We start from the raw sequence: 276,808 nt of genomic DNA on the forward strand, positions 1-276,808 counted from the left end.
TCTGTATCTCTCTCCCTCTCTCCCTCTTTTCTCTCTCTCCTCCTCCTTTCTCTCTAAAAGCAATAAAAACATATATTTGGGTGAAGATTCAAAAAAAAAGCTTTAACTATGCCCAATTTTTATATATTTAAAATATACATAACAGGGATTCGGGCTCGTTCATTCCTGGAGCTAGCTTGTTCACCTTGAACAAACCTGAAAGGCATACAAAATCAACACATTTCCGGATATATCGTGTATTCTGAGCTACATAATAAAACAGCTGCATCTGACCTTAGCGCATGGGGCAACTGGGAAGAAAAACGTTTTAAAAGATAAACACATTTCACCACCACCCCTCCACTGATCAACTGAGTAACGTAATCTTGCCAAACATTTCCAAAATTTAACCCAGAAAATGACACTTGAAGAAATTACCCATCTGAAAGAACGGGGGCAAGTCATCATGAAAAACATGCTCCATCCATGGTAAGTCACAGGGTTGGCAGCTATTAGGAAAACATTTAAACATTGACTTCCCTTTATGGTCTCACGCATTTAGTCAAAGCGGGTATTTTTTTTATTTCCCAGCCCAACATTTGTTAAAGAAATTATAGAAACTATAGAACTGAAGGATAAGCACTTTAAATAAGAATTCATACTCCAAGGAAGTAAGAATCTTTCAACTTTTATTTCCAGGATACATTCATCTGGAACCTCTTTGTTGCTTTACAATTTCCCCCTAAGAGAAATGAATACAATAAAAATATAATCCAACTACCAGCAATGTTTGTAACCAGAAAAGAATCTAAAATCTCTGGTGTGGTAATATAGGATTTTTTTAAAAATATAAACTTCATACCAGAAATAAAGCCTGAATATTCTCTTTTTCTTTAAAAATAGAATTTTTCCTTCTTTGTTCTTCCATGTAAATCTTATAATCACCATTTAGTTCTAAAGTCTACTTTTAAACTAGTAATTATAACGCTATAGCACTGTTTTCTTCCCTACTTTGTATCCTGTACTGTGAATCAACTAAGAATTGCAGCTTAAAAAAAAAAAAAAAGAGATGCCACTAGGTTAATAGCAAGATTCTTCAAGATACACTGATTTTAAAAAATCCCATTAGCAGACTAAAACCTACTTAACAAGTTGCACTGTACAAAGCACTTTTGCCAACTGTAAAGCTCTCATGGAAAACTTTTTACAAAATCTGTGTTGGACTAGAAAAGCTGCTGACTGGGTAGAAGGTCAGGGACAGAGGGCTGTGAAATCTCGTTCTTTGTTCTGTAACTATTCCGATTTGGGGAGGGGGAGATTATAAATTGCAAAGTGGGGGATACGGGTACGCGGACAGCTCACAAAGACTGGTTTGCAGTGATCTATGAGTAACTTTCCTAACAGAATAAAGGGCAAGGGGCAGAGCAGCCCAACACTTTACTCCAGGCTGGACAGTCAGACAATCTGTCCACAACTAGGAAGAGGGGTTAGCGTTCACCCCACTTCTGAGCAACTCTACGCGCAGAACTGCATCAGTTAAAGTCTAATCCATTTTATATCAGCATTACAAAGTCCAACGCAAATGGACCGGGAACACTTCCCTTTCTGTAGGTTCGGAGAGAATCAAAAAGCCCAATTATAAACACAGGTTCAGCATACCCGAACCAGAGTGACGCTCTCCTACCTCTAAAACAACAGCATTATCCAGAACAGCTCTTGGGGCTATTTTGTGGAATACTGGAAGTTAAGCAAAGGATTTAAAAGTTTGATAAAAATAAGCCCAGTGAAGGCTTCATTCTTGTTTGCTACAATGCAAAATGGACGTAAGAAACTCGTCTTTCCACGAGCCATAATGAAACTCGACAGGCCGAGCACAGGCCCGGCAGCGGAGGCCTGCAGAAACGTGGTCACCTGCACCTCGGCACGGTGGCCAGAAGCATCCCCGATTATCTGAACTCTACAGGACAAGTGAACGGACAAGGGGGAGCGGGTCTGGGCTGCTGCATAGAAAGGCTTTGCCGAGTGGAGCGCGGCAGGCATGCCGGAAGAGGCCGTCGCCGGGGCCGTGGAGCCTCCGCCCCTAGGCCTTCTGTGCGAGCTTCCCGGGGCGCTCTGGGAGCGGGCCTCGCTTAGCACGGGATGTGGGCTAATTGCCTTATAACTTCTCTTTTGGCCTTTGGATGCACTTGCTCTTTTCTTTAGCACCATCTTTCCCCAAGAGAATATTCAGGCCAATTTTGTTGGTTTTTTTCTGCATTAGTAAGTTATAAACTAGCAATTTGGAATACCCCTCTCACAGAGTATCTTATGTTAGTATAGGATACTTTGAATAATATGAATGTAGAACTTAAATGTCATTTACACAAGAGTCAAACAAGCCCATGTCATACTTTGATGATTCCACATTAATAAAACTTAGCTTTGATATGTAAAAAACTATTTTTTGCCAAGGTTTTAAATATCGGACTTTAAACCAATTGCAATATTCCACGTAAAGGTCATTTATATTGTAGTAACATGTTATATTGTAGCCTTCATGTTTTCTACGTACAACAAAGTAAGATTCTTTTTAAATATACACATATTTTAAAACCAATTCACTCGCTTTTACAATCACACCTTCAGTCCAACATTTAAAATATAAACCCAAACTGTCAAAGAAAACAACAGTGGACCAAGTGACAGTATCATTTAAATGAAACAATAATGCAAGAAAATGTTGGCATTAAAACTTAAAAAATAAACATAAAGCAAGTCATTGGAAAACTGCTCATATGCCTGACGTGTTCAGAAATGAACCTCACACAGAACAGATCCCAGTGTGATATCAAACAATTCATTCCTTTCTCGTTTTCTCATTCCATGAAGCACATCTCACTATCTTTACTGAGGTTTATACAGTGATTAGTTATCCTAACAGCAGAGATTAATATTAAATACACAGCCTATTCCAGAAAAGGCAGATGCTCCCGACAACTGTTTTGTGTGCTCCCTGAATTATAAAATAGTCCGATCTTTAGGAGTATAAAAATGAAAGGGCTTCAATCTATTCACATACACTGTGCGTTAAACGTTACTAAGTTAAGACAGTAAGGCGAAAAAAAGAACGGTACAGTAAATTTCCTTTAAACAATCCCATTATATTAGACAGTACTGTCAATAATGTATTTTAAACAGTTATAAAAAAATGATAATTACCAGAATTTGTACCAATTTCTTGGAGAAACTAATAAAACATTAAATATACATATTTATTTGTATATTTCTTTGAAGAATCTTTGGTACCAATTGTGTTCCTTCCACATTATAGGACTTTTCAAAATAAATTTCAAAATTAATATACTAATCAGCATATGAAAGATAAACTATGATACTATTCTTTTGGTTTTTCTATAAAATGTACTTGAACCTATTAACCTGCACTAATCATGCACTTAAACACAGTACCTGTTTAACTCACGTACATATAAAATGAGACTAATACCAGAAAGAAATTAGACAGTAATGAGAATCAATGACAAAACATAACAATAACTGTTCTTAAGTAATTTATTTTTAAATTATAAGATTACAATGCTTTGATTATGCAAAAAAGCATAATGGAAATTAAACCAAATCAGTAAACCAAAAGAGAAAACTTGGTTTTCTTTTAATATCAGTACTTAAACCATCACGATAAGTGTCTGATGTCCCAATCACATCTTATGTAGATATAAGCATAATTGTTTCAAAGGTTTCACTTGTGGGTTTAATTTCTCATTTTTTACTTTCATGAACTGTGATATAATTTATTTCAAATCCTATTATATCTAGTGTTTATACTGCAATAGCAGCAAATCTCACATGTGCAATCAAATGTGGAACTGGGGCACAGCTTTTAGTTTTTAGCCGCAGACAGAAATTATGCACTGCATTCAGTACAGTAGAGTACATTATATTAACCAGAGCGTGGAGCTTAGTACACTTATTGCAGGACTGGCATTTCTTTCCCTTTGAACTGAACCAGCTGAGCTTCTGAGCTGACATTTTACTGCTGTGGATAATAAGGCTGCTGTGGGGGCTGAGGAAAAGGGTATGAAGGCTGCTGGGTTCCTGGGAATGGAGCCTGTCCAGGACTCTGATGATACACTGCTGGATATGGCATATTATACTGGCCATATGCATAAGGATTGTAGCCCATGGGCATGGGCATTTGGCAATACCTGATGGGAAGAAGAAAACAAAAGAGTTGGATTGATAAATCAAATATGAAAAAAATGAAACATATTACAATTATTCTAAAACCAGTTTTTTCAAGAAAGCCGTTTATCTTCATTTCTCAGTCTATTAGAGAATAGTGGAGAAGGGAAAAACCACAGCTATGTAAGATACCTGTTAGAGAAAAGTGTTCCTAATCCTGTTATGAACTGAAATGAAAAAACATCAAGTTCACTGGAATGTACATAAATTTATGTTTATAAAGAATGGATTTACTAAGTTTGAAGCACACTTTAAAAATAGTCAAATGTCTTGATAATTTTTAAGATTAACAAATTATCACAAAGAAAGCTGATCTTTAAAGTACATTCCATAATTACATAAATTTCTGCTCAACAGTTTATCAAATGCAAATGTAAAAAAGGCTGTTATCAAGTCCTGGTCATGCTAAGCTCAGAAAAGGCACCTATTACCTAAAGAAACAAGATCAAGGAAATACATTCTGAATTCCATACAGAAGAGATATATTTAATATAAACCCAACATGTAAAACCTAAAGTCATAAATATGCTTGGGAAATGGCTATTCAACTACTCAAATGTGACTATAGCATTATTTTATTTCTGTACAAGCTGACAATGTAGCTTATTCACTTACAGCACGTCCATTCAGAGAAGCGACAACCCTGTTTTTAAAAGGTTAACCAGAGCTAGAACATTAGCCAGTTCACTGGGATAAACACAATTTCAGCCTTACCCGGGATATCCTGGATAGGTGGGATAGGGGGGTCCCTGGGCCTGTGGAAGGGGAGCTGAGCCAGGAGTCTGTGATGGCGCAGGTGCAGTAATCCCAGTCCCTGCTGGAGCTGAAGCAGTAGCAGGAGGAGCTCGATTTGCTGGAAGCACAGGAGGTGGAGGCCGGGCTGGGGGCTGAGGCTTACTAGGCTGTAACAAAAAGTCAGCATTAACTACAAAATGTTTCATGTTTCCCTCAAATTACTATCAATTAAAATAAATGAGGGCATATGAGAAACTCTAGAATCCAACCAGATACACTTCTAATTCCCATTCTTAAATGCTGGCTTATTACTCTAGAAATTATCATAGTTGAGGAATAATTCTCCAATTTGTGGATCCTCTGTAGCTACTGCTCATTTCCTGATGCCTAATATTTAATCATTTATGGCGCATTGCTGCTCCCACCACTGGTTAGACATCTGAGGTGGGAGGAAGGAGCAGGTCATGTACAGTCTATGACTGTAATCTCATCCTGGCCCGTACATTTATGTAAGTTTTCAAATACCAGAACACTTAAACGAATAGCATAAGAAACATGTAAGTTCTAATACTCTCCTACATAATCACAATACCAGTTCACCCTAATTAACTTATTCCCTAGTATCATCACGTATGCACTCCACATTTAAGTTTCCCTATTTATCACCAAAAAAAGCTCTTACAGGTATTTTTATGAACCAAGATCCAATCAAGATTCACGTATTGCACTATTATCTTTCCTCTCTTTTAATCTAAAACATGCCCTGTGTCTATTTTTTTTTCTTTCTATAACATTCACTTTTAGAAACAACCAAGCCAGGTGTCTCGCAAAATGTCCCATTTCTAGATTTTTCCAATTGTTTCCTAAAGGCACAATTTAACTTCTTGTTTCATCACTATATTTGCTATAAACTGAAAGTTGGTTCTAAAGACTTGATTAGATTCAAGTTAAAGATTTTTTTTGCAAGAATTCTTCATATTGCAAAACATCAGGTTGGTCACATGATCAAAGTGGTGCCACCAGATTTCTCCAATGTAAAGTCTGTTTACCCTGTACCACAAGTGAGCTGTCACTACTATAAACTCCACTGTAAAAATGTTTGCTTACTGACCGCAATCGTTCTTGGCGCTGGAGTTGGAGGAGTGGGAGCATGTCCCCCTGCTGGAGAGGACTGATACGCAGGTGTAGGAATTGAAGGAGCGCTAGGTTCTCTGGCAATGCTTTGTTGCAAGTCCCTTATTAAAGACAAAAGTGTTAGAAATTAACACAATAAAAGAAAACCCTACACATATAAAATACCAAGTGTTTTTCTTTTCTTCATTTCTCCCTATTATTTAATAAAATGAAGTTAGTTCTCATTCTACTTCTGAAGCCCAGGAAAAAAGGTAAACTTTTTCAGAGATCACAGGTACAATTAAAGTCAGGAACATGCCAAACTGGGCAAGTGGTCCTAAAAGACCGCCCACTCTTAATACAAGGTCATCCTCTACATGAGAATCTCCTAACATAATAACCAGAAAATTACAACTGCTCATAGTCACCTCAGTAATATTTTAATCACTGTATTATATCAGTGTTTATAGAAACCCAAACAACCGGTAAGAAAGCTAACCTACTCAAACCATTCTATAAATTTCTTAACACTTTCTAAAGATATTCAAAAAAATATGGCACTGAGATATTTCATGTTAAAAGATACCTCAAAATCTATTACTAAGATAAATTCATAAAAGATATAATGGAGCCCAGCCAGGCATGGCTCAGAGGTTGAGCATCAACCTAGGATCCAGGAGATTGCGGTTCGATTCCCCGTCAGGACACATGCCCAGGTTTCGGGCTCCACCCCCAGCAGGGGGCATGCAGGAGGCAGCTGATCAATGACTCTCTCTCATCATTGATGTTTCCCATCTCTCTCTCCCTCTCCCTTCCTCTCTCTGAATCAATAAAGATTTTTTTCTTTTAAAAAAGATACAATTGAAAAGACCATTGAAATACAGTATTAAAAACCAGGAAAAATATTTTAAAATCCCCTTTAACAGTAAATTGAAATCCATCCCAAAATCTCACTAAATAGAACATAAATGCTGCAAGTAGAAATTACACATCAGATCACTAAGATTTAGTGTGGGGAGAGGGAAAATACCTCCTTCATAATTTTTGCATTGATTATATTTTGAAATGATACTACTTTGGATATACTGGGTTAAACAAAATGTATTACTGAAATTTATTTTGCCTGTTTCTTTTAGCTTGTAGCTACTAGGAATTTTAAATTTTAAATTTTACATGTGACCACACAATATTTCAACACACCGATAAAGCTTTATTCATTTTACCAGCCCCAGACATCTGATGTTTCTATTCTTTTATTACTACAGCTGTTTTAGAACATTCATGTCCACACTATTTACAACAGCCCAAAACTAAAAACTACTCAAATACTCATTAGTACAGATAAACTTGTGGTATAGTCATACAATAAAATATGTACAGAAACATCATACAGATGAATCTCACAAATATAATGTTGATTGAAAGCCAACATATGATCCCATTTATATACAGTACAAAAACAGGAGAGACTAGTCTATACTCTCACCATCAAAACAGGGGTGGCCAGAGGGGCGCTGGGTGATGACTAGGTGGTAGCACGAGCTGTGCTTCTGGGGTACAGAAAAGGGCTCACAGCATTGCTGTATTCAGTTTGTGAAAATTCAACAAGATATACATCTAGATACACTTTTCATGTGTTTTTAGTTCATATTCAATAAAAATGTTTTAAAGAATTTAGGTCCTGAGAATAGTGATTTTAACAAAATAAACCCTCAAATTTTTATTAGGAATATCGAGCCTACTTTGCCATCATTACTCCTCTTGCAATCAATGAGCTGAAATCACTTGACAAGTTTATGCCGGTGTCAGAACTGATTTTGTTTATAGTATAAATATAAAAATGCACATGCAAATAGTAAAAAACCTAATTTTCAAACAAGATTTGAAATATGAAATATCTGAAAAAGAGAGTATCTGCAATTTTCTTCCTAAGCCATGAACTTCTATTAAATGCCATAAAATTCTAAAGAAAGTAATGTTAGCCCATTTTACACTAGAGATTTAAATGGAGAAACCAACAGTCTAACTAGAAAGTCAACTATCATGACCAAAAAAGTGATTTAAACCAAAGGTTGGCAAAATTCTTTGTGTAAAGGGCCAGTGTTTTAGGTTTTGCAGGATACAGGGTGTATCTGTACAATTACTCAATGCTGCTGTTTTCAGTACAAAATCAACCACAGACAATATGGAAATGAAGAGAGTGGCTATGTTCCAATAAAACTTTACTTACAAAACTAAGCAGCAGATTAGGCTTGGCCTGAGTTGCCAGTTTGCCAACCTCCAAATTAAACTTAGAAATCTTTTTTTCAGCCTTTTTCATCTCTCACTTGGTCAGCTACAGAATTTGGGGGATCTGCTTGGAAGAAGGAAAGAAGGGCAAAAGGCCCCCCTCCAAGCCCTGCACCTGCTTGGATCTGAGCTAGATCCATTTTTATCTATTTTACAAACGGATTCTCTGTAAGACTGAGTTTGAGCAAAGAGTTCTATAACTCAAAAACAAAAAGGGGAGGGGATAGATGAACACATCCAAAAAATAAAAATCAGAATACCTAGTTTGGACTATAAAAACATGGGGTCCCATTAATTATTTAGATTAATATAATTTTCTGAAAAGACAACATATTCATTCACATGACTCAAACATTTAAAAAGTGAGTGAAAGACCCCTATCTGCCAAATTTCCACTCCATCATTCACTCCCCAGAGACCCACTATTTATTTCTTAGGAGCTCATCCAGAGTTTCCTTATGCATATATAAAACAATTCAAGTGTATACATTTTTTCCCTTTTTACACAAAAAAAACATATTTTACAATCTGTTCTGTACCTAACCTTTTCTGTACATTAACTATCTTAGAGATCCTTCCATATCAGTAAATAGAAAACATTCTTTTTTGTAAATAGCTGCACAGTATTTCATTGTACAGATGTAGCTTCAATCATTTCACCAGTCCTGGATGTTGATTTGTTTCTGTTCTTTTACTGCTACAAGCAATGTAGAAATGAATTAGCTCATAAATATGTCATTTCCAGCATATGCTAATATATCCTCAGGATAAATTCTCAAAAAACAGGGTAAGCGCCTTAAAGGATATATGGGCTTGTAATCCTGACCTTGATAGCTAAATTGCTCCACTGCACCAATGTGCGCTCACACAGCAATGTAGGAGACCTGTTTCCCTACGTGTGCCAATAAAGTATGTTACATAACTTCTAGATTCTTGCCAATCTGAAAAATGTTATTTCTGAGTAATTTTAATTTGTGCATTTTATATTGAATGTGGGTGTCTTTTCATACGCTTCGGAACCACATATATTTCCTCATCTGCAAAATTTCTGTTTGCATCCTGTGCTCTTTTTTCTGTTGGGTATTTTCCTCCTCTTTACTATCTAGGAGTTCTTTATAAATTAGGTAATAAGCCTTTTGACTGATAATAAATTTCAAGTATTTTCCCCAGTTTGTTACATTTTGACTCTGCTTATCATGCTATGATGAACTCAACTTTTTTTTTCAATCCACTATTATTTTATTTTTTTAATGTCTTTATTGATTTCAGAGAGAGGAAGGGAGAAGGAGAGAGAGAGAAACATCAACGATGAGGGAGTCGTCATTTATCGGCTGCCTCCTGCACGCCCCACGACTGGGGATGGAGCCCACAACCTGGGCATGTGCCCTGACCGGGAATCGAATAGCAATCTCCTGGATCCTAGGTCAATGCTCAACCACTGAGCCACGCCAGCCGGGCTCACCCTTTTTTTTTTAATGGCTTCTGGATTTTAAGTCAGAGTTGGAAAGACCTTTCCCATTTCAGCTTTAATAAGCAATGCTCCCATATTCTCTTTTAGACAAATTTCAAGTCTGATTGCTTCCTAACCCTTTTATTTTTCACCTTAATAAATATAGTGTCCTCGCATCAATGCTGTGTCAGCTCTCTACTGATTACTCAGCATGGAACAAGCCCCCTACTGGCCCCGCCTCCTCAGCAGTCTCCTACAGAAAGTGATTCTGTGGGTATTTTTTGAGCTCCTCACCCTGTCTCTCTGACCCCCAGGCGCCCCCCCCCCCCCCCCGTGTTCTGACCTCTACTCTATGTAAGGAACCTATTTACCACTACAAGGTAAATTGCTCCTGTTTCCTGGCACTTCCTGAGACCTGCCACCCTGAGCTGTTCTGCCGTATTTCTGGGACATCACTGTACTTCCTACACCAACAGTCTCTGCTCCATTTTACCCTCTTGTTCCCAGATCATACAGTTTTTTGCTTGTTGCTTTGTAAAATATCCAGGAACAAAGGAAGGAAATTGCCATCTCATACTGCCAAGTTTACCAAAAAAGTCTCAAGGCATTTTTTTAAAAAATAAAAATACTTTAAGTACAATTTCATACAGAAAACAGACTTACTTCAAGAGCTCATCTCTTTCTGTCTTCCTTGCAAACACTATATCACTGCACTTGTTCTGGAACCTGACCAGGATTTCAGTCAGCTCGTTGTAAAACTATAAGCAAAGAAGATCAAATATAAGTACTAGACCAGGACAATTTTTTAATTTAAGGAGGAACACAACTTAAAGCTCATTTGTCACTAATGGTAAAACTGAAGAACTAAAATCTTCTGCACAAGACACAGTCATGCTGCTTAAGTCTAACAACTTAACATTAAATATGAGCTAAGACTCCTAAAGAAAACAAAAATAATAAAATCACTTTTAGAGAACACTGTCACCAAAAATTAAATGGCAACAAAAGTTGCAGCATCACGAATGTTTTCCCATTCCTGACACACCAGACCTATTTCATCAGAAGGACTACATCTGCACATTCACTTCAGAAACAAAAGCATCACTGCAGAAGCCCTTAGAATTCTTTCCAGAGGGTTTCTGGAGAGTTTTCTCCACTTACCTATTTCAACAAAGCATTTTAAACCAAACTAAAATGACATTTTACTACCTTCTTTATTTTGAAAGGCCCTGCAGTATTTCTACCCTCTCTTCAGAGGGTTTTACATTATATCTACTGTATTTACCTCAAGATAACTTTACTCAATGATCATTATGGAGTTAAAGTACCAAAGGAGTAATCTATCTGAAAAACTTAAAGATTTCTTGTTCCCTCATAAGCAAAGTAATTGGTAAAAACAAATATAAGCCTTTCTCTAAACTCTTTAAAGGGTACTTAAAACATGTTTAGTAAGCACTCTGAGACTCAGATCACACGTCTCTCATCCAAACCATTAGCACAGAATATAAAAGCCATACCTGCCCACCTTCCCCACCATGTATCAGCTGTTTCCTCGTAATTCATTCAAACTGGCCAACTTTCCACCCTACCCCACCCCCTGAAGGTGTCACTGGCTTTTGATATCTTTGGGCTAATTCCTGCTACATCAAATACCTAAACCCCTTTCTGCCACGTGAAATACACAATTCATCAAAGTTCCCATGAAATGTTTCCACCTTCATTAAGCTCTTCTAACAAACTTCTCAAAGGCAAAAGTCATTAAAGCTAACAAATTCAAGGCAAAAAATAATTTGGTCCAACTAGAAAAACACAATTAACTTCCCAGACTATATAGTCACATCTGTACTGGACAGTTACTGTTTCTTTCGTATACCATACCTTTGTGCCCTCCTTCAAATTAGCTACAAGTTCAACAAAGCTGTCATATGCAGCAGCTAAATTCTTCAAAACTTCTTCTCTTAAGTTAGCTTCATTGTTAGATTGTTTCATTTTCGAAAACTCCTGATGTGAGACCTTGTTAAAAGAAACATTATGCATTTACATTTATCAAATTAACACAGCTTCTAACATTTATATTGATACTTTTCAAACTATAAAAATTATATATGATTACATGCAGGAATTACTAGAAATTTACCAAATATTTCTTTTGGGGTAGCACTGTGCTTTAAATCTTTCCTTAAGTAAAAATACCACAAATTCAGTGTGTGATAAAACAATCAATAATGATTACAGATTTCTATTAATATGTACACTTGCAAAAAAAGACAATCCTAAATGAACATAGATTTAGACCAGGCTTATCCTCTCTTTTTTAAAACATAAATCTTATTTAAAGTATATGAACTCCACCTGAATATTTTTAAGAAGTCCTTCCTGTTTCTTTAGAGATTCTTGGACTTTAGTCGTAAGACCTCCATAGATTCGATCCAGCTCAGAAACAGAAAGAGCTTCTTCATTTATCACACCATCTTGAGCCAGAGCAGTCAAGAATTTGCTTGTCATGTCAAAATTCACAGATTTCAGGTCATTCTCTAGACCCTCTCTTTCCTTCTTTACTTCATCAAGATTTGTCAATAAGGATTTTAATACATTTACAACCTTGAAAGAAAAAAACACCATAGTTTAATTGCAAAAAAAAAAAAACAGAAGCAGATTTCGAGAAGGGATTTATATACAAAGGTTCATCCAGGGTCAGGAAGAGATGATTTCTCAGAGAGCCAAGTATAAATTGCACGTAAGATTTATCTAGATATAGACTCTGTACCATTGGTGTACTTAGACTGTAACAGCAGCAGTAACACCAGCAAAAGCTACAATTTATTGGCATTCATTATATACCAGGCACTGTCCTAAATACTTGATAAATGTAATTTAATGTATTCCTTATAATACCCCATAGGATATATATTTATTACTTCTGTTCCCTGGATGGAGAAATTGAGTCTCAGAAAAATTATGTAACATGCCCAAGGTTACACAGATACTAAGGGGTAGAGGTGAAATTTGAGACCTCAGTCTGCCTAACTCCAAAACCAATCTCTTATCCACTCTACACTATACAGTCTACCTCTCATGAGGTATGGGAAAGTGAATTTTTGCCAAGTAAGTAGATACCCTATTTGCCAATAGGAAAATTGAGAGGTAGAGATACATATGGAAAGAGCATGTTAGATAAGGAAAGAGAAAGAGAGATACAACAGAAGCTGTAAGTCATGTTTATTTCATATACTGGGAGAGAAAGCACTTCTTGTGCATCTCTTCATATAATTAAGGATTTTATCTCTCTTATTCAATCCAGGGAGTCTCTTACTTAATTCCACATGATTCAAAAACACCCCTTTATAGTCTTAGAGTGTTCAAGTGCCCTCTAATGCCACTTATAAACTACCCTCTGTCACTCACATCTCTTCATACTTTGGCCAGGACCACCAGGGGGAACACCAACCCCAATTCCCCTATCTGCCTGCCCCAATGATGCTCATAAAAAAAAAAAAAAAAAAAATTTTTTTTAAAAGCTGGAGAAAAGTCAAGGGAAGAAGGGGACATCCATGAACCCCAGCTACATCCCTGTTACTTCTTACCAGCAGTCCAACTCCAATGGATTCCCCAACCCCCTTTAGGGATTTAGGTTCTGTACACATTCCACTATGCAGTCTTCTCTTTACTTTGGGGGCTGGTTTCCACTGAACCTCTAGTAGCTTCTTCTGGACACACCTACTCACTCAATCCCTGAATCCTATATGGGTTCACTTTTTCTGCCTTTTTACTCTGTTCTCATAATGTGCCAACTTCTTAAGAAGTCTCTTAAGAGAGGAGCTCCAAAATGCTGGAATTTAAGTACTGTGTCATCTAAATCCCCACAGTATACTTCTACAGCTACCACACTTAAGTTTCTACCCTGTATTAAAGTTATCCTTGTATATGTCTAATCTTTGACAATGGACTGTAAATGGAGGGTAAAGGCTCTGTTTGATTCATTTGTTAATTTTTCAAAATACCTTGCACAGATTAGATATCAAATAAGTCTTGGTTGAGTAAATACATGAAATGCTTCTGTGGAAAGACAAATAAGGAACAACACTGATAACTGTTAAGATGTACTGTCCCAGGAAATTCATCTTTTTCAAGTTTTCAGAAGTATTTCTTGCCCTTTGGCCGATTTTCCTGTGTACTTCAGGGCCTCTACCCTCTCCTACTACATTATACCTCATCAGATACTAAACCGTACTTGCACTTTCTCCACTTTTAGGACTTTCTGAATCAGATGCCCCGTTACTGATTTTCTCCTTCCTGTCAACAACAGAGAGGCCATATTGATGTCACCCATTTATTAATATGCACACCTTGTCAACTTCCCTTTCAGAGGCAGTCCCGGTAGAACGTGGTGGAATGTGGCAGAGTGTGGTGGAGTGTGGAGGAACGTGGTGGAATGTGGTGGAGTGTGGTGGAACGTGGTGGAACGTGATGGACTATGGTGGAGTGTGGTGGAACGTGGTGGAGTGTGGTGGAGTGTGGTGGAACGTGGTGGAACGTGACGGACTATGGTGGAGTGTGGTGGAACGTGGTGGAATGTGGTGGAGTGTGGTGGACTATGGTGGACTATGGTGGAAGGCAGCACAGAGCAATGTAAGCAGCACGGAATCTGTGGTCAGAGAGTATCTAGCCAAACCAGTCCTTCCACTTCAAGAAATTTTCTCCCTTTTATAAAACCTTCATTAAATACTATCCATCAAAGTGAAACATAATTCCATAAAAAAAAAATTTCAACTCCATAGGGAGTATCTAGAATATAATACCCAGCTCACGGGAAGTATTCAATAAATGAGAATTATTATTACAGGACAGTAATGGTACTAGTATAATTACCTACTACTCAGTGTACATATCATGCTACTTTAAATAGTACCACCTCAGTTAACATCTGCATTTTTTAAAAGATGCCAACAAGAAAGAAATCGGCAATTTGTTGTTTATAATAGCTTAAACATAGTTTTCGTAAACAGATGACCAGCCATAACAAAATGCATCTTCTTACCTCGCTGCCCTGCATGGTCTTTGCTGGGTTAGCGGAAGGGATAGCAGCATTCAGCTCAGGCTCTGGCTTACACAAAAGTGCAATGGTGTCACGGTGTGACTGATATCGCTCCTTCACCAGTCCATCTGCTTGCAAAGCTTTATCCAAAACTGCTCTGAAGTTGGTTCCCTCTGTGGGAAAAAGAATGTTATCAGAGGAAAACACTGACTTTAACAGTATTGTTTATCGGTTGGCTGTACTTTGTTTTGTTCTCCTTCTACAGGCCCCAATTTTTGTAATTAAATTTCAGCATTTTGAAGCTCCTCTCGAGAGGCTTCCTTTTCCCCCTTTTATAGGCTCCACTTGATAACAGAAACTTAATACAAACTCAGTTCCTGTCAATCTTTCCATTTTTGTTTTTGAAAAACCAAATATAAAGCAAAAGCACAGTTCTACCTTAAAATACATTTGTGGTGACTGTCCACCAAATAAAAGCTAATTGACTCATCTTTTCCCACAACTCATGAATATAAAAAGAAATCATTCATCCCCCAAACTGTTACAACTTAAAAAGTATTTCTCTTTCAAAAGACCACTGCTTCAAACTGACTTAACAGGAGATATATTTTAAGAAGAATCTCAATAGCATTAATTCCTTTTACAGAGATAAATAAAACAAACCTCTAGCTACTATGAAGACATCATTTATCTTAACAAGAACAAAATCTTAACCAAAGTTTTCAAAATAAGAATTTCGCTTCAAATTAACTGTTAAAAATCATCTTTTACCATGCAGGATTCAAGTAAAATGAAATTATAAAACCATACATATAATATGATCTCATTTACGTTTATAAAATATGCACACAGCTGGAATAGAAAAAGTTATAGGATCAGTTTAATTTTCACTTTATACTCTTCTCAAGAACCTGAACATCCTATAATGAACATGGATTCTCTGTTATATTTTTTTATCTTACACCTGGGTTATTATAATAGCAACAGTTGCAGTAAAAACGTTTACAGTTGAGCCTAATTCAATCAAGCAAACAGGTGGATCCAAACTGAGACTTTATTCACATGGAGGTCATTTATGCACATTTTTACCTGCTCTCAGAGGCTTATAGAGCTCACTGGATGCTGTCCTTTGCCACCGCTCCTTGAATTTTGCTCTTAGGTCATTGTCAGTGGCTTCTTCTTCATCCAACAATCTTAATGACTTATAAAGAAAGCAAAGCAACACTGAGATACCACTTCTGGTGTAAAAATTTTAAGCATTTTTTAAATGATCACACTCAAAGTACATAAGAATCCGTGAGATAGGACTAGTCTTACATTATTGGTTAGAATATAAACTGGTAAAACAATTTTTATTGCAAAAATTCATGTTATAATATATTTAACAAAAAGTCTTATAAAACTGAGGGCCAGGTGAGCCATTATTTTACCCAGTAACATTAAAAAGAATAAGATTATGTACATCCATATGCCAAGGCTACTTTCAACAAAGATTGTTTTTACGATAAAATATAACACACTGAAAATTAACATATAAGAAAATGCATGCCTTTTTAATGCATAGCTGAAGACAGGATAGCAGGGGGCCAGAAACACAAGTAGAACCAATTGATGAGTGGAAGCAAGTGTTAGAGCCAATGCTACCTGCTAATCCCTGGCAGCTCAGAACAGAGGTCTGCACTTTCCTATCAAACACTACAGTAAATATTTTAGGCTTTGGGGGCCGCAGTCTCTGTCACATATTCTTCTTTCTTTTTTTATACTCCTCTTAAAATGGTAAAAATCACCCTTCACTACTGAATCACACAAAACAGGCAACAAGCCAGAATTAGCCCACCATCCTTAGTTCACTACTGGCATAGAGTATGAATTTAACAGAAATGAGCAGACATAAGAAACTTCGGTGGGGCTACTAAGAGTAGGAGGTCAAGTCAAAGGAGCTATCCTCCCTCACACTGGGACACTTCCAAATGAGTGGCGGTCAGTGGATGAACTTTTAACAGGAAAACTCCCCAACAGAAGGAAATTTACCTGTATGAACCTTGGCTCTAAATAGAAATAAAAAGTATCACCTAAGATTCCTAATTAAAAGCCTGAATTTAGGACTGTAAATCACACGACCTATAAGACACAAAGTCCTAAGATGAACTTCTAATTAAAAGATTAATCACAAAATAAAAACCTTCAAGTTTAAAGAGGTGTTAGGTATATAATGCCTTTTCATAGCAGACACAAACAAAAATTCTCTCTAGAAGTCGTCTCTTTTAAACCCAGATCTCAAAGAATTCCTACAAATAAAGGTCCGGGATGTGAATTCACAATAAAATCATTGAACATCAAATACAATGTCGTTTTCTGGACTGGATCTTAAAGCAGAAGGGGGACGTTAATGGAATAATTGGTAAAGCTGGGTAATGATATTGTACCAATGTTTATTTCTTCATTGTCACAAATGGACCATGGCTACATAGGCTTTAACTTTTAGGGAAGCTGCGTGAAGAAGCTCTCTGCACCAAATTTACAACTTTTCTATAAATCTATAATTATTCCATATATAATATTTCCTGGACAGGAAGAAGTAAAACTATCTCTACTTGCAGATGACATGACCTTATATATGGGAAATCCCAAGGAATCTGCAAAATAACTATTAGAGGTAATAAACAAATTCAGTGAAGTTGCAGAACACAAAATCAACATACAAAATCAGGTGTGTTTCTACACTCTAGCAATGAACCACCTCAAAATGAAAATTAAGACAATTCATTTATGACAACGTCAGAAAGAACAGAATACTTGGGAATAAAGTTAATCAAGAAGGGGCACAACTTATATGCTAAAAACTCCAAAACATTGCTGAAAGAAATTAAAGAAGCTTAAATAAACGAAACAACATCCCGTATTCATGGACTGAATATTAAGATCAGCAGTACTCTCCAAATCAATCCAAAGATTCAAGGCAATCCCTATCAAACTTCTAACTTTAGGATTTTCTATATATAAGATCAAATCAAAACCACAATGAAATACCACTTCATATCCACATGAATGGCTACAATTTAAAAAAACAACTATAGGGATTGTCAAGGATGTTGAGAAACTAGAACCTTCATACACTGCTGTAAGAAAACACTGCAGCTGCTCTAGAAAACAGTTCAGCAGCTCCTCAAAAAGGTAAACATAAAACTACTGTATGACCCAGCAACTTCACTCCTTTGTATATCTACCCAGGAGAACTGAAAACAGGTGCTCAAACAAAATATACAGAAATAGCAGCATTATTCAAAAAGTGAAAACATTCCAAAATCTATCACTGACGGTTAAACAAAATGTGGTACAGCCCTACAATGGAATGTCACGTTATGCATAAAAAGAAATGAAGTAATGACACTACGACAAACCTTGAAAACATGCTAAATTAAAGGCAAACTCAATCGGCCCCGTAATGTTTACGATTCCATTTATACGAAATGCCCAGAATAAGCAACTCCATAGAACCAGAAATCAGATTAGTGGCTGTCAAGAGCAGGGGGAAGGGAGAGTAACGAATGACTGCTAATGGTACAGGATTTCTTTGTGGGGTGATAAAAATGTTCCGAATTTAGAAAGTGTTGATGCCCATGCAACATTGTGAATATACTGAAAGCCACTGAATTGGACACTTTAAAGAGATTAAAATGGTAAATTTTATGTTATGTGAATTTTACCTAAGAAAACAACATGTAATTGTGAGATAAATACACATGATTTTTTAAAAGAACCAATTAGATATCTTAGAAATGAAAAATATCAAATAAAATTTTCTTTTTTAAAGTCCATAGAATGGCTGGAGAACGCAAAAGGCACAGCTAAAGAGCTAATTAATAAGCTGGAAGGCTAGCCTGACAGTCTCCCGGAAGAACAAGCGCACAAAGGGAAAAAGAAACATCAAGAGACATGAGGAACTGTTCCCAGAAACCCCACTACCAATTTAAGAGAAATCCATTAGGCCATCATGGAGAGAACAGAGAAAAAGGAGTAACTTAAGAAACAGAATCCAGGGACAGGAATCTAAGACTAAAAAGACCCAACAGATCTCAAAGCAGGATAAGCTCATTATTTAAAAATAAATTAGTGGACTCAAAACTTTTAAAATACAAAAATCTAAATTTCTAAAAGCTACCAGAGAAATGAATACTCACAAGGAGTACCAACTTCACAACCTACTTACTCCACAACTTATTTAAAATGAGACTCTCCAAGTGCAAATGACAGTAATAGTGACTCTAACTCACAAGGCTGTTACAGAACATCAAATAAGATAAATAAAAGTATCTCCTATTAAGAGAGGTAGACAACAGACATATCACACACAATAATGCCAGTTTTTCCTTAATTATAACATAAGCTTTTTTTCACATTAATATTTCTCATATAGATGCTCTTCACAACTGATATATAGTATTTCATTGGGCGATGTTCTTTTTCCTTAAAACTTATTTCAAAATAAAATATGCATCTTCCAATCAATGAGATGTTAAAAATCAAAGAAATATAGTAATACTTAATATTTAAATAACTAACAACTAACGAGCACATGTATGATCCCACTCCACAACTATATTATGTGCTTAAATACTATTATCTCCATTTTTGGATGAATAAACTGAGACATAAAGATGTTAAGTAATTTGCCCAGCATCACAGTTAAGAATTAGAACTGGGAATCCAGTCTAAATATAACTCCACATTCAGAGACCCTAGCAACTCAATTATGTGTAAAATAATAAATATTAAATAATGATTTATTATACCTTCTACTGACTGAATGCTCCAGACTGCGTCCCATTTGACTTGCTATGCCTGCATTTTCCAGTGCCTACCCTCCTCACTATCAACTGCTGCTTGCTGCTTTCACTTAGGTGCAGTCCTGAACAGCACTCTCCACTTTTTCCTCCCTATGTCTATCTACTATTCTAATGTTCTTTCAATTGCAAAAACAGATAGCAAGCTAATTGGACCCACAAATCAATACATTTTAAAGGACTATAAGGTATCCTCACGAATAAAGTCTACTATGACTTTAACAGCAGTGTTTGTCAAATGTTAACCTGAACACAAACCACCCTTGGATCTCACTAAATGCAGATCCTAATTCAGTAGTCTGGGTAGAGTTCGAGATTCTGCATTTCTGACAAGTTCAGCACAGGAAGGCTTCCGTACTGAACTATGTAACACCAACTCTGTTTGCTTAGTTCTTCTGATTATTGACTGTATCTACTCTACACAGGTCAGGCCAATAATGCTGACTATAAAATAAATGCAGAAGCTCTCATCAGATGGTCCAGGCCAATAATGCACCAATTTTCCATTTAAGTTTCCTAATCTTTCTCAATAGCTAACTTGCACTGAAAGGTGTGTAACTACCATCAACTTGATCAACAGTCTGGATGCTTCCCTGTTCAGTATCAGTTACATCATATCACTTCCAGTAACTGCAATATTATCATCACCATAGTAATACAAGAGTATAGTACTAATAGCTGTAATTTATTAAGCATATACTGGGTATCCCATAGGCTAGACATTTCACTGTTTTAGTTTAGTTCAGCCTTTAAATAAACCTGGGAGGTAAATATCCTCATTCCCAAGGTTCACACCATCATAAGTACTGAAGTGCTATAGCCCTGCCCCAAAGTACTTGGAAATGATGTAAATACAACATCCTCTGAAAGTTCACTGAAAAATCAGAACATCAGGGATGAAAGCATTGATAACAAAAGTCACCTAAGAGAGACTTGACTCCTAAACTGGCAAAAGCCAATATAACCAAATTAAATATATTTATAGCTGAAGAAAGAAATTTATCAATTAGAGGAAAGAGGTAAAGACACAGTAAAAGGAGCATAAGCCAAAAAAACGTAGTGTTCCATTCCTGTGGATAAAATGCCCTCTCTACTCAAAGATGGATGCAGTGGGCTTAGAAACATTTGATAGCTAACTTCCTCTGTTTGATTCCATGTCACTAAGAAACCCTCTCTTTAATATAAAAAAAAGCATTAATTATGAAGACTTTGAACAGTTTGTGTGATACTGATTCCTCAGAGTATACTAGTATTACACAATGGTCATATGAGTTTCATTAATGTCCATTTATATACCCTTACAGACATGTATGAACCTATTCTCACTCAATCGAAATTCTTCTTGAAGCTGAAGGTCAAGCTCTAGACCACAGTAAATTCACCAAGATGATGAGCACTTTCCTGTGAAACCTAATGGGAGGGAGCCTCCGGTACTAATCCCTGCTGGGCACCAAGGAGTCAAACTGTTTTTATTTAAAAGGCAAATCTCTTGAAACATACCTCATCTAGGATTTCTCTATTTCTTTGTAGTAGTTCAGGTAGCTCTTTGATCAACTGATCTACAGTCTGGATGCCTCCCTGTTCAATCACAGACGTGGACTTAGTCAATATAGACTGAGGTACGGTATCTCCAGATACATCTTCAATTGCTGCTGGAAGATTAAGGGAAGCTAACACCCTAAAAAAATGAAATACTATGTTATGCAAAAGTCTAAACCACCTTTTTTTTTTTTTAAATGTATCTTTATTGATTTCAGAGAGAGGAAAGGAAAGGGACAGAGAGAGAGAGAAAAACACCAATGATGAGAAAGTCATTGACGGGCTGCCTCCTGCAAACCCCCGACTGGGGATTGAGCCCACAACCCAGGCATGTGCCCTGACCAGGAATCGAGCCCCGATTGCCTAGATGCTAGATCAGCGCTCAACTGCTGAGCCACACCCAGCTGGGCTAAACCACCTTTAAAACATTATCTCTTATATCCAAATCAACAGCAATGGAGCTACCACCCCAAAAGTGGATAAGCCCTCTCAATAGAAAAATAAAGGGGGAAAAAGAAAAATCAGTGATTGATAAAATTAAAACAAAATCTGCCTGGCCAGCATGTCTCAGTGGTTAAGTGTTGACCCATGAACCAGGTCATGGTTCAGTTCCCCTTCAGGGCACATGTCCCCAGTAGGGGGCGTGCAGGAGGCAGCCCATCAATGACTATCATCATTGATGTTTCTCTCTCTCTCTCCCCCTCTCCCTTCCTCTCTCTGAAATAAAAAAATAAAATTAAAACAAAATCATTAAAGAATCAAATTATTTAGTTCACAGTTAAGAATTAAAAGCTAAAAAGTAAGAAATATACATTATACTATAATAAATACCTTTGGCGGACAATTCAAATTTAACTTCTTTCTAAATAATTAAAAGTCAAAATGTCCATCTTAAAAACTATAACCTTTTTATTATATTCCTGATTGTTATACTGTCACTGACAAATCAGAATATATAACACAGTTATAGTTTCATATCTTCTAGGCAAAATGTCAAGAGAACAAAGCTGATCTAAGTATTAATCACAAAATCTTCATCTGTTCTCAGTTTGCAGCACAGTAGCAATTATTCTTTATTTCATTTATATAATAAAGAGAATGTTAAACTTATGTTGTTTTCTTGCTAGAAAAAGAAAAATGAGGTCAAAATCCATGCATTCATCAAAATTAAAAGCATGAAAAAGCAAACGAAACTAGAAGAAAATATTCTGAATTACATATATCTGACAAAGAACTTGCCTCTAAAATATGTAAAGTTCTTCAAAGATTCATAAGAAGAAAAACCTCAGTTTTAAAAATTAGCAAAAGATTTCAACAGACACTTCACAAAAGATAAATGAATAATGGCTAATAAGCACATAAAAGAGTTGATCAACATCTTTATTAATTATGAGAATGCAAGTTAAATCACAATGAGACACTGGTAAACAAACTAAAATGGTTAAAATTAAAAAGACTCAATTAAAAAAAAAAAAAGACAATACTAAGTGCTGATGAGGATGCAGAGCAACCGCATTTCTCAGGTGGGAACATAAATTGGAAAACAATCTGTCCGTTTCATATGAAGTTAAACATAACCAGCCATACAACTCAGCAATTCTAATCCTAGTTATTTACCCACGAGAAATAAAACATATCAACACAAAGATCTGTACATAAATGTTCTCAGAGCATCAACAGTATGAAATGTCAGGTGAAAGAATAAACAAACTGATATTTGACCATAAAATGAAATACTGCTCAGAAATAAAAAGTATCAAACTGATACCCACAGCATATATAAATCTCAAAAGCATTATGCTAAGTGCAAGACACCCAACACATTATGAGTATACACTGTAGGTGCTTTACATACTGTATTACACACTGTAACGACAGTGCACTGTACTATATATGCTATAATATGTATATGCACATTACAATGACTTACATTAAGTTGTATAAAATGAAAAGCTAACCTACAGTGACAGGGAGCAGATCAGTAGTGCTGGGGGCCAGGGGAGGAGAAACTGAAGGGAAAGAGGCATGAGGGTGTATTTTAGGGTGATGGAAATGTTCTCTGAACAAACAGGTTCAGAATACTGAATATATCATGTATCTTAACTTAAAAAGTTCATTTCTACTTCTCATTCCCCTCAAATAAATATCCTCTAAAATACAAATTACCGGTCAAATAGGTTCACTTTCAGTAATTAAATTTCTTCCAACTATATTTGGTACAGCTTAATAAATAAAGTGTTCCCAAGAAAAGAGAGAGAGAGAGAGAGAGAGAGAGAGAGAGAGAGAGAGAGAGTGTGTGTGTGTGTGTGTGTGTGTGTGTCTATATTTGCTATTTCACTTATCTTTGACATTCAGCTCCAAGGTCAGAAAGTAAAATGTTGATAAACTATTTCACTAAAGATCAAACAGAAAAGATTAGAACTTTAGACATAAATTTACAAAAGGTAAACTCTACCTACCCATTTGCCAAATTGGTGGCTTCTCTCATTTGAGCAATTGATCTGTTAACTAGATCAGCTTTCCTCTGAGTATAGGCAGCCAAAGCCTGCTGCACTGACACAGGAACCATCTTCTCAAACAGATCTGCAATCAGGAGTGAAAATTTCAACAAAATTTTGAGACAGAAACTCAAATTATAAAGTGACTGTTCATATTTCCTTTCCAATATTCATATAAAAGTCTACAAATACTTAAAGGTGAAATTAAATCACTACTGAAAGTACAACAATGAAGAGAATTTTTAGATGGCTATGTTCATGGACAATGACAATGAAAGCTTTTTCTGTGAACTTAAGTTTACCTTTTAGATGTGTCTGTCATTGAGCTTAAGGAATCTTTGGTGAAGAGTTAAACATGAAAAACACTTCATTTGCTTTGGGCTACGGTGCCATGATTCAATTTCCAGCTCTTCCTAACTATACAACCTTGGACAAGTAAATTACTTAATCACTGTGCATCAGTATCCACATCAGTCATGAGGGGATAATAATAATATACTAGCCCACAGGGTTGTTGTGAAAAATAAATGAGTTAATATTTGTAAAGTGCTTAAAAGAGTGCCTGGCACATGGTAAACATTTTGTGTTTGGAAAACAGAACTAAGTAAAATAATCACCCTTTCCCAATAACAGAGTATTAATTATCCTTGGGATCTCAGCTACAGGCTACCATACATTGCATATATCTACAATATCCAAGGATATTATAACAGGTATTTATCTGATATAATAATGACTGCAGAATTTGATAGATTTGAAGTCATATTTATAAATGTTTATTTTTAATGGCAGAATCTTAAATAAGATAACAAATGTTGACAAAATAACAACTGCTTATTTAAAGTCTTTATCATTATTCAAATGAAATTTCAAGTTTTCTGACTGTTGTATACTTTACTATATGCTATACTGCCACTTACTTTCCATTTTAAAATTCTACTATAGACATAACAATTTTTATTCTCATATTCATTTTGAACAAAATGAATGCAAAGTATATTCAAAGTATACAACAGCAACTGTGTGATTTTGGGCTACAAAACAGAAACAGGTTAAACTGGAGAAAAGATCCCAAGTAAGATTAAACTCCATCTGAATACTTGACATACCAGTGAATTTTTGGCTAATGGGTACATTGACCGGGGTAGATTTCACAAGTGTAGCTTTGCCAATAGGGTCTAGATCTTTGAGGTCTGGAACTCGATCATGATATATGAAGTCATTATCTTTCTTTGCTGCAGTAAGGGTACGGTTGATTTTGTCAGAAAAATCCTTCACATTGACATATTCATCATAGCGAGATGCCACTGTTTTAATCAATTCTGCTGCATGCTAAAAAGAAAATGTTTAAAAAATGTTACTTTTTCTCAACCAAGCACTGGTTTTATTAAAAACAAAACATAACAAAAAACCATAATTTGAGGATTTGCATTTCCAGCAATGTGGTCAACAGAATAACCTGGAAATTCTCCCATCACAAATTACCCCAAAAATGAATAATACATAGCAGACATCCCTTTAAATACATGTGTGAATTACCAAGAAAATACAAGAAACCCCTGGGGCAATAAGTATAAATAGACATTGAGGAAGGCTGAATGCCTGGTGTTTCTGTAACCCAAAGGACTATCAATTGAAATGAATTTAAAACCCTCATGGAGACCTGATATGGGGTCTTGAAACTACATAAAGACAAAGAACTGAGAAACATCACTTTTACTACGTCACATGAAGGCAGGAACTTCAAAGGACTACACCCACAATGAAAGAATGACTGGCAAAAAATTACCCAGCAATATAGAAATTCAACAAAGAAGCAAGCTGTCTCAGCACCAATAGAAAATTTGTTTTAAAAAAAAGTTTGCATGGTGTGGCTCAGTTGGTTGGGCATTGTCCCGAGCACCAAGAGGTCACTGATTCAATTCCTGGTCAGAGCACATGCCCGGTTTGTGGGCTCGATCCCCAGTAGGGGGGGTGCAGGAGGCAGCTGGTCAATGATTCTCTCATCAATGATGTTTTTATCTCTCTGAAATCAATAATAACTTTTTTTTAAAAAATCATTTTCTCTGATTATGTCAGTGTGGGGTATAATACCAGCATACATTGTATATATTTTTTAAGACTTGGGTTTCTTTTCTCATGAAAAGACTAATTAATATGAACTTCCTAAATGATACTCACATAGTATCTTCAAATATCCAGGCCTCTTCCTACCCTCTGCTCACCAATACCCAAAAATACAAACTAATAAACAGCCCTTATCCCTGCTGCAAAGTTGCCCCAGATGTCACAGCAAGTTCCTGACAACCCTAATGACTACCATATAGATACAATTGTATAGAAAGTCCTCTGCTGTTTACAGATGTATTTATATTACCACTGTCCTTCTCAAGCTAAGCTTATATACTCCAATTTAGACCAAGGCTAGGCCACAAATTAAGTACTGTATATCCTTTCTGGAGTCTAGTAATTAATATAGAATATTTTATATTAAAATAATTATGAGTAATAAAAAAGAACTTACATTTTGCATTAATTTTTTTAATAAAATGTGAGACTTCAAAAAGTAAGCAGCAGGTAAAGCCTATGAAAGCAATCACTTGTTTCCACTGATGGCGCAATGAGTGGGAAAGGTTTTCATGAGCAAACTTGGGAACTCAAGAAAAAAAATGGAGATCCAAGTTATTTAATTTTTACTTCTAAGAGACTCACCTGTAACCTTGCAATCTCTTCTCCAAATTTCTTTTGCTGTTTTGCCAGGATAGCCTGATGGTACTCAGCATTGGCCTGCATGATACAGTGCTTGGCAGCCAAGACAGGGAACACCTCCTGGAAATAAAAATACTGACCAGGGGAGAGTCCAACCACACAAACCACCACAGACAACATGGGATGCAGGAAGAAAAAGGAAAAGGAGACAGAAATTAGAACTACCCCATTAATGGTTTAGAGAGGTTAGTCATTAGGTGTAAACAGAAAAGACCACATGATTTTGCATGGGTTGAATTCAATAATTTCAATTTTTTTTCTTCCAATTAAAATTAAGGGATTTTTTTTAAAACTTTTTAGAGAAGCCAATTAAAATTTTTACAATTCTCTTTAATTGAGACATGAAGTCAACATTTTGTTTACAAAGAAAGGAAAGCATGCATTAGAAAGAGAAGCAGAATGGACAGTCAGAGGAGTAGCAAGCACAAGGCTTTAGAAGCTTTCTTATGAGCCCCTATCCAGCCCTTAGAGTTAACTAAAACCATTACTCACATACACTAATGAAACTGCTCTATAGCTGACTGTTTCATCATGTTTAAAAGACAAAAGACACAGTAAAGTAAGTTCCTACTTATATTCATATCCTGAAGCTTTTTAATAAAGATGATTTTTAGCCACATAAAAATTTAGCATCATATAAAAACTAACATTTCAGTATCATATACTCAAAAACACATAGCAAACAGACAAATGCACTAAGTTAATAACTAATATGATTCAGTGTTATTCTGTCCTTAATCTGTTTTGGAAAAAAATCCATTCAAAATTAATTGTAAAAGAGCCAAAAACATGAACTAGAAAAGCAGTTACATGGGTAGAGGCTCTTCCAAAATGTCAAATCCTAGCCTGCAACCTCATTGTTTTTAGGAAGTACATGTTATATAAAATCCAAGAAATATACTAGACAATCACCATCCAGACAAAAAAAAATAAGAGAATCAAAAATTGAATGACTACCTGTGTGCTTTCCTGTCTCTCAATGAATAATATCATAGCTTCCTGGATCACTACTTGCAGAAATTTCAGTTTTATAACTAAAATATGAAAATATCTTATGAGCTTTATTAGTGAAAAGGGCAAAAATAAAAGACACCTAAATCTCAAACTGCACTCATGCCAGTTCTAAAATTAAGGCTGGAGCAACGTGGTACTTAAACAGGAGAGTTTCAAGGAATACCAGGAATGCTGCAGAGGTAGTTTCCAAGTCTCTGTAGGCAACAGTCTTCTCTTCATGACAAGACTGAATGGCCCAACAGGATGTTACAGAACATTGTGCAGCTGAACAAGAGGTCTTTCCGATGAAAAAGAGGTGAGAGGAGATTCCAAGTCTCTTTTTTAAGAGTAACACTATTAATACCCAAGAGTCCTGGACAACATTCAACTGATCTCTTGAGGTATTTTAAATCTCTAGGAATCTTCACATTGTACATTTTCTGACTAAACTAACATGTTCTGATGAACTTACATGCTTTTTTTACTCCACCACAAAACTGTCTGCAACTTTGTAATTTAAAAAAATTTCTGAATGACTTATCAGTAAACTCCCCTACAAAAGCTCATGTGACAAATACCACATGCTACCATACAAATGAAACGAATTCCTTGAACATTTCTGAAAGAGTAGCTGAACCATACCACATTTCACTCCATCTCCAAGTTCCCCTTCTAACCATTCTAAACTTACTTATCAGTCTAATCACCTGCTTTGTCATTTATAAATGATCATCACTGACTAGTAATTTCAAATGCCACTTCGGAAAAGTTTACATTAAAATAATTAATACTTCCTGCAATAAACATGTGGTTTAAAGATGGTTGTTTTCCTTAGCTGTCCAACAACAGCCCAATTTTCCATCCCAGTTGACAAAACTTAATTCTAATCAAAATACTGGATGAGTTTGTTTAGTTTCCTTTTCCTTTTTCATTATGGCTGCTTTTGCGCTTTAAGATTCATCTTTAAGAAAACAGGACAATAATCAAAAGTGCGAATAATCAACATGCTCAAGTATTCATGCTTGTACCAAATCACCAATGACTCAGAAGTACACAATGCCTTGAATTGATAAAATTATTGGAGATAGATACTCAAATACTTCTGAAAGAGATTTAGCTTGGAAAAACAAGTTTAGTGACGAGCAAAGGCGAAGGCATCCCCTAAATATAAAATAAATTTTCATGCATCTTAAATATTTCTACAAATACATTCTTCAAGTCACTCTCCTAAAATTTCAAAAACCTTTATAAAATGAAATTTTCAACTTGCTTCTTGTACGCAAAAATATCCAATATTTCCACATGCAAAACAACCAAGTACATATAAAAACAATAACTGACCTTAGGGAGAGTGTCTTTATACTGACACTGCTTGAAAGCATCACCAAAATAATCTGCAGCCTGATTCGCCAATTTAGCTATGATGGCATCTTTCATTTTATCTGGAATAAAATGTTAAATTGACCATTATAATTAGAATAAATAAAAATTAATCTTATATATCATGATTATACATGTCTTCAAAAATCCTTATTGATTAAATCAATTTATCTGCATGAAACTTAATTATTCCTCAGGCAACACTAAGAGTTAGAAAATAGTTTGGTGGTTGCCAGGAGCTGGGGGAAAAAGGGAATAGAGAGTGACCGCCAGTTGGGTATGAGGTTTCTTTTTGGGGTGATGATAATGTCCTAAAATAAGGGTGGTAATGGTCACAAAATTCTGAATATATACTATAAAACAATGAAGTATGTACTTTAAAAGGGTAAATTTTACTGTATAGGAATTCTATCTCAATATAAGGTGTTATTTCTGGAAAAAAGATTATTCCAGTTCATATGGCTTCCACATGATGACTGTTCCCTTATTTTTAATTTCTCTGCACTTACATATTCAGCACATATTCCGATCTGTCATACTAACGTACATGCCTTATAAGAATTAATCTTACTCCCTCATTGGCAGAGCCAGGGACTCTGCTAGATGGCTCAATCTTGTCAGTTCTCAATGAAACAAGACCTCCTTCCTCAAAGATGCTCTTCTTGACTAATGATTCTAAAATCAGCATGACTCCCCCTTCATCCTTACCCCACAACAAGACCAAACCACCTTATTGTCTTTATAGAAATTATCTCTCCTTAACATTACCTTAGCTACTTAATTTCTTGCTTATCATCTCCCCCACACTAAAGTATAAGCTTCCTGAAATAAAAAATCTTGTTTGTATCCTAACTCTATTTATCTGGAGCCTAGAACAGTGACTGGAACATAGAAAGTACCCAATAAATATTTGCTAAATGAATGCATTTTTGACATATTACAAACCTACATAAATATTATTCCAGAGTTCACTGTTTTAAGACAATAGCTAACTATTTTATAAAAGACTTCAAATACAGCTTACATTCTTTTTTTTCTTTTTTTTAATATGTCTTTATTGATTTCAGAGAGAGATAGATAAAAACATCAATGATGAGAGAGTTATTGATCAGCTGCCTCCTGCACGCCCCCGACTGGGTACGGAACCCATGACCCGGGCATGTGACCTGACCGAGAATCAAACCACGATAGCCTGGATCCTAGGTTGATGCTCAACCGCTGAGCCACGCCCGGCTGGGCTACAGCTTACATTCTTAAATGTGCATTTGTACCACCTTACATTCAGAAAAGGAAAGCCAAAAATTTTCAGTTGTGCATGTGTCAAGTTCAAAGAGAAAAAAGCTCTACACTGAACATGTTATGTTCTAATCGTCTTCTAATTTTAAAAATCTATCACTTCTTTTCACATGTAACAAAATGGAGGACAAATTGCAATTACCTCTTGTGGCCTTTAAAAAAAATACTTCTTGGGCCTGAGCCAGCATAATAAGACTGAGGGTCCCAACAGTATCTGGAGATATGTCCACAGTAGGCTCCCGATTTAAGGCAGATAAAACCGTCTCCTTAATGTGTAAAAAGGCACCACTAGCAAACTAGAGGGGAAGAAAAGAATTTCTTTAAATTTCATAGGAACTCAGCAAGACTTAATTTTCCACCGTTACACACAACATCATTCCAAATGTTAGCTCAGTTGAACAGTTACTTATTTAAATTTTTATATTGTGCAAAACAGATCTAAAACATCTGACCTACAAACAATAAGGCTATTTTTCTAAAACACTACAGAGTAATAGGAAATTTAACAAAGATTAAGTCAATTGCAACAAAAAAAGTATGCTAACAAGACAAATTGAGTAAGCTTATTTTTAAATGTACTTCCTCAAAACTAACATAAGAATAGAGTCAAGGATAAAATATTAAAATGTTTTTAGTACTGAAACGCACTTGGTTTAGTCCCAACAAATTCATGTCTCAAATAATTAAACATCCCATACTTAGGGAAACCTCAAATAGTACAGATACCTAGTCCTCTGAGGAACAGCATTACCGTCCATTGCTAATGATTTCTATTTGACTCTCAGAGCTCCTTGTGAAACACTACACATCAGATTTGTCTTCCCAATTATATTTTTCTAAGATTAAAATAACTGCTTTCATGAAACAAATGACACTGAGAAAAAGAAAGAAGTCAGTTTGGGATTAAAAGGTGTTGAAGGTTATACAAATAAGCTATGCAGATATAACAAAAGGTTAACTGTTTCAAGTGAAAATGGTGTTTTCTGCAGTCATGAAATATCATAAAACTACAGTACCTACCGGGAATGATAAACTGACCCTGCTTAGTAAACTAACAGAATCATAGACTAAAACAGCAAGAGATCCAGTCTCTCATTCACAGACATGGAACTGGAGGCCTACAGAGATTAAAGAACATAAGACAGGGCACACAGCTTGTTGGTGGCAAAGAGCCTAGACAAGAATCTAGGTCTTGTCACACCACCAGCTCTCTTTTCATCACTAGGTAACCTGCTGTGAATCACAGTGGTGACTCACACAATGGAATGTGCCCTCAATAATTCAGAATGTCCTCTAAGATCTCACATGCCAATTAACAATTACAATTAACAGAAAACTAAATAAAGTTTTACTTCATTATCACATTTTAAAATATTGGCCATTTATGGCCTCGAAAAGGTATATATGCATTCATGTTTGTCATTTGATTGTATGGCAAGCAACAATGTGGAATACACTGTTTGCTTAAAGCATGTTTTCCTCTCGCTTTCCTAAAACAGCATTCCTCACCTCTCCCCTAAACTTCAACAATGGGAAAAATCAGACTCCACCTCTGAGACAATCAAATTCCAGAGACATGGGAGATACAGGAACGACCATTTGGAATTCCATTAAATTTGCAATCAGGACACATGAAACCCCAATGGACCATTTTATTAACATTTCTGCCATAAAATGAGAATGACATCACATAACATGCATCACAAGGTTCATCTGCGAGTCAAATAACATATATGAAAAAACTCTGTAAATTTTAAGGCAACATAAAATATGAAAACATAATTATAGATGTTACCACTTAATAATCACATATTGTTTAAACTGAAACAAAAAAATGAAAGCTGAGTAAATAATAAACAATTACCACACAAATCATATGCCATATTAGTGATAGTATAACACTGCATATTTTGACATTTAAATATGACCTCTCCACAAGTGTCAGAGTTAAACTTTTCTTGCCAACAGGCCTTAATTTCTGTGACTCTGGTGAAACTTTATATGTGTCTCACTGAAAGAAAAAATATATACAAAAATAATGTACAAAGTTTTTAAATGAGATCATTTATTTAAAAAGTATTTACCAAAGATTTCATCTCATACATTTCATAATTTGTTCTCCCAACATTTATTGAGCCTTTATTATGTGCCAGGCACTGTGCTAGGTGCTGGGTATACAATGGTGAGGGAAAACAGAGCTGGTTTATAGGTAAGTAGTTTATCTAAGAGCCTCAAAAATATAAATCAATTCATTAAAAAGTATACTACTTTTCAAGAAAACATCTGTGTGTAAAGAAACACCTATAAACCTAAATGCAAATTATTTTTAATTTAATCCAACTTAGCGTTTATCATTATGTAGTAACTACTGTTCTGCGTACCTGGTAATGCTTAGCAGCGATTTTCAATCCTTCATCATTATCCAGGTTCTGTTCTGCTGCAATCTGGCTAGCTAAGGCTGCACAATTGAACAACACACAGCTCTTTTCATATCCTAAGCTTGCAAGAGCTGTAAAAAATTGAGAAGGAAAAATTTATCAGATTATTTTTCTAAAGAAAATTAATGTTTCAAAGAGAAATACTATAACCTCTATCCCATTGGCTCTCACAAAAACAAGTTTCCAGACCTGTTTTCTCACCCATAATATGCTCCCATATTTCTAGCTGCCCTGCCAAGCATTTGTTTTCTTAACAATATTCCCATCATCTAAAACTCAACAGATCAATATATTGTTCTTTCCTTCTCTTTACGTCCACACTGTTATTAGTCAGGTGCAAAATGAAAAGTCATTCTCACATCATTTCTCACTTAAATTTAAATAAATTCTTTCTATTTTTCCATCACTTAAAGCCAATGCCAGAACCTCCTAGCTGGCCTTTCATGCCTCACTCCCTTATGCCAATATATCTCAGAAGATTAGCAAATTATCTGCTTAAAATACAATTCTGATCATGAATCTAAACACCTCACATCCTTTTAAAGAGCAACTAAAACAAACAAACAAAAAGGGAAAATAACAATTGCTAAGTATGAGGAGAACTAGGAAACATCGTTCAAGGTTGGTGGGTTAGCCGCTGTTGGCAGTTCCTAAAAAAATTAGAAATAAAATTACCATATGATCCAGTAATTCCACTTCTAGGTATCTACCGCAAAGAGCCAAAAGCAGTCTCAAAGAGATATTTGCACACCCTTGATCATACCAGTATTATTCACAGTAGTCAAAAGGTAGAAGAAACCCAAGTGTCCACTAGTGGATGCACAGAAAAAGAAAATGTGATATATACATACACTGAAATATTATTCAGATTTAAAAAGGAAGGAAATCCTGTCACATGCTACCACATGGATGAACCCTGAGGACATTACGCTAAGTGAAATAAGCCAAACACAAAACTATATGGTTCCACTTATACGAGGTACCTAAAGTAGTCAAATTCATAGAATCAGAAACAGAATGGTGATTACCAGGGGCTGGGGAAAAAGGTGAAAAGAAGAGTTCTTGTTAAAGGATACAGAGTTTTAGTTTTGCAAGATCAAAAAGTTCTAGAGATCTGCTCTGGCCAGGTGGCTCAGTTGGTTGGAGCGTTATCCCGTACACCAAAAGGCTGAGGGTTCAGTTCCCAGTCAGGGCACATACCTAGGTTGTGGACTTGACCCCTGCCAATATGACTCTGTCAATAATGTTCAACCTGGATGAACATCAGAGCCACCCGGAGATATTTCCAAAGATACTAATTCTAGTGCCTCACTCTGAAATTTCTTCCTATCACATCTGGCATTCTGTAACTTTACCTTTAAATATATATCTGAATCTTTAACCTTTCCCCAGGTAATTCTAATGTTCCGCCAGGTTCAGAAACCACTGGACTACATGCTCTTTGAAACTCTTCCGGCATTCAATTCCATCTTTCTATTTTCCCATTACCCCTGAGATCTGAAAGCTTTTTCTCAGCCTCATTCCCAGGAATCTCTTCCACTATTTCCCCTGAATGTCGTATTCTCTAGCTCTGGCTTTCACACTTTTCCTAAACTATACTTTACCAGAGGGGATAAGTTTATTATCATTTAACAGTACTTGTTCCCAAATCTACCTCTTTTGAGCTTGAAATCCATTATTTCCAAATGCCAAAGACATAACAAAGAAAACTCAAACTCAACCTGTCTATTGAAAGGAATAAGTGAACAGGTCAAACCAAGTTATAAATCTTAACTGCTACTCTTCCCTCTGACTGATAGCAGACCCAGTCAGTTTCACCTCTGGTATGTCTCTTAATCCCACCCTTTCTCCTCTGACCCACATATACCCCTTGTCTAATTTCATCCATAATAACTCTCACAAGTCTCCTAACTGCCCTGTTTCTCCCTAGTCTCTGGAGTTAGGCTTTCTGGATTCATATCTCGCTTCATTAAATCCCTGCCATCTGACCTTAAAAGTCACTTAATCTTTCTAAATCAGTTTGCTCAACTGTTAATAACAGTGCCTTTCCTCATTAGCTACTGGGGAGTTCAGTAAGATAGTATGTGTAAAGCCCCTGCCACAGTGCCTGGATGGAGTAAGTACTCAATAAATGTTAGCTATTTAATACATAAGAGGGAAGAATACAAAACACATAAGCATACTATTTACAACTCCTCAAAATCTGCTTTCCAATGTCTTCCCCTCCATAATCCCCAATTCAACCTATGGTTTCAAGTCTTAACAATAATTAATATTAACATGTATTGTATATAATTTATACTGAACAATATTGTTATGTAACAGTATATAGTATATAGTCTATCATACATATGTAGTTCATATCACACATTACCTATGGTTATATATATTATTATTCATTGCAGCTAGTATTTACTGAGCACTGTTCTGAGTTTACAAGTATTCACTCATTTAATCCACACCAGAACCCAATGAGATAAATGGTGCGTCACAGAACTATTCCCCACTTCACACAGATGAGTAAATTAAAGCACGGAGAGGTTATGTGCTGAGCTAGCAGATCTAAAAGCCTCTCTCTTCTGACCTCTGGTTATAATGTTCTACTTATAATGTTATTTTCTATCTGGAAAAAACAAATTCCTCCTTCAAGGTCTAACTGAAACATTGCTTACTTTCAACAGGCAGAATTAACTTCCTCATCCACTCTCCTCTAGGTCGGTTCATAGACTGACCAACTTTCTTCCCAACCAGCCTGAATACAACTGTCTCATCACTTTTATAGCTAGGACAGTGCCTGGCAAGGCATAGGCTCTCTACAAAAATTTGGGAATTGCATTAAAAGTAAAAAGAAAAGAAAATGCAAAAAATTTTATTATTTAAAAAGATACATTAGAAGCAATTTTTAAAACCTAAAACAAAGTGTTTAGACCATGTTTCCTAACATTTTTTATTTAAAAATTACATACCCAACTTTACAGATCCTCCAAAAAGTGAACCTTTATCAAAAGCATCCTTCCAGGTAAATGTCAAGCAGATCTTGATAAAGAGAAAATAGAAAATTATGTTACCTTCTTGGATCTTATTAAATATTAAGTCTCTTTCAAAGACAAACTCACAATGAGGAAAAAGACAAAAGCTTCAACCTGTCTAAAACATTATCTTCTCTAACCAGCCAAGTCCTTTCCCTTTACTGGCCATAATTTTTTTTTTAAGTAAAATACTGGCACTAAGTTATTTCAAATGGTTACTCTGCTTCAGTAACTGTACATATATATTGCCTCCTCCAAAACACATGCTCTCATTCATCTTTATAAACACAAAATGGACTGAACAGAATAAGAACTTAATTGTCAAATAAGCCAAGAGAAGCATAGGTAACAAAGTAAGTACTACAGGTTTCCCAGAAGATAAAACACAAACTATCCCATGACAAAAGCAAGAGAATGCTTATCTTTGATCGATGGGATAAGATCATTTATTTCTTGATTTGGATAGTGGTTATACATGTATATTCACTTTAAGAAGATTCAAGCTATACACATATGTTCACTTTTCGGTATGTATGTTATACATGAGTAAAGAGTTTACTTAATAATTAAAAAACTGCATCTCATGCTTCTAAAATATTCTGCATATAAAAATTCAAAAGAAATTAGCCTCTTTTAAATTATGTGTTGCAATCTAATTTTTTATCTCTAGATTAGAGAAATTTTCAATATATACAAAACTAGTGATAATAACATAATGAACCCCCTCATACCTATCACCAGTTTTTAGCCTTTTGTCTTCTTGTTTCATCTACCACCCCCACTTTCCCTGTCCACCCACCTCCCACCCCAAACACACATATTTTTTCCTGGAGTATTTTAAAGCAAATCTCAACATATTATTTCACCTCTAAAATTTTTGAAGTATTTTTCATAAACTATTTTAAAATTTAGAAATGTCAGAGAAATTAAAAACTTCCAAGTCTCCCAAATAAAACTGTAATAAATCATCAGCATTTTCAATATCTAGCCTTTCAGAAAAAGTAAAGTTGACATACTTATAGTATAACATCCAATCATAACAGCATTTGCAACGTTACATGCAAATATAACTTGTGAAAATAATTTTTAAAGTACATAAACTGAAACTAAAACTTCCTGAATTACACAAACACACACACAGAAGTCACTGAGGAATGACATGAGCAGAATTCAAAGACACAAATTCATATCAGATGGGCCTAAAAGCTTCTAATTTGTATGAAAAAGTCTCACAAAAACCTCAAGACAGTGAAGAGGCACCATTTATTTTAATAAAGTGATACCATGAGTGGGAGGAAATGGATGACTTGCCATTATTATCATATAACTTTACAAATTAAATAAATGACTTACCTGATTTTCAGAAAATGGGAACTTAGGTTCAATGGAACAAATCTGATCATAATATCTAAAAAACAGAGCAAAATTAAAAATTAGCAGAGTTAAATATTATACATTTATGTAAACACAACTGGTTAAAGTGTGTATGAACATTATTCATGCTTACTTTGAGTGGCCCACAAATCAATCAGCCATTTTAAAGTTAATGAACATAATCTTTTAATGTGTAAACCAGGAGCTAAATGCATGCAATGAAAAACTCTGAACAAAAACTCATTCTCCCACCAAAGAAAAATACTCATCAAGTATTATGAATTAAAAGCAAATATCTAGCCCGGCCGGGCATGGCTCAGTGGCTGAGCATCAACCTAGGATCCAGGCTATCAGGGTTCGATTCCCGGTCAGGGCACATGCCCAGGTTGTGGGCTTGATCCCCAGTCAGGGGAGTGCAGGAGGCAGCCAATCAATGACTCTCATCATTGATGCTTCTATCTCTCTCTCCTTCCCTCTCTCTGAAATCAATAAAGATATATTTAAAAAAAAAAAAAAAAGCAAATATCTAAATAGGAAAACCAAAATATTTCTTAAAATACTATTTATTAGGATAACTGTTTATATCCATTGAGCAAATTAATATCTCTGGTAAACTGCTCATTATTAACAGGTTTGCCAACTTTCAAAGGGGTTTTGGGTATGTCCACTTCTGTCCATCTCCATCACTGCCACAGTTTGTCAGCTACTGCCCTCCCTTTATGGTAGACTAATCTAAAAGTTTCCTGGTCAACCTGTCTCATTTTCTCCTTTCCCATTCTTTTTTCTTTTCTTTTCTTTATTTTCTTTAATCCTCACCGAATGACATGTCTTAATTGATTTTTAGAGAGAGAGAGGAAGGGAAGGGGGGGAGAGGGAAAGAGAGAAACATCGATTAGTTGCCTCCTGTATGAAACCCTAGGTATGTGCCCTGACTGGGAATCAAACCCGGAACCTTTTGGAGTACGAGGCAACACTCCAAACAACTGAGCCACCCGGCCAGGGCCTTCCTCATTCTTTTCAATACATTATCTACAGAGCAGCCAGAATGATCTTCAAACACGAAGCAGTCTTCCCATCACCAGGATGACCTTTGAGCTAGCAAACCGGATGAGGTGGTATCCAAAGCCAAGCTTTCCAACTGGCCTCTAATATTTCCTCCTTCCCTTATCATCTCCCACCCCTTCATCAGGGCTATCTTTCCAATGATTATTTCTGAGGTCAAGTTTTTGGAAGAAGGGGCAACGTGTCTGAGATCAAGTTTTTGGTTGGGATGGTCATGAGTTTGGTTACAAACGGAAGAACTGAGCAGTTAAGTAAATACATTGAAGATAACGGGAGCCAGGTTTCTAACTATCAGAGAAAGGAGTTACTAATAAGGGAAGAATAAATGCTGTGGCTTTGGGATGGAACTAGAGGCATCAATGCGAACTGATTTTTTTATATAGAAAAATACAAAAAACAGGTGTAGTGGTGTGTAAGTGTGTATACTTCCTAAATGTGTATGTTGAGAGGGTCCAGAAGCAGTAACACCTAGGTAGCAATAAGCATACCTAGTGCCCAGATAAATAATGCTCTGCATTAAAAGGAGTCAATTCTCCTTAGAGAGATGAGTGACTCCATGACTGAGACTGAGAATACTGAAGATTCAAGCCTAAAACATCTTGCTATGCCAGGAAGTTAGGTAGTATTCAAACAATGATGAGAGCATGCCAAAAGGACACCGGAATTAGCTTTCAGGGGCTAACCATGTTTAGACAATTTAAATAAAATAACAAATCATAACACATTCAGGAAAATAAGAACAGTTCTGAAGTAAATATAATAAACAGATGAATAGAGAAAGCTCTACCCTGCTATATAATGCCAACTAATAAATCTAGAAGGAATAGTGGAGTTATTAGAAAAACCACCGTTTGGCACCTTTCAGAATATAATACCCGACTGAGGTAAGATTCATCAATGAATGCTAAAACTTATATAAAGTTTGATGGAAACAAGTTACTACATACACAGTCTCAAAGTATCTTCCCACAAAATACTTACTTAGTACAACGTACTTATTAATTGTAAGGTTAAGAAACCTGGGAAATACCATCTTAATCAAGTGATAAAAGTTAACATTACCAGCAACAGGACAAATCAAACAATGTTCTTCCTAATATGTACATTATCAGTATCACTTTGATGGCATTACTGCCCAAAAATGCGTAAGTCACGAGAAAATATGAGACAAATCCCTACTGAGGAACACTCTACAAAGTAACGACCCTATACTCTTCAAAAATGTCAAGGTCGTAAGGAACTGTTCCAGGTTGAAGTAGACTAAAGAGACAACAATTAAAAGAAACACAGGATCCCGGATTCGATATGGAACCTATAAGCATTATCAGGAGAATCAACAAAACTTTAATGAATTATGTAGATTAAATGGTAATAGTCAATCAATGTTAATTTCATGATTTTGAAAGTTGTACTGTGGTTATAAAGGACAGTACTCTTATACGTACTTAGGAAAGAAACACTGAAGTATTAAGTGCTCAAACCCTATAATATATTCCCATTATTCTTAAAACTACATCCAAAAATTTGACAAGGTCTGGCATTACCTGGCCATCATTCAACTCTCCAAGCCTCATCTTAGAATATTCACTGTGCATTCTAGTCACTGAAGTCTGTGCTCTCTCCTGGCCCTAGGCTTTCACACATTTTTTTTCTCTGTACCTGGGAACTTTTCCCAGCACAATTTCCCAACTTTCTTGTATAGACTGACAGGTCATCAAAGAAGCCTTTCCTCATGCATTCATTCAACAAATATATACTAAGAGCTTACTATGCAACAAACACAGTTTTAGGGCATAGGAATTCAGCAGTAAATAAACATTTTAAAATGTGTGCCCTCTTGAAGCTTACTTTTTGGGGAGGGAAGGAGACGACAAACAACCTAAGTTAAAATATAGTACAGTAGGTAGTGGTAAGTGCTATGGAGAAAAACAAAGAGATGAGAGGGATCTGGTGTGTGTATATCTTTGCATTCTCCACACTATTTGATTAACACATTGTAGCAATATCATTAGCGCTAACATTATCTCAGTATCTTCACCCCCAAGCCAACAATCAGAATGTAAGCAACAGTTGTGAAGCAAAATTGAACAGCAATATTTTCTTTCCTGATCTATAAAGCACTAGTGCTTGAAAAAATTTTCAGAAATTATGAGCCTAGTCCCATCAACTTTATTTTACAGATGAAAAAGATACTTCCACAATGCAACAAACTAAATTTTAACCCACAAAAGGGTGACAAACCTATTTAGAAATTTTACAAAACCTATATAAATGACTCTAAAGTTAAAGAAAACAGAACTAAAATTACAAACTATTAAAAAATATCAATGAGAATACTACATATCAAAACCAGCTGGATGCAGCCAAATGCAGACTCAGAAAAAATACAGTCCTAAAATAAAACTAGATTCAGTTTTTTAAAGAGTTAGCTGCAAACCTTTAGCATATCTGATCAAGGGGCAAAGTCATATAACACAGGCACAATCCTAGGAATAAGGAAAAAACTGTAAACACAGGTTATAAGGAGAATAAAACATATGTGAGAAAAGATATCACAAACACAACGAAGAGACAAGAAACGGACTTAAAGATTATTTGCAATATACTTAAGGGAAAGGGATCAATTGCCAGAAAAGGTAAGTAACTCCTAAAATTCAGTAAGGAAAAAACTAGCAACCTAGAAAATGGGCAAAGAAAAAAAGAACAGGCAATTCACAGAAAAAGAAACTAAGTGACCAGTAAATGTAAGATGACGGACCTCTGAGAAATCAGGGCACTGCGACCTAAAACAAGGTACCATCTCTCATCCATCAGTTTAGCAAAAAGCAATAATTTGAATTATTAATCAGCAAGTACGTGGAGGAAGGATGTGGACCCAGAAGAATAAAACACTCACATGTACCTGCTAATGAAAATGTAAATTGATACGACCACTGTGGAGAGATGAAAACGCAGACACCCTAATTCACTTAAACAAAGAGATATGAATAAACACCCTTTGCTGCTCCCTCCCAAAATGCCACTAAAAAAAGAAATTAAAATTAAAAAGATGTAAATGCACAAGGATAAAAAGAATAGGAAAGGGCACAACAGAATACAAGAGGTTTCAGTAAAATTTTGTAAAAGGTGAAAAGTGAATAAAGCAGAGAAAGCTGAAAATCTAACTGCCTAGAAGAGGAGGAGCTAACAAAGTATAAGCCTAATCATGTCAGAAGCCAGCAAGAATCTGAATTAAAAAGCCTGAGGTAACACTGAAGACAGGTTTCCCATGAGGCTGGGAAGAGAAAGTGCAGTGGACAATCTGAAACCTTCAGGCTCCCAGAGCCTCTCCGCAGAGAGCAGGCTGACCCACAGGAATGTTAGGGACATGAGGCACAGCTGAGCAGGGAGCAGGGGGCTGAGAAACTACGGCTGGGGGTGCTGCTGTCGACACCACTCTCTCCCCTTCCTTACCAACAAAACCCAGACTTTAGCTGGGTATGTGGCTGCCTTGAATAAAAATCCCTTTCCCTGTCCTACCCCTCTGTGAGATGCAGACACACACAATGGCCAACAGCACATGAGCAGGGTACTGTGGGGCAGTTTCCAGGAAGCTTTCTGGAAGCCTAGCCCTCTGCCTCCTCTCTCCCTTCCTCTATGCCGCTGCCTGAAACTTGGATATGACTGCTATCTGGACCCTAAGAAAAAGAATTCTAGGTTTTACAGAGCAGATAGCTGGAAGGAGCCTGTGCTTGATGAACTTCACAGAACTTTACTAGCCCTGACTACCAGAACTATCAACTTTTTACACAGGAAAAAAAATCATAATTTTTAACTCACTGATGACTTGAGATCTACCACATACAGCTGCATCCAAACCTGATACAGGTGCCACACTATATAAATAGATGGCATAAAAGACTGCATACAGGATTGCTGAGATCCCCATTATCCATTCCAAATTTCAGAAAGCTGACAACTAGGCTTTTTCATGGAAAGAGACTGCACGCTTTCTCTCTAAAAATACTAAATGCCACAAAACACATGGACGCTTATATCCGGGGCTTCCAAAAAAAACCCAGGATTCCCATCTGATCACCCTGAAGTTCACCATTTACCAAGGCTCTTCTAATCAATTTTTAGTTAAAGCCACTTTATGAAGGATGACACTAACTCTCAATATCACACACATAAATGTGTATTTTAGGAAATTTTAATAGAACATCTCCATGTTAGTAATAATAAAAAGGCAGGTCCATCACCGGACTTCTTTGCAGAGCTGTGTACCAGTACTGACCAAGCTAGCTTCTATTCTTTAGGAATTAGCTTAACCCCTCCTTTTTGAAAATTTTATTTAAAAGTTCATTAGGTTAAATACACATTCAGTTAAATTAATGTTCAGTTTACACAATTATCCAACGTAATTATTAAAAGATATTTTGCTTGACTAGAATGGATAGCTCACGAATGTTTGACGTTGACAGCATATATACCCAAAAAACTTTTGTACACACCTCCATTATAAAAGGTAATAGACTGTAGTATATCTGTTAGTTTACCCTAACCCCATTAGAAGAGCAAGAAGTGGGGGGAAACAGTAGTTGATAATGAACGATAATATAGCGACTAAAGAAACATGGTGAATTTCAAAGAGGCTATCTGTGCAACAGCCCTGTACCTAGGAACAGTTCTCACACTTATGTCTGGGAAAATAACAAAGGGATAAACAAACACAGCAGAACTCTATCAGTACCACAATCCACTATTCTCTCATGTCTGCAGTCTTAAACCCATGTATCAATTGTCACTGAAGACTCCAAGCTCCCTAAGGGTTGGGACCAAATCAAACCCTCTAGTCAACAAGATTGTTATCACAGTGTTTATTATACCCATGCTTTTTTTTTAAATATCTTTGTTGATTTCAGGGAGAGGGAGAGAGAGAGATAGAAACATAAATGATGAGAGCATCATCACTGATCGGCTGCCTTCTGCACGCCCCATACAGGGGATCGAGCCTGCAACCCGGGCATGTGCCCTGACCGGGAATCGAACAGCGATCTCCTGGATTCTAGGTCAATGCTCAACAGCTCAGCCACGCCTGGCTGGGCATACCCATGCTTTTTTAATATTACTAATGGAAAACCCTCCCTGAACGCTATTCGTGTCTACATAAAAATTGCTTTGGAGATTTTTTTAAAGTTTGTTGATTCTAAAAAAATGCCTAAGTGTTCCCTAGGTTAACTTAAAAAAAAAAAAAAAAAATGCTCGCACTAAACATCAAGCTAATGATCTTTACAACCCAACAGTCTTATCTTTAAAACTGACACCATAAGAGTCCATAATCTCTCTAAGCAATCTACTCAGTATCCTGCTTTTGGGGAACCAGATCTTCCCCAACCCGCACTGCTTTGATCCCTGGGGGATGGAGAAGTTAAACCAGCTGAGTGACTCAGACGAGGGCAATTAAATATGCACATTTCCCACTATCATAAATGGGCACAAGCCAACCCAATCACAGGTCTTCCACCAGAGCTAAGGAGGAAAAAAACTCTTATGTAAGATCCTGTGTTATGACACTGTAATTACAGTAGACCCATCAGTGGCCATCTCTCCCAGTACAGGAACAAAGCTCAGCTAAGAGGGAATCAAGATGGAGGCAAGAGGATGCCCAGTGATCCCTAAAGCTAAGGACGCAAAGCTGCTAAACTTTTCAGTTACCAGAACAAATAAGCTAGTTTAACCTGGGCTTCTCCCACTTACATCCCAATACAACTGCGCTGCTCCTGTTAAACAAGGAGAGTATGTTACTCGTAAGGAAATGAGATCACGAACAAGGCAGGCGAAAGAAACCTTTCAACTTATAAAGTGCTATAAAAAGGTTCTTCTAACTGGAAAGTGCCAGAAGAGAAATTCATTTTAAAAAGCATGATGAGCTCAATAAGCATCTGCAAGAGAACAAACTTAACTCCATTCTGTGTATACCTGTTTGTGAACGAAGTGATTTTCAGCAATTTATCTCGAACCTTCTACATGTCATTCAAGTTTCATTTCAAATAACTGCAGCGCCTAGCCTTTGGAATTTTCCACCTGTCGTTTGATGATGAAGAACTTAGGAAGATGGCTCATTTCAAGGCGACAGTGTAACCAGTCACACACACATTTTGTCCCAGTGTCCCCAAGTTCCCACTTCCCCGAAGCAATTACTATTTTGAAATCAAAATCTGGCCAAGAAACACAGCCACACAACACACACGCACACAAAACGGGGGCCGTGGCAGCCCGTTCCTCCGAGGTCCGGGCTCCACCGCGCCTCGGCGGCGGCCCGCGGGACGGCCGGCGCTCACCAGGAAAGAATGCGCGCCACACCTACGCGCCCGGCCCGGCGGGGAGGGCGGGGCGGAGCGGCCCGCACCCGGCCGTGGGCGTGAGGGGGGAGCGGGGCCGGCGGAGGGAGGAGGGGGCGGCGGCAGACGTCCCCGGCCCGGCCCCAGGCCCACCTCAGCAGCGTCTCCAGCGCGCCCTCGTGCTTGTCGAGCGGGCGGCCGAGCGCGGCGCGGCGCAGCTTGCTGAGCTCCTCCGCCGCGCGGCAGTACTGGGCCTGCTCCTCGCCGCCGCTCGGATACGTCTGCTGGATGAACTTCACCAGCGGCTTGGCCAGGTCCACCTCCGAGGTCTTTTTCAGCTGTACCGAGATGAACGTCGCCATGGCGAGCCCCTCGGTCGCCGTTCCGGCTGAAGAAACTGCGGAACAGCGACGAGGCCGAGGAGCGCCGGCGACCGGGCTGGCGGACTGGCGGACCCCAAGGGCCGACGGACGTGCGCGCTCGGCCTGCGCTCCGAGCCGGCCACTTCCGGGAGCTCCGGCGCAGGCGCCGTCGGCGCGCCGCCCGCGGTCACGTGAGGGAGGCTGGGCGGTGGCCCCGCGCACCTGGGCCCGGGTGGGTCTGCGCCGCGCCGGGAGGTCCGGGCTCCGGCTCGCGTGGCGGTCTCCGCTTCCTCACCGCCGCCACCTGTGGACGGACGCGCTCGTGTAAAAGTAACCAGGCATTCCTTCACGCAGACCGCTCGGCGAGGCCCGCCACTGCCCCCGCGACAGCCTGCGGGGACCCCGTGCCAGGCTTACGGCCTCGGGGCATTGTGACCCGTGGGGGTTCATTCCGGGCTGCTGTGCACGAGCGCTGAGCGCACAGTGAGCCCAAAAGGCAAGGCCCCTGCCGTGCACGCTTCAGGTAAGGACTCAGATACTCAACTGACCAAAAAAAAGGTTCATGGTACAAAAAACAGGGTCCTTGGGATGTGGGATATTAGGGTCCCTCGGAAAAACCTGATTTAAACCAGGTCATTAGGGAAGGCTTTCCTGAGAAGGTAAACTTAAAACGACCAGCTTGAAAAGATGCCTGGCATTACGAGGGGAAAGTGGCGAGGGAGAGGCCCCCAGGGAACGGGGACAGCACGTGCAAAGGCCCGAGGAGGGAGCGCTTTGCAGGTTCAGGGAGGTGAAACCAACGCTGCTGCAAAAAAAAACTTTAAAAAGCAGGTGAAGAATGGAATGGAATAAAGCTGGAAAAGTAAGCGAGCGTCAAAGCCTTCAGAACCTTGTGTACCAAGTTAAAGAGTTTGTGTTGTAGTATAAAGCAAAGGAAGCTGTAAATGACACTTAAGCAATAGTAACATTATACAATTCACAATTTTAAGTGGCCAACCTGTGCACCTATCTGATAGGGTATCTCTTGATGAGATGCAGTATGAAGTATACAGTATCATCTCTGACGCATTCCAGGCAAAAATGTTTAACTTGAATCTATCCAACTTCTGCATCTAACACAACTTATAAGAAATGCAGGGGATAGGAGAGCAAACTAAATAACACCATAGGAAGTGACCAAACAAATCCAGAAGGTGAAACATTCAGCGGGATAACTGGCCCCATCTCTTCAACAATTTGTTATGAATCAGGCCCCTACTCTATGAGAAGAATTTTAAGGGACATAAGAGTCTGGATTAAATTCCAGTTTGAAAAGACCACCTATAAAATGCATTTGCAGGACAGTTGAGGAAATTTGAATATAAATGGACTGAATATAAAATGAAAATATATTGCCATGGAAGGTGGGGATCGTTAACTGAAATGAGCAAGCTACAGAACCATGTATATGTTACAATATCTCATTTTGGTTACAAAAGGCAGTGCTTTTAGGTACTATAAAAAAGATGTAGCATTATACCCTAAGGTATTAGCAGTTGTAATCTTTAGAAGTGGAAATATATATTTTTATTTTCTTTATTTTTGCCTGTGTAACTTTTATAGCATACATTCTACTTTTGTTATAAAAGTTTATCTTACCACAATTTTTTAAAATTTATTTTAATTAAAATAGTCTAGGTTAAATATAAGTAAAATAGCTAATGCGTAGCAAATGCATTAAGAGGAAGGCAAGATGGAAGCTGGGAGGCAGATCATGAGACCTTTTCAGAAATCCAGGCAGGAGATCATGAGAGCTAACATTAGCAGGAGTGAGCCAGGTTGATATATTTTTTAGTTAAACATTGAACAACTTATGGATAAACAGGACAGGAAAGTGAAGAAAAGAGTGCTATTAAGGATGGCTTCCAGTGTCCTGGCTTGAATATCTGAGGGTTGAAGTCATTTATTGATGCTATGAGGAAAATTGATCAATAATCCACTGATGGGGGGTAGGGGCTGGGGGGTGTTTATACCCAAGCATTCAAGTGGTATTAAATTGACAACAAAGGCAAAAATAAACAAGTACTACATCAAACTAAAAAGCTTCAACACAGATAACCATCAACAAAATGAAAAGGCACCTATAGAATGGGAGAAAATATTTGCAAACCACATATCCAATAAGGGGTTGATATCCAAAAAATACGAGAAACTCATGCAGCTCAATAGCCCACCCCAAAGAAAACATTAAAAAATGGGGAAGAGACCTGAATAGACGTTTTTCCAAAGAAGACATACAAATGGTCAACAGGTACATGAAAAAGTGCTCACTAATTATTGGGGAAGTGCAAATCAAGACAATGAGGTATTGTCTCACGCATGTTAGAGTGGCTATTATGAAAAAAACAAGAGATATCAAATGCTAGTGAGGGTGTGGACAAAGAGGAACCCTGGTACACTTGGTGGGAATGTAAACTGGTACAGCCGCTTTGGAAAATGGTATGGAGGTTCCTCAAGAAATTTAAAATAGACCTACCATATGACTCGGCAATCCTACTTCTGGGTATGTATCTAAAGTAAATGAAATCATTATCTCAAAGAGATTTGTACCCCCAAGTTCATTGCAGGATTATTCACAATAGCCAAGATATGGAAACAACCTAAGCGTCTGTTGATGGATGAATGTGACCTATATCTACATAGATACAGATATATAATGGAATATTATTCAGCCGTAAAAAGAAGGTAACCCTGCCATGTCCAACAACATGGATGAACCTGGAAGGCATTATGCTAAGTTATAAAAAACCAGACAGAGAAAGACAACTATTGCATGGCATTACTTATATGTGGAACCTGGAGGGGGGGGGAAGGGTGGCGGGGGGGGGGGGTCTAACTCATTGAAACAGAATAGAATGGTGATTGCCAGGGGGTAGGGAAATTAGGGAGAAGATGGTAAAAGAGTACAAACTTTCAGTTATAAGATGAGTAATATCTGAAGATCTAATGAAAGCATGGTGAGTAGAGTTCAAAATACTGTATTGTTTAACTGAAATTTGCTAAGGGAGTAGAACTTAAGTGTTATCACAAAACAAAACAAAAAAGTGATGGATGTATTAAGTCAGTGGTGGGAATCCTTTCACAATGTATATGTATAACAAATATCACATTGTATACTTAAAATACATTATAATTGTATTTGTCAATTATATCTCAATAAAGCTGGAAAAATGAAAGAACGAAAGATGGAAAACTGCTATATCCCTCACCGACCCCAGTCTGTCCTACCTCTGCCCCACAAGGTGTCACTGTTGAAACACAGAAGATCTGCTATAGCAAAGACTGTTCACAAGATGGAGCTATTAAAACTTAAGTGCTGGGATAGCCTGCAATTCCTACGTTAAAAAATGCCAAGGCCTCTTTTTTCTAGGACACACCTGTGATGCTAGAGTATAATTTATATTTACTGGAGCTAGAAACTTGTCCTCCCAGCCGGCAATGTGAAGCCCATATGAGCAGTCCAGGCGTCTCTGTCTTCCACAGTGACTTTCTCCTGGGTCAGTCCCTGGTACCTTTTGCTGCCCGCTCAGGTCAGGTCCGCTTCGGGGCATCCAAGGTGATGTATTAACGCTGACCCTCCTGAAGAAAGTGATCGGGTCTCAATAACTTCCTTCCCAGAGGGCTTCTTAGTCTTTGGGGAAGTTTGCTGACTTTCTTCCAGCAACCTTCAAACTCCTTGTACCAAAGGGCAGCATTGACAACTCCCAGAGTGTCCCACTACGCCCTTCCCTTGCTTGCCTTCTATCTGCTAATCAAAAAGAACCTCCCCCCTTCGAGAACCAAGGGTTATTGGGGACCTCCACTAACAGACATGCAGCTGTCAATTTGAAACAGTAGTAAATCTCATTTTCATTACCCATGAGTCAGCTTCTTACCAATACTGATCACTTTTTGTACTATACATTTATGACTATATTCTGCTAAAACATCCTATTGCCATAGGAGTGATTTTCACTAGTTTTGTAAGTATGTAGACTGTTTCCATTTTCTCAGTCTTATACACAACATGGATGCTCTGCTAGAAATTACATTTATATATATAATAATATAAATATTGATTTGACCAAATCTTGTAATATAACTATATTAAGAGGATGATAGATAGTAGGAGAGGGAATGGCACTATAAGAAGAAATTCTCACCTACCTTAATATAACGGCGATAGATGATATCTAAAGGTAGCAAATGCATATTATGGACAAAGAGGTAGAGTGTATAAAAAGCCAGAGGAGAGCCCAGCCAGCATGGCTAAGTGGTTGAGCATCGACCTATGAACGAAGCAGTCTCGGCTCAATTCCCCGTCAGGGCACATGCCCAGGCTGCGGGCTCCATCCCCAGACGGGGGCTGTGCAGGAGGCAGCCCATCAGTGACTCTCAGCATTGATGTTTCTCTCTCTCCCTCCCTCCCTGTCCCTTTCTCTGAAATCAATAAAAACATTTAAAATAAAAAACAGAAGAAACAGCTAAAAGAGTAAGAATTACTTACCTCTAGAGAGGAGGAGTGAAGAAAGTAAGGAGGGATGGGAAAGGGAAATACTCTGTTTTGTCATAAGCCTTTTTAGTACTAAAAAAGGAAAAACTCAGTTTTTTCCCTTCCAATGTAGGGAAAGCCCGGTTTTTCTCTTCTGTGTCTTTCTTTCCGTATTATCCTTCACCTTCAGAGAGAACACTTCACTTCTGACACTTGTAGTCACCAAATGTGTGGTTGTTTTGGAGGTTTTTTTTTCCCACAGCAACAAGCAAGTCTCCAACACCACCTGAGTGTCCTACAATTTAACTCAAGTCTAACACCATCTACCTGGACGTAGCGTCAGATCCCACAAGTTAAGGTACCAGTCCCATAAGACTGCCCGCTTCCCACAACTTCAGACCCCAATTGCAAAACCTACCTGTGCTCCTCACCAATGGGCTGTACATTGGAGGGTCCAGTGACCTTTCCTTGGGTTCGATTAATATGCTACAGTGGCTCACAGAACTCAATGAAACACTTACTTACATTTATCAGTATATTAAAAGACATGATAAAGGATACAGAACGGCCAGTTAAAAAGATACATATTGCAAGATCTGGGAGGGCCCCAAGTAAAGGAACTTCTGTCCCCGCGGAGTTCAGATGTGTCACCCTCCTGGTGCAGATGTGTTCGACAGCCTGGAAGCTCTTTGAACCCCATACCATTGGGATTCTTACGGAGGCTTTCTCCCACAGGCATCAATTATGAACTTTGTTTTTAGCTCCTCTTCCCTATCTGGAAGATGGGGCGGGGGGGGAGGGGGTACTAAATATTTCAAGCTTGTAATCATGGCTTGGTCTTTCTGGTTACCAGCCCCCATGCAGGAGCCCACCCAGAGTCGCCTCAAGGAGCAAGAGATGCCCCTAGCGCTCTTAACACTTAGGAAATTACAAGGGTTTTAGGATCTCTGTGCCAAAAACCAGGGGCAGAGGCCAATACGTATTTTTTTTTCTATTATCTCACAAGTACTATTTGTCTTTTCAATATATATATATAATATTCAATAAAATAAAAATTGAAGAACCAGGACTGGAAGAGATCTTGAGGCAGACAGGGAAGAGAAGCACTTGAATGTCTGAGTCCAGGGTCCCTCCCACGTTTAGAGGTCAGAAAAGAGAAAGAGGAACCAGCAGAGACAGAAGGAGCAGCCAGAACCGTAGGGGGAGAACCACAAGGGAGTAGTGTCTGGGAAACCAAGCGGAGAAAACATTTCCAAAAGGGAGAATGATAGAGCACGCCAAGTGCTGTTAGTTAGAATGAAACTTGATCACTAAGTTTGATATCATCAAGAGCAATGCTGGTGGAGTGAAAGCCTGATCTCAGTGGGCTCCAGAGAGTATGTGACGATGGAAAGTAAAAATGGCAGGAACAGCAACTCTCTGGGAAGGAAAAGATGGGCATTGGTATGTCAAGAGGGGGTTTTGTGCATATAAGTGTGAGCCTCTCTGTGTATGATTTTAAATGAAAATATTTGAATGTTGACGGAAATGACCTGTTATGTTCTAAGCCAGATACGCGATTTATATCGATTTTTTCCTAAAATAAACCCTGTTGGGTCAGACAGCATGAATCTTTTAATATCGATTCAATTTGATAAATTTTAAGATTTTTTTACTTCCATGTATAGTATAGGTTTAGGAGATTAAGCTAGTTTTACCAAGAAAATTGGAAAGCTATCTGTTATTTTCTGTGTTCAAAAGACACAGAGGATATTCTCATTCTTTGAAGTTCTCGCTCATTAAATTGGATCAAGTGAGGAAACATGCTTAAGAAGATCAAACAAACTCGGGTCCTACTCCAGCTCTTTCACAGAAAGTGAAATAAATAATGCTGTATAACCCCGGGCAACTTACTTTACTTCTTTAAACCTAATTTCCATCTCTTTAAAATGGCGTTAATAATAATAATACCTATCTCATGTTGTTGAGGATTTCAAAAGATAATTTATAAAGTGTTTAGCATGGCACTTAAATATAGCTAGATGTTTAGCAAGGCCAATAAATACAGTAAGTGTCACTAATAATTATTTTTCAATGTTTTTTTCCAAATTCTTCTATTAGTTACTGACCTATTAATGTCTTCTGTTGCTTCTTGAATTAATTTTTGCAGAAAGATCATTGGTTTTATCAGGTTAGGATAATTTGGTTTTGTTACCAGGTTGGGAATTTTAGCTCAGTTATAAACAACATGCTATATAAGCTAGCAGACAGGGAGAAAAAGAGCCCAAAGGAATGAAAGGGGGAAATTGATGAATCAACGTCCACAGAGAGATGGGAGAGGGGAGGCCAAGCACACAGATTGATGCTTAGTGAGATAAGCCCAACACACAAAAGAACATTGTATATGACTCCCCTTATGTGAGTTACCTAGAATAGGCGAATTCATAAAGAGACAACGTATAATAGGGGACACCAGGGTCTGGGGAGTTATTGTTGAATGAGTAGATTGTTTCTATTTGGGAAGATGTAAAGCTTCTTGAACAAGACAGTGGTGATAGTTCCACAACATTGTGAATGTTCTTAATGGCTCTGAGTTGTACACTTAAAAATGGTTAAAACCCCCCTAGTTGGTTTGGCTCAATGGTTAGAGCATAGGCCAGTGGACTGAAGGGTCCCAGGTTCGATTCCAACCAAGGCCATGTACCTTGGTTGCAGGCTCGATACCCAGCCCAGCTCGGGTGAGTGCTGGAGGCAACCGGTTGATGTGTCTCTCACACATCAATGTTTCTCTCTCTCTCTCTCCCCCTTCCACTCTCTCTGAAAAAAAAAAAAAAAAAAATGGTAAAAACCATACATTTTATGTTACGCATAATTGACCACCATTTAAAAAATATGTTCTCTTTGAATTTTTTAATATATCTGGTCAACTCATTTATCTGGGTGGACTTTCCAGAGTCTCTGGGCAATAAAAACCCACTTGAACACATTAACCTTCAGAGCAGCTCTGTGAATTCTCTTAATTGGCCCCATTCCTGGCTCTAGCTGTTTGCCCTGTTACAGTGCCACTTAGCTCCTGGCTTGAGGCTTCATCTTTCACTCCTTGGAATTAATAACAGGATTCCACTTCCTGGGTTTATCCTTTGGTATTTCCCAGTACAGGACTCAGACTGTGCCTATGATCCTTTGCATTTCTGGCACTATTGGAAACCACCTTGTTTCCCCCACCTGCCTCCTACAACCAGAAATGAACTTTGGGATGCCCCAGGTAGGTTCTTCAGATAAAATACTTGCAATATTTGAGACCTACTTATATAAAAGATTTTTATCTGAAGTTCAAATTTAACTAGATAGTCTGTATTTTGACTTGCTAAATTTAGCAACCTTAGCCCCAAGGCTCTGCCAAGGGGATTTTGTGAGGGAAAGCACCAGGAAAAATATATGACTAATTTTAATTTTTATTCTCTTTACTAGTGAAGACATTTTTCAAAGTAATACCTATGTCGCTATGTCAAGTACTTCAGCAGCCAGGCTAATAGTCACAAGCTCAGATTTAAATACATATAACCTGGCCCTCAAAAGAAAAGGTGATGTACACTGAATCTGGTAGTATTTTATCCCACTGGGATTTACTGTCATCCAAAGTATTATTTTATAGCAAGCTACTCTGTATGTGCATTTAACCACATAAATTTACATTGTTAGTTTACCCTGAAAAAGCATATTTTCCCAAATTGTTTAAAAAGTATGATTCTCTTATAAATAGTGAGTTTGTCAAAGTTTTAACTCATCAATAGAGGAACCAGAAGACAGAGAAAATAGTTTTGTGAGGATATGAGAAACTGGGATGTAAATGTCAGTGAAAAAGAGAAAGCTGAAATCAGGTTTTGGAGTTAGAGATAGAACTGGTTTATACCCTAGAGGGCAATAAAACCATACCTTTGGGTTATCTCTACCTTACCAGTTTTTTGAGTTTTTTTAATCCTCACTTGAGGATATTTTTCCTTTGCTTTTCAATGAGAGTGAGAGTGGAAGGGGGGGGGGGGGGGAGAGAGAGAGAGAGAAAAACAGAAATATGGAGGTGAGAGAGACACACTGACTGGTTGCCTCCCACACGAGCCCTTGGCCCGAGGTAAACCCAGGACCCTTCAGTCTGTGGGCCAGACACTAACTACTGAGCCAAACCAGCTAGGGACCTTACCAGTTTTTATAAGCCAACATCTAACTTTACAGAATTGTGAAGCATCTGGGTCCTAATCAGTTGCTAGCCAAACAAGTTAAATTTCCTGACAGATAATGACCCTCAAATGAGTCTATTAGAAAATGCTCTAATATGATATTAAATGTTCACTTAATTATCTTTTTGCCTTTTGTCTGACTTCTGGATAATTTTTTCTGTATAACATATACTGCATTCATTACTACATTTGGTATGGAAAAATAAAAAATAGAGACAAAATAATATGCTTCATCCCCCTAACATTCCGTCCTGGGGAGAGCCTGGGATGGAAGACAAGAATCTATAGTTCCCTCAGTTCCCTCAGTATCCCAGAGACTCTCATCAATGAATGTGAGCCCAGTGTTTAAAGTTTTGGATTCTTCAAGCAGAAGGTCACCTACATTTCAAGCCAACAAGCCAACTATTTCATGTGGTGCTCGTCCAAAAATACACAATTTGTTCCAATACTGACGGAAAACTTGACTAACATGTGGTCCCACATTGGAGTCTTGCTAAGGATTTCTAAGGCTAACTTTCTGTTTAAATTTTGGCATTCATGCTGAATTTAGACTCAGGCAAACCACAAAAAGAAACCCTTCTCTATTTATTTGTTTGTTTTATTTCTTTTGAGGAGGTAAATACACCCTTTTCAGATTTCAAGAAGTGCAATGAGGTTGTAGTAGACACCTACTGGGCCCAGATCCCTCTTTCGAATCTGATTTCTCAGTGGCTGTGAAGATTGCTTGCTAATTACTCAGAATTGACCCCTTTTCTAGAGATTTGCTTTTGGCCAGTAGGAGCCACCTGGCCTGAGAAGATACTCTCCCCTCCTGAGAGCAGCTCACAGTCAGCTGCCAACTGATTAGGATACAAAAGCTCGGACCCTTTGTCTCAGGAAGGACTGACTCTGGCACAGTTCACGTTCCAGAGCTCCTCAAGGTATCAGACAGAAGCTGGACTCCAGCCAAGATGCTTACTTAGCTTTTGATCCCAACCCTAGCCTTCCTACCTCATTCCCCTTTTCCAAAAAGCACACACTCAAGGGGCTCTGTCTAGCCTGGCTGGCGTGGCTCAGTGGTTGAGCATCGAGCTAGGATCCAGGAGGTCATGGTTCAATTCCCGGTCAGGGCACATGCCTGGGTTTCGGCCTCCATCAATGACTCTCTCATCATTGATGTTTCTGTCTCTCTCTCTCTCCCTCTCCCTCTCTCTGAAATTAATAAAGATATTTTTTTAAATAAATAAATAAATAAATATTTTTTTAAAAATGCCTGCTCTATCTAGCCAAAGGATAAGAAAGGAACAGTCTAGCAAGGCTGAAACATTTTAGACAATAATGGCTCTACTGCAGCCAAATGCCACAGGAAAAACTGAGGCCCCACCCCAACCCTTGTCAACAGAGTCTGTGCTGGTCGCCTAGACTTCCACCCTCAGGCAGCTGGAATAGGCATTCCCCTCCCGGCGTCCCCACACTGGGGTGGGGTCAGAGAAGGCCCAGTGAGGAGCCAGGCCTCCCTCCTAGTTAGGCAGTAGCAAACCCCTCCGCCCTCCGAAGGCTCACGTGAAGACCTTGGCCTTCCACTCCCAACTGGTAGTCACAAGGGAGCATCACCCTTCCCCCGATGGCGTGATGTCATAGGAAACCTGCTAAAGCTGAAGATTTAAATAAGAGCAGGAGTCTCGTAGTATAATAACCAGGATGTCTGGAACTAATTTTAAAAATCTCATTTTCTCAAGAATCAGGAAAGTCTTCACTAAAATGAGAAAAGACAATCAACAGATGGCAAGACCGAGATGACACAGGCATTGGAACTGTCTGACAAGAATTGTAAAAAGGCCATTATAAAAGTGCGTCAAAGAGAAAATTTTAACATGCTTTAAAGAAATTTTTAAAAAAATAGAAAGTTTCGGCAAAAAGAAATAAAAACTATAAACAAGGGCCAAAAGAACATTTTAGAACTGAAAAATGCTATAAAATATATAAATGGACCAGGAGAGCTCAAAAGCAGACTGAACAGGACAGAAAAATAAAACAGTGAGTTTGAAGGTAGATCAATAAAACTTACCCAATTAGAACTTCGAAAAGAAAATAGACTGAAGAGCCCTGGCCCGTGTAGCTCAGTGATTGAAGCACTGGACCATGCACTGAAGTGGCTCAGTTCCATTTGCGGTCAAGAGCACCTACCTGGGTTGCAGCTTTGCTCCCCACCCTGGTCAGGGCACTTGCGGGAGGCAACCAGTCAATGTGTCTCTCTCACATGGATATTTCTCTCTCTCTCTCGCTCTCTCTCTCTGTCTCAGTTTCTGTCTTCCTCCCTCCCAGTCTCTCTGAAAAGCAATGGAAAAAAAATATCCTCAAGTGAGGATTAACAACAACAAAAAAGAAAAAGAGACTGAAAAAAAGAAAACCTGAGGGAACTGTGGGACCAAAGCACATCTTTCCAGACAAGAGAAAGAGAATGAGACTGGAAAAGTGTTAAAAAAATAATGGCTGAAATTTCTCAGAATTTGGCATAAAGCATTAACCCACAGATTCAAGAGGTTATTGAACCCCCCCAAAATATATGCCAAGACGCATCATAATCAAACTTTTGAAAGCGAAAGACAGAAGAAATCTTGAAAGCATATTTTGTTTTCATTTGAGTTGGAAGACAGCTGACCTTCCTATTTATTTTAAAAATCTATTTTAAAGGGTTTCATTAAATCATTATGATTGTATTAGTTGGAATTCTTTTGGTTTTAAGTGGCAGAAACCCAGCCTAACTTAACCTCAAACTGAAAAGGATTGTGACTACTTTCAGGCACAACTGGATTGGGGTGTGGGAGGGGGGGTCAAACACAGTCTTGAGGGCCTCATATTTTCTCCTGCAATCAGAGGCTATGTCTATAGCTCAGGAAAGTCTTTCCAACAAACAAGGTGGAAAAGCCTTGGGGAGAGCTGTAATTGGCTCATCTTAGTTCATAGGCCTATTTCTGAACCAATCAGTGTTCCCAGGGAAACTAAGGCCAGGCCTGGTCTCCTCTGAGTGAACATTGAGGGTCTCACCTGATCCACATGCAGTGATTCCCCCACAGGAAAGAGGTGGCCTAGTATCAAAGTAAGAGGAAAGGAATGCAAATCACACCCCAAATTTTAAATGTCCAACAGACGTCTACCTATTTTGCTTGGCAATATAAATAGATAATAAAACATGGACATTACCCTCAAGGGACTCATTTCCCCCAGTTTTTTTTGTTTTTTTTCCTTTAACAATTTAAATTTTAAAATAAATTGCTTTACCTCCTTTGTAAGGTGCTATTCTAGACTGGAACCTTCTGATTTCTATTTTAAAGGTCTTTTAGATCTGGGAATTTCTGTTTCTGAATAATATTAAAGAAAAATTCCTGGTCATTTTGGGATTCTGCCATTCACTATGAGAACAAAACCACTTTAAATTAGAACCACTCTTTGCCTCCTGGGATTGTGAGCAAAATATAACGGGTAAAACCAGAGGCTCCTTTTATTAAAAAAAAGTAATGCACATCAGTAGATGAGTGGATAAAAAAGCTGTGGGACATTCACACCGTGGAATACTATGCAGCTGTAAAGAAGGGTCTCGTACCCTTTGGGACAGTGTAGATGGACCTGAAGAATATTATGCTAAGCGAAATAAGCCAGGCAGAGAAAGACAAACATCACATGATCTCACTTATATGTGGAATCCAAAGAACATAATAAACTGATGAACAAATAGATTCAGTGACATGGAAGCATGGGTCAGACTGACGGATCTCAGAGGGAAGGTGGGGGTGGGTGGGGAGAGATTAACCAAAGAATTTATATGCTTATATACAGAACCCATGGACACAGACAGTGGTGTGGTGAAGGCCTGGGGAGGGGAGTGGGTACAGGAGGAGAAGGGGTCAATGGGGAAAAAAGGGGACATCTGTAATATTTTGAACAATAAAAAAAATACAGCCTGAGGAACAAATTAAAAAAAAAAAAAAAGAAGTAATGCATGATTAAAGCAGTTCCGAGAAAAGGAATTCCAATCTAGATCCACCAATCATGGTTTAGGTGTGCCTCTGACGTGCCCATGCATGTCCTGGGCATACCTTACATGTATGCGTCATTCAGGCTCACTCCACCCATCCCAGGAACCTGCAGAGTCAAGGTCTTTTTCAGACATTATTAAGACTTGGATAAGCGTTGGACTAAGGGGAGAGGAAGGAGGGGACGTATATGAAACTTCAAATGCCAAGATGCACTATCTAATTTACCTGCTTCCTTCATTTTTAAGATCAACCATTTATAATATGACTACTTAATAAACTTATTGGAAAGAAAAGAATCTGAAAGATTGCTGAGTCTCTTCTCTTGCTTCAGGGACAGATCTGTACCTGATTGAACTAAGGAGTTAATCCTCAGGCGATAGCATTCCAGCCACCTTTGGTAATTCATTGCATTGGGGCCCATCCCTAGTACCCAACCCAGTACTTGGTTGGGTTGGGAACCTGATGAGGCATAAATTAGTGGAAGTATTAATGAGTGATAGAAATAAAGCAAGAAAAAGATTTTGTAAACTTTTTGAAATGAGGGCAGGATTGTTTGAAAAGTTATGTGATTATATTTTCATTTAAACGTGGTGGGTGAACTACATCTATTTCTCTGCTCTATCCTGAAACCAGACCAACTAGAGTTGAATTTTTAACAGCTTTACTGAGGTACACTCGACATACAATAAACTATACATATTTAAAGTCCAGCAGGTCCTCAAGTAACATCGTTTCGTTCAATGTCGTTTCATTATAATGTTGATGAGATGCTGTAGGAACTTAATTCTTATTTATATCAATTAACCTAAAGTAAAATTGGTTTTACTGTATGTTGTTTTGCTTACAGTTGCAGAACCTATCAATGACTACATTGAGAACTCACTGTGTAATATTTTATAAGTGTGTGTGTGTGTGTGTGTGTGTGTGTGTGTAGACACACACCCCTGCCACCACCACAGTCAAGGTAATGAACATATCCATCATCCCCAAAAGTTTTTTTGTGCCCCTTTGTAACCTCTCTTTCCAACTCCACCCAACCCTACACCCATTCCCAGGAAACCACTGATCTGCTTTCTGGTCACACTATACATTAGTTTGCATTTCCTAGAATTTTATAAAAATTAAATCACACAGTATGTAGTATTTTATGTAAAGTTATGTTAGGACCTTTGCAGTTTCAATTTGAGAATCAGCTTGTCAATTTCTACACAAAAAGCCTACTAGGATTTTGATTGGAATTGCATTGAATTTGTAGATCAATTTGAGGAGAACTGACATCTAAATAATATTGAATCTTCCAACCCATGAACTTGGTTTATCACTTTATTTGGGCCTCTTAACATTTCTCTCAGCAATATTTTGTAGCTTTAAGTGTATATATCTTTAACATCTTTTGTCAGATTTATCCTATTTTACTTTTTTATGCTATTGTAATTTATACTGTTTTCCTAAAAATTCAATTTATTATTGTTCTTTGCTAGTACAAAGATAAAATTGATTTTTGTAAATTGATCTTGTATGCTGCAAACTTGGTAAACTCATTAATTCTAGAAGCTTTTTTAGTACATTCCATTGGATTTTTTGTCCAGACAATCACATCACCTACAAATAGATACAGTTTTACTTCTTCCTTCTAATATGGGTGCCTTTTAATTCTTCTTTTTCTTGCCTGATTGCACTGGCTAGAACCTCCAGTACAACGCTGAGTAAAAGTGGTAAGAATGAAAACACCTGTTTTCTTCTCGATCTTAAGGGGAAAGCATTCAGCATTTTGCCGTTAAATATTATATTGGCCTTTGTAAGAACCTTTGGAGAGATAACAGAAGACATTGCATCTATGATACAAGAACAGGTTTCTTAAATGTTCATTAAGAGAATTAGAAAGAGTCTTGGGAGTTAAAATATGACAGCCAAAAAAAAAAAAAAAAATTAATTCAATAGATAGGCTGGAAAATAAAGTAGAGGAATTCCCCTAGAAAGTAAAACAAAAGGTCAAAGATACTGAAAATGGGAGGAAAAAAAAGATATGAGTGCAGCTAGTCCAGAAAGTCTAACATCTAATCAGAGTTCCAGAAAGAGAACACAGAGCGATAGAAACAAATTTTTGTCAAAGAAATAAGACAAAACTTATACAAACCAAAGAACGTCCATTTTGGGCTTGCAAGAGTTTACTGAGTGCCCAGGAAAATAAACTAGAAAGAACTGCATCAAGACATATTAACCTGAACTTTCACTACGACGGAACTAAATAAAACATTATAAAGCTTCTCAATAAAAACACTGAAATCCAGAAGGCATTTGAGCAATGCTTTCCAAAACGGAAAGAAAGAAAATCATTTCAACACAGAATGCTATAACTGAACCACCCAAATATGAAGAGAATAAATACACAATCAGAGGTGCCAGGCATTTAAAATTTTATTTTCCAATGGAGAATGAGCTTCACAAGGTCAAAGGTGTAAACCAAGAAAAAGAAAATATAGGATCCATTACAGCAGGGGCAGAAAAGGGGACTTCCTTAAATTAGGGTGAAACGAAGTCCCGTGTCAGCTGTGTAACCAACCTAGAAGGACATCACCCTAGACAAGAACAGGACGGAGGGCTCCAGGAAGGGGGTGGCCTTAAGGAAAACAGTTGAACTGATAAACTACTGAGTGTTTATAGTCATTGGGAGGAGCTTTATCATTCTGACAAAGATTTTAAGGATGCGTTAATGATAGGTATATAAAACATTAATTAAATAATCCAACCAAAAGCCAAGGTAATTTCATATTCATAAGTTGAGTAAAAAGTAAGTTACACAAGAAAGGAGATACAATCACAGTTTCTATGTGGCTCAGTGGTAAATGATAGTTACATAGTGCATAATAAAAGAAACCGTAACTACTAAGCTAACCACAAATTTTGAGGCTATTATATCAGAAAAATGAGATGAGAGGAAATGGAGGTGAGGGGAGGAAGATGGAAGTGTAAGAAATATCCTCAGCTTCTGTTTTGAAAAGACAATGTTTAGTTTTGAAAAACAAGAAATAGTCCCATAAATTGGTATTTATCAATATGGTAGGAAATATTTAAAAACCAGCTGGAAGTGTTTAAAGAGGTTACTTTTGGGGAACGGAAAGCAAGAATAGGGTAAGGTAGGGGTTGGGGAGGGCTGTCTTTTGCTATCAGGTTTATTGACCTATCTGACTTTTTATATTATTTATATAGACAACTTTTAAAAATCTTTATTGAAGTCTAATATGTATACAGAAATGTGCACACATTTTGCATGTAAATTTTTTATTTTTAAAAGCCAAGTTTAAAAAAGTCAAAGTAGCCATGCAAGCTATTATAGGTGTGGCCTAGGGCATCACTTACTGTTGATGGAAGTAATGAACCACTAAAAGTGTTTCTGACATTGTGAATCCAGAAGCATTGGTCTGTGATTCTCAAGCACTTTGGAGGTTCCTGGGGAAAAGCAATAAACACTTTTATTCATAATTCTGAATAAAGAAGTAACTGTGGCTGTCTCAGAAAGCTGGTTACTTTCTTAAAAAATCATTACAGTCTTAAAGATGGCTTTTAAATTGTTCTTAAAGAACAACTCATTTTAGCTAATGTTCAATTAAATTACATTACGTATATTTAATCCAATTCAATTAAACATAGTTTATCTCAGCCGCAGTGATTTTGAGTTATTTCTGTGTGATCATTTACTTTTGTTAAACTTGATATTTTTTCATAGTGTCTGCAGCGTTGTTCTATATCCCCAAATCATCTAATATTTCTATCACTGAGACATGGTTCTTGGAAGGTTAAAATTAGTAATAAAAATAGTAACCTAAATACTACCACTTAGCTGCTCTAAGCACTTGACAACATCACTTGTCTGGGATTTTAAGCTTATAAAAATGAGCAGTAAGTGGAAATTTCAAAGCACCAAGGGACCAATAAACTAGTCAGTTATTCTGCTACTTTTTTTTCCCCCACAGCAGTGCCTCTCAACCTTGTCTGCACATTAGAATCACAAGAGGAGATTTTAAAATTCCAAACCCCAGGCCGCACCTCAAACCAAGTAAACCAGAATCTCTGGAGGTGGGACCCAGGCACTGGTATTGTTAAAACTTCCTAGGTGATTCCAGCGTGCCGCCAACGTTGAGAACCGCTGCTCTAAGGAAAACATAATGAAGAACATTCAGGTGCTACCACTCTGGTTTCAGCACTTTCTTCAGTGATCTCAAACTTTTGCTTGTGATGTGTCCAGGAAAAATTTGACCTTCCACATTTTGGGGGGAGATGATGTTAGAGGAGGGGAGATTTCCCTCTCAGTCACACGCCTGCTTTGAAGGAGATGGTTGCTCCAACTCCACATAAAACCTCCTTTGAGGCAGTAAAGATCGGCAGGGACGACATCCAATCATAACCCCATTACCCACTTGAGCTATGTTTCATAAGCAGGTCTCTCTTGGTTCTTTAGTTGCAATATTAAACAAAAAATTGGCATATTTTTTAAAAATACCAGTTTCATTGTGATATAATTTACATACAGTAGAAGTCGCCCATTTAAAGTACACAATTTGATGGTTTTGGGTATGTTCGTAGAGATGTGCAATCATCACCATCTAATTTCAGAATATTTTCATCACCACAAAAAAACTGAAAACCCACACCCTTTAGCAGTCACTCCCAATTCTCTTCAAGGGCATTCCAAGCTCCTAGGCAGCCATTGTCTACTTTCTGTCTCTATGGACTTACGTACTCTGGACATTTCATATCAATGGTATCATACAATATGTGGTCTTTTGTGACTGGCTCCTTTCACTTAGCATGTTTTCACAGTTCATTCATGTTGTAGCGTGCATCCGTACTTCATTTATTTTTATGAATGAATAATGTTCCATTGTATAAACATACCATATTTTGTTTATCCCTTCATCAGTTGATATACATTTGGGCTGTTTCCAACTTTGGCTATTATGAATAATGTTGCTATGGAACTTGTGTACAAATTGTTGCATATTTTTATTTCTCTTGGGTATATGCCTAGAAGTGAAATAGCTGGGTCACATAGTAACTCTGTGTTTAACCATGTGAACAACTGCCAGGCTGTTTTGGCACTTGTTTTTGAAACAAAGATTTCTTCTAGTAATGTTGCAAATATTGAATGTTTTATTTGTTACAATAAAATGGAATTAATTTTTCTAAAGATGTTCAGAGATCTTAATCTTAAGAACAGTAAACAGCTGTCCTCAAATTCTAACTTTCACCACTTTCCCCACCCCTCTCTGGATAATGAAAGAACTTAAGACTTATACAAGTGGATTTAAATAAGGGTTTTTGGATCCCTTGTCACAGGTCTCCAGAACAAATGTAAAATGGAGATGTTGTACACAAGTGGATAAAAAACTATAACTGAAATGAAAGTATGACTATCTGAACATTTTGGCAAGAAATCAGCAATCCATTTGTCTCTGGACCACAGTACATAGATTGTTTGAAACTTGGTCAATTATTGGTATGAGTTCATCAAAACATTGCTTTGTTTTCAAAGAAGCAGTGACCTCGCTGGTAAAAATCTATTGAATTTTTTATTGAGTTAGTGAGAAATGATGGCTTTCAATATCACTAATGGATCTTGTTACAAACATAGGAGACGAGACCAAAACTAGAAAAACACCACTCACAGTTGCATTCTGAGAAACAAAAACGGGAGTGAATTACATTATCATCAAAAAGCTTGGAAATCCACCCAACAAAGTTAATGACAAACATTAGGCTTGGAGAACGAATAGACGTATTGACAAATTTCTTTACTAAATGAAACTACTGGAAATAGAAAATAAATTTCCAAAATGTATGCATTCTCACAGATATTCAGCTCTTTAGTTGGACAAAATATTTATGCAAAGCAAGAGTCAGCTCTTGGCACATATGAGGGGAAAGTGCTCAATGATTTGTTCTATCATTGAAAACCCATGTTCCAGGAGAATCTCCTATCTCCTCTGGGGGTGGAGAGACAGCCACGGCAGCAGGCTCCTGTCCGGCTCACATCAAAACCAATACTAAAACGCTGTGAGAAAAGAAAGCGCTGCTATCTCCATGTCCAGGTTTTCTCCATGCATTCGCACTAGGAAGCAATCTAGCTGAGGCCGTGTGGATCCACAGATCCTCGGTTGATTTTCACAGGTCATAGCCATGCCAATAGGAGAAATGATCGTATACATTAGGCATGATCCTCAGGAACTCACAGGCACAGTGCATCCCTTTTATCTAGAATCTATGCCCTCTCCCTTGATGATTTAATTTTTTAATCTTTTCCTGAAGCTCCTTCTAAATGTTACGCCCAATAGACCTCCTAAGTGCCTCATGAGCTCTTTTATACATCTTATTTTATATTCATGTGGTTTTGTTCCTTATCATATAATGAGTGTGGGCAGAGGTCTTTAGTGTGCGCTCATATGGCTATGCAATCTGTTCTCAGCCTAGACCTTCATTTCCCTCGGTCAGATCTTGGCTCTTGTCTCATTTCACTTTTTGACTATAAAAGTGTGGAAGCTAAACTACCTCTTCGTCGTTACCTTGCCTGTGTCCTCAAGTATCATACTGATCAGAACACATTCATCTAAGTCTACTGATTCACTTACTCAATTACTGATTTCACTAAATTATTCACAAAATGTTTTTCACCAAACATTCCTAAACACATATACGATTGTACAGTTTCATTTCCAAATCCTCTATTAAGTAGAAGTTATATACTTATTAGCTATCCCATTTGGGATATATTATATATCCAAAAGGGAGTGGTAAGAAAAACTCCCATATAGTTTTTATCTCATGTGTTCACCACACCTGACAATAAGCAGTCTTCGAGGGCTCCTTTGATTCATTTTGTGCAAGATTCTCCTATTAATCCTTGGATTTTTTATTTGTTTGCTAATTAATGTGCTACCTCTTTGTGTTGGTTTATACAAAACAAAACAAAAATTTTTTTAATTATTCTTCAACAAAAACAAATGCCAGATAGTCCAAAGACTTCTACCTAAAAAAGGAAACCATTCACGTGCAGGATGAAGACTCAGAGCTGCTTTAGGGAGCAGGAGCTGGGGAAGGTTAAACCACTCTACAGAAGGAAATGGAAAGAATCTGGTTTTTATGTGTTTCTTTCTTCGGAAAGGGCAAGCACAGAGGAGAGAGGAATGAGTCCAGCAACAAGGGATTTAGCCAAAAGAATTCTAGGCTCAGAGTGACTTGAGCGATTTGACATTAAGATGCTTATGTGGCCCCACCTCCCTAAACATTCATTGTAAAACTCCTACGTGCTCAAAACCTTGGGTAAATAAAAGTTGTTTTGGTATGAAGACTAAGGAATGGATTGAAGTCAGAGTAAATATCAAGGAGCAGCCGGAAGCTGCACCAAGAATTCAGGGGTGGCAGCCACAGCCAGCAGGGCCCTGAGACGGTGACTCCACAGGGAATTCACAGAGCTCTTGGCTGGGGCATCGGTTTCATTTTGCCCCAAGGCCTGGAATATGAACGTTCAGGCCGATCTTATCCAGATTCTCCTGACAGCTGGACCACGCTAAGGAAGCTTAAAGCACTTCAAAATATTTGCACGAGGTGCTTTTGCAGAGTAAGACACGATCCCATTACGGGACAAGTATGCGAGTTCTGCCAAAACCCAAAGTGAGGAAGGGCAAAGGCGGAGTCAGGGCCCAGGGTCCTGCTGCAGACTGTTGTTCCCAGGGGCAGTTTGCAACGGCAGGAGCAGAGTCACCGACCCCCCTGAGGCTTCTCCGAAAACCTTCGTAATGAAACAGGGAGTCTCAGCACGAGTTCGAGTTCGTTTAAGTCCCTTCTCGGCCTCACCTGTCTGAGGAGCTGTTGCCCACTCTCTTTGGCTCAACCCCAGAAAGGAAGCTGGCCAACGCTTTCCTCTTCTACGATGTGTTAAAGCTCCTCTGTTCCATTCTTCTTTCTAAGGGCCTAGCAGGCTTTGGTGTTAGAAGAAGCGGGCTATTCGTGACCCAGAAACACTTAGAATGGTGCAGAGCAATTCCCGAGGCCAGGGAGTCGTTATATGTATTTCACCGAAGTAAGAAAGGGTTTGGAGTTTTCAAGACACAGCAATTAGTGATTCCCTGTGATTAGGGATATAAGGTGTATGAAGGCTGTGGAGATCCTAGGAGCTAGGCCAACACTGTATAATCTGTCTTTTGGAATTAAAGGGTTACCGAAGATATATATATTTTTTTATTGATTTCAGAGAGAGGAAGGGAGAGAGAGAGAGAGAAACATCAGTGATGAGAGAGTCATTGATCGGCTGCCTCCTGCAGGCCCCTGACTGGGGATCGAGCCCGCAACCCAGGCATGTGCCCTGCCCGGGAATCGAACCCCGATCTCCTGGATCCTAGGTCGATGCTCAACCGCTGAGCCACACCAGCCGGGCCCTGAAGGTTTTTGAGTAAAAGAGTACCATCAAATCTCGAAAGGGAAAGGTCACTGGCTGCAAAGTACAGCAGAACTTTTATTCTCTGTGCTTCGATTTACTCCTCTATGGAAGTGTGATGACAATTATCAAACCTTATAGGGTTTCTATGAGAATTAAAAGACAAAACACATGTATGTAAAGTGCTTAGAAAATTCCTAGGAGCAGATTTAATAATATGATTATCATGCTATTTCTGCAATATTCATTAAACTAATTCATTACCTCAACTCTGGTTACCTCTCCCATACTTTAGAAAGGTGATTATTTATTGGCATTAATTGCTTTTTAAATAAAAAGCAAAATAATGTTTTTTTCTAAATAGATTTTCAGAGTCACTGTGTTTACAATTGTAATGTCATTGTCCATAAATATTTGTTAGATGTGTGGTCTTTCATTAACTGACCTGACTTCAGTTCTCTGGAAACCTCACATTTTTCATTGCCGCCACAAGGAGAAAAACGACTAAAATGACTCTCACTTCACCCCTCCCTCAATGCCAGTGCAAAACATGATAAATATATTCACATTTTCCAACCACAACATCAATTTCTAGAGATAGTCTGCATATACTTAACTAAAGTTTGCCTTGGTAAACACAGGTTCTTACATTTTCATTTTATATATTTTTGCTTAAGCATCGACCAAAGTGGAGCTAATATTACAAGCTCAGAGATGGTTTGCTGTACTTAAGCAATTTTTTGTACATGGATCAAATTCTCTTCCACAAACCCACCTGTGAGTTCTGAATGACTTAGGACTATAAAGTACCTCTCTCCTTACCTGTTTACATTTTCACTCTCAAAATGATGCCTTAAGCTATTTATTTTGAGTATCAACACCCAAATTAGACAGCGCCCCCCCTCCCCCAATGAGCATAGCATTGCAGTTAACACTAAGAGATTTGAGTTAGATTATCTGGGTTCAAATTTTGGCTTTGCCATTTGTTAGCTGGGTGAACATCGTGAATATTGGCAAGTTACTTAATCTCCCTTTGGCTCTGTACCACCATCTGTACAATGGGGATATTAATAGTACCTACTTCATAAATTTGTTATGAGAACCAAATGAGCTAATATTTGTAAAGTGCTTAGAACAGCATCTGGTTCTTAATGTCTGCTATCTAAAAGTTTGCTAAATAAAGAGCTTTATATATGTTGACTGTTTAGTATTTAATATGTCCTTTCCCTTTTATGATTGGTGCTTTGCATGGGGCAAGGGGGAAACCAGAGCAGCAAATCATTTCTTTATGGAGACTGTCATTACTTTTTGTCTGGACAATGGCATTGAATTCCTAAGGGGTCTCATTTCTAAACTCCTCTTTCCAGACCACCTCATCTATCGCTATTAGTAGCTCTGGTCATGTTGCCAGTTTTTTTTAAAATGTTAATGGCCTCCATTTTCATTGTGAGACTTCCCTAAGTTTCTTACAGAAATACTTTTCCTAACTACACAGGAAAATGAACATCTGCCATGAGATATATAAACTAAAGCAACGAGGCACAAGTGAGAAATGTTTTTGAGGGCTTAGCCGGGAGTAGCTGCTGATCAGAATTTTCTAACTTATGAATGAATTGTTATTTTTCTTAAAAAAGAAAGAAATGCCATGATATAGGGTAAAGCTTGGATTAAATGAATAAATTCTTCATATGCCTTTCTTATTAATAAATTGGCTCACCAAGTTAACTACTTTGCATTTTAAAGCTGAAGTCTCAAATGACAATTACAAAGTAATGCTAACGTTCTCACTGCACATGCCAAGACTGCCAGAGTGCAAATAAAGTGCCATTTGGAACAAAACATCCAGCCACAGGCAACTGGGTAGGGATTCATTTAATGGGAGTTAATGGATAATTTTTTTAAAAAATTTTTAAACAGTCTATCATAAGGTGGAAACTATATTTTTGAAAAGATTAGTTTGGTGGATCCTTGTAGACTGGGCAGGAAATTTCACATTAATGCCATGGCCCCCGGTGATATTTTCATGGCCTTTCTCACTCATCTTTGACATGTTTGACAGGAAATTATCACTGGACTCCCTGATAACATCAAAGCACCAAATTTTCCTGTTGTTCATTGCACATAAAATGTTCTATTTTTCCAGGCTTTTATGGGAAATAAGGTATTGGCTGCCACGAAAAAGTGGTAGACTGTTTATTTTCCTTGTGGAATTCATGTGACAGAACCTTTCTAGAGCTTAACAGTTCTGACAAGAACTCTCCCGTGTAGGTCCCGGAAACCCGCTGAACTGGCTGGCCCTAGCTGCTGAGCTCAGCCTGGGGTTTCCTGCCTCTGCATCTCGGTTCCTCTGGTTCCTGGGCCTCCTTCGCTGCTTCTCCTTGCCGAGTCATGCCCATGCTCCCACTCGCCTCATTGGCTGCCACGTCAAGAAGCTTCTCCTAAATCTGCCAGATGAGAGCAATCTTTCCCACACTGAACCATACATACCCTTTAGGAACAGTCCCACGTTTATCACTGTAACATATCCATTTGGGGAGTTGGAAGAAGAATACAAGTTCTATCCGGAATTGGATGATCCTTTATAGAGCTTAACTCAAATGCTTAAAAGTGATAGGAGACCCAAAGGTAGTTCCCGATTGAAGGGTTACATGAATAAGTCCCTCTGCGCTCCAGGGACATAGTGGGCAGTTAGGAGAATTGAAGCCCTTGGTGGTACAGAGCTGGGCAGAGTCCTCCCAATAGGCAAGGGGTAGAAACTCTACAGCCCCATCTCTGGCTTAACTTCTAACCCCTTCCTTCAACGAAGTATTCCACTCATTGGGAACCTGCCTTTGACATACGGACACTAGAAATCAATGAGAAAATATTTACTCACAGAAATAATTTTACACCAAACGTTGCTGGGACAGGTAGGGCTATTTTGTCATTTATTAATTTCCAGACCAACCAATGAAGCTTTGTCTGACCTTTTTACATGGCACTTTAGAGACTCATCCTCATTTTTGAGTGTATTAGTAGTTTGTTTTTTATTGCTTTGCAGAGCTCCACTGTGTGACTGTACCATAACTCTCTACATGTGGGGTGTTTCCCGTTGGAGCGAATATGAATGAAGGGGGCCTGGATGTTCATCCCTCGTAAGCTTTGGGCAGGGATTGTGATCTATCTTTGGCAGGCCATCCAATGCCCCCACTCCCACTCTAGTACCCAGCCCGGTGCCCTTCTTGATGGGTATTTGTAGAAGTAAGGTTTCCAACTAGCAGTGTGGTGATTTGTCGCTTAGCCTTCATGTGGAAAATAAAGTCCCATGTCAGAACAAAGTCCACTCAAAGTTTCCACTATTATCACAAATAATGAACAAATAGGTCAGGAAGTCAGTCTCCTGTATTTAAATGACCTATTTTAGCCTTGTTGCCCTTTAAAAACAGACTCGTGCTCCCAGTTATATTTTAGTGACTGATTGTGGAAGAATGTAGATGTTCCCTACACTATTTTGTCCCCTAATATTCCTACCCACTCCCTTCATCTCATTCTTTTCTTTTTAGGAGGAATTCAGAGAAAGGAAGGTTTGAAGTAAAAATATTATGTAGCTGTTTTAAAGAAAGGCTGCGTGTATACAAGGAGTGTTATTATTTTGGCAGATAATTCTGACCTTTTGTTTTCATTTTAGCTCCTTTAAGATTACTTGGGAGACCACAGAAGCCAGATATCCTGGGTTTAAATCATGGATCGGAAGTCGTGAGCAAGACTGAGCCTCAGCTTTCCCTAAAATGGGGATATAATAGCTTCCATACAGGGTTGCCTGGAGGATTAAAAGACTAGCAGAGGTTAAGCTGAGCTCTATTTAGGAAGCAGCTTTGTGAAGCCCAGTTCTCACCGGACCCATGCCTTCTTCCTGCATGAGTTACAATTTGCCTTTCCCATTCTTTGTCTCTCTGATAATCTGAGCATCATCAGGCATCTGTCTGCCAAGTTTCCTAAACTGTGTAGTCATGCACCCCAGAGTGCTGCGGCAAACTCACCAAGAGCAGGATATTTTAAATCTGAAAGGGAAACAGTGGCATCTGTTAGACATGAGTGAACTACTGGCTCCTAGGAGTTCACAGTTGCAACATTGAATTGTGATACATTCCTTTCGCTGAGATCATATCTTTGCAAGGCTGTGTTTTCTGAGGTTGCTGTGATAAAAAGCAAGTGCTGCATGAAAACCAATGTACAACAGGATGAAGGAGGCAGTATCCAGTCTGATTCCAAGGTTTGAGAAGTCATACAGTGACCAACAGGCGCAGACATCTCATTAACATGTAAGTGTGGTTATTTAAGAGTGAAATAAAAATGCATTTTTTCTAACTTATGTATATTATTTTTTCATATACCTAATAAGATGTTAGAACATGAATACTCATTAAGTGTTTGCATCTTACTATCCAGCAAGTGGTTGGTCTGTTTGTTTGTTTGGTCTATAGGTATGTGAAAAAATGAACTAGATATTTTGAGAACTTTCTGTTCTAATGATGGACAACAACAGTGATATAGAGAAATACATAGATTTTGTAGTAAGCATGTAATGCTAATAACAAATGTTAAAATAGTTAACACAGGATCTAGTAAATAAGCATGCTATTCTCTGGGAAACTACTTTAGTTAGCCAATTCCTACACATCCTTAAAACTCAATTTAAATATAACCTCTTCCAGGAAGCCTTCTCTGATTTATACTCTCTTACCCTTATTCTCAATGACATCTAGATAAGTAGCCTCTCATCTAGACTTCTAAAAACTCTCTGCTTAGCCCATCATTGCACCCTGGAAATGCTGATCTTGTCTCGGTGTGAGTTTGTTCTGGGTGGAGACTAGATCCAAATAAACTTTGTATCTATAGAACCTGGCACAGTGTCTAACCAGCACCTAAGTGCTCAGAAGATATTTGTTGATGAATTAATGAAACACACAAAGGGTATATATAGGTAATAGTAACCAGTGTTTACCAAGCATTCCATAGGTATTTCTAGAGTTATTAAAATGAGATCATATTATCTTACAACTTGAAGACTATTTAGTTATAATTGAAAGACCTTGTAGTGTGATTCTTGAGTTACATAAGTGCAGAAAGGTGAACGGAGACCATACAGGGCTAAGAGCAGCCATTGCTTTTGGTCCTAGGGACAGGTAGGGCTGAACCTAGAACCCAGGGCTCCTACATTTTATTTTTTCTATACTATGTATTGCACCTGGTCACCGGCAATTAAAGTGTAAGCTTCTTGTGGACAGGACCCTCTTTTTATATTCTTCTGCAACTCTTTATGAACGGAACCTTTAGACACCCAAGAAATAGTAAGCACAATTGACTTGCTTGAGGTCCAGTTTCAGGGAAATTACAGTCAGTTAAAGAGGGAAGAAACTTTACAACACAGTACAATGTGAAACACAAAAATACAGAAAAAAACTTCAGAATAAACACAGACAAGAGTCAGGTTCCTTTGAATTTGGAGTGTTGTATTATTGTTTTTATTATTATTTTGTTATTGTGAACATTTCGAATGTCGATTTTCATTCACTTGTTCAACTTAAATTGCTTGAGCACCCATTATTTGCCAAGCCCCATCTGAGGGAGTACAAATGACCTCGGAGCTTTCTGCATAGTAGAGGAGACAGATACTATACAGATTATTAGATTGTAGTTGGAAATAATTGGCAGGAAGGTAAATAAAGCATGCATTTAGGATGCATTAACAGACCACTTTACACCCGTTAAAATAGCGAAAACTAATAACCCCTGTTAGATGGGCCAGGTACAGAAGCTCACCAAGCCAGAAGCCCCAGATGGCTAGCAAGGGGCAAAACTGGGAAAACAAGAACCTTGTCCTCAGGGTAACCTATTCTCACTTAGCATATCACTGGTCATGAGGTTTAGCCCCCCTGAGTGTTTCCTCCCTAAAGATAACATCTAGGTCTCAGTTGTATTTCAGCTCTAGGCCCAGAAAAGCAGCAAAACCGGACAAGTGGAACTTTGGCTACCTCAGGACCAGCTCCATTGACGAATGACCCCCTGCCCTGGCACCAACCAATCAATGGGGACCAGGACCCTGAAAGAGCACCCCTGGAAAACTGTTGAATATTCTATTGAGATGCTCCCCCCAGACCTCCCCTAAGATTTCCACCTGTAAGAAAGAGTTAAATATGCTCAGGACAAAGGACCCAGTGCGTGCTCCTCACTAGGGGAGCATGCCAGCATCATCTCCATCCCTCTTCTTCCCTCCAAGGGGACCCCGTGAGACTTGTAACCAGGGGAGCAATGGGCAGCAGCAGTTCGTCCCAGGCTTACCCCCTGAACATGTCCCCAAGGCCCCCTTCTCTCCCTGACGTCTCAGTGAGCCACAGCAGCCCGGCCTGGGTTCTCCTGCTTCTTCCATGCTCTTCCTTGTTTCACTGTCCCAAGTATATTTTTCCTGCTGTCATGCACCCAATACCCTTTGACTCAGTGCTGCATGGCCCTTCCCTTTGGATTTCCCTATCCCCTTTTAATTAAATAAATTTAATTTTTCTTTATTCACCCATCTGAGATGCCTATTTAGCCTGCTCGCAAACCACTGACCTTAAATAATATTAAATATTGTGGTGGTTGTGGAGCAATTGGAATTCTCAAGCACCCCTGGTGGGAGTGGTGCAGCCACCTTGGAAAAACAGTTTGGCAGCTTCTTCAAAAGTTAAATATACACCTATAAGACCTAGTAATTCCAGTTGAAAGGAACCAAAGTTTTGCCTTCTGGGATATTGACTTTTAAGGTGGTTCCTAAGAAAAGACTCAGGATCTTTGACTCCCCCTCCCCACTCCCCTTTCCTGCCTAAGAGATTCAGATGGAAAAATTTGCTCCAAGAAAAAAATCTTAACCTCCGCTTAATCTGAATTGACTATGGTAGATGGGAAGGGTGTCAGGCAGGGGCCTGCTCATTAGGTCCTCCCTGTGTCTCATTGTTTCTGGGTGGCCAGCAAAACCTGACCGGCCTTGTGTTCGGTTCTTCCTTACCTGCTATTGGTCCATTCTCACTTTTGAAATCTAAGATCTCCCTTCTCCTTTGTCCAAAATAACATATATACCTAATTTATCTCATTACCTGGAATTTTCATGCTTCTGTGAATCCCCCTCGCCCCCCCTCCCGTGCATGTATTAAAATTTGGTTTCTCCTGTTAATCTGACTGTTAATTTGGTTACTAGCCCAGCTAGAATTTAGAAGGTGGGAGGAAAAGTATTATTATTTTTTAGCTCCCCCCCCCCAGTCCTTGGTATTTTACCCAAGAGAAATGAAAACAATTGTCCACACAATGACTTAAAGGGTTACAGCAACTTTATATACAATTATACAAAACTGAAAACAATGCAAATGTCTGTAAACGGGGAATGAGTCAGCAATTGTGGTGTATCCATTATACAATGGATAACACTCAGCAATAAAAAGGGGCTACTCACACATCAGCAGCTCGGGATGAGCCTCAAAACATTAAGCTAAGAAAGAAACCCGACGGGAACAGGAAAAACTCCGCTGAGGTGCCAGAGGTCAGGGTAGAGTCGCCTGGGGAGGCAGCGGTTCCGCCGGGAAGTTCCCGGGGCGATGGAAATGTGCTACATTTTCGCCGGGGTGGTGGTTACATTTGCAAAAACTCACGGCCTGTGCGCTTAAAATCCGCGCCTTCTACTCTATGTAAACTAAACCTGTGGTTTTGTGTGTGTTTTTTTTTTAAAAAGCATTACACGGTCACCCGACCAGTGGTAGGTAGTGGTGGCTGGACACGGGTCATGCTGTTTCTTGAACGAGGGAGTGTATTTATTCTACAAGGTTAAAACAACAGGAGTGAGTGGGGCCGGGGAAGAGGGATCCCAAACGCCAGACCCGTTCCGAGGATTTAAAGGGGAGGAAAGCGGGGGAAGTTCTCCGGGCCGCCGGGCGGGGGCAGGGCGCCGAGAGCGCGCGCGCCCGAGACAGCGGGGCCCGGGGCCTGCGGACCGACCGCGGCTCCCCCGACGCCCTCCGCCGGGGCTCCCGCCCGCCCAGCGCTCCCCGGCCGCCGCCGAGCTCCGAGTCTAGACGGGCGGGCGCTCGCCGACGTCGCGCTGACGTCACGCGCGTGCTGACGTCGCCGGCGGCCGCGGCCTCTGAAGCGGGCTGGGTGTCGGGGGGCGCCGAGTTTGACTAGTTTGGGGGCCGCTGGGCGCCTGGCGCCGCTCCTGCCGCCCGCTGCGCCCCGCGAACCGCGCCTCGGCCCGACCCAGCGCGTCCCGCCCGCTCCCCCCGGGGGGACCCGCCCTGGCGGCTGGGCGGCTCTCGGCGAAAGTTGGCCCCTGGCGGGCGGGCGGCCGGGCGGGCGGGCGGCCGCGGCCATGGAGCCGCGCAGCATGGAGTACTTCAGCGCCCAGGTGCAGCAGAAGGACGTCGGCGGCCGCCAGCAGGTCGGCCAGGAGCTGCTGCTCTACCTCGGCGTCCCCGGCGCCATCCCGGACCTGGAGGAGGACCTGGGGAGCCTGGGCAAGACGATCGACGCGCTCACCGGCTGGGTGGGCTCGAGCAACTACCGGGTAAGCGGCGGCGGCGGCGCGGCCGGGCCGGGCCGGGCACGCCCTCCCCGGCCGGCCCTTTAATTCCGGGCTTGCGGGTCCGGCCCGGCGAGCCCCTCGGGTGCGCCCGGCCCCGCGGAACCAGCCCGGAAAGGGGAAACCCGCGGACCCGCGGGACCCGCGGCGGGCCCGCCTCTGCGGGACGCGAGCTGGGGGCTTGCTTCCCACCGCGGTCGGGTTTTTACATAATTGGGAACAATGACAGACTCGGCGAGTCCCTGATACGGTGCCTCGCGATTGGCATTAGGATTAGGACACGGCGTTTAATCATTAATTAAAAAAAAAAATCAGTGATGGTTTACGTACACCAAGGGCTCGAAGGTTTCTTCCGTTTGTATGTAAACACTGCCTAGACCAAGACGTAGGACGTTGGAGTACAGTTTTTTAAAAAGACGTGTCAAGTTAATCCCTCTTTAATAAGTGATTTTTATCCTTAATTCCTGTTTTGTTTTTTTTTCCTTTCGTAAGTTTTGTGTCTGGAAGGTTGTGCTGTTCATCTCCAAAGGCATCTTTTTAGAGCTTAATCGGGTGCCGTTAAATCTAATAAAAAGATGCTGACCCCGGGGCGTTACCTTACTTGCTTTTTATTTGTTGTCGACCGGAAGGAATTGGAGGCTCTCTTGTCACTTCGTTTTCACGCAGTTGAGGACTGGCTCGGATTTGAAACCGTGTCCTGGCGGGGTAGCCGATGCGGAGGAGCGTGGGGTGCGGGAGGGATTGAGTGCGTCCGATGAGCTGGTAGTAGGCAGGCTGTAATGTAGCCCCTTTGGGAGACCAGGTAAATAGTGCGGGATTAGCCTGTACGGTAGTTTTTTGCAGTTACTTTTCTTTCTAGTCTTCTGGTGGCAGTGTTGCTTTAAAATACTAGTCCAAACCTCCCGTGGAGGACGGGAAGTGATTCTTCTTAGTAATGTATCTTAGAACCCAGTGAATGGGCTGTACTGTGAAAACTCGTCATGGAGAAGAAAGGCATACTCTGTGGAGTAATTATGAAGACTTAATAGCGAAATTTATGTGAGTTTTGGAAGGGATTGACTTTTACAGGATAATAAGTAGTTTGAAAATTACCACCTTGATGCTTCATTACATTCTCTCTCTCTCTTTTAAACTTTGGGGTAAGCTTATATTTAATAATATATCACTACTGTTTGGGGATTATTTTTATTTCTTTGGAAGAAACAAGCTAAGTTGATTTATGTTGTAAGAAGGGCATATAAACACTAAGTTGATTTTATGTTGTGGCATAGGCTAACAGAAAATCAATTCTGGTCATGTTAGGGAACTGGAACTCAGTTCAAAGACCAGACGTGGTTGTTACAAGGCCATTTTATTTATTTGCAGCAAGTAAAGGAGATGGGATTCATGTCCGAAGCTCTGTCTCTCAGAAGGGAGGCTTAGCCATTGTTTATATACAATTGTTTGGTCATTTACACGTTCATTTCTTCTTTGCAATTGGCTGCATTTATCCCTGTTGAGTTCCCGTCAAACTCATTCAGTTTACAGCTGCACCTGCAAAAATACTATGCTACACTTTAACATTTAACAAGAATAACATTTAATAATAACATTTAGAACTTCTCAGACCTTGAGACCCCTGTCCTATCCAGCAGTAATGCTCACTCCCCATCTCAAGTGCTGGCTATGGGTCATTTCACTCTTCATCTGTACCATCAGTGAGCGGCAGTTGAGCCGCTTGAAACCTTCTTGGCTTCCATAATACCGCAGTAGCCCAATTTTTCTTTAAGTCTCTATGCATTACTTCACTCAAGTGCTGTATTTTTCCTTTAACTGGTCCTTAATAGTTAGAATCCATCAGGCATCTGACCCAAGTTCTCACCTCTTTACTATACATTCTCTCCGAGCTTCTCACTAGATACTATAGCTTGAGGCAATTTCAGAAGAGAACTGCCACAATCCTATCTACACACTTCCTTGTAGCCATGTCCATATCCTGTATATTCTCCTTCTCAGTTATAGTGAATGAATTGTCTATCTTTCTTATACCAATCTCTCCACATGAGTATTAAATCCTATGCCCTCTTGCCTACTCAGAGACATTAATTCATCAGTTCTGCTTTCTCTTTCCAGAATCATTAGTTTTCTCTTTTCTTTGGAATGCTGTATAGAAGCTTTTCTGACATTGTTAGAGAGAAGACATTCTAACTCGTTTGTTATTTAGGTTTCATAAACTTAGTTACCAAACTAGGTCATCATTTTTTACTTACGATAAAATAAAATCTTTAACTCTTAGAAAAATCGTATCAGAGTTTTTTGAACATGTACACAAATAGACAGTTGTACTTAAATTTTAAATTACGCTGAACAAAATAAAGTTTTTCTTTGGATTTGCTGGCACCTCACAATTTGAGTGTCTTAATAACTGTCATTACTTCAGTGAGTTTGATTGACTGTATACTATATGCTGGGTATTCCAGATACTGATGATCCAGCTGTGGACAAGACTGACAATATTCACTCACCCTCGTTTGGCTATTTATTGAGGACCTACCATGGGCAGGCACTCAGTCTTCTAGGCCCTTCCGATACAATAGGGGGAAAAATGACAGAAATCCTCGCCTTTATGGATTTAGGGTCTAGTGAGGGAGAAGAATAAACAAGATAAATAACTGAAATCCGAATGTTAGATGGTGATATTTACTTTGGAGAAAAGCAGTGAAGGGGATAGGGAGTGTTGGGCAGGATGCAGGTGTTAGAATTTTGAGTAGCTGGACACTGAAGACCTCATGAGGGTGATTTCAGTGAGATTGGAGAGTGAGATCCCTGCTGTCATGGAGATCCAATCAGAAAGAGGAAGGTAGACAGGTATACAGATTAGGCAATTTCAGGTGACAAGTGCTTCTGAATCAGTGATGTGAAAGAAGGAGGGTGCGGCGAGACTATTTTGTGTAGTTGGGGAAGTGAGGTGAAATTTGACTGTAGACATGAAAGAAATGCAGGAGTGAAGAATGATTTAGGCAGAGGAAACTGCAAATGCAGAGGCCCTAGTTCCATTGAACATAAAGACCAGCATGGCTCCAGTTTACAAGTGAGTGAGATGTTAAGAAAGATGAAGTTGGCAAGGCAGGTGGAAAGAGACATGTAGGGCTCTTTTCTAAATCAATGGAGAGTTATGTAGAGGGGTGGCTTTGTGGAGAGTGGACTCTGTGAAGGAGCAACAGTAGAATCAGGTAGATGATGGTGGCTCAGGCTGGTTTGGTCACGTTGGCAATCTGAGACGTGGCAGATTTGGGATATGATTTGGAGGTAGAGCCAACAGTACCTCCCGTTGGAATGAGTGTGAAGGTTGAGAGAGGAATTAGGGATAATTGCTTTGCTTGGGCACCAATAGAGGGTGCTGTTTACTGAAATGGAGAAGATTAAGAGTAAGTTGGGTAAAGTAAGTATAATATCTGGTTTGACTATGTTAGGTCTGAGAAGGTTGTTTAACACCCAAGTTGAAATTTAAATAGACAATTTGGGTCAAGTTTAGTGGAGAGTTCGAATTGGAGATTTAAAAATATGGAAATAGGTATCTATATAATATACTTCAGCATTTCACTTTTGCTAAGGACAATCCTGTGATTTCAGGAGTCCCCAAATTTTAAAATGCTATTATGACAATGAAATGTCCTTTTAAAGTGCAGTTAAATACAATTACCACCATTTAAAGAGCCCTAAGTATCAGGCACTGTCTCAAAGTGGCTTATTTGCGTTACCTCATTTTAATCTTTAAGATGGCTTTAGAAAGTCAGTACTATTATTTTCCTCATTTTATAGAAAAGACATATTTTGCTTTAGGTCACAGACCCGATAAATTGTTGGAGTGCTTAAACTTAGGGAGAGAGAGAAGCGTTGAGATGAGAGGAATACATTGACTGGTTGCTTCCCACACGCGCCCTGACCTGGGGTGGGGAGTGAATCCGTGACCCTTGGGTGCACAGGCTGATGCTCTAACCACTGAGCAACACTGGCCAGGGCTCAGCTTTTGCTTTTTATAGGACAAGAGTATGGGATTTGTGCCTTTCTTGCAGAGTAGTTGCTCCCTTCCTGCGAGACTTGTACCACTTTCTCCAATCTCCTGCCCGGTCCTCAGTCTTAATTATCAGTGTCTAGTGGAGGCTTGTGGAGAAAGAGCTTGCAAGTAGGTGTAGACTCTCCTTGTGTCTGGCTTCTAGGGTTTCTGTATTTTTATGCTAGCCCACAGTCACCTATTAACTGAGTTAAATGTAGCTGAATTCTTCTTACCCAGTTGTACAGCCACTTTCTTTTTTTTCTGTCCTCTGCTACATACGATCTACTGCTTATGTGCCATCTCTTCTTGGGGACATCTGTCTTTCCTTAGATTTCAGGCTAGTTGATTCTACAACCTAAGCTTTCTGATGGATTCAAGAATGGTTATGGTTTTGTAGGTTATTTGGCTTTTTCTTGTTACAATGGGAGTGATTTTTTTCCAGTTTCTTCATCCCAGAAGCTGAAATTCCTCTCTGATTAGAAGTACTCTTAATTTTTAACTGTTTTATGTTGGAAACATTTCAATATTACAGGAAAGTTCTAGGTATACCCAGTGGACTTCTGTGTACTCTTCACCTAATTTACCAGTTACTAACATTTTGCCAAACATGTTTTATTACTATCTTCCTGCGTATTTACACATTTTTATTATTATTATTGAACCATTTGAGAATTGGGTGCCCTAACCTCATGACTCTTCATCCCTGAATACTTCAATTTCCTTATATTTTTGAAAACTTGGTGATCTATTATATGAAAGTCTTTGTATGTCAACAATTATATACTGAATTAAAGTATGCATAGGTAATTTGTATTCATTGAAATTTTTTTCTGTCTGCAGATATCATTAATGGGATTGGAAATTTTAAGTGCCTTTGTGGACAGATTGTCAACACGATTTAAGTCCTATGTAGCAATGGGTAAGTTAACTGTTTATTTAAAAATCATTGCAGGTTTTGACATACTGATTTTTTTTCATAATTTTTATTTAATGGAATTGGTTATCTGTAAATGTAAAAGTGTGATTTTATACAACTTGGAGATCTGCTACTTTGCATTATAGTTTACCCAGACATAAAAGATTTTAAGCATATTCAAATACATAATTATATTCTCTTTGAGACAAAGAAACAAAAGTAAGAAACTTACTAAATAGAGTGCTAATAGATTTTTACTTTATATTTTCAAATTTTTTACTATATTTTTACTCTTTTTGTAACATATTAAAATTTATAATATAACTTACAGCACTACTTTTCAAACTTTCTGTGGTGAAGGACTAGTTCTTTCATTGCTAGTTTGTTGCAGACCAATATTTTATAAAATGCAATAAAAATAAGTTATAACAAAATGAAATGAAAAAATACAAGACCCAGTTTTTTATTATTAGATTCAACAAATATAAAATTACTTTAGTCAGATTGTTTCAAAAACTTTATTTTATAAACACACTCAATTTTTCTTACCACAAATAGTTTGTAGACTTGTCCTGGGCTACCAGCCATACTTTGAGCAGCACTTACTTACAGTGTGTTTGCAAAGAAGAGCATTATACCAGTACAATGCTCTTCTTTGTGTAGTAGTTAGGATTACAGAGTTGGCTCTGACCTATTTTCTAAACCTGAGTGACCTTCATGTGCCTTTGGAATGCTTTGGGGAGTGGATTTGGTTCCTATTATATAGAAACATTTAAGGGTAACCTCAGATGTTTGTTAATTTCTTTTATGGATTAAGTTAATGCCACATAATGTGTCATCACACTTATTTTTTAATTATCTTTGGTCAGCTTTTTTTTCATATTTGGTATGCCACCAAATTCTGCCAGTTTCCACTTTTATTTTTATTGTCTAGCTATCCTTTCAACAGAAGCATCTTAGTGAGTTTCCCTATCTTTATTATTCCTTTTTTCCCCCCAAATATGTTTTTATTGATTTTTTTTAGAGAGAGAGGAAGGGAGAGGGAGAGGGAGAGGGAGGAGAGAGAAACATCAATGAGAGAGAAACATCTGTTGGCTGCATCCTGCATGCCCCCTACTGGGGATGGAGCCTGCAACCCAGGCATGTGCCCTGACTAGGAATCGAACTGGTGACCTCTTGGTGCATGGGACGACTCAACCAACTGAGCCACACCAGCTGGGCTTTATTATTCCTTTTTAAATCAGTGCCTGGTTCCAGTCCATTCTTTGTGTGAATATCTTCTGAAAAGATGATTTTTTTACTGTGGCAGTCTCCTGCTTAAAATTCTAAGATAGGTGTTTAAAGCTTTGCTCTATGAACGTGTTTACTTATGTATTTTCTTAAAACATTTTGAATCAGTGTTTAACATTAGGAAGTTTTACACAAAAATGCGTATTTATGGCTTGTCTTGAAAAATTGGCAACTCTGACCTTGCACACCCACATGTAATTATTGGCTAATGCTGTGTTGTAGGTTCTCTTTTGTCTGGATCATGAGCTTTTCAGTTCCTAAGTCCTTCCCATCTCTTGTCTCCTCAAAACTGAAAATGTTAGTTTTAATATAGCATGGTTGGAATATTGCAGTTCTTAGACCAGGCCCATTTTCTGCATCCCATACCTCTCTGACTGTAGGTGTTTATGTTTATGACCCCTGCCCTTTAGTAGCTCCCTATTATTAGTTGTTACAGACAGTATTTAGACTTGAGAGTAATTCTAGGTATTACATATGTCACTTATTTTTCAGACGCAAAGAGGACTGGATGGGGTTTAACGCACCGACTGCTCACATTGAGGCAGTGGGAGTACTGGGACCAGAATCCTAGTTTGTTGCCTCCCAGGACTGTCCTGCTTTCAGAATTTACATCTGTTTTGCTCTCCTTGGTGTTCCTGTGCACTCAGCATGTGTGCCTCTTCTCCATCTCAGTAGCTTTATCTTTTTGTGATCTTCAGCAAGTACTTTCCCCGCCTCGCTGAGGAGCTTGCTCACTCTCGGTAGTCTGGCGGATCTTGTTCCTGCCTCTGCTGTGCTGTTCCCTTTTCGAAATCCTGTCCTCTCCGTGGCCCACGCTCTTTCTTTTAAAGACTGACTTTAGGCTGCATCACCCGGGAGCTTTCGGTTTAACCTCCTCCTGTGCCGAATTTTTCTGCATCCTGGGATTCTTATACCCACCCATAAATACTTAATAAATAAAAAGTTGCTTTAAGCTGGTTAGTGTTTTTCATATGTATTTTCCACATATCTACATATTCTTATATGTATATTTTTAGAATCTTTTAATCTCCTATCCTGTTGGGTTAATATCACTGTGCATTTGCTGTTAGTCATCATCGTTTTCACTTTGAACCCTAGTTAGACTCATCATTGTCCTCAGTGAAGGTAGAACTCGTTATTACTTGAAAGTCTATGTCGAAATAGGAAACTTCCATCACAACGTGGCTGTCATTTACTGAACGCCTAATTTTTACCAATTTATCGGCCTTATCTACCTCGCATATACGAAAGATTATGCTCCATTATTTCTAATTTGTATGATACCTCTGCAAGACAGGTGGTGTATCTGTGTACTCTTAAAAAGGTATTAAAACCAAGAGGTCCAGGGTTAGCTTTCTTGTTTTACCCTGTTTTAGATCTTAGCCAAACAACTTTAAGAGCCTTTCAGTAAAAGAAAGGAGTTGAATTAAGTTATGTACTGAGGCTTTTTGATAATATAATCCTAGGTATATGTAACTTGATGTGAGTGACACTGTTTTCTTTTGGTGCACTTAGGTGGTTAACTATTGTTACAGATATTTTTAAATCTTTTTACATTAAAAGTGAAGAGATGCTCTAAAAAATTGAGATTCATGTTCAGCTGTAGACAAAATCCCCAAAAAAGTATGGGCTGCATTAATGTAATTCTTTAATAATCTAGAAAAATAAAATTTTCAAGCAAAAAAATTTACATTTAACACTGATCACCAACCCTGATTTTATGATAACTGAATTCAGTAAAGCATCTCATATTTTACAAATCTTAAAACAGATAGTTTTAATCCAAAATGGTATTGTAGAAAGAGTATGAGAATGGTCAGGATACCTGGTCATCACCTTCACATTGGTAAATGGTTCGCGTCTTGTGCAATGCTAAGAGAATAAAATATGCTAACAACTGTGCTTTAAAATTCTTCTGTGTTTCACTATCCACATTCCAGTCTATGATGAGTTTATTCATTTGTTTAACAAGTTCTTATTGAGAGCCTACAGGGTGAAACGTTCTGTTGACGATTCTGATAATTATCTATTGAAATGTTCCTCGTGTTGAACGATAATTCAGTGGTTATTATAGCATATACAGGTCTTGAAGGAAGGCTGCTGACACTTGTGAATGCTTGCTACGGGCTTGGCACAGGTGCTCTTTACCAGTTTTACTTCATCCCCTCACTAGCCATGTGAGGTGTAGACCTGCGTCCCTTCTTAATTCACAGACAAGGAAACTTTGAAGTTCAGAAGAGTTTACTACCTTGCATAATTAACTGACAGAGCTAGGAATAAATCTTATTCTGATCAACTACAAGAGAGTATGTGTTAAAAAGGGATTTTAATGCAAAAATTATGAATTTTTGTCTTTAATGGTTATCATACTAGGTTTAGGTAGTGTGAAATTTTTTTTGTTTTTGTTGTTTATGCTTTATAAAATTTTAGTTTGTTATATTGAAATGAGCCCCTGTTTGAGCAAACAATATTTTTTTGGGGGGGTTCTACCTCTCAGAAATGAAATGTCTATTTTTCCCCCCATTACTTCCTGTTATGTGATTGTTAACACACACAGACACACACACAAAACACCTCAATCACAAGTAAAATGAAGTAGTTGTGACTAGGACCTAACATTGGGTAGATTATTTAAATCCTGGTGTCATTACTTGCTGTTTGTGTAACCTTGGGCAACGTATTTAATCCCTCTGGGCCCTCTATCAAATGGGCCTATGCTATTTCATAGGATTTTTAGGATTAAATGAGATAATTCAGTGCTTAGTGCATAATTTATCTAACGTGAAGGTTTATTATTGTCCTGGACCACCTCTCAGAAGCTGTCAGAACCAGAATCCCACTATAGCCAATCCTACAGACACTGATGAGTTTCTCTAGTGTTAACAATACACCTAAGCAAGATGAGAAGGATTTCTATTGTTCCGATTGACAGGTACTTGTGTTGCCTCATGATTAGGCTTATGATTTTTATGGGGAGGACTTTTTGTTTTCTTACACAATCATTTCTTAAATTAAGCTTGGAATTTGGGATGACATCATTCCATTTGGTGTAGTTGGCTTCTCATTCTAGTCGTTTTCTTCCCCAAAAGAATGTAATTTCTTTTTTCCTTGTGTTGTTGATCATTATTGCATCAGCTTTGTTGTTATATTGTAGACGTTGTTACATTGTAGCATATATTTGCATCAAGTTATATATACATTTAATTATATGCATCTATAAATAAAATACAGAAAATATCTTTCTTGATCTCTTCTTTTTCCTTCTCTTGTTGAAACAAGGCCTCAGCCTCCAGTGCCTTAGGGAAAGTAAGGCTATAACTGTAATGTCAAAAGAAACAAAAGAAGTTCATTTTTTTGCTTTTTGAGTATGCAGGATGATAGGGATGACTCTCGGAGCTAACTGTATTATTTTAAATTTTCAGTATTCTGAAGTGAATACTGCTACAGATGTTTATGGATTGAGGAAATAAGAAAAAAAGAAATTAAATAATGTGGTCACACACCACACTAAGTGGTAGGGATAATTGAAGGGATTACAGAAAGATAATTTTGACTATAAGATATTTTGCTCTATGAGCTGACTTTAGAACCTGTGCCCTCTGAATTCCAGCTACCCCCTCATCCTGTTTTCTCCACCCCCATCCACAATAGATGTGATTTCTTTGTGCTGCTTTGTTGATTTATAGTTATAAATATCTTTTTCATGAAAACTCTCTAGAAATGGACTCTAACCTGCCTTTCCTCCCTCCTTTCATGGAATAGTGCCAAAGTCTTGGACCTCGTAGAGAAAAACCTCAATTCTAGTGGCCTAGGCTTTTTTGTTTTTATCAGTTAAGGAGTAGGTCATACATGCAGAAGAACATATGTCAAATATGTACAATTTGAAGAGTAATTATAAAACCAACACCTGCCTTGGCCTAGGTCTAGAAACTAGAATTCTGCCAGTTCCTTGGATGTGCCCTCTCCACATTTCCTGAGGTACCCATTGTCATGACTTTATGGATGACAGTGGGATGACCTCTGGGATAACCATTCCCTTGCTGATCTGTAGACTTTGACTTTCTATACATATCTGTAAATGGAATAATAATTAGTTTTGCCTGGTTTTTTTGAACATTATTATTATAAGTGGATGTCATACCGTATGTATTCTTTTAGAACTTGCTTCTCAGTTATTTTTAATTAGACTGATGAATAAAGAAGTGAAAACAATTTGCTTACCTCATAAGTTTATTTATGGAAACAGCTGCTCTTTGTAATCTTGTAAGATATAGCTTATAATGGCGATGAATTTTAAATATTCTTTCTCTTCTCCCTTTCTCTAGTTATTGTAGCTTTAATAGACAGAATGGGAGATGCCAAAGACAAGGTTCGTGATGAAGCTCAGACTCTGCTATTGAAGTTAATGGATGAAGTAGCACCACCTATGGTAGGCCTACATTTTAAATTCTGATTTTGCTAATTAATGATGAAATACCAATAAGGATAGATGGGAGTCACAGCAAGGCAGTCCCCAGGGGACATGAAAGCTGCAATTTTGAACAGTGAATTGTTGCTAATGCTTTAAAGAAGTTGAAATTTAAGATTAACTTTTTGGGATTTTTGCTTTTCTATTTCTTTAATGCTTTTTTAAAAAGCTAACTTGGAGATTTTAGTGATTTGACAATATACTGATAATATTATTTTGGGGGATTTTCTGGTTTTCCTTACCTGCATTACTATAAAATGGCCAGTGCAAAAGCTTATTTTGAGAAATACTGAATATTAATTTCTGCAACTCTTACAAAGACAGGAAGAAAATTTTTTATTTTAACAGGTAGTTACTAATTGTATAAGGTTTATATGACAGCAACCTGTATTTTATGAATACAGTAGAAAAATTTGCCCTTATTGGGGGTGTTTTAAAAGGGGCAGAAATAAGTTGACATGTATACAGACATTTAAAGAGTTGTCCATGTTAAGTGGAAAATGATCAGAATTTGCAATGCACGTAATAATATTATGCGTTACTTAAAATACAGTTTAAAAATTATAATATTACATGATTTATTAAAAATCCAGAGAGTATTACATTGTAAAAGTAAGATATTTTCCCAGATTTAATCAAAGTCCTTGTTAATAGTGTGATGGATATCCTTCAACACTTGTTAAGTGGTTCACATTTTAACTTGTTTTCAAGATGCTGTTATCACAAACTACTGTAAGGGACATCCTTGCATATGTATCTTTTAACATAAATATAAGTATACTTAAAGAATAGAGTTCCAGAGATGGTGTTGCTGAGTCAGCTTTTTTGTAAACTTCCACGTTACCTTCTAGAAAGTTGACAGAACTAGTGAGCAAGCAAGAGAAGAGAGAAATATATTAGTAGAACTGAATACAGAGTCCAGGAAAAGGGGGGGGTGGTGGTGGTGGGGGTGTGTGTGTGTGTCTGTGTGTGTGTCTGTGTGTGTGTGTGTGTGTGTGTGTGTGTGTGTGTGTGTGTCCACACATAAGTTTAGTAAATGGTAAGGGTGGTATTTCCAAATGTGGACAAAGAATTGAGTGGGACAATTGGCCATATAGTTGGAAAAATAAAGATGGATTCCTTCTTTTAGCAAACTCATGTAATTGTTTTGGATTATTTGTATAGGTTTATCTGTGCTTTTCCAAAAGAATATTATAGTGGGTAGCAATAAAATGACTTGCCCAAATATGTTTCTGTATTTGGATCCAATATCAAAAGGAGAACAGCCTGAATTCTAAAATGTTGAAAAAGCCTATTCCATGTGACAGTCTGTAGTAGTTGCTAGGCAACATTGGACCTTTTAAATGCTTACTGGACTATTGGGCTTATAATGGTAGCATTGTTGTTGAAGATTTCTAAAGCTTAGAACAAATTCTGTGTCCTTGGAAATTTTAAGGTTTTTAAATGTTAGACATAGTTTTTCTGAAAATAATTTAATTCTAAAGTGAAAGATGTCAAATAAAAACTAAAAATGTAATTGAGATATTAAAAATTGGGTGAGAGCAACATCAGTGCAAATTTGGCTTAGAAAAACTTAATAGAGTAGTGAACAGTCTAATGGGAAAATTCATTTACCAATAAGATCGGCAGAAAGGTTGAGAATAGATAAAAGATTTTAACATGGGTAACTTAATTTTTCATTATACATGTTTACTTTTCTTTCAAATAGCACATTTGGGAACAGCTGGCTTCTGGGTTTAAGCACAAGAATTTTCGATCTCGAGAAGGCGTGTGTCTGTGTCTTATTGAAACCTTAAACATGTAAGTTTTATGATTACTGAAAACAGCCACTGTGTTTTTCATTTCTTCTCAAAAAAGCAATATCCATTTCACAAAGCTCAAGGAAAGCTATGGAAGTAAATTTTAAGTAGTTTTCAACTAATCTGTGATACAAAAGTTTTAAGTTTATTTGATACCTTTATCTGCTAATTTTTTGTGTACATATTGTTATCGTTCATGTTATTATCAGCTATGAGAAGTGTGTTTTTCTTTAGCAGTTAATAGTTGCTACCCAAAATAGATGGTCATATAGCAAATATGTTGATATAACTTAGGACCTACTTCTGTTTTGGACCCATTTTGGAACTGTTTTTAACTCAGTGGTATTTCACATAGGGTAGCCATTTCCTCACCTAGGCTTTCTAGAACAGTGTGTGTGGTTATGAAAATCATAGTCTGAACAAGACTCCCAGGTAACTAGACAGTGAATCTGGTAGCTGTATGCAGAGCTCTGACAGCATAGATACCACGGGGCTCAGAACTCCAATCTGAAGAAATTGTAAACTGGAGTTTTGTTCTCTTTCTGGATTATGTTTTCAAGTTCTGTGGGACAAGATAGGTAGCATATAGTAGCTTTCAACTTTTCCTGTAATGTTACTTCCTTTTCTCTAACTATACCTTCATTTATTTTCTTTTATTCCTCTATGGTCCTTTCTGCCATCTAGAGCTTGTAAGTGCATTCAGTCTGCACATCTTTTGTGGTTTTTGGCTTTCTTGTCATTTTGCTTTCAACCCATGACCTCATCAGAAATTAATATACATAAATAAAGATTTTATTGGAATGCAAATTTGAGATCCAGAGTCTAAAAAAAACCACTATTTTACAGTAAAATCTCAAATTTTCTTGAGTGATTGCCAGGTTTAAGAGTGCCATTGGTTGAATATTTTGCTCTGTTGGATCTTGTATTGACAGTTTTCATTGTCAGTCATGATTACTCAAGTTTGCATATTTGACATTATTTAGAATTAGTTTCTGCTTGTGTCTCATACCCTTCATGTTTTAATGATGTGTGCCCATGCTCTCTACCATATTTGTCTTATTAATACAGACAAGAAGAAAGTAGAAGGATATTTTGTTTACTGTTTGATTAAAACCAAATTCTCTCTATTTTTTCAAATTATATTTAGTTTTGGAGCTCAACCACTAGTCCTCAGCAAGTTGGTACCACATTTGTGTATCCTACTTGGAGATTCCAACAGTCAGGTAAAATTATATTTACATTCAAACATCGACTAATTTTTTTGGCTGTGCCTTCCTTACTAGTACACTTATTCCATTTTAAAAAGAAAAAGAAGAGAGGGGGTGGAAAGGGTAGTGAAGTTAAGATTTCACCTCATTTTTCCTTTAAAATCCACCAAAGTTAGTTTTGTCTTTTTTGTGTGTTTTTTATAAGAGAACATTTATTTGGTAAATCACAGAGGTAGAAAAAGTAATTCCTGTAAGAAATGGGCTTGGGAAACAAGTCCAAAGTTAGTTTTTAAGAACACATTATATTCACTTAAGTTGCTTAAGTTTGTTAGTTTGGCTAGTATAAAGGATAGATGGGACTTAAAACATAGTTTTTTGTTTTTTTTAAATCCTCACCTGAAGATAAGTTTTTCATTGATTCTAGAGAGAGAAGAAGGGAGAGGATGAGAGAGAGAAACATCCATCAATTGCCTCTCATAGGAGCCCCAACTGGGGATCAAACCCACACTGGGTATGTGCCCTGACTGGGAATTGAACCCTCGACCCTTTTGTGCACAGGATAAGGCTCCAACCAACTGAGCCACACTGTCCAGGGCTAAAGCATAGTTCTTGAGTTTGAAAAATTGAGTAACAAATAACTTGGATTTCCTTCTGTAGTCCTATGTGTTAATTTTGAGAACAGGTTGTCAGCTACCTTTATTTCTGAGTGGTTGCATAACAACAACTTTTTTGTAACAGTCAAAACCCTATTTATAAGAGAATTTGTGCCAGTGGTGTATCACTTGTTAGAAATTTCTTTACCTGAGCTGCATATACTATAGGCACAATACAGGGTATGTTCTGAATCTCATCCCTTCTGGTAGAATTGAATCTTGGTTATTATCTTTTTGGCACAACTTGGGCATTTGGAATAACCCAGGATAAGGTTTTCCCTGCTTTTAGGCCCTAGGTAGCTTCTCTTGGAGGTTTGTAAAGAGTTCTGTCTTTTCATTTGCTTTTGACAGTGAACTCTGCAGGGGAACTAGAGCTATCTTCTAAATTCCTGTCTTTAGGCCACATTTTTTTCATTTCAGTTGTGATAAAATATATATAACATAAAATTCAACTACATTTTATTTTCTCTCCATATGAATTTGACTGCTCTAGGTACTTTATAAAAGTGGAGTCATACAATATTTGTACTTTTGTATCTAGCATATCTCTTAGAATAATGTCCTCAAGGTTCATTCATGTTGTATCATGTGTCAGAATTTCCTTTCCTTTTTAAGACTGAATAATATTTCATTGTATGTATATACCAGTTTTTTAATCCATTCATTCATGCATGGATATTTGGGTCATCTCCACTTTTTGGATATTTTGAATAATGATATTGTGAACATTGGTGTATAAAATATCTGAGTTCAGGCCACATTCTTTTTTTTTTTTTTTTTTTAAATATACCTTATTGATTTCAGAGAGAGGAAAGGAGAGGGAGAGAGAGAGACAGAAACATCAATGATGAGAGAGTCATTGATCGGCTGCAGCCTGCAACCCGGGCATGTGCCCTGACCGGGAATCGAACCCCGATCGCCTGGATCCTAGGTCGATGCTCAGCCACTGAGCCACGCCTGGCTGGGCTCAGGCCACATTCCTGAAAGACAATTTTGTTCCAGGAAAATACATTAACTGTGATAATTATTTGTATTAATACTATTATTGGCAGTTCTTTATACAATCTTATTCTAAAAAGATGACTTTTTAAAAGCCAAATTAGTAACTTCTATTTACATTTTCTTTAGATTTTTGTAAGACCTTTCACAAGGTTTCTCCAGAGGTTTCTTGGCAGGTCCTCTTGCTTTTTTTGGTTAATGACCTGCCATAATCTCTTAAGGGTTCAGACATTAAAACCAACTTGGAGCTTCAAGTTTGTCTGTTAGTATGATGTTTCCTTGATGTGAAGTATTTTGTTGTATCTTACATACTTTTTTCAAAATTCTGAATCCTTTGGCAGGTGAGAGATGCTGCAATATTGGCTATAGTGGAGATTTATAGACATGTAGGAGAGAAAGTAAGAGTGGACCTTCCTAAGAGAGGAATTCCCCCTGCTAGGTAAGTCTTGCTAAATTTGTTTAATTTTTTTGCTACTGGTTTTAAAAACTTTAATTTCATATGTTTTTTTGAAATGGGTTCAATTTTCTGAAACGTTTTAAAATTCAAAATATACAAAAGGATATATAAGTTATCCTTGCTTAAAAAGTTTTTAGATCCTGTAAATTTTTGGATACTGTTTTATTATATACTCACATATTATTTACTTCTTTTGAGAGAAAAATATTGATGTGAGAGAGAAACATTGATTGATTGCCCTCCCGCCCCATGTGCGCCCCGGCCAGATGTCGAACCCTCAACCTAGGTATGTGCTCTGGTCAGGAATCTAATGCGCAACCTTTTAGTGCACAGGATGACGCTCCAACCAACTGAACCACCTGGCCGGGGCGTAGGTAACTATCTTTTGATACCAGGCAGTATGGTCATAATTTGGAAGATGCTTGGGCAAGGATTTAGTAAAAATATTAATCTTTTCATTAATTATTTTTTGCGTACTTGCTGTTGAAAGGTACTATACAACATATAGGCTAACAGAAAGCTGTATAAGAATCAGTCACTACCTTTAAAACTTAGTCAAAAAGAAAATCCTGAATGGGTAGAGTAGCATCAATCAGATGATTTTATGATGAAACATGGGAAACTGCTCTGTGTAAAAGTTATCTTTTCACAAATATACCTACAAGTGTGTAGAGTGCTACCTATATTTGGCGGTTCTCTCAACTGAAGAGAGATGAGTTTTGTCTTTCCGGTGAGTTCATTGTTAAAGAGAGTTGTGTAGAACTAACTGAATCCCTGGAATTTTTTTTCCCCTCCGGGAAATGGTGAAAAGAATTGTTTCTCATTCAAGTGTATATAAAACAAACACAATTTATTCTTTATTCCCAGATTAGAAACAATATTTGCCAAATTTGATGAAATGCAAAATTCAGGTGGTATGATTTTGAGTGTCTGCAAAGGTAAGAATAATTAAGTTTTTCCAGTTCTTAAACATTTCTAAGATTATTAATAAACTTTTAGACACTAAAGTATGTTTTCAAGTCAACTGTTATATCAGATTTGATTTTGTGACTTAAAACTTAGTTAGGATCTAATAAAGTCTTTGCATCCTGCTGGTCATTATATATTTTCTGACTCTTGGAGTAAGTGAAAATTTAATAATGGTTGTACTCAATTGTGTAAAGTGATCCTGTTCTTTTGCCTATTTTTTGTATCTTCTGGGTTGAAAATATGATGACCTTCTTGCCCTCCACGTTTGATGCATGATATGTGTTTTCCATCCCCAGAGTAATTGCTTTACTTAGCTGTTTTTAGTAGAAATTGTGGGGTTGATGGGCTCTCTTACACCTCTGTGTAGACTATCAGTGATGACTGTTGAAGAGACACAGACATAGGAACTTTACCAATGTAATCATCTTTGGCTTCTTACTTATATAGAGGTTGGAATTCACACAGATTGGGGTTAGTATCTGGTGTTTATTTGATTTTGTAGTTGCTCTACTTTTTATAAGGATATTAGATTGTATTTGGTTTTATGGGTAGCATTTACTTAGACTTCAGTCTTTAATTATTGATTAGCCTTATAAGTAAAGAATATATTCTATTTCTAAAGATAGTATGGGTGGCATTTTACCTAGGAAATTAGGTTCATATTAAAGAAAGTATGATTAATTTAGTGCTATGTAAGTGATGCTGGAGAAAAAAATTGGTGTATGAGTTGTTGAGTTGTGTAGTTAAATAATAGGAAAACTAGTTTCTAATATAATTTAGTGGTTTTTCCCCCTCTGGATTAAACCAAGATTGAGCCTTGTTTTTTTCAGGAAGGCAGATGGAGTGAGAATTTAGTGCTAAAAAGCTTGTGTCTACCCTAATCTAAACTTAGTTCCAGAAGCATAAATTGACTTCAACACTGCTGGTCCTCACCCTGACTGCCAGCTATTTCTCACTCCTTGAATAGAAGGTGTTTTAAGTTAAAGTGCTTGCCCTTATTTTTCCAGCAAGTACCTCTGTCCATTTCCATAGAAACCAGAAACAGCAGGAAGGTGAAGAGTTGTTAAAATTCCTTGAATTAAGACTTCTGTGTTTTCATACCATTTACAGTGCATTCTCATTTGTGTATTCTAGACTTTGTAGTTTCAACTCTAAGAAAAAGAGTATAGTGCATATTATAAACTTAAGATATTATTTGGTGTGGCTTACTTTGAAATTACTGTCATTCTTGTATTTTGTGAGGTTATTTCTCTTACCTTCAAAATAGAAGATCATTTTGTTCCCTATTTTAGCTCGTTTCTTCTTTTGTTTATTTCTTCATAAACAAGGAGGCTTGGGGTTAGTATCTACTATTTATTTCTCTTGAGGGAGTCTTCAGAGATTTTTTTGTATTGGAGATTATCTGAATATTGATAAGTATGGTAAAATGTGAATGTTGAAGTCTGTAATATATATATTGTGGTGTAGAAATTGGTCATGATGTTTTTGATAACAATATGTTGTCATTGAAAAATACTTTAATGGCCTGGTTAATAAGGGAGGAGACTGGAAGAGGGAAGCCTGTTTATCATGTTGGCAGCCCCCCACCCTCCTCCTCTCCCTCTATTTTTAAAGAGAGTGGAAGGGAGGGTGGGGGGGGGAGAGAGAGAGAGAGAGAGAGAGAGAGAGAGATGTGCCCTTGACCGAAAATCAAACTTGTGACCCTTCAGTGTGAGGGCTGTTGCTCTGACCACTAAGCAACACTGGCCAGGCTTGCTGATGACTCTTAAATGTGTAGTTCTACCCTCATTCAATTTCCCCCTAGGCTTTAGATATGCTAGTCTCTGTGACATTTCCATTTGGATGCCTAATGAGCATTCTAGGCTTAATATGTCCAAAATTTAAACCCTGTTGTTTCTTCCTTTCCTTCAAATCTTTTCTTCCCCCAGTTTACCAGTTTTAGTCACTGGTACCCCCATCAGCTCAGGCTAGAAATTTGAATTGATTCCTAATTAGTCATTTACTGAGTAGTCTAACTAATTAGTCATTTGTTCCCCTGAAATATTGATACATCCCAAATTGCTATTTCCATCTCCACTGCTAAAACCCCACTCTAAATCTCCTTTAGTTTTTACCTAGATTACTACAGTAGATTTCTGTTCCATGTTTGCCCCCTGGAATCTGTTTTCTATCTAGAAGTGAGAATGATCTTAAAACGTGAATTAGATAATGTCACAAAACAGTGAAGAGGACAGTTAAAGATTCTGCCTTAGCGAGCCTACATTCTAGTAAGGGAGAAGAGATCATAAACAAGTGAACAAATGGGTATCCAGAGATTACAGTTGGTGATGAAAGAAATACAGTTAGTTACCTTTTGTTTAATGAATTTAATGAAATTAAATTATTTCTAAAATCCTTGCTGCCAAATCAAAAACCATTGAATGAAAATGTTATTTCCACTAATATTATAGTATGTTTCATCTCAACCCCAGATACTTGAATAATTTTCACAGGTAGAAAAATGTATCAGTTGAACACTGAAAACACATTTTCATAAGTAACAATTTAAGTGCAAAGAATAGTTTGTACCTCAAGTATGTAAAGAAGGCTTATTCAACTCCTTTTGCATTTTTACACAATATTTCCACACAAAATTTTCAGTCCTTTGTTGGCTCATTGTTATTGTACACTCAAACTAAAACTGTAACATAAAAGTAAGAGAACAGGGCTTGGCCAGTGTGGCTCAGTTGGTTGGACATCATCCCATGCACTAAAAGGTTGCCCATTCAGTTTCCAGTGGGGCCACATGCCCGGGTTGTGGGCCCTATACCCGGTAGGGGGCATGCAGGAGGCAGCCAATCCATGTTTCTCTCTCACATCAATGTTTCTCTCCCTTCCTCTCTTAAAAAAAAAACCAACAATACAAAAACCTTTTTAAAAAAAATAATAGAACAGGAAAGTGTTTTAGGTCAAAATAAAGGCTCAACATGAAAACCTATAAAAATAGTTCATGCACATAACAGAGTGAAGGAAGAGCCATTAAAGATACTACCTTTTCTTTCTATCACTCTGTGTACATATGCAAAGCAAATTGTTGTGAATTCACTCAAACATAGCATTTAATTCAGATTTGTTCCGTATGATATTCTGTGACTAGAAACTGTTACGGTAAGAAAAATATTTTAAACCATAATGATGAAACATCACACTACTTATATTGATTTAGAGTGTTTTGGAATGAAAAGTCGTTTTGCTTAATACAGACAAAAGCAAAAAACAGAGGATTTGTTGTAAAAGTGGTATGACTTTTTAAGAGTCATTATAGCTAAAAGCCGTCATCTTAAGTCATTAAGTGAAGTAAGTAGGATATGGAGTTGGCAAGTAACTCAGTGATGCCATTTCAGAATAGTGGGGCAAATTTCTCTGAGAGTTGACATATATGAATTGAGCCCTGATAAGGGAGAATGAGCTAGTCATGGGATAAATGGTAGGAAAAGCGTTTGGGGCAGAGAAAATGTCACCATAAAGGCTCAGAGGTAGAAAAGGACTTCGTATATTTGAAAAACAGAAGGGAGGCCAAGGGCTGGTTAGAGCCCAGTGAGGCTAGGGCTGGGTTGGAAGAATACACAGTAAATTTGTATCATCTGAGATTTGAACATTTCATTTAGTTTAGAAATAGTGAGAAATGCACAGCATTTTTTGTCTTGCGGGTGTCTCAAGTCTGACTTTAATTCTTGTATTACAAAGTGTAAGTTAGGCAGAACCCCTAAGTGCAATGGCATTAGCTCTGCTAGTAGAAGGAAGCTGGATTTAAAATTAATCAGATTGTGGCTGAAAGGAGGCGACACCAGCCCTGCTGGAAGGAAAAGACTGAAAATTGCAGGCCTGCTATTACAGCAGGGCCTGGTGTCACCATGGAACTTTCCAGACAGTCTCCTACGCTAATCGAGATGTAAACACCAACAGTGTTGGTGGCTCTGACTGCACATCTTTTTCTTTCACTGTGAAAAAAACTGTGAATAATTCTGATTTGTCTAGTGTGTGTGTAGGACCTATTGCAGTCTTGGCGTGTAATCATTGTAAAAAATATTTCCCAGCTTCTCTGTTTGAAACAATTGCTAGGAAAAGAATTGCTCTAGGAGGCTGGCTATAAAATAATGCATAGAAACTAGGCTTTCAAATCACCTTGATATTTGGCTAATTAGAGGTAGTAAGGTAACCTACAGTTTAGCTTTTTTAATATGTTTATAACGTACCCTGTGGTGAAAAGCATAGCACTTCTTCTTAGGTTGATTTTTAAAGGTAGCTGTTTGTGACCGTGAGCCCCAGGGCTTTCTCCGAGCTTGACAATGTGCTGATGGTTGTGTAGCTTGGATGGAGGGTGCTCCGTGTCCCTGCAGCTGCGCACTGGCAAGGTTCTGTCTCCACCAGAAGCAAGCTTTGTTCTGCTTGGCCCTGCTGTCCACACACAGAACAGCCTTTGATGGGCTGCCTTTGACGTGATTTGTTTACGGCAGCCAGAAATGCTTCCTGCATAATGAGAGCAGTTAATCATGGAAACTGGGCTATTCCTGTTTGTGCACTTCTAGCAATCTTCTGTTGTAAATATTAAAAGGATGAAAACCTTTTAAAAAGGTGCAAATCAGTTAACCCATCAGATCATGTGATTGTTACTGATTACATGGATATCTTTAGGGAAGCAGAAAATGATTGCTGAACACATGCCTTGTGTTTTGATGATTGCATTAAAAGTCCCCCAGTGGAATGGCATTTATTGGTTCTCAGAGCTTTTCTTACATTAAATTTGAGTCGGTCAGTACAAGGAGAAACATCATAACCTGTACCTAACTGCCTGTGTGCAGTTAACAAATAATCTTGATCAAGCACTGCTAGGCTCTGCTAAATAGACGAGGGTTTACAGCGAGACCCCAGACTTTTATTTTGAAGTGGAGTAGCAGCTGTTGGCTATTGCGGTGCAGAGCTGCAGCGCGGCCTGGGTCACACAGTGCTCCCGGTGTCTGCAGGCTGCAGGCCGAGCCCAGTGGCGCAGGCACTGAGCTGCATTTATTTGCTGTGCCGTTTGACCTCTTGGTTTGAGAGCGCTCCCTGGACCATCTGAATGGCTATGGGAGATGGTGAGTAAGATTTATTTTTCTTCTTTTGCTTGTGTTATACACTTCCTTTTAAAGTGACGATCATTTGCTCTGTAAGGAATATATTTCTCCCTAAAGAATGAAGGCTGTGTATGTGTGTGCGCCTGTGTGTGTGTGTGTGTGTGTGTGTGTACACACTCATGTATGCATGTATGCACGTGTGTGCTTACTTATCATTTGGTATCTTTTTCTACTTGATATGTCTGTGTGGGATCTGGCAAGTATAAGATGACAATTTACCTTACGACCCAAACAAGCCCCCCTCAGTCTTTGGTGGTGGATATGAAGAAGCGATATTGGAAGAAACATGGAATATATGCAAAAGCTTTAAAGAGAGAGCATAGCCTTTGGAAGAATGATAGATTTTGGCAGGAAGGTTTGGTTAACTAGCTTGACATCTTTCCTGTTGTATTTGACAACAAGTAGAATTCTGTGCTATAAAGTAGTTAAAGAAGCAAAATGGCTTGCCATGTACAATAGTTCAGTTAATATGCTTGTGATTTGTCAGTGTCCCTAGTAAATAATTCTCTAGAAGATATTTGGTCTTTTACAAGTTCTATATAGGATATTAATTTGATTAAAATTGATTTTGCCAGTGCTTTCTTGTGGTAACAGTAATCTAAAAAATTCCGTGGTGCATTTTAGTTTCCCAAAGCACTTCCATGTACTTAGTATACATTAACTTCTCGGGTACAGGAAACTCTGTGAGGTATACAGAGTATTTTGGTATTTTCATTTCACAGATTGGAAAGCTGAGGCTTGCTGAGGTCGTAAGTCCCAGGCACAGGGAGCAAACTAGAGCCAAATCTGGTGTACTTGTATTGTCCTTCATAACGCTTAATACTTGAGATTTTCTTCCTTTCTTCACTATTAAATCTTTTGTTGAGATGCCTAGAGGTATACTTTCTCATCGCTTCAAAACTAGAGATGTATGAAGGGGAATTTGGGGTAACTCAGAAATGTTTGTGCATTTTTTTCACTGGGTTCTTAAGGAAGACTGACAGTGTTTGGGAGTTTCAGCTCTAAGTTTCAGACTTCCTTGTGACTGTGTAGTGATGTCCCTCTGAGGAGGGCGTCCCCTTGGGACTCTGAGGAATAGGATGTATACTTACTGAATGATGCTAGTAAATGGTCACTTAAACCATACGTGCATGTGGATAGAAATAGGATAGCAAGTCTGGTTTTGCGTTTTGTTACGGTTTATTCCAAGAATTTACATATATATATATTTTAAATATATCTTTATTGATTTCAGAGAGAGGAAAGGAGAGGGAGAGAGAGAGATAGAAACATCAATGATGAGAGAGTCATTGATCAAGCCCTCAACCGGGCATGTGTCCTGACCAGGAATCGAACCCTGATCGCCTGGATCCTAGGTCGACGCTCAATCGCTGAGCCACGCCTGGCCGGGCTCCAAGAATTTATATTAAAAAAAGAATTTTTGTAACTGTTCTGTGTGTCCTTATGTAAATAAATAACAATATAATTGTAACTACTAATTTTTAAGGTAAAAGCCATCAAGTTTTTATATATTTAAGGACATTGCCAAGTTCGTTTGTTTAAATCTTAATTTATAGGCAACTCTAAATCATTCATTTGATTTGCGGCATATGCAGATTTTATTTCTTAAATATATAGGTTCACTAACTATCAGCGTATATTTACTTTAGTTTTTCTATTGTCAGGTGGTATGTAAATGCATTCAGACTGTTTAGGAATGTCTTGATTTAAAAAATCAAAGTAGCAACCTCTTATAAAGCTCAGAGGGTAACCTCTCTGTTCATTCTTCAAAATGGAATTTCCTTTATTGTATTTGATTGATAATTAAAGTAATACACCTTTATTAAAAATTTAAAAGTCTACACAATAAACAGTAAAGATATATATACCTCTCTATATCTGTATTTTGAGACTTATAGTTATTAACATGTTCTTATATATTCCTCTATATATTTAGTCTCTCACATATAATGCACATGTACCATACTAGTATCATGTGAACATATATATAACAAATGGATTACTCTAGTCCTATGTTGTTTTTTATTCCTTCATTTTAAATTATGAACTTAACGCAAATACAATCTTTTCAAAATTCAAGCAATGAGTATAGAGCAAAATTCCCCTCAGAACTACCTCTAAGCCTCAATCCCAAGTATAAACAGAGATGAACACTCCATACTTTTATTAGTATGGAGTTTGTCTTTCATACCTTTTACTGTGCCTTACGTGTATACTGAGTATCAAAATAAATGGTTTTGCTTTTCCTGTATTTACATAAATTATATCATTCTGAATGTATATTTGCCATTTGCTATGTACTCAATGTATAGCATAGAGATTTTTTTTTAATGTAATCATGTGTAACGGCTTCATTTATTTGAACTGTTGCATAGAATTCCATAGTATGGATATCTCATAGCCATTTCTTCTTCTATGGAGTTTTAGATTGTTTAATCACAGTTTTTCTAGATGATTGTGAAAAAACACCTTTGTATAAACATATGTGTGTATACACACATACACCCACATGTATATATTTTTAAAAATAGTCTAGAAGTAGAATTACTGGATCAAAGGTTTTTATTTCAAATTGTGTCATCTCTAGCTAATTTCCTCCAAAAGAGGCTTTACCACTTACCACTAACAGTGCCTGTTACCCTGCATTCTTTTCAGGTTTTGTTGTTATTAATCTTTTTAAAATTTGCCTATCAGATGAGTGAAAATATCTTACTCTTTTCAAAGCATCTCTACTTTCTAATAAGGTTGATCATCTTCATACATTTGTTTATTTGTATTTCCTTTTCTGTGGATTGCCTTCTGGCATCCTTAGGCAGCTTTTTGATGATTTGACTTTTTTGTTGCCTGTTTATAGATGCTCTTTATATGCTCTGATTATTAATCTATTATCTGTTAAATGTGTTATATAAGCTTGACTTCAGTAAACTTGGATTTGTGAAGCACTATAAAGACTATCAGTAGAAGAGTTTCAGGTATCTTTCTTTTTAGTTGTATTTATCCATACCCAAGATTATAATACTAAGCAGTCAGGTGATTGTGAAGTAACTGGGCAGTCAAACCTGATAGAGTTAAAAACCTGTAGGATTATTATGTGGTGCTGAGCCCTGCAATCTGTCTCAAAAGCTCATGAGAGGAATTTGGCCTTTTGTTATGCTGCAGTGTGGCTGGAAAGAAATAAGGTTTTGTTGCAAATAGGCTATTTGTAAACTTTTAATATTTCAACACAGTTTATTATTTCAAGCATGAATCTTTTTAAAAATGTATAGTTGATATAACTTTGGCTTTGTAGAGGTAAGCCTTCTGGGACCACTCCAAAATGACATATAACTACTGGTTTGGGGGCTAGGGAACAATAGTAAGAAATTATGCTGAATACTGAATAGATCTCTTTCATACCCTGGAATATTCTATGATTGGGTAATTTAAATCACTGAAAGAAAGCAACTCTATAACTTACCGGTGAAAAGGCCAAACTTTTCTTCTAGGAGCAATGATACGGAGAAAAAAGTCTATAAGGAGAAACAGTAAATTACAAGGGACAAAAGATTGAGCTATTTAGCAATAATATAGGCAGTAAGTAGTAGGCACTAAGATTGAAAATCTTGGACTTCTGGAAGCAGGCCCATTTACCCATTTGGGTGCAAGGCTTTGGGCACCAGTAGCAACATCCTCAGACATGATGTTGCTAATGAACCTGAATCTTCAAGAAAAGGTTTGCATCTTTTCTTTGTAGAATGGTATAGTTGATGTTCTTGACAGCTGTTATGACCAACCTGTAGCTGTCATGAAAATTTACCTGAAATGACTAGATTTTGTAAAGGTTCTAAATAAATCTTATTATGAGCTGCATTTATTACTTAGCTTTATATTATGTTTTCATGAAATATGTTAATTTTATTAATACCAAATAATGGTTTAAATTGTGTTTGCCCCTTTACTTCATTGGAATATTGAAAGTCTTGAATTTTTAAAGGGCCCTTTTAAAGAAAAGGGTAAATGTCTTCAAATAGTTAATACCTTTCTAGAAATTTTAAGATTCTTGATCAAATTTTTTGGCCTCTATTAAACTTTGTATGAAATAAACTTCCTTTTTTTATAAATAAAATAGTTTTATTTAAGACTCACTGCTGCTGAGGACACAGCATCTTCAAGTGAATATTAACATTTGGCCATTGTTTTATTTTGAAGCATTTGGATTTTTAATTTCTAATTGTTTTGCTGAAATTTTTCATTTTAGTTTTAATGAAGACATTTTAAGTTTTTACTGTTTGATTATTTTACTTCTGAGCGCATGTGTTTTCTTTTAGCCCTGGGAAATTTTCTGTTATTTTCCCCCCATAAGTTTCTCCCATTCATTAGCTTTAGTCTCTCCTTATGGAATTGTTATTAGTCAGCTGTTGAAGCTCCCGGGTTGATTCACTGTGTCTATTTTGTTTGTCTTCTGAGTTTTACATCCCTTTCACCCTGTATTCTGGGAGATTTCCTTGACTCTCATCCATTCCTTTTATTAAATTTAATTTTGCCAAGTAAAGTTCAAATGGTTCCAAGAACTTTGATTTTCCTTTTCTGATGGCTCCATTGTTACAGAATTGTGTGTGTGTGTAAGCATGCACATACACACCTGTATGTAACATATTGAGCTCCCTGCGTTGAGGGTGGGAAGAGCTTAATGATGAAATCATTCCGTAGATTTTCAATTGTTCCTTGCTAGTCATTCCTGTTCTTTCTGGCTTAGAAACTATCACTTCTGTCATACTCAAAGGTAGATCAGTTTTAGTAGGCTTCTGAGAATCATAAGTTGCAGCTTTGCTGTGATGGTGGTCTTCAAAAGCCTTCCGTCCTTTGTACTTGCATATTATGAGAATTTGCTGCTTTTAGGTGCTGATTTCACATACTCTTTGCCCTGCCTCATTTTCTTTGCTCTTATGATGTTACTTATCATTTTATTGGGTTTCCATTGCAGGGTTTTAAGGAAGAGAGTAAAGTGATTCAAATTATATTTTTAAGGAAAAATTTCAAACATACCCAGAAATAGAGAATATTGTGATAAACCTCTATTACCACCCATTATCCATTTTCAAGAAATTATCAGTACATAACCTATTTGTAGTCATCAGTATTCCTACCTATCTTCCCCAGCCCTACTATCTTGCTGGACTGAGAGATGTGTGTGTGTGTGTGTGTGTGCGCGCGCGCGCGCGCGCGCGCGCGCATATTTCCTTAATTGTTTCATAAAGATCTTTTTACATTTAAATTGGGATTCAAACAAAGTTTGCCATTGCAGTTGGTTGATATACCTCTTAAGGTTCTATTTATTTAAAGCAGTTGTCTGTCTTGTTCTCCTCTCACCATTTATTTGTTGGGGGGAAAAAACACCTGTCAGGTAAAGTTTTCCCACGTACTGAATTTTGTTGATTGCATTGCCGTGTGGTTTTATGTTTTGTTTTGTTTTTTATGTTTTTAAATCACCTGTGTTTCCTGAAAATTGAAAATTCTGCTAATGGCTCCATCAGAATCAGATCTGATTGTTTTGTTTCTGGGTTTTTTTCTTGGTGTTTTTTTTTCCCTTTTGGCACAAATTTTTGTAGGTCTTATTGTATATTTTTTGTCAGAAGGCATACACTGCCTGATTGTCTTTGTTGTATTAATATTGAGTAGTGGGTTCAGGTGTTATCAGCCTCATATAAAGTTCCCTATCCGTCTTTCACTTAACGGTTTCAGCAGCCATTGGTCCAAATTATTTTTTTTTTAGAGGATTGCATTATCTACTTTGTGGTTTGGAAGGTCAAGAATGGAAGCAAGGAGACCAGTTAAGAAGTTGTAGCAATCTAGGCAGAGATATTGGTCTGGTTTTAGACTAGGAGTGGCAGCAGAAGTAAAGAGAACTAGGTGTGTATAACTTGGAGTTATACAACAAGAACTGTTGACAGACAATCCACGCAGAGCAGAGGAGAGAGCTTGGAATGAGTCTCCCAGGTTGTGAGCTTGAGCTGCCTCGATGATGATATCATTTACTGGCATAGGGGAAGACAGGGAGACGGGTTTGGAGGTGAAGTTGGTGTTAGGTTACCTGTGTCAGATTAGGAGATGCCTTTGAGACATTCACAGGGGAGATTTCTAAAAGGCAGTTGAATATTTAGGTCTGAAATTGAGAGATGGTTCAGGCTGGAGACAAACATTTGAAAATTGTTGGCATATAGAAGATATTTAAAACTACTGAGAATTGATGAAGCCATTTAAAAAGCATGTAGCCGGGCCAGGTGTGGCTCAGCGGTTGAGTGTCAACCTAGGATCCAGGCAATCAGGGTTTGATTCCTGGTCAGGACACATGCCTGGGTTGCGGGCTCGATCCCCAGTAGGAGGCGTGCAGGAGGCAGCCAATCAATGACTCTCTCATCATTGGTGTTTCTCTCTCTCTTTCTCCCCCTCTCCTTTCCTCTCTCTGAAATCAATAAAAATATATATTTAAAAAATAAAAAAAATAAAAAAGCACGTAGTCTGGAGAGGAGGATATTCAGCATTTAATGGTTGGGTAAAAGGAAGAGACTGAGCAAGAGGGACCTGTGAGGTCAGAAGAAAGCCAAGGAAAATATCCTATTGTAAAAGCATTGTGGAGCGTGCAGACAACTCAAATTTCTTTAAATTTTCTGAGATACAGATGATATAATAGTTTATAGGGATTATTGATTCTTAGTATCAGTTGCTAATTTAGTTGTTAGATGTAACCATGATCATTGCTAAATATGCAAAAGTGTGAAAATGTTCAGAAATTCACAGTGCTGTCACTCTTTGTTTTAATTAGAATAAGGAAGGATATAGCTTCAAGTGAAAAGAGGAACTTTGGTATAAGAAACTAGTTAATATGAAACAGAATCTATTTTTGTTTACGAAAGTCTATTGTCTTGTGGGTTCTTCTAACTGAACTGATTGGTTGGTTCACTGAGGAAAATTCACACAAAATAATTTTTTTAAAAGATCAGACCATGGTATAAAATCTTTGGCTTGCTCCATGTTTGCCATGGAGCTGTTTTTCATCTTTTATATGAATTTAGAAGCAGAGATTTCATGTTTTGGAATACACATACCCACAAAAGTGAAGTGGGAAGTTTGAATGGCCATTTTAATACATATATGGCTTTTCTTTTAAGGGATAAAGAAAAAAAAGGGAAGAGACTTGATAATGGTAATATAAATTTATAATTTCTTTTTTTAAAATCCTCACCTGAAGATATGTTTTTATTGATTTTAGAGGAGGGGGGAAGGGGAGAGAAACATTGATCATTTGCTTCCTGTACATGTCCTGACTGGGGATCGAACCCACAACCAAGGTATGTGTCCTGCTGGGAATCAAACCTGGAACCTTTTGGTGTATGGGACGATGCTCCAACCAACTGAACCACCAGCCAGGGCAATTTATATTTCTTATCTGAAATCGTGAGGACCACTTGGATTTTGGAATTCAGAATATGTTAGACATTAGAGCAGTAATATGGTCGCACACCATGTATTAGATAGCAATCCCAGCTGGGTTTGGGGCTGTACCTGTAATCAAGCACATTAATATTTTTTGCAGTATGTGAAATAAAGGCAATAAATAGCCTTATGTTAGTTCACATTATGTTTTGGCTTACACTGAGTTCAGGTCAGTTCAGATTTTGCTGTCAGATGAATTGAATACAAAAGCCTTTGAGAGCTTTTAGCTTTCAGGCGTGCAGATACGGAATCGTGGGCCTACAGCAGGTCAGTGCTTACGGGGAACAGTTTTCAGGTATAGTGGGACGATACCAGAAGGTAAAGCCTCAGCCTGCTCGGGCTATTCCCTCTCCCCCTCTCTCTGCCTGTCCTTCTCTCCCTCCTCTTACCCCCCATGTATTCCCCTATTTCCATTTCCTCCTCCTCCTCACCTCCATTTCCCCTGCCATTTCTTCCCCCACGTGGGCCTCCTCCATCCTCCCTCTGTCACCATTCGTTTTTCCTCCTGCCGCCTCCTCCGTCATCTCCTCTTGTATCTGTCCCTCCTCCTGCATTTCCATCTCCTTTTCCTCTCACCAGGCTCTCCCCTCCATTTTCTCTCCTTTACATCATCACACACACGACCACTACAGCCTGCTCACGTTATCAGTTTGTATTCTCTAGTTCTTTTTAATACGCTCACTTTGTTTGTTTCTGCACCAAACCATAGTATTGTCTTTTTGAAACATTGGAGTGAGAACAGAGGTGTCAGCATAGTTACATGTATAGTTTGCTTTCTGTATTGGGTCCTTTTTTGCTTATTCAGCAAATACTAAAGCGCCTACTGCATGGATCCTAGGTGATTTTTTTCTAATTTATTTTGCAGTTCATTAATGATCCCTTGAGCTGTGTCTAATCAACTGTTGTACCTGCTGCCCACTGAATTTAAATCTCAGTTATTTTTACTTCTAGAAGTTCTGTTTGATTGTTTTAAACTAATCGATGTCACTGTTTTATAATTTTCTCATCCCTGAAGTTATTTTCAAGCTTGCCTAGTAAAAGCTTCCAAGTATAGATATTTTATAGTCTATGCTTGATAATTCTAGGATTTAAAGTGGATCTGTTCCTATTGTCTCTTTCTTTCTATTTATCCTTGCTCCTAGTGAGTTGTTTCCTCTCATGCTAAGTGACCTTTGGAAAATTATTTTGCAAATAATGTGAGGCCAGAGACTTTCTTGTAGGAAAATTTTGCATTTACTTCAGCTCTTGCTTGGGAGTACTACAAGCGTGAGCCTACTGAGTTTAAGGGCTTGAGCTTCTCCACTGCCCAAGCATTTGATCTAAATGAAGTACTCCATTTGATTTACTTCTCTGTTGCCCTCTTTTGGGAAAAGTTTGAAAAGTCTGTAAGCAATTAAGGCCTTACTTATGGTTCATTTTAACCTTGAGAGTACAGTTAACCCTTGAACAATTGTACAACTCCCACCCCATACAATTGAAAATGTGCATATAACCTTTGACTCCCCCCAAATTTAACTACCCTCATTATCCTAGGGGGATTGGTTCTAGGACCTGCATGGATACCAAAATCAGATGCTGAAGTTCCCTATATAAAATGGTGTAGATGAGTGTATACAGTAGCCCTCCACATCTGTGGACTCCCAACTGCAGGTGTATACAGTACAGGTATTTATTGAAAAAAATCTGCATGTAAGTAAAGTAGACCAGCACAGTTCAAACCTGTATGGTTCAAGAGCAACTGTATACTCACTTTTGGTGGAAGACTCTCCTGTCAGAGTTTGTATCTTTTTTAAAAAAATATATCTTTATTGATTTCAGAGGGAGGAAGGGAGAGGGAGAGAGAGAGAGATAGAAACATCAATGATGAGAGAGAGTCGTCATTGATCGGCTGCCTCCTGCATGCTCCCAACTGGGGATTGAGCCCTCAACCCGAGCATGTGCCCTGACCGGGAATCGAACCGATATCTCCTGCATCCTAGGTTGATGCTCAACTGCTGAGCCACGCCTGGCCAGGCGAGTTTGTATCTTATGTTTGAATTTTGTTCCCTTTGCCCCACAGGCCTTCAGAATAGAAGTTCAAATATAGCAGTTTTATTTTTGTATTTCTTAGTGTTTTGTCTCAGGTATTTATTGTCTTTCAGGAGATATTTTAAAACTGGTTATAGTTTGTTTGCCTTTGGAGTTTTGTTTCAAATAACTATTAATGCTTTTACTGGAGACCAAAGTCTCCCTACTATGAAATGTACTATTCTGAGCCTTGTTCCACATGTTGGAAACATGGCAGTTGGCAAAATAGACAAAACTTTTCACTCTGATAGACAGTACATTTCAGTGGGAGGAGAGAAATAACCTATTTTTAAAATTCTGTCTTAGTCTTTTACTTAGAATATTTAGTTCATTTACATTTAAGGTAGTTATTGACATATTTGGTTTTATTTTTGCCCCTTTATCTTTTATCCACTTGTTTAGCTTTCTTTTGTCTCCTTTCCTGCTGCTTCTCAATCAGTTATTTTTTATTATTTTAGTTTTTTTATTAGTTTGTTTATGTATACATTTACTCCTATTTTAGTGGTTGCTCTACAGCACGGGTTGGCAAACTATTGCTTGCAGGCCAAATCCAGATGCCCTCCTGTCTTGCACATGCAATTTTATTGAAACACAGCCACACCCATTTGCTTACATGTCATGTATCACTGCTTTGGCACTATTGGTATAATTGAGTAGTTGCACAGAGACACTGCATATGTATATGCTTTGTAAAACCTAAAATATTTATGACAAAGCCCTTTATAGACTACATTTGCCAAGTCCTGCTGTAGGGCAGTGGTTCTTAAATTTGATCATGCATCAGAATCATTAGGAGGACTTGTTAATACTCAGATTGCTGGGCCCCTAACTCCAGAGTTTCTGATTCAGTAGATTTGGGTTAAGGTCCGAGGATTTACATTTCTAACAAATTGCCAGGTGATGCTCAACTGCTGGTTCTGGACCACATTTTGAGTACTACTGCTCTAGAGGTTTACAATATATGCCTTTCATATACTAGAATATAAAATAAATTACTGTACCTAGGGCAGTTTGCTACTTCCACAATAATGGTAAAAAGCCTTAGAACCTTTTAACTTTGTTTGCTTACCTCTTATGAGTACTATTTTATAATAATCCAAACTGGCAACAACTCAGATGTCCATCAACAGTAGAATGGATATTAATAAGTTGTGGTACATTCATATACTAAAAAGACATAAGAAATGAAAATCAATCTTCCGAACATTTTATTGAGTGAAAAGAAGCCAGGTGCCAGAGCATCTGTTGTGGGATTCCTTTTATGTGAAGTTCACAAATGGGTAAAACAAACCTATGGTGTTAAAAGTCAAGACCAGTTTGATTTGATAGGAACTGGTGACTTTGGGAGGTTCAGTGAGGATGCTCACAGGATGCTGACAGTGATCTTATTTCTGGGGACTGGTTACACTGGCCTGTCCATTTTGTGAAAATTCATTGAGCTGCAGTTATGATTTGTATACTTTTTTCAGCCTTATTTTGATAAGTTAAAAACTAATTTCTCAGTAGTTTGAGAATGTTAAGAGTTAATTTTTTTTTTAAATAGTAGAGACATTTACTCTTTTCAATTCTTGTGTGTTTGTAAGAACAGAACACTGTTTCCATGGGAACTTCTGGCTACTCAGTGTTTCAGTACTCATCTTCCCCTAGATTTGCGTGTCTACTGTCTCTCCTAGCTACATTTTTTATATGGTGGTGGCAAAAAAAAAAAGTGTATTTGGAATTGTATTTGTGTTTTTAACACAGTAGTCTACGTAGAGCACAGGTTTTAAGTGACCCTAACTAACTCCCTTACAGTATTTTGCTAAGAAAGAAAAACATATTGTTTAACTAGAAGATAACTTTTTTTCCTGCAAGTTGTGCTATTTAAGAAAAACATTTGCCGAAATGGAATGTGGCTTTATATTAGTGTGTCTATTTGATTGTCTTGTTTCTAATTAGACAGTTTTTTAGCAGTTGTTTGGTGTATTTCCTTTAAATATGTATTTAAGATTGTAGGGATGATTAGTCCTCCTTGATTTGGGTATTTGCATAGGTAAGAGAAGCAGATTGAAAGGGAAAGATTCTGGTGTATTGATCTGAAGCCTGTGGAAAAGCTGCCTCTCTGCCTCGCCCATCTTGTTTGTCGTGGTTGGATTGTGCAGGGTCCTAGAGAAAACCAACTTCTTGGACGAGTAAAATGCATACATCTTGTTGGGGTGGGGATGTGGATGTGGGGGTGTTTCATTTTATACAAGGAGGTGATACTGGTGTGGTCATTCATAAATATTCTAAAAGGAGCTTTATAGAATATTTTAGAATCATTTATGAGAACAGATTGTTCACTTTGGTTTCTGTGACCTAAATAAACAGCAAATTGTTAGATTACAGAGTTAATTATGCACACTAATGAGCACTGTGATATTCTATGTTTTTATGATGCAATAATAAGCACACCAGCAGAACGAATATTGCATAAAATCTTATTTTCTGTTTGTATAAATTTTCATGTGAGCTAAATAAGCGAATACAAATTTAGGTTTATAAACCTTTAGTATTGAATGCCTTTGAAATTTTGATACAGAATAAGGATTGCAACTGCATAGAGATTTTTTAAATTCATGGAGAATTTTTACCTTTCATCTGGCAGTAGCTGCCATAAGATGATGTCACCTTGTAGCTGATTGGCTGTTACAGTACCTAGGGCAGGGAAGAGAAAGAAAAATGCCGGCACAAACCTCAGTGGTGGTTCTGTGGTTGTTTCTATCTATTTTTGATAGAATCTTTGATTAGTATCAGATCTACTCTATTTGGCCATGTGAACCATTGGGAGCATCCTAGGGTGAGGAAAATTAAGAGCTTTCAGAGGAATGAGGCGTCTGATTTGCAAACGGATCTGTGATTGTAAGTTGCAGAATCTGGGTGTGAGGAATAAGGCAGGGTGTGCTGGAAGATGCACTATGGGAGGAGCTGGCAGAAAATGCTTGTATTAGCAGCAAAAAAAGGGAAAATGCTTTTTCTGTCTTTAGAGTTAATATATTTGGTTTTATGTTTTGACTTTATAGATATAGATAGTAAAATGATAATATTGCAACCAGATTTTAAATTGTACTCAGTTATTTTATATAGTGTTAGCCAATGTATAAATGCTTATTCAAAGGAGCTCTATTTTGTATTATAGATCTCACAAAGTTATGATTTTATATATAGCTTTATTTGATTTTTGAGTCTTACGGAAAATGGATCAAAGCTTAGTTCTCTTAAGACACATTTTGATAATGCTTTGTACAGATAAAAGCTTTGATGATGAAGAATCAGTGGATGGAAATAGGCCATCATCAGCTTCTTCAGCCTTCAAGGTTCCTGCACCTAAAACATCCGGAAATCCTGTCAACAGTGCAAGGAAGCCTGGTTCAGCAGGTGGCCCTAAAGTTGGAGGTAATGTAAATCCATTTAAATCTGATGTGCCCTTGATATGGCCACACATACTTAGAACTTCGAAGGAATATGTTTATTCATGACTGCAGCACGATTGCAGATCTGGAGTCTTTTGCGACACGCAGCAGAATGTGCTGCCTTTTCAGAATGTTTAAAATATCGTATATTGTTATTTCCTGTCAAGACATATGTGAATTGGTGTTTTCTTGAACATATTTATTTTGCAGATGCCATTTTAAAGGGAGATATTTAAGGGAGTTTTTTTGTGGTTTTTATTTTTAAGGAGGAAGCATGTTTTTCAGAAATTGGCTATTAATTTTCAGATGCTGTAGTTCTTAAAGAAATACTCATATATTTGATGTTTTTATGCATTCATCAAGGTAGTGGGTCTTAAATTCTCCAGCATTGAAAAAATGGTTGAAGATACTAGGTATTGAATCATTTGTCACAAAAGGAAATGGGTGGTGGTCAAGTAAAATTGCCTCAAAAATGGTTTCTGGATTAGGTAACAATAAACAGGGGAAAAAAGGTCTTATGCAGTTCTGCTGCACATAGTACATTCTTTGATCATATTAGAACTGTTTCTAGCATATTGTTTATTTTTAATTTTTTTAAGTGTGTGTTTTTTCATATACTAATTAGAAAGCCATGAGTACTTTTCAGGTGCTAGTTTCTGCCATGTTTTTCTGATAGAATGAATCCTATAAAAATAAGGGTAAATATTTAATACTAAAAGGACAGTTCCTGTTTCTCTTTCCTTTTTTTTTTGTTAATAAATTTTTGTTTAAACGTGGGAAAGAGATTTATTTATTTATTTATGATAACTGGTGGGGAAGTCATAGTCTTTAGGATTTTTGTGTTTTCTTTTTGTCTCCTGTTCATTTATTAAAAACAAAAAGGAAAACTGTATATTTTGAACAGGTTCTGTAAGTTGTTTTCTCTTGATCTTTCTGTACAACCAAACATTATTTTCAAAGTCTCATTATATTCTAAATATAAGAAAACTATCATAAACATTTCAATTTAACTGTCTTTAACTAATGTGTCATATAACTAGCAAGAAAGGTGGTATGGTATATGTATACATACACTTACATATGTATGAATAAATATACATATATTTACTTATATATAAATTAATAGATAAATAAAATACTGTGAAATAGAAATACCTTACTGACTGCTCTGAATATTTGAGTAGTTTACGCTTTAGTATTTTAATTATTTTCTCTCTGCAATTATAGCAGTGCATGCTCATCCAAATGTTTGTATTCTGTTACATATTGTTTGTTACACATTCTTATCTCTGGTAAAAAGTGTATGGCATAGATTCTATGGTTCTTTGTAACAAGGCTACCTTTAGTTATCACAAGGGGACTTTTTTTCTTGATTTGAGTTATAGATTTCTAATCTATGATATTATAATTATTTCATGAAACTCTTATTTGACTTAAAATGGATATTTGAAATGCATGGTGATAATATTTAATATTGTTATGAATCTAAGCCAGTGATTTGTAATTAGCTCTGTTTTCCATGTTTTACTTTCTTTTCTTAGATGAAAATTGGATTGTTTTTTACCTACCAAAGGTCGCTTAATTCTGGTGTCAATCAGATTGTTCAAATCAGATATTCTTTTTAAAGAAATAGACTTTCTCAATGCCACATCACCCCCATTTCCACCCTGTCCTTCGATTTATAGTCCTACCAGCTATGAAAATGTTAGGAACTTTCATGATTGTAGTCATTAATCACTATGCTACATTAATCACAGAGTATATCGTCATCTAAGCAGTGGCCCTTTTGGTAAAAATAAAGAAGAGACCTTTATTCCTTCTTTCTCCTCCTGCTGCTGCTTTTGGCAATAGCAGATTCATTCTATACTGTATTTGTTTTGTTTGTTTGTTTTTGTTTGCCCCAGCTAATTTAGGTTCACTGCCCAGTTTCTAAGAAAAGAGCTATTGGCCAGAGGATATTGATGTTCCTTCAGAAATTAATATCGTTCTTGGCTGTCGGTCCTCTGAAAACTTAACTTTAGATTTTCTGTTCTTGGCAGAGGCTCATTGATTTTTAAATTAGTTGTAGAAAGTTTTCTTAGAGTTGTAGAATCTTTGAGTTAGAAGGGACATTGGGAGTCATACAGCTCATTTTACTATTCAAGAATAGCAATTTCTTTCATAATATTCCTGATAGATGATTATTCTGCATCTGATCAAAGTAATATGAGCTCACGAGTTAAAATTTGGAAGAAAAAGCACCTGCAATACCACTACATGTAGAATAGTCAACTGATAAATTATGATGTACTTTCTTCCAATTGCTTTTATAATTACTTTTCCAATTATTTTTACACATGCAAATATTTTCTTAGGAGGACAAAATTGGCATCACTTGTTACGTAGTTTTGTATACGTTTTCTTTTCTATTTTACCCTGAGCATTTTCTCATTGTCTTAAATTATTAACTGAACACTATTCATGGCTATATAGGATCTAGGTTGCTTTCAGTATTTTCTGCTGTTATAAACTGTGCCATCATTATTTTATGTATATCTTTCAGCACATCTCCAATCATTTCCTTGGAATAAATTTCTAAAGTTTACCGAATTAAAAGGTTCAGGGATTTCTCATGTTCTTTCAGTTTGTCATAGTGTCCTCCAGAAAGGTTATAGGCCCATTTCAATTCTGGATAAATTAATTCTTTTTTATATTACATTAAAATCTGCCTCCTTATAACTTAGCAGGGAAGATGAATTATTTGTTAACATGACTTTTAAATACTTGAAGATTACCCTTTCTCTCTTTATAAGTATTCTGTTCTTGACTATACATTTTCTTTCTCGTAAATTTATATGGAATATAATGGTGATTCAGGCCCTGCAGTTCATTTGCCACCCCTAGATATATAATAAACACATGGTGTGATGGGGAGTAGAGGTATGTATTAGTGGTATAAGCCATTCACAGTTCACTAAGTTTAACAAATTTATTTCAGATAAGATTACCAAAATAAAAATAAAGTGAGCATCTTTGGAATCCTGACTAAATGTACTTTTGAAGTTCTAGAATTTAATTTACTTCTTCCAGAGATATATGTTAAGATTCAAGAAATGTATGCTATTTTTAGTGGAGAGCCCTATCCAATTAATTAAAACCAGTAGGGCCTGTGTTTAATCTTTAGTGTGTGCTAGTGTTGCTTTGTTCTTTGGCTCAGTGTTCCAGCTTGTTCTCATATTATAAATGTGTGACCTTTAAGCCAAGGAAAGTTTAAAAAAGGGGTTCCATACCAGTACACAGTCGCTGTAAGAACTCGTGTCACCTTTGTGCTTTACCAATTAGAATAAGGGTAAAGTGAATTCCCCTTCAGTTGTCCACCCTCTGAATAAGATTTACAGCTTCATTATAGGAATTTAGGTAAACACATTCCCCCCCTCCTTTTTTTTGGTTTAATGGCTTGGAATACAATTGTGGAAGGTACCCAATTGTTTAAAATATTTATTTCTCTATAATTTTTTTTAAAAATTGAGTGTTCTTATATTTACGCCCCCAAATCTTTGAGTTAGATGCTTTATTATCCTGATTTTATTGATGAGCAAACTAAAGTTTGGAGAAGTTAAGTAACTTACACATGGTCATGCATCTAGTAAGTGGGCAAAGCACGAAAATAGCTTTGCTATTCTGCCACCCACACTAATCCCACTGGGAAAATAAGGATTCTTCTAGATTCTATAGCTCTGAGATTATAATCTACAGTAATGATCAGTACCTTCAGCATCCATACATCTGTCATTTTGAAACTCAATTAGTATGATTACCAAAGAAATAGAATATTTGGAAATAAGCAAACCTGTAATTTTTCATTGTAAATTGAAATACTTTTTAGTGTTTTCTTGTTGAAATTGCCTTTTTAAAGTTTATTTCCCAAATTATAATACCCCCGCTCCTGTACCACTTATTTTGGCTGCTATTCTTTTTAAAAAATAAAGATTGCATTAGATGATGATGTAATTGTTATTGTTTATAATTAGTACCACGTTTTGAGGTTGGAGACTTGTCATTGAGGCCTGTATATAATTATTGAGACACATCATTGACCAAATCATCAATGTTTAAAGTTGTGGTATTCTCTCACACATTCAAGTGGACAGAATATTCTCTCTCATTTCCATCTAATATCACAGACTATTTTGAAATGGTTTTAACTTTTAATTCTTATAATTAGGTAATTACCACCTATTCAAATTCAGCAGTATTTAATGCATCTTTAGGATATTTTATATTGTTTTACTTCATTTATGTATGACCTGGGTTTTAAGAATGTCCAAATATCTGTGTCTTCCTCAGATGATGCTGATCTGTCCATTTTTTTCTTTTCACACAAAGTTGTGTGTGTTTTTAAACAAAGATTATGAGAATTGGTACATATTTAATAAAACAAGTCTCACAGAATTTGTTGTTTAATCTTGGAATCCAAATTTTTAACTTGTAAACCTCAGTTTTTTGTTTTTGATCTTTATATAAAACCAGGTAACTTTTCTGTGTTTTGTTTCATTCCTTTATCCTTCTACTAATGACAGTGAAAAATACTAACCCCAGAAGATTTTAACCCTGAAGGGATGGGGTCTTAACGATGATCTGATCTTGAGTCAGATGAAGAGACTGAGCCCCATGGAGTTCAATGATGTCTCCAAGATCAGACAGTTAGTTGTTAGCAGAGATGAAATGAGAACCCAGTCCTCAGCCCACTGTCAAAGGCTTCTTGGATCATCTCTGGGCTATCTCCTATCAAATACTGCATGTGATACTTCTTATTTTTATACCATATAGCAAAACCATAGGACTTAAATTTGGAGTTTAAGGATTGACCAGTCACCATTTTTCCTTAAATTACTGTGAATCCCATGTCATTGGCTGTCCATCATAAGATGACCTTAAAACTTTGGTTTTAAGGTAAATATGATTTGAGTTAGCAACAGATGTTGTTATTAATATAAATCAGCGTTACCCACTTGCCTACTATGTATAAAAATGCATGTTTTGCTGTAGTTATTTTTATTGACCTCTGTTCTGTTTTACCTCTTGAGCAAAACTTTAGTGATAAAGAAATTTCATTGTGCAAGGTTTACTTTTTGAAGCATGCAGAATATTTAAGAGAAGTTAGAAAATAATAAACAGCCAAACTACTTTGATTGAAATTAATAGGCAAACTGAAGACCTATTCTCTTAATAGATAAGTTTGTATGGGTTTTTTTCTATAACTGTATAGAGCCTACTGTATGCAAAGCTTTATGTTAGGCATTGAGGAGACCATATGGAAAGTTCAGGGTTTTAAACTTACAAAGATAATTACACTATCTGTCTATGCTTATTATTAACACCAACCAGTGTTAATATTGTTAGCATTTTGGTCCTTCCATACTTCATTTTTCTACACATTTTGACTGAGATTTAGGTGTTGGAAAATTATAGTCTCATACAGGTAGGCAGATTGATTCAAGGTTTGCCGTTGAGAAGAGTGAAATACCATTAATATAGATCTAACACGTGAGGAATTTTCCATTGGTTACACGCATTTACTTGAGCTGTATAAAATAGAAGTTTGTAATAACTGTAATTCCAGCCTTATATTTATCATATACGTTATAGTAGAGTTGAATTGGTAAGAAGCATTATTTCTGTGATGTGCATGTTGTGAATTTAAACTAATTTTTTTCATTCATCATTTTTCTTTTTTTAAAACCAATTTGTGTGTTGCTTACTAATGAAAAGAATTGAAAATGCGTAATTTTTTCTTTTTAAATATAAAAGGCATGCTCACTGTTAATGAGCCAAACAATAGAGAGATGATTGAAAAAAAATCTTGAATATCTTGCCTCTCTAATCCAATTATCTTGAGGTAACCAGTGGTAAATTTTATATGTATCCTTTTACATCTTACTATGTGTTCATTTATGTAAGTATTGAGATTAGATTTTATTTTTGTCCACATTAAACATACTAGTGAACATTTTGCAGCTTCATTTTTTCTTCCTTTTTTACAAAATATCTGTCCATCTTTCAGCATTAAGAATGAGAGTTATCACATCCTTTTAATAGGTATACAGTATTCCACTATATTAGTGTACCATAATTTAATAAACTGTTTCCCTGTCAATATCATTCTGGTGGTTTGCAACTTTATATGACAAAAACAAAGACCCTGCCCTCCTGGAGTTTATATTCTAGTGAGGCACAGAATGTTTAAGTCCATTAGTAAGAATTAGCATATCCTCATGACTTACATGTTATTATTTGCCCAATTTTGTAGTTGGGCTGTTTTGTCTTATCAGTTTGTTTTGTTTTTGTTTTTTTAAAAAATATATCTTTATTGATTTCAGAGAGAGGAAAGGAAAGGGAGAGAGAGATAGAAACATCAGTGATGAGAGAGTCATTGATCCAGCCCACAACCAGGCATGTGCCCTGACCGGGATCGAACCCTGATCACGTGGATCCTAGGTCGACGCTCAACCCCTGAGCCACGCCCGGCCGGGCTCATCAGTTTGTTAAAGTTTTATTTTTACTTTTCTTTTTCTTTTTTTAAATTTTTATTTTTTTTTAGAGAGAGAGATGTGAGAAAGAAACATAGATTGCTGCCTCCTTCACACCCCATACTAGGGATTGAGCCCCAAACCTGGGCATGTGCCCTGATCGGGAACCGAACCGGCAACCTCTCGGTGCATGGGACTACACTCAGCTAACTGAGCCACACCAGCCAGGGCAAGATATTGACTTCTTTGAAGAGTCTAGGCCAGTTGCCTTTCAGGTTATTTCATGTTCTGGATTTTCTGATTTTTGTGTGTGATGTTATTTAATTTGTTCCTTTAGCCCTTTTATTTTCTGTAAATTTATTCTTAAACTATATTACCTCCTTTTAAGCACTTCACTTCTATTTGTAAATGTCCTTCATGTCCTAAGAATATTTTTTTATAACAAGTGATTCTATGGGACCAGGGGGGAAAAATTTACTCAGTTTCTTAGTTCAAAATGCCCTCTTCTGTTGGTATAGTGAAATGCAGCTTCTTTACTGAATGATGCACAGGGAGCTTTCTGCTTCTGAATCTGGGATATTATTGTTTCAATAGAGCTTTTATCTTCTTTCTTTTCTTTATCCACCAAGCTTCAAAAGGATATCTCCCCCTTCTAACTACTACTTAGCTATGTTCCTGGGAAACTTTATATGATGCTTGTGTTCCACTGCTACTGAAATCCTCCTCTTCCATATGATTTTCTTATGATTTTCTCAGATTTTCCTCTCCAGTGAGGACTCTAGTTGACATTGCTGATCCTGGATGTTTATATTTCCCCAACATAATTTGTAAAACAATTTGTAAATTGAAGTTTGCAATATTATTTGTCTTAGTTGTTTTACAAATATGTGCTGTGGATAATTTTATTTGCTCTTTTTGGTCTCTGGTTTTGGGAGTATTTATTTGAACATTTGATTTGATTTTGTATGACTACCACTTTCCTATAGGAAACATAATGTAAGTTTTAATATTTGGTGAAAAAAAAAAAAAAAAAAAACCTTTAAAAAAATAATTGGTAAGTTTAAATTTTTGGTAAAACCCTTTTTTTTGAAACTCAGTAATTCATTATCTCAGCATTTTGTTGAATTTTAGGATATTATTGAATAGTTTCTACTTTCCCTGTTGATGTGAATTACTTTGTATATCAAAGTTTCATATATTTGTGGTTCTATTTTTTAAAAAATATTTTTATTAATTTTGAGAGAGGAAAGGAGAGGGAAAGAGAGAGAAACATCGATATGGATGTGAGACCTTGATTCCTTCATGCCCCCTACCAGGGATGGAGCCCATAACTCGGGCATCAAAGCAGCAACCTTTCGGTACCCGGGACGACAACCAACCAACTGAGCCACACATGCCAGGGCTGTGGGTCTATTTTTGAACTTTGTATTTTGTTCAAAATTGGTCTATCCTTGCACTAAATCTAATTGTCATAATTATCGTAGCTTTGTAAATCTTGATATCTGGTAGGACAAATACTCCCTTCCTTTACTTCTACAGGTATATCTCAACAGTGCCTGGCTCATTGCTCTTCCAGGTTTTAGAATCAGCTTGACAAGTGCCATAAGCCCATTGGAGGCTTGGTTATTATTGCACTACTTTAAGAAGACTGAACTTTTTATGATACTGAGTCTTCCTGTCCATGAACACATAATATTTCTACATTTATTTTAGTATTATTTAATGTCTCATTAATATTTATCAATTTTCCCCAAAAGTTTTTCATTTGTTTTTTGTTTGGCTTGGTTTGTACCTCAAATGTTTGTTATTGTTGAACATGATATTTCTTAAATTATAAAACTTTATTGAAAGAAATTTTAAAAGGCATAAGTAGATGGGCATACTATTTTCCTGGGTAGGCAGACAATATTACAGAGCTCCCAGTTTTCTTCTAATTCATCTATAGATACAATGCATTGTCTTTTTCCTTTTTTGAGGTATAAGTGACATACAATGTTATATTAAGTTCAGTTGTACAACAAAATGCAATTCAGATTTTTGTGTCCATATATCGAGCTTTCCTGGAATACAGCCTTGCTCATTTATTTGCACACTGTCTGTGGTTGCTCTGGCACTACAATGGCCGAGCTGAGTAATTGCAGGAGAAACCATATGACCCACAAGGCCCAAAATGCTTACTGTCTGTCCCTTGACAGAAAAAATTTACCAACCTCTGTTTTAGAGTGGTTGGACAACTGAGCAAAGCTCTTCCGTTCTGTTTTAGTGTGGTTGTTGACCCAGTTATATTAGAAAGAGCTTTAGTCAGATTGGAAGCCAGCATTGCTCACTCCTTCAGCCCTCTGTCTGTGCTCCTGCTCTCAAACTTGTTTATCTAAGTGCACCCCCTCTTGGTAAGTACACTTGCTGTCCTTTTCTTGCTTTAATATTTGACACTAGGGTCCATTACTCTTTTTCTCTCTCCTATGGTATCCATTCTCCTTGCTGGTGCTAAAAGTATTTTATAGTATTTTTCAGGTGAACTTTAAAGCCGTATCAGTGGAATGATGATTGTGAGATGAAACAGTTCATCCAACAGATTATTCTCCTATGCAGGGATCCTTTTTTTTACTTTGTTGGCTAGAGGAAAGCAAGGTGAGGGGAAACTAGGCAAAATAGGATTGTAAAAAGGTTTACCTGTAATGCATACAAGAGCAAAGCAAGGCTAGAATGGGGAGCTCAGCATGTCCTATGTCAGTACACTATTCACATACCCAGTACGCTCCCATTAGCAGCAGCTCTGCTTACACAAAGTGATTCTCAAAAGGTAGATGTGAGGTAGACTGGGATCAGCTCTTCAAACCATGCTAAATTGGTAATGCTCGTGTCCAGGTGTAGAGACCTAGTTGTCACATCTGAGATAGTCATATGGCTGATTTAGTGGTATTTGTAGCCATTCATCTCTGCAGCTTCTGTGGGACTTTTAAAAGCTATTTAATTTCTGTTCCCTTCCTTCTCCCCCCCATTAGCTTATTTGGCCCTACTCATGAGACAGAACCCATGGGATAATAAAGGTCTTATGATCAGAGTGAATTCCAAAGTTAGACTTTGCTATGTATGTAGTCAATGGCACATTTTTTCTGGCCTTATTTGGGATTTATTCAGATGCTCTACATTTCCTTCAAGGTTTTTGACATTGTACTGTGGCTGGTGGGTTAATAGTTGGTGGAGTTAACATTCTGTCCTATGTATGATACCTTTTGTAAACTGCATATCCACTGTTGTAACTCTTGATATTGCTCTCCCCTTTGCTTTTCCATTCCTCTGTAAGATTGTCTTCCACTCTACACTTCAGCACACTGAGGTTGTTAACTGGTTCTGCTCTGGTATATCTGTGCAGGTCTCCTCCATCAGTTAAAGTATATACTTTCCAGAAATCAGTTGTGTGTTCTCAGATAGGCCTAATGCTTGCTCTTGTTACTGTAACTTGCAAGAAGTGGTATATAAATGAACAAAATATATTAATGAATGTGGAAAGTTGTGTGTGTGGTGTTTTTTGTTGATTTTTTTTTTTTTTAATGAAAAGTGTGTTAAATGTTGAGGAGCTGCTTCATAAGGACAAGTCCCTGAAGAAATTTCTGTTTAGTGGCCCATGTAAGACAACTGTGAAAGAGTGGGAAGAAATTTAAAATCTAGGCTTCGCACTATTAGGGGACCCACTGTCAAAAACAATGAACTCCTATTAAGAGATTTGTAAATGAATGTAATATGTTATGTTAATAGAGGTAGGTATCTTATTTTTTTGTTTCTTTGCTTTAATTATTTTCAGTTAATCAGTTACTTGGAATGATCATAGGGATGGGATTGAGAGTTTTATTATTTTATTGGATTTTTTTCAGTATCTAGGAAATAACCGTAACTTATTTACTCTTGTAAGTGAATTTCCTATAGCAACCACACATTCATTTCTCTTTTAGTTTATTATATTGTCATTGCTTTTAATTTTTAGTTTTTATTGCCTTACAACTTTGTTGTGCTGTTTTGTGGTCAACTCACATACAAAGATCTTCAATGATGTGTGTGTGTTTTTTAAGATGAACTTCTTACATACCTTTGGAAATCCTGAGTATTATTTTTATTAGGATCATATTAACTTTTTAAATCCAGTTTTGAAGTATTAATATTTTTTGGCAGATGATAACTTAATTGGGAAGGTATTTTTAATTTTATTGGAGAGATTTTTTTAGTTAATTGTCACTTGGGCATTCGTCTTGTGTAGTTGAAATCCATTTCATGTGTTGAATTCTTAAAAATAAATACATAAAGTAGAGTTAGAAACTAAGTACCACCTGTCAGTCAGAGTTCAGTTTGGAGACAGAAACCACAACAGATATTTTTACAGAGAGAACTTTTAAGAATAGTTGAATGGGTATTGATGAATTAAGAACACAAAAAGAGACCCTAAAGTATCGTGGAGGGAGTTAGAGTGCACAACTCCTGTCCCTGTGCTGGAGGAATAAAACAAGGAGGTTAGAATTATTGAAACTTAGAGTCTCAGAGGAGAGGCCCTACAGAGCCTCATTCAGACTTCTGAGGAAGGGCCCTCGCTGACTGGTGTCTCTGATGGGTGCAGTGAACTGGTTTAGTGAGTGTTAGAAAAAGTGCAAAGTGAAACCAGGTGCTACTCGAAACAAAGGTCCTTCTAGAGTTTCTGGGGTTTGCTGATAACAGGAAGCATTCAGGAAGGAGCAGGTAGGTCCCTCCTTCCTGCAGCTTCCAGTCTCTCTCCAGGACTCCCCATTGACCGAGTTTAACTGGAAAGCACTAGTATCAGCATGAAAATGGTTTGCTAAATCCTCGGCCCAGTATATGACAGAGCTGCTTTGAAGCTGAAAGACTACAGCTTAATTACTGGCTCTTAAACAACAACTACCTATTACGTTTACTTTTCAGTTGTCTGTGTGCAATAAAGGAAGATTTGTTTGCATATTTAAATTTAATTTCAAGACCCTCATTTTTTTCACATTTGCTTTTCTGGTCACTGCAGCACACATGGATCCTCTACATCACATTTGCCATTATTTACTGACACATTGTGCCATTTAAAATTGCTGTTCAGTTTTAAAGATTACCCTTTCACCTATGTTTCTTGTGTCCTTGCTATTGCATTGGGTGAGGGTGGGAGGGCTCTGTTCTTAGTTTGAGTTTTACTGCTGGCCCACTACTAAGTACCTTGACTTTTCTGAAAGTCGGAGATTTTTTCATAAAATGGGATGTCTCTCAAAGTTATGCTCAAAAGTGATATTTTTCATGTTGTTCTTGATGCTAAAATGCTTAAAAATAAACTTTAATAAGTAAATTTTTTGTACCAGCGGGTGCTTCTAAGGAAGGAGGTGCTGGAGCAGTTGATGAGGAAGATTTTATAAAAGCCTTTACAGATGTCCCTTCTGTTCAGGTAAGGATTACCGTGTGTACACTGGCACTCCCCATGAATGTTGCCTGCGTGCCTGTTCCTGGAATTATTTTTGTCCCTTTAAAAATATTTTTTCCTCAAATGACTATATAAAAATAAAATACTTGGCTTACTATTACCAAGCTATTTTTTGCCGGTACAGTTACATTTTCAAGTGCTTTTTCAGTGAGGCTGAAATAAAATTGAATGCATATTACTGAATCTGATGTTACATTGCGTTGTCCAGCGGCATCTACTCCTGCAGGTGCCTGAGATACACTCTCCCTTTCCTGTCCTTCTGCCTTTCTGTGTGCTTCGTGCAGTCTCCTCTGTAGTCCCCCTCCCCACCCCGACGTAGCTATTGGACACTGGGATTTCTAGGAGTTCTGGACCCTCTCTTCTCACTCTTCATTTTATTACTAAGTCACTTTCTTCAAGAGCGTGGCTTCAGTTTTCTTCGTTACGTAGATACTCACAGGTTTTCATCTCGGCCAAACCTCTCTTGAGCATCAGAATAATTTCTCCATTGATTGTTTATTTGACATCTCCTCTTAGATGTCCCAGAGGCATCTCAAACTCAGTCTGTCTGAAAATGGACTCATGATCTCCCCCTCACACACCTACCCTTCCAGCATTTTATACGTGGAAACCATGACTAGATCAGTTACAGAATCAGGAACCTGGGGATCAGTCATGGTACTGCAACAGATTCCTTACTTGCATGCAAACTTCTTTTGTTTGTATGCCCTGTAAAAGAGTGTTTAAAAAATAACATAGTCCCTCACTGAAGTAAATTTTTGAGTTGACCCTTTCTTCCTGGGGATGGGGGCTTTTATTATATTCCATAGTGACAGAATGTTATCTGGTCCTCCTACCTCTTCAACAGTCTGATGCCCTGCTTACCTTTGTACTCGTATTTGGGGGTGAGAGTGGTTTGTTTTGTTTTTTAAGTACACAGGGAGTATAATGGCTGTTGAAAGTGAAAGATGTAAGTAGGGCTGTTTTGATGAAGTTAATCTGTTTTATTCTACCCAGATCATATCACCAGGACCCCACTTCTCTCCATCTTTCATTTCTGGATTGTTCTGCCCTGTCTTCCCTTATGGTCAGCAATGTGGCTGCAACTATTTGAGCCTCACACGCTCATTACCCTCTGCCTCTTTTCTGGTTGATCCTGTAAAAATTGTGAGATTCACGCTGCATGATTTAGGTCACATGCCTACCTCTGAAACTTGATTGTGATGTAGAGAAACACTGTGTGCTGATTGACTTAGGCCTGGGGCATTGACCCTTCCCCAGTCCTCTTTGCACTCTTTGCTCCTATACTCTGGCCTTCTTTCAGTTTCTTTGTCACAGAGCCTTTGCACATGCCGTTTACTGCAGGAAAGGCTAACCTCTCTCCACTTTGCCTAATGATGTTTGATTCACCCGTTATCTCTCAGGTCAAGCTTGACTTTTCTAACACTAGTTCGAACCCCCTGTTATCTACAGACTTTCGTAGCACTGCCTAATTCTCCTTGGTGCTTTCTGTTTGCAATTTCATATCTTATATCATTTGATTAATTTCTTTTTTTTTCCCCTGACCAGATTATAAACTCCGTAATGCAGTTTTTGCTTACCATAGTATCCTTAATGCCTAACATAGTACATTTCTGTTTCTGTTATGTGAATAGCTTTTAAGTGAATGAAAGGATAATGATGTTAGGCAAATGGTTGGCTCTAGAGGAAACAAAACATGTAGCTTTCCTGGTTACAGTCTAGCATGGGGCAGTGGGAGACTGACTTAAAATAGGTTCTTTTGCAGTATTGTATAATATGTGTATGAACACATGGATATATTTTATACCTGAAGTCATTTGGTAAATTAGGCCTATTTTTATTAATTAGACTATGTGCATATTGTTTTTAAATGACAAAGCATTTTAAACGTATATTTGAAGTTACTCATGAGTGGAGAAAATAGCATAAGGGTAACAGGTAAGGAAAACAAATTAAAGCACTTTCTTTTATTATTGTCCATAATATATTCCCATTCTCCATTAAAAATGGTGCTAGAATGGGAAATAACCTTATTCTTGAAAGATTATTTTAAACATCAGCACATAATTTTGATGTTGCTCATGGTAAGAAATATTAATGTTACCATTTTGCATCTTTAAGATCTATTCTGGTCGAGAACTTGAAGAAACATTGAATAAAATCAGGGAAATATTGTCAGATGACAAGCACGACTGGGACCAGCGTGCCAATGCAGTAAGTTTCTTCTTTTCTTATCCCTCTCCTCTTTTTTTAATGTTCTTTTCATAAACTTGGAAATTCAGTAGTACTATCTGGTATTTCAAATATTTATGAAATAGAAAGTCTGATAGGTAACATTTCTCTCTGGAAAATATATTGAGGTAGTCAGCATTTCTGATGTAGGGTTGATTTTTACTATTTTTGCTGGTCAGGTGGAGCCTGGCTCACCCATTTGTCAGTCTCTACCTGTGCTGCTTGTTGACAGACCAGGAAGGTGTGAGCTTTGCTGATGGCCTCTTGTGGGGCTACGTGGATGTTCACCAGTACTGTCCTCGATTCTTAAAGGGTTCACCAAAGAAGCAGTTCACTTTGCCTGCATGCTCAGTATTTTCATAGTGTCAAAATAAATTCACAACAGTATGTCTATTTGTCAGGCTTTTTCTTCCTTTTTCACATATCTCTCTCTGAATGTGATAGTTTCACCCATGATTTTTTTTTTTTAAAGGTCTATTATTTTTGAATTAAGAATATTTTATTTAGCTTAAATTTCTTGCGAAACTTTTTGATAAATTTTTAAATATTTGTAATGACAAAGGACTATATTTCAAAGTTTGTGAATTTGTCAGATTTACATCTGAGGTACCAACTCCGTACCTCATTGTCCTCTAGAAGCCAGATAAGAGGTTCCATTTGAAGACTCTTCTGCTCTGAGAGCCCCCAGTCTCTCTTTTGGTGGCTTAATGGTTGGTTCTTCTGCTTCTGTACCTCTGCTTATGGATGAATATAGTTTCTAAAATTTGGCTCTTTAAAAAATAGTCTCCTTAGTATATAGTGGTAATGGTTTCACAACATGCTGCTTGAACTCAATGACACTGAATTGTATGTATACTTTAAAATGGTAAATTTAATGTAAATATGTATTTTATCACAATTTATAAAAAAGGACTTCCTTAAAAATTTAAAATTTACTTATCTAGTCAGACGTTATGTATGTCTGTTATGCGTATAACCAAATCTATAATGTTCTCTTCCAGAAAGCTTTGTTTTGGTTTGCATGTTTATTTTAAGAGACATTTAATACTGTTAAAATGTCTGAATAGTTATATAAATATAATGAAATGTTATTTTAAAAATTTTGTTCAAATAATGAAGTTTAGGTAGCTTTAACAATGTGGGTTTTTTTTGCATCGCCACTTTTTTTGTCAATAATGGAAATTCTCTTTATTTCAGCTTAAGAAAATTCGATCATTGCTTGTTGCCGGAGCGGCACAATATGATAGCTTTTTCCAACATTTACGCTTGTTGGATGGAGCACTTAAACTTTCAGCTAAGGATCTTAGATCCCAGGTGGTTAGAGAAGCTTGCATTACTGTTGCGTAAGTATATTCTTTATGTGATAAGTGTGGGTTTTTTTTGTTTCTGGGGTTTTTAAAAATATGTTTTTATTGATTTCAGAGAGAGGAAGGGAGAGGGAGAGAGCGATAGAAACATCAATGATGAAAGTCACTGATCGGCTGCCTCCTGCACAGCCCCCTGCTGGGGATTGAGCTCGAAACCCGAGCATGTGCCCTGACCCGGCATCCAACTGAGCCATGCTGGCCGGGCATATCATAAATGTTCTTTATGAATGAATTTGGTACTCATTGAATCAGGTCTCATTAAGTAAAGCAGTATCTTAACCCCCCCAAAAGCATAAATGTGATCCAAAAATCATATAAGGATCCAATTTGTATAATTTTTTTTCTTTTTTTCTTAACGGCACTTTATACCAACTTTCAAATGTGTTTTTATATTTGAGGCCTACTGGTGGATTTTTGGTCACTAACTATGAGTGTAAGAAGAAAATGAATGGGTCTGAGGACTGGCTACGTTCAATTTTCTCTTTACTAATTTGGATATTAAGCTATTTCTGATATTTTAGCAATTGTTCTGGAATTGTAACATGAATCATTAACTTATCAAAATATAAAATTATTCTATATGTTTATATTCCAAAATTCAAGGATAGTAGAACCCTAAAATTCCTTTTGCTACTGCTCCCTATCTGAATACTTTTGTCATATATGTTGTTGAATAAGCATTCCTTTGACGGTAGGGAACACAGAGATGCCTACTATTAATATTTCTAATCAGGATTGAATTTTATGTCCTAGTCAGAACAGAAAATAAATTTTAAAAAAACACACACACAAAAACAGGAAATTAAAACTATGAAAATTCAAGAAAAGGAAAAAAACCCCCATTTTTAATGGATGAGAATCTAGAATAAATTATTATAGTTAAGGCACTTTACCAAGATTGCTAGATACAAGGCAGTATAACAGTGTGCTGAAATAATTGAATATCTCTCAATTGCAAAGCAAAACAAAAACTCACAAAATGTAACCCTGAAAAATATTCCAGCTCTGGCCAGTGTGGCTCAGTTGATCCCATGCACTGAAAGGTTGCCAGTTCGATACCCAGTCACGGCACATGCCCGGGTTGTGGGCTTGATCCCCAGTAGGGAACATGCAGGAGGTAGCTGATCAATGTCTTGCTCTCACATCAATGTTTCTCTTTCTCCCTCTCTTCCTCTCTCTCAAAATAAAATTTTTTTAAAAATCTAAAAAAGAAAAATATTCCATGATGAGAATTCTGCCTCTGACCGTGATAAAATACTGATATAGGACTACCCTCTTGCAGAAAACAACAGAGTATGTAAAACACCTTTTACAAATAATGGGCAGCAGTCAAAGCAGGACTATGATTCTTGAAAGAATCAAATCATTTGAACAGTATGATCAGTTTTGACTTTGAAGCACTTTGGACCATGGGGAGGGGAGGGAGGACCCGAGCAGACCAAGGCAGTTTCGCTGAGTTGAAAAGAAACAGAGATTGGAGTTTCTGAAGGGTGAAGTAGCTAATTTTTTTAAATCCTCACCTGAGGGTATGTTTCTATTGATTTTAGAAGGATAGGAAGGGGGGGAGAGAGAGAGAGAGACACTGATGTGAGAGAGAAACATCGATCGCTTTGCCTTTATGCGCCCCCACTGGGGATCGAACCCACAACCTTTTGCTATACAGAACAACGCTCCAACCAGCTGACCCACCTGGCCAGGACAGTAGCTGAAATTTACAGTGTAGGGTACTGGAGAGAAGAGATACACACAGAAAAAGGGCTGTAGAAATCTGCATAGGGGATCCCATGAGTCTAAGCTGAATACTAATCTGTGCATGTGAAAGATGCAACTCCCTGCATACCAGTAAGAAGCTGTAAAGTAAGCTGGAAGTTATAAAGTAAGCAACAATTCCCAGAGTTCTTTGAATCAAGAACCTGAATTTTTGAAACTAACTGTATTGCAACCATGTATTTTAAGTGAGATATAAATATAGAGAAATTAACCAATACTACAAGCATTGTCAGAACTGTGATTGCAGCATTCTTCCTAAAATTTTTAACTAAAATCATACAACTAAAAGTTGAATTTGTTGTTTAATTACAAATAAGGAAAAAGAAGATAGATGTCCCTAGGATCATCCAGCTAACTAGTATATGATAGACTTAATATTTTCAATCAAGAATTCTGACATCCTACTCCAAGGATATCAGGGAGTATTTGTGACTAATACAGTGGGGGTACCATTAATAGAAATAGAGAGTATCTTGAGGAGTATTGATTTGGGTAAGGTTTTGCCCTTGTTTAAAATATATAAAAGATGTTGCATTTAAGATTCATATTGGCTCATTAGAATGGAAATATCCGACAGGTAAAGGTAGAGAAAGGTCAGCTGACTTTTTTACCTGTAACGTTAATGGTTAAATTTCGACATCAGATAGCCTCTCCAAGCACCAATGGCAAATTTCAACTTTGGACTCAATAGGTAAAAGGTGGGAAAAAGAAGGAAATGTGTAATATTTGCACTTCCTATCTTTTGCTTTTCTGCCATAAAAACTGATTAAAATAATTTTAAGTCAAGTAAAACGATATTTTAAAGTTATGTGGTCCTTCCTATATTTAAACTATTTTTTTAAAAACAAACAAACATTTTTGTCTTGCTTTGTAGCCATCTATCAACAGTTTTGGGAAACAAGTTTGATCATGGCGCTGAAGCCATTGTACCTACACTTTTTAATCTCGTCCCCAATAGTGCAAAAGTCATGGCAACTTCTGGATGTGCAGCAATCAGGTTCATCATTCGGGTAGGTTCTTTTCTTCTCTCCCCCGCCCCCCCTTTTTAAAAAAAAAAAATATTTTTATTGATTTCAGGGAGAGGGAGAGGGAGAGAGATAGAAACATCAATGATGAAGAGAGTCATTGATCGGCTGCAGCCCTCAACCCAGGCATGTGCCCTGACCAGGAATCGAACCCCGATCACCTGGATCCTAGGTTGTTGCTCAACCGCTGAGCCACGCCCACCTGGGCCCGTCCCCCTTTTTTAATGTACTTAAATAAATTATTGATACTGTTTTTAACTCTAAGGGAAAATTACTTTCGAATTATTTTTCTGATAATAAAAGCAGTACATGGCAATTATAGCTATTCTAGGACATTGACATAATGCAGAGGATTACAAAATAAGCATACTTGCACAAATATATACCCGTGTGTACATGTATGTATGTGTGTGCACGTAACCATGTTACAGGTAGTAACAGGTTGCAAATGTAAAACAGTAAAAATGTTATGGGCAGTGGTAAAGAGGACAGGAAAATTCTTAGCATTTCTCACCATCCGTATCTTGAAGATAACCAGAAGAACATAGATAAAGAGAGAAAATCTGCCCCACCTCCACCCCTTTAAATTCTGCTCACTTCACAACACCCATTGTGCTGTTAGGCTTTACACTTCATACGCTGTTTTCAAATTGCTCGTTTTTCATGAGCTTGTCATGCTATTGATGTACTGTTCTACCATCTTGCTGAAAATACAAATCAGGTGGGGTTCTTGTTTGTTTATGTTATGTCCTGTTTTGTATATTTTGTGTGTTTCCTAGGGGACTACTTCCTTAGATTGCTCTCTTTGATTCCTCATTCTGTTTTTAATTCTAGAGAAGCTTTTTTTTTTTAAAGTTGTCAACACATATTAATAAATTAAAGTCTAAATGGTTCTGATTTAGTATTTGGTTGACACTGATGTGCCACACATGTTTTCCTTCAGCGAAGGCTTGTACTGGAAGCACCCTTGGCAGAGAGCCTTCCTATGGGAGCCTCTTCAAGGACCGCCTCAGCTGCAGGGCCTTTCCAGGGTCTTGCCCCTTCCCAGTATGGCCCTCATCCAGTAACCAATTGATGTGGAAGTGTAAAGGTTTGGCTGTCTTGGATCAATTCAAGACTACTCTTCAGGGCCATTTTAACTCCATAGCCTCCCTGATGGCCTTAGGCAAGATATCCTTGGGGTAGATCACAGCCCACTCCTGCTTCCTTTTCATACCTTCCACAGGTGTTGATCCCAGGCACACCTCTTAGTATCCTGCATGCTAAACTCCATCTCAGAGCCTGCTTCATAGGCAACCCAACCTGTACTTTTAGCCCAGAAGAAAAATATAGAGATTTAAAACATCAAAAATGTGTACTTCGGTTACTGTCTTATTAAGTCTGTATTGAACTTTTTTAGCGTTTGCTTCACTAAAGAAGAGCATAAGAGTTACTAATAGAAGTTAGAAGATTTTACCTATTGAACTTTACCTGAATTCTAGAGAGCTATGGTTCAGCCAGAATGAAAGTTCAGTTAAAATCACCATTTCAGAGTGCATTCCCATTAGTTAGGTGTGTAGATTCATACTGGTTACCTGCTTTGATTACATAGCAGCTATCATCTTCTACTGGCAGGAGCCATGGTACTTCAGAAAATATGACAAGTACACACCCAGTTTCTCTTAGTGTTTCTTACCCCCAAAATTGCACTGTCCTAACAGTTCTTTGCAGTTATACAATCAGCTTGCCTTTATTTTGTAATATTACAACCACACCTGTCCTTCTGAAACTGTGTCATCATCACTAGTACTTTAATTTGGGAAAACTTTTTGACTGGTCTTAATTTCTTTCAAAATCAGATTTTATGATCTTTTTGTCCTGTACTAGTATAACTGAATACGTGAATGTAAGACAAATAGAAGAAGGGGTTATGTGAAGTGCTCAGTGTTTTTCAACCTTTTCTAAAATATCTTTTTCAGCATACTCATGTACCCAGACTTATACCTTTAATAACAAGCAATTGCACATCAAAATCAGTTCCTGTGAGAAGGTAAGTTTTGAAAAAAAACTTTTTTAGTATGGTTTTAATATTGCATTTTATTTAATTCTTAGTCTGGTGTAAACTAATTCTTAGTCTAGTTGTTATTTCTTGCCTTCTAGAAACCTTAATACAATTTTTTATCTTATGTCATATAAAGGAAAATGAATGAAACAATTATGACCACCACATTTCTCAGTTTCATCATATTAAGCTTTGGTTTATTTGGGCCACTGGCTGCTGCATTTTCAGAGAGCACAGAGTCTAGAGTCAGGCCTCTACTAGAGTCCTAGAACTGCCACTAATTGACTGTCCTGCCTTGGGCAGTTACTTAGTCACTCTAAACCTAAGTGTGTACCTAGGTTCATAGGGCTAATAATATCAGTCCCATAGGATTCGGAGGGTTAAATGAGATGCACATTAGTAGAATTGAACACAGTGTTTGGAACAGAGTAAACAGACATATCAGGTCAGTCAGTCTTCTTATAATTTCTACAAATTTTAATATCACCATCAATAATAAAGATAGCAGAAACAATATCTGTGCATTTGATGTTTAAGAAAATTGTTAAGAATTCCTTATCTTTTAAATTTGATAAATATATCTATTTAAATACTTTGAATGTTAGGAAGAAGCTGAATAGGACAGCATTATTAACTTTAAGTGCTTTGGAGTTTTGACGACAGTTGTTCCCTTACCTCTCTCCTGTGTTGGGGGTTGGTAGATAAGAGCTTGCTGGCCAAATGGTTTTTTACAACCCACAAGCTAAGACTTGCTAATATTTTTTTAAAAGATTTTTTAATTGATTTTTAGAGAGAGAGGAAGGGAGAGGGAGAGAATAACATCGATGTGAGAGCAAAACATTGATCCGCTAGCTGCCTGCTGTACTCTCCCTACTGGAGATCGAGCCCATAATCCCGGACATGTGTCCTCAGGGGGGATCAGACCAGCAACCTTTCGGTGCACAGGGCAATGCCCAACCAACTGAGCCACATAGGCCAGGGCTATTTCTAACATTTTTGAAGGGTGGTTGAAAGGAGGAACGAAGAAGAACATGAGAGAGATGGTATGTGGTTCCTAAAGCCTAAAATGTTTACTCTTCTGATTCTCTACAGAAGAGGTTTACCAATATCTGTCTTACATTGAGGAAAATGGTAATTGAGAAATAGGGATGTAACAGAGAAGAGGGAGTGAGGGAGTACATCATAGAGTTGCTTTGAAATGGGAAGCAACTCATATACATATATATTTTAAGGAAACATTTCAGAAATAGAAAATTCGTTACCTCTTTCTTGGTCACCATTGTATATCTTCAATTTCTGGTGCATAGTAGGTATTTAATAAGTATTTTAAAATTCAGTGAAATTTGTTAATTTTATATTTGACAAGCTTTTTAAGTTAAACTGATGGAGAACTCTTACAGTCTCTTTGAACTACTTAGCATAGAAATAGTTGGAACTTTAAAATAAGTTAAATATTTGACATTAAAGATATCCAAAAACATGTCTTACATAGTCGTCTTTAGAAATCTCGGGATTGGTTCCAGGACCCCCATGGATGCCAAAATCTGCAGATGCTCAAGTATCTTATATAAAGTGGAGTAGTATTTGCATATAACCTATATTTGCATATACGCTACAGCAGGGTGTGCCTACACATCACTTCATTCATGTGGATTCAGCATAGTGGTTGGTGTATGGCAAATTCAAGTTTTTCTTTTTGGAATTTTCTGGGATTTCTCCCCCAATATTTTCTATCCCCAGTTGGTTGAATCTGCAGGTATGAAATCCACAGTTATGGAGGACTGATTGTACTTTAATTCAGGGGGCAAAGTGCAGTATTATAGAAGAAAGTGTTAGTATTTAGTTATAAATTGATATAATGTTATAACATTTAGTTATAATTAACTTCTATTTTTCAGGCGTTCATTTGAATTTTTAGATTTATTGTTACAAGAGTGGCAGACCCATTCATTGGAAAGGTATGCATGGACTCTCCCTCTCCCCCTCCCCTCCCCATTGTTACCAGTTCTTTAGAAGTTGGTGGTATTAGAGATATTTCTCATTTTGCTTTAAAAGTTATTTGTACTGATTTTCCTTTAAAGCTGTGGTGCGATGCTCCTTTTATTTGTTGCAGCTATGACTAGTTTGATTTTCTTCTTTGTGGAGTGAGTGAGGTTTTCTTAAATAGAATGAACCGTATAAAATACTCCAGTTTAAATTGGGGAAAAATTAAAAATGTATCTCTAGTCATGTGAGATAGGTTTACCGAGGTGCAGTTAATCAAGTAATTAATGATTTAAGATAGAAGGAAGGTACTGCCTTTCCAAGGAAAGAGATAAAAAGTTTCTCCACACCAGCTGTCAGGTGTCATTGATCAGGTGGTGTACTGGGCGGTGTTTATTGTAATTCGGAGATGAACAAGAGGAAATGCAGGCAGCTGGGGGGGGGGGTGTCACTGGCTGCTTGCATGGCTGTATTTGTTGGTTTCAAGTTTGCAATTTGGGGTATACCTACATTTAAGTTGAAAATTATGCTGATTTTCCATTTTAATGGAAAATTTGTCCACAGCCCATTTTTTAAAAAATAGAATTTGTTGTTCAATGTAGGCATGATATGATTTCAAGTTTTCTTTAAGTTCGTGTGTGGCAGCTACTATTCACTTTTGGTCAGATTATAACTGATCATACAATTAGCAAATCATTTTCTACATTAGTGGGTTAGTGACAAACCACATAGAAGATTATTTTTTATTCATTAAAATCTGAGTACATTATTTGGATTTCATGTAAAAATAATTATTTTCAGGTTTATATTGTTTAACTTCTCAGAAGGAAACTATATATGAATGAAATGTATGAGGCGATTATTAGAAAATCTTGCAGTCTTAGATTTATTATTGCGCACTAATTAATCTTTTTACCTCCCTCTTCGTGATTGATGTGTATGTAACACAAGGCATTAAGTAGTATTTGTAGTGAAATACATAGCTTTATACATGAATCTAAAAATGTTTTATTTTATAGACATGCAGCCGTCTTGGTTGAAACTATTAAAAAGGGAATTCATGATGCTGATGCTGAGGCCAGAGTGGAAGCAAGAAAGTAAGTCAAATGTGTTTTCATGACGGTTTAAACATACTTTGTTCTTTCCATTGAAAGGAATTCTGTTGGAAGAATGAAAATATTAGAAGGGTCCCAGTTATTCTACTTTTGATTAGCTCTTTAATAAAATTGAGATTGGTTTTCCTCCATTAAATCTGTACTAGATTCTTACGGTTTACTTGGCATTGCCATGTGTATAATCGTATTTCTAGTCCATCATAACATACTCACTTTCATTGTGAATAAAAATAACTGTCATTTATTGATCACGTGTTATGCACCTGGTACTATGTGGGACAGTTGGTATTCATTCCTTTCTAATATTTAAAATGCAAAGGTAGTATTAGCTTGGCAGCTGAGGTTTGGAGATTTGGGGTTTACCCAAGCCCCACAAACTAAGGATTACGGCCAGATTTTGAACCGAGATTAGTTTTTCTCAAAAGCCTGCCATTTTTCCACCAAAACTTGTTAAGTTTAGAAAGCATTCACTTGAGACAAGTGGATGTATTAAAAACCTACGTGCTCATCTGCATTCTTGAATATACACATTTTACTGTTAATGTCTAATAATGTAAAACTATTACTTTATGCTTTTTTACCCCCCTTACTTGTTCATTTGTTTTACAGGACATATATGGGTCTTAGAAACCACTTTCCTGGTGAAGCTGAAACATTGTATAATTCCCTTGAGCCGTCTTATCAGAAGAGTCTTCAAACTTACTTAAAGAGTTCTGGCAGTGTAGCATCTCTTCCACAGTCTGACAGGTCTTCATCTAGCTCACAAGAAAGCCTCAAGTAAGGTCATATACATGATAATTACTGATTTCTTCCTCTACCCAACTCCCCAGAGTCCCTTAAGTTGGGTGGATACTTAAAGATCTGCTTTGCTTTCCCTTAAAGCCTGAAAGAATGATAATTTGAAGTAGTACTCATTTTCTTTGGACTGTTGTCTCAAGGGTTGGATGACATGCTAGTATAACATCTTCTCTTTGGGTAAAGAGTTTAGTGATTCAGATTTTGTTTCTATATGTTCATGTCTGTGAAAAAGATTGGGAAGCACTGATTTATATACTTTTTTTTTTTTTAATACTCACAAAATAGTTTATACAATTAGTAGCTCGTTTCTAGGGCATTGTCATGGAAATTCAAAAGTCATCTTCAGAACTGTTAGGCAACACTGTGTGACTGGTAAAAACTACACTGCTTTCCTTCCTCATCTCTTCACAGCTTCAGATTTCAGCAGTTCCCTAACAGGCAAAATTAGTATCTGACTCACTTCTCTTTAAGTCCATTCTCATAATTGTGTTAGCTGCTGCAATCCGTACTGCCTTGGCATCTGTAGCCCTATTTTCTGGCTCTCTAGCCCTTTGAGATTGCTCAAGTCTCAGATGCCTTCTGCACTCTCTAGCAGTGGCCAGAGTACCTGCAGATTTCCCCAGGGAAGAACAGCTCACAGAATGTGAGCTTATCTCTCTAATTTCTGTCTCTTTGGACCTTGACCCCACAAAAATTGCTGGTTTCCTTGGCAGCTTTCTGATGCAGGAGTAGGACCAGAGTGAAGTCATTGAGGCACTAGAGTACAAAATTCAAGGAAGCCCTCACAGGGTCTTGTGAGTACTATACTAAAGTTGAGTAAAATACACATTTTCAGAATAAATACAGGATCTGATTTAAAAAAAATAATTATTGTAGGAATATTTACCAGTCTAAAGTCTGTTTAAATTTGTGATAAATCCTTCACCTCTGATAAGCATTGTGCTTTCTTCCCTTTGCTTTTATATACTATGCTCAAACTTTAAAGTGTATCTGCATCACCTGAAGATCTTGTGAAAATGCAGTATCTGATTTAGTAGATCTGGGTGGGGTCTGAGGTTTTGCGTTTTTTACTTGCTTCTAGGTGATGTCAGTCAGTACTTTTTGTCCTTGGATCATACTTTGAGTAGCAACGATCTAAACAAGATACTTTATGTTACTTTAGGGTAACATCTTTAAACATAAACAACTTTAAATCTTGTGAATCTTGAAGTTGCCTGCCTCAGTCTAATAAGGTAACAATTTTAGGGAACAGCTATATAAATAATATAATACTATGTTTAATAACTGGCTACCAAATTTACTATTTGATAACTCAAAGAATATTTTTCAGTAGCCTGGCTTTAACCTGGTGTTTTTGCTTTTCTCTTCCCCCACCTTTAAAATTTATATACATTTCAGGTCTTCCTTACACACTTATATTCTTTATCTATGGGCTGTATAATACCATAGCATAAAGATAATCGAAAGAGTTACTAAGAGAGATGGTAGGTTCTTTGATGGTTGGAGCTGTTTTGCTTTCTAATTGTACATGTTCTCCTCAGTAGTAGTGCTTAGCCGTTGTTCTTGGCCCCACACAGTCACGCAGTGGCACTGCTGTAGTAGTATGATACCTGCATGGTAACTGCAGGATTGGCCAGTGGCCACAACCATTATGACCTAGGTAAGAAAGATTTTAGCTACTCTGAATTCCCTCTGTGCTAGTAATAACACCACCTCTCTCCCTCTAAGTGAAATACCGGGGGATACAAGTGTTGAGGAGTTATTGAGTCCTCTGTGGTGAGCATTGTAGTGTGTGCCAAGGACCAGAGTGAACAACAGCAAACTGGTCCCTTTATCTGTAGAGCTTACAGTCTTTATTCATTTTTACTGATTTTATTTTTGCTTCACAGCTAATTGAGATGCCATTGATATGTAACAACTGTTGTCTCATGATTTGTAAAAGGAAAATTAAAATTAGAAGTATACTTCTCAACTCTTTAGAAAACTCAGTGGTATTTCACTAATTGTTATCAGAGGAGTGATAAATTACATCTTTCTTTTTACCTTGCAGTCGCCCCTTTTCTTCCAAATGGTCTACAGCAAACCCGTCAACTGTGGCTGGAAGAGGTAAATAGCCTTTTTAAGTAAGAGTCATACATATTTTATTTAATAAATAAAGTAAAAGCTATTTTAAGGTAAAAGGTACTGTGTAAAATGACTTTCTCACTGTGGGTCACATTAACAGTTTTAAAACTATTGTGTTAAACGGCTTAGCTTTTAAAAACTATTTTGATGTGCTTTGAAAGTTTTTAAAGTGTACCTTTTAAACTGTTATAAACATTTAAACTTTTGATCTTACCTACAGTGAGAAAATCATTTTATATAGTAACCTAATATCACAAATATGCACTGTACCTCTATTTGTATACAATGTACGTATACTACATATAATATATACAATGTAGTATATACACTTATAGACGTACAATAGTCCATATACTATGTGTGTATTACATACATGTGTACATATATAGAATAATCTGAAGTTTCACGAAGCACTACTTACCCTTTAGTTGTGATGGATATACTCTGTTTTCTATTGTTTCATTTCTTTAAAATGCTTGTCCTGACCCACTCAGTTGATTTCACAGCCTATTAATGTGTCACAGCTCACTGTTTGTAAAACTTTTCATTTTTAAAACTGAAAAACTAAAGACGAGAAATTTAATTACCTATTTGCATTGCCTAAGCGTGGCAGAACCTGCATTATTTTCTGAGTAACCCCACTCCAGGATTAGTCCCCCTCGCATTTTTCTAATAGTGGAAAACCAACACTGCCACCACCTGTTTACCTTGTATAGTGCTTCACCTGCATGGAGCAGCCAGAAGTAAAATCTCTTTATCTATGAAACAGTCCTATGAATTTTACAAAATAAGTTATTTTCCCATCTTCTGGGAGAGGAAAAGGTGTTGTGGTTTCAAGTTTATATAAGTTTTATACTGTTTGCAGTGATTGAAATAATGTAGTTACCTTTGCTCTGTTTCCCACAGTAGCAGCAGGCAGCAGCAAAGCCGGTTCCCTTCCAGGAAGCCTGCAGCGTTCTCGAAGTGACATTGATGTGAATGCTGCTGCTGGTGCCAAGGCACATCATGCTGCTGGGCAGGCCATGCGAAGTGGGCGCTTAGGCGCAGGTGCCCTGAATCCAGGTTCCTATGCATCACTAGGTAAGACAGCTAATCGCGGGACATTATACAGTGTTTTCTCCCTGGTCTCAGTGAAGTCAGAATGGTGGCGATATAATTATTTCTGTTTTATTCTTGCCTTGTGTCTTAATATGGTTCTCTACTTGGGCCATGGTTCTGAGACATGTAAGCTGCCACGTTTCCACTTTTCCCTCTTGTCTTCCTAATCATCTTGATCAAAGAGCAGTTCTTGATTCCATGATTTGCCTATAGATTTTTCATAGCTCTGCACTACTGCCACTGGTTTCTAAGGAAGTTTAGGAGGGGCACTGGCTTTGTATCCAGCTTCTCTTTTCTCTTTCTTCCACTTTTGTTCCCTTACCAAGAAATTAAACCCTTTTGAGGGTATGAGAAAACTGCAAAACTAAATCATAAAGCTTAGGCTTATGTTTCCTAGTGCTACTCAGAGTTTGCTTCTTATGCCCATCAACTTTACAGTTTGAGGTTGGTTATCCACATTGCTTATCTCTGTTTTGTGCTTCGTTTTTCTTTCTCTTGATAGTACTGGTGCAACACTAGGCAGACAGTTCATTGGAGCACAGGAGGAAGTGGAGAGACTAGTATGAATGTAGTATACATGATGAAGTTGACACTACTGCATTCTGTAAGGAAAAGAGAAATTATTCAGTAAATGGTGTTTAGACACATGGCTTACAATTGGCTACAAAATTTAGTTAGGGCCATGTTTTACATCATATAAAAATTTATTCCAGATGATAATAATGTTGAACAAAAACATAAAGCAACTTCATAAAAACTTAGTAGTTGGTTATTTGTCTAATCTCAGGTGGGAGAAGGAATTGCCAGACATAAGGCCAAAAGCCCCTGAGGGAAGAGTCCCTCAGATTTAAATCCTAAGTGTGAAAACAAAGTCAAGTGGCTGAAACTAAAAGGGAAACAGTGTTTGCCACATACTACAAAAAAAGTTAAAATGTCTATGAGAAACATACAAGCTTTTTTTATAGAAAAATATCCTACATATGTCAAGAAAAGCTTATATCGAAATTGCCCCCCAAAACACCATAACAAATGTTGAACCTCAGTTGTAATCAAACAAATGCAAATTGAAAGACCTACAAATACAACAACAAGGTTAAGATTGGTGCCTACCACCCTGGCTGGGTAGCTCAGTTGGTTGGAGCGTCATCCCAGTACTCACAGTTGCAGATTCCACAGAAACAGAAAGTAAATTAGTTGTTGCCAGGGCCTGGGAGTGAAGGGACTAGGGAGTGACTCCTAATGGGCACATGCTTTCTGTTTGGAGTGATGAAAATGTTCTGGAATTCGGTAGTAATGAGGGTTGTACAATCTTGTGAATATATTAAAGACTCTGAATTGTATACTGTAAAATTGTGAGTTTTATGATACATGAATTGTACCTTAATCTTTTAAGTGGGGAGAAACTGGAAAACAAATAAAAATAAAACTTATTCTTCCTGAGTCTTAAAAATAAAATACACTTAATATCTTATTATTTTTAATTCCACAAAGACACCGTACTTGAAGTGGTCTGATGTGAACTGGAAACTAATTTGCAGCCCTGTTTTTCCATAACAAAGCCTATGATAATGTCGTGAGACTGACTTAATTTATTCCTTTGGTTCTTTAAGGTTTGAGCTGCATGTTTGCTCCATTGCAGAAGGGAAAGGTGTCCCTCTGTCGGACTCCTCTTTCTCTGACCCGGTTCTCAGGGACAGTGCGCTAGTTTCCTGTGCTCTGTCCAGGACTTAGATCATGGGGTTCCTAATTCTCTCTCTCTCTCTCTCTCTCTCTGTTCTTCCCTTCCCTCCTTCTTTCACCCCTCTCCCTTCTTCATCCCCCCCTCCAGCTTTCCTATATACCAGGGACTGGTGTGCACTTCTTCTTTTTTTCTACCTTGAGCCATGCTTGTTATGGTGAACATTTATGGATAAGAAGGAATTACCCAGCCCTGGCCGGTATGGCTCAGTGGTGAGAGCGCCAACCCATGGACTGGAGGGTCCTGGGTTTGATTCCAGCCAAGAGCATGTACCTTGGTTGCAGGCTCATTCTCATCCCGGGTCGTGGTGCAAGCAGGAGGCAACAAATTGATGTGTCTCAAGACAGTGTTTCTCCGTTTCTCCCACTCTCTCTGAAAAGCAATGGAAAAAATATCCTCAAGTGAGGATTTAAAAAAAGAAAGAATTATCCATTGCTTTTCAGGAAACACTTCAACGAGCACTTAGTTTTTGCCAGGCCCCCTGCTAGGCACCCAAGAACCAGAGATACGTGCTTCTGTACTCAGAAGAGCCTCTCAGTCTTGTTGAGTTTTATGCATTTGAGTTTTAAGTCCTTGTGAGACATTACACTGGAGGTGTTCAGGAGGCATGGTGGTATAGTGAGATATACGCACATATATACACACACACACCTATGCACATACATATATACATTAGTGGCACTGAGATATAATGGTACAAATTTACAAGAGAGCTCTATGCTAGAGATTAGATTTCGAAGTCATTAGAGAATTATTCTTACTGTAATCTTTCAATATTTAACTCAGTACATTCCTTAAAGCAGTTGCCACTGGGTTTTTTCTTCCACTGAAGTACCAAATCCTTTGGGAAGAGGAATATTATGAGTGTTTTGAAGTTTACCCTTAAAACTTTATCCTGAAGAGGAACTTGGTGCCATGGGAGACAGGAATTTGTGTTAAGGAAACCTTGGTATATGTATGCATATTTATGGATATTCTCAACAACTGGGTTTGTGGAATTGCTTAAGTGGGAAAGAAATGGTTTTGCTGGTGTCATGTGGACAGGAGTGAGATTTCAGTTAATTGTGAAGAAGTTGGAAGAAGAATCTATACATGTTTGCTGTGCTTAATGGTCAAGCAAAGAGCTGAAAGAGCATTGTAGGAATTTTTTGTAGTTAAAGGTTAATGAACTTATTTTTTAAGATCAGAGGAGTTAAATATGTTTGTATACTAAGGTGGTAGAGTCAGTAGAGAGACAAAGTTAAAAATGCAAGGATGAGAGGAGATAATTTATGACCAACATTTCATGGAAGGCATGAGGAAAGGGAGTATAGAGCATAGCTGGGGAGTTCACCTTGGGTATGGAAGGGTCACCAGTTTCACTGAGGTAGAGAGGAAGGATATGAAGGCAGTATATTCAGATATATGAAGGAGGTATATTCAGAGATATTTGGGGGCTGGGCATTAAGAAAAGTGTCATTGGAGAGGTCATTGTGACTTCCTGCCTGAGGAGTCAGAGTCAGGATCGTGTGCTAATAAAAAGCATAGTGTCCGAGAAGTGACTTGAGTTTGTAATATCCATTAAGGGGGCACAAGTGGTGGGGCATTCTTCTGAACTTCCTACAACCACCCACATATTTGGGCACTTGATAGAAGGATTCAGAGGACTCAGAGACAGTTATATTCATGGCTGAGGTTTATTTTAGTGAAAGGACACAGCAGGATCAGCAAGGGGAAAGGACTCATCAGATAGTCTGGAGGAGTCTAGGCACAGTTCTCCCTCCCAGAGGTGAGGATGAGGAGCTGCCCAGAACATGGTCCTTCCTCCAGCAATGAAAGGCAGGAACATAGACACAGTGTTTCTGCCCAGGGAAGCTCACCTAAGACCTCAGTATCCCTCCCTCCACTCTCACCTCCTATACAAAATAACTTTATCATTGATATAGGGAGCACCCAAAACAAAGTTACCAAAGGCCAGATCAGCTCAAACCTGGTACGTTAACACTTTCCTGCACAAGCACTACAGGCAAAGCCTGATAATTATCCCTGGTTTTGGTAGTGCCAGTCTGCATGATTTCATGGTTTTGTAATTTATTGGGCACCTCAGGTAGTGGAGTAGAAAAACTGAGTATATTTATCCAGACTTAAGGTTTTACAGGGACTGAGAGTTCTAAGAAAGGGTGGGATGGGGAAGCAAGGCACTAGACAGGACAGTGATGAGCGAGCTAAAGAGTAGAATTTGGGGGTATCCTGTAGGCTACAGAGGAAAAGCAGCAGCAAGGCAAGGCGTGACTGATTAGGAGAACCTCAGCAGACCAAAGCGGGGGTTTGCCTGGTGATGGTAAGGCTCCAAGGTTAGGACATGGGCTTCGCCAGCTTCTCTCGAGTTTAGTGAAAATCAGACTCACTCTCGGGGTTTGTTGTTGTTATTGTCTTTATCACAGGAACCTCATCTTCATGTTTTAGTTGAAAACAAGCTTCATGTGTATGTCTATGCTATGAATTGTCTTCTTAAAAATGTTTTCTGGGTTTATATAATCATTTTTTTCTAATATACTAAGTTTTCCTCTGTTCTTTACTTGCCTTTTCATCAAAGAGGATACTTCTGACAAGATGGATGGTAAGAAATTCCTAATTCTATTACTAAAGATTTTTTATGGCTCTCGGAGTCTATTTAATATCTTCATTTTCCTAATTTCTGAAAATAGACTGCTTATTTAGCCTTAGTCTTAATGTGAAAATGGCTACATAATGCTCTCATTTTATTTTAGGTTAGGCACATCTATTTTGGGGCTTCTCAACTACTCAAATGCCAAGTTACTGTTTGTTCTAAGTTAAATCAGTTATCTTAAATGTTTTTACCTGAGCTCTTAGTAATAATCTTGATTTCTTAAGTCTTTCTCTGAAATGCCAGATTTAGAAGAATAGAAAAGAATCTCATAAGTTATTTGATTCAGTTCTTTAGTTTACTAACTCTGATACAGAGAGAGACAAATTACGTGTTTTTCAGATTCATTTGGTTATTTATGAATATAAAATGCAAGTTATAGATGCTATCTTTTTAAGAGTGACTTTTAAACTAACATTTAATCAAAACTTAACTTACTTTAAACTTTGCCCTTTTCATTTCATTATTCAAATGATTACAGTTTATCTGTAGCTACTTGGTTCAGTGTGGTATTGTTTATCTGTGTGGTATTTTTTGTCTGTTACTAGACAGAATATTGTCCACACTTTCCCTTCACTTCATTAGGTACCTTCATGTTATCTAGGAATCTGAGCTTTATAAAAGAGCTTTAAAGATACTGAATCTGTAAGTCACAGTATGAGATCTAGGAAAAACGGAAAACTGTATTTTTTCTGTCCGTTTTTGCTTAAACTCTGAAATTGATACACCTCCCATTCTGATGAAATGGAACATTTAATCATGGGTTGGGTACATGAATGTTACTTACGTTAGTCTCTGCCCTTCTCTGATGTTTAATGTATTTCATAAATTTTAAAAAATGTATTGAATGAAGTGAAAGCTCACCAAACCCTTTGATATGATTTCTGTCACTGAGATATGGATCCTTTCAAAACAAATCATTCTGACTTTTCAGATCAAAATATTTTCTTGTTTGGGTCAGAAACATCAGCCTAGTTGAAAAAACACTTTTGTTATGTGATGTGTTACTCTTACTGATGCTCAACCGTATATTTCAAAAAATATCTATATACACACACAGAGACATCTGTTATTGCCCTTTAGTAGAAGTGAGCTGTGATATTTATATTTGGTCACTTTTGTTCATTTTCATTGACATTTTAGGGAGTGCACATGAATGTTGAGTCAATAGCTGGTAGATTGATAGGTCTTTATAATGCTGCGGTGACAATATTGGGTTAATTGAGGCCTATGTGAATTTGATTCTCATGTTTGTCAATTAGCTTTTCCAGTTCTCTTATGGACTAACTTTGAAAAGGCACAGAAAGTATTCTTACTTTGGAAAGATCTATAAAAATCTTCCTTTCAAAGAGAAGTGATAACAGTTGCATCTTTCTTGAGTGATTAGTTTTTCTGATTTTCTTCACCACTTCAAATTTTGGGTATGAAATACAGCAGAAAGAAGTTTACATTATGGAATTTTGCCATTTCCAGTTGTCTGGTTTTAACCTTTTTTGTGCTCTGAGTCATTAGGTTACCTCAAACTTTGTTCTTTCTCAAAATGAACCTTAATTGAAGGCCATTAGACTAGGAGGTTTTGTTTTACCCTTTCATTTTAGTTTTGGGTGGGAGTCACAAAGTAGGTCTTAACAACTAGCATTGGCAGAATTTGTTGAAATGTTATTGTTTTATTTCTCTTATTTAGGAACAGCATCTGAAGATGGTAAGAATTATACATTTTGCTAGTAACACAAATACCTCTACATTAATATTTTCATTAGTGGGAATTCAATATTAAAAACTAAAATAGGCTAATTTCTTTGCAAATCTGTATTATTTGCCACTGTGGTAGCTTCTGCATTTTATGCTTGGTTATGTTAGTTATATATGTGGATTTTTATTTTTTTCATTCTGGAGTTTTGCTTTGTATCTTGGATCATCTCATGCTGGAAAAACAATTGCTTAACATGTTTAATAATATCTAGTGTAAAGTTAGCACACAGTTTCATTTTATTTCCATAGTGACATTAATACTTTTCTTTTGCTTTTGTGTTTATGTTTTTTTAATGTATGCCAACTCATTTATGTTTTGGGAAGCATGTGCCATTGCTTTATTGGAGTTTAAATACCATCAGCTTTTAAATGTATTTAGTCAGCCTTTAAATGTATCTTTGTTTTTGAATTAGTTACTGGGGAATTATATATGTGATTTGAATTTGAGAGTACAAAAAACGTGCTAGATATAATATTTTATTTTACTAAGCCAGTTTACTTAAAAATTTATCGCTTTTAGATTGTAGAGAGGGGAAAAATTTAATTTTTATATTTATCCTACCTGAAGGCTGTCTTGTTAAATCTCTGATTGGATGCACATTTTCTTTCCCCTAAGTCTGACATGGATGTGATACAAAACCAAATAGGGTTAACTTGTTCTTTTTCTCATATTTACTCTGACATATTGGAAAGCTGCTCATATTTTAGGTTTTAAATTGGAATTCTTTATAAAAATGGTTTCTGGCACTGTGTCGTAATTTAGAAGAGTATCATCAAAATACCCTAATTTTTTTGTTATATTGGATAAATGCTGCATTTCTAAAATAATAATTTTATCTTTCTGTTTTATTTCTTAGTCAGGAGAACATTGTATCCTACTCTTAAAAGGGTGAAAGGCCTAGACTGTGGGCTTTTTTATGGAGCCTTGAAGAAGTTGATAGAGTGCAGGACTCTTACCAACTGCATTTCTGGTTTTGCTTTGGTTTTATTTCCAGTTCTTACTTTCATCTTAATTTTGTAGTTTCTTAATTTTTAAAAATTTTCTTAATTTTGCTGTTTCTCCTTACTATGCAGGATATTTTTCCTGACTGATAATAACCACATCAGAATAGGCAATATATTGCAATTGCCCTACAAATTATACCTTTTAATAAAAAGGATTCTGAGCCCTTCTTTATGATTGTTTGGTATTGGTTCTGATGTGATAGTGGTTGAAACTGTATCTTAAGAACACCAAGTACCTGCTAGGGATATATATATATTTTTTACTAATGACAGTTTATTAAGTACTTTAATAAGCATTATCTCTTTTGGTTTAAGAGCTCTAGAAATAGATGTTTGTGACTTGGTTTTGTGGAGGGAATGAGTCTGGTAGAGGAGAAGAGAGTGCACCTGAGAGGTAGAGAAGGAAATGTGTTGAGAAAATTGCTAACTTTTGTGTGATAGTTACCTCTCAAATCATTTTATAAATGAAATTGGTTGGTTGAGGGAAGACAGTGGTAAACACATCCATATATATCTGTAGTAATCTGATGTTTAGCACAGGATAAAATGATTAAATATTTTACCTAGTAAAATATTCTTGCAAATCCCCTTAGAAGTACATTTTCAGTCAAATGGATTGTTTGGGTTGTTGCTCCTAAGATTAGGCTTATACTTAAAACAATACTCTGGATTTGAGAATAAATTTCATGGATACTGAAATTTTAGAGTTGGAACTACCAATTAAGAAATGAATACCAATGATAATTTTCTTAATTATAACTCTACTGGACTAATCAAACAAAGAATGGAAATCTTTTAGTTTGACTTTACTCTTACACTTGATGGAAAGTTAGCTTATGGAGCAACACATAAAAAGTAGTATGTATTTTCAAAATTTTAGAAGTATAACCTGTAAGTGAGGACTATATTATTAACAGAATTTAACAATACTTGAAAAACACACCCAATTAGAAAATTTTAGTGAGATTTTTTTCCCTCTTTACTAAATACTATTGTACAAAAATGCCATTATTTATGTAAAAATTTTTATTCCTTAGGTCGGGTGAGAGCAAAGCTTTCAACGCCACTTGCTGGCATAGGAAATGCCAAGACAGATTCTAGAGGAAGAAGTCGAACAAAAATGGTGTCTCAATCACAGCGTATGTATTACCTATCAGTTCTGTGTTTGTGATATGTTAGGATAAGTGTGTTGCTTATATATTACTATATTAGGAGATTGACCAGTGGATAAAGACAAAGCTAATTTCAAAAAGACAAGCCGCATACTGAGTTCTTGTTCTATACTTTAGGTTCATCATCACCTGACAAAAATGAAGGTATTTTTTTTTTTTCAATGTTTTGGGTCAGTTGTTGTGCATGTTTTGGAATTTTTTTGAGTGGGTGTTGTCTTGTCTTTGGTGTGTCATTAGGGCCGCTTCATTAATATCTGCCACTTAGAAAGAAAAACTTCATCTGCTGTATAAACTTTTGCATGGAGATATTTTAAATAGCACAAATCTCTTAGCATTAAGGTTTTGACAGTTTACTCAGAAACTTGCAAATGTGGAAAATTGTGCTTTTTAGAGGCAAAATAATTGCCACGTATTAACATCTAATGTGGTTGCTTCTAGCTAATGCTATCCAAGGACAGATACATGGCATCTTCATATTCTCCCCAAAATCTATTAGATTACAGTTAGCATTTTTGGCAGCTATATACTGATTCATAGTGAGGAAACAAAATGTCCAGTTCTGTTATATTTCTTCTTAAATTTAAGATTTATATTTTTGCTGTTTTATTGGAAGCTGAGTTTCTCCGTAAGCCCGATTGTTAAAAAGCACAATTTTGAGGCCCCGGTAAAATGAATGAATGATCCATTTCTACATTTCCCAGAATAGTAACACATACACTTAGGACATAGTAATTTAAAGGAATTTGTTCCCATTCCTTCTTTATCAAAAGATTTTCATTAGCACTTATCTCTAAAAATTTTTTCTAGGGAAGTCTTTCTGGGGTTATTATGCATACTGACTATTTTGGAAAGAAGTAGATTTAACTATCTTCCACTGTTGCTTAAGTGATTTATCAGGATATAGAAGCCCTATTTGTCTCTTTCTTAACTTGATTCCTGCATCTTGGAATCAAAGAAGAGACAGCTGGGCTTGGAGGAGACCAGGGTGGTGAATATACGAGTCATACCCAGCAGATCCTTCTCCTCTTTCCAAGGCCAAAAAATCCAGGAAGAGTAACAGTGGTAGCACTCAACAAGAGTCCTAAAAATAAGTAGAAATGCTCAGTAAAATTACAAATTTTACAAATAGAAAAAATGGCAAATGCCTTCTGGGTAAAGGCTCTTCTCAACCATGTTAGGAATAGATAATATCACATTCTTCCCTGATCCTGTATATTTTTAGAATATTTTTTTTTTTTTAGTAACTTAATCTTTAGCAGTGTGGCATAGTAATTTAGAGCCTTGCTACTCCAAGTATCTGCCCTGACCAGCATCAGCATCATCTGGGAACTTGTTAGGAATGCACAATCTCATGTCTATAACAAGATCACCAAAAGATTTGTACTACAAAAATTTGAGAAGTATTGATTTAAATCACAGACTGTAGAGCCATACTGCCCAGATTGAATCATGGCCCTTCCATATTTTTTAAAGTTGTACTTATGTATACTCATCTGTAAAATAAAGAGGACACTCATGGGATTGTTGTGAGGATTAAATGATGTGTAGTATATTTAATACACTTAAGACATTGCCTAGGCCCAGAGTAAGCACTATATATTTTAGCTGATAAAATTGTCCCCTGTGCTATTTATAACCTAATGTCAACTTAATTTTATACTCCTGTTGTCTGCTTCTATACCATGTTACTCTTTGGCCTTCAGGAAACAAAGAAATAAGTAATGGTGAAGTTAGAAAATTTAAAGTATAAAGACTGAACTCATGGCAGAGATCAAAGTGCTTTGTGTATGGTTTTTTTAATACATTATTTAAGGACATCTCTTTTAGGTATATTTTAACTACTGGTCACGTCAGTAAAAGATAGTATAATTTTTTTTACATTGATTTTTTTTTTTTTTTTTTTACTTCGAAATCCAACCCACAGTACTTCAGAACCTTTCCTAAAGAATGAGACTGTAATGGGAGGTTTTTAGACCCAAGTATTTTAAGACTAGAAGATGTTTCACTATACTTAAGTTTTAAATCATGTTGGAGAGGTTTTTGCTTGCTTGCTTATTTATTTGAATGACTATATATTCCATTCCAAATTCTCTTGCAAAAAGATACTGTGGCCCCAATAGAATTTGATGCAAGTTTCTTTATATTTACAGAATTATTGCTGTGATATCTTTCTTTACTTTGTTGTAGAGAAACTCATTAGGGTTTGCATGGTCTTTCCATATTTTTATGTCACCATTTAGAAAAAAATTCTTGGATCAAAGCAGGTGTGTTCTGATGGTTACCCAAAACAAATAAAAGCAGACCAAGTGCAAGACATCCAGACTTATATCTATGTAAGGATTGTGTCTTTTGTTGCTGTTGTTGGTAATGACTGGTTGTGCACAAATGATTGTACAGCCTGTCAGAAACTTTGTCTCCCCACTCCACCCTCTGCCATTCGTTGTGTTCTGTGCGTCTTGAGAAAGATAAAATGTGTAGCTTTTTCATGTAATTTTTCTTCAGCTATAAGATGTAGTTCTTCTTCACCTATAGTTTAAAATTAAATGTTTAAATACTAAAAACTTAAACATTTAATTATTTAGGTGTTAGGCTGTCAGAAGAAAAGCTGAAGAATTCACATTATTCTTGCAAATTCATTCTGTCTGCTTTGACACGAGTGTCTTATTTCAGCTCATCAGCTGTAAAAGCTGCTGAATGCACTGCTTTCGTTACAGACATCTATGGTTTGGGGATTTTTTATTTTATTTTATTTTATTTTTGCTTTAGGGTTTTTTATTTTCTAAGAACTGACTAAAGCTTTCTTGTTTCCATCTGCCATCCATTTAAAATCTGCTCCTCCCCTCTTCGTGGATTATAACCCTTACCCTAATTCTGCCTTTACACTTGTTCAGGATCACAATCTGCTAATACCATTGGTGGTAAGAATTTATAGACTCTGTGTGTGCATCGATTGTTTGATCACCTACTTTCATTATCAAGAATGGGTTCTATTCAGCAGAAATTTGTAACATACAATAGCTCGTCATTTTGTAACTAAATTGCCAATTATGAGTTTTCCTTGGCCTGTCTTTTATAACCAAAAACCTGGATTTTTAAAATTATCCAAGTTGATCCCACAGGTATAAACACTCAGAAGCAAAGGAGTTTTAGTAAAACCTTGAGAATATCTCATAAAATATAAAACGGTAGTTTGAAAACTTTAGGCAGCACAGGAGTACTTGGGCATCCATTTTTAAGTTTTACAGATGAGAGTATTTTCCAGTAACATCCTATTTCCTAGGTACATCATGCCCTTTTTTATCAACTCCCTGATTTTCATAGGAGAAATAATTAGCCTTGGTAGTTCTTGCTGGGGAAAGAGCCTTGATATTTTCTTCTAAGTATAAATCCAAATGGCACTGCAATTACCACACTGTTGGTAGTGAGCGTGTGTTATTTTGATAAATTTAGTAAATCTAGAATACGTGGAGTGGTTACTCCTTCTGTACTGCGTGTTTCCTGTCTGCTGAATAGACCCACACTCAAGGAATTCTCTAGTCTCCCACCAATGTCTCCACCCCCTAAACTTGTATCAGTTTTAACTGAGTACCATGTTGTACATGTTCTGTTCATTTTTTACACTTTTTATATTGTTGTAAGTGTTCCCATAAAAGATTCCATCAGCTTATCTTGCATTGTGAGTTTGTGGCATGTTGGGTGTTTGGATGTTTTGGTGTGTATGTTTAGTTTAGACACTGCATGGAGAAATAGGCGCCTTGTGAGTATCTGTAAAGGTTATAACTTAAACCTGATATAAAGATTCTCCACCTGAAAGATCATGAAACAATTTGTATGAGCCATCATTTTAAAGTAGACTTGAATAATTTCCCTATAATAGTTTAGAATTTCTTCTACTCAAATAGTTGTTAATTTCGTTAGAAACACTGCTTTGTTTTACAGTACTGCTATAACCAGTGGAAGTTTCTTTTTGTGTGCTAGTAAAGTTTAGGAATTAAGTCTGTGTTTAAATTATATTTATAAGACCATACTAAGAAAACTATAGCAGGAGTCACGGATCAGCAGCCTGTGGATCACATTCATTCATGTATTATTTGGTCTACACAACATGATAAAAATTGGGTAATTTTAAAGCTTTAATTTTTTTTAAAAATTCCCAAACCTCGCCAGTATTACCTCAAGACAGAGCTGGCCAGAACTAAAAAGTCACCACTCCCTGCCTTACACTCAGCACTGAGCTCTCATTGACATTCCCTGCACGTCTCAATTGGCATTTGAGTCTTTAATCTTTGCTCTGTGAACATGGAGTGTGATTGGGTGAGATTGCACAGGTGAGCAGTGACAGCCCTGTTGGTTAGGAGACGTAGTGCCAACAAGGGGGAAATGTTGCTTTCATGAAGATTCATTTGTGTGCAGGTTTAACTTTTCTATACTACTACCTACCATTCAGACTCTACAGTTGGCTTATATCTTGCAGTTATTTAGTCCATTTTCCCATTCAATGCAGGCAGAAAATGTTCTGACGAGCACACTCCCTGAAAAGTTAACCCATGCAATTCTAATTTTAAACCATATTTCGTTTTTTACCCTGCCCGATCTCTGAGGGTTTGCCCACCTCCTCTATCTCCCAACCACAATTCCTCTTCCTTTCAAGGCTGAGTGTCAGGAGTTTGGAAAGGGTCTGACTTCTTCAACATTTGCCTTTTAGTTCTATTCTACCCTCAGTGCTTCTACGTCTACATCCCGCACTGTGGCCATGCAAGATCCTTTTGCTATTTGAAGGCAGAGAGCAAAAAGCAAGTTTCTTTCTCAGCTGGCCAGTTTCGTAAACATTTAAAATTTAATTTTGTAAAAATTTTAAAAATAACTTTGTTATACCCATTCAGAGGCATTCTCAGCAGGCAAATTTAACATGAAGCAAATTTTCATTATATTTTCAACAAATATAATAGTAATAGAATTATTCACTTTTTTCCTCTTAAGTATATGGCTTTAGCCATATGAAATGTATTGTCAGAAAGTTATTTCTTTGGAAATCTTTTATACTATTTGTGTTCTGAAAACCGTAATAGTGTTGTCCTTATTAAGCATAGATAGTATCTTTTACCACCACCACCCCCCAAATTGAAAACATATTTCACATGATTTGCCATTCAGTTTTAGTATTTGTAATATATGTCCCTCCTCACCCCTAGGTGATGATTATGTATAAATCTCTTTCATTCCCCTTCCTTTGAACTTAGAACTTGCTATAACTAGCACAGTTTTCTCAGATGTATTTCTTGAATTTTTAGCCTTTCAGCAAGTTCTCTTAGAATTCACATCTTAACATTTGTATGTGTGTTTGGTGTTCAGCTGGCAGCCGGTCTGGGTCTCCAGGAAGAGTTCTGACCACAACAGCCCTTTCTACTGTGAGCTCTGGTGTTCAAAGAGTCCTGGTCAATTCAGCCTCAGCACAGAAGAGAAGCAAGATACCACGGAGCCAGGGCTGTAGCAGAGAGGCTAGTCCATCTAGGCTCTCAGTGGGTAAGATTTTCTACTTGGGACTCGGGACCTTTTATTTCTTTTGTGTTTCAGGCTTTGGTAGCATTGAAGACATTGGTTATGCTCTTAAAAGTTAGAGGAAACAACTTAAAATTCAAGACAAATTGAAATATAGGTTATACATTGAATTAGATAGCTTACCTTAAAAGTATAATTCATATAACTAGTAAACTATTATTTACCCTTCTAATCTGACACAAACTGGAGGACTGTATTCAAGAAATTTAACTATATTCCTGGTAATGCTTCATTTCTGGGTAATTTCTTCCCAACCTTAGAAAAACTTAAGTTATTGATCATTTTTTAAGAAAGAAAAGTAAAATCAGAATATCAAAAATACATGTTCTGTCTTCTGTTTTTCTCCCCTTTCCAATGCTGCAAATGCTTTGTACCAGCCCGAAGCAGTCGTATTCCTCGACCAAGTGTGAGCCAAGGGTGCAGCCGAGAAGCCAGTCGGGAGAGCAGCCGGGATACAAGTCCTGTTCGCTCCTTTCAGCCCCTCGGTAAGTATTTGGGCAGGTGTGAGGTGCATCGTTTTCCACTTGTGTTATCACCGTCTGACAACCGCAGCGTACCCTGGGTTCAGCTTTCTGCATCGAGAGTGTCTTTACCTATCTCTCTTTTCTGCCATTTTGAAGAAAGAGAAGGAAATTTTGTATTTGGGGCATTCCTTTGACATTTATTTACCTTAAATGAGCAAGTTAGACATTGTGTAAACAAATTGTCTTTATAATCTTATAAACGCAGATTTAAACTACAGAATATTGAATTCAGTAGTTTTCTCAACAAATAAACCCATAAGCCTGGCCAGGCGTGGCTCAGCGGTTGAGCTTCGACCTAGGATTCAGGCGATCGGGGTTCGATTCCCGGTCAGGGCACATGCCCGGGTTTCGGGCTGCAGCCAATCAATGACTCTCATCGCTGATGTTTCTATCTCTCTCTCTCCCTCTCCTTCCCTCTCTCTAAAATCAATAAAGATATATTTAAAAACAAAAAAACAAACCCATAAAATTTAAATATAACATTTAGATATTTACTCTTGAGTAAAATATGAACTGTTTGATAAAGTAAATGCTTTCATCCTTTTCAGCAGAAATACTAGCGTTTCAACTTAGACATTTAACTTAGGTTACCAGAAATAATGCTGCAGAATACTATATGAGCTACTTACAAAAATGGAAAGAATTAACATTTTTGTAGTATTTTAGTTTCCCGTATATTATAAAGCTCTTGTTATGTCACTGCTGTAAAACCTGCTCCCTGATTATAGAGATTGTATTGTAACCTTGATTAAACTACTATATTAACCTCAGTTATAATTGGAGAGGCAGAATTTTTTATACTAGAAATGTTTAGAATTTCTGCGTGGTCCTTTAACATTTTAACTAGTACTTTTTTTATATGCACATACATGTAGCCATTTCTGATTTTTCTTTTAATTTTATAAAATTTAGGTAACTGTAATACTTAAGAGTTGCTCCAAGTAGAGCACAGATCTTACTGTCTATTGGAATTATTATTTCTTTCAATAGACATGTTAGTATAGAATTTCTAGAGACTTAATTTCTGTTCTCTGGGTCATTTGACTCAATTATATCACTAGACTGTCCTTTACTGACTTAGAAAACCCCATTGAGCTAGGGACACAGGCAGAGATGTCCTCAATCTTTTTTATTAAGCGATGTGTCCCAGGTACCAGAGAGTTTCCTTTTTTGTACTTTGCCAGAGATATTTTGAACTCATGTACAATAGTCTTAGTCTGTGGAGTGTCTGTGTGTATGCACATGTGTACACACGTACATTAAGAAATAAATAAATTACACATTTGTATAAAATCAGTGTACCACCTTAAAAAACTGAAGAAAGTAGAGTGGGTGTGTGGTTAAGAGACTGTTCTAGGGTCAGATGGCCTAGGTTCTTACCCCAGCTCTGTAACTTTTCTATACCTGGGTTTCTTCATCTGTAAAACTAGGATAGTAATAGCATGTACTTCTTAGGATTGTTTTGAAGATGCTATAAATGAGAGAAGGTATGAAAAAACCCTCAGAGCAGTGCTTCGCACACAGCGGTTATCATCACTGCTGTTGCTCCTGCTCCTCCACCTCTTCCCCTGAAGCTGTTGTTACCTAGGAATAGTTTTGTTATACTGTAGCAGATAGGAGCTGAGATTTTTATAATGTTCTAACACCTGCATTTGTATAATGCTAATACTGCAGAATTATTAGAAAACGTGAGATATCAAGAAGAAACCAAAACGTGTGTCCGTACCTTTTAAATCTGTATAATAGAGATTAGAGAAAATTTATAACCAACAATTAATTAATTAAAAAATAAACATAGTTAATATGTCTATTTAAGAGCTATATTGTGTAGCCATTAATTTTCTAGATTCACCTCAAAGCCTCCATTTGACAATTTAAGTCACTTAAATTTTATGAAAGGAAGCAGTTTTCCTGATTCTAATGAAACATCCTATTTGGGTTAAGAATAATTAAGTCTGTTAATTATATACTGTAGATTTAAAAGAATTTATTTTTATAGCCCTTTTATTTACATATGTCTACTGTGTGGTAAATGTAGCAGATAGGCCCTGTTTGTTACCCAGGTATTAAGAGGAGTATTGCCAGAGGTCAGGCTATCCTCCCTGTTCCCATTTTCTTGCTATATTTTCCTGTATTCTACTGTCCTTGCTTTCTTTCTTTTTTTTTTTTTAATATATCTCCATTGACCTCAGAGAGAGGAAAGGAGAGGGAGAGAGGGAGTTAGAAACATCAATGATGAGAGAGTCATTGATCGGCTGCCTCCTGCACGCCCCTGACTGGGGATCGAGCCCACAACCCGGGCATGTGCCCTGACCAGGAATCGAACCCCAATCGCCTGGATCCTAGGTCGACGCTCAACCTCTGAGTCACGCCTGGCCAGGCTGTCCTTGCTTTCTTTATGTGGTGAATCCTTTTGTTGCTTCCGACTTGAATATTGCCATATAGCAGGTGAATTCCATAGGCTGCCATTTATTCAGTGGTAGCACAAGGCCAATGTGAGGGCCCTAAAACATCAGAAGTAAATCAGAGCTGAGCAAAGCCGAACTTCTCTGGAACTTGCACCCTTAGTTTCCATTTATTTCTGGAAATAGGATGCCAAGAAAGGCTTAAATTATGACAAGCATATGAGTGGTGCCTCTTAACCTGTTATCTTCAGCCACAGGGAACCACTGATTCCTCAAAGTTTCTCAGAGCTTTTCATCCCTTAGGCATTGCCATATTGGTTCAGCTCTTTCTCACCATTTTAGAAATTATTTCTGTTAGGTAAAATTAAAGCTAACTATATATTAGTATGTTTTCTAACAGTATCGATCGTCTTTCAGGGTAGGATAAAACATGTGCGGCATTACTTCTATTTACTCCTTCTCAGTCTTTTTCATCATTTTCTTGTTCATTAAGGTCCTGTGGCAAAGCCAAGAGTGATTCATGCAGTAAAAGTATTTTAACTGCTCTAATTAATTATCTGAAGAAGAGTAACTTTTAGAATAAGGGTAATATATTTTGTTAGGTATGAAAGTGAGCTTTTTCCTAGCTTGTTTCTGTAAGAAAAAGATTAACTTTATGGTGATCTTATGGACTTTAAGATGTAAGATTTTAAATATGGTAAATTTAGATTTAGAGAAACATGTCATAAATGCGGGGAGATGTTGCACACATTTCCAGGTGTGTTTTTTTTTTTTTATTAAATTGACAAATATTCTTTGATGTTTAAGTGTGCTTTGATATTTAAAGAATCTTCTACTGAATATAGAACTTATATTCTATGAACTATATGGAAAACATTTATGTTAACATAATTAAGGTATATTATATTTTGAACAATGTGAAGATGGTAAGTAAGATATTTAAGAGCAGCTAGGCCTCGAAAGAGTAAGGTACTGAGGTATATCACTTACTAGGAGTGTGGCTTTGATCAGGTCAATTGACCTCTCTATACTTTAGTTTACCTATTTACAAAATGGAATAATAACTCTTTCATTGGGTTTAAGATTGGAGGAGATAGGATTATTATTGATTACTAGTTACCATAGTGGTTTTTTTTTTAACCAAAGTATTCATTTTTTTGTTTCATGCTTGTACTTTTGACATTTCCTTCCATTTGAATACTTGCCTTTTTTGTCTCCTGTGGGCTTGTCTGTCCCTTAGGTGTAAGATCTGTTGTGTGTCCAGGATGATGTTGCAGTGCTAGTGTTCAGTTGCCCTATTTGGCAATATTCTGATCCTTAGCTATTAAAAGTAATAGCAGTGATAACTAACTCTCCTTGCCTGCCTGTAGTGCTGCCACTACTCCTTGTTTCTGTGGTAATAGATGAGGTTTGTATGGTCCTGTTATTCCAGCCTCCAGACACCACTCCAGATCCACTGGTGCCCTCTGCGCCCCCGATGTGTACGGGGCCTCAGGTGAAGGATGAGTACATTTTCATTCTCATCGGCATTCTTCTCAGATTTGTCCTTTTCAGTTTCCTTTAAATAATAGTCATGTTTTAAAATCAGTTTGCTTTTTAGTTAAATTTAATTTGTTGGAGAATAAATCGTTTGCGGTATTTTTATTTTCCGCCAAGTAACTTCTTCCCCTTCCGCAACCTTATTTGAACATTTTTTTTCATTGGCAGATGGACATTTTTCTTTTGTATAGCCTGAGTTATGTCATTTTAAAATATCGAATTGTTTTATGTCCTTAGTTACGTACCTCATCTTTGTACATAAAAAAAAAAAAACCAAAATGGTGGATGAAGTGTTTTAATTGTGCATGATGGTATAGAAAGTAGTTGAATGGGAGAACCCATCTATCTGGTTTGTCTTCACATACCTCAGAGTGTCAGGCACTTAGTAGGTGCTTAATAAATATCAAATGATATGTCTTAGTTGCAGAATGAATTCAACCTATCTTGAAGGAGAAGAGATAATAATTAGAGGTTTTTTTTCTCTTATAAATTCCTGGTGTGGCTTCAGTGAACTTTCTAATCATTATTGAAGATTGAAATTTGTTCTAGACTCACCAATATGGATGAGATTTGCCTGACTGATAAGAGCTGGATTACTTACAGCACTACAGACTTGCAAGCTCTTAGTCAGCGAGCAATGCTTTCTTCTTTCTTCTAGTTGAAAATGTATTGTAGCTACTAGTCTTTAAATTTAGTTTCCACACATCATCAGTAATTTTAATTGCCTTTACTCTTTCATTTGACAAAAACTATATGTACCCAGAAAATACTGTATTGCTTTTAAAATGCTTTCCCCATTGGTTTTTTTTTTTTTTTCCTCCCCTTAAGGATCTTAAAGTTTCTAACCTAACACTGTTACATTTATGACTCTCTTAAAGCTGTTCTCTTCCTTCTGATGAATTAGGTCCGGGATATGGGATCAGCCAATCAAGTCGACTGTCATCTTCTGTCAGTGCCATGCGAGTCCTGAACACAGGTTCTGATGTGGAGGAGGCGGTAGCAGATGCCTTGGTACTCTTCCTTATTTTCTTACCTTATAGGTGTTCCAGTTATGAAACTAATGTATGAGTTAGCCAGTCCACCAGACTCAGGGAGGTGGGAAAATTCTTGTGGATTGAATCCAGGAAGAGCAAATGTGAGCAATGTCAAAAGCAGTATAATTAATTTTTGATCTTTATTAATTGGTCAGAAATTTAGGCAATGGCCAATAGTAATTGATGGGATATCAAAAATATAAATATTGGTGTCTTTAATCTGGTGATAAGTTTTATGCCGCACTATATAGTACACTGAGAGTCAGGGCAGATAGATTAGAATATAAATGTATACACTATAAACATATAATTTCAAGGCTAGCCTAACCTTGAGTGCTTGGGGATTGTTTTAGTTTGGAGAAGGATTTTGTTTAGTCTTTTACTTATTTGTATTTTCAGAGCTTGAAAGAAAGTACACCTTCAAGACACATTTTAATTAAGATATCTTCCTGGCTCTTTATGCCTGATACATTTAACAGTGAGCTTTAAAATCATAATCTACAGATCCATGAAACTTTTTCAGAAGAGTGTGTTACATATATCACTGCTGTTTTTCTCATTTAAAAGTATGAAGGAAGTGTCATTTGAAACAATGAATATAATGGACTTTTGCCAGTTTCCCAAGTCAATTTAGTGTGACACTTCCTTTTTCAAATTATATTAATCCTGTGTTTGAGAAGCATTTTCTCAGTTTCTTTCCCAGAACTTACAAAAGGTCTCATCTTTTTCTTGAAATAAAAAAATACATTGTGCCTTTTAAAACTATGGCTCAATCTTAACGAGTGTTGATATAATACAGTTTTGCCACAAAATTTGAAAAACAAGTTTAAAAATATATTAATTGGTCATAACTGTAATATAATAAATGTAGTGATATGTGTACTTCTGCTCTGACAGTCTATATGTGCTTAATTTTTCCTTTTACCTCCTCCATTTGATTTTTTTTTTTTTAATAAATTAATATAAGTAGGAACTTTGTTCTCTTGGACATTGGATATATCAATCACATCTTGTTCTGATGATACTAAATCAGTCAGATGTTTTAAATTTATTGTTTTCATCAATATATTTTTTAATTCATATTTTCTAGTTTCTTTTTAAACGGATGATTTACCATATAAATTCTGCTCACATAAATTTAATGAATTGAATAGGGTATTCTTGAAATATTACTTACTAAGATGTTGAGGTGTTGTGTTTGAATTATACAGGGAATATTTAACCACCAGGGCTGAAAGCTGAATCCCAATAAATTGAATCTTTCTGCTTCCATTATTTGCATAGCATAGGTATTCTGGTTATAACTATCAATTTTCAGGAAAAGACTTTCAAAGCCTAATTTGGACCTTGGGGAAAATTATAGAAATAAAATTAACCTTGGAAACGACAGAAGGATCCAAATAGGAAAAAGAGTTGATTTGGGTAAACTGGTTAAGGGAATATTTTTGTAGCTTAGATATTTTTCTTTGGACTAAAGGATATTGGCAAGATTAAATAAATAGCCTGCTAATAAGCTGTTCTTATGTATATATTTAAAAATAAATGTTTCTGATTATCAGCATTATTTATTCTTTCTTCATTGTGCTGTATAGCAAAATGTTCTTCATTATTTTCAATTTTTCTCTTTAAAAATTTACTGCTCTCAGCTCTTAGGAGACATACGGACTAAGGTATAGACATTGGTATTTTCTGATATCTTATGATACCATAACTTTTTTTCTTTGCTTTATCACTTTAACAGATGATAGTCTTCTATAAAAACTTCAAGTGGAAGTAATAAAATCTTTAGACATACATCCTGTTTTTTATATGCATGATTATGAATATGTAGATATTGGGGTTCTCATCTTTTAAACTTGAGTACTTCATCCAAATGAGATGATGTCATTCACACTGATGTCTTTAACAAAACTGACACAGAAAATGTCACATTAACTGCTTTTCTAAATTAAGTTGGCATCTCTAAATCAATATGAGGCATTTAGTGGTGGAAATGTCATTATACAACTATTTTAATTTTGTTCAAATTGTATTTCTTTTAGATTTTAGAATTTGGAGAATTTGTAGCCACCTGAAACTGTTGTAAATTATTGTGCTTAACCTGTTTTATAGAAATGTCTTTACCTGTCACCATCCTATATTCAAATATTAGATTACATAAAGATTTGTTTTTAATTCTCCCAAAGAAATTTCAAATAAACTATTTACTCTCTTTCATTTCACTTTTGATATACCAGGTATAATTAGCAGTTACCTATGTTAAATAATAAACATATGTAAAGGAATCTAAATATGCTTTCTCATATTCAAATAGATGGTATAGACACATTGGGGAAAACTTGGAGGACCCTCAAGGAGCTTGCCTCCTAAAGATAATAGTAAGCAAAACAGGTTCTCGTCATTCTTTGTATTGTACTTCTCGAGGTGATATGAGGGTTGGGTATCAGGGAAGAAGGAGTAGAAAAGAAAGGATTGTGGAGGTAAAAGGAGAGTAGCAGAGAGAGAATGTAGACAGGAAACATAGAACTTTACACAAGTTGTTTTCATCCATTGTCCATTTCCTGATCCATTCTCATCCTTCAAAAAGGTAATATTTTCTTCTTTCCAACTCAGATTTCTAGAACAGTTTCTGCTATCTGTAATCTGGCAGTCCTTGGTTTTCCATGAAAAGGAGAAAGAAAGGGGGAAGCCCACATTTTTTTATCACTTCCCACTTACATATCTGAACTTCCATATAGTCTTATGTGCTTCTACCACTTCCCATAGTTAAAGAATATTTCACCTTCTGCTAAATTATAAAACATGTTTTTTGAAGAAAAACTAAATACTGACATATTATTACAACATTTAGCAGCATGCTTTGTACTGATTTTAAAACAAAAACCAATCCTTTTGTATCAGTGGAAATTGTGAAATACCAGTATTCTTTTAGCTATCGCTAATAAGAATCTTTATGTATATAACAGAAAAAACCTGCTCGAAGAAGATATGAATCATATGGAATGCATTCAGATGATGATGCCAACAGCGATGCGTCCAGTGCTTGTTCAGAACGCTCCTATAGTTCTCGAAATGGTAGTATTCCTACATATATGAGGCAGACCGAAGATGTGGCAGAAGTCCTCAATAGGTGTGCTAGTTCCAACTGGTCAGAAAGGAAAGAAGGCCTTCTGGGTCTGCAGAACTTATTGAAAAATCAGAGAACGCTGAGGTGAGTTGTGTTGTCTTAAAATAATTGTCCTGTTTATCACTTTTTAACTTGACTTTGTTTCCGTAACACGTAAGAGATACTGGTGTAGGAACAGACTTGTCCTGAATTTAGAAGGTGGCATCAAAATATTTTCCCAATCTTCAGTCCTTTAGGACCATCTATACTATTATTACTGAAAATTTTCAAATTCACTTGCTCTATTTAAAGAAACATTTTTTAAAAGATTTTTTAAATTGATTTTTAGAGAGAGAGGAAGGGAGAGGGTGAGAAAGAAACATTGATCTGAGAGTGAAACATCGATTGGCTGCCTCCCGCATGCCCCCTCAACCCGGGGTTGAGCTCCCAACCTGGGCATGTGCCCTGACCTGGAATCTACCCCGCAACCTTTCAGTGCACAGAACAAAACCAACCAACTGAGCCACACCGGCCAGGGCAAGAAACTTATTAAAAGGAAGCTTTTTATTCGCAAATAGATGTTAAATGAAAAATGTCACCAATTTTTAAAATTAAAATAAATAAGATGCACATAATATTAAAGCTGACTGGTTTATTAAAACTTGTCCCCGATAAGTTTTTCAGTGAGAGGAAAGACTTTATGTTCATTTGAAAATGAAGATATATTCTTACTGTTTATGTAATATGTAAATCTTCCAGTAATATGAAGTGGAATTGGAATGAATTTCTCTAAGGAGAGAAGTTTATATATAGGTGTTTAGTTTGTCTATTTAGGTTTTGTTTGTTTTCCTAATAGCTTTTGCTTGCTTCCCCCCCCCCAAATTCTTTGTTTTTATCTGTATAATGTTTTAAACCTCTATAGTCTACCTCTTTAAGAACCTAGTTTCATAAGTATGAGTGTGGTGGAAAATAAAATGTTACTTCCTGACTTGATACCTAAAATCAGGGTTAGACTTACTAGCTGTGTATTTATTTTAAGATGTATTAGCACTATATAATTTAAAATAAAACTTTGGCTATGTACTAGCTAATATATTTTAATGTTTGCATGTCATACTTCATGAATCACTGCAGTAAATCATAATATTGTCCCCAGTCCCATCAAGATTAGATTACTATTAGGTTCAGTATATCATTTTAAATGACAAGGTAGTAGGCATGGTTGAGAAAGAGTTTAGCCCTCAGGTGACAGAATTTAAGAAAACATATTGGCATGTAAAAGAATAAGACTCGGGAGAGACAACAAGATGGCGGTGTAGGTAAACGTGGTACCTCCCGCCTCCTACAACCACATCAAAATTACAACTACAATACAGAAAAAACATCATTCAGAACCTCCTGAAATCTAGCTGAACAGAAGAAACACAGGAGATCAGTAGGAAGGGCGGGGATGCAGGGCAGAATCTTGGAGACTGGGAACCTGGGACTTGGGTGTAGCAGCTTAAAACCTGTGGGGATATCCTGGCTGTGGATGTTTCCAAGAGGAGCGAAGGGTCCCAACCCCACACCAGGTCCCCCAGCCCAGGGTTCCAGTGCCAAGAAGAGAAGTCCCCACAACTTCAGGCTGTAAAAACCAGTGGGGATTGTGCCTGAGTGGTGCATAGGCTGCTGGAGCCCCAGGCAGTTCCTTTTAAAGGGCCAGTGTGAACTGACTGACTTAGACTCGCTCCAGCACTGGGCAGCATCTTAAAAGGAACCTGGGACACTCAGCGAGGAACTAACTTGCCTGGAATCAGGACGAGAGCTGGAGGTGCAGCTTTCTCCCAAACAGGAGCTGGCAGAGGCCATTGCTCCTTTGACAAGCCCTTCCCCCACAGAGCCGGCAGGCAGGCACCACACCTGAATCTCCATCATCCTGACACACCTTTGACCCTGCCCCTCTCTACTTGCAAGCTCATCCAAGCCATTTCCACTGGCTTTTTATGCAAGTGGTCTCTCTTCCCTCATGCTTAGGACTTTCCTAAAATCTCTCAAACAAGCAGCAGCTGGCCTCAGAGTGCCTCATACCTCTTGATAAGTGGCCCCAGGCCTGGCACTAGTGGCAGCCTGTATTGGTTCATAGCTTGGCCTCTCCTGGGCACCTGCAAGCCCAACACAAGTAGCAGCCATCTACGGATTGCTGTGTAGCTCATGCTGGGTGGCCCTGGGCCCAGCACAGGCAGAGGGTAACTTTGTACTTCCTGGGAGGCCCCAGAGACAGTGCACCTGGTGGTCAGCTTCAACCCCTCTGGATTACAACCCTACCACATCATGAATGACACACTGAAGGGACAGGCTTGGTGAACACCAAAGCCCTCCTGAAGTAAATCCTGCTCCTTAGGGGTATCTCTAGCACACCAGCTCTTTGGCTGTAGTTGTAGCTGGTCCTCACAGTCGATTGGCATGGGGGTCAATTCCTCCCAGTGACACCAATAGCAACCAAGGCTCAACTACAACAGGACAGTGCACACAGTCCACATAGGGGAACACCTAGAAGGCCCAGCTCAGGTGACTGGGGAGGCTGAGCCAGTGGGCCCTATAGGACACCTACTATACAAAGCCACTCCACCAATTCCAGGAGAGAGTTCAAAACAATGGTTATAAGGATGCTCAAGGAACTTAATGAGAATTTCAAGGATCTTAGTAAGAATTTTAAGGAAACTAGTGAGATTATCGACATACAAAAGAACCAGTCAGAAATAAAGGCTACGCTAACTGAAATGAAGAATAATTTACAGGGAATCAACAGAATAGAGGATGCCAAGAATCAAATTAGCAATTTGGAATATGAGGGAACAAAAAACACCCAACCAGAAGAGCAAAAAGAAAAAAGAATCCAGAAATATGAAGATAGTGTAAGGAGTCTCTGGGACAACTTCAAGCGGCTCAACATTTGCATTATGGGGGATGCCAAAAGGAGAAGAAAGAGAGCAAGAAGTTGAAAACCTATTTGAAAAAATAATTACAGAAAACTTCCCCTACCTGGTGAAAGAAATAGACTTACAAGTCCAGGAAGCACGGAGAGTCCCAAACAAGAGGAATCCAAAGAGTCCCACAGCGAGACACATTATAATTAAAATGCCAAAGGTTAAAGACAAAGAGAGAATCTTAAAAGCAGCAAGAGAAAAGCAGTTAGTTACCTACAAGGGAGCACCCATATGACGGTCAGCTGATTTCTCAACAGAAACTTTGCAGGCCAGAAGGGAGTGGCAAGAAATATTCAAAGTGATGAAAAGCAAGGACCTACAGCCAAGATTACTCTACCCAGCAAAGATATCATTTAGAATTGAAGGTCAAATAAAGAGCTTCACACATAAGAAAAAGCTAAAGGAGTTCATCACCACCAAACCAGTACTACATGAAATGTTGAAGGGTCTTTTTTAAGAAGAAGGTAAGGAACAAAAGAAACTGACAAACAAAATAGACCCAGAAACACTGAAGCATGCAACAGACTTTTACTGAGAGAGAGGGGGGCTAGGGCGTGGGAAGAGATTTACCAAAGAAGTTATATGCATATATACATAACCCATGGAGACAGACAATAATGGGGTAAAGGACTGGGGAGTGGGCAGGAGCAGGGTGGAGGGCATCAGTGGTGGGGGGGGAATGGGACACCTGTAATACTTTCAACAATAAAGATAAATTTAATAAATAAGTAAATAAATAAAAGGATAAGATTCGTGTGCTGGGAATGACATTTGTACAGTTTTCCTGTCATGCTGCATTAATGAAATACAGTTCTATTTCTTTTCTTATAATTTTCAGCCTTTAAAACTATGGGTTGCAACAGAATTCCTGTTGTATTTGATAAGTTTATCCTTAGCCCTAACTAATAAATCTCACAAATTTCTCGATTTGGGGGCATATTTTTTTAAGAATCCCAGTTATATGTAAGGTTACTTTTTTTTTTTTTTTAATGTATCTTTATTGATTTCAGAGAGAGGAAAAGAGAGAGAGAGAGAGGGATAGAAACATCAGTGATGAGGAAGTCATTAATCAGCTGCCTCCTGCATGCCCCTGACTGGGGATCGAACCTGCAACCCCGGGCATGTGCCCTGACTGGGAATCGAACCCCGATCGCCTGGATCCTAGGTCAACGCTCTACCACTAAGCCATGCCTGGCCGGGCTATGTAAGGTTACTTTTAAGTGACTTCTTCCTACAACAAGGTATTAATTAGCCACTTTATTATTTTGACAGTCGCGTTGAACTGAAAAGATTATGTGAAATTTTCACAAGAATGTTTGCTGATCCTCATGGCAAGGTATGTTTCAGTATTTAAGAATATTTACTCCTTTCGGTGTCATTTGTATATTGCCTCCAAAAAGAAATAAAATCATAGGAAAAAATCTGTAAGGCATTTTTGTTTTATTATTGCCCTAGAATTATAATAGTCTTTTCAAACATAATTGAAATTAGGTATTTTATAGCATAGATAATTTAGAAGTTGCTCAATGGTAATCATTTAAGCTTCTTGGAAGAGTGATTGTCTAAGACTACAAACTGAAGGATATAGTAACAAGCAGGACTCATATAATTAGGGTGAGTGTATGTGTTTGTATTTTAAAACATTTTACTTTTTTAAAAAAATATATCTTTATTGATTTCTCTGAAATCAATAAAAACATTTTACTATTTATGAAGGTAATAATTGGGTTAAGTTATTTCTGTGATTATTACAACATTAATGTAAACATATACTACCTTAAAAGAACGGTTTTGTAGAAAAGAATTGTCATTAAAATAACACAAAATCACAAAATGTGGCTTTAACCATAGTTTGGTAGTATTATGAAAGAAGCAGTTTGTATATTGAAATAGTCCACAAAAATTTCAGAACATTATTCACTTTTTAGTTTCGGTTAAAATATATTTGATTAGGTTCTTCTACATAATCTGCATGTGTACTGTGAAATTTTGGTTTACTTTGATGGATAGTACTGTTGTGAAATGTATTCATTTATTTTGTTTTCAGCAATGTATTTGACAATGGTGAAACTTTATTATGTATTTTTCTTTAGGACAGATACCGGTATCTACATGAGAATTTCTAACCCAAATGAGAGGGAGATGTGGAAGGGAAATTATAAGAAAAATATTAATGAATTTCACTTTACTGTGTTTTTTTTACTGTCTTCATTTTATTGTTGCACATATCATTTTCTCATTTTTTTTCTATTTTCGATATTTTCATTACTTGCAACACTAGTTAAAAATATTAAAATCCCACTTTATCATAATCTAAAATCCAGCTAATGATTATAAATTATCCATACTTTAAAACAATAATTTTCAAAGATTATCCTCTATCAGAAGGTATATTTATTTTACCTAAGAATGTAAAAAAATTCCATTAAAAACAAATATTAAAACACATTGGTAAGCAGTTTATTTACTAAAACTTGTAAAAATTTATAACTTTCGAATTGAACCTATAAGTAGGTAGCTGTACCATTTTATACTGATACTGCCACCACTAATTACAGCTGTAGGACTTGCTTTAATGCAAAAATTTCTATAAATTCTGAACAAATTAACTGTTGATATTCTTTGTTGGCAGTATGAGCCAAAGGACAAAACAGTTATGCTCTGTGTGGACTTGTTTTGTTAAATGATATTTTAATTCATAATCTGTACAGCTGTAAAATACAGTTTTAAAACAGCTTCAATAATTTCTACTGGAAGGTAGAAGACTGAGGCTGGTGTATTTCTTGAAATCACAGGTTTTGATTTTTTGTTAAGACAATAATGCAATTTAGCTGGATGCTAGAATTTACATAATAATAAAGAGAAACACCTTTTTTTTAGGGTTTTTTTTCTTTAATAAAACTATATCTTTATTGATTTCAGAGAGAGGAAGGGAGAGGGAGAGAGAGAGGAACATCGGTGATGAAGGAGTCATTGATCAGCTGCCTCCTGCATGCTCCCGATCAGGGATTGAGCCTGCAACCCAGGCATTTGCCCTGACCAGGAATTAAACCACGATCTCCTGGATCATAGGTCAATACTCAACTGCTGAGCCATGTGAGCTGGGCAAGAGAAACACTTTTTAAAAGAGTCTCTTGGACACCAAATAAGAAAGCTGAGTTTGATGCTGGTAAAGGAACTGAACTTAGCACAAATTTGGCCTCCCTTAGTAGATGTAGAGAACCAGCTACAGTCCTCCCTAGGATTGTCAGGAAGGTGACTTTTTGGTCTTTCCTCGTAGAATTTTATAACGGTTCTTAGTGACCCATCTGGTTTTGTCTGGTTGGTTTGAATTTTGTTTTTTTAGTTAGTTCAGTGAAGACAAATATAATTGGAAGATTTTTGTTTAACTTGTTTTTGTTTGGCTTTTGTTTGGTGATTGTCCAAGAGAGGCTCTGCCAATAATGTAGTTTATTAGGATAAACAGGATATATTACCATATCCTGAGTTTAAAATGTCAAGGTTTGATTTGAGTTTTTGCATTATATCCCAATATTATTAAAGTAGCAGGTATTGGCAGTGTCCAGAAGTAGGGACAAGTATCTGTTAGTCTTAGACTCTTTCCAGAAATTGAGCCTCAAGGATATAAGGACTGGAAAAGAAGGGGATTTTTTTAAGTTTCTTGGTAAGGAGGTGGGGAGAGAGACACAGGAAAATCACATGCTCTTCTCCCATACTATTCATTTAACTCTTGTTTTTAAAAACTATTTTGAGTTTATCATACAACTGAAAAACATTTGTCACTTTTATTTTCTGAGTGTTTTTCTTCCATACAGGAACTTTGCATTGATGGCGACTAATTTGTGTGTTTTTCTTTTTTTTCTTTTTTTCTTTTTGCATGCTGTCCCCTGTGTTGGAACTCTCAATAGAGAGTAAGTTGGTTCAATATTTGTTGGAAACCTAACTTTATTGCATGACTGTGCAATTAACCCTTTTTCTCTATTTTCTCTCCCGAAGAGTTCATGCCGTGTTGGACCCTTTGCAATCCACGAAATGCTATTCGCAGTTATGCAAGCTGTCATTCTGTTTGGAGATGTGCTTTTAATCTACTAATTAATCTAATTTGATTATGTTCTTCTGTTCTGTATTTGATGACTGGCACACCTAAGATACAAGCAAGGTTAAGAAAAGGCTGCCTCAATTGTAATAGCTCAAATATTATAATTATTTTCCAATAAGTTACAATTGTGAGCTATGTGGGAGCATAAATCGATTCCATTGACATTTGGTTCCATTGAATTATTAAAAACATAATTCCCAAGTTTCACAATTATTTTTGAAAATTTAGTTCCAGCCTCCCCATATGTATTCTAATATTCTATTAATGTCATTCCTTAAAAGCAAGCAGAGCAGTTTACAGAGCAGTGATTCTCAACATTTTCTTCAGATTTTTAGCCCTAGTATTATATTAGCATTTTCACTCTCCATTTTCTCCTTCAGCCATAGATAAGAAAATGGGAGACTGTCAACATCTGACAGTGAATCTTTGTGGTAGGGCAATCAAGGAAGAAATATTATGTGAAATTCCCAATATATTTTTTAGATAGATACATGTAGGCAGCTATATTATCATTTAGTAAGTACCATTGATAGGATATAAGTATTTTGAAAAATAATAGTACAGTTCTGTATGTAGAAAACTGTCGATACCATGTTTATATTTTTTCAGCTTTGCTCACATTATATGTAATCAAAAGAAATTCTTACTTAGGAGACTCAGAGAAGTCTTCTTGAAGGAAGTAGCAGCTTAGAGCTTGACAGGAATATCAACTCGGATAGGCAGGCATGAGAAGAAAGAGCCTGCTGGGAATGACCAGCATGAGCCCAGAGAAGTGGGAGATTCAGAAGATGTATAGGAAAGAAAGTTAAATTTGACTGGGATAAAGGGAGTCTTACATATCTTCCCTGGCACTGGGGAAAAAGAGTTGGCCGCCAATTAACTACAGGCTGTTTCAATTAAGAGGATATTCTTACTCTTTACGGAACTTTTCCTGCATATTCATTGAACAACTTTATATTCGATCCTCAGCCTTTGATAACTTTGAGCTTGGTTCAAATACGTGATACAAGACGGTATAAAAATACAGTCTTTGTTCTCAAATGTTATGTGTTCCAGATGGGAAAATAATGTAAATATAGAAAAAGTTAAGTAGCACCGTAAAGCTCGGCCCACCACAAGTTTCAAGTAAGAAGGATCCGAGGCTGTTATCCACGAAGCTGTTCGGCTGGGCCCTCAGCGGTGGTAGCGAGTCACATACTGTGTGTCACTTAACAGAGGGAGTGGGGAGGAGGGAAGGGGATCAGGTGTGAGGTGTGTTCGGGACAAAGAGTTTGTGTCACCAGGTAGCCCAAGATCAGCTTGGGGAGTTAGAACTTCCCTAAGCATTTGAGAGAGCATTCTATAGACAGCGAAGGGACATTAAAGGATTTGTGTGTTTTTTTATCAAGAGTGATATCAGTTTGATGGTGAGGAGGAGGCATGAGCTGGCCTGCTGCCTGTTTTGTGAATAAAGTTCTACTGGAACACAGCCGTGCTCACTTGTTTGCGTTCTGTGGCTGTATAGCAGCCAGGTCACATAGTTGCTACAAAAACCACCACAGGGCCGGCAAAAGTTTAGAACGTGTACTATCTGGCCTATTACAGAAATGCATTTCTCACCCTGGTGTACAGAAATAGAAAACTAAAGTCAGGCTACTACAGAAACCCAACCTGACATCAGAAAGGCCTGGTGCCTACAATGATGGTGTGATCGACACATTTGGGGAAGGCCAAAAGAGAGCCATTCTAGAGGTTGTGGGACCTAGTAGGCTAGATCAGAGAGGCCTTGTCAAGAAGGTCACACTTCCCATGAAAAGACAATCAGGGCGAAGACTGGCTCTTAAATCACCCTACATTTGGGATGCAAAAGGAAAATGACTGGCAACAGGAATGAAGAAAGAAGGGAAATAGTAAGAGTAAAGCAGGATCAAGCTACAGAATGACCAAGCCTACTAAGTTAATGAAAAAGCTACTGCATTTCATGATTAGAAGGTCATTGATGGGAGCAATGGGATGGAAACTGAAGGAGAAATTCTTAAGATGGTGTCTTTTGCACCTGTAAGGAAAGGATTTAGGTTGAGAATAAAAATAGAGAAGGCAAGACGTTACTTTAGAGAGCAAGAATACGGAATAGAAAGATTGTCTTACAAAGGAAATGGCTCTTTTTTAGAGAAACAGTTTTTGGAAGGATAGCTATAAACGAAATCAAAGGAGGAAAGTCAATGGAGAATTTTTGTTGAATGACAGTAGACAAGCTAAATTATCTAGCAATAGAGTGAGTGGAACACAACTGAAAACCAGCTTTGGAAACCTTTGACAAGTCACTCTTCCGGCTCTGCTTCCTAAGAATCAAATAAAATGGGAGAGTTGACATAGACATTCTAACGTGTATGGTTTCCAGAATGGATTTTGGTATAGTGAAAGCTTAAACTTGGAGTCTTCAAGAAAATAGGCAAGAGGTAGAGAGTGGTATGCTGGGAAACCAGGTTTGGGAGAAGGGCAGGAAGCCCTGATTTGTAGTGTTTGCTATAATTTCAGAAGTGTAAATACTCTCACAATGGCTGATTTCAGGCTACCAACCAGCTCACAAAATTCCTGAATATTTAACGGTCAGCTTTCTAGGTAGGTGTTGACGAACTCCAGCACACCTGGCTGGATAGATTTCCCAGGTACCAGTAAAAGTGAGTTCTAGATTAGATCCATGCATTTGTCATAGAGTAGGTCTAGTGAAGTTCACCTGTACTCTGGGCCCTAAGTTGAGGGCCAAAGACCATTTTAGTGACTCAGTGGGCCAGGTTTTGAATCTAATAGAAGCCAGGTTTCTGCGGGGGTGGGACAGAAGTTAATGACATCATTGTGAGTAAGAGCAGAATTGAAGCAGGTGCTGCCTGGAGATCAGGGAGCACTAGAAAATTTATGGTCATAGTTTCTGCTTCACAGATACGGAGCATCTTTATCAGATAATGAAAGTGTGTGTTTTCTTATTTACATCATGTTAAAGCTTAGTTAAACTTCTGATAGAAAAAAATCCTTCACTTCTAATATATGAGAAAAAATGGGAGTTTGTATATAATTATTTAAAGAAATTCAAGAAATAAGGTATGTATTGAGAACAGAACTTTTAATTTTCAAGTTAAAATAGTAATTTCAGATTAACTTTTTTGTGATTATAAATTGTCTCAATACAACATGCCTGACATTGTCTTAAGAGTTTTTTTCCTATTTACCTAGAAACAAATTTTCCAGTATGCTGTGGAATTTCTTGTAAAGAGATAGAATACACATTAAGTAAGTCACTTTTCACAAGTATTTTAATGACATACATCACTTATGAATATTAGCGTCCCTTCCCTTAAAATATTTTTCATCTTAGAAAATTTTTAAAGCTAGTGGATTGATATTGGAACCAAGTATAAAACCCATCAGTAGAAATGGAGACTAAGAGCGTGCCGTCTAGGACTTTTTATAAATCATTAAAATTTAGATGCAAATTTATATCCTGAATTTATATATTTTATTTTAGTTACAGTTCTAGTTATCTCAAATCATTTAAAATTACTTTTGGGGCAGTTTTAGTAAATAATATATCTTATAACAAAAAAATCTGTGACAACATTTTGAGAACTCCAAGGAGCCTCTTACGTCAGAATGATCTAATACTTTAAGGTAGCAATTAGCATAATCATCTTCTGATTAACTCAGTGTCACTCTTCCTAAGAGCTTAGGGCCAGCGAACCTATAGGTAGTTTCTTGCCCTAAATTTCAGATCAAATGGATTTCACTTTAACCAGTTTAAGCTGTAGGTGTGCCAGTCATTATGGCCAAAGTTTCTTTACCAAGTGATGCTGCATGGAATAGCTAATTGTCGAACTTCAGCAGAAGTTGGATAACATTTCAAATGTACTCTTGTATCACAGAGTCCAATGAAAAGCAAGAGAGATTGTTTTTCTGCTTGGCTGCCAATCGCTGTGCCTCTGATTCCTGTATTCCTTTCTATTTCAGTTTGAACTGATCATAAAGGTCAATATTTCCTCCTTTTTCTCCCTCCTCCCCTGTTTATCAACTGTAGGTGTTCAGCATGTTTTTGGAGACTCTAGTGGACTTCATACAAGTCCACAAAGATGATCTTCAAGATTGGTTGTTTGTACTGTTGACGCAACTATTAAAAAAAATGGGTGCTGATTTGCTTGGGTCTGTTCAGGCAAAAGTTCAGAAAGCACTTGATGTTACAAGGTAATATTTTCTTTATATATTTCAAGTTTACCTGATAATAATGGGACTATTTAATTTCTGTGTTAAAAGTTCAGATATCTTATTAAATCTTTTCAAACCATTTGAACTGCATACTCTCCGTTCTAAAATTGTTAATGATGCCCATTCACATGGTATACTTCGTGCAACATTGATCCTTAGATCAAACACTGCTTTCTTTTATAAAAATCTCATTAACATTTGTTGAGTAATTTAAGGTGGTATTTTATCATAATTAATATATATCTGCTAAGTAGAGTTGAAGATTTTATTCAACTTAAAATATTTTCTAAATTTAAAAAGAATGTTTTATTATGTATTAAAGTAATTCAGAACCTTTTTTCAGAAGATTTTGAACCAGTGATATATTTTAACTTTCTTGTGTAGATTGTTGAAGTGACATATTTCAAATACTCTGTTCATTTGAGTTGAGTCTGGACTTCAGATATTAGGTGTGGGGAAACATCTCTGATAATGTTGAACTTTTTCTGAATTTTCTTCTTTATTAAATCTATAGTTGAGACAAGATATAGACCATTATTTACTATAGTGTTTCTGTTTAACCCCTTACAGGATATAAATTCAAATGCTCAGACTTTTTTCTGGGAAAAGCTTTTATTTTGTGTTGTATCACATAAATTCTACCACATATAGATACCTACTACTTCATGTATGCTTTTTGAATGACATGATGTTTTGGTATTAAGCATAATTTTCTGTTGTTTGCTAAATGCTTACTTGCTGTCTTAATTTTTGTTCCATTTTGCTTTCTTCCCCTTATTTTAGAGAATCTTTTCCGAATGATCTTCAGTTCAATATCCTAATGAGATTTACAGTTGATCAGACTCAAACACCAAGTTTGAAGGTAAAAATTTGAAGTCTTTTGAAGACATTATAAGGAATTGAAATGTTTTATTAATAAAGTTATGTTGATGTGTGTATTTCTGTCATGTGACAAGCTTTTCAATCAGTGGATTTTGTTTTTATAAACTTTCAGACAGTCAAGCCAGCACTTCGGGACCAGCTTCACTCTTTTTGGAGCTCCAAGGTTTTTTTGTTTTTGCATTATTTCTTTTCTTAACTCTCTTTCCAAATTCTGCAGTGTTTCAGATAATGTTTGTATGCATCTGTGTTCAACTACTAACCTTTGTAAGCCTGTAAGCATGCACATAGTTTAATTTCAAATGTTATTCAGATGCCAGGCTGTTCTTTGGAGAAGCTTCCTGGGGGGTACACATTTGGAAAGCAACACAAGTATGGCTATCTAACCCTGAGCTCATGATGCAGACTAGCTCTATAAAGTCTTACCTAATTTTATGTTTGTGATTTCCCAATACTTTTTTAATTTAGAGTCTGAATAGGTATTTTGAGTGAAATGTCAATTTTACCTATCTTCATTTTAGTAAACTGACATGTTTTTTCTTTTTTTAATGTGATATTTCTGATGTGTGCATAAAATTTAGAATCAGGGTTAATTTTCTCAATTGTTGTTAGCACACATTTTCCAATTAATTTATGTGAAAACTAGGTGGATTCCAATTTGTTATAAAAGTAATTATTAAATTTAAAATAAACAATATAATGCAAATAAAGAATTCCTGAATTCTTCATTAAAATGTTTCTTAGTGATTATTATTAAATGAGATTAAAGTTAGGGAAATAACAAGCATATGTGCATTTATGATTCTTATATTTTTCTGCTATGTTCTGCACGAAATATATTTCCACAAGCATTACTGCCCAGGACTGATTTTCCTTTAAGTCTCTGAATATGATTTTGTCTTAAAATCACAATTATGTTTCTTACCAGGGTTGACTTACACTCAACATAATGTTATTTCCTCAGAGCTGCTTTGTGAAGGGGATTCCATCTGTTTTAATTATGAAAAATGACTTGCAGAAGAGAATAATTTACTTGATATTGTTGATAAATACTCTTAGAACTCATTCTTTGTCTAAGGCATTGTGCTAGGCATTTTAAATTTATAATGGAATATAGAACTTACAACTTTTATTATTATCTATAATAATTAATAAACTGTAAACTATAAGGGTTATGATTTAGGTACTGGTTGGTGGTAGATATACAAGTGTTGTGGAAATAGAGGTCTAAGCCATTAGCTTAAGAAATAAGGGTGATAGGTGAGTTGAGGGAGAGGAGTTTCTAAGGCCTGAAGAGAAGACACAAAGGGAAGAGGGAAAGGAAATAGACAACTTAAAATTAGCTTTCATATTGGAAAACAACATACTGGAGACTGGAATCACAGACTGTTTATATGACTTTTGTATTATATGTTTAATATTATATATTTATATAGACATTATATATTATATATACACACATAAAGCTGTAGGGGAAAATCACTCTTCAGCTCTTAATTATGTGTTAGGATAGCAAAGACAAGTTATATTGGAGCCATCCATACCTTATGCCAAAAATAGAAGTAATGTTTAGATGGGTGGCAGGATTAAGAATAAAAACTTTGCCCAGCCAGCATGACAGCAGTTGAGCATCAATCTGTGATCCAGGCGATCGGGGTTCGATTCCCTGTCAGGGCACATGCGCAGGTTGCGGGCTCATCCCCAGTCGGGGGCGTGCAGGAGGCAGCCGATCAATGACTCTCATCATTGATGTTTCTGTCTCTCTCTCTCCCTCTCCTTCCTCTCTCTGAAATCAATAAAGACATATTAAAAATAATAATAATAAAAACCTTAACAGGCTATCGAAAAATACAAATAACGAGTATGAGGTCTGTAAACATTCTTTGGAAAAAATGATGGATCTTACAGATAAAAGATGGATGTTTGTATAAATTTTATGTCTCTCACAGTATGCCGTGGTTAAATATAAAAAAGGAATAGACTAGGGGGAAATGGCAATACAGAGTGATTTAATTTAAGTAATATTTTAAAAAATAAATGTAATTTGATGGGTTACAAATTACACCAAATAAATGTAATTTTTTGTCTTTTTCCGGGTTTCACAAACATGCTGTAGAATTATACACACCTTAGCAACTAGATTATTTTTTTTTCTCTTAAGAAGAATGCATGTTTGTGTTATAAAAATTACAGACTGTGTATATAAACTTGTGAAATATTCTACTAAAATGTAAACTTTCAAATGATTATATGTGTATTGTGCTTATTTTGCTTATTGGTATGGTAAACACACCTATTCCGTGATACCCTTTTAAAACTTTACATACCTCTATAAATTGCCAAGACACTGCACTAATTGAATCTCTTCATGCAAGTAAATCATTCTGTTATTAATGGTGGCAAACTGAAAACAAAATACATTGATGTTCATTTTTTAATTTACTATAGTGCCTTTCAGATATTAACACTGATACAAGGTGACGTGGCTTCCAGAATGCAGAATGTTATGTTCTGCCGTAATGTAGTGGGGCTGCAGCTGCACAATTAACCATAAGCCTCTTTCCTTCTCCACTGCACGTTTTACCCAGGATGGCTGATAAGTTAACTCTTGGTTTTTTCAATTCGTTTCAAGTTGTAATTCTTAAAATTTGTTCATTTGGAAATGAAATGTGTAATTTGATCCCTTCTGTCTTGTTTGGAAGCAGAAAAGGGAAACTGTACAAGCATCAGGATGTTACTTTAATATGTTACTTCCTGTATAGTAGCATGGTACTTTCCGGAGACCATATTTGGACTGAGTGAGAAAAATGACGCATTAATATCAGTACTAAGGGCAGAAAGAGCGTAGAAAAACTGATTACCTTAATCTTTGACAATATATTTTCAAAGTTCCTGTCTTAATCATACGTTTAAGCCTTCCTTTTCTAAGTCAGGAAATCAGCATTTAGAATGTGTTGGCATCTTCTGTATCTAAAGACTGTGCTCTCTGCTAGGTGCCAGTTCTAAAGCATACTGGTAAAGTCTTGGAGAAACATTATTTATAAATCCAGAATGTTTGAAGATACAACTTTAAAAATAGTGGTTCTCAACCTCTTTTTATGCTCCAGCATACCTGAAAGAAGGGAGCTAATTTAACCATGGTTTTTGATAAGGAAAGAAAAGGCTAATTCTAAGGAAGTTGTGTGCTATGCTTACCTCCTGCTGATTCTAAAGCCTGTATGCCACCGTGCAGCCACACATCATTCCTGGGAGAATGATAAGACTTTTTAAACCTGCATATAACTCTTATACAAATACATGTTGTCTTTTCTCCAGTGGTACTAGTGTAAAACTTTTTGAGATGCTCCTTTTGGAAGGTAGTTCTAGCGCTTGATGGACCTATTAAAAAACCTGGTCTCTGTGTGAGAGTTACTGTATATTTGACAAAAATCCTGTATTGCCCACCTTAATTACTCACTTGATTTGTAATGCCTTATTTTCAAAATACTTTGGTTCATTTTTCCAAAGCCAGATTACACTCAGTTGCTAAAGACTAGCTCTCAGGGAGTCTAGACAAGAGTCAGCTCTAAGCTCCGAAGGCAGACTGAAGGAGGGGTGTAGAATTCTGTCAAGAGAGTCTTCAGTAGTTGTTCAAACATGGGCAGTGAAACGTCTGGGACTTAAAAGCACTGGTCTGTGTGAAAAACAAAAGTCCACATTATCATATACTTGAACCTCAGGTAGGTAGGTGGTGGTTTAATTCTTTGTTGTTGGGTTTTTTGTTTTTTCGTGTTTTTTGTTTTTTTCATTTTTTATTTGACAAAAAAATAATCACCTAATTGATTTTGAAGTGTTCTCGGTGTCCCTCAGTGCCCATCTGATTGTCCTCTCTCATTGTGCTTACCTCTGCAGGTGAAGGTTGCTATCCTTAAATATATAGAAACTCTGGCCAAACAGATGGATCCAGGAGATTTTATAAATTCCAGTGAAACTCGCTTGGCAGTCTCTCGGTTTATCACTTGGACAACAGAACCCAAAAGTTCTGAAGTTCGAAAGGTATGTTTTAATAAAAGATTTAGAAGTTAAATTAGAAAAGCAAGTCAGTCATTTTGGATTGCCAGTGAAGGAAGCTAGTATTTTCAGGGTACTGCCAGTTAGCATTGAGTTATTTACCTGATGATATGGAGACCTTTTCTAAAAAATCCACTCTTTTAAATTATTTTAAGTTTTATCCACTTAATATGAGCAAAACCTAGTACAAAGCAACAGTAATCAAGACTGTGGTTCTGGCATAATGATGGACATAAAGACCAATGGAATAGAATTGGGAGTGCAGAAATAAACCTATGTTTATTTCTAGCCAACTGATTTTTAACAAGGATGCCAGGGCCATTCAGGAAGGAAACAATAGTCTTTTCAACAAAGTGTGCTCTGGGACAACTAAATAGGCACATGCAAAAGAATGAAGTTGAATCCTTATCACACACCACATATATAGAAATTAACTCAAAATCGGTCAAAGACTTAAATGTAAAAGCTAAACCTATAAAACTCTTAAAACAGGGTTAAGTCTTCATGATTTTGGATTTGGTAATGCATTCTTAGTTATGCTATCACAACACAAATCACAAAAGGAAAAAGATGAATTCTGTTTCATCAGAATTAAGAATTGGGGGTGTTCCAAGAACAAGAATACTGATGCCACTGTAGAAACCATTGGCGTGTTTTAAGTAAGGGAGTTATATGATCTGATATGTATTTTTAAAGATGACACTGGCTAATGTGACAAAAATGGACTATGGCTATGTTGTATAAGGGAGAAGATGGTTGGAGAGGTAGGGCTGTTTATTCAAAGGCACCTATTTTCACTAGGAAATCACTAGAAAATGTCTCAAGCTGATAAATCAAGAAGTAATTATGTAAGCCTATGAATGCCTAACAGAGAAAAGCAAGTATTGCAAAGAAGAACTCTCTGGAGAGCTGAACAGGGGAATTAAGAATTATAAAACCTTTCTAAAACAATTTTTTTTAAATCTATAACTTTATTATTTTTATTTGAAGACTTGAATTATTTTTAAATAAATATAAAGCGTATTTAGTAAAGCAAATAAGACATTAAAATATAAACTAACAAATGAAGGACTTCATCAAAATATATGAAAGCTATTGCAGTTTAAATCCTGCAGTTTAAACCTGTATTATTTAATGAGAAATAGACAGATAGATGGAACATAAAGCAGGGTCCAGAGACAGATAGGTTTATATAGGAGATTAGTTCATGATAAGGGTATCACTTCAAGTTATCAGGAAAGGATACACTCATTGGTAAATGGTTTGGGGAATTTTGGGAACAGTTGGGCTGTCTGTCTCTGAGGGGAAAGTAAAGCTGAATCTCATACACTGAAATAAAGTCTAGATGGAATAAAGTGTACCATAACAATCATTAATTCATTTGCTCTAATTAACTTGAGGTCCTCTCAATGTTGTAGTTCCAAAAGAGACATAGGATCATAAAGTTTGGTTTCAAAATGCAAATCACTTCATTTAAGCACTATTAACAAGTTTAGAATATACACCCACACATTGTATACTTTGTATACACATTGTATGCAAAATGGGCTTATGTTATATAGCTGTTGTAGTATATTTCTCCTTCAGCAGTACATAATAATCCTCTCTCCATTTCTTCATGTCTATAGAGCTACATCGTCTTTCAAGGCTGTGGTGTGTAGTATGCCATTGCTCCAGTGTAGCAGAGTGTAACCTTTCCTGCGGTGCTGTACATTCTAATGCCGTAAACATAGAACACTTAGGTTTTCGTAGAGCGGGGTCAGAAAGATGTGTACATTTGGAGACAAGTCATGACGGGGAACAGTTTGAGTTTCTTTCTTCTCTCAATTAAGTTTCTGTGTAACCTTAATTCCAAAGTTTGGCTTTAATAACTCATTTGATTACTTTAGAGGAAGAAAAGAAATTTGTAAATTTTCTTACCTAATCCGAATAAATTTTGTTTTTTCCCTTTTCTACAAAAACATTAGACTAGATTTAGCTTCAAATTGTAAATTTGATAAATTACATGCTTAAAAGACTAGATTCAGCCATTTAATTTAAGAACCACATCTTGAGAAAATGAAATTCAGATGAGCAGGTTGCTATGGATGGGCTTTGTATAGCTTAGGGATGTGTGTCCTTATTTTTACCCGTCTTTCTTGTAATCATTTAGTAGGAAAACTGAAGTAGTGGTTGATATTGGTAGAGTAACCCTGGAACTGTCTAGTTAACTTTTGCTGTTGATTTTTTAGGTTGTATTTGTTGTACTTTTCATATTTCCTTCTTTCTTTCAAAAAATAAATAGGTTTAAACATTTTTTTATTCTTCCAACAAAGAAACTTTAAAGTATATAAGAATACCTTTTTTCCTGGGAAAGATGGCCTTGTGCTATTGAACAGAAATGTTGAGTAAAGAAAATGGTCTCCTTTGAGTAACCAAAATATACTCATCTACTTCTGTGTCTTTGTTTTCTAGGCAGCACACTCAGTGCTGATTTCCCTCTTTGAACTCAATACCCCAGAGTTTACAATGTTATTAGGAGCTTTACCAAAAACTTTTCAGGATGGTGCTACCAAGCTTCTTCATAATCACCTTCGAAACGCTGGCAATGGAACCCAGGTATTTTCCTGTTGTTTTCTTGGATGTTATGTAGTATAATGGTTTAACAAGAACTGTGTTTTTTTACATGAAGTAAAGTTATGTAGTTTTCACAATGTAAAATTGAACAGCATTTCCTGAGCCTAATTAAATGTTGTCCTGGACAGAATAGAGTCCTTAGGCCTGTCATGTTTATATTATAATTTGGTGGTGAATGGTGGCCAGAGTGTGAACAAGGAAAGCAAAATGTGAGCAAGAACTTAGATGAAGGCATCAGCTTTGCAAGCCAGTAGAATTAGGACATGCTCGTTAGATGAACCAGTTCTTATTTGAGGCCTAGAGGGATGACTTCCAGGTTAACATATAAGTCCAAAGAGGGCAGTGTTTAAAAAGGTGTGTTCATAATAATTACAGGCCTGCCAGTCCAAAGGTGCTCGATACACTGGATTTTGTTCAGGAGAAGTGAAGTTTGAATAAATGAAATATTCCAGTGTTTTGTTTCTAAATGGTATAGAATCATTTACATAATATGCCTAAAGAGTTGAACTTGTTTTTAAAAGATAGACAGACCTTTGATAAAAGGTAAAGGAGGAAATAGATTCACTTATGGCAGGCTTAAGGTAAAGTCTGAGGGTTAGAAACAATCTGAGAGCCCAGCCAGTGGCACTCGGTGGATTGAGCATTGTCCGGTGCACCAAGAGGTCACTGGTTCAGTTCCTGGTCAGAGCACATGCCCAGGTTGTAGGCTCCATCCCTAGTAGGGGCAGGAGGCAGCCATTCGATGTTTCTCTCTCTCTCCCTCTTCCTTCCTCTCTATCTAAAAATCAATAAAACATAGTTTTTTAAAAAACCAATCAGAACAGTTTCTGGGGAACAGAGTCAGTTACCTTTTTAAAAGGAGAAGGGATTATTTCGTTACATCTTAAGAGATAGGCAAATTCATAACATGGCCAGATTTTTACACCTTTGATGTCTTTATGAAAGTCATTTGTAAAGCAAACTCAAGGTGGAATAAAATTTGAGCATTAGTAATTGTTGGAGGAAGGAAATTGGCTCAGAACTAGAAGCTAATTTAAAAGTATTAATTTGGGATCATGTTGAATCTTTGAGAAAAAATGTTGATGGTATTTGAGAGTAGGAAGTGAGTGAGGAGAGCAGAACAAGACTGAAGAGTTAGATTCCTGAGTGGGGAGAAAGCATTTCCCTACAGAAGTCAGAGGGGAGTGCACGAATGATTAAGATACAGGCATGTAAACATGGCTTTCATATTGTCCAACTTCCTGATTGTATGCCTTCCTTAAGAACCTTTTAGTTGAACTTAACCTAACTGTCCTATGTTAATATGTGTTTCACTCCCTCCATCAGAGTTCCATGGGGAGTCCTCTGACAAGACCAACACCACGTTCCCCAGCCAACTGGTCCAGTCCTCTTACTTCTCCTACCAATACGTCCCAGAATACTTTATCTCCCAGGTAATAAAGGGATAATTTTCCATCATGGTTTGTTATTGCGGATTCCCATTATTAGAAAAACAGACATTAATATAATTCCAATTGATTTCCACTTGGCTTGAAAGGTCTTAGACACATAGAAACATAGTAGATTCCAAAAATGTTAACATTTATTCCAAAAGTAGTCATTTAAATGATAATATATATGATAAGGAATTTTTTTAACAAGTCAAAAGAAAACTTAGTGACATAGCTTTTGTAAATTATAGCTTGTTACGTTGAATAGCATAGTTATGTTTCTCATTTATGCTGTACAAATCCAATAAATTGCAAATTGTGTCTTTTAGTTATACTACTTAGTAAAAATGGTGAGGGCAAGTTATAATGATGGATATTTAGATCTAATATTGCCCAACCGCTTCTAAAAATAGAAAAAAATAAGCTTATAGACAACAACATAAAAAAAGAGAGGAATAAATAAAAATGACATTATGTAACACTTCTTAGGAAAAATATAACTGAGATTGGTCCTTAAAATAAAATATAAGAGATGTATAATTTTCACACACTTGTGCAATTCAAGCATGGGCTGTATTTCAGATGAAATTCTTAACTCATTAATCAACTAGTAGTTTTTCCTTTTTTCTGTCCTTTTAAAAAATAGTTTGCATAGTAGTCCATACTTACAGTTGTTAGCTTGATTTTTTTGTTTTGTTTTGTTATTATCCGTATATACCATAGCATACTTAATCATATTCATTACAGCTATAGGGTACTTCATCAGCATATAAGGAAGAAAATACATTGCAAACTTACCATCTAGCCTATTTCTTCCATGTTATACATGTAACAATTTTAATAGCTACATTCCAGCCTCAGTTGAATTTTAGAATGTGATTATAGAATTCATGTCAATATATGTTCAGTGTTAAAAATTCTCTGCCTTCTTACAAATTTGTATAAAATACATTTATCTCCTGTTCAAGAACTGTTACTAGTGTGAATTAATCACAGGAGTTAGCAAACTTCCTGTAAAGGGCTATATGGTTAATATTTTAGGCTTTGTGGGCTATGCAGTCTTTTTTCACCTCTACTCATCTCTGATGTTACAGAGTGAAAATAGCCATAGGCAATACCTTAATAAATGAATGTCGCTGTGTTCTAATACAGTTTTATTTATGCACACTGAAATTTGAATTTTGTACAATTTTCATGTGTCATGAAATACTATTTTAATTTTTCTCAACTATTTAAAAATGTAAAAACTTCTTAGATATTAAGGATCATAGTTTGCTGATCCCTGGTTAATGAGAACATTTTTAAAGGTGAAAAGACAAACCAGTTGTTATGTTGTTAGAGTTATCGTAAGCTGCCCTTAATGGGTAGACAAGGGGACATGTACTTTAACCATTTATAGCTGTTGGGTTTTGTTTTGCTTTGAGAAATATACATTCTCTACTCCCATCTTTATAAATATCTCATGTAATCTCCTCAAATGTGTTTGTATTTTAAAACTGCACATAAATAAAAGTTAGTTGATGTCTTTTTTATAGTGCATTTGATTATGACACAGAAAATATGAACTCTGAAGATATTTATAGCTCTCTTAGAGGTGTCACTGAAGCAATTCAGAATTTCAGCTTCCGTAGTCAAGAAGATATGAATGAACCATTGAAAAGGGATTCTAAAAAAGATGATGGCGATTCAGTGAGTATTTGAATATTCTTACATTGCAGACTTTTCATTAAGAGTTTTTTTATTTGTTTTTTAAACTTTGCTTTCTGTCATTTTAAAACATAATTTTCCAGGGGCCAATCACAAATATTTACTGCGTATCTACCATGTGCCAGGCACTTTTCTGGGTCTTATACGATTCACTTTACTTTTTTAAAATTTTTTTAAATATATCTTTATTGATTTCAGAGAGAGGAAGAGAAAGAGAGAGAGAGAGATAGAAACATCAATGATGAGAGAGTCATTGATTGGCTGCCTCCTTCACGCCCCAACAGGGGATCAAGCCAGCAACCTGGGCATGTGCCCTGACCGGGAATTGAACCCCGATTGCCTGGATCCTAGGTCGATCGATGCTCAACCGCTGAGCCACGCCCGGCGGGGCAACTTTACATTTTAACCTAAAACTCCACAGTACTCAGTTCTATCTGAAAACCTATAAGGAACTTGAGGGCATAACTCTGCCTTCTAAATATGAGAATTCCTTAAAAAAAATAGCAAGTGCTGCAGAGAGAAAACGGTGGTTCTTGTCTCCTCCATCTCTCATCCTCCACACCCAGTCTGTGAGGCTATCTGTTGACTGTACCTTCAGAATATGTCCAAATCCATCCCCTTTCCACCACTGCCTTTCTGGTTCCAGCCATTATCATCATCAGGTCTCTCACCTGGATTATTAAAATAGGCACCTAGCTGGCTCCTTGATTTTGCTCTTGGCCTCCTAGTCTGTTCTCACGCCTCTACTCCCACCTCAGAGGTCCCTGTCTCAGAGTAAGAGCCGAAGTCTCCACAGTAGACTTTTCCCTTGTCACCTCTTTGGCTTCATCTCCTACTATTTCCTCCCTGTTGAGTCTCTGCACCCACACTGGCCTCCTTGCTGTTTCTTTTTCTTTTTTTTTCTTTTTTTTTTTTGATTGATTTTCTTTTTTTAGAGAGAGAAAGGAAAGGAGAGAGAGATAAAGAGAAACATCTACGTGGTGGTCCACCTATTTGTGCATTCATTGGTTGACTCTTATATGTGCCCCGACCAGGGATCCAACCTGCAGGTTGTAAATAAACAACAGGTTTCTTTACATCGTTACTATAAGCTTTGACGTTTTGAATGTCAGTTTTAACTCAGGTTGATTTCCTTTACATAAATTGTTTTTCAGCTAGTTATTGTTACCTTTTTAAAATAGCTTTTTAAGCAATAGGGAAACTTTTTCTTAGAATTTGAATTGATACTTGAAAATGAGTTAATGTGCTGTGCTTTCCCCTTCCCGTTAATAGATGTGTGGTGGTCCTGGGATGCCTGACCCAAGGGCAGGAGGTGATGCTACTGACTCAAGCCAAACAGCCCTCGACAATAAAGCTTCATTGCTCCATTCCATTCCTGCTCACTCCTCTCCACGCTCTCGAGACTATAATCCATATAACTACTCAGACAGCATCAGTCCCTTCAATAAGTCTGCCCTCAAGGAAGCCATGTTTGATGACGATGCTGACCAGTTTCCTGATGGTATGTATGTTCTGTGTCATACTGTTACTACCTGTGTTTTGGAGGACTGGTAATCAATGAAGCGAAAGAAATACATGTGCTCTTTTTTTGTATCATAAGAAGTACGGATCTTTGGGATGACCAAGTTTTCTCCCGTCTTCTAGGAGCTCATTGCTAATGGTTTGCTAGATGTCTTCCCAAGATTGGGAAACAGAGTAATCATCCTAAGATCACCCTTGAAGTGAAGAAAATCTTAATGGCCTCCCAGAAATAACTGAAACCAGCTATAGCTTATAAATTTATCTTTAAACACCATTCAGTCATTAATTTTTATACCAGAATGACAGAACTCTGAAGGAATACCCGTTCTTTAAAATAGTCCTGTAAGTGTGAATCTGTAAACATACTCTTTAATAAGCTATATCCAAGGACCAAATATGAGGAAAGCTACCATTAGAATTGGGAGTCGGCTTAGGTTTGAGCTCTAACACTTACAGTGGGCTTAATTCTAAGCTCATCATTACTAAGCTACATAGCTTGATAAAGTGGTTGACCTTCCTGTGCCTCACTTGTCACCTTTAGAAGAGAATGGAGATGCTGTACCACCTGCCCATCTGTCACAGGTGCAGTAAGGTTCAGAACAAAACGTAAAAAGTGATGAGAAAGTACAAAGCACTGCAGATATTTTATTTTTAATAACAGGGAATTACATTTTCCCTCTACAAATGATATGATCCATTAATTATTTTATTAAGACTCAGATGTGGAGATCTTCCTTACTCTGCTTGGGGATCTGTGTCCCCGGGCCTGGTCATTTGTAATTTTGATAAATGGAAAAATATATTTTATGAAGTAGAGGAATCATGTTTTTACCAACTTTTCATGTTAAAGAGACTTAATATAGCACAAACATCACAAAGTCAAAATTATGATGACATAGCAAGATCACCCCCTTATTGTCTAATGTTCCTCTCCTTTACCAAGGATTATACGTTTTCCATGTGTTAAAGGAAGGCATCTTTGGAAATTATATTACTGAAACCTAAACAGGGTAGAATATTTTTGAACCTGAGAACATAATGTACTCACTGCATAACACTTGCTTGGCTGCTGAACGTCAGCAGCCATTTTTGGTTGTATAAACACTCTGAAGATAGATAAGCCCTCAGTTCAACCAAATAGTGGTTGCTGCAAGCTTCATATAGCCATTGTGTTCATTGCCTATTTTTATTTTTTATTTTGAGCTAGAGAAATCTTGTTTGCCATTATTTTATTGTGAACATTGCTAACAGTACTCTTTTTTAAAAAATTTATTGACTTTTGTTGCTGCTTTGATTTTTCATCCACCATTCACCCCACCCCCCAGCATGACAGATGGGTATATGGAGGGTCATTGTACTGTTCTCTCTCATGAATGTTTATTATAAAAAGTTTTAAACCAGCATTGGTGTTTTGGAAATGATAAATGGAAAAGAAAATTACTTAGTAGTTGTTACAACCAGGATTGTTTCATGTTGTGAAGTTGTTATCCTCATACTTGTGAGAGTTGATTTATAAAATTACAGAATTAATGTCATGTCCTTTTGACAGATCTTTCCCTAGACCATTCTGACCTGGTTGCGGAGTTGTTGAAGGAGTTGTCTAACCACAATGAACGTGTAGAAGAAAGAAAAATTGCCCTCTATGAACTTATGAAACTAACACAGGAAGAATCTTTCAGTGTTTGGGATGAACACTTCAAAACAATATTACTTTTACTGCTTGAAACCCTTGGAGATAAAGAGGTAAATGGCATAATATGTAAATAATAGCCTGTTTTTCCTGTCTTGGGTTGCATGTTGTTGCCAATTAACCAAGCACTACACAGATTTGGAAAAACCGGAAAACGAGTCTCTGCTGCTGCTTCTTTCTGCATGAAATTTTCAACATAAAGTTCTTTTTCTTCCAAACCAAGTAGCTCAGCAGTTCTGAACAATTGACAATGGGACAAATGAGAGGTTGCTGACTTTTTTTTATAGGAGAGTACAGGTTACTTGTTTTGCCTATTTAAATTAGTTCAGAAGTAAAACTTCCTTTTCAATAGAATTTAGTTGGTTCTCAGTTTTTTACATAGTTGAGATTTGTGATGTGTTTTTAGCTAGAGATATGAAAACTTAATTATGCAATATACCACATACTTTATGCAGTTGTCTATGATTCCCCTGACCCTCACCCCAATATTAAGACCCTTAAGTTTCAGAAATGGAAAATGTAAAAGATTATCTACAACCCAAAATATTAAAAACATTAAAATGTTTCTTCTTAGCCTACAATCAGGGCTTTGGCGTTAAAGGTTTTAAAAGAAATCCTAAGGCATCAACCAGCAAGATTTAAAAACTATGCAGAACTGACTGTCATGAAAACATTGGAAGCACATAAAGATCCTCATAAGGAGGTAAGTTACCTGACACTTAAATTATTATATTCCTAGTAATTCTGGTATTGCAGTCATCCCCCCTTATCCTCAGGAGTTACGTTCCAAGACCTCCCAGTGGATACCTGAAACTGAATGGTACTGAACCCTAGATATACTTTGTTTTTCCTATACATACATACCTGTGGTAAAGTTTAATTTATAAATTAAACACAGTAAGAGATTAACAACAATGACATAATAAAGTAGAACAATTATAACATGTAATGAAAGTTATGTGCATGTAGTCTTCCTCTCTCAAATATCCTATTGTACTGTTCTCACTTTGTCACTTAAAGCTAATACTTTACAGCTTCTCTTTGGCATATCTGAATTGCCAGCATCACAACTTTTGCTCATTGGGGCCATTATTATTATTATTATTATTATTATTTTTTAATATATCTTTATTGATTTCAGAGAGAGGAAGGGGAGAGAGAGATAGAAACATAAGGTCGATGCTCAACCGCTGAGCCATGCCCAGCCGGGCAATTGCGGCCATTATTAAGTCAAATAAGGGCGACTTGAACACAAGCACTGTGATACCGCCACGGTGGATATGATAACAGAGCTGGGGAGTAAGTGAATGCTGCTTGAAAAGTACCTTTATCCATCATTTCCTTAGTGAACACTTACCTTGATTTTCAAGGTAATGTCTAATTGAGATACAAGCATATATTCTTTTCTGTTAAATGAATTATGGTGATATCATGACCTTTCACCTAAAATAGGCTAGCTCTAGGAAATAATTTCTTATTTCATTTTCTCCTTCATTTCACTTTTAGGTTTTTACTTAGAGGTCACCAATGGTATCTTCACATTCCACTTATCAATAAGAATTTGGTTTTTAAAATAAGTAATGAAGATGAGGATCATTACTATTTTTAAGTGGTAAACTGTCTATAAGCTAGATATATATTAAAATTTTATTAAATAAAATAACAAGGACAGCTTACCTGAAAGAGTCTCATATTGCTTTCACCACCAGTGACATTGATGAGATAATCATGAGGATTTTTATTAAAATCTTAGAAATAATAACTAGAAAAGGAAATTTCAAATAGGGACTGCAATTCTAAGAGAAATCACCAAAGCAATAGCATTAGGTGTCTGGTAAAACCGAGAAATGAGCAAAAGTCAAAAAAGGAAAGTTAAAATAGCAATGAGACAAAATAGATCAACGCTAAATGTAAGAGCTAAAACTATAAAAATCTTATAAGAAAACAAGTATATCAACAATAAAAATAAATTTAAAAATATTTTTAAACACACAAGTATAAATCCTTTGCTTTGGATTAGGCAGTAGTTTCTTAGAATGCCACAAGTGAAAGTAACCACCACCACCAAGATACATGGATTTCGTCAAAATTAGAAACTTTTGTGCTTCAGACGACATTATCAAGAAAGTGAAAAGGCAACCCACAGAATAGGAGAAAATCTTTGTAAATGATGTGTCTGATAAGGTACTAACAACCGTGTATATAAAGAACTTTTACAAACCAACAATGAAGAGACAACCCAATTAAAAAATGGGCAAAAGATCTGATTGACATTTCTGCAGAGAAGATACGCAAATGCCCAATAAACACACGAAAAGGTGCTCAGCATCATTAGTCTTAGGAAAATGCAACTAAAGCCACAGTGAGACACCACTTCACACACAGTAGGAAGAAAGGCAATAAGAGGTGTTGGTGCGGGTATGAAGGAATTGAAACCCTCTGTAATTAACTTTTCAAGAGATATGACTGGGAACCTTATAGGAAAGTGAGTCATAACTTAAATCTGTCTGGATTCTTATTCAGGGTTGTTTTTTAAATTCAGCTGGTGTTTAGTAGTGGTACATCTATAACATCTTGCTGAATTTCTAAAAAACTAATATTTGTAGTTTAGTTACCCACCTTCTGACACAAATAATGCCCGTAGCATCCCTACTTTTCTAAAAGAGAAAGTTGACATTCTTAGGGTGTTAATAGCTGAAATAAGCCCTGGGTCTTCTGACTTCCAATGTATTTTCCACTGCATCTTTCTGAGCACCTCCCACAGATTGAGATCGTAGGGAGACACTACCAAAGTGGCATCAACAGCAATATTTTTACGTGTTTTCAAGATCATCTTTAGAGATTACAGACTCTAATGATAGATAACCATTTCTTCTCTTTATTGCAAAACCAGTGATTTACCCTCCCCAAGCCCAATACAGAAGGAAAGAAAATCACTATGGACAGAAGGAGAGATAGAATGTTAACTTGATAACATATTGAATGTTTTATGTTGTAATAATGTGATAAAAAGGGGCGCAAGTACTCCTGGAGTTGAGGACACTGATAATGAACAGCATCGCAGAGTGGCTGATGCAGAAGCCTCGGCATTGTAGTCTAGGTCAATGGAGCCTTCACTTCCCTGCACAACTAGACCACAGTAAGATTTAGAAATTGCTTTAGCCAACATTAAAAGAACACAAAAGAAGAAAAAGTGCTGTAATAAAGCCCCATGAATCCATTTTCTAGCTTCAACAGTTAGTGACATTTTGCCAACCCTGTTCTAGCTATACTCTTACATTTTATGTTTATTTGTTTACTGTAATAATTTCAAAGCAAATCCCAGATATTATGTCCTATTACCTATTTCATGAAGTTTATTCTTCCAGGACACAGTATAAATTTTTTTTAAAATTCCCTGCTTAATTTCCCCTTTGTTTTAGGTGGTAAGATCAGCTGAGGAAGCTGCATCCGTGTTGGCCACTTCAATCAGTCCAGAGCAGTGCATCAAAGTGCTTTGTCCTATCATCCAGACTGCAGATTACCCAATTAATCTTGCTGCAATCAAAATGCAAACAAAGGTGATAGAGAGAGTGTCCAAGGAAACTCTTAATCTGCTTTTACCAGAAATTATGCCAGGCCTAATACAGGTAAGCAACTAAGCTTGGAGGAATAAGCTATGATCGATTTGGGATTCAGTTATCTTAGGCACTTTCCAGGCAACAATGGCATGAGCAAGCCTGCCTACTGTTTCCGATGTTCAGAACAAAGATTTTTCAGAACTAGCTCTGTGTGTGTGTGTGTGTGTGTGTGTGTGTGTGTGTGTGTGTGTGTGTGTGTGAAAATATACATAATATAAAATTTACCATTTAGTCGTTTTTAAGTGTGCCATTTGGTGACATTAAATGTATTCACAATGTTACACAACCATCACCACTATCCATTTTCAGAACTTTTTCATTATCCCAAATGGAAACTCTACCAATTAATAATTCCCATTCTCTCTCCCAGTTCCTAGTAACCTCTATTCTACTTTCTGTCTCTATTCTGTTTTCTAGGTTCCTTACATAGGTAGAATCATACAATATTTGTCCTTTTGTGGCTGGTTATTTCACTTAGCATAATTTTTTTAGGGTTCATCCATGTTGTAGCGTGTATTCAAATTTCATTCCTCTTTTGGCTGAATAATAGTCCAATTATGTTTATACCACAATTTGTTTATCCATTCATCTGTTGTTGGAAATGTGGGCTGTTTTCCTTTTTTAATTAACGTGAATATATATTACAGTGAAATTTCTTGTATTTGTAAGTATGTATCTAAATATAGAATTCCTTGGTATTGCCAGATTTCTCTCCAAAGTGGTTATACTAATTTATAGTCATAGATACTATGTTTTTTCCTATGCATACAAACCCATTCATATAAACATAAGAAATATGGGATTATATTTTGTAATATGCTTTGCTTAACTTAATTATGGATTGTGAAAATTTGCCATCCAATAAATAAAAGTATGTAATTTTAATAGCTGACTAATATTACATAGTGTATATATTAAGACCCCTCCTGAAGAGAATTAATCATTTATTTTTTTGTGCATCTATAGCATTACCTTTGTGACTCTGTTTTAAGCCCTAAAATTTTAAATTGTGAGGTCCTTGAAGATAAGATCCAAATATCTTTCTTCTTGGTCTATGCTTTGATACTAAGAATAGATTATACATACTGTGTATATGTCATACATATAATGGGTACTGAATAAATGTTTGTTGGGTGAATAGAGTCGTGGTAGGGATGGGACAGATATTAAGCTTACTTTCATCCTGGATTATAGGAGCACCTTGACTGTCAGGCCAAGGAGTTGAGGCTTTATTTGATAGTAAGGAGCTGTTGAGTTCCTCAAAACTGAATGCTTTAGGGAGGTTAATCTGAAGGCTTTTTTCAGGGTGGATTGGCAAAGGGGCAGTCTCAGAGTCAGAATTGCAGCTTTCCAGGCTAAATAAGAAAGAACCTGGTAAGGAAGGCTAACAGTAGAGGGCCGAAGGGGAGATGGAAGGAGAGGTTGGAAAGTTAATCTGTCAGTAAAGTTGAGATCTCATCTTTGAGTTGTGTCTTCTGTCTCTGTTAGAATGGTACTTTTCTCAGATCCCCCCGGAGTGCTAATAAGGACTTCTCTTCCTAGGGTTATGATAATTCAGAGAGCAGTGTTCGGAAAGCTTGTGTCTTCTGCCTGGTAGCCGTTCATGCAGTAATTGGTGATGAACTAAAACCACATCTCAGTCAGCTCACTGGCAGTAAAGTAAGTAGAGCTGCTTTGTTCTAGGGATGGTGGCCATGGTACATTCTTCAAATTTATTTTCGTGTGTGTGAAGGGGTACATTTGTATTCACCTTTTAGTAAGTCATGCTTTGAGTATTCAACTTACTCCTCTTACCGTCTGCATTTTAGCTGTTTCTACTTTCACACTTGTCACTCAGATGAAGTCAGCGGTCTGTTAGGGTGGTTGGTAGATGGCTGTGAAAGAAATGCCTACAGATTCTGCTTATTTAAAGTAGCCAACTTCTTTGCCACTCCCACAACCAAGTCCTTACCCCCCAAAGACTGTTTAATTAAAAATAGACAGGGTTATATATTCATGGATTACTTTATATCTCCCAAAATATGGACCACTTGAACATGTTTAAAATTTCCTCCTACAAACTATGATATTTGCTCTTGTTCTGTTCTTATTTTTATCCAGATAAGTGTACAACTTTGATTTGGTATGTTAAAATAATTTTTCCAATTAGCTCTTAAGACTTAAAAAATAAGTAAAATAAGTCTTGCTTTTCTCATTTCTTTGATACTATCAAAATTTTGAAATTTACTCCAGGGGGTATGGATAAATTACAAGTGTTGGCTTAGGGCTTATAAACAAGTTAACAGACACTTGCCTTCACTTCCAGAGTTCCCCACATCCTAATGGTTGTCATTACTATGAGCATATTTATTTTTAAAATAGCAAAAGGGCAGAAAAATAAACATAAAGGAAAATGAGCTCTGGTATACACCTTACGTTAAATACCTATGTAAGTTATAGATAGATTAAAGCAACAGTTCTTAGCCCTTCCTGGATTAAGGTTTTTACCTAAATCTTTGAGATATAGGTAAAATCTCACCTCAAGAAAAATAAATACATACAGAAAATTGTATACATAGTTTCAGAGGATTCAGTGAGCCCCTGAATCCCATAGACACTGGGTTAAAAACCCTTGAATCAAAGAATTCATGTTTAAAAAGCAAACTTCCAACAATAACGTGGTTTTCAAAGAAAAATGGATGCCAACTTTTGTGATGAGCTTAAGTTGCGTCCTGATAATCCAGAGTTGCCTGTGGAAGAATTAAAATCAGCACTTTATCCGAATACTAAGCAGCCAGTAATAATATGAGGACAGAAGCTAGGTGGGAGTAAAATACTTGGAAATGACATTAGATAAAAAAAGAGAACACAGTTGTGCATGCACTGATTACAAACTCTATAAAAATATGGTATCATACAGTAGAGACTGCAAAATGATACAGAGAAATAAAAAACATTTTTAATTGAATTTATTGGGGTGACATAGCCAAGAAAATCATACAGGCTTCAGGCACACAACCCCACAACACATCATCCATACATTGCACTCTGTGCTCACCACCTCAAGTTAAAAACATTTCTGTTAGGAGGACAGCGGCATAGTTGTCTAAGATCTTGGGTCCTGGAACCCAAGTGCCTAATTTCCTATCCTGGCCCACTTCTTACTTGGCGCTGAGAGCTTAGGCAGAGACTCACACATTCTGTTTTGAAGGCAAAGAGATAATGTAAGGCAGTTAGTGTATTGTATAGCACATAGTGCTTAAATGTTTGTCATTATTGTCTTAATGGTGATTTCCTTTGCTAAATTTACTTGAGGTTTTATATGTTAACACTGCAACAGTTTTTGAAAGGACATGCTAGCCTACTCAATCATGAACAAACAAAATAGAAAAAAAAATTGTAATTTCTAATTGTCAACAATAACTTGGGCATTATAATAACCCCTCAGTTTAAAATTTATCTTTTAAAGCTCATATAGGTGTATATAATTTTTAATGAACATTTTACTATAATTTAGAGCCGTTTGCTCAAATGACATGTTTGGTTTCAACCTGCAGATGAAGCTACTGAATCTTTACATCAAACGTGCACAAACAGGCTCCGGAGGAGCTGATCCCACTACTGACGTTTCTGGACAAAGTTAGTGAAGCTGATCAAAGTGAACCAGGTCTCCCAGAGAACGGACAGACAGACCACCCTCATCAATGAAAGGAGATTTTCAAATGCATCTTTTGGAGCTTACCATTGTTTCCTAGTTTTAGTTTTTCGTTTCGTTTTGTATTTTCTGTAACAGAGGGCTATCCTCAGTCTGCATGTAACTTTTATGATAGTTATCCCAAATTCAAGAAGAAGCAGTATTAACAACAGTTGATCAATATAAAGTAATTTTAAACCTGACTCATCAGTTCACGTTTGTACTTCTTTGTCTTCCCCATTAACCTTTGCCAGTGTTATGGTTGTATAAATTTTTTTTAATGCTGGTTAAACAGGAATGCTTAAAGCTTTAAAAGTTGAACAGTCTAAAACATTTTTTGCCTTTATTCAAATGCAGAATAATATTTTTATTGCGACTTTTGAGTTTTGTTTCCTATCATGTCCTATGCTAGTAATATTGAAATGACGTGAAACAAAGCAGGACTAATTTGAACTACAGCTGGACTCTGTTGGTGTGATTGTGATACATGTCATTAGTTATAACTTCTTTGGGGTGGTCTGTAGTTTAAAACTAAGACCTCAAAGAGAAATGTTACAGAATCAGCCAGTTTTGTAAAACTGATATTGTTTGTTGGTTACTGATCTTGCCATCTTTATTTAAAACCACATCCCCTCTGTGATCCCTTAAGAAAGCTGCACCAAATCATCTGCCTGTTATTTTCTTGACACTTATCAAAATGGAAGGTTTCATTGCAGGGTTTTTGGTTTGTTTATCTTTGTTGTGAATGATGCTTTTTTATATTTATTAATATCAAATTCACTTACGAATAAACTTGATAATGGAAACAGACAAAAAAAAAAAATCAAGTGCATGTGTGTCCTTGACAGTTTTCTGTTTCTCATTTAATAAACAAACTAATTATTGAGACATGGGAGTCGACCAGCACCTTTTGTTTAAATGGTGGAACCTGGTTTCCTTTTACCATGAAATTGTCTTACTTGAAAACATTGATCCTGATGAGAGAGAAGATGGTGCCAAGGCTGTTACCTTGTATGACGGGCTCAAATTCTCTACCTCTTCAGGGCTAATACTTTTAACTGAGCTGCTGCCTATAGTGTCTTTTGGAAAACTATTAAAGGGTGATTTTCTGTTAGTTTTTAAGTCACCTTTTGCTACATCTGTTCTTTTCATGTGCAGCCAACTTGCAGAAATTACCAGTGTTGGTGAAAGGCAAAGCAGATAATTTGGAACCAGGATACTAATGATTGCTCATCTTGACTTTTTTTTTAATCCTAACAAAGTGAATTTGACTGGAAAGGCAAATAGCTATTAGGGAAGCAATTTGCTGTTGTTACAGAGTTATCTGTACTTTCTTTGTTTAATTGAACAAAATGTAGAAATGTATGTAAAGAATTTAAGACAAGAGTACTGAATGGATGATTTGTCATGGGCTTTTACCTTTCTGTTCTAGCAGCAGGAAAAGTTTCTCTGTATCTCCTCCCCTTTACCTGTAACAATTTTGTTTTCTACTGTTAATTACATTGTGTATTTATAGTTCTATGCTTACTGTTGTGCATATACTGGCAATAAAACTGTACATAACATTACTTGAAAAAAATAACACTATATATCAGTTGTTTTTCTGTCTCGCTGTGTGACAAGTGACTTACCTCTTAACTAGGTTTTTAAAAATCTTTAAAAGGTAATATATCAATGAATTTTGTAAGTGCACCTGAGGAGAAATGATTTATCAGGAGTAGCAGCCATAATTAAATATATATAGCTATATACGCATGTATATATTATAGCTTTAAGACCAAAAGGCATTTTAAACATTGAATGCATCTTAGTAATGTTTTATGTTCCATGACCTATGGTATGTTTTCTAATCATATTTAAGTATTGGTTTAACTTTGATCTGTTCTTTAAGTCCTGCTTTAACTACTGTTGACAATTAAATAGAGCCACTTAAGCTGAATAATAACTCTGCTTGAAAACCTAGATCCGGCACCTGGCATCTAAAGGCAGGCACTCAGGAACAAATGAACTGAGTAATAGAAAAGCATGATTTAATGTGACTAAGTGAAAGCTAATAGATAAAAACATGAAAAAGTCATTTAAAATGTATTATAATTTTAGTTGATAAGACTAAGGAAGTTATTCAGTATTCCAGTTGCTATAAACTACAGTCTCTCAATTTGTTCATTCCAGAAACATAGATGTAAACTATTAAGGAATGGTGATAAAGAACTACAGGTTAAATTTTCTCCCCTTTCTCTCCTAAACTAATTATAAGTGTTGTTTACTACACTGCTCAGAAATAATTAAAAGGATTTAATTCCAGATTATAAAATGTTTGTTGTGGATTTTCAAAATCTGTAATAGATTCCTGACATTTTCAGTAAGATATAGTTTGAACCTGAGTTTCAAATTTGGAATAAATTTGCTGTGTCCTTTATATAGTACTATAAATTTTAGGTCAAAATGACTTTTCACCATACTCTATGGTATGCCTTAGAGTAAAAGACTGGAATCTTATCATTAGGCCAGATCTATTTGTAAATTCAAGTCTGTTTTATAATTGTTAATTCAGAATAACATTTATAGTAAATAAAAATGAGGGTTAGTATATTATGCCATAATACATGAGCGATCTTTTATATCTTTGCTTCCTGTATTCATTTTACTGCAATTACTATAATTTTACAGCCATGCAAAAGAAAGATCTATAATTAAGCTTTAAAAAAAAACCCAAAACCCCTACCAGTTAGTATTGCAGCAGATTTGGAAAATAATGAAAACTGAAGAAGAAAAAATTACCTCAGCACCACTTGATACAATGTGTTACCATTTTGTGGAGTACTACAATAATGAATTGGATTTAATACTGAAAACTGTAAGGTACATTAAATTTTGTTAACCAGAAGAATGACAAGATTAGAATTAGCTAATAAGAATTAGCTAGTATTTTGAATGCTTCTGTTCTGTTAATCCTTTCTTTGTTCCTCTGTAGGATGACTTCTAATGACAGCAAAGTATTCCATGGACCTGTGTTTTTCTGTTCTGAGGTGGCATGTCATACAACCAGTTATCCTTGTCATAGACCCTCTCTCATACCTATTTGCTATAGAGTGAGCTCTCTTATCTGACATGGTGTTATTTGGGATCCTGTGCTCGTGGATCCACCAGTCTGTAAACCCTCAGGTAGTGGTGCTGCTTTAGGCCCTGCCAGCAGGAAAGGTAAAACCATCCCCAGCGTATGTGCTAACTTCCCTGAGGACAGACTTCTGGCCCATCCAGGATAGAAGGGCTCAATGTAGTCAATTTGCCTTTAAGTAGCTGGTTGGTCGCCTGAAAGAATGTTGCTATATTAGGTACTCGGTGTGAGTCTCTGAGGCTGGCATGTTGAATGTTCAATGGTAACAGCTAGATCAGTTTTGGTAAGTCCATGAGGGTGGCCTGTGGGCGTCTCCATCTCTGCCACTGTGGCCTTTCTTCATAGGCCCTTTATGTCAGCACATTGGTTTAAGTCAGCTTCTGTTATTTCCATTATGTATCTTCATTATTCACAGATGAGGACATAGCCTATTATGATATATACTGCTTGTCAAGTTACCTACATTCATTCACTCCACAAAACAGAAAATTCCCTCTCAATACAGTCACTCATCAAATGAATCCTCTTGCCCTTCCTTCCCCTCCTCTCCTTGGAGACATCGTCCTAGAGCTGTCTGGGCTGGCTACCACTCCCTTGGACTGTTGTATGGTGGCTTCCCGAGACCTCTGTTCACCATCCAGGTTTGAAAACAGGCCAGCAGAGGAAAAAAAGAAAATTAGACAACATGAAATAGCTACCACAAAACTAATTTCCTTTGGAATTTATCTGACATTTCTTGATGTTGGAAATACGTTTCAGGAAATGGTATCAATGTGTATACATCTTATTAATAGTTGTGTTAATAATAAAACTATGATATCCACAGCCTACAAAAATGTAACAAGACCAAAAGAAAAACAAAATTGACCAACAATCTCAATTATCCTAGCGTAAATAAGAAAAAAAAAAAATGAGGAAATTCTTAATGTAGCCAAAGTAGTCCCACTGAGTATCTTTGCCAAAAGGAAGAACTGAGAAGGAAAAATACCCCACATTCAAGACAGGCAACACTACATTACTTATTATTTCTGGGACATCGCCCATACTCATTTCACAGAAATGGCCCTAGGACATTATGACCCAGGTTTAAATGGCCAAGTTATTAAAAGGCTACAGTGTGACTAAAAATAGTGCAATAGCTTGCCAACCTTGTCTAAAAGTCTTTATTCAAGGAGATCCCCCTTCAGGAATGTTTGAGGAGCCAGGGGTTTTTTTTTCTGATTCCCTTGCTATCAAGTATGAGGTAAGATTTTGACAAGTGCTCATAACCTAACTTGTCTGAAATGTTTCATACCAGTGCCCAGTCGCACAGTCTGGGACACTTAAGTACTGAGATTCTGTTTTGCAATCCTAATTAAGTCTCCCAAAGTGTACTCCCAGTTCAATGAGATGTGTGGAAAAACACCCCCACAGTGTGACTCGTGAACCCTGAGTTGAATATAACCCTATCCTTGTTTGAAGATCTAATTGTTCATGTGCTGAGTCTCCCATGGGTTACCTGAGAAGCTGCAGTTTACATGCTGCCTTCCAGAATCAGTCTCTCTTGTAGACCCATTTTTAATTTATTGTTTTTCCCATTGAATTTTAGGGAGAGGAAGGGAGCAAGGGAGGAGGGAGAGAGAAAGAGTTTCCATCGATGTGGCAGGGACACATCGACGGGTTGCCTCTCGCACACTCCCAGATCAGGCAGAGATCAAAACTGCAACCCGGGTACGTGCCCTTGACTGGGAATCGAACCCCAAACCCTTCTGTGTGTGGGTGGTCGCTCTAACCATGGAGCTACATCGGCCAGGGCTGAAGACCCATTTTTTAAATGAAGTTTACCAAGAAAATAGTTGAGCACTACTTAATCTAATACTGCAAATTTAACCTGTTGCTTATCAATATTTATCAACCACGTTCTGCCAATCATTTGTCTAAATGGCATCTACTTGCCCTGGCCGGTCTGGCTCAGTGGTGAGAGCATTGGACTGCGGACTGAAGGGTCCCAGGTTTGATTCCAGCCAAGGACACGTACCTTGGTTTCAGGCTCCATCCCCAGCTCCAGTTGGGGTGCGTGTGAGAGGCAACCAACCGATGTGTGTCTCTCACATCATTGTCTCTCTCTCTCTCCCTTCCACTCTCTGAAAAGCAATGGGGAAAAAAATATCCTCGGGTGAAGATTAAAAAATAAATAAATGGCATCTACTTGTTGCTCACCAGTTTTAACCTGCACGACTTCATCCCAGTTATAAAGCAACACAGACCTGTTGAATGATGAACTGGTCAGAGTCCACGCAGACTAAAGAGAGTTGATGTACTTCTAAGAAAAGTGAACACGTTTCTGACAAGTGAAAGCAAACACTTTCTGGTATTCTGATTATTGGGAAATAGAAAAAAAAGCACTTGCCAGGTCAGTAACTGCACATACACCAATGGGCTGTATTGACTTGCTCCGATAAAGAACCATCCGAGCCCAGCCGGGCGTGGCTCAGCGCTTGAGCATCGACCTAGGATCCAGGAGGTCGTGGTTCGATTCCCGGTTGGGGCACGTGCCCAGGTTGCGGGCTCATCCCCAGTCGGGAGCATGCAGGAGGCAGCCGATCAATGATTCTCTCATCACTGATGTTTCTCTCTCTCCCTCCCTCCCCCTTCTTCTCTCTGAAATCAATAAAAACGTCTTTTTTAAAAAATTAAAAAAAAAAATCCGAGCCCAGCCGGGCGTGGCTCAGTGGTTGAGCATCGACCTAGGATCCAGGAGATCAGGGTTCGATTCCCGGTCAGGGCATAAGCCCGGGTTGTGAGCTAGGGAGCCGATCAATGACTCTCTCATCATTGATGTTTCTCTCTCTCCCCCTCCTTTCCTCTCTCTGAAATCAATAAAGATATGTTTAAAAAAAAAAAAAAAAAGAATGTTCATAGCAATACTGTTAAAAAAACAAAACAAAACCATCCGAAACAGCTGAATTTAATCCAGTCACACTGATTTCAGACTTGCACCCAGAACTTAAGAAAATACATCTTGTGTTATTTTAAACCACCAAGTTTCTGGCAGTTTGTTACACCAACTTCATGAAACTAATAATAGCCAAGTTGAGAGAAATGGAATTGAGTTGTCCTGGGGTATAATGAGTAATTTTTCAAGGCCATCTTAACCTGCTTCAAAATGGGAGACTTAAACTCCTTAAGAACCATGTTCGTTAAGATCAGTTATCACCATACTAGCTTGAGAGCCTCCAGTATAATGTTGTAATCCGGAGTAAATGAAGAAGACCTACACCAGTTCTTTCTTAAGAACTATTACATATCCATCTAGAACTCTAGGTTGCATCGAGCAATGCCCATGCCCAAAAAACGCTTCTGTGTTTAGTATGTTACAAAGGCTGAGGCAAAGGAATCCTATTGTGACTTTATAAATTTATATATCCTTTTAGGACTTTTTCAGATTCCTATTAGACAATACTCAGTACTTCCAAATGAATCTATGTTCATAAAAACAAATATGCAGGTATAAATAACACCTTAAATAAAAAATTCAAAACCTCAGAATATATATGGATGAAATAGAGTTGACAGAACATAGAAGGAAAATTTAAGGAAAATCTCAGAGGTACTCAGAAAAGAAGACTAAATTAAAATATCCAAGCTAAAAGTTTGACAGAAAAATATGAGATATTGAGGAAAGAAAACAACCAAGACAATGAATTGAAATAAGGACAGAGGTAAAAATTATCACACAAAAAGTAATGGTAGAAAATAGGCAAACGTGATCCATCATCCACACAGTTTCTAAAAAACAAAAAAACAAAACAAAACAAACCCCAAAATGGAATAAATACTTAAAATCCAAAAATACCTCCCAGAAAGAAAAGAAGTACTGAATCAACATAATAAAAAGGCACGCCATGTTCCTGGGGAAATTATTCTGAAATAATTCTTAGACATATCTTAGTAAAAGTATTAGACTTTAACGGTAATGGGGGGAAATCCTCTGGGCCTGGAAGCAAACAGATCGATGACATAAATAAAAAGAGGAAGGCATTAGTCGTCTTGAGAACAATATAGAAAACAAGACAACAGTACAGCAAAAAATAAATCAATGAAATTGAAAATAGGAAAATAATAAAGAAAAATCAACAAAAAGCAAAAGCTGGCTTTTTGAAAAGGTTAAACTTCCAGTCAAGTGAACCAAGAAAAAAAGAGAGAAGACAAAAATTAGCAATATGAGAAATAAAAGTGGCGAAACCTGACAAACACTACCTCAGACAGGTGGTCAAGGTCAATGTCAACATTGGTAAGTCACACTGATGTGGGCCCTTGACCTATGTGATAAAGGGGCACTTTACCCCTGTGGTTTTCCTCCTCAAAACCAGTAACATTGCCTGGCCGGGCGTGGCTCAGTGGTTGAGTGTTGACCTGGGATCCAGACGATCGGGGTTCAATTCCTGGTCAGGGCACATGCCCGGGTTGTGGGCTCGATCCCCAGTTGGGGGAGTGTAGGAGGCAGCCAATCAATGACTTATCATTGATGTTTCTATCTCTCTCTCTCTCTCCCTCTCCTTTCCTCTCTCTGAAATCAATAAAGATTTTTTTTTTAAAAAAAAACCAATAACATGAGTCTGATCATGAGAAAAACATAAGAAAAACTCCAGTACAGGGGCATCGTACAAAATATGTGACCAGTATTCCTCAAAACTGTCAAGGTGACCAAATGCAAAGCATTTGTGGCCAGAGGGTGGATTTTGGAAATTTTAAAACATGACTCCCAGCCCGGCTGGGTGTGGCTCAGCCGCTGAGCATCTTTCTAGGACCCAGGAGATTGTGGTTCGATTTCCGGTTGGGGCACATGCCCGGCTTGCGGGCTCGATCCCCAATCGGGGGTGTGCAGGAGGCAGCCGATCAATCACTCTCTCATCATTGATGTTTCTCTCTCTCTCTCTTCCTCTCTCTGAAATCAATAAAGGCATATTTTTAAAAAAAAAAATTTTAAAAACCAACAAAAACATGACCCCCCTAATTATCCCACTCTACTCCCATCAATCTGATTATGTGGCTCCTTGACTAATAAAACACAGTACAGAATAAAGATTGTGTTACGTTTTCTGGTCCCAGGTCTTAAGTATTAAAGAAAAAATATTCTAGGACACGTGTTAAAGATGGTTAGGCAGCCTCTCCTCAGGAGCACCACCACAGGTACAGGGGCCACCGCAATGGGATTTCTGGCTCCATGAGACTGGGCTCAACTCCACGTGGGTTAAGTGGGGACTGAGAGCCAAGGAGCAGGTGGGAGGTCGGTGGGTGGAAAATCGCTGAGAGAAAACATCCAGTGAGTCGGAGGGGGTCTGGGCAAAAGCCTTACAGGGTTCTTGTTGTGGGCCTCCCGCGAGCCCCAGCGGAGGCCCCGGTCAGCAGCCGGCCTCGGGCCATAAACGCGAGTGCCGCTGACCCCTGGTGAACGAACCCGAGGCTTCGGCAAAAATAAGTGTTTACTTTTAAATCTTGGGATTTGCAAACCAGACACACAACTAGGCAATACGCAGAATGTTCTGAAGCCAGGAAGAAACGCTGAGAGTTCTCATAGCTGAAGGGATGTCCTCGGGAAGGCTCCATCCCGCACGCTCAGCCTCCGGACTGCTCCGGGGGGAACGTCCGGACGCCGGGGCCTGGACACACGGACGCGGTCTCCTCATGCCCCCAGGGTGCTCAGACGTCCACCTGGGCGGGGACGGATATGCGGGCACGGCGGCAGGGCTGTCAAGTTCAAAAGCTGAAGTTCCCAGGGCAGGTGAAACAAGAGTAGAATCATGTCCTCATATCAATTTACTTAATAATTTGGCCGAATGACTATACCGACTCCATGTCCTTCCTCCTCTATTCCTCGGTACAGAAGCCCTTGAGGCCGCTCTAGCCCCAGCGCTATGAAGAGGCCCTGAGTGGGAATCGCCCAGCTAAGCCCAGTGAGTGCCAGGAACACGCGGGACAACGACGCGACTGCCAGCTGTGACTGCGCAGGAGCTCTTAGCTTAAACTCAAGCTCGCCATACTGCTCCAGGAATCAGCCGCTGTGGGAAGACTTGCCAGAACCCCTTCTTGGGACCACTGATTGGCATATACTCATGTCAATCAAGATTTTAGGTCCAATGGGCCTTTCAGCCCACAAACAGGGTGCGAGCCTATTGGCTAAGACTCCCAAGTGCTCTAGAGTAAAATCCAAAGTCTACCCACAAAGACCCTAGAGCAGTAAAGCACCACAGGAAGTGGCACTTAGGGATGCCTCCTCCAGTGCGGTCCAATGAACGCTTTCTCTTGGCAGCAAATTCGGTCCTGGAACCCGCCCAAGAGGAAGAGCATTTTGATTGGTTGTTTAGTACAGGGGCACAGAGACTCACGGGAGCTTTGACCAAGTACTTGGCCACTATTGTCCAGTTAGCCTGTCAATCAACTAGCTTCTCTGGATGGGCGGAAACTGGCAGCCCTTTTGGCACCGCCTCTTCCTGGGCCAATGTCTGGGGCGCAGCAAGGCCGCAGAGGCTGGGAACTTGCCTTGTGGGCGGGGTCGCGCTGTGCCGCTGGGATAGCGCCTGGGCCGCGAAGCGCCGGGACTGGCCCGCAGCGCGGGACCTGCGGGGCGGGCCTGGGCGAGGGGCGATCTAAGGGGCGGGGCCGGGGCGGAGCCGCAGGAGGCGGAAGCGGCGAGTGAGCTCGAGCCGGAGCTGTGTGGAGGCCTTGGTCCGCGCCCGCGGAGCGGCGTCGGCGGCGTTGGCCGGGGCGGTACAGCCTGAACGGGCGGGCCGAAGCCCGGGGGTCGGGTGACGGGCGGGCTCACCCCCGCGCGGTCGTCGGAGCGGGCTGAACTCCTGCCCCCGCGCAGTCCTGGGGAGGATGCAGCCCGGGGCCCCGGGGTGGGGCGGGCGGCGGCGGCGGCTGCAGCGCTAGCGGCGCCGGGGGTGGGCGGCGGCGGCATGAGGCGCGGGGCTGGCGCCCGCGGGAGGGAGGCGCTGCCGGCGGCCCTGCCGCTCCCGCTGGAGCTCCTCGCCTTGCCCTGCCCGCGGGGCCGCGGCCGCTCTCGTCCCGGCCGCCGCCCGGGCCGCCGCTGGTGACCACTCGCCGCGCCGCCGGAGGCTTCACCCGCGCCCTCCCCCAGGACGCTCCCGCGGAGCTCTGGCCTCTTCGCCCTGCTCGCGGAGGCCGCGCTGCGCGCCGGGCGACGGCGAGGCCGGAAGATGGCCTGGGTGCTCAAGATGGACGAGGTGATCGAGTCCGGGCTGGTGCACGACTTCGACGCCAGCCTTTCGGGCATCGGGCAGGAGCTGGGCGCCGGCGCCTACAGCATGAGGTACGGGGCGCCCTGCGCTGGACGGGAGGGCGGGCGGGCGCCTCCGTACCCTTGGGAAAGGCCTGCAGGACCCTGGGCCTTTGCCAGGCGCGGCTGCGATCCGCGGAGCCCCGGCCTACCCGGCTCGGGGTCTGGGCCCTGCCGCGTGGCCGTCGGGGCCCGGGAGCTCGCAGGCCTCTGCCCACCCGGGTGGCGGGCTGTGAGGGCCGCCCTGCAACCTTCGGCCCGGGAGCGGCTGAGGGCTTCACTTTTGCTGTGCAGCTTGGGGTGGTGGGAGAAGGGGTTTCATTTCCTTGCAAGTGACTTACAAGCCACTTAGAGCTGGAATGTCGTGTACGAAATGATAGGACTTACGTTGGGAAGGTACTCTCCAAAGTTTTGGTGTCCGTTCCTACTCCGTTCTACATTGTAGTCTTTTCTAGTTGCAAATTTTAATCACTTGATATTACAGCAGTAATTATACGTGAAAATAGCCACAGAGGAGAAAAAGCACATCGACTTAGTTACGGTTTTTTGATTGCCTCAAAGTGAAATTTTTCGTTTTGGGGACTACCCTCTTGGGCTGTTTCCTTTTGAAAGAAGGTTTTAAGATGCGATGATTGCACCACAAACAATAGTTTTAGTCTTCACTGTCTGTACCGGCAGCCATTCATTTCGTTTAATTTTGAGGGGTTGAAACTGATCTGAGTTTAGTCTCTGGCCTTTATCCTGGAGAAGACTGTTAACTCCTGTCAGTTTGGCAGTTAATTTTATTTTTTAGCTTTTTTGAAATAAAGTTTACATCCTATCAATTCACCCCATTAAAGTATAAAATTCGACGGTTTGGCAGCTTTTCGTTAATGCGAGTTGGGAGAGATTTCCCACACACGCTCCCTGAAGGAATGCCCTGAAGGGCTGTCCGGTTTCCCAGCTGCTTCCACGCGGCCCCTGCTGCCTGGGGGAGCAGACTCCTGGGGAGACCCCGGGTCAGGCAGGCCGCGGCCGAGCGGGCTGCTCCCTGCAGCGGTCAGGCTTTTAAACTCATAAATGAACAACTCTCAGAACGGTGGAGATGTTTCTTAGGTGAGGAAGTGCTTGAAGGAAAACCAGCGTTCACCAGCCTCGGACCCTGATTCTGCCTGTGCTGGTCTCTGAACTTGGCGCTTCACTCTGCAGTTGTGCAACTCGGGGGTTCTGGATGAGGTGACTTGTTTTCTGGAACAACTGTTTCAGTTAAGGAAATTGAGCTACTGAAAGTCATCGGGTCAGCGCAGGTGGGAGTACCAGAGGCAGTGGCTGCCTCCTGAAAAAGGCCGGCCTTGGGGTAAGGGCACGTGAAACAAATTCAGTCTCTTCAAGTGCTTCTCAGTTATGGCAAAATGAAAGTTTGCTGCTGAGAACTTTGCTTATTTAGAGTTATTTTGAGCTCTTTTTCTTTCTTTCTAGAATTCTGTTTGTTTTAGTGATTTGACCAACTAATGAACTTTTGTTTATTGTTTGTGAAAAGGAAGTAAAATCTTGATATTAAACCTTTCCTTGACCTTTTTCTTAAACTAATGTGTGACATCTTGGTAATTCTGTGTTTTTTACAACAGTTTCCATGGAGAAACTTTTTCCCTTGAATGTTTTTGGTTATTGGTTATATAGTATGTGTCATTTAATCTAAAATTTTCAAGTATCTTTGAAGACAAATACCATTTTGGTTATTTTTTTCCCTATATTTTGGGTATCAATTTGCTCTTCAACATTTCCTCCTCAAAAACTAAGAGGAACCCATGAGAGTCTTTGCCTCTTGCAAATTCAAACCCTTTGTTTGAAATTCAGATTTAGGAAATTGCAAAACTGACTTGATCTGGAGAAAGTCTGAAGAAGGCTTTAAGCTGTGCTGGCCTTTGATTGCACATGAACTTCCCACACCTGGACCTGGGTGGGGCTCTGGGAGAGCCAGATGGGTCTCGGGAGTGCCCGCTGTCTTTTTCACTGCACGAGCAGTCTCGATTCTGATGCTTGTCTTTCTCTTTGATTGGTTCTCAAGTTCAAGAGGTAAACTTGCACTAAACTTGAAATTATTTGAAAAGTGACTTCTTGATAAAAGTTTACTTTGTAGGCAGCTTTGCTTTTTTCTTTCAAAGTGAAGTATACTCACTGTATTTGCTTTTTGGATGACTTAAAATGGATTTTGAAAGACTGTCCTTAGAAAATGGTTTCTTCATGTTTGGAGGTAGCTAGTTTGAAAGAGACAGTTTCTCTCAATAGTCTGACTTCACTTAAAACTATATTTGCACCTGGCCAGTGTGGCTCAGCGGTTGAGCATAGACCTATTATCCAAGAGATCAAATTTTGATCCCTGTCAGGGCACATGCCCGGGTTGCAGCCTCGATCCCCAGCCGATTAATGACTCTCTCGTTGATGTTTCTATCTCCCTTCCTCTCTCTAAAATCAATAAAAATATTTTAAAAATATATATTTGCATTAAATGTTGCAGGCTGTTAGTACTGGAATATGTCGAGACTAATTTCTGATACTACCTTTGCTGCTCTTTTTCCCTCGTTTTGTGTGCTTGTGTTCTGTGTGTACTGTTGTACCACATTTGTATGTATATGAGCTGCTTCAAGTTCTATATGAAATAAGGCAGGTCATAAAGAGTTTTTAAAATCTTAGTTACAATATCAGGATTCTAGAGATGGATGAAGAGAACCAATAGGCCAGTTCTTAAGTGAATAAAACCTAAGCTCAAAGATGTTACAGTGATTGGCCCAAGTGGCCTGTCAGCGGCACCACCATTCCAAATGAAGTCTGAGCTCCCACTCACTGAATGAAGGCTGAAACCCATTGTAATTTGAAATCTGGGTCATTCATGTTTTGTGAAGTAAGGACCAGATGAAAAAGTAAAACTCCTAACAGGGTCTTTTGGGCCACTGGTAATTATCTTTCCATCTTACTTTTCACATGAAATTTATGATCTGTAGCAAGTTAATTTTCAGGATTTAAGAAATAATGCAACTTCTTTAGATTACATGTAAAAACTTTGATACTAAATTATTACCACCCAGCTGGCGTGGCTCAGTGGTTGAGCATCAACCTATGATCCAGGAGATCAAGGTTCAATTCCCGGTCAGGGCACATGCCCAGATTGCAGGCTCAATCCCCAGTAGGGTCCGTGCAGAAGGCAGCCAATCAATAACTCTCTCATCATTGATGTTTCTATCTTTCCCTCCCCCCTCTTCTCTTTGAAATCAATAAAGATTTTTTTTTTTTAAATTAGTACCTTACAAAGGGCATTGGTCTGAGCCCTGTTAAACTTCCCTATAGTATAAATCTGCTTTGAGACAAAAGTTACATGTTACAGACTCTGTGGAAGGTGTACCCGTAGTTTACAAATAATTTCCTAAATCAAAACTGCTTTGAGGTGAAGACAAGTTTCCTATATTGATTGATAGGTTAAAATGTCAGTTTACAGACTGTGAGGTAATGGGAAAATTTCAACTTGATCAGTGTTAAGTTAGTAAAAGATTACTACGGATATGGCTTATTATGTAGCTATTAATAGCAGATGATTTTCTTTTGGTCTCATGCTAACACACCATGTTCTTGAGTAGGTGACATGTCTTGGAAGTATAGAAAAAATCTTAGCATCAGTGAAATTTTAAAAATTTATTATAGTGGTGCCTGAGACTATTTCCAGAATTGGCAATAATTTCTATAAAACTTCTCATTTTAAAGCTTAAAAACTTTTTGTGGGTTTAATCTTGGCTGAGGTATAGGAAAGAATTTAATAAGTTGCTGATTAAAAACATACTGATTTCAGATTATAGCATTTGAAAGGATTGGCAAACTTTTTTTTAAAAGCAGATATTTAAGGCTTTGCAGGCAGAGGGTCTCTGTCACACTTTTTTGTTTGTTTGTTTGTTTGTTTACAACCCTTTTAAAAATTTGAAGACCTTTGTCAGATCATGGTTCTACAAAAACAGGCTGGCTGGATTCTGCTCTTTGACTGTAGCTTGTCCACCCCGCTCTAAAGGATAGGCTCTAGTAATAGGTTTTGATTGCCTTGGAAAAGGTTTGCTGAGTATTGAAATCTTACATTCAAGAAATAACTTTTATTTAGACTAAGAATTCTCTCAACTAATTGACATATATTCTATTGTTTGTCCGTAGATTTTGTGTTCAGTTTTAAAAATTAGAGTTTCCCCTTCCCCCACTAAAAACAAGATTCAGTACTGTTTATATCCTTTAATCAGAGCTGTTTGAAACTTGGCGGTTTATTGATATGGTCTCATAAATTTGATATTTCATTACAGTGACACCTGTCCATTTGCCAGGACATACTTAAATATTTGCTTTGGTAGAAATACCATCTGGTGCCTCATCTTTGTTTGCTTTAGGTTCTGTGACTAAATTTAAAAGGAGCTCTGTAATAATTATTTTGCTTTCTTTGGGACATGACTAATAGATAGATGTGAAATAGATCTGTGTTGAATCTTGGTGTAGTAGTCTTTTCTTTTAAAAGTTTCTGAATTTTTTGGAGTTTGTGAAAGTGTTATCTTGAGATACGAACTACAACAGAACTAGTTTTTATTTTTTTATGTGTTGGTGGTTGAATTTGTATATATATTTTATTGATTTCAGAGAGGGGAAGGGAGAGGGAGAGAGAGAGATAGAAACATCAATGATGAGAGAGTCATTGATTGGCTGCCTCCTGCACACCCCAAACTGGGGATAGAGCCTAAAACCCGGCCATGTGTCCTGACCAGGAATCGAATTCTAACCTGGTTCATAGGTCCACGCTCAACCGATGAGCCATGCTGGCCAGGCAGGGGTTGAATTTTTTAACTTAATTTTTTAAATTTTTTAATTATTTTAGGTTTAATAGTTACAAAGATAGTCTAGCAAGTTGGCATGAACCCTTTACCCAGCTTCTACTCTCATAACCAGAGTATGATCTTTTTTTTTTAATCCTCACCTGAGGATATGTTTTTATTGATTTTTAGAGAGAGAAACATCAGTTGGTTGCCTCCTGTATGTACCCTGACCGGGGATGGAACACCCAACTTTTTGGTATATGGGATGATGCACCAACCAAGTGAGCCATCCAGCCAGGGCCAGAGTACAATTTTAAAAGATGCCATGGTGCAGTGCTGTTATATAAAGTACAAAATTCATTTGGTTCACAGTTTTTCATCTATTGTCCTTTTTGTAATCCAGGTTTCAATCTTGAATGTCATATTGCATTTAGTTTTTGTCTGCTTCAATGACAATTCTTTAGTCTTCTCTTTTATGACTAACAATCTAAACATGTAAAAGTTTTTGGAAGCAAAGATAGAATATACCTGTGAATACTATTTAGCTTTTAAAGGATCGCTGTTATTTTAGCAGAATGACTGAGTAGGACCACTGTTGCTGTCATTTTCACTTGTTTATGGATTACTTTGTCTGAATCTCAGATTACTTTGTCTCTGTCTCATCTATGGATTACTCTGTGTCAATCTCAGAATACTTTGTCTCTGAATAGAACAGTATGCTGTGTTTTTTGTAGTCCCTTCATAATCAAGAAATTTAAAATTAATATATTTAAAATAACAATTATAAGCCACTATATATTATCATCAATATTTTCTATTTAAAATACTATTTTCCTAAATAAAACATTAGTGAGAAAGAGTGACATTATCTTATGGTTTTTGCCTATTATTTTAATGTCTAGCTTAGAAAAACTAATGGGTTCTCTTATCTGCTGTTGGTGTATTTTATTTTGGTTGACATACATGAAGAAAATCTAGCTTCATATAGATATGTGATTGGAAAAAAGAAGATTATTTTAATAGTCCTTTTAAATAATTTTGGAAATTCTTTGATATTGTACCAGCTTGGAATTGGCAACTATGTCGATGTGCTTTCTGTACTGTTATATTAGAATCAAGTGGTCTGGCCCAGCTGGCATGGCTCAGTGGTGGAGCATCGACCCATGAATCAGGAGATCGAGGTTTGATTCCTGGTCAGGGCACATGCCTGGGTTGCAGGTTTGATCCCCAATAGGGGGTGTGCAGGAGGCAGCCGATCAATTTTGACTCATCGTTGATGTTTCTATGCCTCCCTCTCTCTGAAATCAATAAAAACATGGTGTGTGTGTTTTTTTAAATCATTTGGTTGTCTTGGACTTTGATTGGATCTCTTACCCTGCATAACTTTGAAATATGCATGCATTGTTCATTTGAAAAAGAGTGGTTTCCTGAGTGATACAGATCTTCTAAATGTTGACACTTCACTATGCAGCATCAAGTCACATTCCTTAATATTGCCACTGTCTCATCAGAGAAAGTACATGGTGGGAGGTTGATTTTTGTCATTGGCAACAAATACCACAGTTGTAAACGATGGGCTCACTTACTTAGTTTTGAGGAAATTTTTCTCAGATTCCCAGGTCTGAATAATCACAGTTTGTCAGTTTTTCTTTCAAGTAAACATGGTATTCTGTGAGAGAAACTTAGATCAGATCACAGTTGCATCAAATCTTTTCCTTGAGACAACCATTGCACTTAGGTATGCAGCAGAAACACATTATACCTACCCAAGGACTAATATATAATAAAATTAATTTTTATACAATGACTATTAGTACAGTTGGTGCCACTGCCTTGATTCGTGCCAAGGCACCAGCAGTTTTAATTACCATTGGTTTTGTGCCATGAGTACAAATGTCAACAAAGTGAAAAAGGCCAATAGTGTATTATTCTAAAAATAGGTTTGACCTCCTGGACCCCCTGAAAGAGTTTCAGGTTCCCCAGGATTACATGGGCCACACTTTGAGAACCTCTGATCTGTGTGCCTAGAGTTTAGGTACTTAAAATATTTTCTTCTAAATTAAAAACAAACCCATTATTGGAGCTCAGAGAAGTTAAGTAGTCTGCCATAGTGTCACTCAACAAATGGCAGAGCTGGATTTGAAGCTCCAGAGCTTGGTTTGCCCCCCACTTCTTTCCACAGCACCCTTTAGCTACCTACCAATTAATAATTGAGAAGTCTTCTCAAGGTAGTAGAATATGCTCATTCTGGATAGGAAGAATCATTTGAGAATGCTATATATATATATGTTTTTTCTTATTCTTGTTGTATCTTGCCTTTTTTTCCTCTAGGACCTTGCTGAATTAATTGTAGGTAATATCTTTAAATAATGATAGATTTGTTTCTTGCCATGTAGTCTTTACATTTCATTTTCTTGCCTTAGCGTGCTGGGGCCTCACTGGGACGTCAGTGTAAAATCTCCCTCTCCTCTCTCTCTTAATGTCTCTTCTGTGTTTTCCATCACTTTGCTCTCTGCTGTCTTCTGGATAACTTCTTTTTACCTATATTTCAGCTTTCTTATTTACTCTTCGTTTCTGTCTGAGCTACTGTTACAGCTGAGTTCTTAATTTTAGTGATTTTATTTTTCAGTTCTGTAAGTTTCTGTATTTTTTTCAGTCTTGCCGTCCCTTAAAATTTCCTGTTCCTTGCTTATCTTTTCAGGCTTTTCTTATATATATCTTTAAACAGAGTAAGCATAATTTTACAGTGTGGGTCCAATAATTCTAGTATCTTAAGTCTTTGGGGATATCAGTCCAATTAGGAAAATAGAAACCATTTAGATGTTTCAGGCAGAGAAGGATTTAGGGAAGTATTTGATTGCAGAAGTGCCAGAAGACACCCCCATTCCCCTCCCAGTCAATGCTCCAAGTTATTCTTGGGAGAAAAAGTAGCAGCTGTTTTTACTGCTACTGTTTGCTTCTCAGAAGAAGCCATTGTTTTAGACTAAGCATGAAGCTTTATGCTCTCAGCACTTGCCAGGCGTAGCAGGAAACTTTCTGTAAAGTACCATTTTAATCAAATGCTTCTTTGTGATTTCACAGTGCTAATGTGACCTACCTTTGGCAGCGATAATAAATAGTTCCTGCCTTTCAAATCAGGTAGCTACACACTCATGACTTGCTCCTTTATAGAAAAAATACAGAGTTCAAAATGTTTAAAGAATTTTTTGAAGTAACTTTTTTAAAAGTACCATTTTTATTGTTAGCCTGGTCTCTTTATCAGTTGATGGACTTTATTAAACTATTAAATACTTCTTCTTTTATCTGCCTAATCATAGCCTCCCCCTTCTCCCCAAAGCCACACTGGAGATACAGGTTTAATATTATCATTTGGGGGAGCCAGATTAGCATTAATAGTTCTTTTTATTCTACGTATCATTTCTGAGCTTAAATTTTAAGAGAAACTACCCCTAAAATGTTTTATATGCTTTTAAATATTTTAAATCCAAAGTAAGGTCAGTGTTGATTTTTTTGCTTTTCAGTGATGTCTTGGCATTGCCCATTTTCAAGCAGGAAGATTCCAGCCTTCCATTGGATGATGAAACTAAAAACCCGCCTTTTCAGTATGTGATGTGCGCCGCAACATCTCCAGCAGTAAAACTGCATGATGAAACGCTCACTTACCTGAACCAAGGTTAGTATGGATATGTCATACTTTGATAGAATTTACAAGAATCCTGAATGAATGTTTTAGGCATTACAGCCTAGATTACTGGTGGTAATTTTGAGTTGGATTTTTTTCCTTAAGTTTTATCACTTTAGTTCACAAAAATTGTAGGAATTTTACTGTGAGTCAACAAAGCTATAGTTTATGGAAACTGATTTGCATAAAGAGCGTCTCTGGAACAAGACTTATTACAGGGTTTTCCAGATAAAATCCAAAGGAGGAGCAAGTAGAAAAGGATGTCAGTTATTTTTAGTAACAGTGGTTTCAGTGTGGAACTTGAGAATGAATCAGAAGTCCAGCTAGCAAGGAACCTGGGTCTCAGGCATGAAGCAGGTTTGTGCTAAAAATAGACATAAGCTGCACCAAGATGGAGTTGGTGACTAAAATAAATCATGTCAAATTTTGTTTACCCATATCTTATTATACTTTACGAGAATATTATATTTTCGTGGTAAATAAGTGAGAGCTGGCAGAACTTACCATTGGGAAGTATATGAGATTGTATTTTCAGGTCCTCTTAGCAGTTTGGGCACAGGCCAATGTGACTTACCAGTGTAAACAAAAATAGTTTGTTATACAGGAATTAATTTGTTGGGTACACATACTGAAAGTGCATTATTTTTTTAATGCAAATATTTTAATATAAAAATAGTACATACTCATTGTAGAAAAATTGGGAAATATGTCAAGGGATAAAGCTGAAAATTGGATTGCAGTTGCATCCCACCAAGATAACTAACATCTAGCTATATTTTCTTGTGTTTATATCTTACTTCATTTAAAAAATGGAATTAACATCTATTCACTTACAAGTATATTGTGATTATCTGTCATTAAATAGAATCTTTGATTCCTTGAACTGTTGGAAAGAGCTACAGATTTTAGACTATTGTGATAAACATTCAGAAATATGAAAGAATAGCTTATTTTCAACTTCTCATTTCATATATAGGTTTATAGAGTCTATGAGGTTTTGAGACTTAAGTTTCATATTTGAAAGCACCTTAAGAGTTTATATGGTAATCTGTTTTAGACATAAAGCTATCAGAAGAAACAATGTAGGGGCAAGAATATTCACTGTAGCTTTATTTCTAAAGACAAAAAAAGGAAATAACCTGAATTTTTCTTACTTGGGGAATGGTTCAGTAAGTTCTGTTACATACATACCTTGGGATTAATGAGTACACACACACACACCCTCTCTGTTTTAAAAATTGTGTATCTGTTCATTGGCCTGGGGAAATTAATCGATAATTTATCACTATTATTAATAAGCCAGATAAAGATGGTTCATATTGACAAAAGTTGTAATACACCATCTATAGTGATGATTTATTAGACTGGCATTTACTGAGTGCTTACTCTGTATGAAGCATTGTACTAAATACTTTATATGTGTTATCTTCCACAATAAGCCCAGGAAAAGTTTTATTAATCTATTTTACAGATTTAAAAACTGAAGCTTAGAGCAGTTGATGAACTTGCTCAATATCAATTTAGCCAACCTTAGATTATTTTTTTGGTTAATCCTCACCTGAAGATATTTTTTCCATTGATTTTTAGAGAGAGGAAAGGAAGGAGGCTGGGGAGAGACACATACACACACACGCACACACACACACAGGTGAGAGAGACACGTCTATTGGTTTCCTCCCACATGCACCCCGAGGTGGGCTGGGAATCGAACCCGCAACCCTTTGGTGCATGGGCCAGTGATCTAACCGCTGAGCACACTGGCCAAGGCCAATTTAGTGTTTTAAATAGATGATTTATATACATGGTTCAAAATTGAGAAGGTATGAAAGGGTATAAAATAAAAAGTCTTCTTTCCCTGGATCTCAGTTATCTAGTTTGCTCATCTCAGGTAGCCACTAAATTAGAACCATTTTTTCCTAATGTTTTATGACAGTCTTTGTATAACAAAAATATTGTATAGTTACTATTTTATTGAATTCATTCCACTAAACTTACTTATTCATGTAATGAGTGAATTATATGCTTAAATGTGCTTCTGGTGGATGTAATGGTCTTGTCACTAAAGGATGAAATTTAAAAGAGAATTTCCATCTCTAAGATGCTGCCTGGTAGAAGCTATCATACATAATTGCCAGTGAATGCCCAGGATATGTGCACCTCTGCTACATACTGGATGTCCTTAGGCACATTATTTAGATACCCTTTTTGTTCCTTTTCATTGTTTCAACTAGTTATAGTGAGTAGTGAATATTAGCAATCTCTAGAGCTGGGCTGCCTATGTTTACATCCCATTCCACCACTTGCTAGTCTAGGCAAGTTTGTTCATTTAAAATCCCCATATAAGGTAGTTGAGAATTAAGTTGAGTAATATATGTAAAGCACTTAGAACCTTGTCAGCACAGCGTGAGCTTTTGCTGCTGTTACTGTTAATAACTATGTAGCTGTAATGATTCCTGATGGTATTGGAAGACCAAGTATTTAGACATTGGTTGATGTATTAGTTTCCTGTTGCAGCCAGATGAGCAGTTTTTGTAAATGGTTGGAATGCAACCATGGGGCTAGATACCTGTGTAATGACTCAGTAAGTTTGCCAGGTTTGTTGGAAAACATGATTGTAATCTTTTAAGTAAATCTGTAACAGTCAGAGTTTTGAACTATAGAAATAACATGTTTACACTGCTTAGCAACTGGTAGGCAGAATAATGTTTCCCCAAAGATGTCTGAGTCCTAATCCCCAGAACCTGTGATTATATGGCAAAAAGGGACTTTGTAGATGCAATTAAGTTAAGGATGCTGAGATGGAGAGATTATTTTGGATTTTGAAGGTGAGTCAGTGAAATCACAAGGGTCCTTAAAAGTGAAAGAAGTAGGCAGGAGAGTCAGGAGTCAGAGATTTGAAGATGCTTTGTGCAGCTGACTTTAAAGATGAAAGAAGGGGCCATGAGCCAAGGGTTGTAGGCTGCATAAAGTAGTAGGCAGAGGCAAGGAAATAATTTCCCTTGAGTCTCAAGGAACACAGATGCCAATGTACGTACAGTCGGCCATCCCAAATCAGGCCATTTTTCTCTTTGGAAGAGTGTTTATCATATCATATCCTACAGTATTTATTCAGCTTCTGAGAATAGATGGTTAATTTTTACTATTTTACTCAGAGCTTTCTAAGTGTTAAGTTATTCCCAGGAGATGGTCCTGAACTCTTTATGTTGGAAATAGTATTGACTCACTGGATATTTCTAGCTTCTCCAACTTCAGCATGCAATGGGACCACCTAGAGGGCTTGTCAAAATATGTCACAGGGCCCCATAGTTTCTTATTCAGTAGGTCTGAACTGGGACTGGAGAATTTGCATTTCTGACAAGTTTCCATGTGATGCTGATGCTGATGCTGCTAGTCAGGAACCATGCTGAATTTTCTATTTTGAATATTCAGGCAAATATAAGAGCTTCCCTTCACCACCAGCTTTTATAGACGGATGTCCTCAGAGGAGGATTGGCACAGAGCAGGGGCTGTGCACCATTCTTTCGCCATAGCTTGGTCACTCCTAGTAGCCTTCCCTTAAAACTCATTGCCCACCTTCTGCTGTTTGGGCAGCTATTACTGAAGAATATTTGCCACTGTGTAACACCATAAAGAAGAAAAGTAAAATTTTCTGCCGCCTTAACTTCATCAGTCAGGTAGAAATTGGAACTAGTTTTCCAAGTTGTATTGATGCCAGGTTTTGTACTATTTTCAACAATAGAAGTACAGAGTTTAAAAACTTTGTGTTTTCCTGGTTATGCCTAAGCAGCTGTCCTCTGCTCTTGGGTAACAAGAAGAGTTAAGTCTGACTTTGTGAAGTAAAAAACTGTAGTCCCAACATGGAACCACTAGAGGGTGGAGTAAACACAACTGGCCCTCCCTTTGAGCTGGGATTTAGCTGGAATAGGCTGCTCCTTGGTTTATAGCTGCAGCCAAGTCCTTGATGCTTTCACACCTCATAATATGAATGAGACTTTTGATCTTAACCCCTGGGTTTATTTCATATTGGTTCATTGCTGCTATTGGGTCAGAAATACCTGTTCATTTGGAGGCCAGCTTCTACTTGGAGAATCCTCTAATAATTAACTACTTTGCAGACAGGTTTTAGGCCCTAGGAAATACATGTCTGTTGGATTAAAAATACTATTAAGTAATAGAAGCTTCAAAAAAGAGAATACGGTCATGCGTCACTTAACGACTGTTATGTTCTGAGAAATGCATCATTAGGTGATTTCATCATCATGGGAATACCATAGAGTGCACTTCTGTAAGTCTAGATGATGTAGCCTACTACACCCCTAGGCTGTATGGTATAGCCTATTGCTCCTAGGCTACAAACCTGCACAGCATGTTACTGTGATGAATAGTGTGGGCAATTATAGTACAATAGTAAGTATATTTGTATCTAAATGTAGAAAATTTACAGTAAAAATATGGTAGAAAAGATGAATGGTGCACCTGTACAGGGCACTTACCATGAATGGAGCTTGCAAGGACTGGAAGAGTTGCTGGGTGAGGCAGTGAGTGAGTGGAAAGTAAAAGTGAAGGCCTGGGGCATTACTATAACACATTGTGCTAGGACTTTACATGGCTCTGATGTCACTAGGTGGTAAGAATTTTTCAGTTCCAATATACTTACTTACGCAGTTTGTTGCTGACTGAATTGTCATTTTGAGGCACATGACTGTCATTTTTTGTTAGTTTCATTTTACATGGTAGTAGATTACCTTGAGGTTAGCTTTGGTTCTTGTTCTAAAGTTCTATATTAGGACCTTAAAAATAAATGCTTTGAACTTAGTGTCATTGTTCATAATAGCCAAAAAGTGGAAACAACCCGTATGTTCATTAACTGATGAGTGAGTGAACAAACAAAATGTATGTTTATACAGTGAATAATATTTGGCAGTAAAAAGGAATGAAGTACTAATATGTGCTACAATACATTAACCTTGAAAACATTGTTTAGTAAAAGAAGCCAGTCACAAAAGGCCATGTATTGTATAATTTCATTTATGTCATGTGCCCAAAGTGGACAAATCCCTAGGGAGAGAAAGTAGATTCATTAGTAGTTGCAGGGGGCTCAGGGGATGGGAGGGGTGAGTAGTGACTGCTAATAGGTTCGAGTTCTTTTGGGGGTGATGAAAATGTTCTAAAGTTGGTAGTGGTGATGGCTGCACAACTCTGAATATACTAAAAATGAACTGTATACTTTAAAAGGGTGAATTTTATGGCATGTAAATTATTTTCCAAAACTGTTATAAAATAAGAAGTTGGTCTCTGGTAATGGATGTTATGTATAATTTAGATTTAATATGGGAGAGTGACGTGATAATGAAAATAAATTTACAAATTCTTTCATCTTCTGTAATAGTATAAGAAGGGAAGATTGGTATGATTTGCAGGAAAAAGGTAACTGAATTTGCTTTTCTAGCAAATAAACATTGGGTAATTGTATGTTTTGAGAGAGTTAAAATTTTTATGTTAAACAGAGTGATGTTCTTTATATGGATTGTTTTTGATGCACAATTTCTTTAAATAGGCCAATCCTATGAAATTCGGATGCTGGATAACCGGAAAGTGGGAGATATGCCTGAGATCACTGGAAAATTGGTAAAGGTAAGGTCGATCCATTTACATTCCTAATAGATATTGTAGTGATTAAAAATTTTGCCTAATTTCACTTTAAGAAATTACGGCTATCTTAAAGGTCCTAACTTTTTGAAGTAATATGAAAGCCCTTTGGAAAGGTACCGTAAGAAATTTACTTGCACCTATGTGGGCAAACACCTACCACCACTACAAAAACTTTAAGTTTCTCTTTAAAAGTAAAAGAGAATGCAAGGGAAAATGTTAAGTGTTAAAATGAAACTTTAAAAAGGTCCTTTTATTTTACCCCTTAAAATTTCTCTAAGTAAAATTTGAAATCTCTGTTCACCCTACTTATGTATCTGAATGACGAAGTGGGTCATTCTAGGCACAGGAGGTATAGCCGTTGGCCCCCCAACCCTTTGCTTTTAGGATATACCTTCAGAACTGTCCCCGCCCCTCCATTGTCATGCAAGGTGAGTCCTTTTAGCTTCTACCTGTCATGTACCATGGTTTATTATAAACTCCATGGCATTACAGGGCAAGGTTTATGGAAGAAGTTTAGTTAGGAAAAGGAAAAACTTCAGTGTGGCTAAGTGTTAGCGGAAGAGAAGCAGGCATGAGTTCTCTTGATCCTTCCATTGCTCCACAGAGAGGCATGTCGGGGGCCCAGCTGCTGGGCCCTCAGTATGGAGAGACATCCCATTAGAAAGGCTTCCCCTGTGGATCTGCCTTTTTGGAGGGCAAGCCTGTGAAAGCAGCCTTGGTGGGGGAAGTGGATACTAATACTAATGCAGATGACTGTCTTTTTATTTTTATTTTTTAAATATATCTTTATTGATTTCAGAGAGAGGAAAGGAGAGGGAGAGAGAGAGATAGAAACATCAATGATGAGTCATTGATCGAGCCCGCAACCCGGGCATGTGCCCTGACCGGGAATCGAACCCCGATCACCTGGATCCCAGGTCGATGCTCAACCGCTGAGCCACGCCCGGCCGGGCAATGACTGTCTTTTTAAAGACACTCAATTATTAACAATTATTTTAAATGAACAGTTTTACCATCATGCCTGGGTTTCTCTCTTTATGCCACCTTTTCATTTTAGTAATTCCTATGTCCATCCAGTGTTTTCTTCTTAGAAATGTAATTCTTGCTCATGAATTTTGTGGGCATGTGTCTTAATTCTGAACTGCAATATCAGATTCTTAAATAAAAAGTATACCTAATTAACCATTTTATTTGGGCTTTTTACATTTGAATTATAATTCTTTGCACCAAAAAAGTGTGCCCATAATCCAAGAATACAAGAGCAAACGTTAACTTATAAAATGTTTAAAGCAGAATTTGTTTCGTATGCTCTTCTATTATAGAAATGCGTAAGAAGTGAAAATACTTCTGCATTTAGCTGGAAAAGTTAAAAGTACTCACTTCCCCCCCCCTTATTCCATAGAGCATCATAAGAGTCGTATTCCATGATAGACGGCTACAGTATACAGAGCACCAGCAACTTGAAGGTTGGAAGTGGAATCGCCCAGGAGATCGACTTCTTGATTTAGGTACAAGTGACCATCAGAGGACCATGGAGAGAGATGTGAAGACATTTTAGCTCTACCCATGTTTTCACCCCATGTAATTGTGTAGAGAGAGTTTTGGCGTGAGAGTGGATTCTGTATGCCTTGAGTTGTTTTATAGTTTAAAATGTTGACCCTTGAATAATGCTCGGGTTAGGGGCACCAACCCCCATGCAGTCAAAAATTTGCACTTGACTCCCCCAAAACTTAATTACTAATAGCTTGCTGTTGATCGGAAGCTTTACAGATACTATAAATAGTCAATTAGCACACATTTTGTATGTTATGTGTATTATATCCTGAATTCTTAAAGTAAGCTAGAGAGAAGAAAATCATAAGGAAGGGAAAAATACATTTACAGTATTTATTGAAAAAATCTGCATATAAGTGGACTCCCACAGTTCACACTCATGTTGTTCTAGGGCCAACTATAGTGTCTTGGTGCCAAAAGATCCTGAGCCAGGAATTTTATGAGTTTGAAACCATTTATTTAATTCTCAATTGGCACTTTTCATCATATTCTGATTAAAATGAAATCGAAACCGTGGTGGGAGAGAAAGTATGATACTCATTAGGTGGGCTTTGAGGTTGAAATGGTTTATCGTGGAGAACATTAAAGAAAATAGTGCAGCATCGAGGTGTAACATTTTCAGTGGAACACAGAGAAAGTTGTAAGCTTTTAAATTATTCTCAGTAGATGAGTTTCTATGTAACTTCTTTCTATAATGCAGATATTCCAATGTCTGTGGGAATAATTGACACAAGGACAAATCCAAGCCAGTTAAATGCAGTTGAATTTCTGTGGGACCCTGCAAAACGCACATCTGCTTTTATTCAGGTTTGGATTTTTTACTTTACTAGACGTATACTACCCTAGTCACTTAGAAGGCCATGGATGAGGCTGAATTCTTGATGCATGATATCATTTTCCTTAAAAGCGTATTTGTAAACTATCCTCTAATGTCTTTTTAAAAATATATTACACACTTAAATTGGAGTGATCTACTATATCCATCATTATAGACTAACACATATAAAGGCAATCTGTATAAAAGCATTATTCAAATGTTACTTTGACCACTGGCAGTAGTAATAATGGTCAGAACTTCCATTTTTCATCAGATGCATTTCTCTTGAACCAAAGCTGCCATTTAAAAGGATGTGATTGAAAAAAAAACTGTACTGTTCTAAGATTCTTTGTTAAAAACACTCTAGTACCGAAATTTTCAAACATCCAAAAAAGTAAGAGAATAATGATGAATCCTGTGTGCTCATCACCTGGCTTCAACAGTTAGTAGCAGCTCCCCCTTTTTAAGTTATTGATGGGATACTTCAAAGCACTGTCCAGCGTGTCACATCACTCATAAATGCTCAGTTTGTATCCCTAAGAGATTAGTTTTAAAAATATATATGTAATATTATTGTATGTAAAATCAAATCCATGGTATTCTAATACCCAGGATGTTGAAATTTGTAAGAAGTAGAATTAAAACCACTGAGTAGGCACACTTATGTAAAAAAGACATACTGCTTAATTGCTGACCTAAGTAGACTGTGGTTTTCATGAACAGTAAAGAATCTTTGGTATTTTGAATTTTTGCAAATATTATTTCCCACCAATTAATAGTCACTAGGGACCATGGTTCATGTTTGTTGAATATTTTCTCATACTCTTTGTCTAACAGGACAACTAGTTATGTAGTAGTACGTGAAAAAAATGATGTAAGAGCCTTAAATCTCAGGTTGTGCACAGTATACTGCAGAGAACAGTTTTAACTTTGAGAGTGAGATGGCAGAGCATCCAGAAGGACAAATCAGTGGATGGTACTTTGAATCCATCTCAAATTGCCCAGGTACACTGCATCAGCACAGAATTTACTCCACGGAAGCACGGAGGTGAAAAGGGAGTGCCTTTTAGGATCCAGGTTGACACCTTTAAGCAAAATGAAAATGGAGAATACACAGATCATCTACACTCAGCTAGCTGCCAAATCAAAGTTTTTAAGGTAAGAGATAGAAACCAGGTTTTTGGTACTTAAGGCCCAGTTTTGCTTGTAAAGTTATTTGTAACATGATGGATGAAATAATACTTGTTTTTTAGCCTAAAGGTGCAGACCGGAAGCAAAAAACTGATCGAGAAAAGATGGAGAAGAGAACTGCTCATGAAAAAGAAAAGTATCAGCCGTCCTATGATACCACAATCCTCACAGAGGTAATGCAGAGCAGCATTTTGGTGTCTGAAGAGAAGCAGAGGTTTGCATATTAGCACTATTTCTAAGAATGAGTTTTGCTATGAAGGGGTTGGGGAAGGTTGGGGGGTAGGTAGACTGACATACATTCTTTGTGAAGTTTGTGGGGGAAATATTTTATTTAAATTCTGGGATTCTAATGGATTAGTTTCTTGGGTGGGTTCTTGAATGAAGATGCTGAAATCCCAATCAGGTCTCAGAAACAGACCTTAAAAACCTTGAAGTTGGCAAGAGATTAAGTTGGGGCCTAGAAAGTTTGATTTTTGTCACTGCTGGGGTTTTGCATTTTCTTTAACTTTGAATCCTGCTAGTCATGCAATTGTTTAATTGGACTGCAGAGACATAAAACAGGGTATTAGATCTTTCTTTGTATAATGAAAAGACATTGATCCCAATCTTTGGTGTTTGTCCAGATGAGGCTTGAGCCTATAATTGAAGATGCAGTTGAACATGAGCAGAAAAAGTCCAGCAAGCGGACTTTGCCAGCAGACTACGGTGATTCTCTGGCAAAGCGAGGCAGTGTAAGGGACTTCTGCTTCTCTTTTCATTGTGCAAGAAACCTTGTGCAGTGTTAGATATAGGACCTACTTCCACTGAAACGTAAAGCCAAATTTGTTTTTGATGTCCTTGTCTTGATTTAATTTGCTTTTGTTTAGACTTCCTGCTTTCTGTTCCTCACTGAGGAAAACTTCCTAAATCTAACACTTTAAAACAAAGTTGACCTTATTGGGTGGTTTTGGAGGGAAAACGACACTCAGAAATGCGTCCCCTCCTCTCTCCTTCCCTTCCTCCCTCCCTCCCTCTCTCCTTGGCACATACACTTCCTTCAAGAGCACTGAAATTAATTGAAGATACATTCTTTAGTAAAATAGTTATCATTTTTGTGTAATCTAAAAGGTTTTGCTTCCTCATGTGTATAACTGATAAGAAAATTTCGTGGATATTTAGAGAAATGATGGCAGCAAGCTTGACATTAACATATGCAATACTTTGTGTCACATTTCCCTGCATGTAGTATAAGAATGTGTGTCTGTCTGTGCTTTTAAAAGCCTGTTTGGCAGCACTGGTAGGAAAATGGCCTTGACCGCATCAGTGTTTCCTCTGGGCACTCCACTGTGACCTTGCACTTCAGACCAGAATAGTGCACCTTGCTATACTCAGACCCGGTTCCCCCCAACATACAGCCAGGGGATTTTTGGTTGAATATGAGCCTTGTCAGCTTAAGTATAGCAAATCCTTACTTTATGACACAACTCTTCATCTAACAGCCCAGATCAGCTATATATCCACAATAAATGTAAACAGAGCATTAAACTTTTTCTTAGTAACTGTCATCATCTGTATTAATGGCCACACTATTCATCATTGCATTGTTCATACTATCAAAGTACCAAAAATGGAATTTTCACTCTTAAACACTTGTCTGTAATTATGGGTAGACTATGAAGGTCACAAGCACTATCACTAGCACTTCATTTCCAAATTAAAATATTGAGTGAAAATACCGTAAATGCTTCTCTGTGATACAGCTGCAAACGTAGTCATGTGGAAGGATGGAGAGCACGTTTGTTGCACTTTCACTGGGCTCTTTGGATGCACATCAGAGGCGGCACGGAGCGACTGCGCACCCTCCCCAGGCGCCTGCCCCTCCGGTTTTGTCTTTACCCTCTTCTGATCCCCAGCCAAAGACCTACGTATTTCTTACACTCCTGTGGGGAAGCCCAGTAACTCAGATCACTTCTCCCCTTTTGTTAGAAACGATTTAACTAATTAAAAAGAAATGGGTTCTCATAATTCATAGATTAAAGAAATCTATTCAAGCCCAGAGCTAATCTGAAGATGGTAGAATTATTAATAAATTGTTAATGACTCTTAGCTCAAGTCTAAAGTATGCAAAACGTCAGCAGTTCATTGGCCTGGGATTTCACATCTTCCTCGTGTGTGTTGCTTGCTGCCCCCGGCTGCATTTGGTTTGGTTAAGATATTTCTAGGGGGTGGTTAGAGCTCCTCTTGTAAACCAGTTTTTAAGAAGTAAGCTACAAATTAATCCCTTAAAAAAGAAACTCTGCAGCATTTCATTTATTTCTTCAAGTGCCTACAGAGAAAGGCTGACTTTTTTTTTTTTTTTACAATTTTTGGATAGTTAAAGTTGGCTGTCAGGAGATACTGATATCCAGACTCATCTGCTAAAGTAATAGGTGCTGTATGTAATGGTCCCACAGCAACTAGAGGCACCATTGTTGGTTCCTAAGAGCTGCTGCACAACAAAACCCTTACTTAGTGTATCTGTTTCTTGCCTCTGAGCTGTATTTTATTGGCTCAAACCAGGGCTGCCAATTTCTACAGTCTCAGATGGGTCATCGTTTTCTAGTCTGCCTGAGGAGGGACTTTGTTCACAGTGCACCAGAAGCGTAACTAGAAGAGTACAGGCCAGGTAGCACTGGAGCCTTAGTGGATTACAGATTGCCTTCAGGAGCCCGGGCCCTGGACCATTGCTTACTTTTGAAGGATGACAAGGTAGAAGAAACTGTGTGAAATTATTCCTTGATAGCCTTTACCCTCCTGGGTTGAGACTTCTATAGAAACCTATGAAACACAGGCAGGCAGGTCTTGATGTTTTGTTCAGCCTGGCCATTTAAGAACTTGGGATCCATTATGTTCTAAATGTAGAGGCTTCCTCATAGAACCAGTTTTCATTGAACACAAGTTTTCCACTCTTCAGTGAATTGAGGCTCATGTTTATTGGGCAAGTTTTACTGCTAAAAGAGTCTAGATGGGTAAAAGTAAAGATAAGAATGTTTATGAAGTTTCAGTCAATTTGGTGTCTCTGTCACATTACTCAGCCGTACTAGCCATACTAACTGGAAGCTTTTGATGGCTTCATTTCCTCTATAGACAGCTGGCAATAATTACCAAAGCAAACTTTGGGGGGCTTGACATCAAAAGGTTTATATTATTTAGCTTTGTGTGTTATGCTACATTGTAGTATTTTAGTATCTGAGGAGGATGGTATAGCAGGAAGATCTTCTGGGTAGTAGAGATGACTGTGAACAGGGGACACCCATAAGTTATTTGATCTGCCAGTTGGCTCACACGCTATTGGGTTCCTCAAACTGTATAAGCTGAAGAGGTATCTACTTTGTAAGGTGGAAAGTAAAACAAGGGCCCTAGTTTAAAAGAATGAACATTGTTATGTAAAATTATAGTGAGATTGGTATACTGTGCAATATATTTAGCAATGCTGTCCATCCAGTACATTTCTTTTTTTGAAAGATGATAGGAGCAGAAACAGTAAGTGCAGTCATTTCCCCCATTTTTGAAGAGATATATGACGGGCAGTTGTAAATAATACTAAGATTTGGGATTTCTGTTTTATTTTTCTTGTATGCATGCTTCTGATGGGTATCAGACAGTTGCTTTAAGCTCCTGTAATTGGAAAGACTTCGTTTCTACCCTCAGGGTGCAGCACAGTCTTTTAGCTCCTTCACACTAGTGGTCTTAACATTTCCATACTCAGAAAAGTTTTAGGTTGACTTTTGAAAGTTTTCATCATACATTTAAATAGTTGCAAAGGAGACCATTTTCTGACATAGTGAATATTTGCATTTACAATTTAAGATTAAACTATTACATTGCTTTTTGAAGCATATTCTGTGGACACCAACCACCACAGCAATTTGACACCCACCATTGTTAATTTTAAAAGTTCATGGTCAAGCTCTTAAGTCTGAAACTTTATTCTTCCTTCTTGATCTCATGTTTTCTTCCACTCCCCTTAAATAATTTTACCGTAATATGACATACTATTATGCCTGAAATCTTTTAATTATCACCCTAATTACTTCTTTATGACAAATATGTAGATTGAAATTTAAAATTTCCTGTGACCATAGGCTCTTCAGTCAGTTGAAAAATTTAAACTTTATTATTATTGGTACCAATTTATCAAAACAAACCATACAAATTTTTCTTTTTTTTAATCCTCACTTGTGGATATTTTTGTTTTGTTTTTTCATTGAATCTAGAGAGAGAGAGGAAGGGGGAGAGAGAGAGAGACATTGATATGAGAGAGAAACATCTATCGGTTGTCTTCCATATGCGCCCCGACCGGGGATTGAACCTGTAACCTGGATGGGTATGTGCCCTGAACAGGAATCGAACCCACAACCCTTTGGTGCGTGGGACAACGCTCTAACCATTAAGCAAAACCAGCCAGGGCCATACAGATTTTGATGAATAATTTTTAAATATAAAAATAAAAATGTTACTGGAAATACATCTGAAATGAGACAGGGTAGAACATAACTAATTATAGATTTTTTTGTAGATAAGAGAAACTTTACTTAGATATTTGTTTTTCTTTTGGCAGTGTCTTTCAGGTCTTGGAATTCCTTTTGAGTTATCTGCCAAAAATCCCAGGGATTGATTTTGTGTGATCCTAGTAGATCATTTCAATACTGTGTGTCAGCTGACAGTAGATGCTCCACAATTCCTTTGAAAGGAAAGAACTGGAAACATACATACAGAAAAAATTTTAAAAAAATTTTTTGTTTGTTTGTTTTTGAGACGCAAAAGAAGTAATATTAACCCTCAGACTAATCCTTTTTTTTCCCTTTTTATTGAATTTATTGGGGTGACACTGGTTAACAGTTATACAGATTTCAGATGCACAGTTCTACAACATCATCTTTACACTGTATTGTGTGTTCACCACCCCAAGTCAAGTCTCCTTCCATTTATCCCCCCTCTATCTTCCACCAACTCCCCATTTTTAGAGTCATGTACTTTCTTAGTATCTACCCTAAATCCTTGAATGGGTTTTTTTTTTGCCATTGATTTGGGGAGAGGCTTGTACCCCATGGCCATGGTGAGATCTGAAGCCTTTTTTGTGAAAACAGAAGAGTGATTATGAAAGGGCACCTTTGAAACCAGGGCACTCTCAGGCAGGTTAGTTTTAGAATTAGTGGAGTGATTGGGTTCCCTCCATAGCTCAGGTTTGGAGACTTCAACTTGACACCACGCAGGCCTGCTCAGCATGCTTTTGATGTCAATGTGTCTTTGTAGCTTTGCTCTATCTTTGGCCAGAATTGTGCCTAGGGCTGAAAAATGTTTTAGTTCACCATGCCCCATCCAGAAAATATAAATAATAAACATATGCAGATAGGTAGAGGTAGGCAGTACCACACACACCAGGTGTATTTTGTACTGGACTGGTCTCGGCTTACTTGGAGATTATTAATCTTAGAGAAATCAAGGAAGCAAGTGGGTACTGGTGAGGGCAAAAGGAGCACTAGGTAGAACAGACATTGTCTCGCTCACCATGTGATGTCAGATGTTGCTTATGAATCCTCTCTTGCCTCTGCTATTAAACCTTGATAAGGCACCTTTTGGAGAATTGATAAAGAGGGAGGTAAAAAGTTCTTGAAAGCAGATTGTGTACAAGTAACATGTAAATTGCCTTCATGACCTTTTGCTGCTATCATCATTTCTGGTTTTCTCTAAAATTAATCACTGTCTAGATGCATATAGCAGGTAAAATGTTTCCTTGCCACATAAAGGGAAATTTGATGTTTCCATGTGGTTGCTTGATGAGTGTTAGGTGTCTTGTGCTTTATAATCTTACTCGGTCAGACTAGATTGTGAAATACAAAGTATTTCTTGTACATCCTCTAAAAGCATATTATTAATTTATTTTTATTTCTGTCCTCAGTGCTCTCCGTGGCCTGATGCCCCCACGGCCTATGTGAATAACAGCCCCTCTGCAGCGCCCACTTTCACCTCCCCACCGCAGAGCACCTGCAGCGTCCCGGACAGGTATCTGCTTTGTGTCATGCTTGAGGCTGGCTGATGCTCATGCTCCTTTGTTTCCCCTTCTCTCAATTTACAGCAGCCTCTCGCTTGTTTATCTGAAGTATGTGGTCATGGGAAATGGCCTCGATTTCAGGGGAAAACCATCGTTTCTTCACCTCCCAGCCTTTTCCTGGCCCCTTGTGCCTCACACATTCACGAATAGTAGGCATTGTAGAAAGAAGGACATTTTCAAGATGGAGTTCATAGGTAGAGAAAGAACAGCGAGGTTTTAAGGTGGAGGTATGGCTTGAATATGTTAAGGTTGCAATCACTATAAAGTACATTTGTCTTCATTGCTCATCATACCAAACAAGGGTTAGCTTTCTGCTCCATTTCTTCTCCCTCCTAGTACACTATTTTTTAAATAAGCCTTTAAACTTACAGGAAGGGCTTCCGGTTTCCAAGGACTTATGTGGTTTTAGAAATGGAAATGGTGGACTTTGTTTATTCTATTATTTGGCCTTGACGTGCAACTCAGAGTCTAGTGAGCTTCGGGTGGAAGCAGAAGCAGAGTCTCAGGTGTCCTTAAGTGCTGCAGTGGTGTCCTCAGGAGACTTGAATTCCCAGGGCTTGGCTAGTGCCAGTTAGATCAGATCAGAACTTCCGTGTTCTTAGGAAGTTTAGTCCCCACCTCCTAATGCTGTCACACTGCGGGTAGGGTTTCAGCATATGATTCTGAGGGAGCACAAACATGCTTTTCCCCTGCGGAGATGGAAACACTGATGAGGCAGTTCGTTTTCCAGGTTATTGTGCTTCAAGAGTGAAAAGTCACTCTTGGGCTCAGAGACAGGAGAGGGCAGGAGATCGGCATGTTGCCGTGTGGCGGGCACTTCCCGTTTCAGTCGGGTCCAGCCTGAATAATCTTAGGTGATGATCATGATCTTAGAGATAAGCTGTGAAGTTAAGGACTCTCTAGTTGACTGGATGTTTCCTGAGAGCCACTGTGTGCCCAGCACTGTTATGGGTGCTGTGACATTTAAGTGACCGATAAATCCCTGAGGAGATAAGTCCTAGGAGGTGGAGGAAGATGGTGAACAACCAACATAATAAACCAAAGTAAAACCTCTGCAGAAATGCCAAGAAGGGGGCCGGGGCCAGGGAGGCGGCCGCATTCCCATGGAGTTGCTGGGGAGAGGTGCACGTTTGTTCCTTCTGTTCCCTCAGTTCCGTCCTCTGACCATGGGTAAATGTATTAAGTAAAGGGACATCACTTTCCACTTTGACTTAGGATTGTGATACTATCTCTTAGAGCTCATTGTTTCCTTAAAGTAGATTTTTTTCGGCAGCTATTTTCAGTTGTTTATCTTTGTTGATTTTTCACATTTTTTCCCACCTAAAGCGAATGAGTACCCTTCATTTTCCTATTATCCTGGAGGTAACTGGAGCCCTTCTATTTCATAAAACTTGAATCTCTTACTAGAACAGATGGAGAAAGAGGCGGCACAAAATAAGACAGTTTTCTGTCTTAACCTCATCATCATAGTCACCCCAACCAGTTGTGCCAACGTTCTTATTGCAAATTTATATTGCTCTGTCACACAGTATTTTAAGTTTACCTAGTTTAATAGCCTTTAATGTCTTGATTTTATATATACTGTACATATAAATAACAACCATCTTTTCCTTCCCTCTCCCTTTCCCCAGCAATTCTTCTTCCCCAAATCATCAGGGAGATGGAGTTTCACAGACCTCTAGCGAAGTAAGTGTCTTGCTCCTGAACTGTCAGATGCTTTCAGGGTCCTGCAATTTTAAGGCTCTGACAGGGGCTTGAGTCATTGTTTCTTTGGGGTAACTGAGTAGTCACACCTATGCTCTTCTTGGGTGTTTTTTACATCAGACTTGGAGGATTTCTGTGTTTTAATGCCCTTTATAACATGCTAGTGACCTGGGTTATGTTTTTTGTAGGTTTGAATAGTTTCTTCTGTTTATGTTCATTTTCTTTGTTATTAGCAACTTCAGCCTTCAGCCACCACCCAGGAAACACAGCAGTGGCTGCTCAAAAACAGATTTTCTTCCTACACAAGACTGTTTTCCAACTTTTCAGGTATATGTGTGTGTACATGTAATGTTGTTTGTGTGTACGTGTATACACAGGAGACATGTGTATTTGCTTGTGTGGATAGTGTACATGTGTATGCACAGGAGACCTGTGGTGGTTTTGAAGGTCATTTAACTGTGTGAAGACAGATGTCATAAAGCAGCCAGCCCTGCTAGTTCTTTTTCCATTTCTTTGAGAAGAATCTCTTTATGCTGCTCTCCAGGTGCCGACTTATTAAAACTGACGAAGGAAGATTTAGTACAAATTTGTGGTGCAGCCGATGGAATTCGGCTCTATAACTCACTGAAGTCAAGGTAAAGTACTGTGTTTAAAAGGAACTGTCTTACGTACCTTTCCTTGTGTGGGGAATCGGGGCAGAATGGGTTTCCACACTGGCTTGGCGTGTGCCTGTGTGCACTGTCAAGCATCGGTAGCGTCGCGCTCACGAGAAGACTGTTTTGTGTACACCTTCAGGGCAGGCCCAGATATGATGCAGGCACTGATGAGGGCAGATAGACTGTAAGACTGGTAGAAATGCACATGGGCAGTACTGATTTCTTGAAGACGACTGGGTTTGTTGCCAAGAAAACAAACTTCTCATTTAGGTGAGCTCTACAGAATCTATGGTTTTCAAGGTCATATGACTACTACTAAACAGTTATTAAAAATGTAAACTTCTAATTGTGAATTAAAATGAAAGAACCGTAAACTGTGCTGGCTTTTAAGATTCATGTACTATCGTTGCTATTTCTAGACTTGTGTGAGAATTCCATTAAAATTGAATCTTACTGATTTTTAAATTGCTGACTTAATCTCGGAACTTAAATTTACCAGCATCTGAGACCATCTCAATGGTTTAGAGTCTGGATCATCAGATTAGACCACCTGTGATAGTTGGTTTGAGGTGTGTGTTTTTATATTTTTATTAGTAAATTACTTTGTATAATGAAATAACATTGTAAAGTCCTCATAAGGAAATAGAACTTAGATTTGTGTAGTTGTCATTTGTACGTGTGGTGAAGCAGCTTTCTGTCCTCTGCTCATGAGTGGCATTTTGTGATTGCAGGTCGGTTAGGCCCCGCTTAACCATCTATGTCTGCCAGGAGCAGCCGGGCAGTTCAGTGCTGCCGGGGCAGCAGCAGGCTGCAGGCAGTGGCGCCGAGAATGGCAGTGGGACGCCTTACGGTGGGTATGGAGGGGTCTCAGTTTCCAGTCACTCCCTCTCTGACACTGAGGTACAAACGGGAGGATCTGACCAGGGCTTTGAAGGACTCCTGTCCCATTAGCACCGTCGAGTTGCTGCCGTAGGAGAGCTGGCAGCAGTGAGCTCTAGGGCCAAGTCCTCGGAGGGGAGGGAACAAGCAGCCTGTCTCAGTATGTCAGCCGCATGAGAGGTCTCTTTTTTATATGACCCTTTATGCCAGAAATAGATCTAACATATGAAAGACTAGGTTGAATGCTTCGGGGTTTGCTGCCTTTAAAAACAAACAAACAAACAAACAAAAAACCCTTAGGTGCAATGATGAGTATGACATTGGCATCTTGGCAAGAAAGGAGGAGGGTTTTTGTTTTTATCCATTTTACTGACTGGGGGAGAAAAGTTACAATATCACCTGTGTAAAGAGGCACCCATGTGTCAGTGCCGAGTGTGTGGACTTGCCTCAGACAAGTATCTGGCATCTGGTGCCATGTCCTGTGTCACTGTAAACATGCTCTACATCATTATCACTTGAGTACCGGAGGATCTCATTATCCTGCAGGTTTCCCTAATAGTGTAATAGTGTGGATTAGGGAGAGAAAAAATCCTGGCCCCTCCCCTCCTCTCAATATGATCCTTGGAGAAAATAAGCATATGTGTTCTCACTTGGAAAGTGGATATGTGGTAACTTCTCCGCTCTTCCACCTTCTGAAACAAAATAAGAGCAACACACTCAGAACCTTTCAGGGGAAAATGTGTTACAGAATTCAAAGAGGCAATTATTTGCCCTAATACTAGATAGAGCTCTGAAAAACACTTTGTGGTTTGAATTTTACTAAAAGTCCCAAGGAAAGCATCACTGTTGTGAGCTTTCCCATTTGGTGTCATTTTCACTTCAAAAGCTGTGAATTTTAAGATTAAAGATACAAAGTCTTGGTCTTAAAGGCTAAAATTCTAAAGGAGTTCTGCATGTATTGAGATACTCTGTACCATTTACATATGGTCAGGATTGTGGCATTTAGGAAGGTGTATCTTCAAATGTGAGTGTAGAGGTATGTGTGGAAATATAGGTGAACTTAACCCAAGGTCAGGGTCAGCAGAGTTTTTGTTACAGGCCAGGCGGGTAGTAAATATCTCGACTCTGCAGACGGTAGCATCTCTTTCCCACTCAGCTCTGCCATTGTAGTGTCAAACCCACAGACAGTATGTAGAAGGCAGGTGTGACTGTTTTGATAACATTTCATTTTTGAAAGAACAAATGGAGAGCAGGGTTTGGCCCACATAGGCTGCAGTTTGGTGACCCTGTGCTGCATCTCTGTAGTCTTACCCTAATTATAGTTCCAAATTCCAAGCTTCTCATAGTGTATGATTGCAAAGGTTCCCCTTGTTGGGGAAAGCAAGGTTCTAGCACTGATATTCCTGATCAGTGTCCAGCTTGAATCACTAGTAATTGAGCCAGACCTACAAGACTCAGACCCACTGCAGACAGTGGCTGCAGCTAGGTTACAAGTTTCAGAAACACAGGACATTAGGTGGACTGCACTTGGGACTTTCTGTGAAGTAGCAGCAGGCTTCATTGCCCACTTCCTTAGCTCTTCGTGTGCTTTTATACTGTTTTTAATTTTGGTGGGCAGAGGGAAGATAGCTTTTATTCCTTAGGACAAACCCCCATTCATAGGCTTACTATATCAAAAACTATGATCTTCCTGGTTTTTTGTTTTTTTTAATAATTATATTGCTAGAAACACATGTTTTTGAAAAGAGCTACCTTTGGGTATAATTTATATACCAGAAAATCTTCCCATTGTAATTATATAATTCAGTGATACTTCAGTAAACATACAGTTTTGCAGCCATTACCACAATCCAGTTCAGTTTCATTACTCCAAAAAGATCCCCTGGGCGCAGTTGCAGTCAACCCGTTTGTTTTCAAGAAAAAGTAAAGCCTCAGATCCTTTTGTACAAAAATTACTGTTAATGTTTATATTTTTAGTACTTTGAAAGATGTGATCTATAGATCCAGGTAGAAAACAGATAAAGGATTACTGCTAAAATGCTGTTCTTATCTTTTTTATTTCAGTATATCATGCAATCTACTTGGAAGAAATGGTTGCCTCAGAAGTTGCTCGAAAACTTGCGCTGGTGTTTAATATTCCTTTCCACCAAATTAACCAGGTTTACAGACAGGGTCCCACTGGTATCCACATTCTTGTTAGTGATCAGGTAACTCGAACTGACATGCCCATTTGCTTTTCCCATTCACACTGGTATTTTTATGTATATCACTGAAGAACTCTAGAAAAATTCTGTGACCTCTTTTACAAGTACTCATGAAAATCACTTTCAGAGAGCTGGGGATCAAAATTTGTGATCAACCAAGAGTTTGAGGTGTCCTAGTGATCTCTAAGGAATACAAGTCAGAACTGCGGCTCCCTCTTCTCCCCTTTTAGTTCAGACACTTCCTGGGGGGAATGCAGGTTAGTGGGGCTTTGGCCCCTTTTTATGGAGAGGGCGTTTGGGTGTGTTTTCCTTTTGTCCACTATTTGATGATTAATTTTAAAAACAGTAAAATGAAGAGGAAAAGACTGTACTTTTAGAAGTACAGCCTTTTCCTCCAGTGTTCATTAACAAGCAAGTGATAGTAGCGAGCATTTACACAGTGACTTTTGTCACAGTTATTCACAGGATTCAGCAGGGATGCTCCCCAGTGGGTCAGAGGCTGGCTGACCAGATCCTCAGGGGCCATCATGAGCAGGCGCTGCTGCCATGCAGCAGGTGTAAGTTTTTACCACCTTAAACTGCATTCACCAGTTACCATTCTGGTGAGCAGCAACATACAGAGTGTGACATTTTCCTTTAACTATGAATTTTTATCTTTTTAAATCAGTTACAAAAGGACTGTTAGATCTTAACTACTTCTGCTTTCTCTTTCTAGATGGTTCAGAACTTTCAAGATGAGAGCTGTTTTTTATTCTCCACAGTAAAAGGTACTTTGCATGTGTGCCTGTGTCTTGAAATGCTGGGGGCATGAAAAATAGTGTGTGCCTGTAATCAGCACTCATCTTGTGCGTTTACATTTGAAATGCTGGCTTTACTACTTTTAAGAAAAGGGTTTGAAAAATGAATCTAGAGAATATTTCTAATGGTTGTAATAGAAATTAACTAGGCAACAAGGAAGAGCAGTGAGTCCTAGATGACTGGGGATGGGGGTGGGGAGGATCTCAGTTCATTCAGCCAACATTTTACTGAGCCCTTTTGTCAAGCAGCATGCTTGTGGTGCTAGAAAAGTCTTGAATAAAAGAGTCCATGGAGCTCTTACTCTAGTGGGGAGAGCAAACCAGAATTGGCCAACAGATGCACATAATTACAAATATTTTAAGTCCCATGAAGGAATGGGAAAGTGTGGGGTGTTTGTGGATGAGGGGATTCTGGGTAGGGGGCCGTGAAGCTGTTGGACAAGGCCTGGGGTGGTCTTATGAATGATGAGACTTGAAGAGTGAGAAGGCGCTGACCACATGAGGAACATTCCAAAGCTGTGTGGAAGGAAAGACCCTGGCCTCTTGGGTTTAAAAGCCAGCCAGTAGCTACTACTATGCAGTGTGAGAGGGGTGAGCAGAGCAAGATGGAGACAAAGAGAGAGGCAGAGTCTGGTATGTGAGACCTGGTGATTTTATTTGAAATGCATTGGGAAGTCAATGAAGTTGTTTAAACAAGAGCATAATGTGGTTAGATTTTTTTCTTTCACTCTTGCAGCTCTGTGGAGACAGGTAAGAAGGTGGTAAAACTGGAGGCAGGAGATGTCATCTTACACATTCATAGACAGGGTTCTGCTGGACTGCACATTTGAGGGAGAAGTGGTTGTGACTCTTGGAAAAGCAACTGAGCAGATGGTCACAGTAGAGAGATAGGTATGATAGGGAAAAATCATTCAGGCGTTCCACTTTAGATATGTAGAAATGTCAAGTTGGCATTTAATTATATCTGTCTTAGGCTGGCAGGAGAGGCCTGGGGTTGAGAAGTAGATTTGGAAACCTTCAGCCTATCAGTGGTGGCTCAAAGCTGTAGAAATCATTGAGGTCCTTTAAGGAGTGAAGTTGAAAGAGGAACCATACGTGGCTCAAGTGAGTTCCAGTTAAAGGGTTAGGTAAAGGGGAAGGGTTTTACTTTGGGTTTTGTTTGTTCTTTTAGTTCCTTTAAGTGTAAAGTTAGATTGTTTATTTGGGATTTGCCTTGAGATAGGCCTGTATAACTATGAACTTCCCTCTTAGAACTTCTTTTGCTGCATTCCATAAACTTCAAAAAGTTGTGGGGTTTTTGTTGTTTTAAGAGTTTTTGATTTGTTGTTTGATTTCCTCTTTGATCCATTGGTTGTATAGTAGAATGTTGTTTAGCCTTCACGTTTGTGTTTTTCCAGTTTTCTTCCTATAGTTGATTCTAGTTATGTGCCATTGTGGTTGGACAAGATGCTCGATATGACTTCATTCTTCTTGAATTTATTGAGGCTTGTCTTGTGGCCTAACGTGATCTGTCCTGGAGAATGTTCCATGTGCACTTGAAAAAAATGTGTATTTTGCAGCTTTTGGATGAAATGGTCTATAAATGTTTTTCAAGTCAGTCTCATCTAATGTGACATTCAAAGCCATTATTTCCTTAATTTTCCAACTGGACCATCTATCCACTGATGTGAGCAGAGTGTTAAAATCCCCTGCTGCTGCTGTGTCCCTGTGGATGGTCTCCTTTGTGGCCATTAACAGCTGCTTTATGTACTTAGGTGCTCCTTCCTGTGTCGGGCGTGTGGTCAGTCATGACATCCTCTTCTTGGGTTGATTTATTTAAAATTATGTGATGTCCATCCTTTGTCTCCGCTTTTTTTTTTTAATTTATTGATTTGAGAGAGAAACGCTGATGTGTTGTTCTATTTATGCATTCACTGGTTGCTTTTTTTTTTTTTGAGTCACTTTTTTTTTTTAAATTATATCTTTATTGATTTCAGAGAGAGGAAAGGAGGGGGAGAGAAACATCAATGATGAGAGAGTCATTGATCGAGCCCGCAACCCAGGCATGTGCCCTGACTGGGAATTGAACCCTGATCTCCTGGATCCTAGGTGGATGCTCAACCACTGAGCCACGCCCGGCCGGGCTGGTTGCTTCTTGTATGTGCCCAGCCAGGGCCTACATTTTTTATTTTAAATTCTATTTTGACAGATTTAAGTACTGCTACTCCACTTTGTTTTCATTTCTGTTTGCATGGAGTATCTTTTTCCATCCCTTCGCTTTCAGTCTGTCTTTTCAATTGGAAGTGTCTTGTAAGTAGCATAGAGATGGGCCATGTTTCTCAGTCCATCCATCCGTCCTATGTCTCTTCATTGGTGCATTTATCTATTTACATTTAAAGTAATTATTAAGTATGTACTTATTGCCATTTTGTGAATTGTTTTTATAGTCGTCCTCTGTAAGAAAGGGTTTTTAAATGCAAAATTATATGAGAAAAGGTTTTTAAAAGTCTGATGGGTTAAAATCTAAACCTAGTCTTAGCACAAAAGCTGCACCTCAAAGAGCAACATATCATGTGTCACCCTTTCTTGAAAGTCACTCTTGAAGGGAGTTGCCCAAAACAGTGTTGAAACTGAAATTTGACTTTTTGCCTGGCATGTTGCTATGCCATCAAGTTACCCACAATGCTGAGTTTTAACTGCAAACTGGTTCACTTTATCTTTTACTTTCACAAACATCTTCGGCTTGGTACCCCTTTTGCTCAATTTTTTTGTCCTCAAAGCAATACAGTTTTTATTCTACACAACTATATTATCTAAAGAAGGAAATTCAGTGAATTAATTGTATGGTTGTGTTCTGTGACATCACAGGATACCCCCTCCAGGCTCAGTGCACTGTTTTTCAGACTTTTGTCCTCATGAAAGAGTTCATTTGTTCCTTAATGAGTACCAGTACTGCTTCTCCCATTTCCTGAGAAACACTAGGGCATCAGGCAAAAGTAGTGATATATTTCTTAAATGATTCAGATCTGCCTCTATGGAGTTCAAAAATTATTTCCAGAAAAGGTGGATATAAGCACTTGGTTGATTTGTGTGTTGTGTAGGGCTGACTGTCCCGCCCGGCATAGTGTTTTCACCGGCTCTGCCTCCAGCCCTTGCCCCCTTGCTGACAGCACTTTTGCTGCTTGTCTTGGTAGCCCTTCTCTGCACCGCCCCCCACCCCCCACCCCCCACCCCCTTGGACTGGCAAGTATTGTGGGCACAGCATGATGTTGGGAGTATGGACCAGACACCAAAAAGCAAAATGTCTAAAAAGTGAACTGTGTTCATGACTCTGCCTTCAGGAAGAGGAGCTGGAGTTAGGCAGCTTTTCCTGTAGCATTATTTAAAGCTGACCTCTGGACTGGGGGAGGAGGTTATAGATTTCTGGGAGTTTTCAGTGTAATAGTCTTGATTTTCCTAAGTCTCGCGAAAAAACTGTCACTTTTCTTTCCTTTTTCTGCAGTTGAAAATAGTGGTGGTATCCACATAATATTGAAGTGATGTCTTACGTAGTCTGAACTATATTCAGTACCAAATAAAGTCACGCTTAAAAGTGTGTGAAGACTGAATCCAAGAAGTCTTGGCATTGGATTTTACTGTATGAAATGTTTCATATTGAAAACACAAGATGACCTTTCTAATGAGCTGTATGAGAGGCGAATCTCCTCACTGTCACTGCCATAGCCTAGCATCCTCGTGAGAGTGAGCACATCGGGACAGCATGCCTGCTCTGGGGCGGTACAGGCTGGGCTGCCTGCCTCTCTGGCAGAGGCCAGTAGATAGAGTTCCTCGAAGCAGACTTTGCTGTCTTTTTACACTGTATGCGGTTTGGAAATGAATGTAAAAACGAACTGTGGGCATTTACCTTTCTGTGCCAGTTTGGCCTTTATTGCCTGAACCTTCTGCTGACCTGGGGGACAGTGCTGTCGTGGAGCCAGCACGGAACCTGCTGCAGAGAGATGCGATGTGCTGACATAGTGCTCGGTGGTCAGGTAAGGGGCTTGGCACCTTCTCGGAAGAAATCATGTCTAAGGGTGTGCGTCTCACGTAATCATGCCAGACTGGGGAAGAGCCAAGCAGGAAGACGGGCTGGAAGCGAGCTGCATTATCAAGAGTACCTTGGTGAGAGGATCAGTGTAAATCCTAATAGGTACAAAGACTTTCGTGTTTTTGCTTTGTCACAGATTTATTGAAAAACTTTGCTTCTGCTTCCATTTTTAGCATTTTGTTTCTGGTTTTCATTTTTAAACCCCCATTGCCTTTTAAACTTATGTGGTTTTCTTTCTTTTCCCTCCATCCCTCTGTCTTCGACTGCCCCCCAACTCATCCTCACACTGTCCCCTTCTTAAACATTTTTAAAGCCCTACCCCAGACATTGGAAATAGGTGACCTAAGCAGGAGAAAAAGTATAGTTTCTGATGTGGTATTAAGGGGTCTTCATTATCAACAAGTTGAAATAATTCTTGGAACACTAGACATCATTAATCGAACACTAAATTGTACCATGAAAATTCCTTAACTTCTCAAATATGAGCTTTAGTATAATCATGAGTAAATGTTCTGGTGATTATTTAGAGGCTTTTTTATATATCACATAAGTTTCTTTTTCTATAAAAAGATTGCCTCTTTCACAAAACCAAATGCTTGTCTGCCAGTATACTTTTCAGAGGGAACCCAGTTTTTCCTCTGTCTCTTTCCTTCACCCAGAGCCTTTCCCAGCATTCCTCAGTGAGAGCTGTGGAGGCCTGTGGTGTAGCACACCCGGTTGGTTTTAAACTTCGGTTCCATTTTAATTACAGCATCTCTGTCCACTTACCAGGTGTCTTGGTTTTGGGTGTATTGTTCATCCTTATCTTTGTTCAGGCAGAAATAGGAACGAGTCCTTTTGAATTTAAAATCTCTCCCAGAAGATGAACTACTTCAATGAGTAAAAGCTATGACTGTTTTATTCATAAAGGGGGTTGTCTGATACAAAGCAGCACTGTGTCTGTTCCCATCTTTGGTTTAAAAATATCTATCACTCTTCTAGACCCTAAAGCAGGAGAGCCTTCCTGTCGTTTCCCCTTTGCTTTTGTATGACCATGTTTTCTGTACCAATCAGTTGGGAAAGAAGAGAGCTTCTATTAACTGTTTTAGTTTTGCTTGTCTATTTAGCATTTCTTTTTGAGTCTCAAGATTTATGGAACAATAAATGTCATTTAATGCTGTGTGCTATTTTGAATTCCTCATAGGGTATTAGAAGTGGGATAAAAACATTTAAAAGCTCATCAAACTTGAAATTACACCAAGTGGTGTTGAGCATTAGTCTGTCCCAGTGAAACAAGTTAAATTATGGCACCAGCAAATTTGCTACTTTGTTTTTTTAATAGTAGGATGTATACATTTCAGTATAATAAATGTTTTCAGATTGTTTTGCAAATGTGTGTCTCATTTAAAAATCCCAGTTCCTGCCAGTGTCACAAGTCATGGAACTGAGAGGCTCCAGGTGTATGTTCTGAGGACAGGCCAGTCCGAATGTTATGTAAGAGGTGAGGCAGACCCAGGTTGTTGTTTTCTTTTCAGGTTGTTGTTTTCTCAAAGCTGCTGCAACTGAGGACATGTTATTCCAGTAACTTCCACACCTGAAGCAGAAGCAAATCTGATTTTCTTAATAGAGGTTCTCCTGTTTTATAAATGGGGTCATTGAGCAAAGAGTACAGTAGCTGTGATAGGTTGTGTCCTGGCTCAAAGGAGATAATGTATAGAAAGCCCTGGTCATTTACATAAAATAGAAACTGTAATTCATAATCACTGAAGCAGGTCAGTGTTACATGTTTTTTTTGTTTGTTTAAATAGCATCCTGCATCAGTTGTTTCTCCCCCACATGGTGGTGCAAATGTATATTTAAATTACTGCTGTGGTATACACACGATTTGTCGACCTCTGAATACCAGAGTGTACCCTAAAGCAGTGAAATCACCTGGGCTTGAATGATTACCCTGGTATTCCCATTAGACTGAGTTGCGGGGCTGTATAGGTATATGCCCTCTTCCTGGAATGCAGCTGAGGTATATCGTATCCTAAATGCTTCTAAAACGTCCATTTCGTAAGAGTACTGCCGGTCATGGGGAAAGAACACCTTGTTTTTGCTGTTTCACTTCGGCTTCTCGTGAGCTCTGGACTCTTCAGTCCAGGGAGTGGTTGCTAGGAAGGGTGGTGATGGTTCCTGATCTTAATTAATAAAGACCACAAATGTGGACAGCACAGGCAGAAACCAGATCATCGTGTCAGATTCTTAGGTAACAGTAGGAAGGTTGAGTTTGGAAAGTGGTTTTGCTTGGATTTATCTGCCATAGATTATAGCAATAAAACCCTCTGACTTAAGCACTGCAATGGTTTATTCATTTTTATATTTTGAGTCTAAAAGGTGCCAACACTCTACTGATCTGTAAAACTTTTGAATAGTCTGGTGTAACTTGATTTCTAAGATTTTAAAATAAATGTGGAAAAACTCACACGCACTCTACATGCGTCCTTTCATATTTTTAATGATTATGTTATAGGTAACTTAAGCCTTATTCAGTCCTATTGCCGTAAGACCCCCCCCCAAATCTTGTGAGCTATATGGCATGACTAGCTTTTCTCCTGTAATAAAACTGTGTGCTGTAGTGTACGCCAGAGCTTATAGTTCCAACCAGGCAACATGAACTCTGAGCTGATTGTGTAGTTTTTGGTTTTGGTCCCCAAAAGTGTATACAACAAGTTGACAGAAACAGAGGTGAAGACCCTGCTCCACCTGGTGTAGAGTCCTCATTTCTTTGGTGTGTCACAGAAACTTCTTACCATGCCTTCCATATACATCTCTCTATATAAACTAGCAGGTGTTATGATTTGCAGTACAGTCACTTTGACAAAGTTGCTATTTAATCTTCAAAGTGGAAAAGCCCTGCTGATCAAAATGGAATAGTCATGAATTGAAGTAGGCCACTGTCCTCAGTATCAGAAAGTCAACAGCTTGTCTTCTGCTCGGTTTGTGCTAACACTGGTGGTCTGTTTGAGGAATGCTGACCAAGCCCAGGGCAGGACTTTGTACCTAGGGAGGTACACCCGCCTCATTAAGAAATCGGTTTCTTGCAATGTCCTGGCTGTACTGAGACCACTCCCATCGTGTGTTTACAGACACGAGGCTTTGACTTGATTGTATCGCAGCAGACTAAAGGTCAGAACTATCACCAGTTACTGCAATCCCTACAGAAGTCTTTTACCTGTAAATACCTTTCCCAGTGGAGAACCGACAGATTTCGGTGACAGAGGAGCAGGTGGGGAAGACTGGTCTTCCTTGGAGTTGGGCCCACGCTGCTGTCAGAGAATGACACAACACCTGCACAGCCGATGTCCACTCCCTCCCACTGCTGTCGGCGGAGTGACAGGCGCAAAGTAGGCGTGCACTTTGACATGTGGGAGCTGAGCCTGGAAATAGAAGAGAAAGGGGAATAATCTTTGCACTGGTATTTTTGGGATTAGAGGCATAATCCAAGAAAAGCCTGAGGTTCTCCAGGTAGAAGCAGCTTCATTTTACTATTAGGCAGATAGTTGAAAAAGAATTTGTGGGGTAGGCTAGAGCTATTCCTGTTTACCTGACACATCCCCTAAAACAGCAGCTTCCAAAGACAAAGAAAAACTCTTAATACTCCTGCCCCTGGGTAGTCCCAACCCCGTATGCACAGTGAGGAGTTCTCACCAGCTGTAGCATCCTGGGCTGCTATGGGGTGTGAATGCAAAGTTAAAAACTTAAAGTGAATTCAAGAAAACAAGAAGATGAACTGTGTGTGGAAAGAAAGCCACTTTCCATTAAGCGCACTCACCTGGAAATTAGCCAAGACCACATTCTACCTCCTGCTGGTAATGACCTCAAGCCCCTTTCCGTATAAGGCGCTGATCACCAGACTACATGGAACCCGTCTGGAAGTGGAATCTTCCAGGCTGGGGTCTGATTAAGGAAGTTTTGAAGTCGGAGACACTTGTGTAACAGGTCAGTTTGCATAACTATGGGTTAGGACAGAATGTAGAACATGCATGTTGATTGTTGATGTATTGGTGCTTGCTTAGAAACTGCCAGGTGTGCTGACTCCTGCCCACACTTACCCGCATCCGCTTGATGCCTGCACGGGTGACCTGCTGGCAGTCGTACAGCTCCAGGCGCTCGAGGCCGCGGCAGTTCTCCAGGTGCTCCAGGGCCACGTCGGTGATGAGGAGGCAGTTGTCCAATTCCAGCACTCGCAGCCGCTCGTGGCCGCAGGTGCTGTTGCTCAGGTGCAAAATTCCATCATCTGTGATGAGCTCACAGTGGGACAGACTCTACAACAAGGAGAAAACAGAATTTTGCAAGACCCTCATTCCAATGCTTGTGGCCGAGGAAAAGCAGGGGAGCCGGCCTGCACAGTGTCCCAGAGCAGCCCTTTACCAACGGGATCGGACACAGCCTTCGCGCACTCTGGCCATGGGCTTGCTGCAGCTGGTCAGTGCTTTCTCTCCCCTTTGTGAATATAAAAGCAAATCAGAATTGCAGGGGATGATGGTCTGGTTCAAGGTGGCGTAAGAGGATCCTAAACTTACCTTCTTCCATCAACTGTCTATGGCTACATATGGAACAACTTCCTCCGAAAAAAAAAACTAAAAACTGGCTGGGTGGCACCTACACATTGGGCAGGTGATAGGGGCTAGGACACAATCTTGCCATAAACGCCCCTCCCAGGGCAGTAACCCAGCTAGAGGGAACCAAAACCCAGAGCTGCTCCCTGAGGAGTGAAGGGTTAAAACCCCACATTTGGCCCCCGACTTAAGACCTATACCTGAGAGGCCCCCAAAAGAACTAGCTTTGAAAACCAACAGGCTCACGCCACAAGACGAGAGCAGTCTGAGAAGCAGTTCTCAAAGGACTCAACAGCCCAGAGCCCAGCATGGAGATGGCCAGTTGAGGGGCACCAGCCTGAGGGGTAGGCATCTGATTAGACACCCATGTGGGGGTCCTGTGGAGTGCTCTCCTGTGATGGAGACTTACGGGGACCATCTTTGTGCCCTCCTGCCTTTCTCTGCCCAGAGGATGCCATTTTTTTTAAACTTTGGGTTTTTTTCTTTTCCTGGTGGGCACCGATGTCTATGCGCCCCCTCTGCCTCTCTCCAGCTGGTGAGCCCATTTTTGCACTCCTGCCAAGCACCATTATTTCTCTACACGTCTGGCGTCCTGATCTTACTTCTGGTGCCCCAGTTACTGTGGCTGCCACCAGGGGACACCTACATCTCCTGGCTCTGGTGGCCAGTGGGGCTTACACTGGTGGGCCCCACAGGACTGTAACCAACAGAGAGTTCTTGACCACCTGCCATCTCAAGGGCACAGCAAGAGCCAGCAGACCCAGGAAGCTCAGTCTCTCTGTGAAAGAGGCCTATTAGCTTACCATAACTGCCGCCTGGCGGGCAGGATCCTAACTGAATTCACATCTAAGGGCTGACTAATCCCTTCTAGAGACCTGGGAAGGCAGGGGCTATCTTTGCTCCCCCTCTGCCGTACCAAAAAACCATTAGGACTAACAAATTCAGGCAAGTTGCAAGATACAAAATCAGTATACAAAAATCTGTTGTTTTCTAAACACTAATAAATTATCAGAAAGAGAAATTAAGAAAACAATTCCATTTACATCTGTGTGGAAAAGAATAAGACACATAGAAATAAATTTAACCAGGATGGGAAAGGCCTCTATGCTGAAAACTGTTAGGCATGGATGAGAGAAACTGAACACACAAATTCCGTGCTGGAAAACTAACACTGTTAAAATGTTCGTACTGCCCAAAGCAATCTACAGATTCAGTGCAATCCCTATCAAAATTGCAATGGCATTTTTCACAAATGCCAACCCTAAATTGCATGGAACCACAAAAAAACCTGGTTAAGTCAGAGCAATCTTAAGCAGCACAAAGCTGGAGGCATTATGCTCCATGATTTCAAACTACATGGAAAGTTACAGAAATCAAAACAGTATGGTACTGGCATAAAAACAGACACACCTGATAGAATGGCTCTTCTGGAAAAGACAAGAAGTGTTGGTGAGGATGTGGGGAAAAAGGAACCCTTGTGCACTGGTGGGAATATAAATTGGTACAATTACTATTGAATACAGAAGGTTCATAAAATTAAAATTAGAACTATTAGGTAATCCTGCAATAACACTTGAGTATTCCAAGAAAATGAAAACACTAATTCAGAAAGATAATGCACCCCCACGATCACTGCAGCCTTACAACAGGCAAGATGTGGAAACAACCTAAGTGTCCGCCATTGGATAAATGCGTAAAGAAAATGTGAGATGTACACACAGTGGAATATTCTAATTCCTTTTCCACATATATGTATATGTGGAGAAGGAATTATACCTGTATCTATGTGCAGATAAGAAATGCAAATATAACACAAGGATGGCCTCCATCTTTCACCTGAGATTGTATCACTTTAACATGCTGGTTCTCTCTCTACCTGACATGATGAACAGGAAGCTGAGTGCAGTGGTAAGGACATGGGCCCCTAAATTAGGTTCATATCCTAAAGTGAAAGCATTAGAGACCCTGCCTCCCACATTAGCCCAGCTGATAGAGCTCTGAAACCAAGAATGATGATACCTTTACAGGAAGGAAACCCAGATTTCTGCGGTGGGAAGGTCCCCTCATCCCTAAGGGCCGAACAAGGTCACAACCACTCAGACTCACCAGGGCTTGCAGGTTAGGACAGTGAGTGGAGAGCTGGATGAGCGTGCTGTCGGTTATCTGGAGAGAGACGCGCTGTGTCAGTGTGGCTTCCACACCAGAACTTAACACCTAATCTGGCTTCTGAGCACGAGAATCAAGGTGCAAAAGAGGAAAGTTTAAGCACACTCGGGCAGGGAGCACCTCTGCATTGGCAACCTCAACTCTGCCCACTCTTGGACACGCAAAGCTGTTCTTCCATCTCTCCTGGAGCCCTAAGGGGGCCTAGGAACGGGACAAAGAGGGAGTGGGCAAGGAGGGTCCCCTGGGATTCTGTGTAGTCACCTCATCACTGAACATGCAAGTTTATTTCTCTCTGAAAATGGGGCGTGTTTGTTTTGTTTTTAATGTTTGGCAAAAGATGGAGCTATTCTGAACTCTCAGCTGTAGCTGGCTGATAACTGAGAACAGTCCAAAGTTTACACATGCCCTAGCCATGGCCTTCATGAGTTCCCAAGCCCTGACCCTACACTGGGGCAAGGAGGGTCCAAATAGTTGCCAGTTGGCATGCCTGGCTGTGCCTGGCTGGCTGGCAGGGACTGAGGGGGTCCACTCACCAGGATGCATTCTTCAAGATCCATCTTCTCCAGGTCGTGGCAATTCTGGAAGAGCCCACAGACATCCCTCGGCATGCGCTCAGTAGTGAGGGCAGCCCTGGTGGCTGGCCCTGGCCCTCCAAGTACTGGCCCAGTATCCCTGTTCTCTCCCGTTAGGGAATGTGCCCCATTCCTAATGTGACCTGCCAGCCAGCATTTCTGAGCAGGTGCCCTCTGAAGCACTCACTTGGAAGTGGGAATAGGGCTGCCCTGGCTGCATGTCTCACATCTTGGAAAGGTAGCTGCTCAGCCTTCACGGATGCCAGCTGCAGAACAGGTCCTTGGAGGGCATGGGGGTGGGGCGCTGAGCCATAGTGTGGGCAGGTAAGGGCTGGGGTGGGAGGAAGAGTATATCAGCATCGGGCCAGAGGGCCCCCATGGTGGTCTGCATTTGCAGGGCAGCGTGGAAGGCGGAGCAGAGGCCGAGCCCCGCCCAGAGAGGGGAAGCTGCTGAGAGGCAGAGCTGGAGTCTGAACAGGGAAGGGCATCTCCTCCCGGGGCGGGGGGGGGGGGGGGGGAGGCTCCTCCACTGGTCCCACCTGACCACGTGAGAGAGGTCTAGACCCGCTGCAAAACCCTTTACAGCGCCCTAGCTTCCTGACCAACTGGGGAAAAGGCCAAACACCCTGAGGACTATTCTACTTGGTGCCCGTCGCTTCTGAAGGGATTTCTGCACACTCCAAAACCACTCCAGGTCACTTTGAATGAGGGAGATGAATTAGAGTTTGGTTTTGTTTTTTAAAACCTCTGCCTTACCCGCGCTAGAAGTGTAAAGCCTGCATCAGTCAAATGGGAACACCGGGCAGCCTCCAAAATTCTGGGATAAGAAAGTAGCAACTGGTCAGCAACAGAAACACTCTATGGCACACACTCAGGTTCATTCTCCCTGACACACTGTTGGTGGGCAGTTTGGCACTACCCCCTATATCCCGAAATGAACTGGATGCCACACTGACCCACCCGACATCACCACAACCACTGCCCCTCCGCCAGCATCTATTCCACCCGCTGGCAAGCCGTTCCCCTCCTAAAGGGCGCCCTCCTGGTCAGCCCCCCACGCTGAGCTGCAAAGCAGAAGGCATGCCCACTCACTGAAGTCTCGGGCAGTTCAAAGCCAGCGCTGTGAGAGAGGCGTCCGTGAGGTTGCTGCAGCCGGAGAGGCAGAGGGCCTGCAGCCGGTGGCAGCCCCTGCAGATCTGCACCACGCCTTCGTCTGTAATGCGCTGGGAAGGAAAGCAGGAGGGAACGTCAGAGGCACAGGAAACACACAGGAGCAGCAGAAACCTGGGACCTGCTGCTGGCCCACTAGTTCAGGTGGCCAGTTACCAGCACTGTAGCCTAGTAATTTAAACAAAATACAGTGATGTGCACGGTAGACGTGTGTATATGTTATTTCTGCACAGCTTTAAAAATATTCTAGCATTACTGATGAGAGCAATATTTTAAAACTCCACTTCCCTTCCCAGATTCATTGGATTTTCAGGAAAAATTCATACACTTGTATGAAAAATCAGATTAAATAAGAGTTCATGAGACTTGGCTAAGTGACAATTTTTGGTTGAATTTCTATAGATTAATGCTTTAGTTATCTACCACTTAAGTCCTATGTGTCTATAGTATTTCTTCAAATGTTTAGAAAATAGAAAAATTAATTATTGATAAATGAACATTCAAAATAATAACTTTATTTAAATATATTAATTTATGTGGAAATAAACACGCACATTTATGTTATACTTCAAGTCACAGCCAGAGCTAGCCTACAAGGTCCGACTCTGAACAGTGCAGGCCCACAAGTCAATATACATCCCTAAGCTAGTTTCTCCTTTATCTCCCACTACCAAGGACTCTAAAGGTTTATGGCTCATTCACTAAATGCCAAATGCAAGGGATTTCTCCTCATTTTCTCAAGATCGATGCTTGCCTGACAAACCCAGTAGCTGTAGAAAGCACCCACTTCAGTTATCAATATCCACAGTGACAGTGGAGAAGGGACCGTGGTCACGGGCAGTGCAGAAGGGGCAAGAGCTTGTCACAAGCTAATGCTGACGGAAATTACACCTTGCTCTTGCATATGCTCTGTGTCTTTAAAGCATTTTCATATCTGCTATTCCTTTTTATCTACTGAGACAACATGAGAAGTGTCATCATCCCAAGTTTACAAGTTAAAAAAAGATCCTGAGACCTTACCGGGAATTGTTCAGGTTAGTGACAGCCTTCCTAATATCTTAAAATAATCAGCCGCCCCACCCATATCATTTGTAGGGGAAATGTCAGTGGCTTTGTATCAGCCTTCCTGATTGTTTAGATTGTTGTTTCACCTTGTGGCAAATGGACAGATCACAGAAGGACACAGGATAAGGCGATCATCCTGCCTGCCTGGGGTGCGCCAGGGGTGCCACAGCAGGTGCCTGAGGGAGCACAAAGCAGGAGATGTGCATGGGAAAGGCACGTTACTTACTGAGCATGACTGTAGGTTGAGGCTCACGAGCTCATGGCAGTAACTCTGAATGTGTTTTAGAGCTTCGTCTTCTAACTGAGTGGACAGAGAAAACAAAACGGATGGAGCCAGGTTAGAGAACAGCAGGGCACCAAGGAAAATGCAACAGCAAGACCCCGAATGAAGTGCCCACACCTAACTTTAGATAAAGGTAGAGAAACAAGCTGCCTCCACCCCTAGGTACCTGTGTGCAGCCCCTCAGGAGCAGGGCCTTCAGGCCTCGGCAGCCTCGCACCAGTGCCTCAATGCCATCCTTCGTGATCTGATCGCACCAAGAGAGGTTCAGGTACTCCAGGTTCCGGCAGCCCTCGCTGACAGAACAAGAAACAAAACTGCGCATGTGCAGTCTATCCCGTAGCAAATGTATTACCAACCTCGAGGTTAGTAGATCACAAGCAATGCAGGGGGTAGAGAACCTCTGTGACCGTTAGGTTTCAGACAACAAAGTGTTCATAGCTTTGGGTATTTCTCTTGACCACACACAACAGGTCCTCTTACCTGATCCCCTTTAAGGAGCTGTTGGTAATGGACACACAGGAGGTCAGATCCAGATGTTTCAGCTTGGAACAGAATCTGCTAAGACTGTAACATGTGCTGAAAAAGAGCAGAGGCACTAAAGATATTTTCAACCATGTTTCTCTCCTCTGTGTCTCCCCATAGCCAATTAGTCATCAAACTAATTTTCATTACTTACCTGTCAGTGATTTTTGTGCACCCATTGAGGTTTAAATGTTCAATGTTTCGGCAGTTTTGTGCAAAGGTCCTAAAATGAGAAAACATTTAAAAACTCCTTGCAATTTGCTTGGCAGCCACTAGAGGGCATGTGTGACCACTCACATTTTGAACAGTGCTCCTCAAACTTGAAATTTTATTGGGCAAAGTACACTTAACATGAGATCTATTCCCTTAAAATTTTACGTGTACAATATATTATTGTTAACTGTAAGTACTAGTGCTCCTCAAACTTTAATGTGCACATGAAAAAGCTGGGCTTCTTGTCCCAGGACAGGTTCTGAGGGTAGATCTAGGCAAATTCTTGAGTCTGTACTTCCAAGTTCTCAGGTGATGCCAGTGCCGCTGCTCTGGAGACTGCACTTTGAAGAGCAAAGCTCTAGACCAGCGATTTTCAATCTTTTTCACCTCATGACACACAAAACTAATTACTAAAATTCTGCGGCACACCAAAAAATATACTTTTTGCTGGCCTAACCAAGAAAATAGGTGTAATTCTGATTCATTCACACTGGACGGCTATTGCTGCACTGCTGTTATCATTTTTTTATTTGACTAACTATGCAAATGACCACAGAGAATTTAACAGAAGAAAAGCATGTGATATGCCTGGCTTATTTTTGCTGATGAAAACGTCAGCTACAGCGTGCGGGCACAGGGGGAGTCCCTGTGACTGGACTCACTTCAGGGAGGCGTCCCCAACCCCAATGCAGCCGCGCAGGCTGAGCTTCCGCAGGAACCCGCCGCATCGCTTCGAGATGTTCTCCACCACTCGGCCCTGGAACCAAGATGGGCAAAAAATTGTGCTTTTTTCATGCTGCTTAGTTAACAGGACAATCACCTGAAATTTAGGAAGTCTAGAAACTGGACTTTAATATTAAAGTTGTTTTAAAGTAAACTTTTCCCATTTGGTCAGGTTTACCACTCTTAAGTGGAGATATACATATTTCCAGATAAATATCCCAGAATCCTGGAATTATAAAAGGCTTTAAAGGTTATTTTATAGGTAATAAAACCGAGGGGCACTGAGAGGTTACATGGCTCTAATGGCTGAGTTAGAGCGACACCTCAGTGACATCTGCAGCCTCACTCCTGGGCCTGTGCTCCTTCCTGCCCTTTCTCCATTCCTGAGGGTGAATTAGAATCCTCAGTGGGTCTGAAAAGATCAGCAAATATTTTCCTATAGTCTCCTAATATTAAAGCAGTGAAGTAGGTGTTAATGAGGCAGGTGGGAGGCTTTAAGAAGCTGAGTGGTAAAACTCAGATTATAAATACGAACAAGGGAGGAAAGTAATGTGTTACTGATACAGAGCAAAGCAAAACACAAGCAGAATTCTGGTCTTGGTGCACGGAGATACCTTCCAGGTTTCCTCTCTATTCCACCTTTTGCCACCTTAATATTAAATCTAAATGCAACACAATAAAGGCAGGAAAGAGGGAGCAGTTCACTTATCTTTTCAAAGTCTTTGTCTAAAACACGGTTAACTTACCTCTACATCTGTCTGAAAGTTAAAAAGGTCTACTCTTTGCCAGTTGCTTCCATCCAGGGCTAAGATGTTCCAAGCCTGGGAGGCGGGAATAAAGGAGAAGGGATTGGAGTGGAAAAGATACATTTATTGAGACCATTAAAGAAAGTCTTGATTCAACCTTTGAATTTCCAAACTTGTATTCTTGATATACATTAAGTTGATCATCAAATATGGAATTATGACAACACTGTGTTATGTTAAATATAGAAGATGATTTTTAATTTTTAACTGTTTACTTGAACTGAAACCCAACCTCATTCTAATAAAGCTTCAGAGTTACTGATTAAAAATCTGGTTAATACCCTACCTTGGAAATCTGTGCACATCGGCACAAAGTTACTATATCCAAGAAGGAAAATATTCTAGAAAGAAAGGGAAAAAAACACAAAAAATGAGATGGTGTTAACGTGTCAGGACATCTGTAACTTGAAAGATACACTCTAATGCGCCATCTGGATAGATCATAAGGTTTTTTCAAGATTCTTCAATTTGCAACACACAAGTGTGCTATAATTTTACATACTACTGTGAAATATTCATGTTCCCAAGCTGTTTCAGACACACTATACAAATGCATGGAACTTGTGAAACTTTTATATCCCAAGGTCTAGGCATGGACATGAGACAGATGAGAACTTGTTCTATTCGAACACCAGCTCTGACCTCCCAGGAACTGAGCCTGGCGGGAGCGAAACCCTTCTCATTCTGATGCGCCGACACAGCGCACTGTGTAGAAGATGCACTAAACGGGCTCCGATGCCTGAGCCTCAAACAGTGTGGCCAAGAAAAGCTCCATGATATAACCTGCTTGGGCAGAAAGAGAGAACTCGAGGTCTCTAACTGACCAGTTATCTGTGAGTAAAGGCCAAGAAGCCACCGAAGACGGGAAAGATGGGGGAAAGAAAGGCAGAGAGAAGCAAACAGAAACTCAGTTAACAGCAGCAATGCCCCTGGAGGAAGCAGGAGCTGTCCCGGCAGGGGTCTCAGTCACGTCCTGACAGCCTGGCTGGGGAGGAGAGGAGATGCTGAGGACAGCGCAGTGGCAGATGGCTGTGTGTGCCTCAGTCCCGGGCGGTGGCGGGGAAAACAAACAAGTTTTCTAGAGAAGATAGGTGGATGGGATGAGGTCAGGGACACTAACAGGATCTCAAGTCTCTAGTCCTGAAGGTAAATATGAGAGTCTGTGCCTCTGTGTGGAAAGGGGAGAAGGCAAAGAGACACCTATAAGTTCTTCAAACTTGTTCAGAGGTAATAATCAGTGGTGAGTGGAAAACGCACAGGCTCGAGGAATAGTAATAAAGCAGCAGATGGCTGTACCTATGACGATGCACCCACAAGCAGCACCACAGGCGAGTGTCGGCATAAATACCATCCTAGAGGATAGGCTCCAGTCATTTTCTAGTAAATAGCAAAGGACAGACGCATAAGGGCTGCACTGACCTTAACAGACTCAATGAAACTTTGTACACAGGAAAATGCCAGTGGCTGAAAATGTGTCCTTAAGAGTGTGTGTGTGTGTGTGTGTGTGTGTGTGTGTGTAAACATATTTCAGGGTGTCCCCACACCTACACTGCCTCTGTGGGAAAGCATCTTGCCCCACAAGCCCTCCTGCCTCAAATGTCCTTGTTCTGTGCCATGTGACCATCCACAATGAGCCACAACTGACTGTCAGCTCCCTAAGAGACCAGGACCAGACAGAGAAACAAGCATGGTACAGCAGAACCATAGTTCATGTTGGGGCTGGGTCCTCAAGTACCAGCTGAAGGTGAAAAAGGAGTCGGTAAGTCCTCCTTGAAAATCCCGTATGAATGTACCTCCTTGGAGGCCACGTACTCCATCATCTCTTGGTAGTATAACAATAAAAACAGCACTGATTCTGCACTTCCTGTGCGCTAGCCACAGTGGGTGTTAGCCATTCAACTGTCACAGCGATGCGATGAGGTGCTACTACTGTCTGTTTCACAGGTAGGGACGCGAGCACAGTGAGGTCCAGTGACCTGCCCAGGCCACACAGACAGGAAGAGTGGAGCTGCTGTGTGGACCCGGGCAGTCTGGCTGGAGAGCCCGAGCCCGTGACCACTCTGCAAACTGCCTTAAAGTTTAACGCAGCTGTTTTCCCTCAGGAGTGGACCAGATGCTGTTTCTTCAGCTGAACAGCAGATGAAGTAGTCTGTTTAGTGAGCACGCTATATGGAAAACACGCAGCTTTAAACGCTGAAATCACAGGAACTGAAGCAAGGTGCTCCCACATTCAGACACATGAGAACCAACAGCTGGAACACAAGCTCGCTCCTCATGTCATCCTATGGTTACTGAATGAAAAGCAGGTTGGCTTTAGTATTTACATTATTTTCCCTCTTCCCAAAGCCCCCATGCCTCTATGTGGTTGAATGTGCACAAGTTCCTAGGCATGATAGGACTCCAAACTGCAGCCTAAGCCAAATTCCTGAATCACGTTTCAGTAAGTAAAATAAATGCCGAGTGACAGAGCCTGGGACATGGCAATAAAAAGAGATAGATAAAGGAGTTAGAATCATGGGATACTGACTCAAAACATTTCTTTCTGGAAATTACTTCCTACCTCAAATGTGGTAACTTTACCCTTAATTAGAAAAGCATTGCAGGCCCTGGCCAGGTAGCTCAGTTTGTTAGAGCATCGTCCATATTCGCCAGGGTTGTGGGTTCAATCTCCAGTCAGGGTCTATACAAGAATCAACCAATGATGCATAAGTGAGTGGAACAACAAATGGATATTTCTCTCTCTCCCTTTCTCTCTCTAAAATCAATGAATCAATCAATTTTTTTATTTGTTGTCTACCTCAGTCTCCATAAAACCATTTTAATTATGCAGATTTATAGTAAGTCTTGATGTCTGGTAATGTAAGTCCTTCAACTTTGTTCTTATACGTGAAGATCACTGTGGTTATTCCTGGCTATTCTTGGTTCTTTGAATTTCCACTTATGTTTTAGAATCAGCACATCAATTTCTACAAGAAAACTTGATGTAATTTTTCATGGGAATTCACTGAGTTTATAGGAACTTGGGGAGAATTCGGATCTTTACAATGTTAAGTCTTCCAATCCAGAAATGTACCAATAACTACAAGAAATGAAATCTACAGACCAGTCTCTCTTGGGAACATAATGCAGAAGTTTTATACAAATCCAGTGATATATAAAAAGATTTAACATATCATGGTCAAGTCAAACATTGATTTAACATTTTAAATCAATGTAATTCACATTAATAGAAGGTATAAAACTTTGTGCTATCTCAAAAGATGAACTGTGAGGCAATTATAAGAGATGTAACACACATATAATGGCAATACCAGAAGAAATGTTTGAGGCAATAATGGCTGAGAAGTTTTCAAATTTAATGACAGGCACCAAACCATAGAATTCAGGAAGCTCAGAGAACTCCAATCATGACTAATACTGGCCTATCATTTGCCTTTTTTATAAGATCCTCATTCAGTTTGGTATTAGGGTAATACTGGCCTTATTAAACTCCCTTTAACATATTCTAAAAAAATCAGCTACTTTGCTTCAAATATTACCCCTCCTACATTTTCTCTATATTCCTTGTCTATAATTTCCTTCATGTATATATTAAATCATCTAATCCCACCTCTGGGTCTCTCAACCTTTTCAATATTTCCATACCTTTATCCCTCCATGCTGAATTATGTATAAATTTCCCATCTCTATTTTCCAGTTCTCTAATTTCCTTTTCAGCTTCATCTAATAGATGGGGTTTTTTTGTTTTGTTTTTTGAATGTATCTTTATTGATTTCAGAGAGGAAAGGAGAGGGAGAGAGGGAGTTAGAAACATCAATGATGAGAGCCATTGATTGGCTGCCTCCTGCACACCCCCTACTGGGGATCGAGCCCACAACCTGGGCATGTGCCCTGACCGGGAATCGAAAAGCGATCTCCTAGATCCTAGGCCGACACTCAGCCACTGAGCCTTGCCTGGCTGGGCTAATAGATGTTTAATCCACTTACTCTTCTTTATGGTGGATCATTTCCTTAGGTAGCTTGTAATTTTCATCATGACCTCATTTTCATCTGATTATGCTATGTGGAAAGTTCATGCATCTTGTTTTTTGAAATGTCCCTATGAAATGTTTATATTTGATTCTGCCAGGTTCTCCCAAAGGTTTCATCCTCCTTGCATAAATCTGACCCCTCCTACATTTCTAAGCTTGGAATTTCTAAATCATGTATACATGAGACTAGATTTCTCAAGAAAGACTTTTCCCCTCCACCCAAAGTCCTAATCAGAAACAAGTTTTTGTTTGTTCTTTGTTCCCTTGCTTAATAGTTTTATCCAAATGTATGCATTCCTAAGCAATATACCATGTAGTTTTGCTTGATTTTGAATCTTATAAAAACAGTACATGCTGTATAGAGACTTCTGCAGCTAGCTTTTTTCCCCCACTCAGCATTATAATTCAGATTTATCCATGCCATCTGTGAGACTGTGGTACATTTCACTACACATTTATAATTCACATTAGACATTATATATCACATTATATTTATGATATTCCATATTACAGTTAATGAACATCTGGTTGTCTCCAGTAGTTTTGCTATTATGAACAGTGTTGCTATAGACATTCTTATACATGGCACCTAGTCACCAGGTGCACATTTGCAGAGCTTCCTTAGGGTACACCCAAAGTAGCAATGCTCAGTCACAGAATATGTCGGTGTCCAATCTTACAGGATAGTGAAACTGTTTCCTGGGTACACACCTCTACTTCATTTCCCAGCTCCCCTTGCAGGTACATGTAGCCACATAGCTGAGAGGCAGTGCCATGAAAAGTGAAAACCACATCTCAGAAGATACTTATTTTATAAAGTTAAGCAAAAGTAAACATATTGTTTAGCCAAATACATTTAAAATAAAAAAAATTCTTTAAAGAAGGGAATCATAAATACAAAGTTCTTGATAATATGAACATGATGGTGGGCAGGGAGAAAGGGCAGTGGGTGGATCAGCAATGAAGTGTATCATTAACCAAGAATTAGAAGTAATCCAATTCTGTAATCTAATTTAACTACAGTTAAAAAAAAAAAAAAAAAAGGCTGCAGTAATCATCCCTGTTTATACAGCTTTGCTAATACATCTGTTAGCAAATTCCTAGAAATGGAATTTGTGAATAAGTACATTTAGCATTTAGAAATTTTTCCCCAGTGGCCCCACAGAATGGTTACAAATATATTCTCACCTCTAAAGTACCCCAGAGTATCTGTCTCCTACCTCCTTGCCAAAACCTGGTATTACCAAACTTTGGTTTTTGCTAGTCAGATAGGCAACACTCATTATTTTGATTTGTACTTAGATATGAGCCTGATTGAGCATCTTTTTATACGATTACTGACCATTTGTATTTCTCCCTTTGTTCATATGTCTTCAAACCCTTTCTTTTTTGTTAAAGAGGTTTCTTTTGGTTTGTTCATTTTCATAGTTGTATTTATAGAATTAATAAATATGCAGTTGTATAACAGAATTAATCCACCTTATTATTAATCATTTTTAAGTTTTTTTCTTTATATGTTGGAGAATATAGCGCTTGTTCTTAATGTGTATCTGGTTATTTCAACTACCACTGTGCTATTTATCTTTGCCTCATTTTATTATTCATAGAGTCAAATTTACCAATCTTTTCAGCTATAACTACTGAACACAAAGTTTTTAAATTAACAGCTCTCTATAACATAACTTTCCTAGTTCTATTCTTCCTATTTGTAGAGTTTTATTGATGTTTCATGCCACCTCAGTGTAGATTAAAAAAATCCAAACGCATCATCAGAATTTTAATATATAAGCATCACCTCAATCCAGACTGAAGAAATTTTGCTGTTGCCATGATCTGGACTTAAATGCCAATCCTAAAATAGGACATAATGGTATGCAGAGGTAATAAAAAGGAAGGGCCTTTAAGCTTCTGTATCTGATTTCAACACATTAATTCAGTCCCATATTGCCTTTATGCGAGGTAAATACAACTATGAAAATGAACAAACCAAAAGAAACCTCTTTAACAAAAAAGAAAAATTCTTAAACTTGAATTTGCAGTATATACCCCCAAAAGATCATCTTACCTGTTCAGCTGTCATGGAATATATATAAAGTATCACAGACAACAGGAGGTGGAGGCACCAGTCCTTGAAAAAGTCCATGGAGTGCTCAAACCAACCAGCAGGCAAGGACATCACTCAACGATGCCCCAAGCAGGAATGAGCCCCTCACTGCACTGCTTCCCAAGGTCCCAAGATTACACATAAGCACTGGGCTGTAACTTAATGACTGCAACAAAACCCACAATGATTTTTGCCCATGGAATTGGCTTCTAAATTTTAGAAAAGGAAAATTTGGAAATTTATGCACCAGTCGTTTTATAATTTTCCCTGGAAAACTAGTAAAATTGGCAAATTAAATGTAATTGTGTGGTTGATTTCATTTGCCCAGAATTATTAGGCTTAGCAATCCTGATTGGGGTAATCAAACCATTCCTTCCTCAAGCCAACAAACACTGTTAGCACTTAGTGATGTCATATATCCACATAAAATTTAAAAGGAAAGAAAATTACAAACAGTGATTTAAGTTTTTTTAAAATGTCCCTAATAAGATATTTATTTCATTATTGTAACTAACAGAGCTTTGTCTTTTCAGAATGTTTTAAAATATTTATTCCCAATAAATTCAATAAAAATTAAAAATATATATATTTGCTGCATGTAGCACTCCCTACCTCTTGTGCAGTAGGACATGTGTTTTTATTTCATCATTAACATCTGAAAGCAACCTTAATAGAAGTAAAAACTTAAGGTCAAATTAATATTAAAATTTATAATGTGAGTTTTGGGCCAATATTTGACTCACATAAGACTCCTTTTCTCGAAGAGGAATGGTTCCTTCCAAGAGACTGCCTTTTGTATAATGCAAGATAATTATCAGTTGTGACAACACCACCACTAATCTGCTTAAGCCCTAGTAGTTGTCAGTTTAATATCAGATGGTTGTAAGCACTTTCCATTGAAATTGAATTAGTCCAGGTTGGTAAAGCATTGGGCTACATTAACTTAATAATCAGGTTCTTTACTGGGATACTGTTAGCAGTAGCATAAGTTAAGGTCCATATCAAGACAGCTTGCTTTTATCAGTTGTTTGCATTAAAACTGACCACACTGTCAAACAGCACTGATTAAGTATTCAGGCATTGCTATTAATTAATAACAATATGTTAACCTTTAGTTAACATTTATTAAATGACAGACACTCTAACAACTGGCAACAATCCCATGAGGTAGGAAATATTACTACTGCCATTTTATAGATGTGGGAAATCATGGCCCAGAGAGTTAAGTCACTTTGTAGTCACAACCAGTAAATGGGGAAAGCTGACATCTCAACCAAGCGTGGCTCCAAAAGTGATATAAACAATAACAATGAAGACAAGCATATATAATAACACCACAGCTCACTAATGGATATGTAGATTACAACAAATTAAATATCCCCGTTGTCATAAGCATTATGTAACTGACACACGGAAGAGTGAATTACAAGCTGTACTGTTCAACTGTGTGAGAGTGAAGGGTAGAGAGGGAGACTTGAACCCCTTTAAGTTATGAGTGAAAGCTAGGTAGAAAAAGCAAAATTGTAAAAATGTGCTAAGTAACACACTAAAAGTGGGTAGTAGAAGAAACCTGTGAGTTAATACTACTGGGTTGCCTTAAAACTAGCAAGGTGATTAGATGGAAAAAACTTAAAGGTTTTTGTGAGTGATTCAAAGTGACATAAAGAGATGAAAAGAGGCACATGAGCCCAGGCTGTGCTTGTGAATGGTTTCAAAGGGGGTGCTGAGGCTTCGCCAGATGTGCCCAGGAATGGAAGCTGGCAGAGAATGTAAGAGGGCGATAACAGATGTCAAAATGGCAAAGAAAATGGCCTTGGCTACAAGCGAGATTCTCATCAAGTCAGGGAATCCCACCTATTGGTGAAGGAAGATGGAAGGGGACCAGGAATTCTGCAAGAGCAGGAACAGTCTGCACTGTCACAAAGAAGTCTACATAGGAAGTAAAAATGTAAGCCCAGGACAGGCTGCAAATATGGAGACACCATTTAACTGAGCAAAAATAATCGACACCTGGGCTCCGTGAGGCAGAGACCGTTGCACCGCGCACTTGACTGTGGAATTAGCTGATGGTGAAGACGGCTGCTTGGGTAGCCTGGCTCAAACCCTTCACGAGCTTGCTTAGAAAGGTTAGCTAGGCAAGGGGAAAGCTACTATTACTGAGGTTAGAAAGTCTGAGAGCCCAGCTGGGCGTGGCTCAGCGGCTGAGCATTGACCTAGCATCCAAGCAATCAGGGTTCAGTTCCTGGTCAGGACACAGGCCCGGGTTTTGAGCTCAAGCCCCATTCAGGGGCGTGCAGGAGGCAGCCGATCAATGACTCTCTCATCATTGATGCTTCTATCTCTCTCTCTCTCTCCTTTCCTCTCTCTGAAATCAATAAAGATATATTAAAAAAAAAAAGTCTGAGAGCAAAAAGGCAGAAGTGATTTAAAAGCCAACAAAAATGAAAATACCACAAATGGCTAGAGTTAGTTTTGAGACTCGTGAGCCAGAGAAGACCTGTATGACAGCACTTTACAACTTAAATACCCCCTAAAGGCTCCAAAATAAGAACACGAGTGGGAATGCAAGCCCGGAAATAGATACATTATGCATATTTGCTCTCAAATGGCGATTCTTTTTGAAAAATGATCTATGTATGAGCCTTGTGGCATGATTCAAAACTGTAACTCCAGGATTCTTAGCAGCTGGCTCCACCATAGCTCTTTAAAAGAACTAAACTTCCTAAAACAGCAGGTCAGAAATCACACTAGCACAGAAAGTAATATAATCCCCTCCCCGCCTTTTTGGGGTCAATAGATAGTGTTCCATGGCTGAGCACAGTGTAAAAGCTACACCTACCAGAAGGGAAAACACAGAAAGTTAGCAGCCCCAGTCAGACGGCAGCGGCGTTCATGAGTGAGGTGGGGTTTAATCACCACAGCCCGGGGCCGAATGACTAAGATGGGTTTGCCTGGAGCTGGGTATGATACCCCAGAGTAAAAATGACATATTCATATTACAGCTTGATGTCTGTGCCAAAAAATGTTCAGCCCAAGAATGAAACACTGCACAATCCCAGGGGACACCATCCACTTGGAGCCTGTTGTGGATGTCCCTACAGTTGTCTCTAACAGCTGCCACCCTAGCCCGGCCATGCTGGTTCCAACGGCTTACTGTGCTTAACAGAGGCCTTGTGGGTTTATATGATATAGACCTTGTGGGTTTATATGATAAACATATCGTTCCTTCCTTGTTACCACTTGCTTAACTTTAAAATAGTCTAAAGTGCCAAAAATATTGTCTGATCCAAATATTTGTTTTATTGAAATAAAATATAGTTGATGTATTTTTCACATGATCCTGTCATGAGTAGAGTGAGCTCATGACAACAGTGACAGACAATGCCTGATGACTAATGAAACACCCACTGAAGCCCCTGAAATGTGATCGCCACCACAAATAAGCTAAGTCCCCACCCCATTTCTGGCTCAAGAAAAAAGTCTAGCATACTGGGGACAGCAAAGGTTAGTCACCTGTGGCATTTTCAGTGACTCTGTGGTGAACTACGACATGTAAACAAAACTCATACTCATTCCCCAAAAGACAGAATGAGATTTAGCACAGCCAGGGAATAGAGTCATGTAGCCAATCTCTTACTGTGTGTCAGCATTTCCCAAAATTGTTTCTGTGGAATATTAAAGGGGTTCCATGGTGAGTTTAAAATGCCACCACTATCCATCTGGGAGCATCACTATGCCTATTAGTTTACTAAGGCTCTGAGAAGTCATGCAGTGAAGAAATTGGTTTTGTTAACCTACTTAGTGTTTCCCATGCTTATTTGTTCACAAAACTTGGTTTTTTGTTTTGTTTGGTAGAACATCAGTGATATCAGAGGAGTTGGGGAAATGCCAATCAAAGATTACCATGTATATATGTATTAATTATTTGTAAACAATTAAAATGTAACATCCAAACTAAAATAAGATTTATCTGATGACTGCTGAGTACTAAAGGAAACTGCAGTGCGGTCAACAAATGTTGGTTGAGAGCTTTACTTGGTAAAATGACAAGGGAAATACCATTGACTACATATTCAGTGATAACAGAAACAAAGGACAAAAAGCCTATTTTATATAGTACTCACTGTCACTTAGCACATAATTCTCATAAAATGGACAAAAACGTATCAATATTTGGGCTGAGAATTTTAAATGCTCAGCAAGAACATAACTGTACGTATTTTAAAACCAATTTATTAGAAAACAACTAAATGTCTATGACTTCAGGAGCTCATAGCCTTAACAATAATCCCTCCTCGTGCTACCAACTACATTGGGATTAGGTACTGATACCAAAACAATGGCACCTACTGAAGATTATTACAATACTTACCACATTACAAAAAGAATCCAGACCAATGCTATGTACATACTTAGTACATTCTGGATTAGACCAAGTAAAATTTAACAACAAGCTGAACAGCATTCTATAAAACAAAAACAAAAAGTCAGTTAGGCTAATTGTGTCTGTTTTTCTGGGCTATGGACTCACAGTGAGAAAGAAGACTGTCTTGGAATTTGGTGACGGAATCAAATCTGAATTCTTTATCTAAAGTTTATCCACACTTACCTTAAAAGAAGTTCTTTTGGTAACTTTTTGTTAATAAGGCCTTCATCATTATTTGAGAAAACCTAAAAGGGGGGAAAAAGGGAAATTGTTAGTGTCCCTCAATCAATTTTTTTTTAAATGTTACATTTTTTTAAGATCAGAACTGCCCCAATCACTGTCCTACAGACATGATACTACTTTCGTGAAGCTACCACACTTCAATATTGATAGATATAAGAACAGTTTATATCCTATCACCACTTTTATAAAAATGGGAACACACAGTCATTTCTATACTACATTGCACTGGAGGTTCTAGCCAAGGCTATTAGGGAAGAAAATAAATAAAAGGCATCTTGATTGGAAAGGAAGAAGTAAAACCACCTCTATTCACAGGTAATAATCTTGTATATAGATAATTCTAAAAATAAAACCACAAAAAAATATATCAGAACTAATCAAGGAGTTCAGCAAGGTTGCAAGATATAATATACAAATATATAATATATTTATATAAAAATAAATTGTATTTCCATACATTAGCAATGAGCCACCTGAAATTGATGTTAAGAAAACAATCTCATTTACAACAGCATTAGAAATAATAAAATACTTAGGAATAAATTTGACTAAAAAAGTAGAAGACTTATACACTGAAAACTTATATAAAAAGGTTGTTGAGAGAAATTTAAAAGGACAAATATACTCATATCCCATGTTCATTAATTGGATGATTTAATAGTGTTAAGTTACCAACATTTCTCAAACTGATCCATAGATTTAATGAAATCTCTATCAAAATGCCAGCTGCCTTTTTATTGAAAAACTTAAAAGTTGATCCTAAAATTCATATGGAAATGCAAGAGACCCAGAATAGCCAAAATAAAGTCATGTGCTGCATAACGATGTTTCAGTCAATGAAAACGTGGATGTTCATAGCAACATTATTCATAAGAGCCAAAATGTGGAAATAATCCAAATGTCCATCAGCTGATAAACAAAAGGTGGTATATCCATACAACAGAAAATTATTCACCAATCAAAAGGAATCAAGTGCTAACATATATTACAACAGAAATGAGCCTTAAAAATATTATGCCACATGAAAGAAGACACAAACAAAAGGCCACATATTGCATAAGTCTGAGTCCACAAAAACTTTCCCAGAGACTGCCCTATTCTGCTTCCTTGGACACCTCTACTCCTGTCCCATCTCTTTCACAGCCACTCCAGTGCTGGAAGTGGTGGTGGCTGAGTAGACACTACAGGGCAGAGGTGAGACACACCACGACGTAGGGAAGGCAGAGGTCAGGGTGTGGTCCAACCCATGGCTGACCATATCTGAGTTTGGGTCGTCTGCGCTGGGGTGGGCTGGGGGTTGGGCGGGGCGTGTAGCCAAGTAAATCCTGCAGGATATCATTAGACAATACAAACAGAGAGTTTGTCATAAAATAAAAAAGAGCTCGCTGGCTCAGCTGATAAGACACTGAGACTCCTAATCTTGGTGTAGTACATTCACGCCAAGCACTGGGCACATTCTTGAGGTTGGAAAGAAGCAAAATGGTTGAGAAGCCAGACTTTGAGGACAGACTGGTTGAGTTCAAGTCCTGGCTCTGCCACTTGCCAATTATTTGACCTTGGGCAAATTGCCTAACCAATCTGAGAGCGTTAAATGGGTATAATGCGAATCTCCTAGGGACGTTGGAAAAATTAAATGAGATGTTAAATGATCAGCCTAAAATTAGGCACAGTGAAAGGCTCTATGAAAGAGAATTACTGTTACAATTAAGTACTAAAAATTATGCTCCAACCCCAGTGCAGACAAAAGGGAGACCAACATTGTCAAGAGTAAAAAAATTAACAGAGAAACCTCTCCTTTTCACAATCTATTAATATAGATCTCATTGTATAAGCTCTCTTGACTATATCATCTGATGGCAAATAGACCAAAACTGTCTGTAGATGTCAGATATACTTTATTGTAAAGTCTTCCCCTCACCTGTGCTTCCCAACGCCATATGGAAAGGGAAAGCCAAAATAGGGGAAAGTCCAAGAGAATAAATGAAAATGAGAAAACTGTATGATACAATGTTATTTTGTATTTCCAAAATATAAATCTGCCTTACAAGCTAAAGTATTAAGCAATAAAAACCTGATGGCAGTAAGTATCCTAATGTATATTTTGATCCACATGAATTAAAGTTTAAACAATTATTTGATATCTTTCTGCAACAATTTTAGAACATACAACTAAAATAACTGTAAAAATTACTATTAGGAAATGTCTCAGAAAATAAGTAAAATTTTATTTTTTAAAAGTTTCATTCCTCTGTCCGACCAGCGTGGCTCAGCAGTTGAGCAGCGACCTATTATCCAGGCAATCAGGGTTCGATTCCCAGTCAGGGCAAAGGCTCAGGTTGTGGGTTCGATCCCTAGTAGGGGGTGTGTAGGAGGCAGTCAATCAATGACTCTCTCATCATTGATGTTTCTATCTCTCTCTCTCCCTTCCTCTCTCTGAAATCAATAAAGACATATTTAAAAAAAAAAAAAAAAGTTTCATCCCCCAAGTCTAAGAGACTTTATGTAAAACCCTGGTCGTTGTGGTTCACAAAAAGTGGGTGTCAATTCCTGAACACAAACTGAAACGACAGGAGGAATTTTCAATACTATTACAGCCATGATTATGAACCCTAATCTAATAACCTGTCTTGATCAATTCCTCCTCATTTCATCTTTGTGAAAGAGGGGAGAGAAGGCTAGGCATGCCTACTCTGTTTTGTAGCATTCAATCCTGGGCCAAGAACAATAAAACACAAGCGTTCGTAAGTGCTCAAAACGTTAAAATCCAAATAAGAAAACTAATTTCTTAACATATATATGGCAAATCTATTGGGGAACATATAATGATACACTATACATTGCAGCATAATCCAGGGTTTACATTAGCAGGTTCTATGAAAAAGTGCCTGGTTTTGAAATCTGGCTCAATTTACCAACTGGGAGACCTGGGTAAGTTACTTTACCTCTCTGTGCCTCAGTTTCCTCATCTCTAAATTGGGGAAATAGTATCTTCTTCATAGGGTTATTGGGACGGTTAAATACAACATAGGCACTTAGAAAAATGTCTTGCATGTAGACTATACAAAATAAATGTCAGCTGTCATTTTTATAGAGGCAGTAGAAACAAGCGGCTTAACTGAAAAAAATTTCATAGAGAAATAGTTATACAGAGTTCCAAAATTCACATGGAAAGTCATTTATAACAACTGTTAAAGTTGTATGTTTAAATTCAAGCATTTAATGAAGGGTGATGCTATAATCTCCAATGCAGTTTGGGGGATTATACAGGCAGCCTCCTCACGCCCCCTCCTATACCAACCATTCGTTCCCCACCTGCCTCAGAGCCTGGGCATCAGCTTTTCACTCAACTGAATCCCTTCCATGAAATAATTTTTTAAAAGAAAATGTTTTTACTGATTTTAGAAAGAGGGAGAGGGAGAGGGAGACAGAAACATCAATGAAGAGAGTCATGGATGGGCTGCCTCCTGCACGCCCCCTACTGGGGATGGAGCCCGCAAACCCCAGCACGTGCCCTGGCCGGAATCCCCGGGACCTCCTCATTCACAGGTTGACAGGCATCATGAAATACATTCTTTATTATTATTATTTTGTAATCCCCACCGGAGGATATTTTCCCATTGCTTTTCAAAGAGCGTGGAAGGGGGGAGAGAGCGAGAGAGAGAAACGTGGATGTGAAAGAGACACACGGACTGGCTGCCTCCCGCCCCGCCCCGCCCGCAGCCGGGAATCCAACCCCGGACCCTGCAGGCCACGGGCCGACGCGCTAACCACTGCACCAACCGGCCAGGGCACGACCCGCACCCTTAACGCTTAAGGAGGCGGGAAGAGGGAAGCATCTCCAAGTCCCGCAAAGCAGCCGCGGGCGAACAGCGACCTGAGCCGCTTTTATCGCAGGAGCAGAAGCAGCTCCGACCGGCACAGCGGGAGAGGGGGGCTGCGGGTCAGGATGGGGGGGGCGGGGGAAGGACGGGAGCTGGGCCGCGGGGGGAACGCGGCCCCGGGGCCGGGAGCGTCGCCGCGGAGCCTCCTCCCTCCAGCGCGGGGGGCGGGCAGGGGCCCCTCAAGTTCCCCGAGCGGGCGCCGCTCCGCACCTGCACCGCCGCCGCCCGCGGGCACGCCCCCCGCCCTGCGCCCCGCTTCTCAAACAGGAGGGGCACCCCAACATTAAGGCGACATTTCCACGGACTAAAAGCACCTGCGAGGGGGCACGTGAGGGAAATACGCGTGCACCATATTTATATTTATATATTTATATTTATTTATATTTATATTCATATTATTGCCGCAGAAAGGATACAGGAAGGGGCGCACGTCCTGCAATAAATATAGCGCTGAGAGGAACAGATACGATATTGACACTTAACCCTTTAAAACCCCACACAAGCCCGCCACGCCCTCCGGGCGGCTCCCGGGAGGACGAAGCCCGCCGGCGTCACGCATCCGCGGCGCCCGGGGGGGTCCCAGCAGCGCCCCAGACGTTCCCCCGCCGAGGAAGCGGGGCCGCGGGCGCCCGGGGCGGGCGGCCGTCCCGCGTCCTCGGGGCCCCCTCCCCCGGGCCCGCCGCCCCGCCCGCCCGCCCCGCGCCGCCCGCAGGCCGCGGCCCTGCCTCCCCGCGACCCCGCCGCCGCCCGCGAGAGCCCAGCCGGCGGCCGCGCGGCCACACGGCCCGGGGGGCGGGCGGGGGCCGGCGCGGGCCGCAGACTCACCATGGCCGGAGAGCCGCCGCGCGCCCGCCGCCCCAGTCACACGGCGCCGGCAACGCCCGTTGTCCCGGTGACGCCAGCTGGGCGCCCCGCCCCGTCCCCAAGGTGGGCGCCGGAGGCTGCCATTGGCGGGCGGCGAGCACGTGACCGCCGGGGCGGGGCCTTTGGACCGCCCCCGGGCCCGGGCCTGCGCTCTGGGGCGGGGCCTCCCGGCGCCGGGGCCGCACCTGGAGCGTCGGGGCCGCGGCACCTGGGCGGCCCGGCCTCGCGGGGGCGAGCGGCGCGCGTGCCCGCTGCGGGCTCTTTACTGAGGAGCAGCTGACCCAGCAATAGGTGACCGCTGAGGACGTTTCAGACGAGCTGCAACAAGAACGACGAAGAATAGAAACCACCTGCCTCCCAGCACCTGAGAGGCCGTGCTTCCCTTCTGGCCGGTCTGCTTCCAGCGGAACGTGCGGGATGTTCCGCTGCGCTCTGGACCATGGAAGCCTCCCGGTGCCCCGGCGTTCGGGATGGCCCTTGCGTGCCAGTCCGAGAAACGCTCTGCCGTGTGAGGCCGGCGGGCACACGGTGTGCCGGACGCTTCACTCGGCTGAAGGAGCCTGGACACCCTCCCACCCAGCCCCCGGCCATCGGCAGCCGGCCTGACAGCTCCCCTTGGACGCTGCAGGCGCCCCAGACTTCACGAAGCCCAAGTCAGACTTTCCATCCGAGTTTCACGCTCATGCTCCAGTCTCCCGCATCCCAGCAAATGTTCCCACTTGGACGTTCGGGGCAAAAACCTGCAAAACCATCCTGGAGTGTCTCCTTTCCTCGTGCCTCACATCCAGTCCATTAGCAGATATTCTCGACTCCCTCTTTAAGTAAATCCTGAACCTACCCGTCCCCCGCCACCCCCACATCAGTCACCATCACCTGCTGCGGGCCGCCAGGGGGTGCCCAGGCCACCAGCTGCCCCCCTGCGTCTGCGCAGCAGCCTTGCTTCAGGGGCTTCTCTGGGGCTTGGGGAGAAGGTCCAGGCTCTTCCCAGGGCTGCAAGGTCCTCCGCCCTGGGGCCCCTGCCCACTGCGCTGACCTCACGTCCTGCCACCCTCGCTCATTCCACACTAGCCGTGTTTCATTTCCTGAGGTTCCTCCAACATGCCAAACACTTTCCCACTTCCGAGCCTCAGCAATAACTCCTTCCTTTATTCGAAATAGCCTCCCTTCCAGAACTTGACATGCCCATTCCTTCACTTGATACAAGTCAGTTATCTTCTCAAGTGTCATCTTCACAGAAGCCTTCACTGGCCACTCGGTCTAAATGATCTCACCCCAGGTATTCTTTCTCACTCCAGTCATCCTCTCCTACGACTGTTTTGTTTTCAAAATGCTTAGTACTCCTTGAAATTACCTTTTGAATTTTTTTGGTATATTAATTACTGCCTGTCTCTTCGCCCTGGGATACAAGATGTCTACATTGTCCCACCTCTGTGTTCCTAGTGTTTAGAACAGTTCCTGACTTACAGTGAGTGTTTAATAAATACTGATGATTGATTGATGATTGATTGATTGAATGAACCTGTATCCTAGGACAGGTTGATCGGTTTAAAGGTACAAATAAGAACATGACCTGTCAGAGAAGGGAGTGTGATAGAAGAAGAAAAACTAATTACTGACCGCTTTTTATCTGTTTCATTGTGAGAGAAACATAAAAGTAATAAAATATTAATGAACAGTTTTTAAAAAGTGAACACTTAGGTAAACACCATCAAGTTCAAGGAGAACTTCCCCAGAAACCCAGAAGATCTCATGTGTTCTTCCTAATCTTAACCCCTCCCTTTTCCAAGTGACCGCTATCTTAATATTTATGGAAAACATTTTCTTGCTTTTCATTTTATAATTTGTATAGTTCATTCATTTTAATGGCTATAAACTATTCCACTGAATGTATGTAGAAGAATACGTCCATTCCCTGTTGATGGGCATTTAGGTTGTTTGGATCATTTCTGTTCAGGACCATTATAAACAATGCAGTTATGAGCATTCTCCTTGTGCATATGAGCACTCATTCCTCTAGATGAGGGTTTCTCAACCTTGACAATTTTACACTTAAGGCCACACAATTCTTTCTTGTAGGTGGGTGCTGGGGGAGAGGAGACCATCCTATGTATTAGCAGCATCCGTGGATTTACCCACTAGATGCCAGCGGTATGCCCCCACTTGTGAAGACCAAAATGTCCCCAGGGATTCCCAAATTTTACTGGAAAGGCAAAGTGGCCTCAGCTGAGAGTCACTGCTCTAGGGTGACGAGAAGCAGAATTGCTGGCTTGTGTATCTTTAGATTTACTACACAGAACCAAGCTGTTTTCCAAAGGACTTGCGACAGGAGTGATATCATGGAATCAGCAGAAGGGGGCGCTCCAAGAATTGGTCCCGTTTAAGAACTGGTCTCCCCAGTGAGAAATAAGGTGGCAAAAACTGACAGAATCAACTTCTTTGGAACTCCAGAATCCAACCAAACACCAGTACTTAATGAAGAAAGAGCAGCTGAGTTTTGGTAAGAAACATGATGTGGTTTTTGCTTACCTGCCTAGCATCCTCTGATCCCAGCTCTCAGCAGCCTGTGGACAATGGCCCGTGGTCCTGGTACAGCTTACAGATGCCAGGGAGAACAATATGGACCTTGTTCTTAAACATTGTTGTCATGCATTTGACCGGCCTGGTGGTTCCCTACGGGACCAGCACAGAGACTGATCTTTATTTTCCCCCGTCAGGTTGGAGTGGCTTTCTGGGTGGCATCTGATGGAAGCATTTAGAGATGTATGCTTCTCCTTGTTGTCCGGTGCAAGGAATGGAGGATGAGGCAACCAGGCCGACCCAAAAGCCTGGGTATGAGGAGGAAGATCCTTGGGGGAATAAGAGCTGTATGGGGCTACCTCACACCCTGGGGAATCTGAAGTATAATATGCATGCCCACGGCCAGACACATGCTCAGAAAAGACCTGAGAGGACCCAAGCCTTACACCTCTGCCTGATGTTTGGACTCCACAATTAAGCAGGAGGTACAGGTTAAGGCAGAGTAGTAGTCAGCGTGGCTTAGCATTGAAGGAGTATCCTAGCTCAGAGCCAATATGCAAAGTCTAAGGGAGTTTTTTTCTTTCTGTCTCCAGGAATTTAAGGAAATATCTTCCAATCACTAGCTGACTGCTAGATAACAGAGACTTCAGTGAGCATACGTGACAAGGAACACAATCTTTGCAAAAGTAGTTTGGAAAAGTCACTATGTGGAAAACTGCAGCCCTCAGCAATCAATAACAGAGAACCCCGTGGAAGGGAAGAGAACCTGTAGAACATAGAAAGTAGATTAGTTCCATCATCCCTGAAACACCCTTGTGATTTAAATACATTGTTATTTTGTCTTTGGATTTTTATTGTTTCTATGGGCAATCATCTGTATGTAGGTTTTGTTGTTTCTCCTTGAAGGTAATCTCTCTTTTTTCTTTAGCAGGGAGGGGGGAGGAGAGGGCTCTGAGCTTTAGCAATTTTACTATGATGTGCCTAGGTATGGCTTTCTTTGTATTTATCCTTCTTGGCTTTGTATGTCTTCTAGTATTTGTGGCCTGATATCTTATCTATTGAGGAAAAACTCTCAACCATGTCTTCAAAATTATTTCTGCCCCATTCTTACTCTCCTTCCCTTCTAGCACTTAAATTATTATACATTTGATCTTCACACATTCTCTATATCTGTAATTTTCTTTCTATTTTATATATTCTTCCTTTTATCTCTTTATGCTTCATTCTAGATATTTTCTTTCAACATATGTTCCAGTTCACTAAATCTCTCTTCAGCAATATTTAATCTGCTATTAAAAATATCCACTGAGTTTTTTATTTCAGTTATAATTTTTAGTAGTAGACTTTACTTTTTTGAAATTTTTATAGCTTCTAGTTCTCTGCCAAATTCCTCAGGCTTGTCTTTTATCTCCCTGAATATAATGAATAGAGTTATTTTAACATCTGTATCTGACAGCTCCAATATCTACTTCCTCTGTGGTTCTCTTTTTATTATTTGTTGTTTCCACTCTTTTTTTTTTTTTTTTGTCTTTTGTGTGCCTGTTTTGTTTTCATTGTAGGCCAGATATGTATTTGCAAAATTGTTTGCAATTTGTTCTCCAGAATGATGTATTCTTCCTCTAGGGAGGTTTTTATTTATTTCTGGTAGGCACTTTCCACATTTTTCCAAGTAATATGAGTCAACCTTCAGCCAAATTCAGTGACTAAAATTATTCAAAGCTGAGCTGTCATTTCTGCAAGAACCTGTGCTTTCTTGTATAACCTTACTACCAATGCAGTGCACTGAGATCCCAACACAAAGCAAAGGAACACCCCTTCTTGGCTGAACCATGTAATTTTCCTGTTTCCTTAGCCTGCTAAGGCTATCCAAAGAGTCTTCAGTTCCCCATCCTCTCAACAATTCCCTGTATAATGAGTAAATTATCCCCTGGGGGAAAAGAGGTTTTAATCACTAGGATCCTCTCTGAGCTCCTGCTCTTCCATGGGTCCTAGTCTAACAATTATCCACTGTTATTAGCTGCTTGATGCCTTTAAGTAGATGTTATCAAATTTTGTACAGATTTTTTAAATTGTTCTTATCCTCACAAAGAGACTTATCTAATTTATTTCACCATTACCAGAAGTGAAAATACCCTTAAACCTTTCTACTTATGTCCTATATAGATATCATTTACACGAATAGGTAAATACATAGCATATAGATATATAGATATGGGTACTATATAGTATGTCTTTAGAATATATTTTTACATGAACAGTATTATAATGTATATTCAGTAAATTTCTTTGTTTTCTTAACCGTATGCCTTATATATCCTTATACTTGCTTGAATAACATCCACTAAACTCATAATGATGAATAGCCCTGGTAGGGTAAATGTACGTCTTTGGTTCAGTTGGTAGTCAAAGGGTACTTTTGCTTTTATAGAACATTTTGATTTTTTTATAAGGTGAATGAATTCATTTTGATTTGTATAGTTAAAATTTTGAAAAATAAGTAGAGTTATACTGGTGAAAAGGGCATTTCCGAGTAAGAACAGAAGATCTTTGGGTAAGAGTGTCATTTTGCCCGACAACTTCTTTAGCATTTGGGGATTGTTATTAACATACTATGTCTATAGTAGCTTTTCCTCTGTGGCATTTCAAAGATCCTACTCCTCCTCCATTTTCTCCAAGGGTTTGGTCAATATCACCACCTAATCAATCCATGCAGTGTCCTCTGCTCGGTGGCAACAGAATATTTTGCTCCAAATACTGAGTCATTCTTTCCATACTTTTCCCCCTTTTGCTTCTGTGGGCACACAATGCACATTTTTGTGGGACCTGGAGAAGCTGAAGTTGAGAATTTGTTTATTTTTTCATGTGAATGAAGATAAAGTTCCTTAAAAACCAAGTCCAAATAGCTACAGAGCAATCCTTTTATTTGCTCATTTACTCTTACACAGACTATTTGGCAGGGCCCTCTTAAAAGTCAGTAGACGGGAAAATATGCTGTCTTAAAATATAATATGATGAAAAACAGTGGGCTTCGAACTATTCTCCCAGGGCTATTTCTACGCTTTTCAATAAATTAAAGCAAGCTTGGCCACCTTTTTATGGGTGGCATAAAAAGTAAACAGGACTGAGAAAGCAGATGGCATGCCTAGCAATCCAAGATGCAGAAAATGCAAACCTTCCCAGAGTAAGGATGCCCTTCCACAGGGTTTAATGGGGCATTAATTCAACGTCTGGGTGTGGGGGCTCCTCGGGGGCTGTTTGCCTATATCGTGTCTCCCATGGGCTGTGGCTGCTCTGTGTTAACCCCAACCCACCTTCATCTCTAGCCTCTACCAGTCAACCTCCCCCCACTTGAATGTTCCTGAGACTGCTTCTCAACTTCTTGTTTCCTCATCAGTTGTCTGTTGGACAAATGAATGAAAGCTAAGCAATTTGTTCACGGTGACAGTCCCGCCAAGTGGCAGGACCCACTTGCTTTTCCACTCAGTACTCCGATACCCACTGCAGGAAGTAGAGGAGAAACACAGAAGATCTCGCTCCCCTTTCCCCATTACCTATCTGAATCCAAGTCCATCTTAGTTAAGTGCCTGGAAAATTGTTATGTGTATATTTTATAGAAGCATGTATACTGTTATTTATAGATGACTTAACCTAATTGCTGATTTGCTATCTCAACAGTGACTGGTTTTACCTTTTAATACGTAATATTAAAAAGATAAAATATTTGCACATAGCTTGATATATATCTTCAGACAGTAAACTAAGACTCCAAATGAATAAAAAAATATTTAAAGTGTATGAGTTGGTGTGTTGAACAAAGGGGATACATGGATTGTGATCAAAGCATAAGTTTATTTTTACCTCCTATAGTTCCTTTGAATATTATTTAATGGGGACAATCACCCCTGTTCCCCAACTTCTAGTGGGTCCATGTTTTGTTTTGTTTTTCACTTTAAGGTATGGTCCCACCACCACTTAAATTTATAAATACGGTTTTGTTTCAGGAATTGGCGCTAGACACTTAATTTTTGAAATACACAACTTTGCTTGGCATTAAGTCATCTCTCCACCTGTTTGGGCTCCCTTGTCCCTTGTGGATGCATCTGTGTCTTGAGATCCCTTATAGCTCTTTGCTCAGTTCTAGGGCAGCTTCCATAAGCCCCTCTCCTCTTCCTGCTGAAGTCCCTTTGCCTTTCCAGATAGCCTTGTGTGTCAGGACCAAGACAAGCCCATGACAACTCTCTTTCCAGCAGGGTCCACATTTGGTCCCTTGCTCTTGACAAATTTGGGGGAGCACTGGGGATGGAGACTCTAGCTTGGTCAACAGGAGACATTCTAAACACAGAAAACAACTATGCATGAGGAAAGGGGGTCACTGGACCGAAACAGAATAACGGAAGTCTCCCTAGAAGTTCTCTCCATTGCTGGGCTTCACTGAACAAGAAATGAAGGGCAAAGTAATGATTAGCCTAACAATAGATTGATGATAGACCAAGAGTAGAATCCAGTTTTCTGATGGGCAGGCATATTGGGCCCTTCTATCACACTATTCTCAAAGTAAATTTTAAAATCTCTTTGCCTTGTTACAGTTCAGTAAAAAGCAAAATCAACATATGGGCTAAGATGAGATTTTTAAAAAATTTTTCTTTATTGTTGAAAGTATTACAGATGTCTCCCTTTTTCCCCCCATTGATCCCCTCCACCCTGCATCTGCCCAACCCCCAGGCCTTCCCCATACTATTGTGTGTGTCCACGGGTCATGCTAAGACGAGATCTTTAAAGAGAGGATCTTAATGTTAGACATGATGGAGGACGAGTATACGTATCTCTCCTGCTGCTGTAAATTAGCCTACCCTTTATTGGCCACCTACTCTGTGCCATGTTCTGAGCTGGAAGACAGACGCAAAACAGGACACAGCCCTTGCCCTCAAGTGGCTTACAGAGCAATGCGATGTGCTAAGGTGCTATTCATGTGGAAATTATTATTGATATCGTTTTATCTTTAGAAAGTTTTTTGACTTACAAAGTAATTCCAAATCTCAAAAGCCCTGTACGTTAGGTAGCACTATCACTTCCATTTTATAGGTAAAAAAACTGAGGCGCAGAGTTGTAAAGTGGTGTATTCATGGTCCCACAGATATTAAATGGCAAAAATAAGAATTGAACTCGGTTCTTCTGACTCTTTTGCAGTTGTTCCTCTCAGTGGCATTTGCATCTCAGTAAGGATCAAAGTCTTCAGTGAAAGCTACAGGATTCAAACTGGGGGCTTCAGGAGATATTTGGGAGATTGGAGCACTGGGGTCCTGCCGGGGTACCCAAAAAGCCAGGACAGAAGCAACCTGCGGATAACACCCACCTGGAAATAAGTCCTATCCTGGGGGGTAGAACTGCAGCCCCAGTCCCTGGCTGCCCTGAACTGCCTTCCTGCCAAGTCCAAAGCCCGTCTTTCTTTGTGGCCAGAGCCTCTGAATTGCTTTCTGAGGGCTCATTCCTACTTTTCATTAGATTAGGTGCAAACACTCTGAGTAAACAAAAGTTCCCTGCCATGGGCAGGCCGCTGCTAACTCCTACACCCTGGATGGTTTTCTTTTAGTTAATAATTCAATTGCAAAAAAAGAGAGGGGCTCGGCAGGGACTTGGCTCCAGCTGCAAATCAACTGCAGACCCCAGAGGAACTTGAAAGAACCTCCAGCGCCCACAATGGCCCTTCAGTGCAGCCTGTGTTTACTCAGGACCCAGCCCACACGTTCCACAGCCCCGAAGCAGCCCGCATGTAAATGCTACATTGTGCACTGATTTTTCAGTTATGTGGCTTCAGGCTGGTGGCAGATGATTTGTGAGACGGCTTCAGATCCATCAGGTTTGAAATTCTACATTGGCTGCTACATATTGCTTTTGAGGCTCAATTTTTCTTCCTTCCACTCATGGAAGCTTTCTGTGTGTGCTAGGCACCATCCCAGCTTCCAGAGATAGAAAAACACAAAAGGACGTGGTCGCTGCCCTAAAGAGGAGATGCTAAGAAGAGACCCGTGTGACCCCTTGGCAAGTTCCTTATTTTACTGAGAGCATTACCATGATCCTTGACATGCCCTCTTTTTAGGGCCCTTTGATGAATTAAGCCAACAGATCAGGGTTCATTTTTGATTAATTCATCAAACATAGGTTGAGAACCTACTATGAACCAGGCACTTCTCAGGGCACCAGAAGATAAAAACACAGAAAAGACAAGGATCTCTGTCAAGGACATTAAGACTAAAAGGAGAGACAGAGCTCCAGAACAATAGTTCCTAAGACAACTGTTCAGGGCACAGCGAAAGCACAAAGGAGAAAGTGGAGAGATTGGACTAAATCATGAAGAAGACCTCACCGAGGAGATGATGCTGGTATTGAGTCAAAAAAGATGAGCAGGTGTTCAGCCAGATGGACTGTGGGAAGCGGAGTGTCCACAGTACCACGGAAAATACCTCACTCATTCATTCATCAGACATTTATTGAGTACCTACGATGTACCAGGCACGGGAATAGTGGCTGTGGTAGACACTGGTGATACAGAGATGATAAGACCCTGCCCTTACCCCCACAGGAAAGGACAGACCCATAAATAAATAATCAGTACAATGACCTAAGCTATACAATCGCAAGGTGTTCGAGGGGTTATTTATGGTTTAAATGTCAGCATAAGATTCTGCCTTTCTAAAATTTAAACCTTATTTAATAGGAAGAAATGCTTATAGGGTATCTAAGAGGCAACGTGATACAAAGGTAAGAGTAGAGACTTCAGCATCATGTACAGGTGGGTCGTGTACCTTGGCCATACTAGCTGTGAGATCTTGGGCAATTTGCAGAACCTACATAGAAAAAGGCTCCATTTCTCATCTGGAAACTGACTACAGAGTTGTTGTAAGGATTACAAATAAAAATATAGGTTAAAGTACCTTGTTATCATAGGTGATCAATAAAAGGTGATTACTGCTTATTGCACATATAACACCGTGAAGTAAATTTCCAGTTTCAAAGTAATATGTTAAGTTTATTTAGGACAATCACTATCCATTACTTCACTGTTAACATAACTATGATCAATATTAAGCCATCTGACTCTATGTGCTCAGGAGAAATCTGGACATAATAAGAGATAAATGAGGCCAGCAAGGCTAACTAAATTTTGAAATCTTTATTGATTACACCAAGAGATTCTACTTAATGATCCAGGCCCATAGAACCCTTGGTCAGATTTTAAAGAGAAAATCAACTTTTTCTATAACCAAGAGACCAAATTGGACCGTATAGACTGGTCTATGGATTATCTAGGGAATTGAGCATAGCCAGGCATCACTTTAAATGCCTAAACTCTGAAATAATTTAACCGATGCAAAATCTTTTGGATACAAATAATGGGACTTTCAGGTATAGCCTAAGCTCACTCCATATGTCATTTACAAATGTAATCGTCATGGAAAATTTATGAGTGGTGTGTTTGTATGTGACGATGGGAAGCTAGGGAAAAAGGAGAACTGGAAAGGGGGTGAATTTTGGGGTGGGAGAAAATTGAGATGAGAGGGGGAAGAGAGAACAAAAGAAGATGACCATGGAAAATGGCAGGGGGCCAAAAGGACTGTCAAGAATAGGTAAGTCTATCCCTGCCTGGCATTGCTCAGAACATCGGCCTGCAGACCAAGGAGTCCAGGGTTCGATTCCGGTCAAGGGGACATACCCAGTCAGGGTACGTGAAGGAGGCAAACCAATTGGTGTGTCTCTCTCACATCGATGTATCTCTCTCTCCCCCTTCCACTCTCTCTGAAAAGCAATGGAAAAAATATCCTCTGTGAGGATTAAAAAAATAGAATAGTTGGGTCTCTATCACATTATAGGTTTTCTTCACATATCTAGTCATTGTCTACTCTTCAACATATGAGGTCACTGAGAGATGCGTTTTGTGACATCTACTGCACAAGGAACCGTCTGAGTCATGACATATCTCCACTTTCTATTTAGATGGTTACATAACTTACATGGTATTTTTAGGCATCCAAGCCACAGAAATCCATAGATTACAGATTTGTTTACCCTAAGCAACCCTAGACAAGCAGGTACATCTTTCTAAAAGCATTCCAAGGATAAGTCTCCTGCTGGCAAACACCATTAGTTTGTTTGCTGGAAGTTGTGTCACTCACATGTTTAAAAAGGGATTTGACTGATCACTTTCTTTCTTTCCTGGTTGTGTCTCTGAAGTAATAAAGAAAATGAATTACGAACCTGTTGCTGAAGCCCATTACTCCACTGTTTACAGTGGGCTGGGACCTCTCGTTTAATCACAGCAAGAACTCTGTGGGGTTGGTATGATTGTCCTCATTTAACAAACAAGTGAGGCTCAGCACTTAAATTGTTTCCCCAAGGTCGTGACATCTGGTGAAATCAGGAGGGCCTCAAATGGCTAACCTCAGGCGCTCCCCCCTCCATTGTGTTCCCACCGATAAGGTCCCCTAGCCAGACAACGCTTCTTATCACGGGGACCAGGCACAGTTCCGTAGCCCCTAACTGGCCCCTCTGTTCCCAAGTGCAACACCTACGTGGCCCTGCATGGCTGTGAGTATATGGGACTATTCAACGGCTGTTGGTCTCCTCTGTCTAGTGCTGGGTGTCATGTATTGGGCCATCCTCATGACCCTAGGGAGAAAAAAATAAAATCAGAGAATGATTCCAGGAGACCCAGCATGTTAAAAGGAGACAGTAGGCACAGCCCCTGGGTGAGTCCTCAGCGGCTCTGGCAGCTGCCTTCTGGCCCCTCCCCGCCATTCTCAGCAATCATCAGGCTTTAAGAGGCCCCTCCAACCCAGACATGAGAAGTCTCGCTCCTTAGGTTACCAGCTCGCTGTTAGAAGTAGCTAAGTAAGTTCATTTGTACTTATATGTGAATGATTGTCGGCCCAAACTGCATTTAACGCTCTAGAGTGTTTGTGTTTTTCAAAACAGATTTTCATTTTACAAAGGACTTAATCACTAGTGCTAGCCTTGTGGCTGGCATTTGGGGAGGAAGAAGGAGAGGAGACAGCTTTTCCGGACACTTCAACAATCACTGAAAAATGACACCTGCGGTCCATCACAACTGGGTTCCCTGGAGATCACGGTTCGATTCCGATCCCCAGCAGAGGGCGTGCGGGAGGCAGCCGATCAATGACTCTCATCGACGTCTCAAATCTCTCCCTTCTCTCTGAAATCAATAAAAAACATTTTTCTTTCTTTAAAAAAAAGAAAATTAGGTTCAAATCTCACGTCTTACCTTAAAAAGAAAGCAGGTGATTTTTCAGGGCCTGTGCCCTGGGTCGTTCTCACGTGCGCATCACCTGCTCCCTTTGGCACCAACCACGGGCTGACCCGCCTGGTTTCAGCGCGAGCCCCAGCCGCCCCGGGGCCTGGCACCCGGCGGGCACGCTGCGCGCACTCAGGGGGCACTTGCTGCCGCGCACCTGAAGAGGAAAGGGGGTTGTAAACTGTAGAGCGCCCCGCGTGCCCCAGGTACAGCAGCGCTGAGCCTTCCCGCGCTGCCCAAGGAGAAAGCTTTCCTTCACGGAACCAGGCGGGGCCGGGCGGGCGGCGGGGGGCGATGGAGCCGGTTCACCGCAGGGACCCCGGCAGCAGAATTCAGTGGGACACTCGTTTGGGGTGTAGTTGCCCCGCCCAGAGCCTGAGCCCCGACTCTCGGGCCCTCGCCATTCCCGCGCCAGGAGCCCCGGCTCGGGAGGCGGGGCACAGGCGCCCACCCCGCCGGCGCGCTCGGTGCCTGGACGGCGCGGAGGCAGCGTCCCGGGGACGCCCCTCTCCGCGTGACTTTCAAGCTGCGCTTTTAGGACGACAGCGTCTCCTGTCCCGTGCGTTTCGCTCTAAAGAGTGAGGTCGGCAAGTCTGAGTCTGCTTTTTTTTCATAAAAATGTTCCCCCTCTGCAGGAGGACGCCGGCTGGAGCGCCAAGAGGCTGGGGACGGAGCTGGGCGTCCGTTTTTTAACGGTCCTCCGGGAGGAGCCCGGCCTCTAAGGCTGCGTCACCTTTCCGTCCAGGGTTCCCCGGCCGGCGAGGGTCGTCTGCAGCCGGCTCTGCTGTCCTCGCCTCCCCGCGCCCTCACCCTCCGCCCGGGCGGCGCCCCTGGGAGCTCGCCGTCCGGCGCAGCCTCTTTTGGCATCGAGGCCTCCAGGTGCCCAGCACGGAGGCGGAGCCGGGCTACTGCCGCCTCCCCGGCGCCA

The 276,808-nt window shown here is 38.5% G+C and overlaps 4 protein-coding genes across 13 annotated transcripts; 2 read left to right on the forward strand and 2 right to left on the reverse strand.

Annotated features, from left to right (window-relative positions):
• Positions 1–651: 651 nt before the first annotated feature.
• On the reverse strand, positions 652–44,847 carry PDCD6IP (programmed cell death 6 interacting protein). Its single transcript, XM_087824878.1, has 18 exons — positions 44,539–44,847; positions 36,980–37,034; positions 35,564–35,633; positions 32,541–32,668; positions 30,302–30,455; positions 28,825–28,925; positions 26,434–26,550; positions 24,831–25,053; positions 23,683–23,806; positions 21,185–21,362; positions 15,930–16,041; positions 14,844–15,013; positions 12,158–12,406; positions 11,684–11,818; positions 10,469–10,563; positions 6,065–6,188; positions 4,933–5,120; positions 652–4,181 (listed from the first exon to the last, which is right to left on the reverse strand). The coding sequence occupies exons 1-18, from the start codon at positions 44,745–44,747 to the stop codon at positions 4,007–4,009; spliced, it is 2,607 nt and encodes an 868-aa protein (XP_087681004.1). The 5' UTR covers positions 44,748–44,847; the 3' UTR covers positions 652–4,006.
• A 29,432-nt stretch (positions 44,848–74,279) lies between these two features.
• CLASP2 (cytoplasmic linker associated protein 2) lies at positions 74,280–193,497 on the forward strand. 4 transcript variants are annotated; one of them, XM_087824879.1, is made up of 37 exons: positions 74,280–74,487; positions 79,379–79,457; positions 85,070–85,173; positions 86,921–87,012; positions 88,159–88,234; positions 90,213–90,310; positions 91,196–91,266; positions 109,258–109,404; positions 121,279–121,361; positions 123,519–123,611; positions 124,827–124,972; positions 127,641–127,776; positions 129,750–129,820; positions 131,731–131,790; positions 132,835–132,912; positions 133,540–133,707; positions 135,779–135,834; positions 136,759–136,932; positions 145,130–145,231; positions 150,617–150,787; positions 151,201–151,308; positions 156,196–156,302; positions 159,292–159,536; positions 163,670–163,733; positions 170,545–170,708; positions 171,513–171,591; positions 171,724–171,774; positions 175,500–175,643; positions 178,113–178,256; positions 179,601–179,707; positions 181,240–181,393; positions 182,684–182,912; positions 184,482–184,675; positions 185,197–185,325; positions 188,045–188,251; positions 189,785–189,901; positions 191,779–193,497. In XM_087824879.1, exons 1-37 carry the CDS (start codon positions 74,293–74,295, stop codon positions 191,863–191,865), a joined length of 4,530 nt encoding a protein of 1,509 aa, XP_087681005.1. In that variant the 5' UTR covers positions 74,280–74,292; the 3' UTR covers positions 191,866–193,497. The 4 variants fall into 4 exon arrangements, with proteins under 4 accessions (XP_087681005.1, XP_087681006.1, XP_087681008.1 ...); XM_087824880.1 differs by having other exon boundaries at positions 136,762–136,932; XM_087824882.1 differs by lacking the exon at positions 171,724–171,774.
• An 8,590-nt stretch (positions 193,498–202,087) lies between these two features.
• UBP1 (upstream binding protein 1) lies at positions 202,088–238,850 on the forward strand. 4 transcript variants are annotated; one of them, XM_087824884.1, is made up of 16 exons: positions 202,088–202,348; positions 210,651–210,802; positions 216,369–216,445; positions 217,866–217,971; positions 218,718–218,824; positions 219,840–219,992; positions 220,088–220,198; positions 220,649–220,756; positions 225,946–226,049; positions 227,730–227,784; positions 228,036–228,129; positions 228,347–228,437; positions 229,190–229,308; positions 231,402–231,544; positions 232,257–232,308; positions 235,820–238,850. In XM_087824884.1, exons 1-16 carry the CDS (start codon positions 202,236–202,238, stop codon positions 235,855–235,857), a joined length of 1,623 nt encoding a protein of 540 aa, XP_087681010.1. In that variant the 5' UTR covers positions 202,088–202,235; the 3' UTR covers positions 235,858–238,850. The 4 variants fall into 4 exon arrangements, 3 of the variants coding, with proteins under 3 accessions (XP_087681010.1, XP_087681011.1, XP_087681012.1); XM_087824885.1 differs by lacking the exon at positions 220,649–220,756 and having other exon boundaries at positions 202,089–202,348; XR_015715694.1 differs by lacking the exons at positions 231,402–231,544; positions 232,257–232,308; positions 235,820–238,850 and adding an exon at positions 228,598–228,728 and having other exon boundaries at positions 229,190–229,269.
• Positions 238,740–264,081, reverse strand: FBXL2 (F-box and leucine rich repeat protein 2). 4 transcript variants are annotated; one of them, XM_087824889.1, is made up of 15 exons: positions 264,018–264,081; positions 259,252–259,313; positions 248,794–248,848; positions 248,448–248,522; positions 247,641–247,735; positions 246,920–246,988; positions 246,724–246,819; positions 246,410–246,536; positions 246,187–246,261; positions 244,818–244,948; positions 244,482–244,542; positions 243,687–243,731; positions 243,094–243,150; positions 240,481–240,693; positions 238,740–239,805 (listed from the first exon to the last, which is right to left on the reverse strand). In XM_087824889.1, the coding sequence occupies exons 1-15, from the start codon at positions 264,018–264,020 to the stop codon at positions 239,698–239,700; spliced, it is 1,272 nt and encodes a 423-aa protein (XP_087681015.1). In that variant the 5' UTR covers positions 264,021–264,081; the 3' UTR covers positions 238,740–239,697. The 4 variants fall into 4 exon arrangements, with proteins under 4 accessions (XP_087681015.1, XP_087681013.1, XP_087681016.1 ...); XM_087824887.1 differs by lacking the exon at positions 248,794–248,848 and adding an exon at positions 259,015–259,108; XM_087824888.1 differs by lacking the exon at positions 248,794–248,848 and adding an exon at positions 259,015–259,108 and having other exon boundaries at positions 239,720–240,381.
• Positions 264,082–276,808: the final 12,727 nt, after the last annotated feature.

The sequence above is a fragment of the Miniopterus natalensis genome, chromosome 15, assembly GCF_054644295.1.
Source record: "Miniopterus natalensis isolate mMinNat1 chromosome 15, mMinNat1.hap1, whole genome shotgun sequence".
Lineage (NCBI taxonomy): Eukaryota > Metazoa > Chordata > Mammalia > Chiroptera > Miniopteridae > Miniopterus > Miniopterus natalensis.

Excerpts from the sequence above, each read along its gene's own strand:
- PDCD6IP (XM_087824878.1), bottom strand. The coding sequence starts at position 44,747 with ATGGCGACGTTCATCTCGGTACAGCTGAAAAAGACCTCGGAGGTGGAC. Across the intron at positions 30,456-32,540 it reads TCGCTGCTAAGCATTACCAG|TTTGCTAGTGGTGCCTTTTT; the intron begins GTACGCAGAACA and ends CTTCCCCTCTAG. Across the intron at positions 11,819-12,157 it reads GACTTCTTAAAAATATTCAG|GTCTCACATCAGGAGTTTTC; the intron begins GTGGAGTTCATA and ends TCTTTTAACAAG.
- CLASP2 (XM_087824879.1), top strand. The coding sequence starts at position 74,293 with ATGGAGCCGCGCAGCATGGAGTACTTCAGCGCCCAGGTGCAGCAGAAG. Across the intron at positions 124,973-127,640 it reads GAAGCTTGCATTACTGTTGC|CCATCTATCAACAGTTTTGG; the intron begins GTAAGTATATTC and ends CTTGCTTTGTAG. Across the intron at positions 135,835-136,758 it reads GTCAACTGTGGCTGGAAGAG|TAGCAGCAGGCAGCAGCAAA; the intron begins GTAAATAGCCTT and ends TGTTTCCCACAG.
- UBP1 (XM_087824884.1), top strand. The coding sequence starts at position 202,236 with ATGGCCTGGGTGCTCAAGATGGACGAGGTGATCGAGTCCGGGCTGGTG. Across the intron at positions 217,972-218,717 it reads AGATCGACTTCTTGATTTAG|ATATTCCAATGTCTGTGGGA; the intron begins GTACAAGTGACC and ends TCTATAATGCAG. Across the intron at positions 228,130-228,346 it reads ACTGTTTTCCAACTTTTCAG|GTGCCGACTTATTAAAACTG; the intron begins GTATATGTGTGT and ends GCTGCTCTCCAG.
- FBXL2 (XM_087824887.1), bottom strand. Across the intron at positions 246,537-246,723 it reads AGCTCCTTAAAGGGGATCAG|CGAGGGCTGCCGGAACCTGG; the intron begins GTAAGAGGACCT and ends TTGTTCTGTCAG. Across the intron at positions 246,262-246,409 it reads TCCTGAGGGGCTGCACACAG|TTAGAAGACGAAGCTCTAAA; the intron begins GTACCTAGGGGT and ends CTGTCCACTCAG.